General features: G+C 42.4%; 8 protein-coding genes and 1 long non-coding RNA gene across 20 annotated transcripts; 4 read left to right on the top strand and 5 right to left on the bottom strand.

Moving 5' to 3' along the window:
* The first annotated feature begins 4,347 nt into the window (after nucleotides 1-4,347).
* Nucleotides 4,348-8,774, top strand: LOC146962472 (cystine/glutamate transporter). The gene is made up of 12 exons (XM_085768651.1): nucleotides 4,348-4,650; nucleotides 5,327-5,453; nucleotides 5,534-5,649; nucleotides 5,760-5,885; nucleotides 5,991-6,090; nucleotides 6,778-6,822; nucleotides 6,930-7,053; nucleotides 7,146-7,249; nucleotides 7,345-7,441; nucleotides 7,865-8,014; nucleotides 8,114-8,291; nucleotides 8,584-8,774. The coding sequence occupies exons 1-12, from the start codon at nucleotides 4,422-4,424 to the stop codon at nucleotides 8,646-8,648; spliced, it is 1,461 nt and encodes a 486-aa protein (XP_085624777.1). The 5' UTR covers nucleotides 4,348-4,421; the 3' UTR covers nucleotides 8,649-8,774.
* Nucleotides 8,775-8,987: 213 nt separating this feature from the next.
* foxm1 (forkhead box M1) lies at nucleotides 8,988-15,980 on the bottom strand. Of its 3 annotated transcripts, none has more exons than XM_085768649.1 (9): nucleotides 15,785-15,980; nucleotides 14,181-14,716; nucleotides 13,935-14,080; nucleotides 13,316-13,507; nucleotides 13,089-13,217; nucleotides 12,902-12,961; nucleotides 12,468-12,516; nucleotides 12,179-12,351; nucleotides 8,988-11,380 (listed from the first exon to the last, which is right to left on the bottom strand). In XM_085768649.1, the coding sequence occupies exons 2-9, from the start codon at nucleotides 14,713-14,715 to the stop codon at nucleotides 10,553-10,555; spliced, it is 2,112 nt and encodes a 703-aa protein (XP_085624775.1). In that variant the 5' UTR covers nucleotide 14,716; nucleotides 15,785-15,980; the 3' UTR covers nucleotides 8,988-10,552. The 3 variants fall into 3 exon arrangements, with proteins under 3 accessions (XP_085624775.1, XP_085624773.1, XP_085624776.1); XM_085768647.1 differs by lacking the exon at nucleotides 15,785-15,980 and adding an exon at nucleotides 14,868-15,006; XM_085768650.1 differs by lacking the exons at nucleotides 12,902-12,961; nucleotides 15,785-15,980 and adding an exon at nucleotides 14,868-15,006 and having other exon boundaries at nucleotides 10,525-11,380.
* Nucleotides 15,981-16,083: 103 nt separating this feature from the next.
* On the top strand, nucleotides 16,084-18,015 carry rhno1 (RAD9-HUS1-RAD1 interacting nuclear orphan 1). Its single transcript, XM_085768652.1, has 3 exons — nucleotides 16,084-16,220; nucleotides 16,379-16,566; nucleotides 17,163-18,015. The coding sequence occupies exons 2-3, from the start codon at nucleotides 16,402-16,404 to the stop codon at nucleotides 17,892-17,894; spliced, it is 897 nt and encodes a 298-aa protein (XP_085624778.1). The 5' UTR covers nucleotides 16,084-16,220; nucleotides 16,379-16,401; the 3' UTR covers nucleotides 17,895-18,015.
* A 746-nt stretch (nucleotides 18,016-18,761) lies between these two features.
* On the top strand, nucleotides 18,762-41,641 carry tulp3 (TUB like protein 3). 6 transcript variants are annotated; one of them, XM_085768642.1, is made up of 13 exons: nucleotides 18,861-18,902; nucleotides 22,789-22,883; nucleotides 26,730-26,771; nucleotides 29,703-29,754; nucleotides 33,624-33,786; nucleotides 34,143-34,379; nucleotides 37,106-37,236; nucleotides 37,350-37,541; nucleotides 37,630-37,742; nucleotides 38,414-38,531; nucleotides 38,627-38,725; nucleotides 38,819-38,990; nucleotides 39,661-41,641. In XM_085768642.1, the coding sequence occupies exons 2-13, from the start codon at nucleotides 22,828-22,830 to the stop codon at nucleotides 39,792-39,794; spliced, it is 1,509 nt and encodes a 502-aa protein (XP_085624768.1). In that variant the 5' UTR covers nucleotides 18,861-18,902; nucleotides 22,789-22,827; the 3' UTR covers nucleotides 39,795-41,641. The 6 variants fall into 6 exon arrangements, with proteins under 6 accessions (XP_085624770.1, XP_085624768.1, XP_085624767.1 ...); XM_085768643.1 differs by lacking the exon at nucleotides 18,861-18,902 and having other exon boundaries at nucleotides 22,667-22,883; nucleotides 34,143-34,238; nucleotides 34,269-34,379; XM_085768644.1 differs by lacking the exon at nucleotides 22,789-22,883 and having other exon boundaries at nucleotides 18,762-18,902.
* LOC146962468 (protein mono-ADP-ribosyltransferase TIPARP-like) lies at nucleotides 41,422-44,347 on the bottom strand. Its single transcript, XM_085768640.1, has 5 exons — nucleotides 43,469-44,347; nucleotides 43,169-43,337; nucleotides 42,871-43,058; nucleotides 42,477-42,746; nucleotides 41,422-42,358 (listed from the first exon to the last, which is right to left on the bottom strand). Exons 1-5 carry the CDS (start codon nucleotides 44,341-44,343, stop codon nucleotides 41,914-41,916), a joined length of 1,947 nt encoding a protein of 648 aa, XP_085624766.1. The 5' UTR covers nucleotides 44,344-44,347; the 3' UTR covers nucleotides 41,422-41,913.
* Nucleotides 44,348-45,572: 1,225 nt separating this feature from the next.
* trim35-14 (tripartite motif containing 35-14) lies at nucleotides 45,573-48,614 on the bottom strand. Its single transcript, XM_085769341.1, has 7 exons — nucleotides 48,525-48,614; nucleotides 47,846-48,321; nucleotides 47,599-47,694; nucleotides 47,276-47,506; nucleotides 47,159-47,181; nucleotides 46,948-47,066; nucleotides 45,573-46,275 (listed from the first exon to the last, which is right to left on the bottom strand). Exons 2-7 carry the CDS (start codon nucleotides 48,290-48,292, stop codon nucleotides 45,734-45,736), a joined length of 1,458 nt encoding a protein of 485 aa, XP_085625467.1. The 5' UTR covers nucleotides 48,293-48,321; nucleotides 48,525-48,614; the 3' UTR covers nucleotides 45,573-45,733.
* A 21,515-nt stretch (nucleotides 48,615-70,129) lies between these two features.
* On the top strand, nucleotides 70,130-112,422 carry ptn (pleiotrophin). The gene is made up of 5 exons (XM_085769827.1): nucleotides 70,130-70,392; nucleotides 98,654-98,748; nucleotides 100,358-100,531; nucleotides 103,574-103,735; nucleotides 111,899-112,422. The coding sequence occupies exons 2-5, from the start codon at nucleotides 98,655-98,657 to the stop codon at nucleotides 111,952-111,954; spliced, it is 486 nt and encodes a 161-aa protein (XP_085625953.1). The 5' UTR covers nucleotides 70,130-70,392; nucleotide 98,654; the 3' UTR covers nucleotides 111,955-112,422.
* Nucleotides 112,423-112,832: 410 nt separating this feature from the next.
* Nucleotides 112,833-189,150, bottom strand: chrm2a (cholinergic receptor, muscarinic 2a). 5 transcript variants are annotated; one of them, XR_015035140.1, is made up of 5 exons: nucleotides 189,085-189,150; nucleotides 161,065-161,217; nucleotides 130,109-130,276; nucleotides 114,384-121,611; nucleotides 112,833-114,353 (listed from the first exon to the last, which is right to left on the bottom strand). XR_015035140.1 is itself a non-coding variant. In XM_085769826.1 (3 exons), the coding sequence occupies exon 3, from the start codon at nucleotides 121,568-121,570 to the stop codon at nucleotides 120,059-120,061; it is 1,512 nt and encodes a 503-aa protein (XP_085625952.1). In that variant the 5' UTR covers nucleotides 121,571-121,611; nucleotides 161,065-161,217; nucleotides 189,085-189,150; the 3' UTR covers nucleotides 112,833-120,058. The 5 variants fall into 5 exon arrangements, 1 of the variants encoding a protein (XP_085625952.1); XR_015035137.1 differs by lacking the exon at nucleotides 130,109-130,276; XR_015035138.1 differs by lacking the exons at nucleotides 130,109-130,276; nucleotides 189,085-189,150 and adding an exon at nucleotides 188,443-188,525.
* A 17,375-nt stretch (nucleotides 189,151-206,525) lies between these two features.
* LOC146962464 (uncharacterized) lies at nucleotides 206,526-213,759 on the bottom strand. Its single transcript, XR_015035144.1, has 3 exons — nucleotides 213,600-213,759; nucleotides 207,353-207,436; nucleotides 206,526-206,702 (listed from the first exon to the last, which is right to left on the bottom strand). It is a non-coding gene; the product is annotated as an uncharacterized LOC146962464 (long non-coding RNA).
* Nucleotides 213,760-243,793: the final 30,034 nt, after the last annotated feature.

Raw genomic sequence — 243,793 nt, 5'->3', positions numbered from 1 at the left:
ACAGTGGAGTGCACGTCTGTGTGTGAGGGTTAATTAACTCCCAGGACAGGGGCACACACACACACACACATACACACACGCATTATATGTGATGATAGGCTTTGCATTTGGGGGATTCAGGACACCAGGACTTGCTCTGTGCATGCAAAGGCCTGGTTGCCAGGGGCGATGAGCGGTGCGTGAAGGATGACTTTTCTCTCCTTGTTTACCTTGAGAGGGATCATCCACAAGGAGAGACGACTATGTGTGTGTGTGTGTGTGTGTGTGTGTGTGTGTGTGTGTGTGTGTGCATGCATTCTCTTATATTATAGATTAACATCAAAGGCTGAAAAATGTTTTAATGTCACATCACATTTACATCCCCGAAGATCCAATTTTAATCAGAAGCCATATGTTAAGATTTATGCTGCTGTTAACATTTAATTGTACGTGTAGCATAGCGTGGTGAGAATAAATCCTGTAATTAACATGGTCATTCTCTAACTGGGATATGTACTGAGGGAAATCACATTCAATTACAATAAAACCTCATTTTGTTACAAAGGCCTCATTGTAATTGAACATATGTGATATCAGTCTGTGTCCACATGTCTACACCTATGTAACACGTTTAGGTCAGAAACACCTGAACTGACTTACTTCGTATCTTAAAGGGATAGTTCAACATTTTTATAGTTCAAATGTGCCTCTAAAACAACTCTGTCTTGTAACGTTTCGTTATTATCTCATAGCGTGGTGAATGTGCTGGTCACAACTTGTCCACCAGAGCGTTTTGGAGTTGTTGGATTGTGTATTTGATGAGTTTGATGAAGGAAACCAAGAAATACCATTAGCCTCCGTAGCGTAGCTCTGAGCAGCTCACGGCTCTGCTCCGTCGTTCTAAAAATAGCTTGCACCAACAATTAAAAGAAGCGAACCTACTCCTAAAACTATAGGGATTATGGCAATGGGCCAATTTGCCAAAATATTGAACTATCCCTTTAAGATGTGAATATTCTTATGCATTGATTCTGCTGTATTGAGGCGTCTCCTATAGTGGTGATCCATCACTGACATGCTCATTCTCATCTGCCAGATAGAGAGATATGCTTTATTTAGCCCCCTGGTTCACTGCTACTGCTATTTCTGCCACAACTACTAATATTTATAATAGTAAATAATCAACAATTTAAAAAAAAAAAGGGTGTATGCTTGTCACAAAATCAGATTTAGTTGAGTTTGTGCTGCAATAAAGAAAATATTTTTAAAAATTCCACCACTATATTATTTAACAGGCCGGCCTACACACTGAGAAGCGTAATGGGAGTGTGCATGTATAACCACGTCTCTGACCCTTATCGTCCTCAAACTTTAACAGCTGATTTACACATTGGAGGAAGCCTCCTGTGAGAGAGGCTCATGGGAAATGTCAAGGCATATTCCCTTTGTGTTCTACTGTGTGTGATGAGCCAGTTGGGGGGCGAGCGTCTGAGGCCGACTGGCCGGGTCCGACTCCACTTGACTGGGCAGAGGGATCCTGGGAGGTCGGGTGGAAAACAGCGGGGGAGCTGGGCTCACATCTCCTGGGGCATATGTGTGAGTGTGCATGTGTGTGTGTGTGTGTGGTAGAGAGGGAGCTCATGGGCAGGCTACCCGCTGAGGGAGTGGGGGCTAAATTCAGGGTTGTACTGGGAATTCACACTGTGTGATGCTCAAGATTTCCCATGATGCTCTCAGAGTTACAGCATCTACCTTTAACCACAAGAGTCAGAACCCAGGGACCGGTGATGGAGTGTGTGACTGACAAGCTCAGGATGTGTTATTATAGATGTGTCTAATATGAGAGGATGGCGCCATCTTCTGGAAGGAAGACAAAGTGCAGCCACCTTGTAGGAAAACATTTAGGCAGTGATAGAGCGCCATCTGCTGCACAAAGGAGGAGCAACATCATCATCATCTAAACTGCTTTCACTGTGTTGTCTCAGTTAGGGGTTTGGGTTTTGTCTGCTCACAACACAACCACAGAGTAGGCTATAGCTAAAATGTAATGTTTTATTCCTCGTTATATGTGTCATATTATGTAGGCTATATCCACACTTTATGTTAACGGCCACTCGCAACTTCTGACCCGTACACTCGTACCAGATCGAACTGGTACGACTTCACAGGTCAGAAAAACACGAGTTACAGGACCATAACAGTCCTCGTCCCTACGTCACCACATTCAGGCGCATCCCTTGGCTTATTTTTTAATAAGACTTAAACACAAAAATATCGCTTACTTCTGCTTTAATTTCCTTATCTTTTCAACCCAATTCTGTATTCAAAAAGCCAAACCTACAATAAGTTTGCTTTTTGGCAAAAAGAAGAGGGCCGGGGTCTGCAGCTCCCCGAGGCAGCTAGGCTGCCTCCCACCCGGGCAGGTAGCATAGGTCCCCATGAAGGGGCCCCGATACCTGCCTCCCTCAGCAGCTATGTTCTGCTCGGTGCTGGGGAGCGCCGAGCAGAACATAGCTGCCTACCGAGCTGCAGCAGCGGCTTGGAGGGGACCAAGCTGCTGCCTCCCGAGGACCAGGTCCCCGGGGGAGGGATCACGATCCACGGAGGGATCGTGAATGAACATGTATTAAGATTGGGTCCTATTTACAACCTCGGTTCGGGAGAAGTTGTGACGACACGAATGACGTCAAAATACCACTGTGCCAGTGAATGTGGCTTTGATGTGTGGATAATGTGACTGCGATATGTGGAGGGATACCACTATACCACGTCATTAGTGGCATAACTTCTCATTAATGACGTCATATAGTGCTAGCACTCCACACATCAAAGTCACATAGGCTACCACTGGCACATTGTTTTGCGTCAGAATAGCCTATAGCCTACTGTCATAAAATCTAGTGCTTCAATCCCCCCTTATGGTGGACTGGTGAAGTCTGACCACAAGTCATTTATTCTGTGCATTATACTGTGTATTACTCATAATAAGTAACCTTGGTGAATATGAGCATGTTCTCTCTTTCACAGCCAAAGTTACAGGGGAAAACATATTGTTTCAGACTGTCTTTTCCACCTGCCATGAAACTTATCCTCCCCTGTGGTGGACTGGTGAAGTCTGACCACCAAGTCATTTATTCATTGATGTTGTTGGTCCCCCTAAATATGTGTAGCTACTGCCCAGTTAGATTATAGCTACTAAAATCAAATAGCTATATTCAGGTCTAAAATAATAATAATATATTGTCTACTGTTTTGATAGAAACAAACACAGGAGTATGGCATTTGATTGATTTACTTATCAACTACATAGCTTACTTCTCCCATTTTCTCCATGTCTGGCGTCCATCATTTATCCATCTACTGATGTGTCCATAGGCAACATTTTTCTCATTCCAAAACGAGCCCTTTAAACTTGCTTAATGTTTGTTTATTTGTTTTAATGGCAGGAATTCCTTGTGAACATCCCCCTCAGTTCTGCATTTCCCAACTGAACAAAGACATCATGTGATCCTGATATGCTCAACTCAGGACACATGAATGCCATTACACACCAGCAATATAATTCACAATCTTCCATTGTCATCATCCGAATATCTGCTTTTAGCTTCTGATGTCTCCTGACATCCCAATCTGAGAGGAGCCCTGAGGGCAGATGCAGCCGCTCACACACAACACAGATCTTGGTATTTACAGTGTGTGGAGGAATTTTAACAAGCAAAACCGTCGCTGATGAAGTGAAACTGACATCAATACAGTGGTCAGTCGAGTGAAAATGAGGGAAAACAAGCTAATAGAGTGGCCTGTGTCAGTTCTTTTTTCTTGTTTTCTGTTGCCTGCTGTTCTGATTCCTGTTTGATCTTGGCAGAGGTATCGCAGTATTTTTAGCTCCAGCTCAAGCCAGGAGTGTGTGAAAGCGGAGAGAAAGAGCAGCTGAAATAAATGAACCACTTTCACATTGTTTTAGAGGGGACAAGATTGAAATGCCTGTTGCAGCTGAAAGCGCAGCCCCCCTGCAGTCTGTGCAGCTGCCTCTACACTACCCTGATCTTCTCTCCTGGCCTCCCCCCCTAACTAACCCCCCTGGACTCAAAAGGCCTCAGTCAAGCTGCACAGGAACTGAAGAGCACATGCACACATGCAAACAGTACAATGTGAAAACACGTCAAGGCTTTAAACTGCCCATGATTGCTTGCTGAAGCCTGGAAGAGTACTGGCTTTGTTCCCTGCTCAGGCTCAGGCTGGGGCGGGCGGAGTTGGGACCAATGAGCGGAGAAAAAACATGCAGCAGAGGGTCAGGAGAGGAGGGGAGGAGGGGGTCGTGTTGTGGCCAGCAGAGTCGTCTCCTCCACAGGGAGAAACGCTGCTGAACTGTTGCTGCTGCGCTGCTGGGCAACAAGTGGGCAACAAGTTTCTCTGGAGCAGAGAGTTTTGCAGATGCACACATGGACGGGACGCAGGTGAAGAAAGAGGAGGATGACAAGAAGGGGAAGACGGAGGACGAGGTGGTGCACCTCCGCAGGGAGATAGGCCTGCTGCCGGCGGTGTCCTTCATCATGGGGACGGTGGTGGGCAGCGGCATCTTCATCGCACCAAAGGGAGTCCTGATGAACAGTGGGAGCGTGGGGCTCTCTCTGCTGGTGTGGGCGCTGTGTGGGGTCCTCTCATTGTTCGGTAAGAGACCAATCTATGGTAAAAACATGGAACTGTGATTTATATGAGGGATTTATGGAGCTGAGATATGATGACAAACAGTATTTTCATATAAATAAATGACTAATCATCACATTTAGTGATCATATTATAACACTTTTAAAAGCAATAATCAGTCAAGTTGATAGCTCCTTTCAGGACAGGGACTCAGAGTGAGTCAGTGAGGAACATTAATGAGTGCCTGCTGGGTAAATACACATCACAATGTGTGTGTATGTGTGCGTGTGTGGTCAGAGCAAGTCTGCATGGACCACACTCAGACAACCCCCAGAAAAAGACACACATGTCTCTATACGAAAGGTTAATTATGCAATATACACCATATACAAGAGATTATATAACAGTATTATGACATATTTGTCCCGTGGAGATATAAAGAGTGTGTAACATGCATGAAATACTCTGTAAAATATGTGTATTAAACATATCAACTTTATATGTTATGTTATGTTGCAACCACGTATTGCATCCCATCCTGCAAAAGTGATCCCAGACTTTTTTGAAATTTCCCAATTAGTCATAGTTTCTGTCAGATATAATTCTTACATGTGTGTTTTTGTATTATATGTACATATATATAGTTTGAGACGACAGACAGAGCTTGAATAGTTTGTTTTTCTTCTGCCTCTCCCATCAGGGGCTCTGTGTTATGCTGAACTGGGCACAAGTTTCACAAAATCCGGTGGCCACTACACGTATCTCCTGGAGACACTGGGGCCGCTACCGGCCTTCTTGCGACTCTGGGTGGAGTTCATATTCATCAGGTTAGTTCTGTTTTGATGATTGCCCTAAAAATGAAGATAGATTTCATTGTCCAACCTTCGTTTCCTCCTCTTCCTCTCAGACCGGCTGTGGCTTCATACGTGTCCCTGGCTTTCGGCCGTTATGTGGTGGAGCCCTTCTTTGCGCCTTGTGTTGCCCCCATGGTGCTGATCAAACTCGTCAGTATCCTTGGAGTGAGTGAGTGGCTTTTATCCCTCCCTCTCTCTACCCACGACACCTTTCCATCACTCTCCATGTGTCCATAAGGAGCCCTTTCTTTCACTGAATATGTCTTTGTGTGTCTGCAGCGTTTGTTGTGGCTGTCAACTGCTGGAGCGTGACCCTGGCCTCTCGCACTCAGGTCACCTTGACTTTCATCAAGATCTTCGCTCTGGTGCTCATCATCATCCCTGGCGTCATCGCTCTGGCCAAAGGTGAGCGGATATAATCGTTACCTGTGAGGGTCCAGGATGCTGTCACGTGGTCTGGCCTCTGGCGATAACGACCAGTTTCTCTGTCTGTGTCTCCTCCTTTTCCAGGAAAGACAGAAAATTTCCAGAACGGTTTTGAGGTGGACTCGTTAACACTGGATAAGCTGCCACTGGCCTTCTATAATGGTCTATATGCCTATGGTGGATGGTAAACAACAATTCAGATGGCATTTCCCATGTGTTGCTACTGTGCTTTGGAAGAGACTGTGGGTGGCTGTAACATTTATGTCTGTATCCTAGAGCTCTTTTCAGCCAGTAGGCTCAAAATGTAGGAGAATATAGTTACACATGCCTGCTATTAGTAGGTGTTACAGAAACAGAAAATACAAGGAATTGGTCCTGGTTGTAATGTAGCATCCAGGAGTGAAATGGAATATTAGAACAGCAGAATTAAGGTAAAATGAGAGAAGATATGATAAAGTGTTTTATTTAACCCTTAAATGTGCTGCTATGCACTTTTTTTTCAGCTAATGTTATGCTCTCATTTCTTTTACATGCTAACCAGCTAGCCCCATCCTCTCCCATCCCCTGTCTTATAAACACAAGCTGCTGTTATCACCACTAACAAGTTGTGAAAGATATCTACATAGATGGACAATGCTTTTAAATGATTTTTATCTTCTAAATTTAGCTTTGTCTGCAACTGGGCACTACTTCCTTATATGTGGAATAAGGACTAAATTTAGCATAGAAAGAATCAGATGATTCAAAACAAAAAATGTATTAGTGTCACATTGGCCTGCCTCGCAACCATCTATCTGTTCTTTTCTAATATAGATAACTAACAATTTCTAATCTAATATTCATATTTATATTATTCTCCCTTTCTCTTCAGGTTTTATCTGAACTTTGTCACAGAGGAGGTCATCAACCCTAATAGGTATTTCTCATTTGACATCAGCTCTTCTGTCAATCCTCTTTTTAAAAAGGGGCCGTGTTGCCTTGGATGTGCTATTATGTCTCTCTGTGTGCGTCCTGTCCTGTCAGAAACATCCCGCTGGCAATAATCTGCTCCATGGTGGCAGTGACATTCCTCTATGTGCTCGTTAACGTGGCCTACTACACCATGATGACCCCCGCTGAGCTGCTGCTTTCTGACGCCGTGGCTGTGGTCGGTAGTATCCTGGCATCACAAGGCAGAGTCGGAGGAAGTTAGAGCAGAAGCCTCATCCTCGGTTTCTGTGTGTGTGTGTTTCTCTGCAGACGTTTGCTAACCGTGCTCTCCAGGGATTAGCCTCTGTGATTCCCATCCTCGTGGCTCTGTCCTGCCTCGGAGCTCTCAACGGCGGCTTCTTTGGGTCGCCTAGGTAATCAGGGTGCAGAAAAACTATTATTATTATTGTCCCAGTGAGGCCTTAACAGCCTGGTTTGTAAAATCTTCATCGCTCATTGTTTTTTGCAGGATGCTGTTTGTGGGAGCCAGAGAGGGCCACTGGCCACACATCTTCTCCATGATTCACATTCGCAGACACACACCTTTACCTGCTGTGCTGTTTCTGGTGAAAACACTTGCTACACAGCATGATACAGGAAGATACTAGTTTCTAATTTACAATTTCAAAGTCAAAACAATGCATTGATAAAATCTTAACTTCCAATTTACCATGCTGTGAATATAATGAGATTGAGGAGACTCATATAATTTATAATTTCCCAGATGATCTTCAATCAGCTGGAAACTGAAACTAAATTCTGGGAAGAGTTTTATATTTGCAATTTTCTTAGATTCTTAGAAGATTAGATGTATTGACAGATCGAAAAGATATTGAAATTATATTATATATAGAAATCCAAATCTAGAGATGATTTCCATTGATAATTTATAAGATATAATGATTCAAATTTACATCTTCAGCCAAACTATGACAGAAATTAAAAAGGATATATGGATAGGTTGATATAGCGGTGCTGTCTGTCTGCAGTACCCCTTGGTGGTGCTGATGTTAATCAATGGAGAGATCTACCAGCTCATCAACTTTGCCTCCTTCGCTCGCTGGTTCTTCATCGCCTTGGCAACCCTGGGGATGCTCATCCATCGTTACCGCTTCCCTCTCCACCCACGGCCTTTCAAGGTGAGTGTCTGACCGTCGCCGCTGCACTGGACTGTAAAATAAATACCTCTACGTCCCCACCAAACACCGTTGTCATCATCTTATCCACCGTGTCGACAGGTGCCGCTGGTCATCGCAGTCACCTTCACAGTGGTCTGCTTCTTCATCGTGGGTCTGTCTCTGTACTCGGACCCCTGGAACACGGGGAGGAGCTGCGCCCTCACGCTGACCGGGGTCCCCGTTTACTACGTCACCGTCCACCGCTTTCGTCTGCCCCACAGATGGAGACGAGTCTTCAGTAAGTCCCAACAGGATCTGATCTGCCAACTTGTCATTGCTGAATCGATGTACAGGAAAATGAACTGCGTGAAGACAAAACATCAGCTGCAATGTGGATGAAAAGGAAAGATTAGAGCTGTGCAAGATTTACATTTCCAGATAAAGACAGAGGACAAAGAGAAAAAGCAGTAAATAACAGGCTATTGCGTTAACTCTCTCATTCATTTTTGGGGCCAGGGGTGAGAAAGCCAAGAATGAAAACTAAACCCTCTGAGCTCTTGCATAATCCTGACTCTCCTCTACATTTCCAGATTACTGCAGCAAGCAGCTGCAGATCCTCCTGGAGGTGGCCAAGCAGGAGGTGCAGACGTACTGAAGATGTGCTGTACAAGTCCTAGAACTCGGTGTTGTTTACAAGTGTAGTATGCTGGTACCAGGTATCCAAGTATCTGGCTTCTTTTGCAGATTATTTTTTACACAGATGGCTTTTTGACTAAAATAGACAAAAGGTAAATCTGCTTATGCTGGAGAAACATTTCCTAATCATTATTCTTCATTAGCCGACAATGGTCTTTTCTATTTTTTAAGTTTTTCATTGCATTGTAGCTCGTGGATGTTGTTAAAATTGAACTTTGTCTGTTTACATTGATTAAAAATGTGCTGATCGAAGCGTCCGACTCCTCACTGTGGCTGAATGAACGCTCTTCACGCTGTATGAGGCACCAACACCAACAGTTTTATTGTACAGTCATAGAAACACCAACAAGGCACATGCTGCGAGAGCCGGCAGCCAGAAACCACAACACTCCTCCTCTACATGCTCCATCAGCTCCATTTGTAAACATATCAGGTTACTGCAATGTTAAAACCCTACTTACATACGTATATACACTCTTGTGCTAACATAGCTGAAGCCTTACATTATTTTATCTTTTTAAGAAATGGGAGCATATCCCATTTTATCCTCCAAAGGTGGTGCTGCTGAAAACTGTTTTCCCCCATTCTCCTGTTTATGCTTCATTACAGAAAAGGCAGTATGCATTCTGATTGGAAACAAATACAATCTGTAATCAATAGATGCTAAATATTGCGCATTTTGTTCCCAAAGTTGATGTAAAACAGAGACATGCAAACTGTCCCTGCCCTGAAGCTGATACTGGCATCACTGTAGAGCAAATACTGTGAAGACTTGTGATAATGAGTTTGATAACAAACAAATCCTATTGCTGTTAGTGCTACTTATATTACATTGCCATTTTTTTTTATTGCTAACAATCCTGCATCACAATCTAAAAAACAATCTAAACATCAATTCCTGGAAGATGAACTGAACACATTCGGCGCAGAAGCATCTCACTGGCTGATCGGGCAAAATATATTGTCTTACCATTTACATATGTAAAAGCTAAATTATATATTAAAGATGTGCAAATCAACATACATATACACATACACTCATACATACAGTATTTCTCTTCTCTAGCGATTCCTTCAAAGGGACAGAAATTTAAAAAAAGCGACACAGAGGAAGATATAAGTGATAATGAGAAGACATGAGAGCCGCCAGAGGTGGAGAGAAACATCCAATCACATTTGAGCAGCTTGCTAATTTTGACCTGGTAATTAAAATTAAAGTGTCATCCCTGTCGTCCTTTAACAAAAAGAAAATGGATTTGATTTCCCAACGGCAGCCAGAAATGTCTGAACGGAGCAAAGCAGATGCAAAGGGAAGCAAAGGGTCTTTAAATGAAGGAAGCTCAACGACCACAGTGAACTGTTAGATCATGGCCTTCATACTGAAGTTGCAACTCGTCGCTTTGGTGTTTTCATGCAGTGAAAATAATCAATGGAACAAATTCAATAAACTGTGAGGAGTGCATTTTTTTGTGCTCTGGATACAACAATGTACTAAACTATAAAACTACCAAACATTATGAATTCCAACTTTAATCAAAATACGCTTAAATTAATCTAATATCCATCCACCACCTGGGTAATTCCAAAATTTCTAATTGGCAAAAGCAAATTACTAATTACGCTTCATGTTCTTGATGATTCACCTTATTATGTTGCCTGCATGTATTGATGTCTTTGGTGTTAATTCACTTGTTACGTAACACTTGTAATAGTCTCCAAATCTGAAATCCAAATTTCCACAGTTATTAATTTCTCCTACATTTGCACCTGCTTTTCCGTCTCAGTGTGGGGCCGTCCTGCCTGTAGTGTTTTGGAGAACATACGACACTGCCATGTGAATTATAAGAAAATGTCTCTTCCGGGCTACTTAAACTGTGGGATGAACTCAGACCAGCTGATGTTGGCCATACCTAGGTCGTCGTCATCCAGACCAGAGAAGCTAATGTCCACTAGTATCTTGCTCAGACTGTCGTTCATGGTGTCCAGGACCAGGCCCTCCGTGATGGAGCGGTTGGCCGGCGTGGCGCCCCCCCCGGCCTGCAGCAGCTCTCTGGAGCAGCTGCTTCGGAGCGGCTCCATGGGAGAGTCTGTCGGTCCGGTGGCTCTCGGGGGGGCGGAGGTGAGCAGCTCTCTGGGGGAGTTGAAGAGAGGCCAGTCTTTGAAGGGAGTGCTGTTGAAGCTGAAGGTGGTGTAGTCGTGCCGCGGGGTGACGGCCGGACCGCCCGGCGTGCGGATGGGGCTGAAGTCCAGAACGCTCTGGCTCCCTTTCCCCACGGGGGTCACCTTCCAGGGCTCCGGTAAGACGTTAGAGGGGGGCTTGCTGGGGGTGGAGGAGGCCAGGTGGCTGCTGCTTTTTATGGGGGTCTTGAAGGAGAACTCCCGGTCGGGGCTGTGCAGCTCGTGCCGCTGCTCGTCCAGCTCGCTGTCGGCCATGTCGTGGAAAGTGGAGGCGTCCGAGGCGACGCCGGAGTCAAAGAAAGTGTTTTCGGGGCAGAGGAGGACGGGCTCCTCGTGCACCGAGTGAACCAGCCGCTGTTTACGCCTGGAGCTGCTGGCCTGTCTCCTCGGAGGAGCTTTGGGGGTGTCGCACTTGATGGGATGACAGACTGGCTCCTCCTTCATCTCCACCTTCATCTGCTCACTGGTCTTCTGAGGATACACCACCACAGCTGGGGCTTCGCTTTGTGTCACCTGTCAGACACACAAACACAAATTTTAAAGGGGAACTACCGTATGCGAGTCTGGCCGCTTTTTCGCTGTTTTGCCAACCCTCCTCCTGGCCATGTGCATTTGTTTACAATGAAGCCGGCAAAAAAAGCATCAATAGAGCGGTGGATAACGTTATATATCACATACAATGTTACAACGTGTATATTTGTGTGGTCTTATCTGTCATAAACAAGAGATTACGGGTTACAGGGCGTTTGTGTCACGCTATGCAGAGACGAGAGCTAGCACAATGGGTCGGCGGCGCTGATCTTGCAAAGTTGTATTTCAGTCAAAAGCATTACTCCAAAGCTGTTTAATAAAGGTTCAAATGTAGCATAGTTAAGCTAAAAATCCTGCATAGTTCCTCTTTAAAATCCAGAATGGCCTCTAACATCTTCAGATGCACACACAAGATGTTTGAGGCCCTTCTGAACAACTCAGATCATTCACTTCATAACATCTTAAAGGAACAAAAACACAGCAGTGATGGACAACTCCTCTCTTTGCTGCAAGACAAAGATAGAGAAGATCCTTCATACTTACAGCCATCAGGCTTTTTAATTCTTCTGCAAATGGTAGATGAGCTGACAGACAAATGAATTTCCCTTTGGGGATTAATAAAGTCATTCTTATCTTCTTATCTTATCTTACATAAATATGAAATCTACCCACCCCTACAAAAGCTAAAATATCTCAGATGTATTCATGAAACGTAATAATTCAAGAGTGTACAGTAGGTTTGGCTGTAATTTCAAAGTGTATGACAGAGTGAGTGTTCACCTTAGGAGCTATGCGAACTCTCTTGGTTCCCCGTGAAATGCTTCTCTTCTGCTGCTGGCAAGAGGAGGGAAATGAGGCCGATGAGGAGGACAGGTAGACGGAGGAGGTGACGGGGAGCTGGATGGGGACCAGGTAGGAATCGGTCCGAGGGAGGAGAGGCTTCATCCTTCTCTCTGGACACAGAGCAGACAGTGGTTAAATAATAAGAGGAGTGCATCTTAATGACCATTTGCCAGATTCAAGCTGCTTTTCCCAATTTAACTGAGTGCTTTCATCTCTGTTAACTCACCAGAGCCGCCCGGTGCCTTTCTTGCATCAGGAAGCATCCTCTTTTGTTGCTGCGAAAAATAAAATATATTGCTTTAGTGCTCATCCTGTGCTCTCTCATCCCTGACTACACTTGTTTACGTCCCGCTGCCTTGTTTTAAGCTATAATAAGGAGGAAAGTCAACATTAGAACTCTGCTCCTACTTTACAGAGCAGGCCTAATGGTGGTTACATTATAAATATACACATGGTGGACCAGCAGTATCATCTGTATCCTCTCTGCTGCTCATGCCTTCTCGCCCTGCAACAAAAAAACATTTCCCTAGTCCTCAGATCAGCAGCTGCAGCCGTCTGCTGCCAAACAGGCTGAATTTTTAATCCTGTGACTTTTCTGTCCCTCCTCTGCTTTCTGCTCTCTGACTGAAGAGGAGTGAGAGAAAGGTGGATCAGTCTTACTTGGTTGGACAATAAGAGCATTGGCATCGGGGCAGGAGAAGTCATTGGGTCGCAATCGGGCTGTGGAGAGGGATGTGGAGTGAGAGGGTGGAAACACTAGAAAAAGTCAGTCCAACGTTGCACAGAGTTTACCCTGTAACACAATAACGACCGCTGTACTTTCATGAGGAGACAAAGGTTTGCTCACCTTGTAGACCTGATCGAGAGTGAGGCATCGATTTGCCTCGGGCCTGATGGTCCAGAAAGAAACTTTACCATCCGGTGACGTCTCTCGAATGAACATGTCGTGCAGGGAGAGGTTATGGCGGATTGAATTCTGTAATAACAAATGAACAATAAACGACCGTTAAAGCATGTTTCAGTATGATATACTCAGAGGTTTCTCAACCCGTCCGCTGAGAGAGACTAAAGCACCTTCCATCCTGGTTTGGCCACCTCTCTGAAGTAGGGAAAGTGGTCCTCGATCCACGTGTAAATCTCTTTCAGTGTCATCCTCCTGTTCTTCCGACTGTTGATGGCGAACTGGATCATGGCCATGTAGGAGTACGGAGGCCTCTCTGACAGGGGATGTTGAGCAGCGTCAGCATCCATTTGTGTGGCATGTGTCTGCAATAAAAAAACAAACATGGAGCAAAACATTTCAGATTGGCTTTATCACTAACACTGATCGCCATAAATGTAAGAAACATGCAGGTTTGCAATAACCAACATCTGACTTTATGATCCTCTGGTGCAAATTGGTCCATTTCCATAATACCTATAGTTTTAGGGAGCCGCGAGCTGCTCAGAACTACGCTATGGAGGCTCATGGGATTTCTTGGTTTCCATAGCGTAGCTCTGAGCAGCTCGCGGCTCTGCTCCGCCCTTCTAGAAATAGCTTGCACCGACAATTAAAGGTAAAAAACCTACTGCTATGACTATAGGGATTATGGCAATGGACCAATTTGCCAAAAATGTTGAACTATCCCTTTAATTTCAGAAATAGCAGCATCACTCTCAGTATACTGTAAGTCACAGTGAAGGAGAAGCTGACCTGAAAAGTCTGTGGGAGTGGGGTTTGGTTCTCCTTGTTGAGCTGCTTGGTTGGATCCGAGTCCAAGGCACATGTGCTCATTCTGCCGAGCCACTGGATATTGGTGAGACTGTCATCTAAAGGGCCACACTCCAGGTCCTTATTCACTGATAAGAGAGGCAAAAAAACAATAACAATTGCTTAAACAAACATTAATAACCCTGTCAGCGCTATAACAGAAGTGCAAAAATAAACTTATTTCCATACGTGGTTTAATTGCAGTGTGAGGTTTAGCATCCGGATCCAGGGAGCTGTGACTGGTTTCTGCTTTCACTGGTTGTCCATCTGCGCTCTGTGTTGAGACCTCACCCCCCTCAGCAGCGGTCTGACAAAGGGATCCATTGTTGCCGCCAGCACCAGCACCACCATTACCATTCTCACTCAGGAGGATGAACTTGTTGGGCCCCTGGACACCACACTCTTTGCCTTTGGCGGTGAGGGCCCCGATGACACTTTGGAGGTCTGCTGTTTTGGGAATGACGACCACCTGAGTGTCAGACATGGAGGGGTGGTTCATAATGCGGATCCCATCAGGGAAGGACTGACTGGTGGTGGCGGTCGTTGGATTTGGATTTGGCTCTGGCTCCTGGGGGCCAGACGGACTAGACTGGCTTTGCGTTTCAGCTGCTGGGGGGTCATTTTGCTGAAAGGGCAACTTCCTTCTTTTGAGGATCAGAGGTCTCCTTGGGCTCCGTCTCATTGTGAACAGATCATCAAAAAGCACCTGAGTCTTTACTGGCATTCTGTGCAAAAACAACACAAAACAAAACAAAACAAAAACACAAAAAGTAGACTTTTAAAAAACACATTTCGTGCCCATAGATATTTATCTTTGACCATTGCTACCATACCAACAAACTGCTAACTGTAAATTACCGGTAGATTAACGTTTACCTGGCAGCAGGCGAGAAGTCGATGCTCAAAAATAGTTAATTTCGGCTGGATTCACCGCTCCTTTTCAAACGATAATCGATTTATATCAACACGAAGAGATGAATTCATATCAGGACATCCTGCACACTTGACTTTTTCAACTCCAAATTATCCGTGTTTCTGGTTGTTGTTTTTTGTGTTTTTGTTTAAGCTCTGCAGTTGCTAAGAGCCCGTGTTCAGAAATCGGTTGGTGACTTCGCCTTCTAGAACAACAGTCGTTAATGCGTCTCCGGCGGCTTGATAACGTGCATTGTGTGTGTGACGTTTACCGCTAACTTCCTGGCACACATCCAAAACATGTAACATAAAACATATTTATGTGCGAGTTATTCAAATATAGTAAAATATAATTTGCCTAAACGGGAAGCTTTGACTCGCTTAATTCACTCGACAGGCTCCTGTATGAAACAAACGTTTCTAAAACTGTAACGTTACAGCTGATAGACGCCCTTGCACCAGAATGGAGGATAATGGAGCGGCGAACTCTATTAGAACAAATGTACTGTTTATGTGAGGTATGCCGAATTAAAGAGCTGGGTGTAAATGTTCATAAAACATTAAATTGCTTTCACTTCCGTGGTTGGATTAGGTATAAAGTAGCGAAAACATTACAATACCACAAAGTCTAAATTGAGCTCCGTGTGACATTCCCGTTGACACACAAGAATAACACGACAAAATGGTTTAACGTTATAATTATAGGAGGAGGATGAACACTGTGTTGCTTTTTAACTGTTGCCGAAATTCAGCGTAAATTCACTCATATTACAACCTTCTCTCTCTCTGCTAACTGACGTTGGAAGCTAAGCTAGGTTAGCTATGTGGCTAGTCCTCAATGCTATTATTGTGGCAAACAGCAAATGGAGATAAAGCCAAACCTTCACATCACTGCGATGATTCAGGCGGTTCCACTGGCAGGTCTGCTACTGGTCGTGGGGACGACGGTCTATTCATAATCGGCGTTGGTTAATTGAATACATGATAACTGTAACATTTATATATACAAACTTTCGTTTAGTGTTATATTTACATGCCGTCGGTCGACTCAGTAACGTTTTTGAATTTTGGCGCTGCGGGAACTGCCCCCGTCTTTTCTGATCACGTGGTATGAACTCTCACCAATTGGAGCAGAGTATACGATAGAGCCAATCAGAGACGAGAATGCTGAAAACCGGGAAATAAACCGGAAAACAGAAATTTCATAATACATCCATGGTAGAAAGCGACGATGGAATAACAATATAACTCACTCACATGTATAAATATTAATTGCATGTAATCATGGCTGTGTCTTACTCAGAGAACAACACCGGGGTAAGTGTTAACACCGGGCTTTTTGCTACGTAATATCATATTCAAAGATCAACAGCTGGTTGTCGACGTAAGAAGAACTGTGGCTAAAAATTTGGTAGAAGATGTCACAGTGAATGATGTATTTTTTACAGGTTTAATTTGTTTTTATTCACCCCTAGGTATTCGTTTGTGATTTATATTAATGCCACGTAAAGCCAGGAAGACAGACAGATCCTCCCTGCTATTTGTGGAGCGGCCTTTGTGTGGAGCCAGACTCCAAAATGCTCCTGAAGTCCGAGCAGCACTCAACCCTAAGGAATTTTTCACAGAGACACAAGCACACAACAACTCAGCACTCAGCTCTTGGGTAAGTTTTCCAATCATGTCCAACCATGAGCAAGTTCAAACAGCAAAACAAACACATGGTATTCACGAGGTACAGGGAAGAAGAGGGGTGTGACCAACACTAGGGTTCTCACGTTTTGTTTATACTTGTTATTTGTTTTTTGTTTTTAATTTATTTTGTATTGTTGACACAAGCAACTATGTTTGTTATGTATGTTTGTGTTGGGTGTATGTAATTTACAAAAAGAAACAGGACACACAGGAAGTAGGCTATTCAAGTACTAAAGTACTAAGTGGAGAAGCTAATGCTGTAGGAAGTTCCTACTCCTTTTCAAACATGCAATGTGTTATACAACATTACTCACATGTTCAGAATAGCCTTCATTCATTCATTCATTCATTCATTCATTCAAGTTTTTTTTCATTCATTTTGCAGATGAGTCATGGTTCTGGGGTTAAAACATTGGGATTAACTGCTATAATGTCACTGAAATGAATCTGTTCTAGCTCATTGTCTGCTAATAAAACCAAATTTACATTATTATTCATACTATTTATTGTAAGACTCAATGCTCTTTCTAGCTGTTTATTTGCTGTGTTTTTTATTTTATTTTACAGGTAAGCCCACAATTTGACGTTTCAGTTGCAGCTGCACCTCCGGTGAGACGAGGGAGGAGACAATGCCAGTCTGCCACAAGCATCCTCGACGGTTGCAGTCAGCTGTCCAGGAAAAACAGTGTGTGCAAATTCCCCTCATTAGCTTTTCAGACAAGGTCAAAAGACCAGTCTCGTCCTCCAAAGCGCACAAAGAAAGTTGCAGAGCCTACTGTTGTGTCAAATGCAGGGAATCAACCACAAGGATCATGCCAAAACAAAAAGACAGTTTCAAGTGCACAACATGTAGACACACCAAAAAGACAGTTGGCCCCAGTCAGAAAAAGGAATGATGGAAGATTTTCTGATGGTGCTGCATCCTCCAGCAGATGTTTGGATCAACCTGAAACTCACTCTCTTCAAGGGAAGAGATACAAACCAGCAGCAGATCGTGCTTCAACACCTGCCTTCAGTAAGACGAGCACCACTGAGTTCAGCGACGTCAGTCCAGCACCTGATGTGGACACTCCAAAAGTTATGCAAGAAGGGAGTAGTTGTCCACCCTCCCCCGCTGTGCACCTGCTGCTGGCTGAGTTATGTACACCACCATGTAATCAGCCACCTGACATTTTAGCGGTGGACACACCAGAGAGGGATTATGGTTTGAAGGTGACATGGAGGAGGAGAAGGGGTCTGATGTTGCTGTTAAAAGACAGAGGCCATCTCTCTGATTCAGATGCACTGATTAAAAGCTGATGATGTTTGGTAAGAAGAGGATTAGGCCAACAGAGGATCCCCTTTTTATTCATTGTACCATTTCCGTAATCAAAATACTTTCGATGAATTATTTCTTTACAGAACCGTGTGGATTGATTTTTTTTAAATAAAATTCCAGCTCAGTAACAGTTTACTATGGTGGTTTTGATTGTAGGATGACATCAAATACTTAATAAATCTAAATTGCAGTTGAAATGCAGCAATGTCTAAGTAGCAAGCAAAAGACTACCTATAGACACTAAATGATATAACATGTCCAAGATCAATATTTGAACTGTATAGGATTTATCTCCAACATAAAATCTTATTTCTTTAGTTTAATAAAAACCAAGAGCGCTGCAGAGGGATATTTTGAGCACTATTTTGGTGGTTGTAAGCAATGCTGTGTTTTTCAACTATGTTGCAAAAGAGATGTGGAATAAAACATGTAAATATGAAGAGAAAACTGCAATTTTTTTCTGAGTGTGAAAAAACTAAATGCAAAAAACAATGCACTGATTAGTAATATGTTCTGGTAAATTATTTTGATTGATTCTTTGAAAAATTAATTATTTTGTTCCTTTTACAAGAGAAAGGACAAACAAGCTACTGTACAAGATACAGACCTTACAATGTCTTGATGGGTTTCTCGGGTCTGTTAAAAATCTGTTGCCATGGTTTCTATCAATTTAGCCAACTAAACCCTCTTATGTATAGTAATATACATTTTTATTCATATCTCCTGTGATAAATTTGTGATTTTCAGGCTTTTTTGAGGTAAAAGGAAAACATCAAGAGCGCTGCGAAGTACACTCTCCACCCCCTTACTGTGGAATATCATCCAATCAACGCCCACCTAAATAAACGGCGAACCAATAGCAGCGCCGCTTCTTGGTGCGTTCGGTAACTAAGGACCGAGTAACAGTTCTCCTCAACCGCGTCCACAAAAAGTGTGCCGCTGGATCTTCCTTAGCAACGGTGGACAAACATGAGTTACTACAGCATAAGGTAAAAAATACAATACACTTTTACGCTTTGTTCGTATTTGTTCTATTGAACTAGTTCTACGCTGTGGAGCTAACCGACGTGCTTACCGTTTTCTTTTACGCCGAGAAACTTAAAACTGTCGCCCACAACTTTTTTTATAAAGGCACCATTACACACACAGGGGAGGCTGTGCTGAAGCAGCTAACGTTAGCATGTAACGGTAATACGCTGGCTATTACATAAAAAACAAATGCATGTAACCGTGTCTGTTTTCTCCTCTTGACCACCAGTGTTATTCCCTGAACGCCAAGCACAGCCGAGCGAGCGAGCGAGCCGTCGTGACATTACAGCGAAAAAAGACAAAAACGCTTCGGAAATTACTGAACGTGGTAGCCAGCCGCACAATAGAAAAGAAAAAACATTCCTCTTAAAAACCACAAGCGACTTACGTTATCTAATCAGTCAAATCCTGTATTATGAGAGTGGAGCACTGATGTGAAAACGAACTTCAAAACCACGCATCCATGTGTAAAACGATGCTCGAGTTGCATTTCGACAAAGCCAGTCAGTCATTTTTTATTTATATAATCTCGAGAGAGTCTTCTTCTTTTTTTTTTGTTACAAATGAATACATAACATCTGGGCTGCTGTGGGTATGATTTAGGTACAACAGCAACAACAGCATGTAACCCACCGTCCCTACATATGTAGAATCTAAACGTCGGATTGTTTATTATGAGGGCCACAAATCCAGCAGGCTCTGTTTAATAACAATGTGTCAAATACTCGGCAGTGAGGCACTCAGCCTCTTCAAAGCTCTGACAAGGCTTGGCTTTGAAATCAGTGAGTGAGAAGCGTGAGAGAGAGACGACACAAAACACAGAAATGCTTGCATGTCATGTTTGAGCATGCCTTTCTCCATCTTCTCGTCCTGTGTCAAAGCATTCCTGTAACCCAGAGTTCGTCCTCACCACACAGATGAGCAATAAAGCTGTAAACCCAAAGAATTAACGATCAGTAGGTAAATAATCAGTCAGTTAGAAAATGGAAAACATGTAGACCATGTCATCTGAAAATAACAGGGAGGGCCAGCCACACTTTATACACAGAATTTGCTTTAGTATTACACCACAGTCCCCCCCACATCCGCTCTGCTGGTCATGCAAACAGGTGTGTGCATGTATATATGTGTGTAGTGGCAGCACTGATGCCGGAGCAGAGGCTTTCATTTTGCAGTGAGATTAAAATCAAAGTAGCCCCCACCCTTCCTGTGACAGTTACAATCTGTTTGTTTGATTTGATCCGTTCTTACAACACACACACACCCATAATGCTAGATAATGTTCATTACAGTGACAGTGTCTGTGATCATTCCACTGCAATTATGTTGTTTGCTTTATGCAGGGATGTACTTGTTAAAACGCCTTTGTAGGACATATACATCCATAATATGTGAGGTGCCTGACTGTGTGTCCATGGGATAGAAAACGACCTGGCCTCGCTAGCTTCCACCCTGTTTATGTTATCTCCAGATGTCAAGCGCTGCGATTTTTACACAGGGAAAACTCTTGGCCTTGTAACTGTGTCAGTTTAGTAACACGAGATGCACCAATGGGCTCATTTCTGATCAGCTCACCAGCTGTGATGCACACGGTTTGTGTTTAAGTTCACCAAAGTCTGACTCAGCACTTGTGACAGTCGGCCTCGAAAGACAGCAGAATAAGAGGCTCTTATCCACTTTTAATCCCATTTTATTCATCTCTCATAAATGTAATCATGACTGTTACTATTGTTCTTATTATTTCTTGTTGCATTGTGTTTCTGCAGAGGGTTTTTTTTTTTTGATCACTCTGCAGAGTAAATCTGTCGCAAATTTCAGTTTGAGAGATGACACATGTGAGGAGTGACAGCTTTCGTGACAGAATCACAAGTGTGATGTTGCAAAAACCACTGTGTTGTGTGTGTGTGTGCGGTGTTCAAAGTGGGAGGCTGATGTGATTTTCTTTTTTTCCCCCACTTGGTTTCATTATGCATACATTCTCAGGTTTATTGTGTTGACGGACAACATGAGAAATAGGACATCTATGGTAAAGAACTCCTGTGACAGCGTGGGGCTTGTGTAGTGATAACTAATGAGTTGTGTAGGTCAACATTGCTGATTATTGAAGAAAAACACAGTATAGGATCACCCTTGCATTACAATTACAAAAACATCCATTATTGTTGTTCACAGTATCCTTTAGAGTCGACAGTCTTTGCGGAGTACATTATTGAACAAGGTCAGAAAGGTCACTAATGAGCTTCCACATCGCCAACAGAACCTCAGCTGCTTTAGCTGAATATTTATCAGTGGGTTTGTGAGTGCACGAGGGTTTGGCCGAACCTGCAAAATGTACTATGTGTCTCTCCACCCCAAAAAGGAATGAGTTTGATACTGAAATCAGCATCTTATCTGAACAGTGTGACACTATCATTATGAATTGATCGATTGCAAAGAAATTCTCCACAACGGTAGTGGTTGACCTCTGCAGCGACAAGCATGGCCTGTGGTTGTGTGGTGATTTACTGTGGTTGTCCAGCCGACTCCAAACACATGGCCCAGCCAATCAGGGTAATGCACTAGTTCCCATGGGCTAAGACACTGAAAAACCATTTCTAATGTTTGCAATAGACTCACTGTCCTTGTTTTAAATGGCACAGCAGCATGATGTTTCCTTTTAGACTTGGTTACGGCAGAGTATGTGACTCCAACTGCCAAACATTTAATGGACAGTAGCTCACATTCATTTGAAAGCTGTCTAAACAACATGAAGCATCATAGTCGTAGAGTCATGAGTGAGTGTTTCCCTTGGATCCCTCAAGGGAAATAGTATTATTATCAACTCCTGTAGCTTATTTCCATCATTTGTTTTGAGCTCAATAATTACTCCCTCTGGTGAATGATTCCCCTGCTTATCATCCATTGACTTATATGCCATTTTCACCGCCCTCTCTCAGGGCAAACACACACAAACAAACCCGTCATTTTCTCTGTGCTTTGGTTCTGTTGCTCTTGCAAATAGGCACAGAAAAAAAGAAGAAAAAAAAAACGATTGGGAGCCTCTGGTCTCCTAGCAACTAGATGAAGTTCTTCACAGCGTGTCTGTTTTTAGACAGGGTGATCTATACGTTTTATTGAATTAGTTTTATGATGATGGACAGACACAGACTGGTCTATCTTGGTCATATGCTGACATTTGAACACAGTCGATCTTTTAAGGGAGATTCAGGCTATTTTAAGTAAAACAAATTCCCACTATTGCATACACAAGTCAGATGCCAGACAGATTGTGCATCTGTGGTTTGATATATGTCGTGTCCGGCTTGTGAGTCAGAGGAAATGAGCGCTGCGTGTCTCCGAAAGTTACTGGAAAGTAGTTGGTCAGTAAAAAAAGAGGAACTTAGTAGGTGATAGCTAAGTGATATTCTTAGAAATATTTCCGCAGCATGCTTACCTCTTTGTCCAGGGGGTGTCCAGTCGAGGCCTGTTCTAGGTAGAGGAACTTCGCCAAACTTCACGGAGCATTCGGACCTGGCTTTGTGAAGGTTAATAATGTGAAGTAGCAGCGTTTCGGCCTGTCACTATCCCCAACCATCCCTGGCTGAATCCCTGAGTGCTGCCTGAAGTGTGAAGTCATGGTAACAGCTCCAAGCCTCCCCGACCTCAGCCTTGCCTCAGCAGTGGTGGATGTCACTCCCCATGGGTGGGACGGAGCTACTCTGTCTCGGTGACATAATAGCAGAGACCTTGGAGTCTGCAGGGCTTGTTGCTGCTGCTGCTGCTGCTGCTGCTGTTGTTGTTGTTAGGACTGAGCACAGAAACTCTGAGCCCCGGTGTAAATGAATATTTTTGTGATACTGTAGATAGGAGAAGCCCTGGACTACTAGCATTCCTGCAGCCGCATCCATGGACACTGTAAAGAACGGTGGAGCTCAGCCTGTCTACAGCCGCTGGTCATACAGGTAGCTGCACACTTATCTGCATTATCCTCTTTGAACTAGAAGTTGGGAACAGCTGTTTTGTCGTCATGTCCTTCAAAACTTGTACTTTGTGTCGAGCAGGCTAACAGACCACATCGTTGACACAGAAAGAGACACTTTGGCTTCAGTTGTGCGTGCTGTATTGGGTTTTCAGGGCTGAGGATTGCAGAGCAGCCTGTGCCAGGGTAGAGGTTAGCACTACTATAATGTTTCTTCCAGTCGCTGCTCCATCCCTGCGGCCGGCTGAGTGGCTGACCTGCAGTCAAAGATGTGCCTCTTGCTCATGTTTCTGCCACCATGCCTTTACTTATTCAGGGCATCAGGCTGTGACTGTGTGCGCTGTAACCAGAGTTGGTGATTTCTGTGCGTGTCTGTACGACTCTTTTTTATTTTTTATTTTTATATGCTGCTGGCTGCTTGATTGGAACATTCATAGCACTCGACACACATGTAACTACGTGCTTAGAGTATCCATCCCACTGATCGCTAAACCAGCTGATGTTACTTTCACTGTTTAAATGTGTCGTATCGTTTCCTCGGCCGAGGCTCGGTGATGTCTAAGATTCTGTTCTGATGACAGTATCGCGTACGTGCTATTCTTAGCCTCTTGCCTTTATCACTGATCCACTTTAGGAAAAGTACACTGCATCTGGAAAGACTTAGGGCAACCACTTCAAGCTTTTCTCTCCTTATAAACTTATAGTATCCAGTAAACTGCCTTTGGAAAAGTCTTTGAGGGTGACAAAGTGATGTTAAGAAGTGAACACAGTGGAAGCCAGAAGTGTTAAAGGAAAAGGTGGTGACGTTGCATTTATTTATTTTCCTTCCGTGAGTGAGATAAAACATCAACATCAATATATAGCTGCTAATACGCTGTGTATATTTTTTGAAATGCTAATTTATTAATTGTTTGATAATCTGTTTTGCATGACTGTTACCTGTGAGTTAAATTCAGATGTTGTTATGGAAGTATAAAGACTGGAAGCAGGGGATAAATGTAGTTTAGTCTAGTAGGTAGCTAATAGAGCTGGGTATCGCTACTGATTTACTGAATTGGTTTGATTCTGATTCGATTCGACATTCATTTAGAAATATTTCAGTTTTAATACCAATTTGCTTGGTTATGAAAGTGATTTTCACAAAACTAATGTTGCAAATTGTACAAAGATGGAACTCTCTAATCTGGTGTATTTTTTTGTTTTTTTTTAAATATTCAGGTCTACAACATTAAATTGACCGAAAAGCATAGACTGTAAAAAGAATGGACGTAGCGTCCGTGACGTCACCCATTGGTTTGGGGGAGTCTGTTTTGTGCCGCTACTACGGGGATTTGAGCCGCGCCATGTTGGATTCTACTTGCCATATTTGGAGCGGTGCGGCCGTTGGCCGGCCGAGAGCCCGCCCACTGGCCTCGTAGCAGCGGTCGCCGGACCTGTCACTCAACGGTTCTGCGCCCTAATTGGCCAGAACTTTAAACCTAATAATAGTAAAACGGTAGAGTTTAAAAAAAATTCACCCCCCTCAGAGTGTGTGCGGGGGTAGAAACTATCGATTGAGACCAAAAAAATAAAATGTACCAGGCTGTAAATATGTTTTTTTAAGCTGTAAAATCGGCTATTTTAACATGGGGCTCAATTGGAGTTGCTCCCTTCTGGAGCCAGCCCCCAGCGACAGCTTAGGGGATTGCAGGTTTTTGAATGCGGAAGTGAGCTTCACTTCTCAGACCGACAACTGCCCCCTTGCCGAAAAGCAGTTACTTTTATGGACATTTATTTAACATGACCCACTCCAGAAGTAAACAGTGCAACAGTGCAATGGCATACATTAAAAGACCGATCTAAGGATTTTATCAGTTGATATCGGATCTTTCAAATGAAGATCGATATGAATCGGGAAATCGATTTTTTAAACCCAGCCCTATTTACTAATGAAATAATTTAGTATGAAATGTAAAAAATGACAACTGGTAGTTGGTGGTTACAGCTGAGGCTTGACTTCGACTTCTGCCTTTACACAGTCTTGTTGTTACAGTGAAGTTGCCAGGTTTGATTCCTTAGAGCCAGTAGAAACACAACCTCTGCTCCCTGACTGTAACTGTTCACCTAAAGCTACAGATGCTGGGGATTTTCTCTGTTTCTGCACAAGTGAACTCTTTAGTTGAAAACTAAACTAAATCCCACCAGAGACTGCTTGGCCTCAGTGGCAGATACCGTGCCTGACCCTTTTTTCATGTATTTTAGTATAATTTCTCTCTCTTACTGTGCGAACCTTGCTCTGAGCCACGGGGGAATTAAGCATTTAATCTTATCAGCCCTCATTTTCCTCCGTATCCTCTTTAAGTTGGAACTGCCTGTGGCAGAAAATAAGTTACGCTCATTCAACTTTCAGATTTCTTTTTGAAGTGGGAAAGTGGAAGAATTTTTAATTATAATGAACAACAGACCAAATGGACTCTCATACAATAATAAGGTCCCACTGGTCAGTGCCATTCAGTTTTTATACTGTCATGATCAAAGCTATTTAAAAAGTCACTGGTCAAATTTTCTTTTACAGCCTTTGTGGCAGGGTTGTCAGTTATTACCATTTCATCATTCACAGCATTTATAGCATTAAAATCAAATTAGGTCTTAATAAATATTCAGTTTGGACGTGCAGCTCAGAGACAATTACACGCCTCGGTTGAACCCTCCCTGTGTTTCGTGGTAAATCTTTACATGGCGGTGCTAAGGCGTCCAATTACAGTGAAGCTGGCTGCAGGTTTTTTAATCAATGCTGGTGGAAGTGCGCCGTCGACGGAGACGAAGATCTCCATGGTTACCTCGGTCTGACACACAACGGGAGGGGACAACAGTGGCGTGTCCTTCTCTCTCTCTTGTCACCCAAGCTGTGACAGACTGATGAAACATTGATCACTCACTCACAACTGTGATGAAGCAGGTTGTGTGTGTGGTTGTGTGGGTTCCTGTGTGATGTGTTGTGTTTTTTTTTACTATGCATGAAAGGACTGACAGCTTTGACTAACAGGCCAGACGCCGGGCTCCACAAGTTTTTAAAAGTGTCAAGAGCTGGTTTTAGGGTTTGGATTAGAATTAAGTTTAGTGTTAAACACTCAGAGATGATGGTTGGTTAGATTAAAGTGCTATGGACCCCATAGAGACAAAGATGTGAGTGTCATCCCTTGAGTTGTGATCATACCCTTTTGGATCTCGTCTTTTATTTTACATAGCGCCGGCTTTACAGATTTGACTTTCAATGATGATGACCACTAAAGTAAAACTGTTGTGAGCAGACGTACAGCAATAGCAACAACTAATCAGGAAGTCCTTAAAGGGATAGTTCAACATTTTGGCAAATTGACCCATTGCCATAATCCCTATAGTTTTAACAGTAGGTTTGTTACCTTTAATTGTCGGTGCAAGCTATTTTTAGAACAGCGTAGCAGAGCCGTGAGCTGCTCAGAGCTACGCTACGGAGGCTAATGGGATTTCTTGTTTTCCCTCATCAAACTCGTCAAATACACAATCCAACAACTCCAAAACGCTCTTGTGGACAAGTTGTGACCTGCACATTCACCACGCTATGAGATACGGAGTTGTTTTCGAGGTAAATTCATGCAAAACCACTGATACGCGTTCCTGTCGGGGGCAGTTTTTCGGCAAGCAGTCTCTGCATTTGCCTCGAAAAAACACCACCAAAATGTTAAACTATCCCTTTAAGGTTTTTTTTAATCCAAATCCCACAGACTTTGATCTTGTTGTTAATGTGTCTCACTCTCTCATTTTCAACATGTCCTGTGCTCCTGGTTCTGATCTGGTGCCACTATTGAAGACCCTCCAGCTCTGCCAGCTTCTCCTCTAACTCAACAGCCAGGTAACAAGCAGGAATACATACAAACTCTCTCTCCAACACACACACGCACACACACACACACACACACACACACACACACACACACACACACACACACACACACACACACACACACACACACACACACACACACACACACACACACACACACACACACACACACACACACACACACACACACACACACACACACACACACACACACACACCTCTTTCACATCTGCTGGTTGAATTACCTGAAGGTCATGGATAGACAGGAGGGTGGCTTGAAGCCCCCGCTGTTTTAATTAAAGATCAACATGAATTTATAGAATGATGAGCAGCTTTGGTGTGTGTGTGTGTGTGTGTGTGTGGTTTGGCTGTGTATAGATTAGGCGCCACAAGTAACCATTAATTTCCTTATCGATTTAATATACAGATAATTTTCTCAGTTAATTACGTTCTATAACATTTCAGAAAAGGGTGAAATTGCCTGATTTCAAAGGTAACATCTTTAAACGTCTTGTTCTGTACATAGGTCAAAAGATATTCAATTGATAATGATGGAAAATAGAGAAAAGCAGCAAATCCTCACATTACACACACTGGGAACAGAAGATATAGCTTAAAAAACCAAACAAATGAAATTCATCTCTAGTCTGCTACCACGACACTAACCCTAAATGCCTCAGTGTGACCATGGTATGCTGGGTATTTTGAGGTTCAGTCAAACCACTTCCGATTATGATATCCTAATGATTGCGGATTGTTGGAATAAGTCGACTTGCTGTAAAATATGTGAAGGACTTTCATTTTAATTTCATCTTCTGTAATTGTTTTTTTTTTTTTTTTACTATTCACATTTTTGAGCACGTTGCCGTCCAGTGTTTTCCCGCTGAGCCTCTTTCATCTGTTGCGATTGCTCTCTAGGCTACAAACAGACTTAATGTTCTTCTTCTTCTTCATCATCATCTGCTGCTACCGAGTGGCGCGTCTTTATCTGGGAAAACATTCTCTGTGTCGAAGTTGCCATAAAATATTCAGACGAGGATCACCTCGGGGATGTGCCGCGGCAGCAGCACAACACAGAGATTGTGTTGGAGGCGGAAAACATCAGGGAAAATCTCATTTTGTATCGTGATGTAGAGGGTGCGTCTCCGCTCATTAATCAGACCGCGCTTTGTACCATGGAAACAGCAATATTAACGGCAACAGCCCAGTGGGAAATCTCAGTAAACATTTTAATCAGAGTTATTCATGCCTTGGTCTGATTGTTGGATAATCACATTAGTTTGAGACAAACAGTTTGTAAATCTTTCCGGGGCCTTCGATAAAAATCTCTCTGGAAGAAGTTCAGCTGGCTTTAAAGTCTCACTCTTCTCTCTCCTCACCGATCCTCGTATCTGATGTCTGATTAAAACTACTATCATCATCTTCCCCCCTCTCCGACTCTTCTCCCTGTCACCAGCACCTGCTCTCCGGTGCCATCCCGGCCTCCCATGGCACCCATCTGTTTGCCATTATCACTGCGGGACCCTGGGAGAACGATTTACTTTTATTTATTTATTTATTTTTTAATTATTAGGTGCTAAATTTTACAGGACAAGTGGGAAACAAACACAAGCAGAGAAGAACATACAAAAAGCAACTTATTACAAAGTTTGACAAGACAAATTAGACAAATGAATGAAGACAAGAATATGGTGCATGTGTGTGTTTGTTTGAATGAAGCATGAAAAAGAAATGAGAGTGAAAGCAAGAATAAACAATGAAAGAGAAAAATAAATAAATACAAGAGGAGAAGGATTTACAAGTCATGATGACATGAGAAGCTGGTGCGAGATGACTAAATCTAACACAGGGATGACAGATCATGACTAGAGCCTCATACAGGCTGCAGATGATGACGATGATGTAAATTGTCAGTCTGTGGGCTTGAGATGAGTGGAACAGGCTCATTAGGACACTTGTGTGTTTCTTGAGTTTCCAGCTTATGTCACCTTTTGCCACCATCACGCACGAGGACCTCAAGCAGCATGTGTCATCAACTACACACTAGAAGCTGTGTGTGTTTGTGTGTGTGGGGAGGGGGAGTCACTGAGGGAGATGGAAACAGGGAGCGAGTCAGATATCTGATGAGAAGATGGGGAGCGTGAGTCGAAGACTTCTCATCCTATACCCTTTATCCTATAAAAAAAACTAATCTCAGCCCAGCCGAACATGTAATATTTAAAGATTTACTCGACAGGGAAAAGATTAAAGACGTGAGGAATGGAGTCGGTGACCTGCACTGTAAGTCAGCCCATGTGACTGACTTGTGTATGTGTGTGTGTGTGTGTGAGGTAACTGTAGGTCTCTGACTCACACACCGACAGACAGTACCGACTCCTGCTGCTGTTGCCCTTCTCTTTCCTCACTGTAGCTAAGCAACACAGGCCCAGTCCCTTCAGATAGGTGTCCGGGGTGAATGCCCAGAGGACCCAGAGTCCGAGGCGTTTTCTCAGCTGGAGCTTTCTCCTTCTTTTTCCCTCCACTCTTTCACGCACAAATATGTTTTTTCTTTCTTTCTTTCTTTCTTTCTTTCTTTCTTTCTTTCTTTCTTTCTTTCTTTCTTTCTTTCTTTCTTTCTTTCTTTCTTTCTTTCTCACCAGTGACTCAACTCACTGTTCACCTTCAGTCTCAGAAGATCACTGACCTCTAGTCTATACACTCAGTCTAGACTTTTGATTACATTTTATGGTAGATATTTCTGATTCTTTTTTATTTTTTTTATTACTCCCTTGCTCTCATTACTGTGACTTAAACATTTGAACATCCTTAAAAGTTTAAAGGAGCCTTGTGTTAATCCAACGGCAGTGGTGCCCTCTACTGGTCCGAGCGGGAAAAACAAACTCGGTGAAGATGCTGCCACAGATGAAGCTCTCATTATAATGTTCTCCACTTTCTCTGCAGTGGTATCGAAGATGACAGCGCCAGTCTAATGCAACAGAAGCTGGAAAAACAGGTAACTTCAAACAACTCGCTTTACATTCACTCTGTTGTTGTGTTTTGTTGTCATGAAAGCCGTCTAACTCATGCATAGATGATGCTTCAGTTTGAAGGCCTGGCCTCTGTTACACCTGCATAAGACTAGTAGATGAAAGGACTCAGATGGCCTGGTGTTCTGCTGTTTTCACCACAAGGTGCCTGCATTTGGCAGAGAGCAGCTCCAGCATCGTGTGTGCAATTCAGCGATTAATGCAGCGGCTCTGGAAATCTCCTGTTTTTCACCTGCCCAGTCACTTGGAATTTAAACGCTTCCTCGCTCACTAAAGCCGAATTGTTTCCTCTTGTTGCCGATTACCTGACACAGCCCCTTCCTCTGTTCCACATTTGTACTCTTTTCATCCCTCCCCTCTCAGGGGGGTCGGGGGGGGGGGCGCCCAGTGAGGCGGCGCTTTATCCCCAACCTTGCTGTAGAGTCGCGGCGTAGAGGCTTTGATTTTAAGCTGGAAGCCTTGCTCCACTATCTCACACATTAGGCAGGAAAGAAACATGAGCGCCAGATTGGTGAGTTCAAAGAGAGGGAAAGGATTTAGTGCGGGGCGCCTGGCTTTGTGTGTGTGTGTGTGTGTGTGTGTCCTGTGGTCCCACTGTGGTTCAGTTGTGCTGCACACTTTGTGTAGAGTCCAGACAGCCTCACTTGTGTTCTTACATAAGTCATGAGGACAAACACACAATGCACTTAATCCCAGATCGGGATCGGACGCAGGTTATGGAAAATATGAGAAAGTGTTTAACAGGAAAAAAAAAAAACTTCCTCTTTGTCTGTTTTTTTTTTTTTTTTTTAATTCAGTGTTTTCCCCATTTCAAACAGTCAAATCAAAACCACTCAGAGACTCATTCCAGGAGCGTATCTCACATGGGGCGCACCTCACAGACTCTCTCTCTCTCTCCCTCCCTCTCTCTCTCTCTCTCCTGCTGGAGTGCTAATGACTACTGATTCAGTTAGCAACGGTGACTGCGCGCACACACACACTCACACACACTCTGGTGCTCAGTGTTTGGATGGAGAGGCAGACTCTTTCCTGCAGTGGACCCAGAGAGCAGAGGAGGCTGTTGGTTTATTGATCCTCACGTTCAGCTGCAGAGGAGGAAGAGGAGGAGGAGGAGGAGGAGGAATGAGGGACAGGGGGACAGAGTTGTACCCAGCAGGATCAATGCTGTTCGAGGGAGAACAGAGCTTCGTCTGACCTCACCACAAATGGGACATGTAACATTTTCCCGGTAGTGAAAGTTGTTAACTTTGGCCAACTCTTGTTCAGGATGTCAATGGAACGGGTTTGTAACTTTTAATATTTCTTTAACAGATATGATTTATTTTTTTCCATCTTGACTCATGATAACAATTTAATCGAGATAAATATCTGTGGCTGCTTTTTAAATGTTTTCAGACTCAGAGCAAACTTTAACTTCAGCTTCTCTGTGTTTATAATTGTCTGTATAATCAGTATCAGACTGTTAGGGACACACTTGATTATACAGTGTAATTAAGTTTCCTCTGCTTCCAGTGTTTTGCCAGACAAAGGAAGGACTGTAAAAGCCTGAATTAAGTCACATCCTGGTCTGAAAATGTCAAACACCGAGTCTTTACAAAAGGAGGGAATGTTACAATAGATTGGCTTAAAATAGCAGCAAGAGGAAGGAAAACACACCCGTCAAAGTTTGATTAAATGAGGAATTAGTCCAGTGTGGAGACATACGGTGCAGGACGTTTCATTCAACAAACTTGGTAAAAAGTGGAATTTTAATTTTAAAAATGTATTTGATTTAAAAAAATAACACAATATAAATTTGGCAGGGAAGTATGTAAGCCCCAAGAAAAACCATTTCCCTTTTCCCTCAACTTTATCATCATCAGGATTGTGTCATTTTTTTCCCATCACCATTGATGTGCTTTCTGATATTTGGCGGTACTTCCATATCCATTTATTCCACCAACAGTAGTGATGATGATTATGATAATCCCGCTTGATGTTTTATTCATTTGTCGCCTTTTATTTATAGCCATAAAGCGAGTATGCTAATCCTGGGCAGGGTCTTTTGAAATGATAACACACCCATGTCTGGTTCATAAACGCTCCCAGGACTCAAAATCATTTTGAAACAATTAACATGATGTTTTTTTTCTTACATAACATATTTACTCTTTTACCTTTCTTTGTTTTTATTTTATATCACACAAATACAGTTTTTTCACATGGAAATCAGCCACAGCAACATCTGCTCTCGCTGTTGTGATTTACGAGTGACACATGTCAAAGCTCTGTTGAGTTATGAAAGTGTTTTTTTTTTAGTCAGACAAATATGAGACGAGGCCTCCCGGTATCTTCCGGCTCAGTAGGCAGCATCGCTAAACAGGACTTGTTGTTGTGCATTTGACGCGCTAATTAATGCGCTTGCGTAATCCGTCGGTCAACCACGACCACAGAGGCTGGAGCTCGGGGGGGGTGGGAGCTGATACAACATGACCAGGGTGAATTAAGGATGTCACAGTACCTATAAAAGCACTTCTTAGATCCTGTGTAGGGTTAGGGTTAGGGTCATCAGGGACAAACGCTAGTGAAGTTATCACATTTTGAAGAGCCTGAGAGACCAAATGATGAGGCAGGAACTATGTGCACCAATAACACCAGTGAGACCCTTGGAGCACCCATTACTTTGCCTCTTCACTGAACTCATTCAGTGCACTCGGAGGTATTCCAGCCTTGGCATGACTGTGTTTTATTTTATTTTATTATGGCCACATTTTGCCTCCCGCTCACTCCGCTTCCTCTTTTTGTCACACTCTTGAGGTTATTAATTCGGTTGAACTGCATGAGTCATTGAGTATTCACAAAATATCAGTGGTACTGTACGACTTCATTGTTAATGGAGTGTTGATCACTGTATTCACATTTTGAATAATGATTTACAGTTTCTGGCCCTAAAAGGCTTTTACAAGGTTGTCTTTTCTATTTATGTGAGATATTCAGATGTAAAAGATCAGATGTGACTCATTCCATCATATAGCCATAGAAGACTTATCTGTGCAGGTCTAGACAGGATGTCATTTTCTTTCTTCCTGCTATAATGTGTGTGATTACCGGTAAATGGGCTTCTGACTCCCCTCCCCCACAATATCTTTATTTGAGTTTTAAGCAGCAAAAAGAAGTACAGTCTTGGACATCCTTGCAACATGTCATACATCGACATATGTTAGCTGCCTTATTATGATGAAAATACAACATAAAACAAAAAAAATCACATAGAAAACACATAACATGCTTCTCTTGTTATTTAAACAGATGATATACACCACTTAATGGAGTCCTACCGAATGATACAATGAAAAACTATGGGTATCTGAAAGAAAAAAAGACAAGTAAAAACTCCAAAGTAAAAATCACAAAAAGAACTGGACTGGACTGGATGCATTGTACAGACATTCATGGTCCCCGGAGGATAAAATGTTCAAGTATCTGATTAAATTAAATTCTATGGCACAATATCTCTAATCAAATTCCCATGAGCCTCAGCTCTCCTCTGAGGATAATACTCACTGTGCAGTGCAGCTGTGACCTGTGTCTTTTATCTTTAATGTTATGCTCCTGGCCGTTTGCAACACGGGCTGACACACACAGGTTGTAGCTTACCATGCATGCTAATGTAATTACACTCAGCTCGCAGAGTCGATGTTCTCCAAAGCCTCGGCTAAGTGCTCTTAACCTATCTTTATATATAATAGAAGACTGTTATATACATATGTATAGAGTGATGTTTTTCCAGTCACATGGCCGTAGAATGTAGAATTAAACTTTGCACATCATTTCTGTTTCCCTGTTCGACCCACAGAGGGCGCTGCTGGAGCAGAAGCAGCGGAGGAAGCGTCAAGAACCTCTGATGGTGCAGCCCAACACGGAGGCCTGGCCCCGGCGCTCCAGGACGCGGCGAGGCGAGGAGCAGGCCCCGCTGGTGGAGTCTCACCTCAGTATCGTCAACGATGTCATCATGGATGGTGAGGGAAAACATCTCACGTCAATGTCACAATCAGATGACCACAAAACCATTACACTGGCTATAAACATTTAGATAAATTCAAGACAGAAACATGACAGGGTTTCTTCATTTTTGCTGCAGGGAGTATTTACATAAACAGGACTGCATGTGGCACTGTTTAGAAATATGTGACACCAATTATATGTTAGGTACCTCCTCAGCACCTCAGGCAAGTCTTAAGCTAATTAAAGTAGTGTAGCTTTTCAGTGACTGTGATGACTCACGTACAGCAATCTGTGTAATCAGCACAACATGAGAACTCCAGCAACTAAGATTACGTCTCACTGACTTGGAGCTGTTTTTCCCGTACTGTAGGTATCGACGGCCCAGCTGCCTTCTTGGGCTCAGAGGCCCCTGACCAGGGAATGAAAATCCAAATCCTCTCAGTGAGCCAGTCCCAGTCCCAGTCCCTGTCCCAGTCCCAATCCCAGTCTCAGTTCCAGCTTCAGTCCCAGCCCCAGTCCCCTGCCGCCGAGGAGCCCGAGAGAGACGGAGACACAGAGACGTTGCTAGAGCCCAAGACAGACATCCATGAATTACTGCAGAAACAAGGTGAGTACTTTCTCCTGCTCTTATACTGAAGGAGTCACTTAAAGTTAGTTAAACTGTTCATTTTTACAGTATATTACAGACATGACCTGCAGTCAGTGTGATTTTCTGGAGTTGGATCCCTCCACTTTCTGCAGCTTAATGATTTTTATGGTTTTAAACGGCATGATGGAGGTATAATCGAGGTATATCCAGGTCACTCGCTCCCGCTGAACACTGTGCCGAAGTTTCCATCGAAGCAGCAGGAGATGAGATTGCTGTGCACCTCGTGAAATGTTACAGGTTTCCCAAAAGTGATAATGGCAGCTAGACAATTATTTCCATGGAAACAGCTGAATTTTACCACCTGTTTCATTGCTGTTAATTAATTGCATGTATGTAACACAAAGACAATCAGATCAGGATGACAGCCGTTCACATAAACTGTCATCATGATGAGTGCATTTGATATTAATCTGCTCTTTTGTTCATGTCATCACCGTTCTTCAAACCGCTCCAAATTGGTAGTTACTGTTAAACAAACTCAGACTTTTTGACATCCTTTAAACTTTTGAAGCGCTCTCCTGCTGCAGTAATGGAAGCTGGAGGCAGACGGCGAGATGATTGATGGCGACGCAGTGAGAAATGGGTCACTTAATAATAGGCCGGAGCATTGTTCACACTGCAGTGCTCATCTATGGCATCATTATAGCTACTGCCACCCACACTCAGCAGCAGCCAGCTGGCAGGGATTTATAAAGTTTATGGAAGGTGTACTCAAAATCTAGCTCAGAGTGGGTCGTGTACTTTTTTTTTTTCAATCCTTGTCCCACTGATGAGCAAAAAACCCCAAATTTCTCAATCCTAAAAAAACCCAAAACACGTTAACTAACCATTACAAAGTTTCAGGCTGCTTTCCTGCTGTTATGTAATTTTGGCGATGTGGAACCACTTTGCCTTTTTGGAGGTGTATCCAAAGGCTGAGGATGTGAAATTTGTAGGCTGTTAGGTATTGGAGTCCAAAATTGAATCAAAGCTGCTCCAGTTATCATATCTTTCTCTGGGCTTTAGTGGGATGCGATGCAGCGGCAGGAAATGTCACCGTCCCTCTCAATAATGCAGAGCCTCATTGTTAATGTCAGCCCAGTTTAGCAGAGGGACATGTCCTCAGGAGCTCCAGCAGGTATTTTTGGCTCCCTCGTCCTCGCATATCACCCCGACCCCCTCAGGAAATGGAAGAAATAGAAATTTTCAGCTACATTCATTTTTGATCAGCTCCTTCAGTGAAAATCTGGATTTTGGGCCGTAAGGTTTAGTGTAGTAATTATCATGTGGATGTGATTCATTTTTCTTTTTTTTTTGGTTTTATGTACTAGGTTGTTGGTTAGCCCCTTGTGTGTCCTCTCTGACATTTCCAGATGGTTGATTTCATCAGCCACTGGCTCATACAACTTTGTTTGGTGTTTTAATTGGAGCCCTGGAGTCAGTGTTAGAGCGAAGCTAACATTTACAATCTGTATTTAATGATGACTCGTGCTTTCTCTCAGGGACAGCTGCATATCCAGGGTTCATCTCTCACAGATACCCCCAGTGTAAATATTGTGTTTGGCTGTGATGTCTGTTGAATTCACTTTGTTCAATAAGGAGGAGAAGGCCAGTTCTTTAACTCCTCTACTTCCTCCTCATGTGATTAGTCCAGGTGATGGAGAAGTGTGTGTGAACACTGGGTTACAGTAATGATGAGACAGACTTCAGCACCATGCTCTCTAGCTTTTTATCACCTACATTATCATCATCAATGTCACTTCTGGTCAAGCAAGTTGCATTTTAATCACAGTCAAAAAGTTCTGACAGTTAAAATTATAACATTTCTTAAAACACCGGATGACACAGCCCCCCCCCCCCCACTCACTGAGATGTTTCCATGCCAGTGGGCGGTTGTCATCTTCCGACAGCACATTGAGATGGACCGGAGCTGCAGCCAAGAGTTGCATCTTGGCTGAAAAATCCAATTATCAGCGAAGAGACAGATGTCTCGAGCGGTCTTCACTGGCTGCATCAGCTCGGCCCGTTTTACATCTGCACGACTGGTGTGACTGCACGGAGCTACGTGACGACATGTATATGCATGGCATGCTGGGACGTCGGCCCCCGTCTCCTGACACTAATCTCACCCCTCACAGAGACCGATGCCCTGGCTGTGATGGGTTAGGGCTTCGGTGGAGGCCACTAGCTCAGAGTGACCTTTGGAGAGTGTGAGCCGAGCAAAGTCAGACTTAATAGAAATCACTGAGGAGTGGATTCGCACGTCTTTATTCTTCCACTTTCCTTCGCTGCTGAAGTGCGGGAATCAGTCTCCCCTGTGTAAAAGAAAAACCCCCTTTGAATATTTTAGAGAAGTATAAAAGAGAGGGACTGTAGCTTTGTGTTTCACTGGCTATTGCTGAAGTATTGCATCAGTTTTTCCAAAATTTGTCCTTTACATATCAAAGACCACAGATGAACCGAAAAGCTTAAAAAAAAGAAAAAAAAAGAAAAGCACCTCAGGGATAATTTTTGTAGCGAAGCTATTGAAACCTCTGGGAAGAAATAAAATGAAGTCTTAGAAATTCTTTTGTAGTTGGGGAAACACACAGAGCCTCTGGGACTCATTTTTCTCCTCTGTCTCGCGTGAATGAGTTCCCCAGCAGGAAAAAAGCTAACAACGTTTCATGTATCATTAAAACTTTTGCCCCCCTCTCCTCCGTCAGGTCTGTCTGGCAGCATGAACTTCGACGAATCCAGCGAACATGAGGACGACGTGGAGGAAGAGGGGACACGTTCCCTGTCTCCTCACACGGACACCAGGCCTGCGTCTGCTGCCAGCGGCAAGGATGTCTCAGTGAGTAAATTAAAGATTCACAGAGCCACCGACACAGACTACACAATCCAAACCGCACTGAAATGAAGCCGTTATCTTCACAAACGCATGCCGTGTATCCTCTCGACCCACAGGAGGCTGTAACTCCAGGATCACCCACAGCAGAGAGCTCGCTAATCGACGTGGCCAACCTAGAGGACTTCGTGCTGCGTCCAGCTCCACGCGGCGTCACCGTTAAATGTCGAATCAGCCGGGACAAGAAGGGCATGGACCGCGGCCTCTACCCCACCTACTTCATGCACATGGAGAGGGAGGATGGCAAGAGGGTAAGGGTGTTTTTGAGACAGTGTTTAGATTTTAAACATATAGTATTCGTTTCAAATTTAAAGCAACATCCTTCTCTCTCTTTTCCAGGTGTTTCTGCTGGCAGGGAGGAAGAGGAAGAAGAGCAAGACGTCTAACTACCTTATTTCAGTGGATGCCACTGATCTGTCACGAGAGGGCGAGAGCTTCATCGGAAAATTGAGGTAAGATCACACTTTCCTCTTAGATTCACCAAGTGTAGTGACATTTGTTGATAGCAAACCTAAATTTAAAGGGATAGTTCAACATTTTGGCAAATTGGCCCATTGCCATAATCCCTATACTCTTAGGAGTAGGTTTAATTGTCGGTGCAAGCTATTTTTAGAACAGCAGAGCAGAGCCGTGAGCTGCTCAGAGCTACGCAACGGAGGCTAATTTCTTGGTTTCCCTCATCAAACTCATCAAATACACAATCCAAGAAATGCATGCTGAAAAACTGCTCCCAACGGGAACGCGCATCAGCGGTTTTGCATGAACAACTCCGCAGCGTAGCCAATTTGCCAAAATGTTGTACTATCCCTTTAACAAGGTCTAAAAGTCATGCTGGAGTTTGCCCAGTATTTCAGAGATTTTTTTTTACAAAGAGATTGTATGAAATTACACGACCCATGTCTGTGACAAACAGCTGCATTAGCCACTTTGAGCAAATTGTGCTCAACTGCAGACACTTTGCAGTGACTCATGCTGATTGCTGTGATTGCTTTCAACTGGGTACAAAGTATTAAAATTCACCTTTTTTATCAGTTATATTTGGTTGCTTTTGAGAAAAGCCACGCACAGAAACACTTTGAAGATCTCATTACCAATCTGGGTGTGTTTGTATGTGTCATTTCAGGTCTAACCTCATGGGCACCAAATTCACCGTGTACGACAACGGCACCAATCCCTGCAAAAACCCCGGGGCTCTGCTGGAAGAGAGCAACACCCGACAGGAACTGGCTGCCATCTGCTATGTGAGCAAATGACAAAGACAAGCACCATGCTTAGTGTGCCCCCGTTCATTCATTACGTTAAGTGAAATTGTCACACTCTCTGTATCATTTGGCAGGAAACCAATGTGCTGGGATTCAAAGGACCACGAAAAATGACAGTAATCATCCCGGGCATGAACATGAACTTTGAGAGAGTCCCTGTCAGACCTCAAAATGTGAGTCAGACGTCCTTACTAGGCTGATATTGTACGGAAATGTATTTTCAACCTGACAAAAAACATTGCCTGTGGCGTGTGCTTGTGTGACAGGAGCAGGAGAGCCTCCTCAGCAGGTGGCAGAATCACTCGCTGGACAACCTGATAGAGCTGCACAACAAGGCCCCCGTGTGGAACGACGACACCCAGTCCTACGTTCTCAACTTCCACGGCCGCGTCACTCAAGCTTCGGTCAAAAACTTTCAAATAGTTCACGACAACGACCGTAAGTTGAGGGCGGGGTGTGCAATACTACACCTTTAAAATAATTAAGAAAAAAAATGACCAGGACACTTAATTAACAGGCACACAAATCAGAATATAACCCCACAAACCAGCCAGGCTGAGCAGCAGCGAACACAGCAGCCCCCGTGTTAAAAGCTTCTGACTGCTGGCACCAAAGCTTTTATCCCCTCTCCTCAGACCAGGTGGAGCTCATTGGGTAATCAGGGCCTGGAGCCACAGGGGAAACAGGAGGGAAAGGAATATGACAGAAAAGGACTAATGCCACTCTTTTACAGTAGTTTGCATTTGATTTACAGATCTTTGCTGCTCTCGATTTGTACCTCAGGGGCCCGTAGAAACTTGGATGTTAGGATTTTTTCTTGTAATTGTTCAGCCATGGTATAGGTTAGTTTGAGTACTTGAGAAACAAGCAGAATACATAAAGAAACATCTGCCAGTATGTTTAAGAGACCACTTCAAAATGATCAGTTTCTCTGGTTTTACTATTTATAGGTATGTGTTTGAGTAAAATGAACACCGTTTATACTGTTTTATATAAACTACTGACAACATTTCTCCCAAATTCGATATAAAAATATTGTCATGTAGAGCATTTATTTGTAGAAAATGACAACCGACTGACTCTCATTGTTTCCTCTCCATCACCCCAGCTGACTACATCGTCATGCAGTTCGGCCGAGTGGCTGAGGACTTCTTCACGCTGGACTACAACTATCCCATGTGCGCTCTTCAAGCCTTTGCCATTGGCCTTTCGAGCTTTGACAGCAAGTTGGCCTGTGAATGAGCCTCAGGTTTTTACTCCCACGACCACACACTTTCCTGTCCATCCTAAGATCCGCTCGACGGCGACACAGAATCAGGAATCAGTCCACACAGACAAGACGAAACAAACGTGAGACTGATGTTAAGGACGTCTGTCAGAGGTTTCTCTCTCGATTCCTGTATTTTAAAAAAAGAAAATGCCATTTCATATCAGTTTATCCATCATGTGCAGTATGTGTGTATGTACACATGTACACACACTAAAAGGGAAAAAGCAAAACATGGCTCTCATCTGTGCTGGAGACAGGTGCTTTTTTTGATCACCTAGTGCAAAAAGACCTGATTTTAGATTTAAGGCTCTGATTGAAGATATGTGATCGATGTATTAATTGTGTATTTCCTGTCACTTCTGTTGCCTTTAAATTTCTTTTCAGTCAGTGTTTCTGGCCACTCTAGCCGCAAATTGCTGAGAGTGTTCACTCCACACAGCCGTAAACCATTTTGAGACACAGAACAGGATCTCTCCTCTGCTGCCACCTACTGGCTGAGTTTGAGTTATCCAGGATTTAGTAAGGGACTGTTTTTCATCCATCCTACACTTTCCTCTCTGCTGTGTAATGGACCTTACAGTCTTGCTGCTAGTGTGGCCACAGAATTTTAATCTTGTTTACATCTTCAAATGTGACTGCATGATTTAATCTGCCATTTACTTCTCACTAATGTTGACATTATTCTTTATTATCGTATTGTCATCGCTCTTTTTTTTTTTATTATTGTGTGGAAGGTGCATTATTCAGAGCAGACCTGTCTTACGGTTTTATGTGTTTTTTTGTGATTAAGTGAAATTTTTATCTTGTGACTGTGATTTTTCTTTGTCTTAAAGTAAGTTGGGTAACCTTAAAAAAAAAAAGAAAAACAAATGCAGAATTGCACATTTTAAGAGATGATATACATACTGTATATAAAAGACAAGTTAAAGCCTTCTTATATTATTTACTATTGCAGTTTTTAAACAAAAAATCACTAAATCTCATTCCCTGGTCGGGAATTTCAAAATTATGGAAGTTTATGATTGCCTCATTTGACAGAGAGGTCTAGACAAACACAGATTTAACAAAGGAAACTACAAGAACTCTGCTGTATTTACTTTGAGTGTACAGGATTTAAGTGACATTTTACTGAGTTGAGATAAGGTTGGAGTGTAATTCTTCATCTCCTCCCTCGTTAGACTTAAGGGACAATTAAGGGAAACCAGTAAGGGATTAAACAGTTTACAAGGCTTTATGTCATCATTAAATGTCTCTTATTAGTTTGTCCATTCACTGTACTGTATGTTTGTAAAGGGCAAGTGAAAACATCTGTATAGTACATTATGTAAGGTCATGTTACAGAGCCAACAGTAAATAATTCAAAGTCACAGTTACATCTGGATGTTTTTAAGACAAAAACATCTGACGATGCCTTTCTCATGTGACTGCTATTTCATCACTCAATTTACAAATTCAAATATCTGGTTTTAAGGCAAAGTGCAGTTAACTGTGCCAGCAGTTTATGGAAATCCTTATTTGTGATTTTAGTGAAGATATTCTGAAAGTGTGCAATGGAGTTTTGCAGAGCGAGAAAGAGAGAAAAAAGAGATTTATAGAAGATATTTTGAAATATACGCTTTTACTACAAGAGACTTTGTTAAAACACATTCCAGTCTGTTATTTTAATAAACACACAATCTGATATTTCAACAGGTGAAAACATAACAATGGATGATCAAACTTGTTTATCATGCGAATACAATGAGAAATGAATGTATTCAGTGAACAGTTTATTTTCATAAACATGACAAAAGTCAATTTGATTCTGAACAACTTAAAGTGCTTATTTCCATCAGTGTAAAATGTTTAAATAACCAAAATAAAGAGATTTTGAAAAATAAAGTGCTTATCATGGTTTGGAATACATGTTAACATTGTAGCTGATGTGTCGGTTGCTTTCAAGTAGAACTGCATCGCACATAATCTCTGCATTGTAAACTTAATGTTGGCAAACTGAACGTTTGTGCAACTGTTCAGGTCGTCTTACAACTGGACACCTTCTAAGGCTTCATGGTTGAACAGCTAACACATCACCTAACACACCCGCTATCATTACATATCAATCACTTTGGGGACGTCTTTGAACTTGATCAGGTAGTATGGGTAGCACTGACAGCTATCAAAGACTACAAACATGGTGGGTTTGGCTAAGCTGTCCACACAGGAGTCATAGAGACGGTGCTGGTTTGTCTTGGAGGCCAGTGCAGGAGGTCGGCGGTACACGCTCCTCCCGGTGATCACCTTACCCACCAGGACTTTGGCCAGGAACATGTGGCCAAGCTGCTCTGGACCCCCCTTGGGTGAGAAGCTGTTGGACAAGGAGGCAGTGGTGGAGAAGTAGGTGCCATGACCGTAGGATGCTCCGTTGATGCCCGCCAAACGGGGGTCAAAGTTGTTGCGGCAGATGTCTTCTGAGGCATCTATGGTCGTCCCGTGGAAGAGATGTCTCTCCAAGGGCTCCTTGGACTTGTGCAACTTCTGCATGTGCATCTTGTGCCTGCAAAGACAACACAGAAGAACACATTGATAGACAGCTTGTGTACATTGTCCATGTACAGCACAATACTTGTCAATTTCAAGACAGGAAAAGAGGCAGCAACAAACAGCAGCTGGACCTTTGGTACTTGTCCCAGTGGAAGATGTTCTGAACCTGCTGGATGCTGACGATGTCCACTTTGGTCTCAGGGAGGCTCTCGAAGAACAAGCTCTGGACCTTCCTGTAGGCCTGTGTCCCGGCTGGAACATCTACTAAGCTGTACTCCTCCTTGGAGACGGGGCACCACACCGGAGGGTACCAGCTCGTGAACTCCTCCAGAGGGCTCACGCTGAAGTTTGCCCCTACAGGATCACTCGCAGGCTTAGTGGGGTCAGTCTGGATTACTGTCCTGGGTGTGGAGAGAGGAGGAAAGATATAGGGAGCATACAACAAACAAATAACTTTCTTTTAATTTTCATCTGACTACGAGCCGTTAAAACAAGAGACTGTAAAAAGATCCACAGGACACCAACTTCAGGTAAGGTTGCATGGAATCAGGGGAGCGGAAGACCGGTCTGCAGCGGACGTCTCTCTGGAAGCCGGTGGTGACGTTGGTCTGGGTCATGGCGGTGAAATCCAGCTTGTACTCCTGTGAGCTGATGAAGAAGGAGCACTCAGGCTCCTTTTCACTCATCTTTTTCAGCAGCAAGGTGGAAATGTCCTATGAAGAGATAAACCAGAAAGTGAACAAAGAGTTTCTTGGTACAACACGACAATGACAGTTGTTTTAGGGGAAGTCTTTGTTTTAGCTCAGGGAAATGAAAAACCGACCTTGTCGTACTCTTGCCAGGAAAAGTTGTTCCACCAGTAGATTTTAAATTGGCTGGGAAAGTGAGGGTTCCTGGTTGGACTGTCAGAGTTGGTCAATCTTCTGACTCCGTCATACTCCAATGGGTCGTCCAACTCCATTGAGTCAAAGTCCAGTCGGCACTGCATGCTTCTACATGGTTCATAGCACAAAAAAGGAGAATGCAATTAGAACCCACTCACTTTTGTTTCGATTCAGGATCATATACTGTCATAATGGTCACATGCAACAAAAACTAACTTCAGGTTTTCCCTCTTACTCACCCATCTTTGATGCAAGCCGCGTCTTGGTCGACATCACAGTAGGATCTTTCTAGTAGGACCTGAGACTGCGGTTTGATGTCGATCCACTGATGGGTGTTCACACACCACAGCTGCCAGTGGAAGGGGTAGAGCGTGTGGTGCATTTTACACCTTTTCCCTGAAGGACACATGTTTAAGAGGAAGCTGTCGCAGATCTGGATGTCAGGGGAGCTCCTCGTGTGGAAATGTAAGGGGACAGCTGCTTTGGTTGGGGGTTGTGGTTTGGTGGGCGTGGCCGTTGGGGTCTGGATGGCGGGTAGGATGGCGGGTAGGATGGGCTTTAACGTAGTGACACCAGGCTGACTGGCAGGCGGAAGTTGGTTTATGATGAGAGGCAGGGGGAGGATAAGTGTGGTGGACGCCGGGTTTGTTTGATTTGGAGGTTTTTTCTGGTGCTGACTTCGAGTACATGGCAACAATTGGGAGCCATTTGGGGAGAAGGTGAGCATGACCTTCGGTGAGGTGCCATCCTGCTGACTGATGGACTGGATGATCATCTGAGGCGACTGGATGTTGGCGAAAAGCATCGCGGTCTTTGACACATTGGACTTATCCTCAGTGTTGCTGGAAGTCGACGTACCCTGCCCTTGGTTGGAGGTCACGGGGGTTAACTGAACGCTGACGCTGTAGGGGTTGACAGTCCATGTGACGCTGACCTGTTGGGATTTCATGGCCTCCCACACTGGGAGACCGGTGTTGGCGTGAGCAGGGATTTCCAGAAGGAGGATGGACGGGCTCAGGAGGGTGACTTTGGAGGATTTGGGTGGCGGTGGTGCTGCTAAGTTGCCAGCTGCCACCTTTCTCTTGACACCTTTACAGTATGAAACATCAGCCATCTTGAACCTGAAACATTTTGAACAATTCAGTTTTTAGAAATTATCCAGAAGATAATATACATATATATCTTCTTTTTACAGTCTATATATATATATATACTGTATTATATAATAATAATGTGGTTTCAGTTCAGGCTTAAGTTAACCTCAACCATTTTTTATCAGCATCATTTGAAATTCCAACTCTTTTCACCAGTAAAGAAAGCAAAATCATGCCATGTTGAGGTTAAAATATTTAGCCTATTCAGTACATAAATATTAATCTACTCGACTGGAGCTCATGATTCATGTAGGCCTAAAAAAAAGCCTATTGTAAAGATTTTTTCAAGCTCAAGCTAACCCCAAATGTTACTTGTACATTTGTAACACATTATCAGCTCATAGCCGCAGAGACTATTAGCAATGCAGCTAATTAAAACAGGACAACACTGGGAAACTCATCAACGAGCCGGTAAGTGGATAAAGTTACCTGTTCTTGGTCGGTGAGTCAGATCAACGGCACTACGACGATTAAATAAAGTAGGCTAACTTGTGGAGAAAAAAAGCCTAGGCCTAATACATCGATAAAGGAAAGAAAGGACCATGAGGAGCCTGCGAGGTTCAGTGGGAGTGGTGAAGTAAAGTTAGGTCATTACAACGTTGTGGACCAATTAGCCTACTGCAAAAAATACGAAAATAAATAAATAAATGGATATATAAATAAATAATAGAGAAAATAGTAGAATCACAGAAAATAATCATAGGGCAGTTTCATAGTTATTATGATAAAATTGCAATAGATTTTACACTTTGGAGCCTGTGTATGAGTTGAAATTACTGATATTGCCTGTTGAACTTTTTTTTTTTTTGAGGAGTCATACTAAAAACAGTCATTGTTTTAGTTTAATAGGTCACCACAAGGGGGAGTTGCATAAAATCAAGATAAGTCATGATATTTGTAAATTTATTTATTTAGTAACTTCATTTAACTGTGTATTCACATAAAGCTATAGCTAGTGCACCACAAATCAGTTGTTAGAAAAAAAGGCATTCAGACTTTGACATGCAAAGGTAAGTACCGTTACACAAAGGTCGATGCTTGAAAATCTAATTTTTCAAAAATAAAAACTGTTTTTTTTCTCCAAAGTTACACTGCACCCAAAAAAGAAAAAGAAATCTCCATAATTCTGCCGCTTCATGATAACAGTTGAAACTATATTTCCCCAAAATAATACTCCAAAGTCATGTGGTTCAAAGTTCAAGTAAGAAATCACTTCATTTTAAGATAAGGCATTCATTGTATTGTACACTGAGAGAGACTGGACATACTGTATTGAACCAGGAAAGAAGTAAAGGATATGACACCATTTGATTTGACTTTGCCATCAAGAGATGTGAAGCTGAAATGTTCTCAGTAAGAGTCAAACTTCAGTGACACCTGCGCTGGTTCGACTGTCAGAGGGCACTGCTGACAGCCCACCCAGAAGTAGGGGAAGACCTTCTCAGTGATGCCGTGCTTGAAGGTGTAGATGTGCGTGTTGTCCTCTGGGTTGTAGAAACCCACTCTGCCCTTGTCACAGTCCAGCTGCACTCTGATCCTCCGCGGGTTCTTCTTCAGGTTGAGCCGTGTCAGCGGAGAGGTGCCGGCGAAGTACATTTTGTGGTAGAAGTACACACACAGGTAACCGTTCCCCAGCACTGAAGACACTTTCTCTTTCTTCTTGACAGATTCCTTGGCCACGCCGACCACCCACGCCGTGTTTTCTCCCACGTTCACGTCCCAGAAGTACTTTCCCGAGGTGAAGCCCTCGTGGCCCAGCACGCTGGTGTCGGGGTCGAACCTCTCCGGGTTGTCGGGCAGCTTCCGCTTCTCATCACTGTCACTGACGCTGCTGAGGTCGTCTGACAGGACGAGCCACGGGGCGGCCGAGTTCGGGTCCAGAGTCACCGGGGCTGAAGGAAACATGGCAGATTGTCGGCTGTTACACACTTTCACTGCATCTCATTCAAAATCACAACCTTTTCCACCTCCTCTGCGATCCCTGAAGCGAAACTGCAGCTAAAACTTTAAAGAATACAGGGTTTATACAGGAATCTTGAAGTTAATTTTAAAACCTTTTTAAGACTTTTTCAAGACCTTCTCAATATTTTTCAACACCTCACCGCCACTTCAAGCTGTAACCATTTACACTAGTGACACTTTTAACTGAACAGTTTTAGTTTGTGATAAAGACTATATAGACCTCTATGATACAACATAATTCAAAATAGGCTGCGATAATAAATCAAAGGCAAAGTTTATCAAAAAACAAAACAAAAAAACATTGCTTCACTCAAAAAACAAAAACAACAATCTTCTTTTCTATTTTATGTACCGGTTCATCTTTGGTTTTTAATAAAATGAATAAATTCACACACTTTCACAAACTCTTGGACAGCTAATTCAGAAAAAATACCTTCAATATCTAAGACTTTATAAAGTCCTGAAAAGACTTTTTAATACTTTTTAAGGGTCTTAATTTTCTCAAAATTGATTTATCACCTTTTAATACTTTTTAAGACCCCGCGGATACCCTGGAATAAAACATCATCCTGGCGTGAGAAGAATCTACAGTATGTGCTCACTGTATTTGATGATTGCAAGCATCTTCTCCCACACATCAAACGCCACGGAGCCCACATATTTGGCCACGTCTATGAGCGCCCCTGGAGCCATCACTGGATCTTCGATTGGACAGTTGGCTCTGCAGAAAACACAGTAAAATTCAGTTCATATCTCACGCCATGAAAGAAAAGTAAAACAAAAGTTTAAAATATAAAAAAAACCTCTTCCTACCTTGCAAGTGTCTTCTTGCATTTCTACAAAAAAAAAGAGGCAAATCCACTATTTCAGAAACTTTTTTTCTGCGAGTATCAAAGCTCATGTTCATATATAAAACATGTACAAACTCACATGAAGCACAGAGATGCCCTCTAAAGCGATCTCCTCCTCCAAGTCTCTGATGGACGCAGACACGGATGTTATTTTTCTCTCCATCTCCTCAATCTTTTGCTTCATCTGCTCACTTTTCCACTCTTCCTCCCTCCTCAGCGCCTCCATCCTGGCCTCCTCCTCCGCCTGAAGGAAGCTGCGAAGTTTGTCAAACTCGTCACGGGTTCGTCTTTCCACGAATCGAGCCTGGACCTGAAACACAAAAAAAACCCGGTATGAGCACAGCACAGCACGACTCGACTCGGCTTGTCAATGTTGGAAAAGTTTGTAAAAAAAAGTATCACCTGAATGTGCTCCACAGTGTCTTCATAGTTTTTCTTCATTTTGTCAAAAGCATCCCTCTTCTCCTGCAGCGAGCTGAGGGCTGACTTCATTTTCTCCTGAGTGGATAATTAAGAGAAAGTTAATTTGAAAACCTGTTGACTCGAAGCAGATTAACTTAACCTGAGGCTCATGACAGCTTTGGGAGGGAGTTCATAATGAAGTTTATCATTATTCAGGCTTTTTTTGTTTTTATCTTGAAGGATTCACCTTCACGTCCACTACAGCCTCGCTGACGGGGCAACAGTCGTGCTGTTTGTGCCTCCTGGACGTGTGACACACCACACAGATGGGCTCCTTGTCCGGCAGACAGAAGAGCTTCAGCTTCTCCCCGTGGAGGGGGCACAACTCCCCCGGCTCACAGTACAGCTCCCCCGCCCCCGCCCCCGCCTGGTCCTGCCCCAGCTCCTCGCTCTCCATGCTGACGTAGGACTCGCACAGGTTCTTCAGGGTGAGACTGGGCACGGGGTCGTCCACGCAGTTGGTCCTGCACAGGGGGCAGTCGCGGTCGCGGCTCCGGTCCCGGCCCCTCCAGTACTCCTGCAGACAGGCTGCACAGAAGCTGTGGCTGCATTTGAGCACCACGGGGTCCCTGAAGATGTCACAGCATATGGGACAGGAGAGGTCGACCTCCGGGAGCGAGAGCCTGCCTGCCATCCTGACGCTGTTTACAAATCTGGGATTTACTGTGAACTGTGAAACGAAAGTAAGGCAAAGGTGATCAGAGGCAGGCAGAGTCCCCCACCCCCCACACACACACACATACACTCACACTCACTCACTTTGCAGACTATTTACTGCAGCATCTGAACTCACAGCTGTGTGTAAAGGCTTCAACTGAGAAACAGACAAGTTCATATAAGGTCAGATAAGATAGAGCTGGACATACCTGTCAGTCAGTCACAGTCCTGTAACAGAAATGCGTATCTAACTGGGAGCACTTCCTAGTTCCTGTTGTGCTGAGTCACCCGAAGGAGGCGGAGTCACAGAGGCAGAGCAAGCAATATTAACCCTTAACTTACTCCTTGTCATTCCCCAGTAAAGAAGAAACATATGAAGGGTTGCCAAAGACTAAAGGAACAACAAATACAAGTACAAATACGGGGGTCAACACAAAATTAAGCTAATTTTCCTCCTGTTTTTGTCTAATTATGGCTTTCCCTCCCCTAAAATACAGCATACACCAATGTTCAGGGCTTGAAAAATGAAAGTGAAACAGGTTGAGGAAAAATTTCATGAGTCACATTTTGCCACATTTGAATTTCCCTCCTAGTATTCTCTATTCTATTCTATTCTATTCTATTCTATTTAAATTCTGCTTCAGTTTTCAAGACTCACAAGCCTGAGAGGTTGGAAATAACTGGTCCAAGTATCAGCTCACATAAGATCCCCCCCAAAATCTGACATTATGTAATATATTTCACAAAAACATATAAGATACACTCATTATATTTATGAGTAATTATGTAGTACTTTAGTCTAAATCTGCATCCAGTTCTCTTTTGCCTCTAATGTGATGTGTTTCTGGGCTCACAACACGTGATGCCATCTAGTGGTAAAGTGCAGCTATGGTTTTCAAACATTTTCTTATGTATTTCTGACCTTGCACATTCAGCTTTTGTACAATCAGGGACCAACACATTCATTTGGTATTTTCAATAGAGCAGCTGCACTACACACTATGAATTTGATTAAATGCCAAGAAGAAAACTTTTCTATAACCGTATCATTTAGTATAGCCTATCTGCTGTTCTCTCTCGGGACTTTTATCACACAGTTTGGCGACATGACTTTTCCTCCTTGTATTTGATCCCTGTTTTTATTCCCCAGACTCCAAGGAACAACATCTAATAGACAGAGAAAAATGGAGTCTGTTCGCCGGGGTTCTTTCTCTTTGATAAATGTGTTGCACAACTTCAGAGCATCAGTGTGCACAGTCTATTTATCTTTATTTTTCATTCTGTCCACTTTGCAGTCGAGTTGTGACAAACCACGCGGCCTCTGTGATTGCGACTTCATTAACCAAAAGCTGGAGGAAGCTCCTCATCAGCAGAAGCCTGATAAGACGTCGTGTTCGGCCCTATAGTGTCCCTCTGAGGCCCTGGACTGCTCCTCCGGTCAATAATCACTTCAGTTATAGTGAGTTATAGTATAAGTCACCACATCCATCCTCTTCCAGCTGAATGCAGGGCATCGACTGCAGAAAACAAACAGTATAACATTTTCCAGAGGACAATTAATTCATTTTACTTCTATAATTAAAGCTATAATTAATTAAACAACAGGCTTTAGCATTTTAGCCAAACACTGGGTAGCTTTATATTCAGCATTATCCTATAACTGTCATCTTGTTTTAATGATATACTTTCTCAGTTTCCCCTGCTTTTGATTACACTGCATTAATTAGTGTAATATTTATGCATAATTTAATGAGTGTGTTATTGTAGTGTGCGATAATCTGATACTTTTATTTACTCAATAGCTGCAGCAGCTGTGGAAAAGCAGAAAAATAAAAGTCAGATGCACAATTAAACGCAGAGCAGCAGAGGGAGGTTTTACTGACTGTCATGACAACCTGCAGTCTTCACCCTGACTGACTTGTCCCGTCCCGTCACCTTCAAGAGGAACTTGAGCATAAAGTGAAGTTTTTTTCCCCCAAAAGTTACTTTTAATTGAGCCTTCTCCTCTTCTCCTAGTGTCCTCTATGCTTTCTTTCTTGACATGAGACTGGAATCACAGATGGTCCGTTTGTCATCCATAAAGGAGGATTTGAGTTTCCAGCAGATGCTCTCGTTGTTAATTTCTCCACTTCCCTCCTGGAATGACTCAGAGTTTTTAAAGGCATGCTGAGCCCCGCTTCATTTGGGCGATAAAGCATTTTACTTTTCCTATTTAGAAGAGCAAACCATAAATTATATGTAATGTCTTTACAAGCTCATTTAAAACATTATCTCACACATTATAATTATCGTCAAGTTTCAGCGCTTTGTGGAATCTGTGACAATATGGAACAGTATGAGTAATATATTAATTATAGCTCTGTATATTGAGAGATATATTTATAGAAGAGGATATGTCACATTAGTTGTCATTGTTTCAGAGAGACACAATATATGGAGGGTATAAAATACTTTTCCACCTTTGAATGAAACCAGTGCATGTTTCCCTGTTGTTGTAATTATTTTCCACCACTAGGTGTCAGTATTTACCCACTTATGGACCAGGCAACTAAAGCGCTAAAAGATGCTGAACTTCTCGCTGCAGCATTCTTTCAGAATTGTCACTGTTTTGCATCAAAATGACTCGAGGTGAAGAGACAAATATCAGGAGATAAGATATAATCTGTCTTATCTGGGCATCACAGAGGCTTTGAAACGTACCTGTTACCTCAGGGTAGAGCAGCTAAACGCTCACATTTACCTGAATGTCACTGTCTGCAGCCTCTCTTCGCCCGTAAATTGGTTGTCAGACATTGTGACCAAGGCTAATAGTGATTCATTATTGCTCACGCCCAGCAAGTGTTCACAGGGCTTCATCTGGGCTGAAGGGGAAAGGGGAAAGGAAAGGGAAAGGGAGGGTGGAGGGGTTGGTGGTGGTGGTGGTGGTGGTGTGTCAGTCTCTCAGCATCTAATGAGGACAGGCAGGCTAACACACAGCAGAGACAGCCCCAGTCAGACCTATCTCAGCGCCTGATACTTTACTTTACAGGGAGCATCAGGGCCTGTCTGACACCACTTTGACGGAAGCTGAGGTGCAAATGCCATCTCCACCCGGAGCTGCATGCTTCTTCTTTCTGGAGGAGGAACGTATAGATGACTGCGGCTGAGAAGGTGCATTAAAAACATTATCAGTGGACCATAACAGTTTCATATTTATTTCACCCTTGTACAAGCCTATACTTGCAAATATATGACAAAAAGTCAATAGTCTATTACTCTGCTGTGCTATACGGTTAAGCCGGACAATAAAAAGTGAACTAAAGCCGGTGATTTACGACGGGCCGTAAGTGGAAGAAATGAAAGGAGGAATGAAAGAGAGAGAGATTTTATTTTATGGATTGATGGAGTTAAGTATAGTTGCCCCCAGGGACCCCTCCACTCCATGAGCGGCTATATGCTGCCATACCTGCTTAGCTTCATGTTGTAAAAGTGGTGAAGGATAACCTGTTATTAAAGGTACCACCCCCACATCATGCAACTTTAAAACGAAGTTTATTAACTGTAACTAGTGATGTTTTTAATGGTTAATGAATTAAGTTAAGATATAATTAGCTAAAGGTGCATTAAACATACTTTGTGATCATTGGAGCACAATGGAAACAAGTTAAACACTATCATCCACCTATTTGCAACTTACTGTTACAATATTCAGTATATAGAAACCATTTTCTGTCCACCAAAAAAGTCATTATTAAAGGCATTAATCTTATTTTAGTTATTTTTCTCACTTTCTTGCTGGAAATGTCTTGTTGCAATGTTCCCTTAACTAGTTACTACTAGTGTGTAGGTTGTGTACAGTCTATTGGAGGTTTTTCCAGTGAAAGCACTTCCTTGGTGACTCAATGGCAGTGGTGAGTTTGAGGAAAAATGCATAAATTTGCACCAAAGCCATGAGCTAAATGGAACCACACAGCAAACAAAAGAACTGATAATTATTAGTTGGTTCATTGCTACATGTGGTCCATTTATCATTTGACACAATTGAATCCATTGTAGTTATATAAATGTTGAAAACGGCAGCTTTCAAGTTATGCTAATTGTAGTTGTTGAGCAAGAGCAATAGCTTTTGGCATAACACTCCAAATTTCCATTCACGTTGAACATCAGATCAGTTTTCATTCCTTTTCACTCTCAGGAATCTGTTTGTTTGCATGTTTACTTCACACCGTTTACCACCTGCAGAGGTGTTAGCTGAAGCTAGCTGCTAGCAATGAACCCACTGAACCTGCTGTGACTGTGTTAGGTTTGCGTGACAGCTTAGTTCCTGAATCATGTCAACTTATCAGGAGTTTAAGTTCTTTCAGTTCCTCTTCTCGTCCCGTCTCTAACCTGACGCACCAGATGGTTTGTTACACAGAACCATCTGGGAAGGCTTCGTTGGAAAGAGCTTGGGAATGAGCAGGAGTTTTTCAAAACAACAACAACAAATAAAATACTTGGCACGTGATTGGATCTGTCAGCGTCTATCATGGGGATTAGGCTACTTCAACCAATCAGATTCTGTGTCCTCACTTCCTGCGGACTGAGTAAATGTGGGTAAAACAAACTCTTAGTATTTCTTAATTTCTCTGCTCATCTTTCAAAGATAATTTGCTCAGACACTTTTCATCAATACACTATGATACAACAACTTTCTCTTCTGATTCGCTGACGAGTGTTAGTGTAAATAAAATGCACTAGATTTCAGGTAGTAGATGCTCACAGAAACAATGGGGCCAGGTGGTAATTGCTTTGTTGTGACATCACAAAGGTGCAGAAGTCACAACAGCTTGTTTTAAGGTTCCGTTTCTGGATACAGGCTAAAACTGAGTACTTTAACATTATAACTGTATTAATATCAAACAGATCTAAATATATGTAAAATTCACTTTATTTAATAGGCTATGGGTCCTTTAATATTGAGTTCTACCACATGTCCACGTTTGCAGTATCACAAGTTTCACTTTTGCGTTTAGCTGCACTGTGCGTAAGTGTATCCAATTTTGAAAGATTGTAATCTGAGACACAAGTGTCCTACTTTGCTTTTTTGACTTCAACCACACTTTTAACATTCCTCTGGATATTGAAATTCCTGCAGTTAAAAAAAAAGATTACAGATGGCAGCAGGCTGAGTCAGTGGTGTAGTGTGGAGAGAGAGGACATTATAAGATGAATCTCTGAGTTTAGTCATAATTGTAATTGCTATCAGAGAGACAAGAGGAAGATCGAGGGGACAAGGGCAACAGAACTGAGTCATGTACTTTCTGCCGTATCAATATTTGATCTTTACAGATTAAAACACTTGTGACGCACTGGCAAAATCATTTTCATGCAATCCACATTGTGACTCGTGAGCATCGAGCTGCGCCGTCGTCGTCAAAGAGGAAATACTGCACATCCATTTCATCAGAGGATGCTTTCATTTCGTCTCTCCTTTCACACATGAATTGAGTGCTCCATATAAATTGGATTCAATGCACAATTTGACTATGGCTTGTGAGGCACTCTCACCAAAGACCAGGAACCCTTTTTTTCCAGGTCACATATTGATTTTCTCTTTGGTAATAGCTGAGACACCTTTGGCAACAATTTAACATATTGCAAAGCGTGTGTGCGATGCCGTTTAGGTCTTTTCCTCTGACAGTGTATTTGGAGATGTGTGTGTGAAAGGGGATGCCTGCAAAAACACACTTGTGCATGAATGTGCACATCACGCACTTAAACACCCACCAATTCATTTGTGTCCCGGACTGGAGGTTCACTCGATCTTGTTGGAGAAGCTCCTTGAGTCTCTGGAAGGTCGCCAGGCCCTCCAGATTCACAGGAAACCCACTGTTATCAGTGTTTCCCTCCCTGTCTCCTTCCCTCACACACACACACAAACACACACACACACCTGCACACCGCGACCCATCCCACTGGAGTTTAAAGGAGTGACATCAATTCAATAAGCCCGGTCTGACAGGGACAGCGCAATACACCACAACACAGCTGCTCTCTCCATCTCCTCCTCGCTAACCCATTTCGCCTCCTGGCTTCCTCCCTTCCCTTTAAACTCTAGCTCAGCAAAGCAGAGTGATGACAATTTTGTTTTAGCCGGATGAATCTGCTGTCTGTGATGACCCAAATCTTTATTAGCCCCCAACCCCCCACCCCCCCTCCCCAACTACACACTCTGCTATCAGAAACGCTATAGAGAGAGTTGGGAAATGATGCCCGTGTCAGGGAATTGCCTGCAATCATTTTCTGCTGGAATTGAGTTACGTCTTACTTCATCTTCTCACCATTTCATGTCATCCTGAATGGGGGACATGGGATATTAATGGAATTGCTGTAGTTCCTTCAGGATTCATTAAAAAAAAAGAAAAAGGAAGAAAAAAAAAAACTCAATCAGATCAAACAGATGAAATTGTGGTCTCGTAAGCTGGTTCTCTTGGTGAGGCCAGGAGGACCATGCTCTGACCATCTCTATGTGGGTCATTTGGCAAAGCTGAAGCCAACAGTCGCCCGTCACCAGCGATGTGTCAAATCAGCTGTGGCACGGCATGATGGGCTGCAGGGGGCTGGGGACACAGGGATCTCTGAGCAGCATCACGGTCAAGCATGAAGTCTACCAGACGTTGGGGCTTCAGCTATAATCACCACCTGCATCATGGCAGGGACTTCACAATCTGGTTTTAATGAGTGGAGCCAAAAATAAAATAAAAAAAAGCATGTATGTGGATTTTGTTCTCCAGGAACGAGGGACAAGCCCCCGGGCTTCCCTCCATTTCATCCACTGAAGGGAGGCCGGGGTCTCTTTAGGGCTGAGATGGATGAGCTTGTCCTGCCAACATGGCACCCAAAGGGCCTCCATCACGTGACGGCGCACATTAAAAGCTGATCTGGGAGACGGATACCCCGCCCTTGATGGCTCTATGTGGGGGCAAATATAAGATATGGATTGCTGCCGGATGGAGGCTGCAGAATCCCCCATTGACCCCCACAAGTCCTCTATGTGTGTGTACATGTGTGTGTTTGTCAGTTTGTGGTCCAACAAGGGGTGATAAAAGCACAGGACAACACATCTAAGAGTGTGATGCACATAATTCGCTTGATAAACGACCTGATAGCCATGACCTGGACAAGAGGGTACGGCAGAATACAGATGCCACTTTAGAGATACATGGACGCTTTTCTTTTTTTCTTCCTCTCCGACCGTGTGTGTCTTGGTAGATAAATCAAACACATCTCAGATGGTTCAAATATTTACCCTGCTTCTCCTGATAGGACTTTCTGTGACCCGAGCGTTAATTAACATTCCTGGGGCTGCGCACATCAGAGTGATTTCAGCCAGTGACAATTCTGTGAGATTAGATTAATATTTTTTTTTATCTTAGCCACAGGGAGGATTTGAATGATACAAATCCCCGTCGCCAGAAACAGGATCGGAGCTTTCGTCTGAATTAAAGGTGTCGAACAGTCCGTGACAGCAGTAATCCTGTAATCTGGGCAGTCAGCAGCACTGCAAAAGGTCCCTCAGTGAGGTTACTACAACTCACACAGACTGATGCAGAAACACTGCACTGCCACTGAGGCCACCACCAACAACCATCCACACATTGTCAGTCATTATACCCCACCTTACTTACTGTAGCTCCATTGTATCCCTTTATCTTTATAGATGAACGCTCAATAGCAAAATGATGAATTAATCTATGGAAGAAGTCCTGTAATGTTTCTCTTTTCTTGAGATGTGAAACAACGAGATTCATTTCAGCTCTAGTGTGTATTCGATTTAAAATTTCATTACACATCTGCAACGAAAAGTACCTGCTGTAGGATTTCTGACCAGATTACAGCAGGGATTTAATGAAAAATCTGAAACATGTTCACAGATGTTGAACATTGCTCCTAAAGCACCTTTTATTGGAGCTTCCTACTGGAGATTCTTATCATAGACTGTTGATGAAGATGGAAAAAAAACCTTTATGGTGTCACCTTAAGGTTTCTGAGGAGCAGAGTGGCTGTTCTGCCATCACCATCTTGGCAGCACCTGATTCTGCTCCAAGCTCTAATCCTTAAAAATATCAGCTTTAAGCCTTAATAGATCTAAAAAAGGTGAGTTAAAACAAAAATGCCCCACTGCATGGTTATCATGAAGAGGAAATTAGCTGCAAAACAGTTTCTGTAAACATGTTAGTTTATGCTGCAACGTTGATTGGTATTGACTCACTGTCGGCCCCAAGTGGCCATTCAAGGAACTGCAGTTCATAGCACTTGTGTTAGCCTATTTTTTCAGCCCCAGATGTTGCTGCTTGGCACTAATATGGGTATGCACATGCATAAATAAAGATATATTTATACGGTTCAATAACGATTTAAGTGTGGACATATGGTGTGTACACGCAACACAGTAAATTTTCTTCCACTCTTGCAGTAAATTGCTATATTCGACAAAAAGTCCTTAAGTGTGATGAATGAGCACACAGCTAAGCAATCACCATTCACTGATGAAAACCATGTGATATGGTTGAAAGGATCGTAAAAGGACCTTGACCTGAAATTGTTTTGACAGACTTTAATACAGACTGGGTTCCTAGGAGACTATATTTACCCTTTTGGCTAAATGTGATAAAAATGTGATTTTGTATTGGTTTATTGTCTGTGTTTTCTACTGTTAAATACAGCAGCATTTTTAGCAGAGATGTTCTTCCCCTCCTGGCAATTAAGAAAAATATCCTCAGACCTTGGCTGCACCAGTGTTGACATTGCTGTTGTGAATGTCAGAGGAGATACACTGACATATTCTCAGGTCAAATGACTGAGTCATCTCAATGAGCTCCTCTCCCTTCAGCATCATAAATGAACAGACATTCCTCCTGGTGACCAGCCTGTCCCTCCTCCTCACTCCCTTATGTTTAGGTTAGCAGGGAAGATTTAGAGGCTTGGATAGAGAGAGATGCAAACATGTTGCTGGGATACCAGAGGGCTGAATAAATTGATTGCATCTTTCGCTTAAAGATGTACAAGGAATCGGATTACGGTGGCTGTTTGTACCTTATTAGTCTGACATTTTCTACAGGAGGACGACGGTGTCCCCAGATGACTCAGAGAATTGGCTGCCTTTAAATGTCAGACTACAAGGGCTAATGACTTTTATGTCTTGACATGTTTTAATGTGCTTATGAAAAGTGGGAGAATAAAAAAAGAAAGAGAGGAGGAGAGAAAAAGAAATTTGCAGATTGTGAAATGAGCGGAGAAACTGATAAGAGACCTTCTTTTTTATCGCCGCGGCTCCTTTCAAGAAGAGGAGACACAGCAAACTCTTCAAGTGAAGCCCCGACTGAGTGCATTTGATGATAGCGGTTGCATAATGAGACTATCCTGAAGCCTGGCTGAGTTCTCAACTCGAAAATCACAGGTTTTAGCGTGGGCGAGACGGAACAATGCCTTGTTTGAAGTCTTTGTTGTGGTCCGTCTTTTTTTTTCTTTTCAAATATTAATAAGTTTTTTCTGATGGCTTAAATCTGATGAATGTCACATCCATTTGAAGGGGGAGGAGGAGGGGGAGAGGGGCTCCTCTGCTTCCCTCCAAAAATATCAGCACCTGGCAACAGGAACTCATCTTTTTAATATGAACGAGAGACAATAACTCAGACTTAAAGCCTGCGCTGTATTAATATGATGGCTATTATGTGGCAACCATCTGTATTGACTCATGCTGCAGGACTGCACTTGGCTTGCGATGAGAGATGCTTAAACCACAGCAGGGGCTGTAATCAGCCATCGATCCACGGACGGAGGAGTCCGCGGTCGCTGTATTCAGTCAGGCCTTTTCGATTTTGATAAAACAATGATGTATGGTGGGGCGAGCGATGGGGGAAACGAGCTGAGATAATTGTTTTGTTGGTGTTCCCTTGACCATGCCGTGCCCTCTGTGAAGGTCATGCCTTATTGAGTGTTTTGCGCTTGTGACCATAACCATGTGGTTATGTGGGGGCTGCGCTGCCGTATCGATCAGAGCTTGTTTGCGGCTTCTGGATACTGTATTTCACAACATTCATAAATGGGCCATAAACATGTAGAGAGAATCTTTTATGAGGCTTGTAAAGTGTCATTGCCATGATGCTCGGAGGCAGATGGAGTGGAGATTTAATAACATGTAGGTGGTAAATGTGTGAGAAAGAAAGACACTTAAAGCTGCATAGGGAGCGTTACATTTAGACATACAGTAGATAGATAACTACTTTGAGCCAGACTGGTGTAATTTTAAAGCTGCAATGAAATGGTTGAAAAAGGAAATTTTAAGTTTATTAGAAATAAAATAAACCTTTGCACAGTCTGGTACATGCAATGGTTTTGACGCTATATCCGCAGGAGGCCATAGTGGCTAATGCTAATGTTAGCTAACTTTTTCCTGCAAAACTGACAAAGCTGCAAGTTTATTGTTTTCATGACTCTTCTCCGTCCCTGTTTGTGTTTGTGCCATCAAACTTACACTTGAGACCAAAGGTACAGTGGCCCAGAAAGGTCAAGTCTGTAGGTTAAAGTAGCTACAAGTGAGAAACGAGACATAGCTAGGTGGAGCAATCAGACATGAGGTAGGCTAATCACAGGAAGACAAGACACAGCCAGGCAATTTCAAAATAAAACAGAAAATAAACTGGAAACATAAAAACCACGACAAATACAATGCAGAAGGCACAACACAAATAGAAATTGTTGTAGTAATAATATGGATTGGACTGACACTCACTTCCACTGTGGCGGCTTTATTTGCATTCATGTTGTGGCCTTTGCACTGTGTTGACCTGTCTGGGCCACCGTATGAATCTACATCAGTCATTTAAACTTCAATATCTTTTGAGTCAAGCATAAAAAATGACAAATATTGCACTACATGTAGTGTAATATCCTTTTCCTTATTAAATATATGTCAAAGATTCTTATTCCAATATATTCTGTAAGTGATTTGATTGATGTCGACAGATAAATAGCTGATAGATTAGAATACATTAACTGGGGATTGATTTCCCTCAGATATCCTCTCGCCGTGATGACAGACTGAAGCCCTACTCCACTGTGAGTGATATGCACAATCTGGCCACTGCTTGGGCTCACTTGTTTGCAATCTGTCAGGCTCCTGTGACTGATGGTTATGGGATGTTAAAGGTCAACAGTCTGGCCTTACCTGCTCAGTCTGGAGCTATTCTCACCTCATTAAGTGGAAATCACAGCGCTCCTCTCTGGCCAGACGCGTTCTTTTATGTATGACAGGAGACACTAATACAGACATCAGTTTGCTCAGCACTCGGCTGTGTCTGTCTGCTCGGCTTGAATCAGATCAGCCCAAATAGAGCACAATGGAAGCTCACACCACTGCAGCTGCTTTTGGATGTCTGATTTCCCACATGGTGCCGGTCATAAAATGAAATTTATGAATGCAAATAACTAAAAGAAATGGTTCATTTTTAATGTAGTGATCAATATTCATATGCCTGATGCAAGCTCTTATTAAGTTGAGGCTTATCTTTAAAAAAATACTGTGAGTAAAAGATGTTTCTTTGTAGTTAAACCTACAAACTGACTCATGCTATTACAATAATGGAGACCATTTGGGAGGCTGCATTGTAATGCACAATCATTTAATGCCTGGTAATGAGAACACAGCTTTGGTATACCTTGTTGATAGATAAAAACTCCTCAGCAGGCATTAAGCAGGCGACACTGCAATGCAGTGGATAATCCTCACGCTTTATCTCTTGCAAGAATGTCCATTTCCATCCATGACAAATTGTTCACTGCTGAAGCACATTCCCACCGAGGCTGTGGCGGCGGCTGCTGCTGCTGCTGCTGTTTCATTAAAAATGGATGTTAATCAAATTGAGCTGAGAGTATTGTGATCAAAGTTAAAGTCGCTGTTTAAACAGACTTTACTTTGTCTTTGTCTGTAATTTGAGCTGCTGGACGTTCCCGCTCAACGCAGCGTCGTCTCCCTTCTCGCAAATCTCATAAATTGATGAATGTGCTTCTCATTTACAAACAAGCCAGTCACATTTAATCAGGATTGATTACATGTTCTCCACCGAAAGGGAATAAAAATCGACTTTTTGTGAACGCCTCAAATCAAACAACGCAGGTAGACTGGAGCAAATCCTCAAGTTTAATTAAAAGTCTGATAAGTTGCTCCAAATCCCTGCTGCTGCTTTCAATAATGCATGTGATGAGTACGAGGCGCTGCGGTGTGGTGTGGTGTGGTGTGCGTGCGACCGAGGCCGGACGTAAACCCCGCGGTCTGCGGAGCGCTGGTTGCAGATGGTCCGAGCTGTGTTGTCAGATGGACTTGTATTTACTTTACCACCTCCTGGATTGACAGTGAGCACCTGCAAAGGGCAGGACCACAGCACCGCTAAGCTGATGTGTGTTTACACGCTCGGCTGACTCGGAGAGAAGCCCACAACTGGAGAAATGAGGCCGAGGGGCCCGGTGCCAATCACAGGCACTTTTTTTTTTTTTTTTTTTAGCCGTGTTGCTAAATCCCTTGAAGACGAGAGAGTTCCAAAAAAAAAAAAAGAAAGAAAAAAAGACAAATCCATCGTTTTTGCATATGGTCCCTATCACCCAGATGCTGTCTCATTACTGAGTACTTTTAAGTCTATTTTTTTGAGGGGGGGAAAGGAAGAGGAGTGTGGTTGAATTGCAGCTGTGGCTCATCCTCTCTGCTACAACCCCTCTGGCGAGATTTCCAGCGGTAATTTATTTTCTCATCGATTTGGACTGCAGGCCCTTCCAAACACTGACAACTGGTGATCAGCTGGAGTGAGACAGAGGTGTTTTATTATGAGGATATTGACTTCTATCTAAATTCACTTAAGCACCACAGGTAGGTCGTCTTCCGCGAGGCTTGTTCGGAGGGCCCAGATCTGTGCAAGAGAGAGAGCAACTCTATACCCGTCAAAGTCACACGGGAGAATCAGGTACGAGGCGACACGACCGGATGTCCTCGGGTCAACGCTGCCTCAGAGGAGGAAGAGGAGGAGGAGGAGGGGGGGGAAGGTTCAGCGTATGGTCACAGAGCTATTTCCCTTCCTTGTGTCTCTCAATCGGCAGATAAAAGGGCTGCGCGATGCCAAGCAAACAGCCCTCAGCCCACTGGCTACGGACTAGATGACAGAACAAATCAAACAGAAAGACGAGTGCTCCCTCGGGGGCTCAGGGTCCATCAGTGATAGCACTGATCCCAGGCAGTTTTTATCCTCCCTTCCCCGTTTTCTTTTTTTCTTTTTTCTCTCTCTCGCTCTATACGCAGCTTGGCACTAATCCTATTGTTAAAGGTGACTGTTGGGAACACTGAGACGCTGCAAGCTCAAGTACACATGGTTTGGTTTTTTTTTTGGATGATGGCACAAAGTTAGTTTTTTCACAGCCGGGCTGATCATGTGTCATTTGAGTTTGTTTTTTCTTCTTCTTCACTTCCTCTCTTCCTCCGGCCTTCTGCAGTATTTTCACAGCTACTCGCTCACTAATTGGCCTCGGAGCTATTGTGTACCAAGCGTGAGAGATGCATTCAAGTGCAAACATTCTTTCTTTCTTTTTCTTTTTTAATTTAATTTTTTCTATTAGGGTTTTTTTTTTTTTTGACAACTCAGAGTTCGTATTGTTGACTCTTCTTTCGAGACCCCAGAAGAATGTATTTTCTGCTCGGTGGAAGGAACGAGGACAGAGAGGAATAAAACATGGGAAGTCTGGGTTTGTTTCTCCACAGAGTAATTCCCCAAAGGCAGCGAGAGAATCCACAACCCGACAACAGTTAAGAACAAAATAGCAGAACGACGTGTGTTGAGATTCTCCGCATGCTGACCCAGCAAATATAAAACCTCACTCAGCTCAGATACCAGAAGAGTTTGTTTAGATATTTTCATTATTCTACTGACAGCCGGGCCAAGTGCTGCAGAGGAGAATCCCTTTTGCCCTCTATCAACTTCCCCTGGCCCTGTCTTTCAGTGTCTTTCACAACTTCTTAATTTTTGTTTGAACTATGACTCGCTTGAAGATTTTATGCAATTTTCATTTTCTGTCATCATCATCATCCCTCCTACCAGATCTCATACTCGATTATCTGCAGCACCCGACATCAAATAACCACCAGAGGGATCACGTACCCTTTCTGTTTTCAATCGCCGACTCGTTTTCATTTTTTGAAAAGAAACAGACGTTTCTATAATCTCGCCGCCGCCGCTCCATAGCATAAGATTGAAAAGTCATTAATGAGAACATACGCAGGCCATACCGGGAACACAGAATTAAGCCATTAGAGATTAATGAGTTTTTTGGGGGAGAGGGCGCGGAAGCGTATGCAGATAAACGGCGGTTTGCTGGGAGAGGAATCTGGGGGGCGAGGGGCTGTTTTCGCCAAACGCCGTCACGCTCGGCTGGCCACGCTGGAGTGTTTTGGCTCCCTCAGATTAATTGTCAGTCATAAATTAAGTTCTGCAGTGTTGCAGCCAGGACGGCCACTGACACGGTTATACAGTACACGGGTGTTGGAGAGGACGTGTTTGATTTATCTGCTCGGAGTCGCATTAAAATTCAGCCGGGGAGGAAAAGAAAAAAAACTTCTGAGGCATTGTACACAGCAAAATGAACCCTGTACTGTATCAGATTTCCATTTGTTTGACTGGTAGCAGCTTCCGCAGCCTGACAACCGAAGAGTAACTCAAAAGTCGACACGTTCCCAAGGATCCCAAGGATTCGCCGCCTCGCTGAGGGAGCCACATTATCATACAAAAGCATCACGCTAATAAATCAGCATTCATCCATTCTCAGTCTGATTATCTTGCTAATCAATAGGTTTTCACCATTGCACTGCTGATGCTAAAAGTGTATGATGACTAATTAGCATCAAATGGATTTTAAATGGAGATTAAATACTGCATTAAGCCCTGAATAACAAATGCAGCTGCAGTCTTGGAAGCATTAGCGGTGAAACCACTTACGTCACTTTACCCACGATGGAAATGTGCAAAATAAAAGAGGAGGGAGAGAAAAGTCTCTCCTGAAGTTGCTAACAACAACAACAACAGAGGGAGAAAACATGCCGACCGGTAATCCACAGGGAATCCCGAGGACGGTCTTTGGAAAGTAAAAATCTCTTTACTTTTATTAGCGGGGGCACAGGCATATAAATATTAATATTCAACCGAGAGCTTATGCTTTATTAATGAAACTGAGCTTCTTGTGAAATGAAATGGACATAATGGGATACTGTTCATTATCTCATGCTCAATAGATGAGAGCCATAAACTTCATCAGGAGATAAAGGTTTTTGCTTTCACAAGGATTGGATTGTGATGGGAATCGACTTCAGCGAGGTGTTTGTGCTGCGCCTCTGTCTAGTTAAAGTAAGTTATATAAGAGCGTGTCTGTGCATATTTGTGTGTGTGTGTGTGTGTGTGTGTGTGTGTGTGTGTGTGTGCGTGTGCGTGTGTGTGCTGTTGTTTGTCTGATCAGCTCCAATGAAAAACGGCCAGGATCCAAGGAGACGTTTAAAATCCTAAAGCTGCTACGCCCAGTGTTTTCTTGCAACAATAGATCAGATGATGGTGTGTTCGTGGCTCACTGGGAAATTTAACGCACGACTCTGCAGCTCCCTCCAGGTTTTAGCTTCTTTTTGTTATTTTCCATTTTTCCTGTCTGTACAGTGCATCAAACCTGCTTCTGATTCAGCTCATTTTGATGCTAATGATGCTACTTTCTTGGCAACAAATGGCAACATTAGCGATGCAGCTAAAGAGCTACATGCTTCTCTATAGGTAGAGGGTGGAGACCAAAAATAGAGCTAAAAGAGCCGCTATGATTGGACTTTCACTCTTCAGGTGGCACGAATGCATGAAAATGAAATGAAAATATTTACAACATCAACTTTATAATTATGAACTGACCTTGATAACATGTCAGTGTTGTATTTGCACCGTCCATATTCACAGAAATACCTCAAAAGAGTTGATCCCATGACAACAACTGACATTTTTTGTCCATACTGTGTCCAAACTCTTACACTGCACTTGAAACTATAATTTAAAAAAAGTACATAACGAAAACTTTGTATTTCTTATCCTCTAATCCTCAGTGGTGTATTGTCATTCTCCTCCTCGCTGTGTAACTTTTACAATACTGTTTTTTCTGTACATCACTTTCTTGCCTCGCCACTTTCTAGGTATTAGTTCTGAGCTATACACTTCTCTTTCTCCACACTGTTATTTCTATCTATTCATTACTCACAGCTCCCATATTGCAAAAGTCTGTCTGTCCTGGAGGAGAGATCCCTCCTCTGTTACCACTTCTCTCTGTTTCTCCACTTTCCTCCACTTCTCTAAAGCTTTTATTAGTGCTGTATTCGCTTATCTGTGCCCAAGGTCTGAGGAGAGCAGAGACAAAGTTGTGATTAAGGTCAATGTGAATAAACTTCGCCTGACTTGTTTCATCAGGTGAGCTACAGACAGCTGGATACTGTATTTAGCTAAATGCAGATTTAAATGGCAGCCATGGCCCCACAGATGTTCACTCTCTCTGTGCGTGTGTGTGTGTGTGTGTGTGTGTGTGTGTGTGTGTGTTTTCTGTCCTGTGTCTGGTATGACTTAGCAGCCTAGCAGGGTACATCCTGTGAATCACACTGTCAAGACATTTTGTTCCTGTGTTTTGTCCTCACGCAGCTTCTCCATATGATGCATGAAGTGTGTTCACGTCTGTACATATACATATCTGCACTGGGGACTCTAGGACATGTTCTTATATAGTATGTGTGTGTGTGTGTGTGTGTGTGTGTGATTATCTTATATCCAAACAGTTTGTGAGTGATTTGAGGTAGGATATTCTGAGACACAGCAATTCTGCTGTCCTTTTTTTTTTTAAGTAATAAATTCAATCTCCATTTCCTTCCCGACATGTTGCTCAAATTGAATAGTTGCTTTGAAAAAAGAAAAAAGAAAAACATGTGGAAAAATGACTTTTCTGCCATTTCCTGTCGCACTCATCTGCGAGGATACTTTGTGGTGTTTGTGTAAGAGAACGACGGGATGAAGGAGCAGAGCCATCGGAGCCTTGGTTACACTCACGCACACACACACACAGACACAGACACACACACACACACACACACACACACACACACACACACACACACACACACACACACACACACACACACACACACACACACACACACACACACACACACAGACAGACAGAAAAGCTGTGGCTGACTTCAACAGACTGATTTCATTCGGTTTCATCAGACTCAGACAGGCCCAGTCGCCGCCGTCTTCTCATTGGGCTGCTGCTGCTGGACTTATACCCAACCAACAGGGTTAGTGGGGCTTAACAGCAGCGGCTCCATCCCGGGCCCCTGTGAAGCCTCATAATGACAGCGGCCGGGGTGAGCCGAGTAAAAAGAATAACAAGGGAGCTGTTGGATTTGATATAAAGATCAAATTTCACTCAAACTCCTTCATATATCTGAGCAAACTGCTTTTGCAGCTCCCTTTGTGCTTTCGCCACAACAGAAGATCTTTTATATATATATATATATATTTATTTATTTTTTTTTCTCCCCTGGACTGTTCTGTCTCATCTCGTTTTAATCAAATGAGGGGAATGATATCATTGGAGGAGCTCTTTGCGGATGGCGCTAAAGCATATCTCACACTTAGGGGAGGGCTGAGGAGGGAGGGGAGTGGGGCTGCAAATGGATAAAATGTATTATTAATGAGTTGAATATGAGACGACAGCAGTGGAATGGTATATCGTTATCAGCAGGGGGGGTTGAGTATGAGTCATACTAATTACCGGCCATCACGGAGGCTGATGCTGAAATCCCCAACAGTGCAACATGATGCTGAACATGTGGAGCGCTGCAGTGATAGTGAAGCTCCTCTGCAATATTTCAAGGGGCTTTTGGCAGCAGGAGTGAACAATGGGGGATGAAGAGAAAGGGTGATAATTAAAAAAGAAAAGAAAAGCACAACAAAATGTGGTGTTTAGAGTAAAAAACGACCTTCGGGAGTTCTCAAAATTTATATATCTATGCAGCTCGTTTGTCCACTGAACTGGTCTTTAACATCTCTCAACTTTGTTCATTGGCTTGATCGGATCCAAAAAAACAAAAATCGATGCCTTTATTTTTAGTTTCTGCTTTAATTTAGACTTTAGATGAGGACATATCTTCCAGGGGCAGATGCACCAAACAGCCCCAAGCCTCCTCACTAACTAATCAATTTCGACATTTTCTTTACTTACTTTTTTTTTTCTTGGCGCCTCTCCGATGACTTTCTAAACAAACTTTAAGTTGGGGAGGCCGGCAGGTGTTGAAAGCGCACGATTCATCCTCCTTTAAGAACTGCACTTGAACGCCTCTCACCTCTTCACCCCTTCAGCCCCCCCCCCCCCTCTTTAATATCACATGAAAGTAGATGCGGCTTATTTTTTTCTTTTGATCTGAGACGTGGACGGGAGTCGGACTTGCATCAGAAACATTAGACAGTGATAACTTTTAATCTAACCTTTGCAAAACAGGTTCAAACACATTCCAGTGTCATCACTCAGACTTCAAACACCTACAATTTGCTTACAAACGCTTTAATGGACTTTTCCAGTTCAGTGGAAGCACCACATTCACACACCAGTGACACATTGGGGGCAATTTGGACTTCAGTGTTTTGCTCATGGACGGATATCCAACCACCGACTCTCCAATTAGTGGACGACCCATTGACTGAAGTCCAGACAAAGGGAATTTACTGGGTTTATTTCAGATACATTCGGACAAAGCCGTGGATATACTCAAATACCTTTTATTGTGATTTGACAGATCAGAGAAAAAGCTTTTGCTATGCACATTTGGTGACGTCCTTAACATAATCCTTTCGCAGATATTAAAACACACTTAATATTTACACTTAGATTTGCACTGACTGAAACTTCCTGATGAGATCTGATCCCGTTCATCCCCCTTTTTCAAGAAATCCACAAACCCGTCCTCAGGAAGACGCTGCAGAGCCGCAGCAGAAACCAAGAAAGTTTCTTTATACCAAATGCAATAACTTTGTTGAACTCATAAACATCTTCCAAACTGAAATCATATCTTGTTGTTTGATCAGTGCATGTGGTGCTAGTTTTGTTGCGCTTATTGTTTCTGAGACACAATGAAGTGTTTTTTTTTAACCAACTTGTGAAGCCAAAATCAAATTTTCACACTTGTGGACAATGAAGGTTATTATAATGATTATCACATTTTCATAAAAGCGTCTGCCAAATGAAAAATGTGATATCTGCACAAAAAGAAGAACAAAATAAATGCACACCACTATTTCAACCACCGACAAGTGGAGTCTCGTGATTGATACTGAAAGGTCTCATCAGCATATTGTACAATACTAAAGTTGGCCGGCCTAGTTACCATTATAATTATAATCAGTAGAAGTAGAAGACATTTTTTTAAGCTACATGCACCCATCAAAGCATCTGATTTAGACTTTTAACTTAACTCAGTTGTGAAATACTTTGGAGTCGACTTGAACAAAGTTTTGCATCGATAACTAACTGAACCGATGTTGTTGAGCCTCCATCACAGTGCTCTCTGTGTAAATAACCATTAATGTACCAACATGCTGCATCACAATGACACTGTGATTGAGTCTGAATAGCCGCTTAACAGCAGACCCTGGCACTGAAATGGGTTATCTAATAATTATGGGCTGTGAGGTTTTTTTTTCCCTGTCTCTCTCTGGTACAGAATGAATCCATGCCAGACACTCAATCAATAACACCGAGCCTGGAACGACAGCCTCATAACGTGAAATATGAGGCCATTTCTCTGTGTGTGGACTGTGGAGAGTTTACAGAGGCGGTCTGACATCAGTATCGTGCGCGGGCTTTGTGGACAGAGCTAATGGTACACTTTATTGATTGTGTGTGCTGTAATCTGTCAATCCAGGTTCGTCCAGCTGCGGCAGAGCGCCAGCACCGCCGCCGCCGCTGCTCTTATACTGTCGGGTCATCTCCAGCCATCTGCTGCTGCTGCTGTGAAAACACCCAGAGAATATCCACATCCTGTTACCTCACACCCACCCCCTCTGAAAGGAGACCAGGCCACGACGAGCGAGACCATAAAACACGTCCAGACAGAAACACGAGAGGACAAAAACACAACCTGGTGTGAAACAAAACGTCTTTTTCAATAATAATCATCCATACACCCCTGGTTTCACTATTGAACGCAGCCTTTTGTTTTTAATTGTGGAAGTTTGTAAAATCATGCAGCTTTGTTGACTTGTTTTCTGGTGATGAATGAGCCACGACTCAGACTTTTTAATCAAGCAGGACTGTGGTGTTTTGTTTAGGCCTGAAATAATTAGCCAATTAATCCATTAGTCCAACAGAAAATCAGTACTGGGCAAGTTATTTGAAAAAAGGAATCAATAACTAATTACATGCTGAAAAAAAAAAACATGCCTCCACAACTTTACTAATAACACATAACACATTGGCAAAAGTATTTATAGTCACATTACTATACACATAGTTAGATCATGACCTTTGCATTTTTGTTCAGAATATTTTTCATTATGAGGCATGAACATGGAGATTACTACATTTACTTATTCAGAGCTTCAGACAATAACCGGTAGAGAGAAAAAAGAAAAAAAAAAATCAAATTAGACACGGATTAATTTAACCAACAGGATAAAGAGAAGATTAAGAAAAGTTACATAAACCACTGAGGTAATTAAAGGTGCAATAGCCTAAATGAACAAAAGTGCATAAGAGTTTAGTTTATTGTCAAGAAGAATAGATAAAAATATGGCGATGTAAGTATGCAACATAAAAAATATTAAAACTATAAAACTTGTTAAAGGTCATAACTCAAATAAACCCTCCTCACTCTCACAGCTCCCATCCAGGACTGCGCTATACAAACAAGTTCTGATGTGGTGCTTTTTTTAACATGTGTGAAAAGAAAACAGTCTATTATGGTCTGGAAAAACAGCTTCTTTAAAGTGACTCACTTTAAAACATGATCAAATTTGTTCGATTTGTTGAGATCAAGCTCTTATTAGAAAAAGAGAGACTCCACAGCAGCCAGAAGCAGCATGAAAAAGGCCCACGACGCATAAAAAGTTCGATGACGTATAGAAAGTAGGAGAAAACAACATCATCACATGATCAGATATCGTTCACATTACACCGTAAATGTGTTTTTCTTTTTTTTTTATTATAGTTGTTGTAGCTCTCCTCTGCACAAAAGCTGAAAAAAACAAATGGCGAGCCCAGCTGGTGTTTGTCAATATTCTATTGATCGCTGTGGTCGGACTCTCTTTTCCATGGATCAACATGATATTTTTATATAACTAACTCTGTGTGCTCTGACTGCCGCTGCTGTTTCCCAGCTTGTTCTCGCTCTGTTGGCTCATCCACGGCTCAAACAGTCGGGATTTTGTTGCCGTGTTTGCTCGCTTCTCCTGAATATATCCGCCTCTCTGTTGGCATTTGGATCAGTTCCCCTCACTGTCTCACTCCCCTCTCTCTCTGTTCTTCTCAGTAACTTCCTCCCTCCGTCCCCACGGATCTCTCTGCCACTTTAGCTCTTTAACCGCTCTCTCCCTTTTCTTTTTTTCCCCTCTCACACTCCTCCACCCACCCATCTACCCATCCATCCATCCTCCATCTCACATCTTCTCTCTGGTGTCTCGGTGAGTACCAGGCAGGGGCGTCCCTGGAGTGACCTTGGGGGTAATGAGCTCCTGATCACGAGTCAGGAAACCCGGCATTCAACACCCCACCCCACCCCAACACACCACACCACACCACCCTCCCCTCACCCCATGCAACACACACACACACACACACACACAAAAAGAAAAAAGAGAAGAAAAAAAAGACTACACAGCTATCGTATGCTCAGCCCACAAAGAGAAATAGTATTGGAGAGGCAGGGCAGCGGGGCAGAGGTGCAGATGAAAAGAGCCTAGAGAAACCACTTCTTCAAGCTCTGATTTACAACTACCAGACCTCCAAAATAAAGTAAGTGATTTTTTTTTTTTTTTTTTTTTTGGTGGGTGCACACACTTACTGATGCATAGCTTTGGTGGAGCCGGTGTGATGTGATTATGAGGTGGTTACACGAGCAGCCGGGCGAGCAGAGAAGTTTCTGGATCTGAACTGTACTCAGTGGAATGGATGGTCGGAGCATGAAGGCCACCTTTGGTAGATGTGTGTGTGTGTTTGGTGGTGTGTATATTGAACCCCTGTTGTTTTCACAATGCTTTTAAAAACAAAATTATAAGAGGAGAACTTTGGGTAAAGTTGCAAAAAGAAAAAAGGACAAAGTTTTTCTGGTGATCAATGCAATACTTGTGCATTTATGCAACTGTTTTGCCTTTTGGTGACAAACGAAGGAGTAAAAAAAAAAGTAGAAACGCCTGTGTAGACATGGTCCTAATCGCTTCTTTGTTACTCTTCCCATTTTAAGCAGATTTCTCCCCGGGGCTGTTGATAGGAGATAATAAACACATGAAAAACACAAAATAAACTATTAAGCTTGAAATGCTGAGAATTATAACCGCAGATGGAGAAGTGGCTTGTAGACATATTGGGTAAACAATTGGAAAGCCCCAATAATCCAGCAGCCATGGGCTATGGACTGTGATGTTAAATCATGAACAGAGATGTGTGGGGGGGGGGCTTTCTCCTCAGTGATTAGACTTCAAACATCCATATGTTTTGTTTATTATCGCTATCAGCCAAATATATGCGAGTCCAATTAAGTATGTCTGTGCATGTGTGCCGGGTGAAGTGGGCCACTTTTTCCCAGGATGTCGTAATTTGGGTCAGGCCTGACTGGAATGACAAACCCCGAGCAGCTCGGTATTGTATCGGCGCTATGTGGTCCAGCAAGACCTTCTGCTTTCCGTTGCCATGGCTTTCTCCAGCCCTGGTATAGCAACTCCGAGTCAGACCAAACACTGTTCCTCTCTGTCTTATGGGCATTCCTGCCGTGGACAAAAGCCTCCCCCTCCCACCACCACCACCACCCCCGGCTCATTCTTGCCCGAAAATGAGGTGTCCGCTTCATTTCTTTAGAATCAACACATGGTGTGGTCCTAATGAAAGAGCAGGGGGGAGATTAAACATGAGGTGGAGATGAGCTTGAGAAACCAGCTCCGGGTGCCGTAGGAAGTCAGAACACAATGTGGATTAAGCTGGATGATGGCCAGCGGGGCCAAACTCATAACACTGCTTCATTTCTAAATAGGTCCTGGCATTTTCCTCTCCCCAAGATGGCCACTTGGAGGCCTTTAAGAGAAACATTTTACACATTCTGCCCTTTTCCCTTGTTAAACGCTTGCCCCGCAGACTTCCCCACGTGATCTCGCCTATATGTCAAGACTGAGCACAAAGCCAGTTCATTTCCCGTCTGTGTCCTCACAAACGCTTTGACGAGACTGTTCTTCCATGGAGGAGCCGGAGCAATAAGGCATAGAAATGCGCTGTTAGGACCCTGAGAAGTCCGCTCCAGGGGGGAGGGAAGCGCCGTGAATGGAGCCAATTCTCATCTATAGGGCACAAGTAAAGTGAGTGAGAGAGACGGAGAGAAAGAGAGAAAAAGGGTAGGGGGATGAGGACATACACAAAGATCCTCACATTGAGTGGCTGGTTTATTCTTGTGGGGTACGCACTGACCCCTCACATGTGGGATGAACAGAATGAGCCTTGATGGGGTCCGGAGGGCCTCCACAAAAAAAGGGAGGACAGGATAAAAGAGAGGAATAGAAGAAAAGAGGTAGGGGAGGAGGAGGATGCCAGGAGAGAGGCCTGTCAAGGCAACATCCTTCATTACATCCAGCTCCAAACATCATTCCTAGTTAAACGTGGCACCCTGGAAAAACCTGGAGAAAATCAACATATTGCAGAGTGTATCTTATTTCTACAACTGTGAGCCAATGTTCCTGTTGGTGGTGAGTTCACTGACAGGATGATGGACGGGCTGAAAGAAGTCAGACACAGGCAGTTACACAATCATTCAGGCTGGAAGGCAGCACTCTGGAGATGAGTGTCGCTCCTAAAGTGGCTCAAGATCCTACACGTCCCAGAATGCAACTTACTAGTTTCTTTTATTAAATCCTCCCTTATTTACTTATTTCCTCCAGGACTAAAGAAGACACATTTTAACTCACTGGTTCAATATTGATCTGTCTGACTTGCTGTAGCTGGTTTATGTAATTCCTATGGATCAAAACAGTCCAGGCACATGCACAGTAGCTCGATCGGAAAGTGTGAGTGTGAATGTGAGTGTGTGTAAGGTTGTTTGCCTCTACATGCCAACCACGTGATAGACTATTGACCTGCCCAGGTTGTATCCCACTCTTGCCCCATGTCAGACGGGATTATCTGCACGGATAAGCCATATATCCAAGCCCTGATCATGTGTTGTGACAATAATGGTCAAATCTAGTTTCGATAAAGTGGAATTATCCTCCTGGACATGCAGACGTGCTCACAATCACGAGTTTGCACCTGAATTTTAAACCCTTTTTAAAAAAAATATATATAATTCATCTACAGCAATAAGCCAGTGAGTGCAGCTCCCGAGGCTGCTGCAGGGTCAATAGTCATGTGTGGAAATGCACACGTTTCTCATGGAGACGTCAAGCAAGCAAGCTATCTCATTACGGGCATGGGCGAGACAATCAAAGCTGTCTGCAGAACCTCTAAGCTGCTGATGAGAGAATGTTCCTCTTGTGTGGCGTTGGTCCCCATTGTGTGACGAAGCCCCATTGACGGGGGCCACTAATGCCTTTTGTGCGAGGATCCAAATAACACGAGTCAGGGTTCGTGTGTTGCAAATCCTTCCGTCGGTTTTTTTGATCACCATCTTCGCACCATAAATAAAAAAATTCTTTCCTTCCTTCAATTCTACTTTTTCCGGTCGGGAAAAACTAATATCTAATCGTGGCGTCGTCTCTCTCTCTCTCTCTCTCTGCTCTGCTGTTGACTTGATCTGATTTTTGATCCTGGGAGAGCTAATGATAACCTGAGGCTTTCCGCTATAATCATTGGGCTCATTAGTGTCCTACTCAGTCACACGGCCGCCCACACACTCGCACAAGAACACACACAAACTGTCCCCAGGCTGTCGACAGGTGACTGAAAAAGGAGAGGGCAAAAGTCAGAGGGCTGGAGTGTAGGTAAAGGAAGTAAACAAACTAATCCACCAGACTAAAATAAATTGGATGTGTGATTGTTTTTCAGTGTCAGGTTAGAAAACAGGTCTGCTAGAACAAAAGGAAACTTGGATACCATATTAAAGGTCCCACTTTTTGGGTATTTTATTTTGAAATTTCATTATAAGGAGATACGTTTGTGGTTTTAATAACCAAAAATCATCTCAGTGTAGCTTTACATCTTCTCTCTGGAGTTGTAGTGACAACAGGTGGGTGGTGCCAATCAGAGGAGAGGAAGCTCTGAGGCTCTCCTCTGATTGGATGACACTTTTCTGAATGATTAAATAAAAAGATATATCAGATTTCAGGTGAAAAACAAACCCTATGAGGTTTGGATGGTGGGTTAGCTTGGTGACTGCTTTGTTGTGACATCACAAAGTTACAGGAAGCTGACGACTTGTTTCCAGGCTGAGATTCTGAATACAGATTGTGTTGCATTTGTCTTTGTACTGAGGCTTTGAAACTTTTACAGTATTAATGTTGAACCTAGAGCTTCTTTATAATGAAAAAGGCATGGTAAATATACCTTATGAGACATTTAATATATCATATGGAAATATGTTGTTTATAGCCTACTGTTTCTTGCATCCATTGTGAGATTTGAAATCCTTATGGTGCCATTTTGAAACTTGTAGTTCAATCCATCTCAGTAAACATTAATTGTTTTTGCCAAACTTTAATTGCTGTTGTTGTTGTACAACCTTTAAAATGCACCTGTGCTTAATCTCCGTTAATGGGAATGACAATGCAGCACTCACTCTGCCTGCTGATCTTACGCAACGGCACAAAGAAAAGTAAATGAATATATATGAGCCTCTGTCTGGAAGAGTTTGGAGAAGAAAAAGAAGCAGACAACTTTAATGCACCAAAATGGTCAGCAAAGATTTTACATCTAATTGATTTCTGCCTATGTGGGTCACAACAAGCTTTAAACACAGCACTGACATTATCCCCTCTTAAAATTAATATGGTGAACTTGTTAGCCAAGGAGCAACAGTCCAGTATTCACTCTTCTTCAGCTCCTGGGGGAAATACACTCGCAGCTCTTGCACAGCTAAATGCTGTATAACTTTGTCTTTGTCTGCTGTTTGGTGCTGGGCAGGTCGAGTACAATGGAGGTTTTTAAGAGATTCTTCTTTTGTCTGTAGCTTCTGAAAATGAGGTTGATGAAACAATGAGCTTGAAGAGACTTAAAAAGCTCAGAGGAGCCGGGGTGGAACAGCAGAGTTGGGTGATAAATCCCTGTGGGTTTGTCACGACAAGCAAAGCCCCCCTTTCTAACATTGCACATCCATCTGACCCATTTGTACTGCAGAAAAATATCAATTTAAACAGCTTTTAGTTTGCATAATATCTAATTAAGCAGCTAAAACTTGCAGTTTTGCATGTTTGGCTATCGCACAGGCACATTACACAGCTCCTGCAGAGTGCAAGATAGAAGCTTTGGACAAAGCAGTTGTGTATCTTTAGCAAATGTCATACGGGGAATTTGGGTCCTCAGGGTGTTCCCCCTACCCCTAATTTGTGTGTGTCCAGGCTTTAGAGTGTGAAGCACAGGGGAATGGGTAGTGTTTGTATTCCTCTAATGAACTGAGGGATGATTTTGTCTCTGTCACGCACCGCAGAAAAAGTCAGAAACTCAGACAAAGAGGACAGAGGCAGAGAGGTCTGGATATCAGCATCAGCACGTCCGTCCGTTTGTCTGTGAATCTCCCTCCTGTTGATAACAGGTGCAACGGAAATAAAAACCAACGCCACGTTATCGACCAAAAAGCTTTCTCCACACTCCCTCCCAGTGCAGAACCTTTCTAAATGGCTCATAGGTAAACCCTGGGGGGGCTATTAAATAACATACAGCCAATACATTGCAGAAGCCCCACCTAAATGCTGTAATCCATTGGCTCAATCAATGCAACCTCATTTTATTTAGGGCCACTCCGCGGCTGCTTCGTCGACAGAGTTATTAGCAACATTATAATTGTCTCTTCTACACAAAGTATGTGAATCTTGTTTGGCGTAGTTATCAAAAGGGAAATAATAAAGAGCATTCGGAGACGCGTGGCAGCCGGTGTCTCACGTTGCAGGGGTGCAGGGTTTTGTTGTGATGTGGCCACTGATGTTGAATCGAAGGTTAAATTGATCGTGGAAGAAGCCGCCTGCCACTTAGTGTCTCTATTCCATTCCCACCGCTAATTGGATTGCTAATGGTAATGTTGCACTGAGGCGACAAACTTCTCTGATTAGAAAGGTTTTGTAGAGTTTATTGCCAATTTCAGATCGCATGAAGAGGAGATCTCATTTCTTTGCATTCCTCTCTTTTACTGATTCCCTCTTGCAGCTCTTCTCCTTCTTTATTTTTAGGCCAAGCAGTGGTTACCAGGCTGCTTAAAGCACCCAATCTCCAGCACTTAATTTGAGAATTATTTCAAACACTTTATACAGCCTCCTTATGCCAAAGGGGGGTGTCTAATCCTTGGTTAAATATCAGCAGGTTTTAATCTGGTCCAGTAGAGAGAGCTTCTTCCTGTTCCTCCCTCGAGGCGCTGCATTCTGCAGAAAGTATGATCTGGAAAGTTAAACACCTATGATGGATGGGGAGAGGATTAGATAGGCCCACTTCTATGGTTGCAAAACACACCATGGATGGGGTTTTTTATGTCCACCCACCAATAAGTGATTAGAAGCCCGGATCAGTGAAGGGACGGTGGGAGTGAACGCTCAGCGCTCAGCCCCCGAGGAGGAGAGCGCACTTGTTACTCGGCCTAAATACTCTGAAATGTGTGTGCATGTCGCAGCTATCCCTTCAGTCGTGAATGAATTATGCATCCTGGATCCCTGACTTGATGGTGGAAAGTTTCATCAGCATGGAGGCAAAAAAAAAGGGGGGAGACGGAGGAGTGTGAGGAGAGAGAGAAAGAGAGAGTCGAGTGGGAAGGAATTGGGAGAAAGAGAGGGAGAATCATTAGTCATATCCATTAGTATTCCGTCCACAGCTTGTGATGCGAGACAGCCGGTCTGTCCAAATAAACAACCAGCAGAGGGTGGATGCCTCATTATAACTTCCACCCTTTTTTCTCACCCGGAGTTCACATTCCTTCTGACCATAAACACCAGGCCAGGGCCGCGGCCTTGCCCTCTGTCTCCGCTGGAGTTTAGAGTTGTTAGCGCGGCTGGTAGAGCAACATTTCACATGCTGTTCCGTACACGGACAAAGACAAGTACTGTACAGAACAAGGCGACGTCCCGGGAAATGGACCAAAAAAACAACAACAACAAAAAAAACCAAAAACACAATGTGAATTCAAATTGTTTCGTCCTCTGAGCGATTTTTTGGATTCGTGCCCTCACGCATCGCCCCGGTTAAAAAGCCTCGCTGCCCTTGAGACATCTTGTCTCTGTACAACACCAGAAAGATCCCAGTGCTCCCAGAAGGAGGCACGGCACTCGTACTCAAGCTGGCACTGAAATATTAAACATAAAGAGGCTTTGACACAACCTTTGCCAGGCTTCTATTAACATGTTGCCCAAGGTTTAAACAAATATCTTTCAAGGCGAGTGAGACTATAAATCAGTGCATCAAATGCCTTTATGTGAAAACAGCCATGAGGACATGACAGGCTTATGTAATTAATAGAGGATGAGTAACTCTGATATATTAAGACACATCACTGCTGCTTCCCACATAAGATGACATTCGGGATTTTTAATGAAGTAATATGTTTTTCTGATCCACTCGCAGTCTCTGGTGTTTTATAACTGTGACACAAAAGCAGGTGCAAAGCAACAAGAGGCCTCTCCTCTTTTTTTGTTGTTTTTTTAGGCATGCATTACATGAAGCAGGGGCAGGTGTTATGTAAAATATCAGATTCGATTTATTGCATTTTCTCTCCTTCATTTTTCTTCTTGCAAAACTTTATCCATCTCCACTGAAGCTATGCATAAAGTAAAGGATGTGTATAAAAGCAAGTAGATGGAAATGCATGGGTGTAATGTAAGAGATGCCCTTGGACGTCGTCTACCACCTTTAAGATCTCAGAAAAAAGAAAAAAAAGGGAAGAACTGTTCAAAAGCCTGTTCCCTGAGGGGCAGTACCCTAACAAGTACCCACTCTTTCTCTATCTCTCTCTCACTGAACCGCCACTGTTTGTAGCTGCATGGGAAAAGTTCAATTATGTACCCGAGTGACCTTTAAATATTATCACCGGGCTAGATGGAGAAAACCAGAGTGCTGCCTTAATTTGAACTCCTCTCTCCTCTGTCTCCTCCTCTGCTCTTGGCACAGTGGAGGCTGCTGGCAGAGCAGCCAGAGGAGCGAGTTAGTGTTGTGACTAGGACATGATCCCTCACCAGCTTTCCATCCACCAGCGCTGCCAATTGGGATGAAGCTAACAGCTGGACACTGAACCCTCTTTGCAGCGGTGGAGAAGTGGCTTTTTTTTCTTCTTCTTCCCTGCACCAGCCGGGTTCTTTAATCTGAAAACTGCTTCCACAGACCTTAAAAACATGACAGCTAATAACGCATTTAGCTGAACCTGAGGGTGAGCTGGAACAAATTTCTACTCTCAAGTATCAGAAACTGTTTTATATTTGATCAAAAGGTTCATTAATTCTAAATGTAGAGCAATTTCCCGCTGACTGCCGCCGTATGATACCAAAGGATCACAATGGAGTTAAAGGTCCCATATTTTATAAAGTGAGATTTCCATTTTTTACTCTGATTGTAAATCAGGGAGTTTTATATTAATACTGGAAATGTAGCTCCTTCATAGAAATGCACACAGTCTGTGTCCAGAAATTGAGATTTAAAAAGAACCTCTGCAACTTTGTGATGTCATCACGTTACAAGCCCCGCCCACCTTGACCCAACATCCAACCTTGCAGGATCTGTTTTTTTCAATCTTAAAAACCACAAATTTGAATTCTTATGCATCTAAACTCAAATAATAAGACATTTGACCTTTAAGTTGACATGAGATGTGTGTCTTTAATCCGTAAACGGTGTCTGTGAAACGTTATTTCCCCCAAATCACTGCCTGTATCGTTACATTTCTACTTTCTAGACGATTGTACCTCTCTGTTTCACTGCTGGCTGTGTTCGCCCTGCAGAGACAACCAGCTCCGCGCTGGAGTTATCGAATTAACTGTATGTCAGTTTCGGGCACTTGCATGCTCTTCTCAGCCGGGAGGGGAAACTACCTTGACTGCAGTGGCTGGTCTGACACACATTAAAGTAAAACAGGGTGTCAGCGCAGGCAGCAGCCCCCGCCACACTCTGCGGCGTTCGTACACGAGGACTCGACGTTTCCTACTGACTGTTCTAATGCTCAGTGGCAAGTTGAAAGGTCATGTTTAAAGCCCTGGGCTGTGACTGAGGGCAGGAGCCACCTCCACCCACCCCCCTCACTGCATCAACCCCCTCCCTCTCTCTCCATCCATCCACTCCCTCTCTTTAACCCTACATCCACCCTACAGCTGAGCACAGCCAGAGTCATGTAAAGGCTACTGGCACCCGTGCACCAGCAGTCGTTGCTCTCTCTGAGTTGTGTTCTCATTTTGACTGGATCTGTCCACGCAGCAAAACCAGCAGCTCTGCTTATTTATTTGTAAATTGTGTCACATATAGCGTCGCACACACACAGTTATGGTTTGGTAAATAAAGCCGGAGCAAATAGTGTTTTGTGCAGATGAATGTAGACAATGACAGCAAGCATGCAGGCGCACAGGAAATGTGGTGGGTTGCGTTCCTGATGGATGGAAATAGCTTATTGCAGAGGCAGAGGAGATGGTGAATAGGACAGATCTGTGAGATGGACTTTGGCTAACACTGCACCGTGTGTGTGTGTGAAACTAGACTAAATTAATATGGTTGGAAAGGAGGTAAAATCAGGAATATTGTCTAAACCCTTTACAGGGGATACAGATGCCTCGACATCAACATCATCGCCCACTAACTCCACTGCTGGAGGAGAAACCTCTTTACCTGAGGAATCTGCCACCGAACCTCTGTGACGTTTATCATCGACCAAAGGTGCTGCAGCAGATTTTTATTTTATTTTATTTTATTTTTTCTCATTGTGGAATAAATTAGATGACGGTGTGTATTGAATTCCCATCAGCCACCCGGGCTGACGTCAGAGGGCCTCAGGCGGTGGATCTCTGCGGTGCTGCGTGTGACCTCCTCGGTGGCTGCTCTCCACTTAAAACTCCAAACCCCCACTCAAAACACACTCGCCCCATGAGAGTAGCATGCCAATTATATGCCAATTATTATCCTTTATTTATTTTCATCTTTTCAAGTCCGGGGTGTCACATATACAAAGTTATTTACATGTTTATTAAGTTTGGTGTAAGGTGTTTGGTGTTCCGAGGACTCTTTGGGAAAACAGGTGTTCAATTAACTCTCCGCCACCTGCTGTCAGAGATGGTTTAAAGCTGACTGCTTCCTTTTTTTTTTTCCTTAAGTGACTGACATCCAGACAATGCATCATCTAATACCGGCTCCTCTAATGATTATTAGTCACGGATCAGCGGTTTGCTCCGAGCAGCAAGGGCCGGACTCAATGAAGAAGTGTTTGAGTGTCTCCAGGCTCCACAGGTTATAGATTGGACTTTATCTCTCTCCAGGAAACTTAGCAGCGGGAGACAGTGCTAGATGAAAGCAATGCGCCAATGTTGGCCCATCTCCTCGTTGCCAAATGGCCCCAAAGACAATGCAATAAAAGTGAAGGATTTCCTTCGAGCAGAAGTCATGTCCTTGACAGATCAGGGATGTCCAATCTTCTTCTGTCCACCACTCTCAGTAAATAACTTTTCCCCTCTTGCCTCCTCGATGGCTGGAAATAAGACTGTCACCGGGTCCTGGAATATAGTGCGTCGCCAGCTATGTTTGATTCATTGTAGGGTCGGGAGCAGCCAGGCGGTGTAGGAACTGAACTGAGTGACACTATCATTGGAAAACTGGAGTAAACAAGTTAAAAATAGCCGTCGTCCTCTGTCGTCGAAGAGTTTCTACGCTGTTATCTTCACTGTTTGCATAGAGACACGAGATAAACAAGATATTACAGTCAAACCACCAAACACTAACAACACCAAGTGTAGAAGATGTCACGACCCTGTCATGATAATTAGTTGTTGCCCATTTTGTTTTAATTATGTTGTCTGTAACGCCTCTATGAAATAAAATAAAAGAGCATGACTTTTACCCAAATAATTACTTCTATATCAAATAATAGAATCCCTGACATTTACGATTAATTCATGCTTTTAAAGAAATTATAGGAAAGATTAAAAAGAAGACGATAAAACAAAAAGTCAGACAGAGAGTGAACACCTCCAGACTTCAAATTTATAGTAAATGATCTGGATCCGATTCAGAAATGAATGGCTTCCTCCCTGGCCCACGTCCCATTCCTACAGTGTGGTGCAATTTGATTCAGTGTTTTAGAGTATTCCTGCCAAAAATCAATCAAACAAATAAAGCATATTGAGTTGTTTAATTCTACTCATTGGTCTGTTTTGCTCTTTACCAACTTCTTGGCTGTGTAGCTCCAGGATACAAGTGCTCTAGCCAGTTGCTTACTTTGCATTTTGCACAATATGGCAACCCTCTGTTGGCCTTGAGATCTGACAAAAATCCTGTCTGGTGTTGTCATGATAAATAATCCCATTGATCTTGCATGTAGCTGTTTGGGCTAGCCTCTCCTTGTGCCTGCACCTCTCAGTTTGAACCCAAACTCTGTCCTTTACCCTAAACTGTAGGATGATTCAGTCAAAAGCAACTTTGTGAGAACTGGAGATCCTGCAAAACAATTTGTTTCCTCTCATGCCAACAAAAATGCACCAAATAAATAGTGCAATAATCAAATATTTGTGCAGCGTTCATTGATAAAAGCTTGACTCACAGACACTGCATTCATTCAGGCTGACGAAGGTAAAGGGCAAGTGAAGCAAAGGCTTCATGTCTCATATTTCAGCATCTCCCCCGTCTTGACACATTTTCTGAGAGACGTGTTTGAGAGGTTCTCGCACTCCGCCGGTACTTCATGCCTGTTTGACTGAATGAATTTTGATGGGCTGCTCGGGTCCAGGCGTCTTTAGCAGTCCCGACAAGCCTTTGTTCTTTGCCTGTTTTTGTGTCTGATCCCCAACAGCCCACAGGGGGGAAACTCTGCCGGCCTGCGCTTGCTCTCTCTCTCTCTTTCTCTCTCCGAAAGCCTTTCTGTTTGATCAACTTCTAACATATTTGAACAATTTAGGCAGGGACGAGTGCAGGTAATTCAAAGCCTTCCAAAAAAAGTGTGTTTTTGGGGTGAGATGAGAAGACTCACAGGTTCACAAGGAGAAGCAGCAGAAACTGTTGTTATTTCATTTCTGTGCTGCTGCAGAATCTAAAACTACCCATCAACAAGAATGATATTTAACGAATCCCTAATGTAGCTGACACCTTCCACCAACAATGAGGGGGGAGGAGAAAAAAAACATCTGAAATGATCCCATCTCCCCCCAAAACCATCTCTATACCCTCTTTCTCTGCTTCCTTTTCCTCAGGCAATAACTTATTTCCCCCAGCAGAGGCCAGTGTGTAGTTGATGAGGTCATTCACTCAATATGACAGCCACACTGCAAAAAGCAAAAAAAAAAAAACAGGGCTTTTGAACACCTTCGCATGGATGGAGGTCACAGTGAAGAGAGGAGGAGGGGTGCGGGGAGCCGTGGATATCATTTAACTCAGTCTAAGCGGTAGAATCACAAGGAAATCAATGGGACATCGAGCAGCAGGAAAACAAAGACACACACACACACACACACACACACACAAACACATTCACACTGTGTTTGATCGGGAGGTGAGGAACACGTTAAGGCAATCTCGTTCTTTGAGGAGAGCCGAGAGGTGGAGGGAGAGAAAAGCCCTGTTCAATATTGCCATGAAAGGACGTTGATGGTGGTGGGGTGCCATTAAATACAGCTGCTGCAACAGAATGCAGATGAGAGGTCAGGGCTATTACGGATAGATCATGAGAGCCCTCTGCTGACAGTTAAATCAAAAGAAACCAATATCAGCATCAACACAAAAACTCTCCTGTTTCCAATTGCTGCCTCACATTAAGAAGAAAAATAGACTTTACTGAATGAGTATGATTATTTCCTGCGGTAGGGTCGTGAGAAATTAGCTCCTTTTTTCTCCCCCCTCATGCCTCTTGACTTCCCCCTTTGTGGTGAGAATTGAAGTAAGACTGGGAATCTCTAATCATCATTTCGCACCACTACCATGTTATTTTAGACGCCCACTTACTGCTGTAAAAGAAATGAAGTAACGATTTAGAGATCCAAAGGGAGGTGTGGAGGAGATAAAAGGTAACAGTGGGAATATGCTGGAGCTGTTATAGCGGCCTTTAGGAGTGGCCAGTGGTTTGGTTCAGATGATGGTCTTTACTCTGAGAGTGACTCAGTCTCTCACACACGACAATAAGAATAGTTTGCTGCTTCAGTTTCTATAACCTGAAACAAGACAGTGAAGATATTAAGTAAACAAATTAAAGGTCTCATATTGTATAAAGGTAGATGCCCATGTGTATTTTGTGATCACGAAGCAGCTCCAGGTTTTATAATAATACTGTGAAAGTGTCAAAGCCTCAGTCCACAAAGAAATGCACACAGCCTGTATTCAGAAACTGTGAACTAAAACAAGACGTTAGGACTTCCTGTAACTTTGTGATGTCACAACAGAGCAGCCACCAAGCCCCGCCTATCTGGACCCACCATCCAACCTTACAAAATTTGGTTTCTCTCAGTGTTTTTACTAAAATGTGCTGTATTTTTTTAACTTGATCACTAAAAAGACAGCCAATCAGAAGAGAGCTTCCAAGCTCCTCTCTTCTGATTGGCTGACAACGACCAAGCTCCAAAGAGAAGCTGAGAGAGGAAACCAAACAAAGATGGTTTGTGGTTCAAAGATATCTAATAACAACACAAAAATGTGTAACTTTAAATCAAGTGAACTCTTCTCACCAAAATTGGTTAAATGTGTTTTTTTATTTTAATTATTTGAGGGAAAAATTAAACCGGGACATTAACATTTTCAAAATTCTTATTCATTCGTTTCTTTTTTCAGCACAGCAACATATTCTTTTTAAAAGAAGCAACAGAGCTCCTCCTGAGGACTTAACAATCCCACTGACACGTTTCGTATTCAGCCGTGGATTTTACGAATAACTTTCAAAGGGACGAAAACAACAATTTCCCTCCGTACTTCAAGTTCACCTCAACTCTGTTGGACTATATCTTTCACTTTCAGACCGTCTGTCAGGGGTATTTGAGGAGAGAGAGGGGGGGGGGGACTGCAGAGAAGGAACAAATCCCCCGAACCAAAGCAGCACAGAGAACACTGTTATTGAACGCCACACCTCCAGCTCCCGTCTCTCTGCGGGTCGTCCAACTGGGAGCAAGAGCGTGAGTGAATATTAATCAGTCGAATGTTTTCAAAGCGGAGATGGGAATCAAACGGAGGGCTTCGGGATCGAGAGCGCACTAATTAACAGTGAATCCGCACCTGCCTCCAGCGGGGATGGGCGAACGTCATGAGGTGCAAATTGAAGGGTCACTCTCTGGTGTCCTTTGGGAGAAAATAGTTGAAAATGACCACTGATGAGTGGCTCGTACTGAATCGCACAGGTTAGTGATTAAAACGGCTGAAAGTCGTTTGGGTTGCACTCATCCCTGAAATTGGACGGATATCAAGGTAATGCCGAGACTCACAGGGCTGTAGAGTCCGACTATTATTGTTATTTTAAAATCAATAGGCTGTCTTTTAGGTGTCGCTCTTGGGTGTTGGTGTGTGTCTGTGTGTGTGTGTGTGACTTGTGTCTCATAGATGCTGAACTGTAACTATTCCTCTGCCGCTGCCGTGTGATCTGAGGTGAGCTTCAGCCTGAAGGGGAATTTACTGGTGTTTGCCTTTGTGAGGCTTTCGTAATGTAGAGTCAGGCTTTGTTCGACTGCCACACAGGCAACAACAGGAACCAACAGGACTGTGGTGCTTCAGCAAAACAAAGAACCCATCCTCTACCTTTGTTCTTCAGCACAAGACACCTCATAGACCTGCACCTTTAATGCCTATTTCAAGAAAACACACATAAAAGCACCACTGATTCACAGCATGTGGGCTCAGGAGAGCAAATGGTAAATATATATAGCATAAATACACTGTATGTAATGTATTCCTCAGTATCTGTGGCTGCAATGTGACACTAATACTGTAAACACAACATTACATCTGAACACGGTGGGAAGAGCTGTCAGAGCTGTCCACCACAATTTGTTTTGCTAAAGTGAATAAACAGGATCCGCCTACACTTTTGCAGTTATTGTCTTGCCTTTTCCCGTGTCACAACAGTCAGAACCTCTCATCTCACGCACATCTCAGTGACAGCACAGTTTAGCATGCCGCTCGAGCAGCAGCAGCGTCGTCGCCGCCACCACTGTCACCGCGGCTTCCCCTCAAAGAGACGCGACGGGGAAGAAGAGAGATGAGAATCCGCAGGCATGAAGAGCGGGAGAGGAGAGGAGGCAGAGGAACATTAATGAATCCTCTGACGGCTTCACTCACATCTTCTATACCTGCAGCCCTTGTGCGGCGTTGTGCTAAGAGAAATCCCAGATGGTGGCAAACATATAAAAGCAAATTATTCCATCTTTGACATTACCACAAACAACATTCACCTCCATTTCCTGCAAACCTGATGCATGAACCTTTTTCTTTAGAATAGATCCGTCTGGCAGGTTCAAGCAGGTGCTGTGTTGTAATGTGTTCAAAAAATACCCAAGAAATTACAAAAGGTCATGTTTTGTGTTGACTGCAGGGTGCAGCACGTATCCTGCATCACATCAGCACTTGCAAATTTCCAGCCACTGACCTTAAAGCTCGATTGTGGTCTATTAAGTGGAGAGTGGTGGCTGGCTTTAATTGACATGGGTCCTCTGAGCCAGTGGGCTTCTCACTGCAGAGCTTCCATTTCCATTGCTTACAGACAGCACACTCAGTGAACTGAAAATATTGAATTAAAAAGAAAGTACATGTGAAATCCAGTATTTCACATGTTTTCTAGGTCTTTTTTTATTATTATAAAGCAGAACTAGGTGATATATTAATACTGTGAAAGTGTTAAAGAGCTTACTTCCAGAAAATGCACACAGCTTGTATTCAAAAACTGAGCCTTAAAACGGACCGCCAGGACTTCCTGTGACTTTGTGATGTCACAACAAAGCAGTCACCAAGCTCCGTCCACCTGGATCCATCCAAACTAACAGGATTTGGTTTCTCTGAGGGTTTTATAGAGCAGAGCCTCCTCTTTTCTGATTTGCTGACTGACCTGTTGTAACTATAGCTCCAGAAAGAAGCCTTTGAGAGATGTAAATCTACATTGAGACATTTTTTGGTTCTTTTAACCACAAATAAATCTAATTCTTGAAACTTAAAATAAAACACAAGAAAACAGTAGATGGGACCATTAATACTGAGCTTTCAACGCTTGCTACCAAGTGTGAATATGTATATTTGTACCCTGATGTAAGTTTCAGAAACTGAGCAGGTGAAATAATTAAAACTCCTTGTACTGTGTATGTGTGAACAAAATAATAATAATCTATGACATTTTCATATTAAATTTTGATTTTCCCTTCATCCCATAAGTAGCTCATGAAACAGATGTGAAACTCCCAACAGCAGATGATCTGAGCCGCCCCACAGGAGCTCAAACTTCAGCACTGAATATTAAAAACAAAAAAGTGCAGAAATACCAAGTAAAACTTGTCGGTCTTTGTGTGTGTGGCTCCTAAAGTGCATTATTCTCAGTCTGGTGTTGTACCCGGTCCTATTCTGTGCACTCAAAACACATCGCTGTGTCCATGATGCTGTGTGTAAGAAGCTGGTGTGGGATTACAGGTAACTGCAGGCGTTATCTCTCCACCGGCAGCTGTAGTCGTGCTCCCTCTCAGCCTCGCAGTGTGATGCCTGTTTTAGGGGAAAGTGGGTGGGAAACCTCTGTGGGGAAATGTTGGCGTGTGTGTAGGTGGTATAAGATGTAGGTTATCTGAGAGTGGAATCATGGTTAAATCCAGAGGATGAGCAATGTCTCCTCTCGCTCATGTGTGGTATACTACGATGTGCAGTGGTGAATGTGAGGTCCTACTGTGCAGTATGTAGTGGTGCAACAAACTGCCTGCTGCTATTATTATTTAAATTACCAGCATAGAGCCAAATACAGCACAACAGAGAGACGTCACGTCTTCAGCTCAGCCACCAGGGGGCGCCTGGATCAGATCATTCCTCCGCTCAATCAACTGAATAATTGAAGTATTTTTGAGAATTTTGAGATTGCAACAACAACAACTTTTTGGGCAACATGAAACTTGGGACATGGATTTTAGGTTTTTGGACTCAACACATCAAGAAATTTATTTCACAGTAATAAAAATGATTTACATAAACGTGTCTTGACTAAAATAGTTAGTGCCATTACAAAACTTTGGGAGTGTGATTTTGAAATTGAGGATTGAAATGCTGAAGTTGAGCTAATTAGCCTACTACACACAATTTTGGGAAAAATAACAACTATTGCAATCATGATAAATTCAACACAAAATGTTATTAAAAAATATTTTTTACTTTTATAAAAATGATTATAATTAAAATAATTTACAAAGTTTAATATTTAGGACAACCAAAAATGTTGGTGTTGTTCGAAATTGAGATTTTTCGACCTCTTGCAGCAACAACATATTTTGCTACTTCAGGGCACTATGAATATGAATTTTTCATTATAACAAAAAGCCTTAGAAATAAATTTAAACTTTGCACTATGCAAATATTCCACAAACAAATTTTATATTTTCTATTCCCACGAGAAGAATATTTTTCTGACTATAAACACTCAAATATGATCATCACGCCGGTTCAGGTCAGGGCTGTAGACGAATGTTCAGACTTTAAAGGAGCAGATGGACTCTCAACGTCTGACTCCTCCAGTACGACGTACACTGGTAGTTAAAATTTGATCTGGTGCAGGTCCTTTAACTTCTGTTCTCTGTCCTGCTCTTGAGTTACGTATGTCACAGAAAAGTTTTCTCTCTTAACTTTTTATTGAGCTATGAACATTTTACCTCTCTTGAAGTTTACCTCAACACTTGTTGCTTGGTAACTAATCATTTCATATTAGTATATTAGGCCTTGTTTTATTCTGAAGAGTTCGAACAGTCCATATTGAACTTTGAAACTTCTTTATCGAACTGAAGTCAGAAAAGTGATTTTCCTGCTTCTGTGAAAAACAAACTGCTGCAAATATTTTAGTTGGACTGTCACATTAACATGTAGAGAGTAATCAATTAATGCAAATAATCCATGTCTGTCTAAGTGACTCTGCTTAATTATGTATGTTTTGGACTCATTGACTGGCACTAATGTCCATCATGTCTGATACTGCAGAGACACTGCATGAACCCAGTTGAAATAAAACATCAAACAAAAACCTGTAGATGATGTTGAACTTAGAAAAATCAAGATGTTCTTCATATATAGCATTCTCTAGTGTATTATTTATGGGTGAGTCATGATCGGCGGTCGTATCCGCTACAGCGTTTTTTTTTATCGTAATCCGAGGCACATTAAAGGAAGAAGACGACTTGTGATTTCTGGGCTCTTTAATAAGCTGTCACTTGCCTTTCCACTCAGAGTCTGAAACTCCCACAGCCTGTTTACAAGCAAAATTAAATACACACAGATACACAGAGAGACACTGCAATTGCTCAAGTGGACAGAAATACAAATTCTTTGTATCTCTGAATTGAATAAGAAGTGGAGAAAGGAACAGATAAAGAGAGAGAGAGAGAGGTAGACAGAGTGGAGGAGTGAAAAGGAGGGAGGACGGCTTAATCAAAAGGTGCGGGGAAAAAAAAACACTGCCCACGCTGTCAGCAAAGGCTTCTCATCCAGCAGACTTTAATGAACAAGTGGCTCAAGGTGCTTTCACTGACACACATGCACACACACATTCATATAGTTGCCTATTCAATTAGACAGACACCTCTAAATTGGCGCCTTTGGTAGAGTGGGCAGGGGAGAGACAGAGAGAGAGAGGGAGAGAGTGGCGAGACGGAGGCGGCGAGTGCTGATGTTAACAGTGCAGGGGCTTGAGGGACGGAGCTCAGTTTCTGGGCTGTCAGCAGCTGCCGGGGGGGGGATCAGGTCTACACAGGTCCACTAGACAGACAGCCAGGATCTAAAAAGGAAACAAGCCAGGCTATTTCTAGCAATCAAAAGGCACCTGAACAGAGACAGAGAGAGAAGGCACAGGGGAGGGTGGGGTGAGGGGGATTGGTGATAAGACGTCCCCCTGTGAGCCAGGCCTCTGTAGTACACAGGTGATTCAGCATTGAGCTTTCTTCACTGAGAGGAATTCAGATTAATGGGCAGGAGAAGGAGGAAAACAGGTGACGGAGAGGATACAGCCCCATGGCCGCATCAGCATGATCGAAAAAATGATCCAGATCTGCTGAGTCAAAAATCTTCACACGGTGGTGCTCCGCGCGGCTCTTTTTCAACATATTCCTGAAGTCTGTCATTGTTTAGCCTATGTGATCCTGCAGAAAACCACATCCTGCACTTTAGACTGCTGGCTGCTGCATTCATGTCATCAGTCTGTTTGGGCAAAAGACAAGAGGAGTTTTGGAAAAGCTGCTTTAAATTCAGTCACTAAAATGACCATGTTTTGCTCTCGCTGCATATTCAACGTTAGCATTGAAAGATAATAACTTGTCATTCTTGCCAAGACCTTCAGTCGTTGCTGCATTTACAATACTAATATGCTTTAATACTTATTCAGGGACTGGACAGAGCTAGTTGGTTAGCGTGCTAACATCAGTAGAAGAAAGGAGGTGATAGAAATAGATGCTCTGCTAAACCTGCAACCTTTCTTCTGATCTGTTTGCTGTTAATTCTAACACTGTGTAGATACACTATGTAGATAGCTATCTTGCCAGTCTCCAAATGGTTAAAAAGCAGCATGCATGTATTATAAAGAGCAGTGGGTTACAAGGTTCCCAACAAGGGGAATGATTGATTTTTACTAGTACTTTCATAAATAACGGTGACAGAATGAATGAGTAGTTTGGTCCTGGGTTTCATCCAAATAACTTTCATTTTACTGTGAACAAACTTTTTTTTTTTTTTAATTCAACCGTGCCAATTGTTGTCACTTCTGTGCGATCATCTGCTGCATCCTTAATTTGCACACTTCTTTAACATTTGTTTGAAATGTTTACCCCTTAAGCCAGTGCTAAAAACAGGTTTTTTTTCCCCCTCTCTCTCTCTCTTTTACCAACCTGTCTCCACTGAAGAGAGGCCGTTGTTGAAAGTTTAATCCACTTGCATGCCCCCCCTGGCTCTCAGAGAACAGGCCTTTTTTCTCAACGTGAAAACATGGCTAAAATATTACAAAGCTGAATAGAGTCCGAGATAAAAAAATAAAAAAAAAGAAAATGATGAGAGGAAGGAGGGAGGGCTGCATTTGCAAAGAGAGCTCCACTCAGCCTTCATTTGTTGTATTGCAGTTTTATAATCCTAAGAAAAGGAGCGTAATTGATAACCACTGGGGTTCATTGTAGCAGTGACAGTATGGGGCCCATAATATCCTCACAAGAGTGCTAATAATAAAGAAAAAAAAGGGGGCACTGAGAGATGAGGGGGAGGATAAACTACTGAGTGGGTGTAGAGATATAATGTGATCAGTGTAATGGAGGCATTCATGCATAAATTGAAGTCTTCAATTTCAGGAGGTTCAGCTCGGATGCTCTCACAGAGCTATTGTTTGTCATCATTATTATTGTGTTTTTATCATTAAACAAGCCCGTCATCCTGCACCGCTGTTCAAACCAAGCTCTGTTTCCAAGACTTGGCCTCAAACACACACATAGAAAGGACACACACATTCTCACACACACTCTGAGTACCACACATGCTGTTTTTGTTCTGGAGCGTGGCTCCCTGGGGGCTCCTCCAGGGCTGTTCTGAGAGATAGCAGGGACCCTCTCCACTCACTCTCTCCCCCACTGTCTGACCTTTACAAAACACAAGTCAGAAAATGTGTGGCATTTTCCTCTAATCATCTGCACCTAAACACATGAGAAATGGTGCCGTGCCTCAATTAAGGCAACCCGCCGCCCCATGAGAAATGATTCACTTTTCTTCAATGGCAGTCGTTATCTAACCCGGAGGTGTTGTTGGTCTCAGCTGCACTTTCTTACTGTAGCTTTCTCTCTCGTTGTGTGATTCACCATATAGTTATCATCTACAGGGTATTCCTGCTGTAATCCACTGTTTACTTGGTGCTTGCATTCTGCTGCAGTTATTTACCTGACTTTTTTACATGCTGGTCTCTTTCAAAGAAGGCCTTCCTGTGTCCTCTAGTCAATACACTCCTCATTTCGTCTGTGCTGGAATCTCAAAAGCTGCAGCTCAAGGAACACACAGAGCGAGAAACTCCTAAATAAATCCTTTCAATATGCCCTGTGTCTAGGTGAGGTATTCGCGCCTCTTTCTGAATCACAACTACCGAGATGGGAAAGCCACTCAGAAGTGGATTTTTTCATGCCCGACTTTTCCCAAGGACACAGTGCTGCATTCTCTCTCTTTCTCCGTCTGTGTAATACAAAGATAAACAGTGAACTGAACAAAGGAATCTCGCAATAAAATGGCTTTTTCTTTTGTTTCTGTTTTTCTGAATATCAGAGAAGAGTGAGATGCTGTTTTATTTAATATTCATTCGACTTTATTTACCAAGTAAGGTCATTAAATTTGCAAGAAGGAGAACAGACATTGATCCAACAGAGATTTCTTTTTTCCAAGAAAGCAGTAACTCAATCACTGTCCAAACCAAAAAACTGTAAAATACTACAAGAGAAGAAGGAAAATCAAAAAATTCAAGATCACGATTTAATATCAATACAGTGAAAGTATCAAAGCCTCAGTTCACAGAGAAATGCACAGTCTGTATTCAGAAACTGACCCTTAAAATGAACCCTCAGGACTTCCTGTGACTTTGCATGTTGGGTCGATGTGGGTGGGGCTTGGTGCGTGCTTCGTTGTGACATCACAAACAAGCAAGATTTTTTTTCTCACAGTGTTTTCTCACTGTTCTAATGAAACATTATAGCATTATAGCTGACCTGCTCCAGAGAGAAGCCAAGAGGAGATGTAAAACTACACAGAGGTGTTTTTTGGTTCTTAAAACCACAAATTTATCTTCTTATCAACACTTAAAGTGGGTAAAACAGTGGAGAAACAATAAACATGGACCTTTAAGTTTAAGAACATGAAATTCTATGGTTACTTGAACAAACAAGATGTTAGCAAAGAGCAACGTTAGCATTTCCCTTGGTTTTCAATTAACCAGAGTGAAAAATATTAGGCTGTTTAGCACCACAATGTTCACTTGCGAATCTGAGAGTTTATTGTCGTTCTGCAGTGTGTTGGTGGGCAGGTCGTGCTGCTGGACACATCCGTCTGCAGCTGCTGTAAACAAGGCTCACGAGAGCGGTAAAAGTGTAAAAAGTGAAACCCGCAGTGAGGAGTGTTGTTGGCCGTAAAAACAAAACGAGAAGCTGCAGCCTGATGATAATTCCCTGCACGTTCATCACCACGAGTGACCCCCTTCACATTGCACTTAGTCATTTGATCCATTGTTGATATAAAAATATTGATTAGAGCAGCTTTAAAGCTTTAAAGGTTGTTATCTGGCTCACACAGTATATAGGCACTTTTCCAAAACTTTGTTCTGCAGATCGCAAAGATTTGAAACTTTTATCTCCAGAAAGGGAATAAAAGCTGAATCCATGCATATTGAACCTACAGGTAGATACAAACAGCAGCTTCTCTCTTCTTTTATTAATACAATTGTTTGGTTCACACCTTATCGTGCAGAGAGAAACCTATCCCCTGTTAGACTGATGACTTTCTGTAGTTCTTTCTTCTCCATCCCTGCTCTTAAAACAAAGCTCTGAATGACCTGAGTTACTTTTTTTCCACAGGAGACCGGTGTTGTTGATCACTTGGAAGTTTCCCCTTTTCCTTCCGATTTGTACTAAACGTGGCTCCAAAACTGAAAGTGGCTGTGAAAAGACGGAAAAGCTAGAGGGTGAACTTGGGAGGAAAAAGCTTATGGTACAGGATAAAACATGCTTATCGCAGCATGTTTCCCCACAGCCTCTCTAACCCTCTGCACAAAGTACAGGAGGAGTTATGTTGGAGTTCTGGCTGGCCTGTTGTTCGGTGTCGTATACAGTCAATCAGCCTTACGTCATGGAACATGTTTGGCTGTCATCCCTCTTCTTACTTAGCAGATGAGATAGGTGGAGCGTGTTGGCTTGTTCCCGTCTGACCTGCTGTCAGACTTTGTCCCCTCTTTACGGGCTGTGTGAATCTGAACGGTGCTTAGGTATTGTGGGTCTGGCTCAGCGCCCTGAAACCCGTAACAGCTTTACCTGCCATTTCACTAATCACTGAAGCCGTAACAAATGAATAGGCTCTTTATGATTCGGTGAGCATGAATATACGCTCAAATGATGACACTTGAAGATGAGTGGCTGAGCCTACAGAGCTCCTTGAGAGGACCTCTAAACATGTTGAGCTCTCGAGTATTTCATGCTGAGCGCCTTCAAGTGCAGGCCTCGCAAACACCAGGGAGGGAAAGTAAAACAATATACGTCAAAATACATAATGCCCATAAAGTTGGAATAAAGTATATATATATATATATATTACCTCTTCTCTTGAAATAATTGTGATAATGTGATTTATTCTTGATAGATAAAGTTTATTATCTTCTCAAAACTGGTAGAATGTAATCATTGCACACAGTCAAAAGTGATTACTGATGTTTATAAAAAGAGGAATGGGTCTGAAAACAAAATTATTCCAACTTTATGGGCAACAGTGTCTCAATTTGCAACCAACATAAAACTGATCAATTATGTGAGTTCCAGAAGTAATGAATAACCTGGAGATGATATAAATGTATTTAAATCAAAATATGAAACAATTATTAACACAAACAGGCACTAAACATTAGGAAATATAGCCACAGGCGAACAAGCTCCAAGTCGGAGGAGTGTTAAGAGACGGTTCTGGTATCAGAGTCTAGTCTATGGATGGAGTCATGGATGTATTAATAGAGTTGGATAAGACACCAGCATTCAGCCCCGATCCCAGTTTGTCCTCTAGTAGTGGTCACTCAGCGTGAAAGAATTTGAATATGGTCTATTAATTGTTCATGTTGTGTTTTTGTGAGCGTAGATTGAGCCTCTCGTATCTACACAGGCAGCAGTTGCTTCTTCCACCACGTTTCTACAGGAGCCCAGAAAGGACAAACCAATGACTGATCCTAGAGAGGACTGTTTTTTTAATGTGTATTATTATGTTACCCAAAGTTGTTTTTTATTCTGCTTTTAAGTTGACTCGAGTCAAACGCCCATTTGAACCAAAATAAATCTTCATATGTAAAACAAATTTTAAAAAATGTTTTCTCTTTTTGAAGAAAGGATTATGCTACACCACCCATTGGCACAACTTTAAATATTGCATGATGCATGTGAAAGCCTCGCCTCTGGAAACGCCGTTCTTTGATTTGTTTCCCTCCGGGGGCTGAGAGTTATTAAAAAACATGTTTAATTCATATGCAGTTAAGTGGTATTGAAAGCATACATGTGTCTTATAATAATAATATCATTTAATTATTGAGAATATGTGTTCATCATTAACAGGCCACAGGGGGGCTGTTGCCTTCATGTTCCTCACGTGTATTTAAAAGTTCTTCTGATTAAGAACTGGATTTTAAAAGGCTAATAGTTGAACTCAAACTGTGCTTGAAATCTTCTTCTTTTTTTCTCTCTGCTCAGTGCAGACAGCTAATAACCAGAGCAATCCCCCACTTCTTGGATCTTACAATTGATTAATTAAACTGGTCTCTCCTCTCTACCTGCACCGTCGCCCCCATCGCCTCCTGTCTTTGTATTTCAGACGCAAGCAAGAGGATCTGATAGTATAAATAGATTCTCCTTTATGTACTCGGCAGGGATAACGTCAGTCCTAATGAGACTGAGATGAGAGACGGAGAGTGGTTTGCATCTGGTGTTTGTCTGTGGTGGAGTGTCTTGTGCGTGTGTGTGTGTGTGTTGAAGCACAGAAGGAGTCACAGAAGGTCCATCGATCTGTGGCCGGTATCGGCTTTTCTCCTCCGCTCCCCTCAGCAGGAACCCACAGCTGTGTCTGGATCAATGAGGCAAATGGAGGGTTTGATAGGACTAATTCTCACCGGCTCATGAGCCGCACTGACCACTGGATGCTTCTGAAGTTCAAGTCACCCCCTCCTCATGCTGGGAGGTTTGCACACATTCACTTTCTTCTGTTGCCATCTTAGCTGCTTGATCATAAGCAGCAGCTGAATGTGGTCATATGGAGCCTGGCGCATTAAAGAGACACTTCGTTTTTGATACGGGGTTATGTGAGGTCGTCATGTAGACACACTTGAGCGATCCAATATCAGTTTTCATGTTTGTGTTCAGCTCTTTATCTTCCTATGGAAACAGCACTTTCCTTTGGCATCACATTTTCCTTGTGTATTCTTATGTAACTGCATGTGCATTGTATCACGCTGCAGGTCAGCTTAATGGATCAGAAAGTGGCGTAGTGTCTGTGCACACATTTTAGATAAAGCTCATACTTTTCATACAGACAGTTAAATGTGCCCAAAATGATTTGCCTGTGAAATTATAGATCAATCTATATATAACGTGTATGTCACACATACAAATCTCCATTGGATTAGATGCAGTCAGACCAATAAGGCTGCTGCTGGTCGGTTTAAAAGGAATTTGTGTTAAGGTGTTACTGTATTTTTTAGATGAATAGAAGACATGGACAACACTCTGGCTTGTTTTGAACTCTGACTGTTTTATAGAAAAGTGTTGTAGGCTCAGAAAGTTTTCTCGTTATTTTACACCTGATGTGTCGTCCAGGAGTTTGTTATTATGTCCCCGGCTAACACTTGACCTGCAATTTTCTGCAGTGGTCACCCACAGCCCTCAGCTCTTCTCTGCTGAACTTTGTGAAAAATTCACAAACTTATAATCTTACACTCCAACTTCCCGGGCATTAAATGACTTTCTCTTTTATTTGAAGAGCTTCACTTTCAGGTACGGCAATATCCTGGCGCCAAATATCTCCACTTAGAATCTGGGGGCATGTTGAGCGGTGATTGATGACTCTTTTTCCCCACCTGCGCCCGGCTACCTGAGCATCAGCGTTAGCAGAACATTGAAATACGTCTGAACATTTTACAAAATGCATCAGTATCTCTTGTTTGAAAAAAAAAACACATCTGCAGGAGACAGCAGCACCTCTGGATGATAAAGGATTGTACTGAAAACGTTTTTCCTTCAGTCAAATGAAAGGAGATTGTGAGTCATGATGGTAACAGGCTGATCCGTGGTCAGGTTGCCAGGGGCTGAGTCTTGTAGGTCTGTCTGTGCATATTAAAGAAAGAGACGGAGACCATTTATAAAAAAAAAAAGCACAAATGGACGGCCTTTAGGTGAGAAATCCCCATGCACCTCTTATCAAAGCGTTACACCGGCAGCAGCGTGTGGTACTCTAATGCTCCGATCCACTCAGTCATCCGTTATAGGTGCCGTCATGCTCCGGAAATAGCAGCTACATGGGCTTCCATTTAATTTATCGACCTCTGGGAGGAGGAGAAACCTGTCGTCTGGAGGAAATGGTTAATTTAGTTTAACTCCTGTCTTATTTCTTTCTTTGGCCTATACTGTATGGAGTGCTCATTCAAAGTCGTCAGCCCCCTCCCGTCTCCTTTGATGGCCGCTCTGCACCGAGAGTCCATCACTCTGGAAAAGACTTTCTTATCTTTAGAAAGGCCACAATGCCTTTTCCTTGGAAAATGATCCTTATCGTGACGCTTTCATTGGGTCTTCTCTCTGAAACTCTTAGAACTCATTGTACGCACTTCTTACAGTTGGGATTCAATGACGTTTTTTCTTTTTACCTCCTTTCTCGGGTTATAGAAATGAATAGTTTGGAATCTCTTAAAAAGAGTCAACAGAAAAATTGGGAGATGGAGCGTGAAGTATTTAATCAAAACAGGGTTTGTCTGCACTGCCAGAGTCAGGAAAATAAAAGAAATCCATCATGTAAAGGATTCAAATGACTTTTTCCTGGCAGATAAAGTACAGGTGCTCATTATGGGTTTCAGAAGACATTAAATCCTGGATGAAACGTACTTCTATAATGTCCAACAATTAAAGCTAAAGGTGTGAATACCTGATTTGACTCTCAGAGGCTTTTACTGTCCTCCACATAGCCAGGTTTAACTTATACAAGGTCTTTAATGGGTGAAATATAAAGTTGTGGGACATAAGTTCATCACACAATGGGATGGGGAGCTCAGAGCCAGCTTATGATTAATTAAAAACGACAAACGGATATTATTTCCCTTCCTGGCTCAACCCTTTTTACAAGCACTGAAACACAGAGGAGCGTTTTTCTGGCGTCAAACACTCGGTAATTGTCTCTCCTCTCTCTCATAGCGTTGTCTGCCGGAGGATTTCTCACTAAGAAATCTGTCACAGAGGAGTCAGGATAACCAAAGGGGGAGTGGGTTTTTTCTGCCATAATTTCATCCCGGCGCTTTCGACAGGGTTGTGCGGTGACAGTAACAGCTTTCTGCTGATCCAGAACCAGCTGGAGGATCAAATAATGACGGGAATACTGGTGCTCAATATGGGAGAAATGATTTTGATTTGTAAAAACCTTATTTGGTGCCTGAAAAGTGAGGCGGTCTGTGCAAATACAAAGAGAGAGAGAGAGAAAAAAACCTGGCACATTGATATACCTGTACAGTGGGAGTATAATAATAATAACAATAGAGATAATAATAGAGTCAACCCCAGCCGGCTTATTCTTCTCTTCCTTTGGTGCAGCAATTCTCTCTTTACTATCGGTCCCTGTACTTCTTATTCCCTACATCTTGTTACTAAATTAGTGATGCACAGGTCCAACTTTATCTCCCATTTGTTCAGCACCAATGAGATCCCTGTGTTTCTTCATAGTCTAAACTCAGCATTGGTTTGCCATCTGTCTCCTGCTCTTCCTTATCCTGACCACAACTCATTTAAATTAATCATTTTAATTCAGTTTTTGCAGTGGACCAGATCTTTCACTGTGACGAAGACAGAAGACAGTTGTATGATGTAGTTCCGTGGCAAAGTGGTCCAAGTAGGACCAACATAATTTTTTTTTTTTAAATCAATAATTGGCTTATCACTGAGTCCATTTGCAGTACCTTTGCAGACCACTAGTGGGCTCCAGCTAACATGTTCAGAACCACACATACTGATCTAAACGTAAATGAAATCACACAATTGTGCTGCATTGTTTGACTAAGTGACATCTATACAGGCAATGAAGCTCCCTTTTGTTGTGTAAGAGAAGAATTAAAATCCCAAACTCACCTTTCTTACCACACCACAGGAAGTGGACAAGACTTCAGACAAATCAAATCAAGCTCGTATACGGCCACAGTATCTACCCATAACAAGATCTCTCAGAGATTGACAGCGAATACGCCCGTGACTGACTCTGTAGTGTCAGTGCAGACAATCAAAATGTTGATATTGGAATCCAGCGCAGTGGAAATGACAAAAAGACGAGACATGGAAATGTCCCCAGGCTATTTTTCTTGGTCTCATGAGACTTGGAGGCGACTATTGCTTTTCCTCTCCTCCTTCCCGTTCCATCAAACAGCCGAATGTGTCAAATTCTGCTTCTACTATTTTGGTATTTTCATGGAGCTCTCAAAAGTTATGAGTTCTCAAAGTAGAGACTTCTGAAATGTAAGAAGTCATTAATTGACAGAGGGGTGGACAAGTTAGGCTGAGGGACACTTCACACACCGATAGAGACAGTAGTCTTCTCCTAACAGCTGCCTCGTCTCTTTCAGAATGAATGGACAGAAGCAGTGGACGAGGGTGGCCGTGATGGCGCTCCTGGTGCTAACGGTGATGGCGGCTGAAGGAGGCAAAGCAGAGAAACAAGGTGAGTGTTGCAGAGCAGCGATGTATTTGTTTGATGGAGGAAAAACACTTTGTCATTTTACCTCTTTATTAACCTACATTTAATAGAAGACTTCACAGTGTTATCTCTCCCTACAGGCTGCACTGTTGACAGGGTGTCTCCTAACAACTTACTTAACCAGACACAACTTTTAAAAATATATGAATAGAAATAAAGTAAAAATGCCTGTGGGCTTAAAGTAATTTTTGTCCTTTGAGACTTTACCAGAAACAAATAGCAATATCTTGCAAAAAAGGGGAAAATAAGTCAGATAAATCCCTCTTGGGGAAAGAAAACAACATTTAGCCTAATTTATATTCAAGGAAAAATTTCATTTGCATTGGAAATTAGTGCAAGCACCTAAGCCCATTACAACTGCATTGAAATAATATGAAACAAGTTCAAAGTTAGTACTTTTATAGAAATTGTTGCACTTTTCCTGTTAAGTTTAAATGAAAACTAAAACACCACTTTATTTTTATAGGAGAGTTTATTGTGCAGCAGGTTATTAAAGGGATAGTTCACCCTAGAATGATATTTCGCTCATTATCTACTCACCCTCATGTTGACTAAGGGCTGGAAGAAGTTTCAGAGTCCACCGTCCCTTCTCTGAGTTACAGGGGGTCTCGGCGTAGCAGTGCATGTCCATATAACGGTTGTAAAGGGACACCGGAGCTCTTCGTAAAAAAACACACACAAAAAAACATCCAAATACCTCCATGATGCTCGTATGTAATGTCCGTCTTGTGCTGAAGCCCCAAATTGCGTAATTGTCCCGAAAAAAATTAAATAAGTCTATATTTTAAGCTTGTTTGTAGCGGAAGCTTCTCGAAGCTCCTCTTCCTGGTCCGTCCAAATCTCGCGTGATTCGCAGTAACCGCACTGACGCCGGCGCAAATCACGCGAGATTTGGACGGACCAGGAAGAGGAGCTTCGAGAAGCTTCCGCTACAAACAAGCTTAAAATATAGACTTATTTAATTTTTTTCGGGACAATTACGCAATTTGGGGCTTCAGCACAAGACGGACATTACATACGAGCATCATGGAGGTATTTGGATGTTTTTTTGTGTGTGTTTTTTTACGAAGAGCTCCGGTGTCCCTTTGCAACCGTTATATGGACATGCACTGCTATGCCGAGACCCCCTGTAACTCAGAGAAGCCACGGAGGACTCTGAAACTTCTTCCAGCCCTTAGTCAACATGAGGGTGAGTAGATAATGAGCGAAATATCATTCTAGGGTGAACTATCCCTTTAACTACGACCTAGTACATTTTGTTGCCAGGCGACACCTAGTGGCCACAGTAGTAATGACAGCGACAAAGAGAAAACTGTGGTAGGAGATATTATTGTCCCACTATTTTAACCATTTTGGCATTATTGTAACCATGACAACAACATATCCACAACTGATTTTAGAGTAACCTTGCTGATGAAGGTAGGTACACCTTCTGACATAGACTTGCTTTTTTCAGGACACCCCTTTGAGTCCAGAGGCTTGGACAATGGCCTGTATGGTTGAAGGGTTTGTCATGAACCATAACTCCCTAGACCTCTATTTCAGGGGTTAAAGAGTGTGTTTGGTTGTACAGGAAAGAAGGAGCGTAAGTCGGACTGCGGGGAGTGGCAGTGGAGCGTATGTGTAGCCAACGAAGGCGACTGCGGACTCGGCACCAGGGAGGGAACACGCACCGGCACCGACTGCAAGCAGACCATCAAGACCCAGCGCTGCAAGATCCCCTGCAACTGGAAGAAGAAGTTTGGAGGTGAGGGAGAGATGTGTCGAATAGTAAGGCTGTTAAATACCACATACTTCCTGATGCATAGCCAGTGTAAAAGGTCTACTCTACTTTTAACTGTATCCACCTACATCCACAGAAAGACCCAGAGAAATTGCCCCGCTCTGTACGACTGCATGACTCCTTTCCATTTCACCACACACCTCCACATGATGTATGGCCGCCTGTCATTCACGCAAACAATGCCCCCATTTTCACAATAGGAATGAGAAAGCTTGCTAATTAGAGGTACAACAGAAATGTCCGACATTGTCATTGAGAACACAGGAATAATGCTGTGCCATTAGCTTTTTTGGGGGGGAGGTGACTTGAGTGTGTGCAGTCTTGCATTGACATGCCTGAGGGACTTTTGTTCCCCCCAGTAAGGCCTGTCAGGCATCGAGCCTGCTGCTCTGCAATGAGCCTGTCACGAGTGATGAACTCACTGCAGGAAATAATGGTCCTGCTAACTGGCTCTATGGATTACAGCAGCAAAAGTTTGGGAGAAGAGGAAATAAGTTTCATTCCTGTGGTCTTTAAATTGTGGAAAGTTGCTCAAGGAAAGAAAAGGACATTGAAAAAGACAAAGATCATTGCAAACAGAGCCAGTGTCTCTTGTTTTGGAAATCTTAGATTAATGAATACTATAACCAAGAGTGTTGGTTTGCATTTAGGTGGTGCAGCTTGAATTGTTTACTCCTGGTTTGTGTATAGTTTCATTTAGATGTAAATACAGAGCATATATCTTACATCGGCAGCATTAAAAAGTCAGGAAGGCAGGATTATCTTGTCCCTACCGATGCTGAGACCAACCTACGTCCTTGACTGCAACATTTGGTTTCTCACACATTTGTATTGGTGTAAAAAAAGAAAGAAAGAAAAAGAAATGTAACCCTGACATCCTGAATCTGTATCCAGATATGATGCTACTCAGTAAAAACTTCTATCACTGAGTAGATTTGAAGGCCAAGTTTCAGCAGGTAACATACTGCATGAAGAAACATCATGTAGCTTAAGGTGCTACTGCGAGAACCGCGACAAGGTGTAAACTTGGAATATACTTGGCTTTTCTCTGAGCGCTGTTCTGAGATCTGCAGCCAGAAGGATTTGCCATCCGATTTGGCAAAACTGCAAAATCAAACCGCCAAAAGATACTGACAAACAAAAACAAGTGAAAACTAGGTTAACAGTGGTTTAAGTTTGCAGCAAATTGTTTTGCTGTTTGCAACTTGCTAAAGTGCAGCCAAACATCAGCAAAGGTGATATAGTGTAGTGATGTAGAGTCAGGGTCTGCAGCACAGCAGCATGAACCAGAAAAGAGGACAACAGTGTAGGTGAGGTGGTTAAGAAACATTGCACACCACACTGCAGATGTGTTTATATAAAATAAACTATACAAAAAATCCATTGTGCTACATCGGGTGAAAAAAATCTGTTTGATAAAACCAGCAGCTACTCACAGCAGACTTCAAGAATGATGATGTGTGATGCATAAAAAAGTGATAGGATACATGTCAGGGTACATGTAACACGTCCACCATCCATTTATTTAACAGCTGTTTATTTACCGGTGTTGTCAGGAGCTTCAGACATGGTTATATTTATGACACAAGAGGTTATTTTACATCCTCTGTGCAGCATTACTTCTTCAGGACGGACTAGATTCTGCTGTGACTCGGTATCGGAAAATGTTTAGCTGGTGCTAGCTGATTAGCATGATAAACTCAGTAACCCTTGTTAAGTAAAACCATTTATTCTATGCTAACATTAGCTATAGCAATAGCTGAAGTGGAGCTAAAACTTTTGGAGGGTAGTGCAAGGACCTTGAGATTGATCAAATGTTTTTCCAAACTGCAAGAAGTCTTATCAAGATGTATAGGGGACTCTGCTCGGATGTAGGGTCACTGCTGAGTGAGTGGGTGTGCTCACACTTGTACAACCACTGTTCAAGTTTTTTTTTTACCTGCATGTATGTGACACCTTAAAGAGAACATGGGCTGCCTGCCAAATCCCCAGGAGTCAGCCAGGAAGCTCTTTCTCAGAGACAAATTACAGGAATGGAGGCGAGGGGGGGTTTGAAAGTTGGATGCTCAGGAAGTCCCAGTGGGATTCTTGCAACAATGACCCTGTCACTCCCTCTCATCGCTCTCCATCCCTCCTCTCCTCACCCCTTTCTCCCACCTCTCCTCTCCTCTGATGAGCACCCTGGGATCTCGGAGGCAGTGACAAGGGGTCCGACGCTTTTCATGTGAAGGAAGCTGACGAATGAGTGTCACAGCCTCCGAGGAGTGCGGCTGGAGTGGCAACAAAATAATGGAGGGAGATATGAGAGACGAAGACATGCAGCACACAAGCACACACACACACACAGATGCACACGGTTCTTCAAAACACATTTCTATAACATACCATACATCAGCCCAGTGTTGCTATTTTCCAGCGTAATCTTGCATCCTCAGGGGTTGAGTTTAAGGTGAATTTAATATCAAATGAAAGCACATGTGAAATTTATTTGAGTTGCTGCTGAAAGTGCTTTCACGACTCTGCTCCTTGAGATTGTATCTGTCCGTTATTTTCCAGCCGGGGCAGAAGCAGCAGCAGCTCGGCTGTTTTTGATTACTAACATCTGTTAGAGGGTTTCATCATATAGGAAATATAAGATCAAAACAATGAGGCGCCATATGTTCCCATTGGCGTGAAGCTATAAAGCTCATGACGAGGCTTCAGCAGAACTCACTCACTGTTCATCCCGGACACTTTCTATTGGCACAAGGGAGATAATAGCCAAGGAAATTATAACTCCTCATCAAACAGCCATTCAAAGTGTATGACTCACAACTCCTCAGGCTCAAGGGGCTTGTTCCATTGACTGCTTTCTTAAGAAAACAAATACGTGTGTCATTTTAGCAGGTGTTCTGCTTGATCACCCCCTTTTCTTTTCTTTTTTTTTTTTACCATGTGTCATTCATACCTACTTCACCAAACAAAAGCAACTAATGAAGTATCTGATTCCTATTTGTGTGCCGCCAGGGGAGTGCAAGTACGACTTCCAGGCCTGGGGGGAGTGCGATCTGGCGACGGGCAAGAAGAACAGGACGGGCGTGCTGAAGCGAGCGCTCATGGATGCGACCTGTGCCGCCACCGTCACAGCCACCAAGCCCTGTGGGAAAATCCCCAAGACCAAGCTTCAAGGTAAGCTGAGCGGAGCCGATCATCACCAGATAAAGTGCAACTCTCGCCGGATGTGTTGGTACACTGGCAGCCCTATTGATGAATCACCGTATCGTTCAACGTGAGGGAGGAGGTTCTCTCTCTGACTCAAAGAGAGGATATTTTAAACATTTCAAACAGAAACTGGCACAGTTTTCTTCAGACCGCTAAACACCACTGGCCATGTTACTTAAATTAACCCGCTAAATATACATTTCTCCATTGAAAAAGTAATTACATAAAATCCACGCCCACACGTTGCATATTCTGTATTTAACACATATGGAAATGGAAATGAGACACAGGGTTTAACGAGCAGCCTATGTTTTCTACCATCAAGGCTCTGAATCAATAGAACAACAAAAGTTTGGTCAAAGGATCATTCTGATGAGCTTCAGTTGTTCAGGAGGTTTTATACCATAGATGGCTTCTCCTCTTCAAGTGTTATGTTAAATATCACTTAACACAATAAATAAGTGTTTCTCTGACGCTGTTTGATGGACGTAAGACGTATAGTAAAACCTGGGAGTTCAGTTGACATAAACAATTTCTTGCTGCGTTGCTGAGTTTTGATCGCACCAAGTAGTTGTTGTAGTGTTTAAATGCCGATGACAAGGACACAAGGTCTGCGTGATGATAGAAAGACAAAACCCCGCCTATCTTGCAGCCCTTACGTATCAGATTTCTGGGAGACGTTCCCCAACATCATGCAAAATATAGATTTTTTGAAAAGTACACAACTCGAACAGGATATGTAGCATAGATAGAATAAGTCATTTTTAATCATTGTAATACAGGAAAGTTAGATTTTATACCTTTAAAACAAACCTACTTGTCTATATATTAGCCAGCCAGCTACAAAGGCACAACTTCAGTGGAGGTAATCGGATCACAGTCTCTCCTCTGTGCTGCAGACGCCGCTATGGAGGGAAAAAGCAGATCCCTAAACTGTCAGAGCAACAGAGTAAAACCAATGTGAATAATTTAATCATTGGATTTCAAAGTGTAATCTCTTATATACTCTATTGTGACGGGAAAAGAGTAATAAAGTAATTAGTGTAATGTGTTTCTCACTTTGTACTCAGTGCATTTGGAGAACTGTCTTGTTTCCTTTGTGTGGCCTGAGGGAGAGGCCTTTCTTTGCCAAACAACATTGGCACAATAAAATGTATTAAAGGAATCAAGCACACCATCCTGAACTGTTGTTGTTGTTGTTGTTGTGGTGAACGCTCAATAAAACTTTAATGAAATCAAATTCACCCAAGAGACGCTAGCTTTTTATTTTATTTCATTTTTTTTTTACACAATCCAAAGTTAAAATACGATCCAACAGAAAAAAAGAAAAAAAAAAGAAGTTAAAGAGTTGTGCATGGACTCGATAATGGAAGCTGCACAGATTCTGGACACGTTTGGAGGCTGGAATTGGTTTATATTTACACTCACATGACACTACACTAGATTAGTTTGGATCAAAAACAGAAACAAAGCAACGATACACAGGAGGAATTTTTCCAGCTCAAATTATTCCAAACAGTTCCCTGGAAAGTCGGATTAGTTGATTTGTTTAATGAATTCTAGCTTGAAGGGGTGTTTACCGACTGGGTGTCTGTGTTTCTCAGACTGAACTGCTGATCTTCCCGCCGACAAGCTTGTATATCTTATGTCATTTTGTTTGTTTCTTTGATTCAAACACGGATAAAAAAAGAACCACAAGTCGCATATTCTGTTTTTTTGATTAGAATTAATCTCCATGTGTGTACACGTATCAAGATGCACAGCGGAGTCCAAAAGTCGGAGCCCGCGTTTGTGTACGAGAGTGAACTTCTTGTATCTTCTTTGTGATAATTGCTGTGTAAGTTCACCAGATATTTATCTGCGTCTCAAACTGATTGCATCTTCGCTTAAATTCAACAAACCCTCGCAAATGATTTAATCTCAGGCGGTGCCGGCTGCGACTCACATTCATATTCAACCCACCATCAGCGGGATGGAAATCCACCTACTTAAGTGCCAAGCTGAAGTGGCGAGTGACAGTGTTAAAGCAGGGGTGAATAGGTTAACTCACTATTCAGCTGTAATTACATGCTTTTACCTCTCCTCAGTCATGTCGAAGTCACTGAAGTCAGGGAGCGTTTTTCTTTTTTGCTTTCTTCTTCTTTTTTTATGCTCCTTCCTTCCACATTCCAGTGGAAATGGGCAGTCATCAGAAAACTGGGGTTGACACAAGATTTGAACTAATGGAGGAATATTAAATAACCGTGTGGACGCTTGGGGAATTTATATCAGCATCTGCTCGGACAGAATGACTGGTGTAGAATCTGCCGAAGGAGAAAAAACACTCCATTCACTGCGACTGAGTCAATGCCCTTTGTTAATTTTGCAAACAAGGATGTAATAGACCCACTGTGAATGTCCCACTGTCCAAACAGGATTATAATGAGTGCAGAAATGCTGCCAATGGTCATAAACTGAGCCCTTATCACGCCCGGCAGATGACATGTGTGCACACATGGAGTTTGCTTAACCTTACTGTCTGCTCTCCAAACAGCCGCAGTCAGACGAGTCTCCAAATTATACAGATAAGACGGTGTAAACACCTCTGAGACAGGATGTCTGCAGCTGCAGCGTTGCCAGCTGTGACATGTCTGTCTGCTCCATTGTTTGTTTTAAGATTTTTTATTTTTAAAGAGGAGAGAATCTGTAAAAAGTTTACAGTAGCACGTCTTTTAATGTATCGCGGCAGGAAGTGCGTTGAGGAGCTCTAACTGCGTTTGCCATCTGTGCCATCTTCTCCTGAGCTTTTCAGCAAATGTACACATACAGGATGTCAGTATGCATTTACAGTTGAAAAGGTTTATAGAGGTCACTGAGTGTCACAGCCTCTATGATGACAAACTGTATATTCACAGGGACACAAATGTTATATTTCCCTAGATTGAGTATAGGCACATAGAGTTTAAATGCATAAAATGCATAAAATAAAAAAAATAAAAAACTTGTGCATAACATGTCTCGTCCATACAAACATGCATATTGTATTGGCAATATGAAGAAATTAAGAAGAAACAGTTGGACTTTAAAAAAGAAAGATAAGGATTAAATATTATTGACATTTTGCTCACAACATTTTTAACCAAACGCATATTAATAATAGATGAGTTGAAATGTATGTACATAAACACATTTTAATATGTTTTTATATGTAATAAACCTTTATTTGACTATAATATATCTTCTTGGTCATGCATTACTCTTGATATGGGCACATATGTCATATGTTACATTTAACTGAAGGACAATTTCAAATTGCTGTTAGAGTTAGACTTGTGTAATATCTGCTCATTTCCTACATTGATTTATGCTGTCAAAAGGTTGCAGGGGGTGGAGTCTAACCCATAATGCAATGGGTGAGAAGCGTAGACAGACAGGTTTCCAATCGATTGCACTCACATTGACTCCTACAGCGAACAGACAAGAATGTTTTGCCTGTGCTTTTCCTAGATTCATGCATTTTAAATGTTTTATCGTGAATATAAAGACTTTGATCTCAAATTGATTTATTTAAGCACCAGATAGAGAGTTATGAAATAGGAATTCAGGAATACCTCAAAGGAGAGTCATGAGTCAAGGAGAGCAACACGTTATTCTGCTTTTCTTATTCATATTTCATTATACAGGTGCCTGTGCACAGAAATGGATGTAGATCATGAAGATTTCATGTTAAAAATATGTGTAAAAATTTGAGCATACAGCGTACGAGTGAGAGTGTGTGCAGCTCCACGGCGTGTGTGCAGTCCCGCGTACCTGCGCGCATCAATCCTAATGAAGGCCCGGCGCTGGGATGCAGAGTGACAGGCTAAGAGGTGTGAGAGCTGAGGGCGAGAGAGAAGCAAAGCGAGGATGACAGTGGCTGAGATGAAGGGAGGCATTTGGGAAGAGAGACCCGCTATCTGAGCGAGGTGTGATTTCCCATGTCTGCCGGTCGGAAGATAAGCCCCGGGAAGCAGAGGGGGTTACTGGTAAAGAAAGACGGGGTGCTGTGCACAATGAGGTGTGTACAGGGAGTGGGGGAATTGTGTCCGCTTTTCTGTGTGTTTCAGGGGGGATGGCAGAGATACAGTCCACAGCAGCGGGATCAGAGGGCTTATAGGAGGGGGGAAAAAAACTGAAATGTTTGGCTTCAGAGTGACTGAGACGGAGAGAGAGAAGAAGAGGCTATCTAACCCCGGGCTGGGAGCAGAGATCTGCCCGGTTAAATCTGCAATTCTGAACAGCAGCCACCTTGGGTTTGGGAGATAGGTTTCCCCTGACTGCAGCAGGTTCCTGTGATGGAGGTAGCATCTGTCATTTGCAGATTCTGGAGGAAGACAATGCTGAGAGGCACCTTGGGAGCGACGCGAGATGCAGAGTTGCGTGTCTTTGCCTGTCTAGCACAGGTGAAACACAGACCCTGTGGAGCGAAGGAGAGAACAAAGAGTGACAGATATGAAACATTATGAATGCCTGTAGAAACCTCAAGGTCCCCGCCTCTTCTTTTCAGGAGAACAGGGGCGAGCCGTGCACAAGGGAGCGTTTGGATGCCAGAGTTGATTTTCAGGGCTAAACAAAAAGGCTTTGGCCGCGCGGAGCTGGCATCTTAGAAAATTTTGGAGCCAGTTTGTTGTTGTCTTTTCCTCCTGGACTGACAGGTGGTCTTATGATTTATAAATCAAACACATGCCTTCACATTCTCCTTGTTACGCTTGATATTTGTACCCAAAAAGAGTCAGAGCCACATGAGTGCATATAAAGTGAAATTAATGTTTCTTAAAAGATTAATCAGTGATGACAACCTCCTTGAGATTGTAGATTGCAAGATTTAAAGCGTCTCCCTGTGATGAAGCTTAGTGATGGAGACCATCATCCTCAGGGCAACAACATCATCTGAACTGTAAAACCTGTTGATACAAATGTGACACAGTGGTGCAGTGGCCTGGTGTCTCACAGCAAGAAGGTTCAGGGTTTGATCCTCCAGACCAGATGGGACATTTACAAACATGAGGAACTTCATTTTTCACCCTTGATCCTGTGTTGGATTCCTGCCGCTACTCTGACCTCCTGCAGGTTTAGATTAACTGGCTAATCTTAACCACCTGTAGATGTGAACATGATCATGAATGAACTGGCCTGTCCAGGGTGCACTGTGTCCCTATGACCCTTAAATATTAAGCCGTATGAATATAAAGTGGTGCAAAGCCATAAATTACACAACTCCAAAGTCTACTCATTTTCATATTTTAATATTTAATCATATATGATGCTATTTGTGGGGCATTAATGTCTTAATTAGAGATGGTGATTGAGAGCTAACAGGAACTGCTAAATCAGGATGTTGCAGTTAATGGTCAGTAGTTTGAAAATGTCACCTTGAAGATGAACACGACACATTTCTATGACACATTATTGAACTGCTCTGTAGTTATGTAAAAGTATGTAATCAAACTGTACTTCAAGTGTCTGAAGTCAAACTGATCATTATACAGATTTTAATCAATAGTAGTGCACTGTTTTTATTATGTGATTTAATATGTTGAATGTAAAAATCTCAATCTGCAAAGTACCGTCATAAATTCAGTGGATGTAAGTCAATGATTTAATTCTGAAGAGCTGAGGCTGAGTGTCAGCCTTGAAGTGGAATACAAAGTATACATGAAATGAATATTATACTTAAAACACTTGGGTAAATTAACTGGGTTAAACCGCAGCACTGATTACCAAATGTCAGAGTCAGATTCGGCTGTTAACTCCATTTTGAGAAAATATGTGATTCGGCTCGGGGCAGATCGGAGCAGCCTGATCCTGAGAGTGTGAGCGTCAGAGTGAGCGGTGTCATGTAATGTGCAAATGCAGCAGAAAGCAGCACTCCAGGCTGGTTCGAGAGTCCCCATCTCACATGTGAAGCAGATACAACACAGAGTGAGAGTGAATCCTCTCTTTTCCCCCTCCATCTTCTCTCCTCAGGGAGCTGAATATGCTGACAAAAAAAATAAATAAAAAAAATGACAGGGCGAGAAAGAAAAAAGCGGGAGAAAACATTAAAACAAATGAAAACAAGCAAACAAATGGGATGGAAGAGCAATTTCCATATTTGCATGGGTGAGAGCGCTTTGCATGTCAAAATCTTAATGCCTTGCGGAAAGTTTGTGAACGAGGTGACAGGAACAGATTTCTAAGATTTCCTCGTGGCGGCACAGTCAGAATGTTAAAAGGTTGAAACTCAATTGAAATCTCATTGACTAAGCACACCTTGTCGCGCCTCTGAACCGCTCGCTGGCATGTCATTAGAGGATTTGTGAGTTGTAGAGGTGTCCTTTTCAAAAAATAAGCCATTCATATGAGAATTAATTCTGGATTTAAGCACTGACACTTGTATTATGAAACTTTATCTCTTTAAAAATACACCAAAGTGCTGTTTTCCATATATTACTGTCTTTTTATTGGATTTCTTTTTAGATGTCTTAGATCAAATCTTGATGGCCACTCCCTGACTGACCTATGAAAACACCAGCAGTATGGTTTTTAAATGTGAAGCTAAACAAGAGTGATGTGGGAGGATCTAAATTTAGTATTAAGTGCAGCAGCAACTTGCTTTTAGATCATGTACATGGTCTAAATAAAAAGAGAAGGGTGTGGATTAGCCAGGCTGACGTCTGTGTTCAGCATGGCATAAGCTGAAAAGCTTGCAAGAGAACAGCACTTACAGTCATGGATTAGTAGCATCTAAGAAACACAAATAAACATATTTTGTATAATTCACTGAGTAGTGTGGAAAATAGGAGCATCTTTGTGCTCACTAGCACAGGAGCTGATTTAAAAAAAAATAGGAATATGTGACAAATTACTGGAAATACCCAACATAAAATGTCTTTGTAGTAGATCCTGGTGGAAATATTACTCCAAAAAACATAATATATTTTTTTGAAAATTGAATTTGTACACTGAGGGATTCAGGCAGAGGATAGAAACTTCATGTTTTTTCATGCATTTTCGGGATTAGCCTCTTGCAAGAGAAATAAAGAACAAAGTGGCAACTTTACTGGAGTGATGCTCCAGGTAAACAAATCAATATCTTTATAAAGGCTTTAAAGCAAGAAACTGATCTTAAGGCAAACCAACCAATCAAAACAAAACAAAGACAAAATCTTTGAGAAGAGAAACTTAATGCTGACTTTCCGAGTCAAAAAAAAACAACCCTGTTCTGTTTGGTTCTGTTAAGATTTGTTCATCTAAAACAGCTTCATTTCTCCCTTGTCATGGATCCTACCAGATTCTAGTTGAAGGGGTGAAACCATTCACCCAAAACATTTTCCCTTATGTGGTGCTGTGAGGACTTAAGTGAAGGAAGCTGTTTAAGACTTTGGTGCCAAAAAATCTCCCCAGGTGCTGAGTTGAGTAAAGGTCATGTTGAAGCACTGAGTCAACTGTGTTTAAAGTATTTACTTGGGTCAATTACATCAGCACAAAAAAAGCTGTAAAACTTCACCGTGACTATTTCAAATCAAGATGGAGACAACAACAAAGACCAGGAGGTATTAACGCCAAAGCTACGGTGTCATGCTTGAGTTAGCGTGCGGTCGCTAGGTCGGACCGTGCTCTTTTAATCAGCATTTTCCTTTTTAATTAATCACCCATCTGTCAGTGTGTGTTCAGAGAATGAAAAGAAATGACACACATACACAGACACACACACACAAGCAGATTGACAGGCAAGCAAACAGCTAGCCAGAAGCTAGCGCTAGCCAAACGCTGCAGGTCGCGCTCCGTGTCTGTTCACCAGAGCAGAGAGGCTGTGGACTGTGGCTTCTTGTCATGGCTGCCAGGTACCAATGCACTGTTGCGAGAAGTTGATAAAGCATTTTTTTCCGTGCGACACACACAAATGCGCACACACACACACACACACACACACAAACACCAGGCCACCCGATCAATCCCCAGGAGAGAGCGTGACGGCTGCTTTCGGAGTCATGGCACTAAAATAACTAATTAAAACCCAAACAGCTGATTATTACGGCCTGAAGCGGAGCATGGGAGCTCTTCACAGGAATCATTTGTTTACTCTGCTTTGTAACTCCTTTGTTTCCTTCTCTGTTTTGCTTTTTGCAGATGCAAAGAAGCAAAAGAAGGAGAGCAAGAAGCGAGAGCGCGCCCAAATGGACTGATGAGGCGGTTTGAGGCGGGCGAGGAAGGAAGAAGAGGGTGGAGAAAACAAACGTCCACTGCCCTATTTCAACATGGTTCCTCTTTATATGTCCTGTAGGTTGACAGTAGGAGCCAATAGAGCTTTGACAAAAACAAAAAACAAAAAAAAGGAGAAAAAAAGGTGGAAACTCGACTTTTAGTGACGACATGTTTTACTTTTTCTTCTTTATAGCACGATATGAACTTGTACGTTGCAATATATAGGAGATGTAGGGACAAATAATGAATATGGAGACTTGTTTACTAGTGTTCTCACCTAATGATGTTGTGTCTAGGATTATTTTCTGAAGAACAAATTGGGTAGGATTTGTCTTGCAGTCGCATAGCTTAACTCTAATTTGGAAAACCCTTTGGACTTAATGAAGCAGTTTGCTAAAAGTGGAGCTCTGAACATCTTCACTTCATTAATTTGAGCAAGAAAAAAGAAAGTTGTTCCAAGTGGCTCAAGTTAATTATAACCCTTTCTCTCCTGAAACTCTGTGGTGTGATATTTTTCTTTTATTTCAACTAAGAGCAAACAAAACATGAGCTAGTTCTGTCTGGAATAGAAGCTCTTATGTGAAAACTGTTTCTGTTCTTAGTTTGTTTGTTTTTTTCCCTCCTGCTGCTCTGTTGTACCTCAGTTTATATACTCACTGATTTTTTTTTTTTTTTTGCCTTCCACCTCCTGGCTGTAAAAAATTAAAGTCCTCACCATTGTAGTCCTCAGCTGCCTTGGACTTAACATTTCCTGTTACATTTCCAAAAATAAATGAATAAAAATGTCCAAAAAATATACATAAAATAATTTAAAAAAACTGATTCCTGTCAAAAAAAGAAGAACAAAAATATCACTAAACACATTTCATATATTTTTATTTTAATTTCATTCTGAGAGAATATGGCACAATGTAACCACGTACTGCAGTTTCATCTTTACAGCGTCATAGGTGGCCGGTGATATTAACACTCAGATTCATTGTCCAGAACAAATAATCAATCAAGAATGCATTAAAAAGAGGGGGAGAAAAAATAATCAATACCATTGTTTTACTGTACAGGAAGTATAATAGTGGGGGGAGGGAGGTGGGAGAGAGAGGGGGAGGGGAGGGAGAATAAATTGGGGATTTCTTGAGGGGAGGGAAACATTCAGATAGTATCTATTGAACACATGTATGTACATTTCAAATGTACCGCATCCGAATTACATATAATGTATTATCATATTAGGTATATACAATGCAAACAATAGACTTTTTTTTTCCTATTGCAAGAGAAGCCACAAGCCACAGTGAGTGAATACACAATGAACATCTACATATAGAGGCAAATGAGAAATGAACACTTGTATGTACATTTAACACTTGCAGCAGGCTACTTTAGTCTTTTTTTATGTTTTTTTTTTCATATTTTTTTACTTTGTTTGCTGATTTTGTTCAACGTGACCCTTTAAAGTTCAGATCAGGTCAAAATAATTCAACCCCCCACCCCTGCGACACACTGGTTGCTCCACAGGAAAAAGGGAAAAAAAAAGAAAAAGAAAAAGTCTTTTCACCCCAGGTTGTTAAAATTGCAAAAGTTATAAAGTGTGTCCGGTGAGATAGCAGCAGGCGACCAGCTTCTTCCCAAGGTGAGTGTGAAGTCTTAGAAATTTACAGGTGGAATCAAAATGAAGCCCTTTGCCTCTGGGCTTCTGGCTCACACTGAAACTAGTTTTTAGCTTTTGTCCTCCTCCTCCCTCCTCCTCCTCCTCCTGCTGCTGCTGGGGTTTTATTTTTCACTCTCTCTCTCTGGCTGCAAAAGTCACTCTTGAAATCGCTTCTCCAAAGTTGAAAAGTTTGGATCCAGTCGCTCATTTTTATTTTGTTATTTTAGTTTTTACAGGGCAAGAATCCATTTCTGAGCAACAACATGCCTCCAGAAATCCACACATATTTATACCCACTACTCTTGCTTTTATATCCCATAATATTTATATCTTTATAGATTTTACAGAACATTTTTAAAATTGAAAAAAGAAAAAAAAAAAGAAAAGAAGAAAAACTCTCTGGCTGTACATTGATCATAGTCTAATTTGTAATACTACATTTGTACTTTGTACAATGATAAACAGATTTATAAAATGTGATAGAAAATGTACAATATAATGTTTATTTATATGTTATTCCAGTACAACGCAAAGCTGTGTCCTATAGTGAGTCTTTGGAAGCCTGTTGCTATTGAAAGCCACGTTTAAAAGAGGAAGGAGTGATGGTGGAGAAATCGGATCGGCGTTCACGCTGTGCACATCTTTCCCTGATGTGTGCCATGATATTTTGTCCAATCTGAGGTCTTCATGCTGAGGATGCCAATTGGAGAAAATAAAACACCACACAGCGAGCTGCATACACACACACACACACACACACACGCACACACACACACACACACACAAATGACAGCACTGATCTCGACATAATGACACATGGGGTTTGCACAGGGAAGAATTTCTCATATGACAAATGTGCACACACACACACACACACACAACTTACAACACACACATATGCACACACACGCACACATTTGATGGAGAAATCAACCAAAACAGCCGTCTGTGCCTCCAGGAGAGTATTGAAATATGTCGCAGCTGTGGCTGTGAATGTACACTGCTTGTATTTTAAATTATTCTAAAAAAAAGAAGAGAAAGAAAAGAAAAAGTAAAGGAAAAGGCATCGAGATGATGATTTCAAATTGTTCAGTCTGAACTGTGATTGGCTCTGCGATCAGACAGTTGGCTGTTAAAAGATGGAAATTACAGTGATGGGAGCTCAGAGCTGCAGACGCACAACATCTTTAACAAAAAAACACCGTTTTGTGAGGCTGAACAAACATCGACAACCTCCAGCACAGTCACACTTCAGATACAAGACGGGATTTTTTATTTTTTTCGTAGGATAGAAGAGCAATTTGTTTATGTCACTCTGGGTAAGGCACTGCAAATTGCTCTGTACAATCTGGCGATATATATCTCTCTCTATATATATATTCATGTGTATAGTATATGCATATACACACACACACATATATATACACTTTCTGTCTCTGACAGCGCGTTACAAGCTGCTGCGTTTTCACTCGTGCAGAGAGAGAAACCTTCAGTCTGAAGCCACCTCTGATAAAACGTTATACATGTCGTATGTGCTCCGTAAAAGGAGCGCAGCCCTTTGACATAAGCCGTATGAAGAGGAGCCCAGCTAGCTCTGACGGCACATTATGATCTCTTGATTACAACATTTACTATGAACACATGGAACAAATGAATATGTCATGCCATGTCATGTCATGCATGGGTCGGGATCGATTGGTAGATGATGGTTTTACAAAAAAAACACACAAAAAAGGAGATAAACGGTTTGAGCGTGAGATGCAGTTGAAGTGCAGCAGGGCTGGTAAACAGCACCGTATCATGCTGTGTTTACACCAGGCGGCAGGTTTTGTCTGGGACGCTCAAATTCCTGCGGCAGAACCCTTGGCTGACCTGCGCTGAACAGCTGTGGTTTCTCCAAACATGGTCCACATGCAGCGTGATCCTCTGAGCTTTGGATTTTGTCACTGACAGACACCCCACAACCCCCTCCTCCCTCCTCCTCCTCCTCTCAACCCCTGCAGTAACCATGACTACAAAAGGCAAACTTATCCCTTTCGTATGTATTTCACATGAGGGGTTTATCTGGCTCCCCTCCCCTCTCCTCTCCTCTCCTCTTCACTGTCAGCGAACGACGCCGCTCTCCTCGTGTCGTATCAACGCACCTCCCTTGTTTCCAACACAAAAGGAAAACACCTGATACACCGACGCCGTTGTGTCCTCGTCTGTTCAACAACTTGGCAACGAGAGGAAAACGCTTTAAGGGAACTTCGCGGCGTGGAGATACATGCGTCTCCCCCCCACCCCCTTCTCGTTCCAGAAGGTGATAAACTGCCATCACCTCCCATCAAACACCCACGCAGCTCCTCCTCCAAGCCCCCCCGGACCTCCTGGACCACCGCTGGAGCTGCGAGCCACTTACTCTCCCCCGGCCGGCATCACTCAAATGACAGCTTAGCAAAAGATTAATCAAATATTCTGGAAGGCTCTTTACCCACTGCTGCGATGTGTGACAGATGTCAGACAGACATGGCTCCAGTTATCGCCGTGACGGATGGTTGGATGCTGCTTGGACTTGGATTGATGCCTGAGTTCCTGCTGGAACGGCTCGCACAGATAAACACAGACCGACCGCGTATCCAGTCCACAAAGCACTGTACTTGAATAGAATAAGTGCTATGTGCTTCCACTTTAGATGTTACAACTTGAAGCCACTTTATAGTTTCTACTGAACTGTCTATGGAAAGACTGACTGAATCTGTGAAGAAGGTCCAACTTATCTTCACATCGTGAACCAAACCATCCAAAACCCAAGAGATAAAGTTTACAATACACTAACTGGGGTAAAGACACAAATATATCTCCTCTAGAGCTTTTCAACTACATGTTTTTACATTGTGATATTCCAACTTAGGTTTGTGTATCGCTTCACTGGCGCCGTGATGGTGGGGAAATTACACTGATCTTTCCACAGGTTCCTCTTCAGAAACCTTGTTGATAGTCAAGTTTACGTCTTCCCCCTCTGATGTGCAGGTACATGAGAGCTTCTCTAAGTGTTTTTCCATTACTATCACCCATCTCAACTTGACTCTACCTGCTACTTCTTTTTCCACTGCCCCTGTATGCCGCGTCATTTACTGTAGTGATGACGCACAAGACTACAGCGGAGGATATTGAAAGGATACCAAGCAGAGAGGCGTCTGCACAGGGCTGCACAGTATTGCGATTGTCTCTGCAGGTATTGCAATGGCGACACGAGTCATTGGAAGTTTAAAAAAAAAAAAGTGATTTCTCTGCAGTTAAACGAGTTGGGATATTGCACTTGGTCGTATTGCAGTTTCGTCATGAAATGCGCAGCCTGTTTTCTGCACCACAAAATGACCATGAGTGGGTTGTTGTTCGTGTCACGCAAAGACGAAACGCTTGGAGCCCTGGCAGCGGTGAAAATGTACAGTACCAAGCACCAGGTCTGATATCTACAACTTTAGATGGATATAAAACCCATGAAAAGGTGGGTGGAGTTGAGTCGGTACCGTACACTGGAAAAGAGCTAATAAAGATGCATCTGGACGTCTGGTATTTTAACTTAGCATTTACGTTTTTTGCTGCAGGTTAAAGCAGAGAAATGTAAATGTCAACCAGGAAACTTAAAGGATGTTCTCCTCTGCGTATACAGGAGCTGCTCTGTGTATAATACGGCAGGAAGGAAGAGAAAGGGAATTAATTATAGAAGGAGTTAATGAATGTACATGTGATATTTACATTTCATGACCTCATATATATTTATACATATGGAGGTAGCGATTGAGTGCAGTGCTAAGTGGGGCATGGACACATACAGTACTGTAGCACGCACATACACACACAGACGTGCGGAACGAGTAATGGACGATCTTTAATCTGGAATGTAGGTGTTTCCACGTCGTCCCAGTAATCTGATCAACCTCATGGTGAGTTTTCATTATAGGAGCTGTCCCAGATCTCTCTTTAAAAAGGAGACAGCCTTGAAGAGCTGCTCAGTGCAGACGTAATTTCTTCGCAAAGCCCCCCTACCAGCCACTGCGGCAACCTCCTGATGGCAAAACTGCTCCTGCATATTCATCGCTGCGACTGGTGAGAGAACATTAATGTAACCGAGGACTCTAACAGTGTGAAATGATGGATGACGTGCATGAATACACACAACATGTATGAACAGTAAGTTGAAATTCTTTTTTTTTGTTTTTTTTTCCTCTATTGAAATAAGCACGACTATTTATTACCTTTAATGTAAGACGATGATTTTCACAGAATTAAATAACTCAGGTGCTCATTTCCAAATTAAAAGTAATGGTTTACCAACACATGTAAAGACGCATAAGTATAGCCCTTATTTAAATCACGAGGTAGTAAGTAACCTGTGATCAGAAGTAAACTCCACTCTTGGAGCGCACAAACACACACATGCCACGCACACACTCTTCACAGTCATCATCATTGGTACAGTACACGCTGTGACCACAAATTCACTAATCAGCCACATCAAATGACAAATGTCTCCCACTCATCCACACATACATAAACTCAAAAAGAAAACAGCAGCAGCAGCAGCCACACATCACATCTCCTTCCAAAAAGACAGTAACAAGCCACAGCTCTGAGCTCCAACCACCTGTTTCCAGATCTGAGTAGGAGAGGGATCCCCGCGGTGGTGAACATCTCGACAGCAAACATAAATATCTTAATAGCCACCATGAAATAAACATCAGACATCAGACGTCCCGTCAGCGGTCGGAGGAGCTGAAGTGATGTGCAACAACCGTGGGGGCGAATCAAAGAGCGTCGCTGAACAATCTCACGCCACCGTTGTTTGTTTTTTATTTATTTTAGCCGTGTTGTTGTCGCCGTTATCTGTTGTTCTTACCAGTTTTGGGTTATTCTCTGCTGTGACGGTGCATGACAGGTTGTATTCGCTGAGATTTTCTCTCTCTCTTTTTTTTTTTATAAAAGTTTAATCCGTGCAAACCTCCCCCTCGAAAAATGTACAAACAACTTGAGGGTTTTATGAAGGCTGCGATTATATTTCTTGCCTGGGTACAGTGAGTTTTCATGGTGACAAGGCTTCAGCCCCCAAAAAACAAACAAAAACGGTGGTTGCTTTAACGTTTGAGTTTTGTACAGATTGAAATGTGAGATTTAAAGCCAGTTGAGCAGTTTCTAACTAACTAAACCCTGGCACCACTTTAATATGTTGTCCCCCGATTATCTGCAATCATCACCTCCCCAACCTTCTCAAATGAAAGTTAATCTGATGATATCTGCAGTGTCTCCACCCTATGGATAAATAATTTAATATTTTATGTCACAAAATAGATCAATGTCTTATGTTAAATTTATATTTATGTTCACATATGGCCAAAGAACGAAAAGAGAAGAAAACTCTGTTCCACTGCCAGCTGTACAAAAATACTTTCTCTTCATTTTCAAGCTGCTGGTGATTTTCTACAAGTCATTTTTCAATGCTAGGAGATTAAATAAAATTGCATTCAGATGAGATTTGGAGACATACTATTTCAAAACCTGGCAACCTAACCATGTGCATGGTCAAACACCAGCAGCAGGAGTAAGTGAGAAAATGTTTTCATTTTTTTTTTTTTTTTTTACGTTTGAAATTATTTCTGGCTTCCTCTTGGTCCCACCAGTGTGCAAAGTTGACAAGTGCTGCTTTAATATATTTATACATCCATTACGTATTGATGGCAGCTCATTCCCACGGGGGCTCGTCGGAGGATGGGACGGCTTCCAGCCCTGATGTGACCATGTCAAAAGCAATCTGCACAAGCTGCCCCACTTTATTCTACATGTTGCTGGTTGGAAGTGTCATGATGATGATCATACACACACAAACACACACTCAGATGCACACACAAATGGAGATATACACTGATATGTACAGTTATCTACATGTATCTTCACTGAACTTCAAACTTGTGAGGTTTGTAGATTCAGTCAGCCCTATTTTCCCATGTTGAAGTTTTCTTGTTTTTGTACAGCGTAGATCTTCCTCCGCTGTTTATTGTTTTTTTCTTTTCTTTTCTAAATCAGCTCAGTGTCACCTCCAAATGCTCTCTGCTTTACACCCTCCTCCTTTTTTTTTTTAGCATTAAAAACTTTGAATAACGCTGGATTTTTCACAGCCATCCTTATCTACGCTGCTTCTGCTTCCTCAACGCAACTGGCATCAGTTGAATTCGTGTAGAGTGCTACAACTGGTTATTGAGAGAGAGAAATTGGAAAAGTAATGAGAAAATGATGGACAGTAATATACACTCTTGCGGTCTTCATGCTCACAAACCTCTTTCTCAGACAAACACATATACATGGATGGTGTTCACACGCACACACAAATACACACACACACACACACACACACACACACACACACACACTCTCTGGCAACTCGTACTTCAGCTCCATCTTTATCTGGCCGACCTAATATTCTTATATTGGCAGAGGAGAAGATGCTTGAATGTCTTTTTAAATGTGACATTGCACAGAGCGTAGCAGGCCGGGTTGATGGTGCTGTTGATGTAGCACAGCCAGTAGCCGATAGTCCACACTGTGTTGGGGATGCAGCTGGAGCAGAAGGTGTTAATAAGCACCATCACATTATAAGGAGTCCAGGTGGCTACAAAGGCCACCAGGATGGCCATGATGGTGCGCGTCACTTTCTTCTCCCGCGACGGCGGCCCCTTCTTCTTCTTGTTGGGGGGCTGCTTCGTCATCTTCACGATCTTCCGCGCCACGTGATTCTGCCGCTCCGTGGCCGGGACGATCTCGACGGTGGCGTTGGACGGCGTGTAGCAGTCGCCCTTGGGTGACTTGGTCTTGATCTTGATGCAGGTCAGCTTGGAGCCCCCCGCCTTGGCTCGCTGGCGCGGGGGCGGCTGACTGGCCTCGACGCTGGAGTTGGCGGTGGACGGCACCGCCTCCTCGTCCTTCTGGTTGGCCACGCTGCCGGACGTGGAGTCGTTGGAGCTCTCCTTCTCTTCTCCTTCTACGGTGGTGCAGTTCTCCCTCGCTCCGTCTTCGCCTTCGGTTTCCCCCTCGGCGGTGTTCGAGGAGGGTGCTTTCCCGTTTTGCAGCTTCCCATCGTGCTGGTTGGCCCCGTCGTCGGCGTTCTGATTCTGGGAACCTCCTGCATCTTCCCCTGGGACGTTGTTGTTGTTGGGTTTTGGTGTGTTGTTCCTCCTCTGGCCGGGTGACACGGGCTCCGGGTTGGCGGCCGATGGCTTGCGGGTGTCCTTCTTCACACGGCTCTTGCTCGCTCTGGAGATCTGCCAGTAGAGCTGAATCATAATGATGACGGGCAGGTAAAAGGCGGCGATGGCTGTGCCGAAAGTGACAGCGGCGTTGGAGAAGAACTGGATGTAGCACTCCTTCTCAGGCACCGTCCGCCCACCAACAATGAACTGCCAGAAGAGAATGGCAGGCGCCCAGAGGATAAAAGACAGGACCCAGGCTGCAGCGATCATCATCCCTGCCATCTTGGTGGTTCTTTTGACAGGGTAGCTGAGGGGCTTGGTGACACAGAAATATCTGTCAAAGCTGATGATGAGTAGATTCATGACAGATGCATTGCTGACAACATAGTCCAAGGCTAACCACAGATCGCACACCACCGGCCCCAAGGGCCAGTAGCCCATTACTATGTAGACTGTGTACAAGTTCATAGAGCACAGTCCAATAATCAGGTCAGCACATGCAAGGCTGAATAAAAAATAGTTGTTGACAGTCTGTAAGTTCCTGTTAACCTTGATGGAAAGCATGACCAGGATGTTTCCGATGACTGTAACCAAACTGAGCGAACCGGCCACCAACACGATGAACACCACCTCCACCGTCTTGTAGGGGCTTTCATTCTCTACCCCCCCCACTTCAGTGCTGTTGCCATCAGAGGCGTTCCAGTAGGTGAAGTTGAATACATCCATGGCATTTGGTCTTTTGTTGCCACCTCCTACTCAGAAGGAACCTGCAAGAGAGAGAGAACAGAAGACAAGAAGGTCTTTAATGAGGTGGATCAGCACCAAGACTTTTAAACAGCATATAAATGACAGAGTTGAGTTAAACTCGTTCTGAGATACAACTCGGAAGGAACTGAACTCTTAACCATGATATTTCAGAGTTTTTGTGAGATTCAAAAGGATAATAAACCACTAAACACTGGCCTTCCATGAAATGCCTTTTCAAGTGAGTTCATGAGCGTTTTGCTAGATTTGTGGTGTGTTGATCATTTGTGTAAAAGTGGGAAGCAGCCGTACAGAGGGGGCCACACAGACAGCTGAGTGAAGTCATTACATTTGTTATCAAAAGGAGATCATGGACATTAGCTGAAATGTGTCTGATTTGATTAAAGAGCAGTTAAGAGATACAATAGCTTTGGGGAATTTGACGATTTTCGTCATTTTGCTGGAGTCTGAAACTAATTAAACCGGAGGACAGGCATTTTTTCAAGTAATTGGTTCAGTCTCTGTCAAATAGCAGTCTTAGGACAGGTTGGTTAAATGTTGTTTGTTTTATTCAAATCCTGGATGCCATTGGGATTGTGATTGTTATTTCACCCGAAACAGGAATTATACAACAAAAGTAGTAGTTTATTGGATGTGAGAGAGTGTCAGACTTAAGTCTCAAAAAAGGTGCCAGACTTAAGTCTTTCAAAATCCTTTCAAAGTCCTCTTGTGTGAGGAAGGTATAATGTGGTTATATTCAAAATTCAACAAAAATTCAGTGCCATCTTTGATGTGCGATGGTGTGAGGCGAGATCACTGATGCATACGGCATCTAAAAACATCAGTATGTGCGGAGCAACCCTTTCTGCATCACGTCAGCTTTTAGTCCGTCTAAAAGCAACTCAAATAACTGACAATTTTTGTCCATGTAGCAATTAGATTGGTAATTAGAAGGACAGATATCTGGCACAGATATTCGCTACCCCCCCATAATCGGTGCTTAGATAACATCTCCCCATGAGACACCTGCTTCATTACAAAAAATCTAAGTGCACATAAAAAGCCTGATGAAAATGAGATCATAAAATAACCTCAGCATGGTGGCACAAAGTTGAACATTAAGCTCAGTTAATTTCAAAGTAATCAGTGGAAGAAAGTTATTTTGTTTAACAAAAGTGTCTAAAATTGCTGAGTTTGAGCCAAGTTAAATCTGTTACACCAGTCCCACAAGGATGATGTAATAATATAAACAGGCACAGGCGGTGAATTCCTCAAGGTACAAATCCATGTGATGTTAAAAAAAAAAAAAACCTTTGCTGTCATTTCAAAGCATGAGCATCTCCTCTGTTATCAACGTGCCGCTTATTTTCCCATGCAGAGCGCTCTAAGCTGTGCATTTTTCAAGGCTTTTGTCTGCCTATCCTTTTTGACGGATAAATTTCTGACCATATAAATGCCTTAAGACTCTCCTGTGGCTCATTTTCCCGTCTTTTCAGCTCGTCTTCTATTTTTTTTTTTGTGCGTGTGTGTGTGTGTGTTTTTCTAACCACCACCAACCTCCCCTCCGATATATTTGCAGTTGATGGGCATTTCAAAATCAGTCTTCCCTCCACCACCCAGCCCATATCACCACAAGTTCAATAAAAAACTTTAAAAGGAATTATTGACAAAATTGGACCTGACATTTTATCTTCAAAGGTCCATTTCCAACTTGCACTTAAAAATTCGCCTCGCATGGCACTATAAAATCCTTTTGATCCCCAAGTGACCTACTAGTTCTCGCTTTTAACCTTAAACACTCGTCTTGTGTTGTAGACCTTGCTTTGATTTATACACTGCTCACTTCTGCAGCTTCATAGGCCTTTGATATTGGGAGTAATGTGGTTTGTCTGCTCTGCGTCTTCACCCCAGCCACAACTCTGGACTTCAGCTTTTATGGTGCACTTGTTGAGTTTATCATTCCTCGAGTTTGACATAAATATCATCGGGCTGCAGCTCAGGTTCAGCTTTTCCCTCATGCCCCCTCTCTTTTTTGTACAAGAACAAGTCAAACTTTTTCCAACCCCTTAATCAAAAGCTTTTTATTTTGAAAGGATCATTCTGATTCTGACTTGTTACTATAAAGGCTGTATATTTTCTAAAGTGGGACTTTATTATAAAACAAGTCCAGGTTCTATATTAATGCTATAAAAAGTATCAAAGCACTCAGTCCAGAGAGAAATGCACACAGACTGAATTCAGAAACTCAGCCTTGAAACAAACCATCGGCCACTGTTCTCAGCCATTCACACAGATCTAATATGCAGCCACGCTGGATTTGGTTTGTCTCTCCTTTACCTGACATCTGCCATATTTTTATCTGACTCAGTAACAGGTAGCCAATCACAGCTGAGGCTCAAAGCGACTTGCTCTCTTCTGATCACCAGCTTGACATTTCAGGAGCTCCAGAGAGAAGCCTAAGATGAGCTGTAAAACATTCATGTGGTTTTTGGTTCTTACAACCACAGATATTATCTTCTTATAACATATAGTTGGGTAGATATACACTTTATTGATCTACTAGGGGAAATTCAGGTGTCCAGCAACTCAACAGTCATAACAATAATAGTTTAATACTCATGAGCCTTTGGTTCAGGTGCTGTACAGTGTGATGGCAGTGGGAACAAAGCCTCTCCTGAACCGCTCTGTCCTGCAGTGCAGTGAGATGAGACTTTGGCTGCTGCCGTTCTCTGACCTGCCAGGATGTTGTGGAGAGGTTGGCTGGTGTTGTCCAAGATGGCTGCATCTTACACTACACGTGTCTCTCCTTTAACAACAGTCCTCAGCGAGCCAAGACTCCTGCCAAGCGTATAGACCCAGCTTTTTTCTTTTTTTTTTTTTTTTTAACGACTGGCTTATCCAGTCTCCTCTCCTTGTGTTCATGCCTGACATGCTGCTGCCCCAGCAGACAGCAGCATAAAAGAGGACACTGGTCACTGCTGACTGACTGAACATGTGCTGCAGTATGGATATCCACATTTCAGAATAAAACAATGGAAAGGTGTAAAATATGGGACTCGTGTCTGGCTAAAAAACAAACCACACATATATATCATTGTTCAGGCAACATCTGGAGTTTAATCATGCATGATGTGTAGACTGAACCACTATGAAGATATTCTCTTTCATGGTGAGGTAATAAACCAACAGTATCCTATGCTTTATCACATCTCATAACTTTATACCTACCTTCCATCTTCCTCATCATAACCTGAGTATGCCATTCCCATTAACCTAATGGTGACCAATAAGAAACTTATTTATCACGAAGGGGCCAAAGTCAGTTTATAGTGTCATGGGTGATGCACTCTACTGCAGCTGGAGAACCGGCTTGTCCAAGACTTTGCCATTTCAGCTTAAGGTCTTAAACAGTTGAGCACAGTTGCTGAGTAACTAGTGAACATTCACTTATCTGCTGTGCCAGAAATCCCTAATCATTGCATTAGGCATGGAGCTAAGCTGGCCTAATCCCCATAAAATGTTTAAGACCACCATTTCATATTCAAAAACACCAATAATACCAATGGGACACACTTGTGGCTCGTATGAGACAAGTGGATTAGGGAAAGTAAAGTGGATCAGTATAGATGGTCATAGCGCTGTGGAGGCGGTTAACTCCCCTCGCTGCTCTGTGTCCACCTCCAGCGGCCATAAGCCTCGTCCCTCACCTGCAGCGTCTGCCATTACACAGCGAAAAGCCGTGGCCCGGCTAGAGTCCACTAAGGATGCGCAAATCCTCCTCTGCACAATGTGGACAAGCCTGGTTTTCAAAGAAGGTCTGAGAGGAGCTTAGACTTGGTCTTAAAGCCTCCATCCACACACTGGGAGTCGTGTTATTATGAAGCCACAGGAGAGAAGACTTCGGCTAAAGGAGAGCGGATGATGTTTCAATCAACTGTCGGGATTCCTGCTTGAAATATCTCTATCTCATCTCCCTAAGACAAAGCATGCAGCAGTGAGGAAGTTGTACCGAACAGGAAAAAGACAAGTTCAACAACTTCTGCGCTTCTGGTTTTTGTAGAAATCCTGGCACTCCAGCCCGCTGAGCATGAGTGCAGCTGCCATCGCCTGGGGAGAGCAGCGGTGGCACTCCTTAGCATAGCTATCAATCACACAGCTTACCTGTGAGTCTCAGTACGACTGCAGTCAGTTGCCAGTGCATCTGAAAGAGCCCCATAGTCTCGGCGCAAACGACACCTCCATCATTATCCCCAGAGAGGTGAATATTCAGATTCTTCCCTCACATCTCATTTCCTAAAGGATTAACATGCTCACTTTACTTGAAATAAATGATAAGATAAGACCTCTGCGCTGTGGTTTCAAACTTTTTTTTGCTGCTACTCAGTCGCTGCAATCCTGAATTTGCCCTTTTTGTTTGGTGTATTGGGGTGAAAAAAAGTGAGACAAGTCAGTTGCTGCCATGGGAGGATGTGAATAAATGAGCTTGAGTATTGTTCTGTGTTCAGACTTAGGAATTCCTGGAGTTGGCTCACTAGAGCTGAAAATTGCTTGTGCCCTCTGGGAGGCCTTGAGGGCCAACCCTCACACCCTTTCTCCACAACTTCTGTCCTACACTTTGTCTTTTTTTTGTTGACTCCCGGCTGGTCAGACATCCACCGGGCAAAACCAAATAACCGGACACGAAAAAGTAGGAAATGGTCTTTGGTGGTTTTGCTTAAACAGCAATAACAACTTTGACTTTCATTTAAAGCTAAATAACCTCCAACATGGGTCAGCGGTTGTGTCATGGACGGCCCAACAGGTGTTCGTTTTCTATTGTTGTAGCTCCAACCTCCTAATATAAGACGCATTGTTAGCAAAAGTGGCAGCTGTGTTGTTGTCGCGTCCCTTGTGTCCCGATTCCCATTCCCTCCACTGATCCAAGGTAAAGCCGAGGGCACTTGCCCCCTGCTTTTGATGATTACATACATTTTCATTGCTGGCCCTCTCCATGGGAGTGTGCAGGGTTAGGCGTCCGTTTACTTGCCGTTTGTATAGAAAGCATGACCGGAATGCAAAACCTGCAATCATTGCTGCAGTGCACCTGGTCCGCAGGGGGCTGCAGGTCCATTCAGCCTCCTCTCAGTGGTGTTACAGTTCATGGATATGAGCAAGTTTTAGAAGAGAAATAAGAATCACTTCCACAGCCTGAGCTAACCTCAAACCTCTCCTCCCTTTGCTCCCGATGAGAAGAAAAAAAAACACTGATGTCAGTTCTCTGGCAAATGTGAAAGGAGGTGGTGTAAATACAACACTTCCAATGTAATGTGATAATGTGACAACATCAGTGACGGCTGATGGTAAACAAAGCGGATGCCTTTTCCCTGACCAAGACAATCTCCTACATCTTCTGGACTCCCATGGAGGTTAACTTCTTGCTTAGGTAAATATTGGCTCATTTTATCCCAAGTGTGTGCAAACTACTTTCCAGCAGGGGCTATCACTCAGATGGGCTGACAAAGCAGTGAGGCACACACACAGAAAAAAAAAAAGAAATGTACACAAATATTTGAAGAAATGTTTGGCAGGAAATGAAAAGGTTCTGATACCCATCAAACAAACACAGCATCTCAGCGTGCTGATGAAACACGGCCTCCGAAAAAAAATGATCAACGAATCTGGAGCCGGTGTATAATTACAAATTTGCATTCACTTCCTCAAGCTCTTCCCACTGTCTCGGGGGAATCAGACTGTGAGGGATGGGTCTTGACAGTTGCCTGTAGAGGTACAGCATAAATATTTATACAGGGAATGATCAAAGCCATTTATCCACCCATTTTCAGCCACTTATTTGGGCACTGGATCATGATGGCAGTGGGTTAAACAAAATAGGCCAAACATCTTCTTCTCCTCCCAGACGACCGACCTACAGATCCACCTGGGTAAATCTGAGGTGTTCCCCGCTCAGATATGATACGTAAGCCCTCCAGCGAATCTTGTTTAAAGCATGCTCCTCTCATCTCAACCCAAGAGGGGACCCCAGGGGGATTCCTCCATAGGGAACACCCCCTGAGGAGTCATCCAGTTCAGAACAACTGGCTCCTTTTTTTTTCTTTTTCTTCTTTTTTAAACTTGAAAGAGCAGCGGTGGTTCTGCTTAAGGTTTATTCTGGATGTGTGAGCTTCTCCATCTCCCTGTGGGACCCCACCGTTGAGGAGGCTGGACAACCCCTGGAGGGAGTCAGTTTTGCTGCTTCTCTGTCCTAAATTTCATATTTTCAGCCACAACTCAGTATCACAACCAAGTAACATTTACTCTGATGATGCCATGTTTATGATTTGAGTGATAAACTGATCTAGAACAATCAGGGCCGTTGCTAGGAATTCTGGGCCCCCTGAAAAAATACTAAAGTGGGCCCCTGCCTCCTGACTTGCCGACTTTTTTTCTAGACTATGTATGTATTATCATTTTTACACGGAATAATTCAGTCATACAAAGATTAGACTACTGGGGTTTTTTGTGGGCCTACTGGGCGTTGGGCCCCTAGAATTATCATCACCTTTCTCCCCTATACAACAGCCCTGAGAACAATCACAAACTCTTGAAAAAGGAGAGCGACACTATGTAGTAGGGGTGTACAGCCAATGCACTATTTGTATTCAAGTTCGGATTCGACTTTAACAAAAACTTTGGATTCATATTCGTATTTGGGAAGAAACCGGAAGTGGGCGCAGTAGAGACTTCCGCCAAGCTAGCCGGTTAACTTCTGCTTTAGACTTTCCAAATGTAATTGGACTGAATGGATCAAATTCTGGTAGTGAAACAAGTCGTTTCGCGGGGTTGTAACACTCAAAAAAATGTATCCACTGTTTTATAGCTGCTTCTTTTCCCGTTAAGGTGCATTACCGCCACCTACTGTGTTGGAGTGTGAACCAGAGTCACCTGTTGCTGCTCTGCGATAACGTAAGGGACTGAGCCTGAGGGCTCTCTTCACCAAAACCAAACTGGCAGTGTCTTGTGATGTGATTGGCTCAAAACATGCACCAACATGTTTTTTTGTTCCGTTTTGTTTTAATCTCTTGTAGTTGGCTCAAAATCATGCTCAAAACACACATCCAAACGTTTCTTTTTCTTTAGAAAAAAGCTCCCAAATAATGAGCAGAAACTTTTCTGGATCGGGTTCGGGTACACTAAAATCCAAAAAAGTATCTCCGTTCCCAGATACACTGCAGCTGTGTGCTACTGGCAACCCAAGCATATCCATCCACTCAGAGTTGAATAAACTTAAGTCTAGCCTTAAACCACACTCCAGCTTTCCTTCTGTTGGGTGTCAATAGAAGCGATACATATTCATAGAGTACAAATGTAATGTGACCTTGCCTTGAGGCTCAAGATAAGCACACAACTTCCTTTTTTAACTGTTATAAACAGTCCGGTGTAATGTTTGCATCACCTGCTAATCCCATCAACCTCTACCACGCGACTGAAGGTGGCACAGCGCACTCTGTATTCTTTCCAGAGCTTGTGCTGTGCATGATCATGAGCTCAGCTACAGTAAAACCCTTCCTGGTATCCCCCCCCCCCTCAGACTCCCATGCTAGTTCCCCGCCCAGTGCTGCCTCCATTAGAGGATTCCCCATTCACTGTGAGGTCACTCCCTCATTAAAATCTTGGACTCACTCCTAATCTTGCGTCTCACAGAGGACCAATTTGTCTTGGGAGACCCTACCAGGAGTTACTGCCCCCAGATAACACAGCTCTAAAGGGTTATAGGAGCACGCACAAGATTATGATTCATGGATGGATTGTCAAACCCTCGTGGAATAACATTGATAATAGCTTCTCATTAAAAGTTAGACAATAGCATTCTGCATGAAAGGGTGCAATTACAGCGAGACCTCTCCTTTTGCAGGTGTGACAAAGCCTCTCAAACCTCAGACCTCTCTGGCAGCGCTTGTGTTAAGTGGACATGAAGCGAGCGATGTTAATGAGGAGTTAACGAGCAGGAAATGGCATTCAAGCGGGTGGAAAAACAAGCTGTGATAATCTGCAAACAGTCAACTACCCCGAGATTCCCCAGAGAACCTGTAGGTGGCCATGTGTCACTGTGTGCGCCGACTGAAGGGAAAGAGCTCAGAATGTACACAGGAGGATATGCATGTCTGTGTGTCTCTCTCCGTGTGTGTGCGCGCATATTTTTGATTAAGAACACAGCAAGGTGGGGGTGTATGTAACGCCCGGTCTCGCCCAGACTGTACTCCACCATCTCCCATTTCGGATCCTAATCAAAATGAAAAGCAAGTGACTCGCTCTGCTCCCTCTTTATTTCTCTGGATGAATTGTCACGAGCCTTGACAGCAAGAGGGCCCCACAATTCTCTCACCGTGACCTTTAGACGCCACTTCACAGAAATTATATTCGCACTGATTTACCGCAAATTATCTTCAACACTGCAGGAATGTCATTTTAAGGTGCCCTCTATCCAGATACACCCACCGCCACCACCACCACTCCTCATCTTCCTCCTCCTCCTCTCCTCACCTCTTCAGAGGATGCTCAGAGATCAGCCCTAGTGATATTACCGCTACTTTGCTATGGCAGCCTCCACACCATCTGTGAAAAATGACAGTGTCACATACGACCTCTGCTGTTCTGCCAGGCAGCTCCGGCCCAGCGGCTCTTGATTCACTGTAAGCCGCCACATTCAACCTAAAAAAAAAAGGCGGGTTTTAGCTTCTGCAGAGCATAGATTAAAGAAGACGCCTGTGAGAGCCAAGTCAACTTATTTCGAACAGGTGCAGGTCAATGGAAAAGACCCAAACCCCACAGCTGACAGTTCACCTGCCTCCTCAGATGCTAAAAGAGACACTCAAGCTCGGGCTTTTAATCCTTTAAGCGATCTGAGGAGGTAAAGAAGATGAGTCAATCCTCTCCCGTCGTACACGGAGAACCTGCTGCAGCTACAACTTGACAAGCAACGTCACGCCTCCCACTCCCACTTCACACTAAATACTTTATTTCACACAAATAATTTTCACCTAAGACTGAAAGAAAAAAAACCTGCAGCATGTATTCTCTCTTTGATTTGCCTTTAATTAGCAGATTTACATATTTCATATCATAATTACTTCTCACGAGTAGAAGCAGCAGTACGAGCGGCCAACCTCACCTAGCACACATTTCATTTGTCTGAATCGCAGTGGACAGTTTGAATGTCTTATTATAGTGTGTAGCAGGATGTGCCACCAATATCAGTACAAATATCTGCCATTATCAGCAAATTCAATCTAAAAATAACATCAACATCATTATTATAATTATCTGCCTGGAACCTCATGTACAATAAGCCGAATCCCAGCTTGTAAGACATCTCGCTTTTTCTCCTCCATGCATGGAAATCGTCCCAGGTGTCAGTGGATGCATGACAAGCGCTTTCTCTTCCCTGGGTACCAAGGACGTTTTAGCGGCAGCAGCAGCAGCAGCAGCAGCAGCAGCAGCAGCTCTGGAACAAGCTATAATCAACAGGCAGACATATTAAGCCAGCATCTGGCAGGCCGGTCGTCTCTCCGGTGAAAGTGCTGCCGGACGCTGCCAGCTCGCAAAAACAGACAAGGCTGCGTCGCGTTATCTGTGTCGAGGCTCATGCCACGGAAATTAATAATGTAAATGTGTGTAGTGATCTCACAGCGTGCCGGGAGAAATCCTTTAAGCTTGAATAAGTGTATTGACATTTCCATATTTTTTTCACCCCCCCTCTCCATAAGAAAATATGCTGCACTTTTTGATTATCTAATCTGTGTCTCATGCGGGCAAAAATAGAACATCGATGATTGTTCCCGCATGATACAGAGCGCAAAGCTTTCTCCACGGCTGCTGCGTTTAAGGCTCTGATTCAGATAACTCTGAGGAAAAAGAGAGGAAGATGCTGCTAAAGCTTCACTTGGTCAGGAATGGCATCGTGTACCACGTTATATGGCAATACGGCGCCTTACCACATTGTTGCTATCAGCTAAGAGCATCTCGCAAGCAATGTACCCCCCATGAGAATGACAATATAGCCTGTTTCCTTTTCTATATTGCCTCTGGGACTCCCCTGCTGTCCCTGCTTCTTCGTACCATGCATGGCAATGAGCTGGCCCGCTAGCCTCGGTTTGCTGGCTCATTACTGATTTCACATAGAGCATGGACATGGATGCACTCTCTCCCAGCCTCTGCATTCATGTGGCGGCTCAGTAATCGCCTCACGCAGGTGTAGCGGAGCCCTGCCGGTGCTGCTCTGGGGCTCCCTCTCACAGGCTTTGTTCAATTAAACCCTGCTCTTAGCCGCCACCACTGAACAAGTGTATACTGTCACATTACCCAGTATGGAAATTTAAAGGAAAAGGAATGGAGAGCGAGGCGCCGCAGAGATGGACGTGCTTCCGCTTTGATCTGCTGAAGAGAGACAGCACCACGAAGAGGAGTAAAAATAAAATGTGAGGCAGCAGTCTGCTGCAAACAAATGGAAAGGTCACCTTCTATTAATGTGGTGCAACGTTGCCTCTGAATAATGAGGCTGCGTTATGCAACCGAGCTCTCAGACTCTCGGTACAGTGAGTGGTTGCGATCGTGCCACCGGCTCTCTGTGCACATCGACTTTATGACCAGACATTTTAACTCAGGCCGATGAGCAATTAGAAGTGAACCTTTTGACTAGAGTGTGTTTAGCGGGGAGAACATAAGCCTGTTAATGTCACTCTGTGAATGTGACACTCTCGAAAAAAGGTTTAACTGCCTCTGAAAAAGGTGTCGAGCACTTAGTTTGCATTCAGTAGTTGAAGGCCACTCAAGAAAAAGTCATGTGATATCACACACACACACACACTCACTCACACCCTGTTCGTGTCTCATTATAGTTAAGTCCTGTCTCAAGCACTTTTAAGAATTATCCACTTTACAGTTTCCTGCAAACTATCAAACAAGTTTTATTGACGAGTGTCAGTTATTTTAATTACTCATAATTTCAAAGTTTTATTTTTCAAACTAAACTGATGTTGCAGCCCGTTCATCTCACTCTCTTTGGGATGGATTTGCAGCATTGCAGCATCTCCCTCAACACCACCAGAGGTCAAAATAGAAAACTCTGCATGTTGCACCTTTCAGTTTTAATGCACAGCTTGCAGGCAGACCATAATCTTCCTAATCATTGTTTATGCATCTTAAAAGCAATTGGATTTCCTTTGCTTTGTTTCCGCTTTAACCTCCCCCCCTTCATCTTGATCTCAACTCAAAGTCATCCACCAAAAACAACACATTCAACAGGTTGAAGTCGTCCTAATATTTCCATCTTTACAGCGTGGGTGACTCTGCCTTATACCCCCTCCCACCACCCCCCAAGCATGATTGTGCTCTTTTGCTCACCCTCCCGTGAATCAGCATGCCTGTCTAAGCACTCTTAAATTGCTCTGCCAAGCATCACTGTCACACTGCTACTGTCCTGTCCTCGTCCGTCCCCCCCTTCCCCCTCCCCCCCCGTATGTGTCCTGCCTGTGATGTATCACGCTGGCACCATCCTTCGATAGAGAGCTGTGGTGCTCATTAAGATAGAGAAAGATAGCAAAAATGGAAAAAAGGCAGGGAAGGCGAAGGGAACGAGATAAAGCGTGTGTCTGTTGGATTTGTTCCACTTCATTGTTTCTGTATTTCGTCCCACCGCCCTCCCCCCCAACTCCCTACTCCCCCCCACCCCCCATACTCTTTCTCCTGTGATTCAGAGTTTAGTGATAAAAAGCAGAGCTATGTTGCCCTTGGACAGGTTGTTCTATTTACAGTACCTGTCCCAGTTTTGTCATGTTACAGTAGGAAAAGCGATGATTAACACTAAAGCACAGAGCTAGAGCAACGTTCAATGAGGGTAATGTTCGACTTTGACGCTATGCAGACGATACACAACTATACCAAATTCATCCAGATGACCTTACTGCCTTGTTAGCTTGTCTCTTGATATATCCACATGGATGAAGACATCCCATATCCACGTCAATCCAGCCAATCATTGATACATCATATCAAAAATCGGCTCACCCCAACCCAAGCTGCAAAGTAACTGGTTGTCTTGTTTGATAACCAACCATCACCCAACTCTTCATACTGCTGGTTCTGTCTCACCTCCACTACTGTAATCCCCTCCATGCACATTGAAATACAGATGCAGTGGCACGCCTGGTCTTCGATCTCCCCGAAAGGGTAAATCAGTCCACGGCTCAGTGACCTCCACTGGCGACCCACAGCTTACCCCCAGAGTGACCTCCTGCTCTGTATCCATCTGCTTGAACTCATAGAGGCTTATGTTTCTTCTCAGCCGTTTAGTTGCTCTTAGGAATCCCGTCTGGCATTTCCATCGCTAGACTTAAGGCGATCTCAGTCCAGACTGCTAATGTCTGTGGTGGAACCAGGTAGAAAATACCATCAGAGCAGGGATATCCCTCTCTCCATCCTCAAGAGTCTCCAGAAGTCTTTGATGAATGCTTCCTCTCCAAGGCTTAACTTGTATTTGGTAATGCACATCTTTATCTGATCTTTTTGCACTTTGTCTTATTGAATATATTATTACTTACTTCAAGGTCTCCTACTGTACTGAAGCTTCAGTGTGATATCTCTCTTTTAAGCTGCTTTGCATTGAATCATCTGCCAATGTTTAGAACTGTTCCTCATATTCAAACTCCAAATAAAATGTAACATCTGAATCAAAACCACCACCAGGAAACTTTTACAAACAGACAAACAAATTGTCTATTCCAGTGGAGCGTTATGGGACTTGTGGTCCAAGAACCAGTGATGTATGAAGACTCTGTGGTTGTTCACTTGCAGAGGGATCTGTCTCACACTTGTAAAAGAAAAAAAAAAAAAAAGAGGCAACTTCAGCCATGTCAGATAAGACGGGAACGCTGAGTGCCGCAGAAAGTCACAAGTGGCCATCAGTGTCTCTGGCAGTAAGCTTGAAGCCTTGTGGTGTCGCTGGAAATAAAGCTGACAGATGCTAATCCATGAGAGTCAAACCTCGATAACCAGATAACAGATGCGCCATGACCAAAACTCAAAGCATTCAAACCTGACAGCCTGTCAAGCCATGTGTGTCTCAGTGACAGGCAATTTCGACAGGACCCACTTATGTGGCTTTCCCGATTCGATTACCTTGTCAGTGCCTTTCATTTATCTGTGGATGAATAGAGATTAATAGCGGAGTAATGCAATACCTGACTGCCGATTTGTCATCTTTTATATTTCACCTCAATGACCTCCATAAAAAGAGGATCTACGGTGTTTTCAAATAACTTCTAATACTGTTAGTTTAAGGCTGAAATTTATGTAAAATCCTAAAAGAAACATTGTTGGAGGCCAGTATTCAGCTTCTTTCAAGAGTAAAATTATAATAAGCTTCCACCCTCTGAATCTCCACTATATTTCACAGCCTCTGTCATCAATTATACATGTTGTATATTAAATACTCCCGCTTCACTATCTGCCCTCCTCTTATTTGCATTGCCTCGAGAGGCTGTCCCGCCTGGAATAACCATCCATAATGGCGACTGCTTAGTTAAACGATGTTTGTGAAGTTTAAAAAAGATAAATAATGATCAGGGTTTAATTTTCTGGAGAAAAAAACAAAAAAAACAAAACACACAGGACCACACAGGAAGGGAGCCGCTGGCGTGCTGTGAGAGGCATTTTGATACCGCTGCTGCTACTGCTGGGGAATGCAGGGCGCATTCTGAAAGACAAGAGGCATGCTCCTGCATCATATTTGATTTATTTAAGCCATCTGTCTTTCTCATAAGGTCTCGGCAAGAAAAGGATTGATAGCACTGACAAGCTCTGTTCTCAGTACTGCAGGCGGCAGTAACCCAAGATGGCCAACCTTGTGTTTTTGTGCACATTATTTCTGACCGTGTAATGAAAGCGCTGTCCTTAAAATGACGGACAAAAAGCACACGTGATGCGCAGCCAAACAAAGCCGGTGTTGTGAAATCACCATGGGAAAGAGCGGAGAGAGAAAAAAAAAACGCAGTTTGAAAGGATGTGTGAAGGTAAAAGATGTCAACTATGTAATTAGCCCTTCTTAGCCTGTCCTCCCTTTGCTTTCAATATCTCGTTCCCTTGTTGCTCTGACTGACAGCTTTATATTTCAGCAGAAACGTGCCACTGGACGTTTCGCGCTAAGAAGAAAATCACACTCTGCGCCATTAAAAACACGGCTAATTGGTGTTTCACATTTGCTGCGGCAACAACAGTCCACCTAAGCCAACATCTCATCACAACATTGTGCCTGGAGCCAATCAAATCCTTCCTACTAAACATTCATTAGTCGACCTGGCAGTGATGATGATGGCTGTTTTGTTGACATTAAAAGCGCAAAAGGAAGCAGCCCGAGGCGCCTCGCTGTCAATTCTGATTCTGTTAATTGGTCATTTTTGATGTTGCGTCGCCTGTAGCCACAGTCCTTTGAAAAGGCCAGTCGTTGACCCAGTTTTATGTTATAGTACATATATATGTGTGGATGTAAGTGGGAGCACCGACGCTGCTACAACAGTTGGTCCTTTAAAGCCTTTTCTCTCTGTGTATTCAGTTTTTTTTTCCCATTTCCAAGTGTTCTGCCTTCATTTCCATTTTGCCTTAAGGCATCGTTCCTCGTGCGTCTACATCAGTGTGATGATTAACTGTTGTTTTTGTGCCTGGTCAATTCCCACTGGGAATTTCACGACACCACTGTGGTTCCAGTTTCCCCCCGCCAAACAGCTGGCTGCTCTTCGATCAAACCTATTGTAAACATTGCCTCTGATCAAACGTGATGCTAATTCGTCCTGAGTTCTGTGGTTTAACATGAACAGGATTCAACAGGCACAGCGCTGGTGTAAATGACTGGCAGCTGGCTTAATGAAACTGACAGCCGGATGAAAGCAGGAGTTGTGTAATGGATTTTAATTGAACTAAAATACAGCAGTTTGCAAAAGTCCACATCTTAATCCATTTGATGAGAACCCTTTTTGTTCAGATTTGATTAAAACCCCTGAATAACTGCTGCACGAACCCCGTTATGAGGATCCAAATGAACCAACTAAAGACATGGATGTTAACACAGTGGTGGCACACGCACACACACAGTGGTGCTACTGTAGTAATTTAGAGAATTATGCCCATATTCACCCAAATTATGTTAATAGGCCAAGTTAATGTGTCAGTCACTGAGTGTTTCAGAGCCTTTCAGCTCCCATTGAATTAATTATTTTGGCAGCTCCGCTCCAAATAAGATTATACCACATTACAAGGCATGATATACTAATACACACCGGCAACCTTACAACTTGCAGCACACGTAGCTGCAACAGGACTCCTGGATTCTCCTCACATTCCTGTTTGGTGACCGAGTTTTAAAAATGCAAAGTGGTTGTGACATTTGAACTTCAGAGTGTGACTTTAAAACGGGCTGTTTAGCCTCGGTCAGGTTCGTGCCTGGGCAACTTGTCCCTCTCTCCCTCTCCCAGATGACGCAGTGTTCGCATGTTACTCAGGCTGTAGCTCATGTGAAGTCATCCACACCTCAGGCAGAGAAACAACACGAGACACAGAGAATCCAACCAGTCTCTGCTGCCAGATTCAGCTGCTAAATTTCAGCCATCGCTTTTATAGCCACGTCCATTTAACACAGTCAACAGCTGGCATAGATCCCTCTGTGTTTTTTTTTTCATGCAAATTGGAGAATTTAGGCTTTTCCCCAGTCTGACAGATTGATAATTAACACTAAAATTCTGCTTTATTTTTCATGAAGCAAAATTTGTTGAGATGGAGTTTTCACTGATGGCAAAGCTGCCCATGGTCATGAAAATTAAATTGGTATGTGATACGTTTACACAGTGATATAACCAAACGGTAAGAACGTGGGCTTTGTTTGCAATGCTCGTATGTTTGTTTGTAATGTTTTGTTCCCTCAGCGTAATTCCCCCCTCCCTTATCTTGATGATTGGGAATGTGCAAGTTAATGAAGCTGCTGAGGATGTATTGGAGGGGACCTGTTTGCAGACAAACAGTGAATAAACACAGCTATAATCAGCCAACAGGTAAGAGCCAGTAAGTAGTGCAGACCCAATAAACAGACAAAGACAGTAAATGACACTATGCAGTAAACCAGCATGTGGATAGTGACCAGCAGCTGATCCATGACAAACAATAATGACCATTTAATCTAATTTAGATTAGATTTTAATGATCATTTTGCACTTGATGCCAAATATGAGGACTTATTTAAAGCCCTCAAATTATATAAAGTGAGATTTCAATGTGTTATGTTGATTGCAAAGCTGTTTTAGGTGTTAAATTAATAATGATAATCATTTCTTTTGATTGGCTCATTGACCTGTTGTCACTAGAGCTCCAACAGGAACTCAGAGAGGGAATATTGTTGATGGTTTTTGGTGCTTAAAGCCAAAACTATATCTTTTTATGGAGCCACACATCAAAATAAAACGCAGTTAAAGTGTAAAACCTTTAAAAGATAGGTCTGACTGTACTAGCAAATATTTCTGGGTATAACTGGAAAAAGATTGTGAAGCATTGTGGTAAAGACCTCTGGAATAGGTTCTTTTTACAAACAGGATAAAGCTTTTACTGTTACCCGCCTAATGGCGTAAATCTGGCCTCAAAAATCCAAACAGGAGCTTCTTCAAACTTCGCCTCTAACAGAGACTGAGGCCAGCTTCTGGGCGTTTAAGTGCCTACGCAAGTGTGACAGCGATGATGAAAAATTCAGATTAATTCCAATGGATTCATCCCACACGTCTGCTCAAACTTTGTCATGGTCTATAATTTACAGGAAGAAAAAAAAGAGAGAAAAAAAGAGGCAGATTTTGATCCCCTTTTGTTGTAATTTGATTCAGATGACTGCTAGTTCCACAAAAAAGATAATTGACCGGAGTGAAAGGGTGAGAACATCCTTGTCTCTGGTGAATAGATTCAAATCTGTCTCAGCTTATCATTATGCGGCAATCATGGTGCCAGTCAGCTCAAGGAAGGTGAAGGAGCAGAAGTAGAAGAAGCCACAGTTCATTATATAAAATAAAAAAAAAGGGAAAGGAAGAAAATATGCAATGCTGTGTGCAGCTACACTGAGAAATCCTGTTTCCTGCACTTGTTTACATGGCTGCAGCATTTCCTCCACGCCGATCACAATGGAAACATCATCCGCTTCTCCAGCGTGACTCTCTTTTAATCTCGTTTCATTTTCATTTACTGCATACGCTCTGTCAATAAATTGCATAATCTGCATATAGACTCCCAGGAAGGAACAAGAGAGCGGGGGATTCAGACTGCGCTGCGCTGTAATGTAAACTGTGTCAGTGTTGCAGGCCGTTTCATTCAAAAGACTACCAGCAATCATTTTCTTTGTTTGCTCTAAGTTGTTTGTGGCAAAAGAAATAATAAAATTCTTGGAAACAATATTTGGCCTCGTTACAGCTTTCACATGACAGATTTTAATTATTGGTGTTTTTCTTTTAGCCTTGCTTTTGCACAGAGTCCTTTCATCATTATCAAAACTGAATGTGCAATGAAACCCGTCACATAAATTAAGCTTTCTTCACTGACTGCTTAGTTCAGGTCACGTCGACCGGCAACAGACAAGTACGTTTGCTTATGTAGTAAATATTGATTGCACAATATAATATAATGGTATTTAGACAGTGTCTCCTTTAAGCCGACAAGGACATGAGTCTGGATGGTGCTTTTGTTTTCCTTGGTGGTCATCATGTAGCTTTCATCATGCAGCTGATATCTTCTTTGTGTTATTCACCTTCCACGCAGCTTTAGAATAACATTCGTAATTCAGCTTGTTGATTCAATGATCTACATTACATCTCCTCTCCACACTCTACCTTCCAGAAGCATTGAGGGCTTTTCCTGCCTATTTTTATCCTGTAACCTTCAGTTTCTATAGCGCCCCTTTTTCTAGCCATTGAAACTGAAATGTCAACCTGGAATATTGTACTTTGGACTCAAAGAGATTTCCGATTGAGCCTCACGATGCACAGAGCCGGGGTCAATCTAAGCTACAAGTTTCATAAGGGACTGAGGTATGGGGGATGTGATTTTCTATAGCAAGGCAATATAGAGGAATAACAGGATTTAAGGGAATAGCAAGCTCCTAAAAAACACCTTGTGTCAGGTATAGTCTCAGCTGAGGGCATCTAAACCAGCTGTCACAAAAAGGCAGAGGAGCTAAGCCCACAATCCCACGTAGTTCTGACACTGTGGTGTGGAGAGGCCGAATGGAGGCACAATATATCAACTCTGACCACACCCACCATCTCTCAGCTGAATGCACTCACTCATTAGGAAACACAGAGATTAAAAACACACCTAATTTAGAGTGTTAAACAATGTCCCAATATACATTAATTGTATGGTATATTGTATTGTATTGTATATATTGATTTAAAGATTGGAAAAGGTACAAAAGATACAAAACAACATTTAAGGGTTACCATCCAACACAACTGATAAACTATTTACCTGTCACAGTGATGAAAGCGTCCGACAGCTCAGTTACATTTGCAATAATTTATAGCTGGATGTTATTGCGGAAGGGCTCATTTATGCACCTGAATAAGGTCAGATTTAATGGCGGAAACAACTTTTACTTGGGGATAATCATAGTGAAAAGAAAAAGTTGGCTAAATTATTCTGTGACCTTTTCACAAAAGTAACCAAACGTCGCAGTCCATTAGTCAAACTAGTGCTAACCCATCATCAGATGACACTCTGAAATTTGGCTTCTCAATATTTTTGCCTCAGGAAAAATAAAAGGCTGGTTGCCTGATTTGAACTGGCATCAGACTTAGGAATTATGATCTTAAAAGCCTGATGTAGACTGTGTGCAGCTTGTGACACTGAATAACTGAATAAGTGCTTGCAAACAATGCAATTTTAAATCATGCATAACTTTCTCAACAGAAAATCAATTACTAGTTAATCCCTCCTGGACATTTTACAAACATAAATACGGCAGTGGAGATGTGAAAATTGCCTGTGGCGCATTGTTGATATAAACAAGATAATTATTCAGACATAAACAAAACTGATTTAGAGGACATAGTCTGACAACTTTAGGAAATATAGATTCAATTTATTTGCTGAGAAGTGGATGAGAGGGTTTGATACCGCTGTCATGGCTGTCTAGTCTCAAAATACATTAAGCTAACAGTTGATTAGCCACGCATTGTTCAGATAGGAGCTGCTGCCGAGCAACCAACAGAAACTCCAAAGAAATAATGACATGTTGCGCAACAAAATGTAATATTTACAACAATCACAGACAATGTACTTATTCTTTATCCACCACTCTTTACTGTACTTTAAGCTAACATAAGTGGTTGCTGGCTGCAGTTGGAGTAGGTTAAATCTTGTCATCAAATCCTCTACAACAAAATGTCTATTTGTTTATTTGAAAGGGACAGTGCATATTCATAAACTTCAATATAAATACCTACTTTGTAAATATGCTGGAGTAACCATGACTGATAATTTGCATCCGTTTTCCCTTCAGTTCAATGTTCAACTTTAGTTTACTATAGCCTAACTTTGTCTTTCTTTTAACTTTTTTAACCTGGTTAGCACAGGAAACCCCAATCTGATGTCAACAGCAATAGCCTACAGTATAGCTACAACTTGAACTTGAGTTTTTTGTTTTTTTCTTTTTTTTTTCTCTATATACTGTACATAATATATGTTGGCTTATGCATCATCTGTGTTACGTAACTTGCTGCCAATGTGTAACTTTTCTAAGCCCCAGTTCCTGAATGAAGTTTACTGCTGGTAGATCCACTGCTGGATTTTGCTGCTCCTCTCTCTGAGCTCTGTAGGTAGCTTGTACCATCTAATTGGATCATCAAACGACTTGAGTGCCTGCAGCTGGTATGACGGTGGGTGTGGTCGTACAAATTTAGACCGCAGGAGTTTAGATACAGTATGAGATCGCTGCACGCTGCCACACTGGGTTTGTATTTGCAGACTGAAGAAGAATCAAAGTGGAAACATTTGTGCTCTTTACACAACCCTCTGCCAATGAAAATGTCAAGCACATTTGGGGAGTAAATATGGAAGAACTTATATTTTGGAGGAATAGCAACACATTTTCTCTGTCTCTTCCTCTTAAGCGTTTATATTCTTTTCTTGTACTCTCTGTCTTCTTTTTTTTTCTTGCTTATAACGGTATGTTTAATGTTTACAATTTTTACTATTCCGGGGTATTTTCATTTTTAAAAATTGTGTGTTTTTCCGTTTCTAGTTCTTACTGTTGAATGTTTTGTCTCTATGTAAAGCACATTGAGTTGCCCCTTGGTATGAAATGTGCCATATAAATAAAGATGCCTTACCTTGCCTTGCCCTACTACAAAAATGAGAGGATATTGTGATGAGATAAACTGAGATTAGGTTCAATATCCAGTTCATCTGGTTTTAAGCCACAGTTGTTGGCAGCCAGCTTGTTTATTCTCCACTGAAACCTGTGCTTACCTTGTTCATACCCCTCCATAGAGTGAACGTCTACCAAAAAAAGACCATTAATTTGAGGTGGATAATGGGGGGGCTTAAAATGGGGTGGAAAAAAAAACCTTACTATGTTGTGTTTGCTTGGTTTAATGCTTTTGATTTGTTTGTTTATTCTCTCTCTGTGTCTCTGTGTGATTTCCCTGGGCTCCCCTGTGGAGCAGTGCTAAATGAAGTGTAGTCTACACACACACATACATACACACCCAAAGTGGCACTCTTGTCTCGCAGCAGGCCGGGGGGTGGTATCCATCACTGTGCGTTTCATCCCAGAGGACATGATTGATTTTAGGTTAGGCCAGGATCACATGATGAATTTCACAGCTGAGTCGAGTTATTTTGTCTTTTTCTTAAAAGAGTCCAGAAGATGAAAATGTGGAGCAGCCCATAATTGAAACAAAAATGTGTTGCTCTGGAAGCTGGGCAACAATTCCTTCAAATATTTTCCTTTTTCTCATCTCAGCTGAATTTATAGCTCAACAGACCCAGTTGTGTGCTGTTGCTTGATTTAGTGTTTAAATGGCTAAACATAGAATCTGACTGGTCAGCAAATGGGCCGATGTGGACCAATAACATCGCAGCTAACCTGTTCGCTAATTAATCTGAGGAGATGCACAAGGAAAGACAAAAATAAAACTGTACAGTTATTTTTTTTATTGGTTTAGTTTCCCACTCTACATTCATGAAGTAGCCTATTTCTTGTTGTTTAATGTTGCATCCTACTGTATACCATGGTACCATGATGGTACCTTTTTTTTTTAGACTCACTACATTGCAAATCCTAAACCCTTAGTTTGTACTATGATTGTCCTGTTAAACTTAAGTCAAGTTAAGACTTCTGGGGGATTTTTTTTTTGGCCTTTTATTTTGAAAGATGAATGAGAGACAGGAAATCAAAGTGCCAACGGTCTGACTCCATGAACCCTGGCTGCTGCATTCAGGAGCCACTGGGACATCCTAACTTCCAATAAGTGTTTTTATGTGCAAGATAGGCAAAGTTCATACAGTATAATTAAAGGTACTATGTGGATTTTTTTAAGGCAATTTCACAAGTGAATCCCTTTGTACTGTGAAAGTACAGGTGACATGGTTGGTTCGTTCTTCTATTAAGCAACAATTAATGAGTAAAGAACCATCACAAGGCCTAAATAAAGGCCGGGAAGAAGAAGCTGCAGATGATACAGCAGATGAAATCAATACACTATTCAAGTTATGTAGTATTAAGAGGAACAAAATACACTGCGCTCAAGGATACAGACTGTGTTTTCAATGTAAAAACACTTGATTATTTAGTCCACGAGGCATCTTTAAAATCAGAGCTAACATGGATGTAAAAAAGCTTTTTAGACTACAGTACATCAACACACGCAAATTGCCAGTTCTTTGCTATTGAGCCTTTTTCTTTCTTTCTTTCTTTTTAGATTCATGACCAATTAAAAAGCTAATTTCTCCTAGAGTCTGTTCCCTCCTGCTCTCTACTCTGTCCCTCTCCTGCTCAGCTGTGTCCATCTCTTTAATCAGATTAGGGCATTATATTTCAGGTAGTTGGCATTAATCAGGGTAATAAAGGGTCTCTGAGAGCATCTTTGCCCATTAGCGTCATTAGGCCACAGCTGAAAGGACGGCTTTGGAGAATCGGCTTGATCACTGCTGCTGGGGGGGGGGAGGTGAGCATTCATCTCTCAGGTGAGTCTATTGATCTGTTTACTCCCATATGAGCCTGCAGGACTCGTAGGAGTTAGCTGCCACACAGGAGCTAAAAGGGTTGTGCTGTGCCGCGTTGCATAACAACTTCATTTCTGCTGCTTCTTCCTAGTTTACAAAAGTAACGCTGTGCTGCTGCTGGGTGAACGCCATGTTTGATAATGTTCCGCTGGTGCGTTTTTATGTATGCATAGGATTGTCTGCTTTCGTGTGTCTCAAGTGGATGAGTTTGTTGAATTAGGGAGGACAAGATCAAACAGCTGGGACATCCTCCGCAAATTTGGATGAGCGGTCACTGTCTGAGAAGTGAATATTATTTTGGGGGTTTTTAATATCTTTTCTCCAGCAGAGGCAAAAAAAAAAAACCGAGAAGAATAGAAATGATAATTCCATCTGGCAGTGACCCGCAGCTATGACTTTTTGTCAAGTCTATTGAGGGTGTTGTGTGTTTTTTCTTCTCGCAGTGACGGAGCGCCGAGTGGTTTTAATCTGCCGGCCTCACGCTGGTACGCTTCCATGGTGCTCCGGGTTTGATAAACCACTGCTAAGCACCCGTGTGCCGGCGAATGACAGGAAGCGAGGAGAAGCACTGCCAGGCATCAGTCCAGCTGGACGGCCGGAGCTAGACTCCAGGGGCTGGCATCAGTATGCTACACTCAACGACGCCGCCTTTTATATGGCAAGGGGAGGGGGGGGGGCATGAGGGAGGGAGTGGCTTTGCCAATTTGATTTATAGCCCCAGATTAGCAGCTGCATCAGAGGCTGGAGGTTGTCATCCTCTTGTGCATATGGAGAGATGCTCTTAGGGAATGAGGAAGGTCTTGAGCAGGAACTTGCATGTTGAATTTCAACGAGGAGCCGGAGCGTTTGTGCAGAACCTCTATTATGCACAATCCCTCCTGTGTGTGTCAATATGTGTATGGAAATGAAAAAAAAAAAAAACCACACACACACGGTCCACAGGCACCGGGAGGCTCTGTGCTCTTGGAAACAGTCATGAAAGGACCATTATCAATGACCCCTGCAGTAATAAAAAGCAGTGGCTTTATGCGTGAGAGAGTTGGGAGGCAGCAGCGAGCAGCCGCAGAGGCCAAACTTCAGTAATGGGTCAGTGCACGCTCTTAGCAAAGAGCGAAGAGCTCCTCCAAGTCTTTTCCTCTGCCAGCTTCCGTCATCCGAGGACGGTTTTCCTCACTCCACACTTCACCGACGTAACTGCCAGAAGTTCGGTTTCCTATGGTTTGAGGCAAATCGGTACAGTAGTGCAGTGTTTGATGATTCTCCTGATGATGATTTGAAATGAAATGAAACTCTTGAAACTGTTAAAATTATTGGAGACGGTAATAAAATGTTAGACTTTCCTTTTTTAAAAAAAAGAGATGATTAGATAATTAAAGAGCTGGGAATTACATAAAGAGTAACGATAATGAAATTCAGAGCAGTGTGGGCTGCTCTGCTGAGTATTTACCTCCAACCTCCAAACCTGCATCGTAGCTATTTACTCTACACTTGTACATTCAGCCTCCTTGCTTGTGCTTCAAAGCCATAACACTGTGCATGTACAGTAGGTAGAGAAATATTGACTCTTAAATCTTCCACTTTTAACACCGATTGCAACAGATCAGTGATAATGTTTAATTAACTTCTGTTACTTTACTGTTCTACACAATCGAATTAAAACATGTCAGCATTATGTTTCCTACAGGGAATCTTCCATCTCGACTCCTGCGTCAAAATCCCCCCCCTAAAAAATAAAAAATATATACAGTACAGTGTGTGTATATATGGTTTTTAAAAACGATTTAAAAAACGATTATTACTTCTAATAATACTTTACTCCCTTTGGCACCGTTTTTTGTCGCAGACAGAAGGCAATTTTACAGTCCCATTCAGGACTATAATTTGTAATTATGCGGCAGTTATGATATGATTCTGTCTGTGGCCTCCGATTCTCATTTGACAGCCAAAGAATGATTAAAGTCACCCATCAGCCCGTCATCTGAATTATTCAGCACGCACACGGGCTACATTTGGCAAAAAAAAATGGGAGAAGGCGCTTTTTTTTTAGTTTTGCCTCCATATTCAAACACCCCAGCAGCTTGACAATGAAATATAAAGTGTCTGAACTAGTGGTGACACAGACGGATGAGAAATACGCCGTACTCCTGCCCTGTCATCAACGGCATAAAACCAGTCTATTAGCTGATATTTATGGCCGGTGTCATAAACTTGGCCGAAGTGACGGATTGAGAATAAATGATGTGAACATGCAACACGTTGCGGCTCATATCTGAGTATCACTTTCAAACATAAATATCCTGATTTGTTTAATGACTAAATACTCAAACAATTAATTCAGAAGCAAACAATAATTGCTATTGATATAGTGCTGATTGGATGTGATTTCAAAAGGGACTGACACAGAATCATGCAGGAGAAAATGAATGTGTCTGAACTGTGTTTGTACTTTATGTGCTCCTCTGGAATATTGATTACGCTGGAAACCCCCCCCCCCCTGTTCAGCTGCCTCCGATTGGCTGAGATTAATGGGACGGTGGGTTAATGGCTGTTTGAAATGGGAGTGATTTTTCGATTATGCCAGAGTCGAAGAGAAGGAAGGAAGGAAGGAAAGAAGGGAGGAGGAGGAGGAAGAAGAGGAGGACTGCATCTGAGAAATGACCAAAGTGGACAATGTTGATCATGTGTAATTAACTTAAAACCCCTCTGCTCCCAGACGAGCCAAAATGACTTTTCTGAGCAAATAAAGAAAGATAGTTCCTGCTCATCATCCTGGTTATTATGCTGTGTCTTATCTCAAGTATAATGTGAAGGAAATATGGTGGTAAGAAATGTTCCAATCAACCCCCTGTTTGATTTTCTGTAATTCCCCTGAATGGTTTAAAAAGAAAAAGTGAACATGGAGAGTGAATAAATGAAAGCAGTAGTTTGACATTTTGGGGGAAATGCTCTACTTAGCTTTATTGCTATAGGAGTGAAATGAGAGGATCGATGCCGGTCTCATATATGGGGCTCTCAGTTGAATAATGCCACTTATCTTAGCATAACTAGGGTGAAATGAAAACCGCCGTGGGCCGATCCTGCCTTCTGACCTGCTGGTGCAGATCCTCCACCTTCCTTATCGCAGCCACCATCTTCATATTTCAGGAAATTTGACTGGAATTCATTTTCTACCTCCTCCAACATCAAGAGTCCTGGGGGATCCCGTTCCATCTCCAGTCTTCATGGGTCTCACTCTCAATATTTTTACAGCTGATCTCTCAATATTAAAGTGTAATACAAAATAAAATGACTCCTCTTTTCTTCAATATCAACACCATGGCAACTCCACTGGAAATTGTATCCATAAAAAAAGAAACGGCTCCGTAAACATCAAGAGCATTAGGTTTTTAAGGGTGGAAAAAATGTGAATATCATATATTTTTTTTTTTTTAGTACGTATTTTGTCCTTTTTTCTTCTTTTTACTGGCTTGTGTTCTGCTCATAAAACACCAACCAATTGTGACAGCGGCTGACAACACCCTCAGACCAGACCAAGGTGAACTGACATTCAGTAGCAAGGGAGAAAATTAGTGCGGTGGAATAGAGCCGTGTCTGGCGCGGCGCCAGCCTAAGCATCTTACAAAAAGTTCTTGAACAATGTCCTGTTGCTACAATTCAGTAGCGGGATTACTTAATACGATTACCAGCGCCGCCAAATCAACCGTGGTGAATGTGGCCCGTAATTACAGCAAGAAGATGAGGAAGGTGTATGACAGAGATTAGAAAAAGGTGAACTCCAGTGAGCCATAGACAATATGCCCCCCCCCCCCCCCCCCCCCCCCTCCCCTCAACCCCTCCTTCTCCCCCATCCTCCCTCCTGCCCAGCTCAAAACACACTCGCTGGGTTTACAAGTAGGGTGTTGCGTAATTTGACTCGTGTCCTCACAATGGAAAGTTGAAACCACGACTCAGGCTTCTTAAAGCTCCCACTCCGCCCCCCCACCCGCCCCCCGCCAGTGAAAATTAAGCAGGGCAAAATAAACCAGAAGCCCTGCTGGTGTCATTCCATTCTGATTCGTCTTCTAGCCATCAGTTTTGGTAATGGGCTCCCCATTTGGGGCTCAGGCATGTGGTTGAGTCCCAGATGTTTCATGCTCCAACAATCCTGATGCTATTTTCTCTCTTCACCTGTCCACCAAATGTTTTCCTCTTTGCATGTGGGAAACCAACCTTAATACTCTTGTTTTTTCCTTTTTTGGGGTTCTTCCACCGCCTGATGTAGACAGCTAGCCTTAGAAGGCAAGGCAAGGCAATTGTATTTGTATAGCCCGTTTTTACAAACAGTTTGTCTCAAAGGGCTTCACATAGCATCATAACAACATCCTCTGCCCTTAGACCCTCACATCGACTGAGGAAAAACTCCATGGAAAACCCTTTTAACAGGGACAAATTGGAGAAACCTCAGGGTGAGCAACAGAGGAGGGATCCCTCACCCAGGACGGGCAGACGCGCAAACACAAATTACACACTATAAATATAAATAAAATACCTGACATGTCTCGTCCTCAACACATTATTTAAAGTTCAAACATGAGGTTCAAGCATCCAGCCTAAAGACTGATCCAGATTTCTCAAAGAAAAATTAAGAGTAGTTGAGCTTCCTGACCCAGTTTTCCATTTTTTCCCCAATTTGTATATAGGGAAACCATACACTTAATAATAATAATCAAAAAAACCTCAACGACTCATTTTTTGCTCTAATTTGGGTTCCTCCACCTAATGAGGGCAACAGTTGGCTGTGCACAAGAAAAACACACTACAAATATATAAATAAAACACCTCCACTTCTGTCAATACATCAACCCTAATGGTACACAAACAGCAAACTGTGTGGTAAAGTACAGAGTCACGATTCCACTTTAATCAGCCCTGAATCATCAAACATGACAGCCAACTACATCGCACTCTCACCTCCTCTTTTTGCCGTCTCTTTCTCCCGCGCGGGACGCCATTAATATTCATCATGTGTCACATAGATGTTGACATTTCATTTACTCAAATCCACAGAGAATCAACTCAAATCAATTGCAGCCACCTGGAAGATATGGTAAATCTTCCTAACAGGCATGCCCTTCGGGGTAAACGAAAGTGAATGTCGGAGCCTCTTGAGATAAATTTTTCTGCAGACTGTAATATGTAGAACGGGCACACGGAAACGAGACCCAGAAGACGTTTTGTTTATCTTATTGGTGGGAACTGAATTCTCTTAATGAAACTTGGAAATTTCTCCCAGCTGCTGTGCGATTGGAAAAGCCGGTGGATTAGGATGTGAGAAGTAATTTGGGACATCTGTTTTCCTTTTTTTTTTTGTTGCTCCCAGTACGATTTAAATGTTTGAACCCAATGCACATGTAATTGATCACCAGTTCATTGGTTCAGGCTGTCGTAATCATCATCCATCTAAATTATTGATCAGGTTGTATAGATACAATCGACAGCTGTGATTTAGGTGACATGTATGTCTAAGCTGTCAGCATTGAGGTTGAGGTTCTTCAGAGTAAGCACAAAAACTGGTACAATACATATTTTATAGTTGCAGTGCTTTGATTTCTATGAAATTTTCATTCTCCACGTCTCTGTGCGCTTCTCTGTGCTCATATATAAACCATAGGCGAACCTAAAGACATGCATTCCTGAGGGGAAAATTAATCCTGACACCTAAATGTTAAAGGAACCAGTGTTTCATGTGGCACAAACAAACTAATGAATCATTAATGGGCCCATGTGGCACCTTTGAGGCCTCGCTGCACACCGGGTTGCCACTTAAATGAGCTATCACACAAGTTTCACCGGCGACCTGACATCCTATCAGTTTGCGAGAAATGCAATCTGCGTCTGCAGAGCGGCGCCCGTCCATCCCTCCGCCACAGTGTCCGAGCCATTCCATGAGAGAGTGCACAAAAGTCAAGGCCGTCTTCGTTGCGGTTGGACCAACTGCGACAAGATGGTAATAAGATCCCCAGTGTGATACACACAAGGTCTTTAATGTCAAAATAGAAATCTCTAGTTTCTGTATTGTCTGTATTCCAAGGAGAGAGATTGGCCTTATCTCGGAGGAAGGTGGCCATCCATCAGCAGTTTCTCTCAGTTTATCAGCCTGCCCAAGTCGAAACACACAATGATGTCAGGCATTAATCAAATGCTGACACCTCACATTCAGGACTGAGACGTGTACCCTTTTCTCCCTGCCCAAATCTGCTCATTGTCCTGCTGAGACTCTCTGTGGCTGCAGATTTAACACCCCCCCACCCCCACCCCCCGACCCTCTTTCTGGGCACCATGTGCCAATATCAAACATCTGGAGGATTGCACCAGAGCCGCGTTGAAAGAACATGAGGAAAGGCCAGAGAACAGGCTCTGAAAATCCAAAAAGCACCGTGTTAAAAACTCTTGTATCTCGGCCCCTTCATTACACTTTTATTCCCATGAATGTGTTGCAGAAGTGCTCTCAGAGGCTGCTGCCCCCCCCCCCTCCCCATCCCTCCCCCACCCCCACACCTCCTCCATCAGCACAGCAGAGCGGCAAAGACAGAGCCCGTTACATTTTATCGTGTGTCCCCGTGCCGGGAATAATCCTGTCACCGAAAATGCAGCAGAACAAGGAGAAAGAGCTCCTTGTGGCAGAGTTTGTAGTCTCTTCTTCTAGACTCCCCACTGACTACTCATTCATTCTGTTTAGAAATTACTGAGAGCTATTGATGTACCCAATCGAAAGCCTCGCGGGGGCCGAGGGTTGTCATAAATTGAACATCTTGGACACTGTGTGGCTGTCTGAAACTCTCTATGGGGCTATATTCGTGTCAAAACATTGATCTAACGCGAGAACCCAAAGGTTCGTCTATGTAGAGCGAGACTGTGAGAAAGGACTGTGACTGATGCAAAGTGTTTGATTCAGCCTCGGAGAGGGAGAGAATTAACTCCTGTGGTTGATCGCAAAACCCTTTGGAGGACATGAATTATTCAGATGGATGAATATCTGGATGCAAAATAACGGAGCCAGATGTGACCCTGGAACACATCCCGTCTTTTCCCTGTGTTATGTCACAGGGCATGAGGGGATGTTTTGGGAACAATATCGGTTGAACCAGGAGGAGTCATTGCAGGACATGTTCAAAACTGGCACGACCTCTGAAATATTTTTCATAATGAGCATTAAAAAGTTTCCCAGATGGCCCATGAAACTCTCCAGAGAACAAAGCTTCGAAGAATGGTGGTCACAGTGGGACCAAAACAAAACTGAGTTCAGACCCAACATAGACAGTTGTACCTTGTGACATGTGGAGTCATCTATGGTCAAGACTTCCACATCTGGGCAGATTATCCTCCTGCATTGACTGACATTGAGAAGGCTTTCTGTATGGTCCAGATGTGGAAGTACCATGTGATTATCATGAGTATAGGAAAGATGGAGTATACTGTATGTTTTTTGCCCAAGAATGGGCCAGAATTAACTTGAAGCAGAGAATACAACTGGACCAAACTAACTAAAGTCCTTGCTGCCTCCATGTAGTTGTGTATCTCTGTAGCTGAACTCTGTTTCCACAACAGCTAGATGATTAAACTCCAAATCTACCCTCGATCTTTCATGCACAACTGAAAGAACAACACATGCATACTGACACTCTTTCTACTAAGCACTGATTAAAGAGCTGCTAAATACTTTTCACATCCCTCAAATCCTCTTACTGACCATTGGATATCATGATGCCAAACAACCCCAAATCACCAGACAGGACCGCATAAGGCAACCAAGGTCAGAGAAAGATTGTGGTTATAGATAAAGTATAAATGTTATTATCAGAACTGACATCCACACCCATTTACGTACCAGCATAACCTCAACACCCCAACTTATACACGTCACATATAACTGTTACTACTACAATACTGAAAACCAGAATTTGTGGAATAGTTCAAAATACAACACAATTTCACTTTGGGCTGTGTCACTTCATGGGCAGCCAACAGTCTGCGGCAAATCACTGGGATTATTGTGTTTTTATGAACATTTCGATATCATTCTGCCAAGGTCTCCAGTTATCTTTATTCTCTCCTGAAGCTGCCACTTTTTGGACGCCACTTCTCCAACCGTCCTCCTCCTCCTCCCCCCGGGCTATTAGCCACAACAGACACAAAATCTTTATGGAGCTCTATTTCTTCTTTTCTTACTCAAATTAGACACTTTTCAATGGCAAACTTTTGCACCGGCAGTCAGAACCATAAGAAATGACAGTGACAGAGCAATTACAGGTGGAATGCACACTGTCACACACACAGCTGCCAACTTGAGGAGTGGGAAGCCACCCAGAAAATTGCCTTTTTTTTTCATGTTACCCACACACACTGACTGGCTTTAACACGTATGCAAATTCTGGCATCTTGAGAATCTTTTTTTCCCGTCTCTTTTCCGCCTTGAATGTGATGCAAAACAAACTGGAATGCAAAAACGTCTCGTAATGGAAGATTATGTCGATTTTCATATGTGTGTGTGCACTGGATAGCAATGGCTTCCTTTTGTATGGGGGTATCTATTCCAATGATTACGGCAGTGATGAATGGTAATGATCTGAGGAAGCAGCCTTATCGTGTTCGCGCTGCTAATGCTCAGATGACCAGCCACCGTTTACAATGGCCCTTAACCCCCCACCCCCTCCCGCTGCAGAGAAACCATGTATACAGATAATTCAATACCTTTTTTGTCACTGCAGTATGACAAGAGTGTTGTTCAGATTGACACACTGCTAATGTCTTTCCCCTGTGGCTTTAACACACTGTAAACCCACCCCAACCCCCCAGAGAATGTAGCATTCTCCTCAAAGACGAAGCCAAGTCAAACTATGCAATATTGTTACCTTAACTATGCTACAATTTTACCTTAATTAAACAACTTCAAAGTAATAGTGATGGTTAAATAAATGACTTGTAACTTGTTACGGGGAGAATGGAGGCTCACTTCCTTCCACCTAGCGTCTCTTTGCCAAAAAACCATCCTTGCAAGATCAGCACCTCCGACCCGGTGTCCCAGATCTCGTCTCAGTGGCACTGCAAACACAAACGCACCCCTTAACCCGTAATCTTTGGTTTCTGACAGATAAGATGACACACACACGTTGTAACAACGTATATGGCAAATAATGGTATCCACCACTCCGTGGATTGCTTTCTCATCGCTTTGTTGAAAACAAATGCACATGGCCGGGAGGAGGGTTAGCAAAACAGTGGAAAAGCGACCGGACCTGCATAGTTCCCCTTTAAAGTCAGGAAACCTCCCACAGACTAACACTGACTGTTGAAAGGAAGCGGGATGCTACATTATTTCACCCAACGATCTGCCCAACTCTCAAACACAAGTAGTGAAACGATCCAAATGCAGAGTCAATGAAAAGAACTAAGGACACAAACAAACATGAGGTGAAGCAGCTGCAGTTTGTGCAACTTAACTCAATTTCATTAAAAAAACAAAAAAAACATTTGCTGCTGTAAAAGGAACCAGGCAGAGATCTGATGGGAAACCATTGCATGAAGTGAATGTATACATGAGTGCACTCCATTCATGTACAAAGTAAGTACGTATATCGCTAAGACGCTAAAGCTAACCTCCACTTGATAGAGTTTTTGTTGCACTGAACCTTCAAGTTACTTCCACCTGTTACAGAGGACAGCCGTGTCCTTACACACTGAACGCTTTTACATTTAAAACAACACAACACCTTTCTAAATTGTTGACTTGTGGTGTTAACTCTCTGTGGCTCATCTCATGCTCCGAGGATTGTGTCTCAGATTGAAATCATTTCTATTTTCTCAAGTCTGCGCTGATCCCCTTTCTAATGCAGTGGCAGCTTGCATGGTCATGTAACCCCCCACCCTCATTTATTCACGTGGAGGGCAAAATCTATATGACATACATAATTCACAAGGCCACAACAGATGCTATGAATAGCTTAATCATCACACGCTAAATAATAAGCGCTGAAATGTGAACATATGTTTTTGCATCATCAATTTCTATGTCTGAATACAACTGGATGCGGCAACGTGTGTGCGTGTGTGTGTGGTTTATGGGAGTGTGAATAATACCTGATGCAAATTCAGGAAGATAAATGGTCTTGATTGGGAGCCGTAAGGTCACATGCAGCGATCAAGTAGATATTTGGAGATGTTCTCGTGCTCAGAAACCCCCACAGGACCAGTCAGAGACAGAACTGTAATCAATGACCTGGTTCTAGTAATTACTGTTTACTTTAGCTCATTATTCTCACGGCTTTGATTAAGCAATAGCCCTCGTGTGAAGGGATATTTGGCCTTAATTGGTGGTTGCCAGGACGCGCATCTGCCGCCTTCTGTTTGTGATGCACGTTGGGAGGAATGGCGCTCGGGAAGTGAGTCGCCCCGGGCGGCTATTCTTGGATCTCGCCTTTTGGGTCATTCACATTCTCTTAATTGTCCGATGAGTCAACGGCACGACAAAAGACGAACAGCAGTCCCTGGTCTGGTTGAGGGCGAGGAGAGTTCATACTGTATGTTGACATTTACAAACTAATTCAACAAAACACCACGCGGGGTCAGATGCTCATTACGCTTACACAAAACACACACACACACACAGTGCACACAGGTCTCCGTGCACTTGCACAGCTAGGCGACACAATCCCACACACCATTTAGCTGCTCTGCACACATTCATCTGAGCATTTCTAATCCCAACCGCCCTGCTAGAAAACCTGGCCATTTGAATCGCTGAAATCCTTCAGATGATTAAAATATATCACCGTGTCAAGAGAAATTCATACTCATAATATTAAAGATGCATATATGCACATAAATTCACCGGTGGCTCCTGCGTTTTGATTAGGAGCCCAGAGGAAAATGTAGGTAACAAATAAAAATGTATCAAAGGTGGAATTTTAAACGGAACAAAGTTGTTATTAGAATATATTTGCACATCATTTCGCATGTACGCGCCGAGCTACCCAAGGCTGGAGCGGAGTCGGCTGTCGCATCGGACTTATCAAGCAGGAACATGCCTCTCAGCCACTTGTTTCACTCTCGCTGGAAAACAGTGGACATAAGCCGCGCTCCGGTCTTCAGGGCGATGAACTTTTTTTTTTTTTGCATGAGACGCAGCAAAAAAAAGAAACTCCAATTTGACTCCAATCCACGATTATAATAATTCCTAAACTTTTTGAAATGATTGCAATTTACCGAGCGCAGAGAGTTTTAGGGCCATGTAATCAGTGCAAACGATTGCTTTCAATAATTGAGAGTCTCGCGCAGAGGCAGCATATTCCTCCTTCTGCTCTGACAGCCAGTCCCGCTGCATTCCCCAAGCTCCATTCATTAAAACGTCCTTTGAGTCCTTCCCTGCGAAGAACAATACCATCTAGACCTCACAATTCAGTTAACCCCCCCTACCACACTCCCTTCCTCTGCCTCCTTCACCTCAGCCACATGCGCAAACACTTGCTGCGATGATATGCCACGCTGTGCAGAGCCTCCTGTTATGACACTCGCTGTGTCGGAGAGAGGAGGAGAAAAAACATCCCAGTTTATTCCCTCAATAATATACTATAAGGTGAAGCAAAAATATATGATTTTTTTTTATTAAATGCCCTAATCCAAAAAGAATAAAGCACTTAATATATTAAGTATTGAAGAAAATTATTCATAATGTATTGAGCAACATTTGTCGCCTCATGTGCATCGACATCTCTGCCTTTTGTGCGACCGTGTTTAATCACTTGCAACTGGCTCTCCCCTCTCTTATTTTCATGGGTAATTGGCTATGCAGCACATGGAACCAGAGACCTGCAGGCAACACACAGGAAAGGGAACACTGGGATGGAGGAGAGTGAGATCACTGAGGCATGCCAAACATTTCTCTCCTCCTCATCCTCCCCCCTCTCTATTCTAGCCTCCATTCAATTACTGTATCTTGTTGTTTACTTATTAATTTTTGTGCTTTCCCTTTTTCCCTCAGACCACACTCTGCCCACTTGTCTCCATATGTGTGTTGTGTATGTCTATATTTATCTTGGGCTGTGCAGGTCTTTGCTCCATCTGCGTTGCCTTCTCCTTAATTTTCCTCCTCACTCTCACTCCTCCTCAGACCGTGAGTGCACCCAGATCTCGATTAGACCTCTGCGAAGGCCTGTGCAATTTCCTGGAAGATTATTCTGATGGATTTACGCAATATCAATCAGGGCGAATGTGGGTCTTGGAAAAAAAAAAAAGCGCGTTTCATTTTTGGCCGTGGTCAAGGAGCCCCTCCAAGAAAACAGAGGTGATGTAAATGTTTTCAATCACACTCCCTCTCCCACGAGCCACAGTTGTGTCTTTTATTGTGAAGGGAAACAAAAAGTGGCTTTAATTATGGCGGGAGTGAAACAGGAAGTCAGATGACATGGTTATGAGGGGGCACAGCCAAGTCTGTGTCCGTATCCCCTTTTTTTTTTTCTTTGCTATTATCACTGTAACCATGACAATGACAGTCTATTAACTGTTACCTCCAGGAAATACTCGTTCTAATCCAAACCACAATCTTTTTTCTTCAACCTGACCAAGTAAGTTGTTGTTGTTGCCTAAATCTATTACAGTTACCATGACGACGGAGGTGCATAAGCCTGCCACCGGCAACAATCGGTATCCAAGAGGAGGGGGTGGTGGAGGGGGCAAGTGACAAGTTGGAGGACTGGTTGTTTTTTTAAAGCCAGTTCATTTCTCCTCATGAGAACCTCATCACTGCAAAATTTACATGTTTTCAATTACATGCAACATGCAGCTGCGATTATTTATTATTTTTTAAAGAACAGACATGTGACAGATGTGGTGGTGGGTGAGGGGCCACCTGTCAGCAGCCTCCTCCAAGATGAAGATGAGCCGTTCCCCGGTGACTCTTCATCTGATGCGACAAGTATTTCACTTGCTCCCTTCACCAAAGCCGCCGTGAACGAGGTCACATTCCCCGTGACCTCGGGGCATTATTACCCTGTAATCATGTGTTGCTCTGCATGGCTACATTTGTTATTTCTCGCTGACAGGCTAATGTTAGAAAAAAGCAATTCTACCTGATGGATGATCATAAGAAGCGGAGAGGCTATATCAGCCTTCTTGCCTTTGCCAGTGAATTATGCACAGCAAAATCCCATAGATGCCCGAACCGGCTGCCCGCACTGCCTGCCGCCTTAAATATACTACCAGTCTACGTGCTTTACACGCTGGGTTATTATTGCCAGAGCTGTGAGGAGTCCTCAGCTTGTCAGAATGTGCATGGGGCCTATTCATTACTGCAGTATTTACTTGTCCTTTTAAATCAAATAGGCTGCCAGTCCTTACATTACCACAGTGCTATGAAAAATTGTTGACTTATTCTCGGGCGGCATATAGCTCGGGACGCCTGATTCATAGGCTTCAGGCCATTCATGATCACAAGAAATCAATCGGGGCTGCTCCTCTGGCCCGCACTTTGTCTGTTGGCGGCAATAGGGATAACGTGTCAAAGTGGGTCTCCTCAATCTTGTCACTTTAAGTGCAATCAATACTTCTCCCCCACCAACCCCAACGAACGCCTCTCTCTGAGTACCAGGCCCCGGCCGCTCTCCTCACACTAGGCTGAACATTTCAGTCAATATCTGACTGGAGGCTAAAAACATCTGCAGGAGCCACACACTTAAAAAAAAAAAAGAAAAACTCGGCAGAATTAAATGCTTTACAATATACCGAAGATGACACCACACTGTGCAGGAGCATCTCTGCAGGATCAGTAATGCAATTCTCTGTGACAGTAAAGTCTAAATATACAATGTATTAATGCTGTAAATGTTAAATGGTTCATGGTTTTCAGAAATGGGCTTCACTGTGTCTTATTATCTTCCTCATTGATCAGTAAAAGCCCCATTTGTTCCACTTTCCCTGTGTTTTATTTGAAGTGTTGATCCATATAAAGATATATTTCTGGCATTAAGTACGAAAAAATATCACATTATTGTTTTACATATCCTCTCCTAGGAGCTGTGGTAACAACAGGTCGGTGAGCCAATCAGAAAAGAGGAGGTTCTGAGCCTCTCTTCTGATTGGCTGACTGTTATTCAAGAGTGATTGAATGGAAACGTAGCAGATTTCAGGTAAAAACCAAATCCTTCAAGTTTGAATGACTGGTGATTGCTTTGTTGTGACATCACAAAGTTACAAAAATCCTGACGGCTTGTTTTAAGTCTCACTTTCTGAAATACAAATGGTGTTGTCTCTCTGTTTGACACTTAATATTGAACCTAGAGTTGCTTTTATGACCAAAAGAAAAGACATGACAATCTCACTTGCAAACAGTATGGGACCTTTAATCCTGAATTTTAACTTATAAATCAAACCCTGCATCACTGTTTGCATTAGCACCACCATACAATCAGGTGAAACAGGAAGCTTTGTATCTTTCAACACAGCCTCTCCAGCAGTGTTTCCCCTCAGCCCCATACATCACCCTAGACAATTCTCAATGCATGCCCGGCCGTCTGCTTCTGGACGGCTGCAATCCATAAAAGGAAGCCACCCTCTAGCCAACGTACCTGTAAATTAGTCCACCTAAAAAATTCAACAAGCCCACGGAGAGAGGTTTGATGTGTGCATCTAGGTGCTTGGCCCTGGAAACGATTGTATTAATTGCCTGGAGGATTATGAGACACAGACCTCCACTCCCTCATGCATATTTGACACTTGTAGCAGCGCGCTCAGGCCCCTGTTGCAGCTAATGGATGATGTTTGGCGCGCTGTTGCATATGTATTAGGTACCAAGTTATGAGTGGGTATGCAGAGAGTGCATCTCCGTGTGTGTGTGCCCTATCTGTCTGAGCGTGTCTGTGTGTGTGTGTTTGGACTCTGTTATCTCGAGCCAGCGAGGGTGAGTGTAGGGCTGGGTGGTCGGATTGCCGGTTTCTAATTGATGCGACTGCTCCCTCTGCTCTCGCCCTCAAAGGCTGGCGTTGCCCTCTCCTGTTAATCTGTGCCAGGGATTTAGCTGGCTTGACATGGGAGTGACCTGACCGTCCTTTGGGAGGGTGTTGATGTGAACAAACACACTCAGGAAATTAAAAAAAACAGCAGACGGATAAATAAACAGTCATTTAAACACAAAGAGACGTGAACTCGCATGCGAATGGGAGACACGGATACGCTGTGAGACAGAGAGACGCTCTCACACACACACATTTACACACAGTCTTAGTTCAAAGAGCCGAAACTCCATTTGAGATATGGTTCTGGACAGCATCGCTATGATGAAGAGGGAGAGCACTTGACAGTGTTGTTGGTGGAACAGCATCAAACAGGGGTGTGAGAAAATGTGTGTGTGTGTGTGTGTGTGTGTGTGTGTGTGCTGTTGCCATGTCTGCTGATAATGTTAGCTCCCAGAGTGAAAAGTGAGGCCGTTGATATCAAATGCTCGCACATTGCCTTACATGACGTCCTTTTTGTCTGCAGAGATCGCCCGGCGTGACGGAGTGACACCCGATCTGATGGCTTTTGAAATTTCTGAACAAGATCCGCAGCCGGAGACACGAACACTTGTCTGATCTAATATGCAAATATGTCGAACTGGAAAGCTAATGGGGGGGAGCGTTCGCCGCGGAGTCGCCCAGATTTCAAGCACAGTGCTCTCGCCGGGGCTCCTTCCTGTCTCCGATGACTGACAGCACCAGAGTCGGTGATAATGCCGCTGCCGATAGGTGGTCTATCGGGCTGCAGGATTTATACACCTAACAAAGCGGCACAAAAAGACTCAACTCAACGAAACACTGCTGCATGAGCCAATGCTATACTGATGCTTGGAAAAAAAGATGCTTGAATTGATTTCCGGGTGGTCCCAAAATGCAATATTGACATATATAACAACCTCTCAAGGTCATAAAAACAAAACAAACTGTTGCCTATTTGCACATCCAGGAAATGCTGAGCAACATTAGCATACGTTTGGCGCTCTGTTATTAGCTGCTGAACGCTCCACTGTGTTAACCAGCTGGTTGCTAAATTTGGTTGCTAAACAGAGGGAGTTTATCTGAGATGTTTTCTACAACAGCTGCTGCTGCCGGAGATGAAGCAGATGAGAGCCGTTGGGACTGAGTCAGACAAAATAAAGTTGCTTCCTAAAGGTTAAAACCGAAATAATGAACTTAAATACTCCATAGACTCAAAGAGAAACTGCGCATCTGGGTGGTAGTGTGGCACTGCAATCGATCCCTGCTATTTAACGCTTTGTTTATACACAAATATTGATTCGTATGGCATCAGGATGAAATACTAAGAAGGAATACTTGAACTAAACTGAATTAAATGATCCATATCATGAAGATAAGTTGTCATCCCCACTTTGAAAAAGGCAGAGCTATAAAGTTAAAATGTAAATGTATCTCATGTCTGTTTAATATGCAATACCATGAGTGACTACTTACCTGAGGTAATCTGACTTTTCCTTATGCAGCTACCCCCCACCCATGGTTCTCTACTCTCTCCTTATTCATGACACTGTCAGTGTTCAAGGTCTTTACTTCATGGCCAAGAGCTTGTTTGTATCAGGATGAGCTCTTGATACTTAACTGATCCTAATGATACACACACATGGTCCATGGATATGACCATTAGCCTTCTTTACAACTTCATTGCATTAGATTGTAGGTCAAAAAAAAGAAAAAATCCAGAATTTATGTGACTTTGTAGCACACATTCATCAAATTACCTGTATGCATAATGAGCAGATTATCTCACATGTATGATGAATACATTTAGAATAATTAATGTTGCCTGTCAGACCTGGTGAAGGGATTGAGCTTCACAGGAGCTGTGCGATATGTAAATATGTCATTTGTGTGTACATAAATTTGGATCTGCTGTGATTTTAGAGGCAAATTGAAATTCATTGGAAGCAATAACGCGCTACATGGAGGATAATATATCAAGTCAGACATAACTCTTTTCAAATAAAATTAAAGAAAATGTAAATGTGTTATCCATGTGTACAGAGTGGAGGTGCAATACTTCAGTATTTGCGGAGAGGGAGGCCACGATTTGGAAATGACTCACTCAGAAATTGAGTACGAGTTTTATCTCTATTTGGGTTTGACTTGCATCATGAATAAACACTCAAACGTTGGAAGTCAGAGAGCGTTGGTACTTACAGCAGGTGTTAAGCAGTCCGTTGGGCTTTCTCGCACTTGGATGGCATATTCAGAGAGTGTGTGTTCGATGTAGCACCAGAGAGGCTTTTTTGGACAGAAGGAGGAAGCGATGGACATGTTAGGCTCCAGCTTCATGGTTAATAGCCATGGCCACTGTGGAGGGAAGAAAGAAAAGAGCACTCAGAAAGAGCTATGCACATAGCTGGGTCAGTGTTGCATTGATTGGATATTGGCACCAGCATTTACAGGTTAGTTAAGAACCACACTACAGTCAGGAGTCAGTGGCTTAGCTTAGCATAAAGTCTGGGAACAGGAGAAGTCCAATAGCTCATTTTTAAAGCTACTCGTGTTTATCCAAGCAACTGTACATTCAGGAAGTGTTGGTTTTTGCAGGAGGTTTTGCAGCATCAGCAGGAAGCATAAAGCATAAAGCATAAAGCATAAAGCCAACCATCTCAGGGCTGTTACTTTATGCTTAATGCAAAGATATTAGAGTCTTGATCTGATTCAGCCTTTGGCAAGACAGTAAGTAAGTATATTCAGCCAAATGTCAAACATTTCCTTTTAATGTTTGGGAATGTGTTTGTTCAAGGTTAGCCAATTAAAATGCTCGGTAAATATTCAGAATGGACTGTGGTTAGGTTTAAAAAAACATGATATTTCAAGTAGGAATGTGAGGTGTCATGAAAATCCTGCATACATGTTATTTTAAAGACACTTAATTTCCTGCAGAGCTACTGAATATTGACATGAAATCAACCAGTACCACTGCATATCCTGATATTCTGATCAATGATACTGTTTCAAGGGCGGGAACGCATCAAGATGCCGACCCGGGATATAGGTTACAGTCCTGACTTTGTAAATTATACACTTCTCAGTCCCTGCAGGCCTGTTAACACCCAATATACATAATGTACACGTCCTCTACAGCAATCAGAGAAAATGATGGCGGCTCTGCCTCCAATGTAAATGAACGTGGCCTAAGTTCACCATACGTGCAGCACCCTGTATGGAAGCCACAGCCCTCTGAGACCATTATCCCTGAGTGCTGCGGCACTCTCACTCATATTTCCAGATGAGGCTCTAACAAGCACCCCTCATGTTTAAATGCAAATTTCCCGACGGAGCACCTTGCAGAAACCAAAGCAGTCGAGAACCGAGCTTCAACCGAGCCCTTGCACGCTTATTAGAAACAAATGTTAACGAGCTGCGGTTTATGTCCTTAGCATATGAAGAGAACAAAACAATGTCACACCTGCTTTTTGAACTGCAGGCAGAGAAATAACTTGACCTGGAGAAGTTGAGGGAAAAGGCGGGTGCGGCTGATAAAGGGATAAAACCCCCGCGGGCGCAATGTTTAGTACACTAAGCCAGTGTGTGCTGGTGGAGAGATGGAGTGTGATGATAACAACCCGTGTTTATGGCATGTTGCTGCGTGGACACATTAGCCGTTACCTTACAGCATGCCATTCAATGTTATGAGTAATCACAGAGCCTCAGACTGTGGAGAAATCACAGAGGCCCTCTACTGTTGCTGCCTCAAAGAAATGAAGGTCGTTTCGGCAGAATGCAAAAATTAGCATAGCTTTAGCGAGCGGAGAACTTGGAAAGAGCTGGAGGTTGACACATGTTGAGGATGTGCGACACACTGTTGTTGTTTCCATGCGGTTAGACAACACATTGTCCAAATGATTTCCCTTGTGGTGGAAATCTGCCTAATGATCTTTGTCTCTGGTGGTCTAATTCATTTATGATGCTAATAGAACGACCCGTAAAAACTGATCAGACATTGCATATGCATAAGTGTACTTCAATGTTCTCCAATCATGTTGGAAGACGGATTTGAAGGCTCCTAGCAATCCTGCCACATTATGAGATGATGAAAATTATTCATAAAAATTGTCATTTGATGATAAGGGTTTAAAATACCTAATAGGCAGCTGTGTGCAGGGATTGCAATCTCCCCCACCGACAGCCAGTTAATTCCCCCACGAGCAAATCTGAGCGATCTGAATGAATGTGCTTTAAGGCTTCACATACAGATGAGATATATACTGCACACTGGCTGGCTGCAGGGTGCTATGACCTGAGATAAGTTCCTCCTCCTCCTCCTCCGCTCCAAGCAGTGGACTTTACTTTATGAGTATGTGACAGTAAAAACTGTCCACCAAGGTTATAAGGAACAGCGTATGTTCTCCCTGGGCGCAGCTTGACCCAGGCGGCTGTCTTTATCCACACTCTATCACCTTAATCTCCAAAGAATTACCTCAGCCTCTGGGGAGGGGGGGGGGGGTGAGCTTTTATTAAATAAAGTGACTGACCTGTACAGAACACTGTCATCACTGAGGAGCTCTAAACGTTTGGGAGGGGGCATGCTCGCCGAACTGCTCGGATGCCACGTGGACCATAAAACCCTGAGACGCGTCTAAGCCCCGTAAAGACATATAGGGATGAGATTTGAAACTCGCCAGACTGTCAGGCGGTCTGAGCATCGGCGTTTACCTCAAGAGGCCTTAACTATTGTTTATGTGTTATTTTCACTTCACTCCTTAAACTGCAAAGATCACCGATTTAATATTTTGTGACTCCGATCACGAAACTGAACTTGCTTATCCCAAACATTAAGTAGACAATGAGATTTTGTGCTTTATCTCTTTATTTCTGCATCGGTAATCAGGTACATTCAAGATAGGCTACATATTATATTATATGCCTTGGTGCATGAAAAGCATGTACTGCAAACTAAATGATATTTACATCTTCTAAAACAATTTATTCTACGTGTCATGACACACTAGGGTGACCTGCCTAATCTTGAAACTTGTCTCCTTATCTCCGGATGTGCAGTGTACACCTAAAACACAAAACAATGACTCCCCTTTTGATGTTAGTTAAAGAGGCTATTTGTAAGTTTTCTCTGCTGCCTTGTGGGGATGATTAGTATTGTGAACACAACAATGGCTGAAGTTCCTCAAGCAACAGAGGTTATAAAATATGCCCTGGTTTTCAAGGCAGACTGGACACTGGAGTGAGTGAGTGGCTATCGAAAAGTGTCAAGGTGGGCCGGAGCTAGCTGGTTAGCATGCTAGCTTCGGGAGAAGAGTTAGTATTGGAGATGATGTCCTGAACAAGAGATGGCTATTTGCGAGTAAAGAAACAAAGTTCAGTCCTAAACTTATATTGTTTCTTCTAGACAGCTGTTGATGCTAATCTATGTAGCCATAGCAAGGCCTTAGCTTCTTTGATTTGTTTTAAGCTTCCCAGTAGAGCTGTGTAGATTTGCTTCTTTTCTTTATCCGATGTGATCGTAAACTAAATATCTTTGGTAAGCATTTGGGCTTATGGAGTGACTCATAAAACAATTCATTAAATAATTAATCTTGAACACAATCAATAATGGAAAATAACTATTCTTTGCAGTGCCAATACAAAAAGCACATTCGTTATGTCACAGGGCCTGGAGCAATAGCTGTACCTAATATACGGTACATTGAAAGTGGAGGTAGGTAGACTGAGATTTCAGCTATTTGAAGGCTCATCAAATGGTCTTGCTTTTTATTATGAATATGGTTCATTGCGGGTCACCTCTGCATAGCAGTATAATAAAATTCCATTAAGCAGAGGAGTGTAGACACAAGAAAGATGTGGCATCCAGGTTATGGAAAATGAGAAAAGGTACTCGCCAAGCAAGATTTGATATCCACAGAGATGAAGCCATTCATATCACATTTTCACTTATCACAACTTGACCTCAGAGTACCCCTCGGTGAGATTGCTGTTTTATGTCTGATGACTTCTGCATCTCCGCGAGATCCCCCTAAGAGTGCTGTTTTAACTGTCTTATAACAAAAACATGTTCACACTGCTATGAACTGTCGGAAGCACTTTGGAGAGACCTCGTCGAAAGCACAAGCAATAAAACAAGCCTTCCAGTGTTTCCATTTTTAAATACTCTGAGGGGAATGTCTGTAATGCAATTTCCTAGTACTTGGTGTCCCCTGACTGCAACTGCCGGGGCCCTCCTGCAAGTGTGGGCTGCTGCTTTATTGCAACATCAGCATTATAATTGGAAGGAAGGGCAGGAAGAGAGAGGGGGGGGGGTTTGCTTCTCCAAGTGTAAACCTGGTCATAGATCTCAGTGGACATCTACACTGGCTCTTCATTATCTGCTCTCAGCCAACATCCCAACAGGGGGGGGGGCATGTGTCTGGATAAAAAGACCTGATTGTGTAACAGACTGAAATGCTGGCTGTCAGCCTATGTACAGACCGACGCATCAATCTTCCTCTGACTCTGCATCTCTTTACAATATCTGGGCCCTATGCTTCCAGTATATGCATGATGGATCTATATGCACGGTCTAGTAAATGCTGTCTGTTCTGATTGATCAAGAAAAGTCTCTAAACACGCATGAACAAGTGCCAGGCATTTATTAGATGTGTATATGCACTCATCGGTCTTACTTTCAGTGGGTGGATGTTTCTGCAGTGGGGTATTCAGCCAAATGTTTCTGTTAGAGGAGCGAAGGCGCAGACGTCCATCGCTCTGGGTGCTGCCGAGATGAGCGCAAAGCCCAAACCAAACAAAGTGAGTGATTAGTGGGTCTGTTTAACCTCAGGACAGGAGGATCGCGTTATTAGACCAGGGAGTTTACTTAGATATTTGCACTGCCGTCTGCCTTCCCGCGGTCCTCTCCCACTGCAGCACACCGGCGACACAGTCCCACTGACAGCGCTAATTAGGGAGCGAGCAAGGTTATTTGGATAAAGTGCACAAGAGGGTTTTGTCTGTCGCTGCTGTTTTTGCTCAAAGTCACAAGTGTCCTGTTGATTCGGTAACAAATCATCTGTGCCAGTTACCCTGTTAGTCTTCTGTAGCTTTACTCAAATATTACATTTTTGTACTTTACAGATTATTTTTGCTGTTTTGTAGTTTCCAAGTCCTAGTTCTTGCTCATTTTTTTTGTTTACATCATTGCAAAATAGCACCATTAAAAGTATCCCCACTTAGCTGTTAGCGGTTTCTTTTGCAGTGTACCCATGGATGCACAACTAATATGACAGGGGTGGACTTTGATACTGAGGAAAAGTAAAATCAGCGGAAACAACTTTATGGGTTAGGGTTTGTTTGTGCAACTGACATTGGAGATAATGATGTTGTCTAATATTTGTCTTCCAGAAACATATTGTACATATTGAAATGAGGGATATGTAAGTAAACAAATACTAAATCTAACTGTAAATGGTGTGTTTATAGGCCAATAGATCATAACATGTCACTTCTGTTCATATGGTCATGGCTTCCAAACTTAGTGTCTTCATATCTTGTTTTACCATTATAGTTAGTAGGTACTTTGCCAAAAAGGATATTAAAACATAAATAATAATAGAGGGAGCTGGAGTCATGGTCAAGATGTTGGCCAGGGTCGGGATTAGTCAGTTTGAGGTCTTTCAGGCAGCGTGAGTCAGCAAATCTGTGTTTTCATTTGTTTACGGTATCCGTGGTTGACTTATTGGCCTTCTGTTTGCTTCTTTTCCATCATTGTCAGACTGATAATATCTCAAGTGATCAGTGTAGTCAGCTCATGTTTCGAAGTCTATTTGGTTTCTCTTCACACTTCAAAAAGCTTTTTGTGTGACCTGAGGTGAAGGACTAGGTATTAACCCTAACCCTATTATTTCCACATCCCACTTAAGTGCATAACAATCAAAAGTCAAGGTATTTCCAAGGTTTTTGCTTTCCTTTTCTTGGTCTGATTTATCTACATAGACTTGAACCTCTGAAGGTCATTTTTCCTGTCGGGGAATATATTTCTGTATTTAGTTTCTTGGGTCAGTGTGCCAAGTATAAATACAGATTTTTTTACTCTCCACTTCTGAAGTTGGCCAGGTTTTCACTATCGCTCTTCTGTTTGCTCCGACTTTCCTGGTTCTTGGGAGTTGAGATATATATATTTTCTCTGACATAAAATCTCTGCAGCTCTTGTTGACAGTATCTCTTTAGCCCTGTCTTCTGCTTGTTGTTGTTAAACCTCTTTAAATTCAGATCCTCTCTAAAGTCAGAGCCTCAATTTTATGGCTGTAGCTTGTGTCAACCCACGGCTCACCCATACGAACTGAATTGAGTGTTGAAAGGCTAATCTGTTGGTAGCATCACATCACAACACTGAACGGTACATCATTGGGCAGACTTGTCACTTCGGCTTCACTCTGAAACTCCATCGTGTTGTCATGGTGACTCAATGTGAAGACAGGAGGCAAACTGTGTCAGCACATCTACATATCGGTGTGTGTGTGTAGATATATATATATTTTTTTAATTTTTAATTTAACTAAAGGATGTAAACATGTCTTTCACTGCTGGTAATCACATTTCACATTTCCAAATGTGACTTATTATTATAACTTATGTAATTGCATTGGTTGTCACTTCCATGTTTATTAATTTTTTTTGGATAACGCAGCGTGGTCTCTGTGTAGATATCATCAGAATATAATGATATTGTAATGAGTTTAAGGCTTCATTGCACTTGAAGCATGCTGCTGTTTTTAAGCAAGCTGCAACCACAGAGAAAAGAAAAGTCTCTGATGTTGCCGCCAAAGACGCTTTGGCATTTTTTAAATTTTATTTTCCCAATTGTTGCACCTCCTTTTTTGAGTTGAACAACTGCATGTTCACTGTGACAGGCTGTCACTAAGTGAAAATGAAGAACAAATACACCAAATAGCATGATTTTATTTGTTTGTTATACCTCTAGGGCTAGGGAAATGAGATCAAAAACCTGGAGATGAGGGAAATATTTACTGGAGATTAAGGTTGTATGTGTGTGTTTGCACAGTGTTGGATAAATAAAAAGATGAAAACTAATGTGGAGTCGGAAATTTAAAATGCACCAGAAAATGTTCGAGCAGCAGACATGAATTTGTTATATAATTTCTTTCCCCCTTGTGCATAAATGATAAGCAGTCAAATTTAGTCATTGCCCCTTGACAAAAAGCACCACCTGCATATTTATATAAATGTATTCTATCAGTCGTTCAAATCCACGCTGTGCTATATTTTAGACAGGTCATCTTCCCTTCAGCGGAAATAACTTTTCTTGGCAGGGATTTAGAATTTCACGAGAAAAGGATGAAAAGGATTTGGGCTAAAAGTTCAGGGCGAGGATTCAGAGAGAACAGAGCAAAGGTTATCCGGCTACAAGGAGGTTAAGATTTGAATAAACACTCAGCAAGAATCACATAAAGGTTAACTTTACACATTACAGCCAATCAGAGGCTCCTAAGAAATGAAATCCCTTACCCAGGAGATTAGATGAAATTCGGCTATGCTTTGATTTAACACTAATCTTGATGCCAACTTGCTGGACCTTTCATAAAATGCCAATGGGTTTTTTTTAGTCATACATTTCTTGGTTTGAAATTCGAAAGCTTGTTAGCGGCTTTATTATAGACTTCACTGGTCTCTTTTCACTGCACAGTGACAGACGGAGGTAAAATCACATGATTTTCACATTTGGTGATCCACTGTGATTAGATTCACAATGGATAATTTTGCTTAAATCACAGATTTCTTTTACAAGAATCAGACAACAGGGGTTTGTCTACAGAGACAGGCACAGAAATACAGATTAAGCAAAGTAGTGGCAATTTTATGCTCTTTCTCAAAATGCTGTCAGTGGCTCACTTGCGGATTAAATTAGTCATTTCTCATGTAAATTCGTTGTCCATCTTACATGAATTTTGTTGGACATTCCTTCTGGGTTTAGGATGACTGAAAGGTACATTTCTACCGCTCCTGATCTCCATAATCCTATTGGAGGATTATGACCAATATTTTTTTTTTGAAGTAGTATGAACTTCAAGTGAAGCTGATAAATCCCTTCATCAAATGTTAGTTTTAGGGATTGCAGATACCTTTGCTCATATTTTCAAAGGAAATGTGCATGTAATGGCAGCCAGTATGGAATTCTAACATCCATGTTTGTGAGGGAAATGTGTGGTTGGAAGTGCATGAGCAATGAAGCACATGGGGGGACCACTTCAGACCCCATGCAATTGAGGTTGGTGTTTGTAATTTTACTGCTTTCTCCCATGGGGTAAAAGACAAGTATGGCGTTTACAAGTGTGCAGTTTTATGTTCAGATAGACAATACCACCTCCATGATGGAGTCAAGACTGAAAATAAGCAACAGGTTTGACAACACAACCCAAAAAAGTAAGAAGTAACACTGCCTTTTCTCACTGTATTGGCATTAAGTATAGAAAGGTAATGCAGTTGGGGCTAATCTAACCCTAAACCTTAATCCTTTTCTTAGCTTTATCTTTGCATAACCTTGGACCTAAAGTGATATCTACAATGTAATACATTTAGATATATGGTTAAAACCTCACCAAATCACACATATTATACTTGAGTGAGAAGACGGTTGATATAGTCTAAAAGCTCCTTAGCAATAACATGGGAGTTATCAGCTTTTATCTTGTTTTGATTTTTACTATCCTATACATTGTTAGCTAGCTAGCTAGTGAGCATAAATGTGTGAAATAAATTGAGTTACCAGGATGTAAAACTGGATTTAATCAATGCAAAGCCTAAACGTAGCTTTAGCCATAGGAATCACATTAGAGCCAAAAGATAAAAAGGTTATTTTAATTATTCTGCTAAGCTACTTACCGGTAGCTTTTGCACAAGTTTAGCTTTTGCTTTTTTTCATCTCCATCTTGAATTTGCTTAGTGCCTGATTTAGTTGTGTTAAATATAATTTGGATAATCAGATTGTGAAATAAGAAATAATATCCAATTATCAATAGCCTATGAAGCTTACATGTAAATGTTGTTCAAACTTCTCAAGCCAGCTTCACTTGATTTGGCGCTCTTGCTTTGGCTGAGTAGTTATCAGAGTGCTGTTTCTGGAGCCCATCAAAGCTTTTTAATATATAAACACAGCCCCAAGTTAGACTCCTCTCTTAACTCTGTTTTGGTATTGTGTCGTTTTTTTTATGGACAAAAATAGCTCATTTTATCCCACGCCATGTGGTGCGTGCGATAAAAGATGCAGCATTCGGGGCAGCTCATGACGTCCCGAGCAGAAGAGTATCGTGTCAGAAATGTTTTTGCCTTCTGTAACATAGTTTGACGACTTGCCAGTCACGTTTCATGATGTTAACCCACATAGGAGGAAGTTCTATGCTCAACTGTCAGAGAGAAATGAAAGAGTAAATGTTTTCATTTCATTTCAGGGAACTTGGAGCCATTTGACTATGACGGGTGAGGAGGCTCTGAATTAATTACACCTGTGGGTGCAAGATTAGCCCTTTCACACACACACACACAGTTATCTAGCTCACCTACACACACTCATCGTCTTTCTGCAGATTGCGGAGGAAGAAGACAGAGCTCCTTTTCCCCGCCAAGTGACGGTGACTGTTTCCAGGTTTTCTGAAAACCGTCCTTGGCATTCTGCCTTAAAAATGTGTGTCAAGAAAAGTTGGGAAAGATCACGTCTTAATGTTCCCGGATCGTGATGGCTCAGCACAACCATTGTGACTGAAATAGACGACAATAATTTCTCCCACTTGCAGACGGTTTTACCTTCATATTTAGGCTATGAACAAAGCCTGGAGACTGTAGAAATTCAACAATGAATTAACAATGCGATAAAATATTAGTATTTTATTTTTCACATACACACAGAATCAACTAAATCCCTCTGCAAATCATCTTGCAATCCTCTGGGAGGTACCGTCCCGCAGCCTTGCTCCAGATTAATACCCAGGCATTTCTTTGGAATTGATTATTTAACTTTTTTTTTTTTTTTTAGCATTATGTTTTATCTCAGCCCAGCAGAATGGCTGTGTGCTGTCATAGAGGGCTTTGCCAGTGAATTGAAATCGTTCAGTGCAGGTGTGGAAAGCAGAGTAGTGAAGAGGCTCCTTCACTTCTGCTCTCCACTGATAACTTTAACATTTGACCACGTATTGTGTTCCTGCAGCTGGTCTTATGAAAGCGTGCGCGATGCTTTTTCCCTCAAACAGATTCACATATTTGTTCCCGTGCGACTCTGAGAGTAAATTGTTGAAAATAAAATATACGGCACGCAGGTTTTTGTTGGTGCATCGACTTGATTAATGAGCGTTTCTTATCGCCGATCTGCTTATTTTTGTTATGCTAAGTCGTTCAAGATGGCAGGAGGCTTCAGACAAATTGAATCGCTCCAGCTAAGTTTGGCAGGGAGGGAAAGTCAAGTGAACTCCAAACAAGATGCATTTTTGCATTTCTCCGTCTGTCACAGTCGGGTCTGAAATTGTCGTTTCCAATAGTCAGCTGTTTCTCTTTCGCAGAATCAGGTTATAACAACGGAGAGTTCTGACACTCAAATGGCTTCATAATGAATTAGTCAAGCCGGGAAATGAAAACGTCCTCTGTCAGCTGGATGGCAGTCAAAAAAAGGAAAAAAAAAGTGAATGCATGCTGATTTTCTAACTAGGTTATTGGTCACTCGTTCCTTCACCCCTCCTCCTCCTCCCCCTCACTTCTTCCCATCATTCCTCTTCTTCTGTGCCATCCGTGTCAAGTTCATGAAGTGCTTTCTTATTTCTCACGCAAACTTTTGAAATGATAATGACAAACAGATTCTCTTCATGGGAACATGACATTTTCTCCATACTCTGACCTTGTTCGTGCTCATCTTGCTGGTTACATAGGCTACGCAACCAATGAACCATTCCCATGCACCCCTCCCTCCACCACCACCACCACCATCTCCACCCTCCGTCACCAATTCCTGTCTTCACACTGCAGCCATTTTCCGGAGCGATTTCAAGGGATAATAGCACTCACAAATCATCCGCTGGGCAGTGGAGCCCGTGAAATTGATGTGCCTTCATTTCAAAACAATGGAGGCGCCTTATGAGGGGGGCTCATGATGTCATAACTTTAGCGGGTGACAGGGCAGGCAGGTGTATTTTGGCCCCCAGGATGGGCAACGGGCCAATGAAAAGCCCCAGTAAGGACAACTTAATCATTCGCCGCATCGCCACAAGACTGTGATGTAAGCAGCCACCAGACATGCTCAATCACATTCCTCCGCACTGAGCAAACTGACAACCTTTACTTTGAAAACCAAAGCCTCCTTATCTCCCTAGAGTTGAGTAATGCTTCACTGTCACTCTGCAGCTATCTCTTCGCAACGGCCAAGTCCAAAATGAAAAAAAAAGCCAATAAAAAAGAGAAACAACTGAAGCAAAAGCTTAGATACAAGTTAAATATATGAACGCAGCATCTTGGTTTTACAACTCTACACAATGGAGTGTGATACCAGTAAGAGTTTCTTGGGTTTCACTGGAGAGATTGAGTAATAAATTATTCATGTGGCCGAGTAAAAGGACACTATAAATCTCTGGAGTCTCTGAACTGTAAATGAGTGGGTTGGGCGTAAAGGAAATGCCATCCTGATTTGAAAACATAGATTAAATTAAAATGAATGAACTATATTTTTCAAATGGGAATTTTTCTTTTCATTTTTTTTTTCCCCAACGCTATCCATCAGACACATTGCCTCTTTTAATTAATTCCCCCTGCACTCGTTGACATTTTTCACAGAGGGGTGCATAGGTTAAGCACACCTCCTGTATGAAAAGATTAAAAAGCCACTTACATGCTAAAAAGAATTATGGATGACTGAGGAGCGTGGCTTAATTGGAAATTGATTGACTTGGCCGCGTTACACCTGGTCTCATAACATTTCACATCCCTCACGCGTTGGGGAGTTTGATGCCTTTTTCAATAAGCGTCTTCACAGCAGCAGAACCTCCTCATTTTTTCCCCCCTTTGCCCCCATACTGGTGTCTCTTTCTGTGTGGATGGAAAACTGTGTGGATGAAGCCATGTTGCCTCACCAGATCCAAGCCATCACTTCAAAGAGGCAGGGTGGGGATGATCTTTGCATGACGGATGCAGCTTTCCTAGCTGTGAGTGCTGGGGAACGAGCGGCACCTCCATATCTTGAGTTTCATGCACCGCTGCCCTGCAACTGCTACAAACCAACCAAAGAAAAAGAAAGAAAAACCACACCACACACACTGGTGTCAAGAAAGCAAAAGCAAGATCAGCTCCTCCTCCTCCCAAGATGGACGCCTGGAGTCATTTTTCTGCAGGAACACCGAGCAGCCTCTGCTCAACGCCAGATTGGCGGCTTTCAAGATTTTTATTTCACATTTGATAGGTGAGAATTTGTTCATGCTGCCTCAGTGCGCCGCAAACACATCGCAATCCGAGCGTGTCATGGGCGCGCTCCACTTAAAAGCGTTCACTTTCGACTGCTTCACCTGTTTTGTATCACACGAGCCTCGATTGCAACATGAGATGATCTTCTCTCCTGTTCATTTCGACATGATTTCTCCAATCAAAACAATCACTACACACTTGTGACACGACACAAGCATGATGAGAGCGTGTGCGTTTATCTGCAATTTGTGAGTAACAATCATGTGTGAATGTGAGATCCCAGATGTTTCACCTAATTTCACCAGCTGCTTTGCAGTTTAACCACTGAATAAAAGATAGAGGGAATTACACATTTCTACATCAGATGTCTGAAGTGGGGTAATTACATAAAGCTGCAACAGGACGCTGCCGTATTTGCATGTTTTAGAAGTCTCATATTTTAAAGCTTTCCAGTGTTTTATTTTGAAGTTTCAATATATAAAGATAGAGTTGTGTTTTTTGTCATTTTTCTCCTCTCTCTGGCTTATTTACGGAGAACTGACCTGTTGTTTCTGGAATAACAGGTCAATAAGCCAATCAGATGAGAGGAGGATCTGAGTCCTCCAGCAACTTTGTTGTGACATCACAAACCTTCAGAAGTCCTGTCGACTCGTTTTAAGGCTCATTTTCTGACTACAGGCTGTGTGCATTTCTCTGTGGACTGAGCACTTTCATACTCTCACAGAAGACATGGAAATCTCACTTCATACAATATATAACTGAAATCGTACAGAGAAGTTTTGAAACTGCACACAGCACGCCTCCACTCTCACAAATATCAAAGGGTTGAAAGAGGTGAAAGCTGCAGGATGAAACCAAAACACACCAACTGTGTGACCAATTGGGGGGGAGAAAAAGCCAGAGATGATATCAACTAATTGCGGATGCATATCATTTAATTTGCAACATGCAAGCTTTGGTTTGCAACACGAGGTCACTGACCCCTCATTTTGACATTTTTTGCCTATTTTCACAGAGGGAAAACAAACAGCGAATTTGCATGAGCGTGCAGGGGCGCAGTGGGACTTACAAATGTGTCTGCAATTTGTGAGAATTCATCATTTCTGAAACAAGACATTAACACTATTTGCGTTAGCAAGCAGGGCTCGCAAATGGCTGTTATGAAAGAGCTCCTGGGTGGTGTTTTTGCCAAATTACAATTTGTTTTTCATCTAATACCGAGGTTCCAAAACACTCAACTGATACTGAGCTCTGGAGCATTCACTACTAGGCTGACATAAAACCATTTGATTCGGCAGAAAATTACTTTGTAAGATATTACATTAGTGGTAACTACCTTAAAGATTTAATCTACGGTTTCATTAAGAAAGTGAAACAGCTTGAAGATTTACATCCAGTGTCCACTTGGACACACGTAAAATCAAGCCAACTGTCTTACCTGGACTCCTTTTCTTTAGGCTCAGACCATTTTCAGTCCATTAGCCATATTCACAGCGCCGCCATCTTTACTTACGTCGTCACTCGGGGTGAGAATATTCAACACCGTCACATAACGTTAGCAGTTGCAGCTTAAGCCAGCTAACTTAATTCAAATCAGTTTAACCCAAATGTCGTTCTACTTTGAAATATAGCCCGATGTCCCTCTGGACGTTAACAACTCAGGCCTTCTTTAAATCTGTATCAACTGGGAAGCGATGAAAGGAAAGCAGTTTATCAGACTCCCGACGTTTGTACGGCTTGCAGCCAGGGACGCAGCGGTTTGTTTACCCACCCGGAGTGATGACGTAAGGAAAGATGGCCACGCTGTGAATATGGTCAATAAACAGCAAGTTAAAGAACCCTAGTGAATCCAGATTTCAATACTCCCGAATCATAAAGCTACAGAAACTGGACGTGCATATGTTTTGAGATGCTTGTGTAAATTGGATTTTTGTTGTTGTCGGTGGATCCGAGCAACAGCAGAGTCAGGTTTTGTTTTTACATCGAAGCTCCCCAGTGAGGCTTCACATCACGATTTGCTTTCGGAGAAACATTTCAAACAGACCTAATATAGTTTTCAGGTGCTTAAATGGATTACACATCACGCCACAGGAGCGTGAGTGGGCACGGCAGACAGAGACCATCTTCGTGATGGAGGGAAAGGCATGCATGGCTGCTCCACGGGCTCCAGGAAGACAAGGAGACTGACAGCAGAAACGTGGGGACTGCAGACCAGAGGAAACTCCGGTGTACGTCAGCCGGGGGTCACAGGCACGGGCGATCCTCTGATGTAAATGCAGCTAAGCACAGTGGCAGACAGACGGATGCGCACACCTCTCCGCGAATGGAGCACATCTCTGCCTGTCAGACTGAGACCGAGGAGGTTAAGGGAGGTCAGAGTGGTAGAGCAGGAGTAGGCAGACAGCTTGTCAATGTTGTTGACAACCAGATGGATGAGCCAATACTTTAGGGAACCACAGTTCTACTCTTGTTTATTAACGCATCGCACTCCCGCACCCGGACAACCGCCGTATTGCTTCTGCTGGTTAGTTCTTCTACGACGAGAACGTGAAAACAGCTCCCTGATGAGCCAATATGAATTTCTATCTTCTCATATCCATAATCTGTCTGGGAAGCATCTGGGCTCCCCGTCTCCGAGTCAAAGCCGTGAATCTATATGTGCTGTTTATTGAGCTCTGTTGGCTCAAACTTGGCACATTCATTTGTCATCGCTGTGTGTCTCGGAGCAGAATCTGATCCCAGAGTCAACATTAACATGGCTTTTCTAGGGTAGCAGCTTCATTACTGAGCCCCAGCAGGTTGAACCAGACCATTACTGCTCTGGAGAAGGAGTCCTAACACAAGAGAGGTGGTGGTGGTTTTGGAGGTGGGTGGAAAGATGAGAGGTGTGAGGATATAGGATAAGCAGAGTGATGAAGTGGGGGACAAAGAGAGAGAGAGCGAGGGAGAGATTGGAGAGTGTGAATGAGGGATGCTGGTATGAGGACGGAAGGAGAAAAGAAGTGACCAAATAAATCACCAGCCAACAGATAATTGGACGAGCTGCACTCGAGGGACGGTTGCAGCCCCATGAAAAGTGACACTGTGATTTGCAATTAACTCCAGGAGGAGGAATGGGGGATTTAGTTCCCTTTGGATTAATTCCAGGAATGTGATACCTGACAAGATGGTGGCCATAATGAATCTGTTGGGCTGTAGGAATCATTATCATCATTTAACTCGTATGATGGCGCCTACGTCGAGGGAGCAAGTGTCCCAATCTGTGAAGCAGAAAACATATCAAATTGGACCTGGAGGTCGACCCGGGTGCCTAATGACCCAGAGCAATTAACATGTACGAACCAAGACGGGGACGTACGCGCCGGGCTGAGCGCTTCTTATGTTTGTTCGGTGAGCACTTCATACAGTTTACAGCTCTCAAAGAGAAGTATTGTGCTATTGTGTTCGTGGAGTATCACGGAGAGAAGAAAAAAAAGTTAAGCCGCCTCAAGGACGAGGCGATTCAGCCGGGCTTTCAGCGTTCCGCGGTCGTGCTCAACTCCTGGCCACTTCTGAGCCAGAGGTTGTTCAACGAGGCCGTAATTACACTCCCTTGTTGCCCACGCACATAGAAGTGTAATTTAAAGATAGGATCACAACGATACAAGGTTTGTATTCCTCTATCTGCACAACTAAGTGTATTTCCTAATAAGAAGTTTGTCTGAGTGGCGTGAAACTAGCTTCACTCGGCCGAGACTAAAAACTAATGAGGGGCTTTACGTGTCGAAGTCCTGGAATGAAACATCAAGGTCACATCCCTTATCTATTGTATTAAAGTCACTTCTCCTTTTCTATTAGTTATTCCATTTTCAGCCTTTAATGGAAAACCTACACCGGGAAACAACATGATTACAGAGACAGAGATAAATATTTCCAGTGTTTTCTCTACAAATTATTTTTTTTTTCTTATTTGACCTTTATTTGTGTGTTATTGGGTATTAACTAATTTAAATTGAAAATGGACTAGCCCTTAATCAATGTGATTAGGCACCTGTAGAAACACACCATCTTATAATGAATGTTATTACTGTCTCTGCTTTTAGGAAAGTGTTTGACCTTTCCAGGTCACCTGCTTTTAATAAAGCACTAATTACTGTATGAGTCTCATTAGGATCTGAGAACTGGCCAATAAATAGGAGTCACAGTTTGAGGAGTAAGTCTGAAAAGTCAAAGACAATGCTAATAATACAGGAAGTAATCAGCCTCAGACACCAATTTAACGTGACCCAGGCTGTTTCCTTTTATATCATTATTGTGTCCAATCAAATCAAAACATTTCAAATTGTGTTGCTTCACTTGGAGCCATTTTCTTCCACTAACACTTCCTTAATTTATGTATCTTGGCAAAGTGTTTGACAATTGCGCCAACTCTAGAAACACTGAAGTCTTTAGTCTCTTCCTGTTTGACTTCCTGGCAATTTTTTAAACCCCCAACAGTGAAAATCTTAGGGCTTTTTTCAAAATTAGTGACTAACAAAAGTGGACAATGAGACACTCTTGAGTTTGAACTTTTAGCACAAAGCAAATCAACCCTGGGTCTCATTGCGACACAAAGCAATAAGCTGAGCCAATCGACACTCCTGTCCCGTCGTCCATGCTAACAGCTTCCAATTATCAGGCGACTGGGGAATGAGACCCCGCTGATTTAGTTGCCATGTTGGGCAGTATCGATTGGACTGGAAAACTGTGCAAAATTGCAGAGGAGTGGGATGACCTTGTCTCTTGTACTCCTCTCCTGACTGACAAACAAGATAAGAGGCAGCGGTGGAGACGCGGCCGCCCACATACTGTAGCAATGGCCGGCGTTTGAGCCTTTCACACTGTGTCGTTGAACAGCATGTTCTTAAAGACACATTAATCAAGGATTCATTTTTTAGAAAAAAGTGGGCGTGTCCTGTTGACCTTTGCCCTTTTTGCTATGATATCTCTCGGCTAACAATATCCTATTAGCCGTCAAAGCCATGTGGAGTTAGCTTGTCGTTTATTGGATACATGTCAACTGGACATGAGTTAAAACAGGTTCAACTTCTGCAGTGATGTAGAAGTGCGTATCATTGCACTATTAATATGACATGATACAATACGATACAATAGGAATGACTTTATAAATCCCTGAGGGGAAATTAATTTGTCTGGCAGCTCATCTACCATTTGCAGAAGAATTAAAAGCCTGATGGCTGTAGGCAGATCGAAGAGAGAGAAGCCTTCCATTGTTGCCATCAAGGTGTTTTGAAGTGGAAGATCTAAATTGTTAATGATGCGAGGTTAAATAAAGGTTAAGAGATGGGGTTAGGACTTGGTTTAGTGTGGTCAGAAACACACCTGTGGCTCCGCTCAGTCATGATCTCAAGCTCATGAGAACACACTGCAACCAAAACAAGATTTTTCAGTGCATGTTGTCTTAACAAGTAAAGAATAGAGAGAATATATACGCTTCACACAAAAATGCTATTTGACATTGTAAATGAGCAGAATGCAGCAAAAGAAAAAACAACTTATTCCACTGTGTCCGTGTTGTTTCATGTGGTCAGACGTGTCTCTGCTCTGCTCTGACTGCTTTGTTTGCGCGAGGGCTGTCAAAAAGGGCCATCAGAGAGTGTGAACACAGGGGCGGCGAGGGTGCCTCACACAGTGAATCTATCCCACAGTCTGTTTGTGCTCCACTGACACAGTGCAGTCTCTGGACTCTGTCGGCAGTCCTGTTCCTGTCAAGTCAAATAACAGCATTTCAAATGGGCTCCTCGCTCTGACACAGCCAGCCGGCTCAACGGGGAGGCCAGAGTGGTTCCAAAAAAAAAAAAAAGAAAAATCTGGTTGGGAGACTTTACAGAAGCAGAGTGTGTATACCTCCTGCTGAATGCGGACGACGCCTCCTTACACGTTCTCGCAACACGTATGCAACACTCTCAAGCTTGGATAACCTAAGAAGTGCCCAATTTCCCTCTTGCTGGCATTTCTTCCAAAATGTCAAATCATTCACCTGGAACGAGTTACACAGACCTTCAGGGATCTTCTTTTGAGAATGTCAAACCAAACCATGAGTCTGTACAAAGCTTTGGATAAAGTACAACGTACACTGGCTTCTCATAGTGAGGCCTGAGGGGAGGAGGGGGGAAGAAGAGAGAGACAGCCAGGTCTCAGACGACTCAGTCACGCTGCACTTATCAAGTGTACATGTAATCTCAGGCTATGTTTTGTCTCTTTAAATAACCCGGTCATGTTTATCCTGTGGAAGTATTTCATGACCCCGTTTCCTGTGCAACTTGGAATAATACTGTAAGTCTGTGTACTCCAGTGATTTCCTCCACCGGCCCCCAAGGCGCCGCAAGAAATGGGACAGTTGTCTTTTCCAAAGGGGGAAAGATTTTAAAAAAAAAAAAGAAAAAGAAAGACAGACATCAACCAAATGCCATCAAACGAGACAGTGGTATTTACAGCAGTTATCTGGCCTCTGTCTCACGTTTACTTTTAAAAAGACAGCGCAGACAGAGTCCATAAATCGGAGCGGGCTGACCACATAAAAGAAAACTACAGTTTACACGGCCTGGGGGCATTAAAAGAAACACAGGATGAACCCGATTACACCTGAGGCAATAAACAGGTCCTCACTCGCAGAAGCGTGGAAATAAACCCGAGAGCCGACACAGGATCCAATAACAATAACAGACAATGATTGTCACTGGGCCTAATAATATCGGCTCAGGATGGGATGCATAGCAGTCACCGCTCTCAGCCACTCGCTTTCCTCCGCTCGGTGCTTTAGTTGCTCTCCAGGCGTGCAGAGGAGAATCTGTAGCTTTTTTTTTTTTTTTTTTGATTTGATCCACAATATCCAGGGTCAGGACCAGTGTTTATCTGTTGAGTGTGTACACAGTATTGAGCTTCATGTCAAGCCATCTGTCTCAGAGGCAGCTCTAATTCAGCTTTGATACAACAGATTTTTTTCTTCCTCACCGAGAATGTGAAGAGAGAAGCTGTTTCATGCACAAGCCATTCACTACCTGGACATTTTTTTCTCTTTCCTGCTGAATAGAAGTCATTTCAAGTCATTTTCTGAACCTTGAAAAAAAAAAGCTTCTAAATATTTTCTTAAATGAGTGATTAAGACTTATTAAGAAGAGAGTTTTATTTAAAAGGTTTTCTTTTCATTGGAATAGAGAGACATTAACTACGTCGTCAATGCCTCATGGAGAGATATCTTTCATTGCGAGAGTAAACGGAGGGTGAATGTGCCATTTCCTTTTTTTACTGGCGACTGCAGGTTAATGAACTTGTGCTGGTCACAGGGGAGCGAATTTCTCAAATTCTGAGCAAAAATGTGTCCCTGGGCGTTCGCAGCACAGAATAATGATTAGGCTTGTAAATTTAGACCGAAAATTAAGCAAAGACATTACTCTCAGGTATCTGCTATAACCTGACGACGGGATGGGGTTTTAAAACGCATGCTTTTTAAGTTTATTCAGGGACATTAGCAAAGTGTGAGTCAGTGATAATCAAATGCAGCCCTGAAGCTGAGTCGGAACGTAAGCAGATCGTTTGTAAAAAAAAAAAAAGGATGTTACAAAGCATATTTTCTTCATAGCAACGGTTCTATCTCCAGGCTTTAGCAAATGTATGGCAGACCTTAAAGGCCCTCTCTGATGAGCATCAAGTTTTTTACCTTTTTAACATGTCAATATGATATTTTTTTGATACAAGATATATCACGAGTGAAATGCGCAGTAAACACCATGAATACACATTTCCACCTTGGAGCTGTAGTGAAACAATGATAAAAACAGATTCAGACCTCCAGGGATTCAAAAATTCGTCAACTTGTGTGAACATGGGGTGGGGCTAATGAAACTCTAAGCCTTGTGAAGAGTGAGATAGAGAGCGCTAACGTTAGCACAACCAAAAACCACAAACGCTCTGTCTGCCACTGCCAGCTGCAGCTAACAAACAGCATAAACAAATATAAGATGCTAACCTTGTTTCTTCTAACCTTTACCATTTTGGTCCACTCACAGGTTACTACAGACAACAGGAGTTTACGTTTACTCCACCACTAACACTGTGTCAGCCACTGCCACTTATAAGCTAAAGAACAAAACAAAAAAAAAGCAAACCATTTTGATAAGTTTTCAAGTTTTGGTTCCCAACAAAAAAGTCTGGTCTCCTCCAGCATCTGAGGGAAACAGGGCTCTGGCTGTTTACCTGACTTGAACACATAATGTGCTATGGATTTTTAAAAAATCCATTCACATCTGTAATCAATAAATCAAACCTAATGGTAATACTGAATAATGTGATCCACAATACTGGATAAGAATCCAATATGTGTTGAGCTACTTTAATCTGGACCTATATGTGGTGTGTGACCAACAGGGACTGTATCCAGGCAAAATAATGACAACAACATCAATGACAAGAGGGCAGTGATTCATTATTGGCATTAAGCACAAGGTGGCTCAATTTGGCCATCATTCCTGTTTATCAGCTTCAGGCAGGTCTGTAATTAGGACGGCAATACCTGCAGGAGTACAGTTAGACTTTTATTGCCCATTCACATAGAAGTCAGCCGCCAGCAGCTCATTGACTTGCACTTAAAAGTGGATGGATTGACGCTCGGCCACTTCTGATGCATCAGGCATACTGTGTGGTGTAATCTGTAGTAAATCAACAAAACTCAATGGGATGTTCAAGGTCTTGCCGTGTGGAGGTTTTGGTCATTATCCGTGCTTTGTGTTGTGCTCGGTCACATCTGCCTTCTTTATCTGTCTAAATGATTTTAAGCTACTTTAGTATCTACCGTGGCTTTTGTTTAATGGAACAAGCAAAAGCTCCTGTCAAAAACTTTATTAAAAAAACAAAAGAAAGAAAGAAAAAAAGAGAGAGAGAGAGAGAGAACAGCCTCAGACTATGTAAGCTTGGATTTCGTCCCCTGAAATACCAAGCGCTCTTCCTGTTGGCTAATTGCTTGTTAGTGCTCCTGGCCCACGAGAAGAAAAAAGTCACACAGGGCTACTTCAAAAACACCACACAAGCGGCATCTGCAGCGGCACAGCGAGGCTTTAAGGCGGCCTGTCATGTTGCCGCTGTTTACAACCAGCCTGAGCTAAAGTTGCTGCACAAAAATTTACAAAAGTAATCACCGTCTAAACTCATTCCTTTACTTCCTCTTCCAATTTAGCACTTTTCTCTATATGTGAATGCGTACGCTATAGGTAAGCGCCAGAGCTTGATTCTGCCTCATGTTTTACAATCTCTCATCATAGAGGAATTAGGCCTGCTGGCAATTATAGTAACCCCTCCCTGCCAAGGTCCGATGAGAGCAGACAGACACAATGAATGTTTTATGGAGCTGATGATAAAGGCAGAGCCAGAGTTTGAAGTAGCTGGCTGGAATTATCTGGTGCTGAGGCTTAGAGTAATTAAGAGCAGGGAATGGCTGCCCGACATTATTGCTGGATGAGCGGCAAGACTGAGGAACACCTGAGGCTTTTGGAGGCAGAGCACATTCACATGGATCTCTGGAGATTTTGGAGGGGTTGTACTACAACAACTGCTGCTGCTGTTGCTGCTGTTGTCACAACTCAACTGCTGTTCAGATTTTCCACAATGACTGATACTGTTCTATTATGTCGGGATAAAGTGAAGACAAACAACACTGTGTTGAAGGGACGATCTGATATTGTAAAGTCGCACTGCCAAGGACGACTTACAGCGAGTGTGACTGAAAAGAAAACATTGTTTTCTTATTTGAAGAAGGTCAAGACTTTCCACTGTGTTATGATGACCTGATGGAGAAGCCACTCTTCTTTGCTATTCACTAATATACAGGCAAAACCTTAATTTCCCTCCTCTGAATGAAATTCAGCATCACCATGGCGACCTGTTTTGATTAAAAGCAGGGGCACTTACCCCACCTGAAGAGTCATTTCCAGGTTTTAGTGAGATAATACGACTGTAAGCCATATTCAGGCTACACTGCAATTATGTGTAGGCTATACAGATATCTAATCTGCTGTTTCTGCTCCAATTGCTAATGCGCTCCTCTTGAAACGTGCTTGTATATAGACTTCCACAATAAACAAAAATGTATCACAGCACAAAATTGGGACGATGACACATCTTGGAGCTAAAACTGGAGTATATTATCAACTAAATCTGACCAGTTATATCTTCCAGTTAACACAGTCTGCTATTAATACCCCCAAAAACATCAGATGTTTCTGCCTGAAAATGCTGACAAGCTTTAAATATGTCCCACTCCAGAAATCTAAACATGTGTGAAGATGTTTAAACTGAGGCCACATGAGGTGTTTAGAGCCGTGCTGCACAAACTTTTTCACATCAAGGGCCAAAACTAAACAAGAGAAGATTTTTTGCCTTTTGATGTTCTATTACAGAGAGTGTTTGAAACCCAGGACCAAAATGATCATACATACTGTCATTTGTGTTATTTATGCATTAAATTACAGTGAAAATAAACTACTAATCGCTGGGGACCCCCCACATTGAGTTACTTTCATCCTTCAGTTTATTTGTATATTGAAATCTATAGCATCATCTGTTCGGCTTAGTAGGTTTGTGTGGTCCCAGCTCAGCACTTAGCTGTAAACAGACACAGCTAGCTAGCAAACACGCTGGAGCATTTTGCTGCTAAATAATCAGATGTGAAGTTTATGAAGACAAAAAGTAAGCGTATAAAATAATGAATATTGTTTTTGAATTCTTCAGGTGGCCAATCACAGCTGAGTGGATGCTAATTTTGCTCCAGCTAGATTAGCGACTGTTTGCTAAGAATGGGTCAACATTGTGTTGAGCTTGTTTCTGCTGCCCTCAAGTGGCCAAAAAGTTGAAGAGTGTGAACCCCTTGTTTTGCTTATGGTGTCTCCCACTACTGCTTTTTACCAGGGCTGAAAATCATCTTTATTTACTTTAGTTTGTGACAGTAAATCGAAACGTGCCTCTTTCATGTTGTCTGCGTGTCAAATTCTCCAAACGTGTTGCTGCATGAATCATGATTCTCTCACTGAATCACAGGAAATGTGAGTCCACACAGACTTCATACTTCAGGGAGACGCTGGACTGATTTCATGGAGTAGATTTTTATGAGCAATTACAGGGTCACTGAATCCATTTGTATGTTGATGAAATCTGCTGACACAAAGCTGTAAGTAGCGTTTACTCCATTGATCCCGAGTCTTTTGTTATAAATGCAATTACACTGGTTTGTTTCGTCTAACTCTCTCTGTCTGCTAGATAATGACCTTAAGGAGGAATATCCCTCCTCCCCATCCTTTCCAATCAATGCCACTTCGTGCCGCGGCTTGGTGGCACTTCATATTGTAAAGCTGTGCAATCACTCAGCATCTGATAAGGGGCACGGCTGAAGTGAACACCACCAGCCATTTGGAGCTGAAGATTCAGTATCAGCGTGTGGAAATCTGTGCGGGAACACAGACGTTTTTAAGCTTATACAACCATATTTAGATAAATGCAATGAGTCAAGCAGCCTTCATCATTCATTGGCACAACCTTCATCCCCACATACACACACACACACACACACACACTCGTGCACGCCGTGTTCACTGTTATGTAAAAGCCCCTCCACACAATCCCTTTTCATCTCTTCCACCAAATTTCCACACATTAGCCAAAACCATTCTTCTGTCTCCGCTCAATTAGACCTTCACTTCAACGCCCAGCCGACGCTGCGTGGTCTTCCTGGCTCATCCACACCACACGCAGCAAAAAATAACATGTTAATTGCGAGCAACAGAACTGGAAAAAAAAAAATTAAAAAATAAGTAAGTGTGTAATGATAGGAAAAGAAAGCGATTAGAGCAGGAGCTCAGTGCAAATATAGGAGCCTACTGCGGTGGAAAGCGTGATAATTAGACATTCCTTTTTGTGTGTGCCAGCTACACAGATTCACTAATGTGCACTGTGCAGTCGCTCTACAACCGAGGAGCTTATGTCCATGGCATGAGGCATCCCACCGGCTAAATTTAACTTTTCTGTGTGTGTGTGTTTTGTTTTTTTCAAAAAACAACCTCACTGCTAACACAGTTCCCACTTCTGCCAAAAACACAGCTTTAGCGAGTAGGTAGAAGCACTGGCATCTGTCTCCTCCCCTCTCTGTCCTCCATGTGAGTGTGACAAGGGAAGAGTCATTCATTTTGTTTTGTGAGCATGCATCATGTGTACAGTAGCCTACTGCATATGCATATACGTCCTCATTAAGAAAACAGCAAGTGAGGATAACACCTGTGCATGTCGTGTTTCCACCACAGGGGGCAACAAGCGTCGCTTTTAGCTGCTCCATCCGCAAGAAAAAGTGCAAATTCTCCCCTCGCTCATCACTCACAGACACTCCATGAATCACATCCCTCACCTCACATGCCACTTTACTCCCATCTGCATTAACCAACATGCCAATAGGCAATATTCCTGCATAATCGCCGGCCACACAGAACATACAAATCAATGAACACGCTGATGGGCTATCACACTCGAGCACATTGACACCCCCCCTCCGGTGAACATTATGCACACTGAATAATATCTGCATCTCTAATGTAATATCAATAGTTAGGGAAGGATGTGTAAAAAAGGAAACAAAGCCCCATGTTTGTGACCTTGGTGAACCCACCCCCCCACACCACAACCACCAGCACCACTGTCACTCCACTGTTCAGTCACGGTGCATCCAAACCTCATCCATCAACATCAGGCTGTCAAACAGGACGACGAGAGGGGAAATGAGCAGCAACTAGTCTGTCTGATGAAACTTCTGGAAACTTGCACCCCAAAAAAGAAAAGCAGTGAAGGGACAAGTGGAAGCACATTAAGGTAAAAACAAAAACAAAAATACTCAGTTTCATGTAGAGCTGCTTAAAAACTGGTTTTCTGTAGCTCTAAAAAAGTCATTGAAGTGCATGCAATGCAAAGTAAATTAAAGATATGTATCAAAACACTGAGAGGTACAATGTTTAAGTTGTTATAGCACTGCCATATTATAAAGAAGACTTAACTGTGCCCCAGGCTGTGCAATAAAACATGATGATTCAATACAAATATGACTTCAGAGCTTCTTTTGCTCTCTAAATGGAGCTATAAACGGATAGTCTGGAGTGGTTCTTCATCTCTGGCTGTGGTTTAAAAGGTTGGGTTGATTGTGTGGAGTGATTTATGAATCCTGAAGGTTTTTTTTTTTTGTCTCCCGCCGTGCAAATTGTGTTTTCTATGGGAACATAATAGGTTGTCAAAAATCTTTATCTACAGGCAAACAAATGTCTTTTGTGTAACGCCTTTGGTTCAAGTGTTGGAGCAGGTGTGCAGCAGCCAGTCATGATGAAGTACCCACCTTTAAAAAAAAAAAAAAAAGGTGCATTTCCAGGAAAAAGGACAAAAAGTGGAAATAATTTGTGACACCTGCAGAGCTACTTCAATAAACAGTGCCAGTCTAAAACTTTCTTCTGCTTTCCATCCAGCAAAATGCAACCCCCCCAAACACCTTCTTCTTCTTCCTCTCCCTCCTCCTCCTCTTTTTGGCAACACACCAGATCAAAATGTGCAGGAACAAAAACCAGCATCGACCTGAGTCTCACCTGTGGGAATAGTGCACAACAACAGCCTGTAAAGGCGACACCAGTTCCTTTTTTGTTGAGCTGCCATCTCGTCAAACAAAACCAATTACTGCCAGCGACTTAATCAAGGTCGAGCCTCGGCTCTCATTCACACACTGGCACAACAACAAATGCCAAATGACGACAGGTCTCTGCGCAGATGTTGGTGTCACAGGTGAAGAACCTATTCTCAGCATTAATACAGGACCGCAGCAGCTTATAAACACAACCTAAATACACAGTTTGAATCCACTTTTCTTCATTTCCAATTTTAAAAAACAAGAACAGAATCACTGCTTTTTCCACATTTCTCAGATTTCCATTTTTAGTTTCACCGACAAACCATTAAAATGATCCAAAACCAAAACCTGAATCCAGCTTTCACGAGCAGACCCGTCGTCCCACTGCACTGATAAGTGATAGGAGGAGCAGACATCTGCGCCTCTTTGACTCCCGTTTCCATCCACACAGACGCTGAACTAACACAAGTAGAACAACCAACCTGACTCTGAGGGGGAAAACAAGAGAGAGATCGCCTCTAATTGTGTTATAAGCTCGAGAAATAAACGGCTTTACCTCTGGATGTGGAGTCCTCCAGCGGGTCTGTGCGCAACTAAATCACCGCACGTCATCCAAAAACAGCGTGATTTAGAGAAAAGAGAGAGAGTAAGAGAGAAAGAAAGAAAGAAAGAGAAAGGGGGAGGGAGAGAGAGAGAGATCCAATCTGTGCGTAAAACAGCTCAGCTGTAACAGCCACACCAGTCCGACTCAAACCTGTCGTCTCGAGTCTGATCCGCTTCTTGCGTTGCGCTTTTACGCGCGTTCACACAGGCTGCATCTGCCCAGCGACACCATCACCTCTGCTTCTTAAAGATCTCTTATATGATCACATCGCTTTGTTTCGTTGACATAAACACACAGGGAATCACACTACAGCATTAAACGTGGAAAATTCTCTCCCTCGCTCTTGCTCGCTCTCTTTGTGCTGAAACCAAGAGGTTGATCTAATCGAGGAGACAGGAGAGGAAACTGCCTCTGGGCAAATATATACTCACACAGATCTGCGCTCTGCCGCCAAAAAATGCACCATTAGACACGAGTGGTTTCGGTGCAGATCAGGACATTTGACTCTGCAGTGGTTCGCTTTACGATGTCAGACACTGGGAAACTGAGCCAGCTGTTGGATACGAAGGCAGAGCGATAAAGAGGAGGAAGAGGAGAAAGAGGACGCGTTTATCCAAAGCGCGCGAGTGCTGACCAATAAATACTTTGGGCGTTTATTTCCACAATAAATAATATAAGAAAAACATGTTTGAACAGACGCTTACGGATCCAGAAGGCTGAGTAAACAAGAGCTTATTTCATTGAGACGACGCGCAGCCTCCTGGATGAATGGATGAACTCACTCAGCTGAAAAATGAAAACTGGTGTTGGCATCAAACGATACTATCTCACAGTGAGAGAAAAGCAGCAGCTGAGGATGAACTACAAGAAATAAAGTTCTGTCTCCTTCCTCCTTCCTCTCGCTCTCTCTCTCTCTCTGCGCCTGCGATGCGCCATATGGCACGAGCTGCTGTGGATCAAGCGTAAAACATTTCGTCCTTGTCCTCGTCGCGTGCAAAGCTTCTGTCAGGCCCGTTTCCTACAGTACCCTCAAACACCAGGTGGGTTATTTGACCGCAGTCACACAGAAATGAATAGTATTCTGTGTCAAAAGAATAAAGTTTAAAGACTTTTTTTTAATATAATTTTGGAGAAAAAAAATAGTTCGGCTTTTTACGCACTGGAGGAGAATAACAGGTGTAGACTTAACGGTGTGAGCAACAGTTATAGACAGAGTCCCGTATCTGAGGGATCTCAGGTTCGAGTCCTTTCAGCAACCAACACCGAGCAAGACATCTGAATGAAGCAGCAGCTGAAGGGGCGCTCACCAGCTCACCAGCTCCAGCTCCAGCTCAGAGAGCTCCAGGGACAAAACAAGAACCTGCTGCAGGAATGTCGACTCTGGTTTCTCTTTATTTAGTTGATCAGAGGAAACATTTCAGCCACACAGTTGATATGATGGTGTTATTCATGTGTGTGTGTGTATGTATGTGTGTGTGTGTAGGTGTGTGTGCGTGTGCGCGCTTACCTGCTTTCACGCTGTCATGCTGGTGGCGTCTTTTGGTCCGCTTCATCGCACCGTGGCTGCATGTCTGAGGACATGCTTCTGGAGACAGGCTGTGGAGAGACGGAGAGCTGAGCGAGGGAAAGTGGAGGGAGGTAGTGAGAGGGTGTGTGATGTGTGTGTGTGTGTGTGTGTGTGTGTAAGAGAGAGAGTGTGTGTGTTAGAGAGAGAGAGAGAGAGAGAGAGAGAGAGAGAGCAGTAAGAAGTAGGCTGGCACTTCTTTCTTTGTCGATAATGACAGTCGTTATTTGCCTTTTAGATTCGGAGGGGGAAACCGAGCGCGAGCGTTTTCCACCAGCACGAGAGCAGCAACACGTGATTTTAAAATCAAATATGAAATAAAATATAATAAAAAAAATCCGTCAATACAACAATTAAACCTCAATCCAACAGGACCAGACATCCACCGGCAGCGGTTCATTTAGCCAGTTAGGATGACGTGGTTAAGGCACGGGCGCACTTTTTCCCCCACATGTATTTCCTTTTTGGGATATAACTTGGATTTCATTCGTTTCCGTTCAACTTCTTCATATAAAAACTGCTTTAAAAATATTATTCTACCCGCGTGAATGGTGTATTTAGAGAGGGGGGAGCGCCAGGAACTGGCGCAGCTTTTACGCAGACTTTTCCGGTTTCAGCACCAAGGAGAGCGCCAATCTGAAGAAGAGGGAGGGGTGATGGTGGTGTGTGTGTGTAACAGTGTGTGTAACAGTGTGTGTAGAGGGGGAGGGGGGTGTTTGCAGAAGTGAGAAGAATCGGATTTTTATTTGGGAAAGCCAAACATTTTCACAAAGTGTGGAGAGGAGTGTAACGCCACAGCTCATCCTCCTCCCTCCCCCTTCTCCTCCTCCTCCTCCTCCTCCTCTTTTTCCTCCTCCTCCCCCGTCACCCACACAGCTCAGTGCAAACACGGCAAAGCAAAAGTCTGCAAATTTAATATTCATTCTTCATAATCCTATTTCCAGTCAAACAGAGAGAGAGGGGGAGAGAAGGAGGGAGGGGGTGTTGTGGGTGGAGGAGGGGTAGGGATGGGGGGATGTGGGGTCCATTCAGCAGTAGGAGGGAAGACAAATCAGTGTCTGAATATTTTGAAGCAAGACAGAATAAATCACCCAACAGTTCCACTCAGTTTCCTGCGTCCCTCGTCGTCTCGGAGCCTAAACGGGAAACAGACAATAGAAGAATGTGAATTTTCATGTGTCACAGCGTCGTCGTCGTCACATTTAGCTCCTTTTTACATGAACTCTGTTCTCCTGCCAGCAGCCGCCTGTTGACTCTGTGAACACGCTGCCAACAAGACCTGCTCTCTGTCACACTGTGTATACACTGCATTGTATGGCCTGAGCTGCCCCCCTCCCCTCCCCTCCCCTCCCCCTGCCTCTGTGACTCCCCCCTTTATCATGACTGACTCACACTTATTGAGATCTTCCCGCTCCGATCTTGTTTGAAAGGTTAGGATTCCTGTCTGATTTATTACAACGCTGCGTTTTGGAGAATTGGACGGTTGGTATTAAAGGCTTAGTGTGATTTGACATTATTTGGTATTTATTATTATTTCTTAAAGCTGCTACAGAGTGAAAAAATAAAGATTGTTGAAGAGGGGGAAATAAACAAGAGGATGGGGATGTTTTACTGACATCTACTGGGGAAGTTAATCTCAGAAGACCTGCTCGCTCTCTTTCTCCCTCCCTTTGTAGGTGTGTGTGTGTGTGAGTGTGTTTGTGTGTTTTCACGGGTCATCAACAAACAGGAAGTAGCCAGTTTTATATCTCTAAAACCAATCAGCCCTCTTCCTCCAGGTCAGCTCACAGCCTTGATGGACAGCTAACAACAACTTTATTTTAATGAATATACCCCATAATAAAATAAAAAAAACATTATTTATGCCTCCTCCTCCTCTAGCTCTCCTCCCTCCTCTGCTTCACCATGCTGTCACTCCAGATTTCATCCCATCACCGTTGAGACTTTTATGTGTTTTCAGTTTTGGAGAAGAGAAACCATTAGGCACAGTGTGAACGGTGCCATCCTGAACCTAAACTGTCAATTAAAATGTATCAAGTACCACACACACACACACAGATATAAATACATACTATAATAAAAATATACTATATACTGTACTTGAATTATTTAACAATGTGGCTCGTGTAGCGACTGAGGAGCATAAATTGGTGTGCTGGAACGTGGAGAGGTTGCATATAAAGCAGCGAGGCTCCGTGAAGAGGAAAAAAAAAATAAATAAAAAAGCAAAAAATACAAAATAAGACACAGAGAGAAGCTGTTCTCACGCGCTGACAGACGCCAGACAGTTGAACATGTTTTAACTTTGAGAGAATAATGTATTAATGGCTGGTGTCAACGCTCCAGATAGCATGATATGTTATTAGCAGCACAATAAACACTTGTCTGTTCTCATTACTAAATCCCATCTGATGGCCGGAGCCTGAGAAACACGCTGGGTGACAGTCAAAACACCCACCGCATGCTATAGTTATTCCTGTTTATAATGCATCTGAAAACCCATGACTCACCGTGTACATGCACACATGCTGCTCCTTGCTCATATGATTGTGTGTGTGTGTGTGTTTGTGTGTCAGTGTTAAATGGCCGGGGCGGACCGTGTGTTGCATATGCACCTGTGTCATGCTGATGAACGGAGGAAGCCTCAAAGGCCGGCTTGAGTGCTCCGCAATTAGCTGTTAAAATCACAGTTTTTAATGGATTCACTGTTGGCGAAGTCTGAGCGAGGCACAGGGCACCGTCCTGTTAATGGCAGATACATCAAAGTGCATATGTGAAATTGAGTGTTAATGTATTTGTCTTCCCTGGCAGCAGCAGCACAGAGCGGTGGAGGTTGTGGTGTGCTTCCCCCTCCCGTGTGTCACCTGTTGCAGCTGAAGTGCATTTAATTCCTCATCTCTCAGAGGAAAAGACAAATCTGCTCTCACCTGTTGCTGCGTATGCAACACGTTCTCACTCCCAGTGCGTCAACCCCCTGACGAACGGTCACTGTCCCTCCTCGTCACATGCCTGACTCATTAGGTACCCGTTTTTCGTCATGAGGTGACGAGCGGGGATTTCAATTCATTCCAATGCAACCCCCTTCGCGGCGATATGTGACGCTCAGAGTAAAGTGATCCAGCCGACCGGACGCGGCGCTGAACGACGCACTGAGCTGGAAAACTTTTTTTCCCCTTTGAAGCTTTATTGAACCTGGTGTGTCTGACATAGCTTTCATCCAAGCCGTCATTTTGGTTATTATTTATTTACTGATCTTGGCGTTTGTGCAGAATAATAAATAAACAAACAAACAAACAAATAAATAAATTACATCCTTGTCGGAAGACCAGACGGGGTGGGGGTGTGTAATAAATAAATAAACAAATAAATATTTTTGTCCCGTGCGTAATTGTCAAGATCCGCATTTCGATTAAACTCGCCTTTCTTCTTTTGTACGAGTTGTTGGACGACTGCATTTTCATTTTATTTACTTATTTCCCTGTCCTAAGTCATGTTTATGGAGACACAGTTGAACATATTGTCATTTTACCCTCGGCATTTTCCCCTCACTTTGCTGAATATCTGTTGATTCATGTCATAAACACGTTTTGTTCATTAAAAATATGTGGTGTTTATTAAAAATATGTTGTTCATTCAAATCGGTTGTTGTTCATTGCAGAACAATAGAATATTAATACGGTGATTTATATACAGATATTGATCGCGCAGTGTGACCACAATCACTACGCACGGAGGCGTGAGGGACAGTTGAAACAGCTGTATCAATCGTCCCTGCAGCGACTACTGACACTTCAACCTGTTTTGGCTCTAAACTTCAAAACTATGACATTTCATAGTTTAGGACCTGTTTATGTACGAATTCATCTGTTGTTAGGTCATATTATTATTGCATGAAACACACAATACAACTTTTGATCACAAAAAAACTACCGCACGTAACATTTTACTTTCCGTAGTAAAAAAAACAGGTTCGCGCTAATAACTTTTGAATGGCGTGACGTAATTTCACAAGCTTTCCCAGGATTGGTCGGTGTTGAGTGCTGAACTAGAGGATGTGACGTCATTGCAACGGCGCCACCGGTCGCGACCATAGACTGCGACACTGCCATCTACGGCGTCTGGACGGAACTACAACACCTTAACAGTGTGTTTGTGATCATGAGGAGTGGAAATTAAGCCATGTTGATTTAATTCAACAGCATGTGAATAAACAGTGAGGAATCAGAACAGTTAGACAGCTCTTTTTCAACAAAGTCCAAATAATTCAAGTAACTCAAGTCATATAGGCCTTTTTTTTTTTTTATTGCAGAAAACAACATTTCTCCCCCCTTCTCCCTCCTCCCGCCCAGGAACCTTAGTTTATAATATAGTGTAGAATGAACCCGTCCACTGTAGTAATGTTAATGCACAACTGCACCACTTTAGCCAGCTCCTTTATTTCTGGTTTTACATTGGACAAACTGATTAAGGCTCCATTTTCAGGAGACACAGCTATTCTTTAATAACTTCCACATTCGTTGGGTTACGTTCAGAGGTTTATCAGGGCAGGGCCTAGGGTCATCCAGTGTTAGCAATTACAGACCCATCTGACCTTCACAGGGGTCACAGGTCAACTTTTCATGTGAAATTTGACGATTTTTGCTATCAATTCAGGCATAAAACACCAATACTTGGAGCTGGGAAGCTGAAATCTTTAGATTCTAGTCCAGACCTTGGAGCAGATTGACGGTGCCAAATATCAGAGCTCTGCTCCACTCGGAAGTGTCCAAAATGGCCAAAAAGCAGTGTTCATTTCTAATCCCCCATTGTGTACAAGACTAAATTCAACAGATAGTCTTTAATAACTTCCACATGCTTTGAGCTGGAAGTCTGAAAGTTTCAGGGTTTTGTCAGGGGCCTAGGGCCACCCATTATCTGCAATTTCAGACCAATCCCACATTCAGAAGGGGTCAAAGGTCAAGGTTTAGTGTGAAATTTGACGATTTTTGCTATCAATTCAGGCATAAAACACCAATACTTTGAGCTGGGAAGCTGAAATCTTTAGATTCTAGTCCAGACCTTGGAGCAGATTGAAGATCAGAGCTGTGCTCCACTCAGAAGTGTCCAAAATGGCCATGGTAAGTGTCAAAGGTCACAGGGGTCAAACATCAAAGTTAATCCTAACAAAACACACACGCTTTAAGTAATCATCATGAAATTTAGATGAGTTGTATATCAGAGAGTCCTCTATCATTATATTGTATTCCCATTGCTCTGGGGGCCACGGGGGGCCCCTGGGGGCCACTTCGCTTTCCCATGCTCTCACAGATTTGGGTGTCGGGTCAGTGGATAAGGGCCTCACAATGAGTCCACAGGCCAAGTTTCAAGTGATTCGGTTGGTTTCTATGGAAACAGCGGCCTCCTGGAGACAGAGGAATGCGGCTGTTTGAAGCCCCGCCTCTCGAAAAGTAATGGCTCAATCAGGACCGAACGCACATCAACGCGTTCGTCTTGGGCCCCCGGAACCACTGATATCAAATTCAGAACTGTACGAATTTTAGAAATATATTTCATCCATTTCAGCTTTTCAGATTCAGAGCCTCTCAGACTTAATGCCTGAGAGACCTTCTGAGTCAGAAAAGCTGAAATGGATGAAATATATTTCTAAAAGTCGTACAGTTCTGAATTTGATATCAGTGGTTCCGGGGGCCCAAGACGAACGCGTTGATGTGCGTTCGGTCCTGATTGAGCCATTACTTTTCGAGAGGCGGGGCTTCAAACAGCCGCATTCCTCTGTCTCCAGGAGGCCGCTGTTTCCATAGAAACCAACCGAATCACTTGAAACTTGGCCTGTGGACTCATTGTGAGGCCCTTATCCACTGACCCGACACCCAAATCTGTGAGAGCATGGGAAAGCGAAGTGGCCCCCAGGGGCCCCCCGTGGCCCCCAGAGCAATGGGAATACAATATAATGATAGAGGACTCTCTGATATACAACTCATCTAAATTTCATGATGATTACTTAAAGCGTGTGTGTTTTGTTAGGATTAACTTTGATGTTTGACCCCTGTGACCTTTGACACTTACCATGGCCATTTTGGACACTTCTGAGTGGAGCACAGCTCTGATCTTCAATCTGCTCCAAGGTCTGGACTAGAATCTAAAGATTTCAGCTTCCCAGCTCAAAGTATTGGTGTTTTATGCCTGAATTGATAGCAAAAATCGTCAAATTTCACACTAAACCTTGACCTTTGACCCCTTCTGAATGTGGGATTGGTCTGAAATTGCAGATAATGGGTGGCCCTAGGCCCCTGACAAAACCCTGAAACTTTCAGACTTCCAGCTCAAAGCATGTGGAAGTTATTAAAGACTATCTGTTGAATTTAGTCTTGTACACAATGGGGGATTAGAAATGAACACTGCTTTTTGGCCATTTTGGACACTTCCGAGTGGAGCAGAGCTCTGATATTTGGCACCGTCAATCTGCTCCAAGGTCTGGACTAGAATCTAAAGATTTCAGCTTCCCAGCTCCAAGTATTGGTGTTTTATGCCTGAATTGATAGCAAAAATCGTCAAATTTCACATGAAAAGTTGACCTGTGACCCCTGTGAAGGTCAGATGGGTCTGTAATTGCTAACACTGGATGACCCTAGGCCCTGCCCTGATAAACCTCTGAACGTAACCCAACGAATGTGGAAGTTATTAAAGAATAGCTGTGTCTCCTGAAAATGGAGCCTTAATCAGTTTGTCCAATGTAAAACCAGAAATAAAGGAGCTGGCTAAAGTGGTGCAGTTGTGCATAAACATTACTACAGTGGACGGGTTCATTCTACACTATATTATAAACTAAGGTTCCTGGGCGGGAGGAGGGAGAAGGGGGGAGAAATGTTGTTTTCTGCAATTAAAAAAAAAAAGGCCTATATGACTTGAGTTACTTGAATTATTTGGACTTTGTTGAAAAAGAGCTGTCTAACTGTTCTGATTCCTCACTGTTTATTCACATGCTGTTGAATTAAATCAACATGGCTTAATTTCCACTCCTCATGATCACAAACACACTGTTAAGGTGTTGTAGTTCCGTCCAGACGCCGTAGATGGCAGTGTCGCAGTCTATGGTCGCGACCGGTGGCGCCGTTGCAATGACGTCACATCCTCTAGTTCAGCACTCAACACCGACCAATCCTGGGAAAGCTTGTGAAATTACGTCACGCCATTCAAAAGTTATTAGCGCGAACCTGTTTTTTTTACTACGGAAAGTAAAATGTTACGTGCGGTAGTTTTTTTGTGATCAAAAGTTGTATTGTGTGTTTCATGCAATAATAATATGACCTAACAACAGATGAATTCGTACATAAACAGGTCCTAAACTATGCAATGTCATAGTTTTGAAGTTTAGAGCCAAAACAGGTTGAAGTGTCAGTAGTCGCTGCAGGGACGATTGATACAGCTGTTTCAAATGTCCCTCACGCCTCCGTGCGTAGTGATTGTGGTCACACTGCGCGATCAATATCTGTATATAAATCACCGTATTAATATTCTATTGTTCTGCAATGAACAACAACCGATTTGAATGAACAACATATTTTTAATAAACACCACATATTTTTAATGAACAAAACGTGTTTATGACATGAATCAACAGATATTCAGCAAAGTGAGGGGAAAATGCCGAGGGTAAAATGACAATATGTTCAACTGTGTCTCCATAAACATGACTTAGGACAGGGAAATAAGTAAATAAAATGAAAATGCAGTCGTCCAACAACTCGTACAAAAGAAGAAAGGCGAGTTTAATCGAAATGCGGATCTTGACAATTACGCACGGGACAAATATTTATTTATTTATTTATTTATTACACACCCCCACCCCGTCTGGTCTTCCGACAAGGATGTAATTTATTTATTTGTTTGTTTGTTTGTTTATTTATTATTCTGCACCAACGCCAAGATCAGTAAATAAATAATAACCAAAATGACGGCTTGGATGAAAGCTATGTCAGACACACCAGGTTCAATAAAGCTTCAAAGGGGAAAAAAAGTTTTCCAGCTCAGTGCGTCGTTCAGCGCCGCGTCCGGTCGGCTGGATCACTTTACTCTGAGCGTCACATATCGCCGCGAAGGGGGTTGCATTGGAATGAATTGAAATCCCCGCTCGTCACCTCATGACGAAAAACGGGTACCTAATGAGTCAGGCATGTGACGAGGAGGGACAGTGACCGTTCGTCAGGGGGTTGACGCACTGGGAGTGAGAACGTGTTGGCGTATGAGGTCGTCTCTGAGTCAGATGTGAACCGGCTCCTGTCAGACATCTGGTGCGGTCCTGTCTGTCACACAACCACGACAATGAAATACAAGACACTGTGTTAAAATCCTAAATATAACAACAATTTAAATTGAATAAAACGTTTAAAAAATACAATTTAGCTTCAATGTTAACACCTTTTTTTCTTGAAAGATTATTATTTATTTAAAATGTATCAAAATTTCCAACTGTATTGAGAAAAAATATGTGATGTGCTATTTTGTGAATGTGAATGAACTACTTCATGGTTAATATATAATGATTGTCGATACAGAATATATTTTATCTAACAATCTCATATAAGATATTACCAAGGACAAAAAGGCTTTCCTGTCTAGAAAAAGATCATAAAATCACATTTTAACAGACTGTGAATAAAATGCATTTATTTAGGTTAATGTGTTGTTAATGTTTTTAATTATTATAGGACATCAAGGGACTTTCATGTACTGTATATACATGAAAAATTATATAAACAAGGTCCTTCGCTCATGTTTTCTTCCTCCTGACTCTATGTGCCACTAAAATCCTCCCCCAATATCCCAAAATAATATACAATAATAGCATGGTAAAACTGGTTAAGGAGGATTGGGAAAAAAGCCTTACAATTAATATTTGGGAAAAGGAAATAATGAATTGTCAAAAAACAACAAAACCGGACTTAAAAAGTGACTTCCTGTTTTATATTAGGGTTACGGACAGTTTATGTTATGTTATTGGCAAATAGATAGATATAGAAATAGATACTCTGACGAAGACCATTACGGTCAAAACATTTGTTATGTTTATTTGATTCTATAAAACATCTAAGGCTACGAGTGTGCGACATCACTTCTCCTCTGTCATGTTATTGGCAAATAACAATTATTGTTTGTTTTCCCAATGTTGCTTTATTTGAGATGGCATGTTCAATTCATGCATTTTTATCTTATTTATCTGGAAAATGCCCTTTCTCCTTTCTAATATGTTTAAAATGGTTTCCATGCATGCATGTTATACTGTATGTGTCGGCTCTGTGACTAATACATGTTGTATGTTGTATCTACAGTATAATGGTATTAGTCATAAAAGTCATACTAAAGTTTCAATTAAATTAAACCATAGAGAACAGATTGAGAATATGGTCCATTATGTATACAATCAGTGCAGTTATAGTGCAGCAATAAATGGCCCAGTTTAATTAGGGGAATAAAAGTGCAGCAGGCCTTAAGTACATTCATTGATTCAGCTCATGTTCGTGGCCGAGTGGTGTTTTTCTTTCAGCTTGTGGACAGTTAATGTGATTCCCCACTAAGTTGTTACAGTTAAAACCCTGATTAACATCCATTTATCACCATTCTCTCTCCTTTATTCTTTTTAAATACTACTTGAGCGGCTCTCCACAGTCAGGTGGACCGGCTGGGACTTTACAGTGCCTATTGATCAGCGGCCTGTCAATCAGGGGTAAACAGCCGTCGAGAGACTTCAACTTGCTTTTGAAAAATCCAGAAGTGGCACTTTATTAAACAGAAGGATGAAATAATCCTCCCTGGTGTTTTCTGAGCAGCTCTCTACCGCCGCGTCCTTTGTAACGTCTCAGAGGACCCCCAAGCCGGAGAGGAGCAGATGTAGGAGGGTTGATCCTTTGATCGCTTGGTAAAAATAAAACAGAAACTCAGAAGGCTCCTAGAAAATTTGAAAAAAGTTGAATTTGTGTTTGAAAATTGAATTTCAAAAAGGGACAAATTTGAAAAAGTAGTGTATAACTTTTTAAAATTGTATTCAAATTTGAATCTCATATCCTTAGGTTTAAATGGTTAATAATCTCTTAATTTAAACCTCAAACGTGGATGTTAATCTTTCTTTCAATGTGGAAAAATGTATCACAATATTCTGCCTTGGCTTTGGCATTTTGACATTTGACCTCGGAGAACAATCTGACATTTAAACGGGCTGTGTAACATCTAACCCTGAGCCTCTCTCTCTTGTGAAGAGACAGATATGTTGCAGCGCTATCAGGTGAATGAGCTGGAGCAGAACCATTTTGTCTTAATCAGGTTTGGCAAGTCACTGAAAAGCTGGTTCCACAATCCTCTCAGGACCCGGAGGAACAAAAGGCAGAAGCACAGGAGAAAGGACGGCAGCAGAAGAAATACAATATGCACAAATCAATATAGAGAGAGAGAGATTGGGGAAGGCAATTCACCTCAAATCCAGAGAACAGGCCAAAAGACTGTCACAATAATTTGATGCACAGGCTAATTAATTGCTCTCACAAATCAGCACAGGAAGATAATGTCTTCATTTTTCTGTTTTGTGAAGTGTTTTGTTCGCTCAAACCCTCCGATGCTGTTGCTCAGGCTTGGTCTTTTCACCCTCCCTTTCCTGCCTCTGTATGGTAATTTTCGCTTGTACTCCCTGTTTACAGTTTGGCACAATAACAAGTGAAGGGACCGTTGTGTGTGCATCAGCGTTTTGAAGTATGTTTCACAAGAAAAGTCTGGTGACCCTGCCTGCATATGTTTCTGCTGAGCTATTAGTCTTTGTATTTGGCAGCGCCATTAGCATCGGCAAATCCACCACCTCAGCATTATCCTCCCCGCTGATGGACACGCCCTGGACAGGAACCCTGAGATGTTTGCTGCTGCTTTCATCAGTCTTGCATGATTTCCTGTTGTTTTGGTGTCACTTTAACACTTACTAAACTCATTTTTCCCTCCAAAACACATTCTTTGACAACGTTAAACACCACTGATCAGCATGTAGAGTTCCACTCACGCTAACAAACCCAAAAAAGAGTTAGCAGTTCTACTCCCAGACACGGATGATGGCTTTTTCTGCTAAAATGTTAAGATATACACCACCTGCTATTATACCAAATGACACAACAAGCACCTAGCATGTGAAAACAAGCTAGGTTATTGTCTCCAGGAGTTGGCTGCGATAAAACGAAGTTGAAAATACGGTATCACTTACATTTATCAAGGGGACAAAATCCAAGCTGCAAACAAATGTTAACTCTAATCACTGCAGTGCCTCCTGGATATGCAAAGTGGCAGCTGTTTGCTAATAAAACAAGCTAACTCATCACTTTGTTTTGCAGATTGAAAAACTAAACACTTTCCCCAACAACTGGTGGAGATGAAATGAGATGGACATTTTGCTTACATTCATCAGGTGGACAAAAGCGGGACTGTAAATGAACACACTTCAAGTGCTGCTGGATGTGTCGAAGGGCAGTTGTTTGCCAAAGAACAAGCCAAATATTTTCCCCAGGAGTTGTTGGAGATTAAAAACCAACCTATAAGGAGATTTTACTCTCATTTATCAGGTGGACAAAAGCAGGAATGCAACATCCCCCTTTGTCTGCTGGATCTGTAATTGCAGTTGTTTGCTAAAGAACAAGCTACAGTAGCATTTTGCTTTTTTAGCCAAATTATATGTTAGCCTGTGTGCTTTTTAGGCTGTTCTTTCAGTTTTTCTGCCTCCAAGTGCTCCAAAAAATCTATTAATGCACCTTTAATCACTCCATCTCCACCTCTCCTGGTGTGTTCAGGTCACATTGTGTTTGATATTGAACAGTTTAGGTTCGACTTTTGGGCAGGCACACGTCTTTTCTCTTTCAAGACCATGCAGGGTGAATCGAACTGGGCCATGTCACTTGTACCTAATAGGAGGTGAAAAATCTGTGATTGCACGTTTTATTTGTAAATGGACATTTTCCAGTTGACATCTCTCGACGTCAATGCGATGTAGCAACACTCGAAAGAATAAGCATTCTGAATCTGCAAGGTCGTGCACCTAATCACGGTCGATGGAGTGGATATTAATCTGTGAATATTGATTGAGTTGCCTTGTATTTTAGGGTGGATTTTCACTTTAAACTCACAGTTTCTCTCTGTAATAACGAGGGGCTGAGGGGGGGTGAGTTGAGTGGCTTATCTATCATGCCTGGGGTTAATTGCCCTCAATCCAGGATCTCCTTTTGAATGTTTCCACGTCTCCAAATTAGTTCATTAGCAATTCTTTGCAATTCTTTTATAGTGTCTTAATTGAGGGTAATTAAGTGAAGTGATGGCATTAGTGGATTGGTGGACAAAGCATCAAAACCTCTGCTAGGGGTGTAGCATACATGAATATTGTCATTAATGGTGACACTCAAGAATAAACCCCACAACCTCTTATTGTGCTACAGCTTCAGATGAACAGTGCGTTCATTTGCCTGAAACGTTTTTTTGTTATTTAGATAAGTGGGATAATTGGGATCGAGATGAATGCTGGAGCAGAGTGCAGATGTGCAGCAGAGCTTTGTCGAAATGGTGCAGACCAGCAGGATTTGCCCCTTGGTGTCACGCCTCATGGGCCAAGCGCTCTCCTTCGTGAATCCACTTAAAACCCAGAGGTACCAAAACTAAACTTCCAAAACTGAGAGGATGACTTAAAACTGGCATGTTCGTATTTTGGTGTTAATGGTGAAAGGGTCGGTTCATCAGTCAAATGTTGACTTCACCTCTAGGGTATCACAGGGGAGGGAAAGGTTGTGGAAATCCTTGAGTGTCCCACCAATCAGAAGTAAGAAGCAATAAAAAAAAAAGAGAACGGTAGAGCCCAAGATGTCTGTGTGTGAACTGAACTGTTGCTAATGAGGTAATAAAAAATAAAAAGGAAGAATTAATTTGAGAGTGCCTGCCCTTTTCAGTAGGCGGTCTTTGGTTTTAAGATATCCATCTCTGAGATTTCCTCGGGTGGAGCCTTTTTCCTTTTTTCTATTTTCCTTCAATAGAAAGTGTTTGCATTTTGGGAGAAATCTGAGAAGAAGGTGCCTGGACATGTCCAGTTGTATCCACCAGGGTTGAACGATGAAGACAAATTAGCAGTTCCTTAAGTGGGAACTTAAGGTTGACTCTGAAAGTGAGTCAATGTTTACAGCCTGGTACAAAAAAATGTTTACTGTCTCTATGGCTAATTTCATCCTTTATAGTTAACTGTGCGTTATACATTTTATACCTCAGCTGTTTAAATTTTATCAAGGCTCAAAGCTCTGCTCTAATTACTTAGCACCAACCAGTTGGCGTTGAAGCCTCGGCTTCACAAGGCACTCCACCTTCTCATATTTTACCTAGAGCTTGTCCAACCCTCACATCACTATTACAATAAAATAAACACTACCTCTCTTGGCTTCACAGGCGGCCGTTTGGCTTTAACTCCAGGTCTGTTTTGGTGAAGATACTCAATTCCTTCTTAAGTGGTGCTTCCACCTGTGACTGCAGAGGAGGGGATATAACAGGACACTGCTTTTGTGTTTGTACTCAGGTTATTGAAGCCTCTAAATATCTCACCTCGAGCGAAAACTCTGCGCCGCACCGACTCATGAGACATTTGTTTTGATACAAAAATGTGCCGTAAGAGGCAATTTGGCCTTTTGCTACTCGGAGCTGAGAGGAAAATACTCAGATTACATGTTTTTAAATCTCTGTCTCTGGCATGTATTGTGTCTAAATGAAACGCAGCCTTTGCAAGCAGACAGGGGATATTTAAAAGTTAAATCTTCTGTGTGTTTCTTCTCAGAGTTTTGTTCTTCCCCTATCCTCCTCTGTCTTTTAACTTTTAAATTGTCTCCTGCTTAGATAAGGCTGTGCTATTTCAAACGGAGACAAACTGAAAATTGCGAAGTGTAATTCGCATGAAAAAGCCAGTGATGGCAACAAGGACATTATCTAATTATCAGTTAGAAATGATTAGAGCGAAGGCAAATGCTCAGTGACAATCCTGCAAAGCTTTCAGAACAGAAAAAATGCCCCAAAAACTTCATGAGCAAGGTTTGTGTGCAAGCATCAGCTGCTGGAGCTGGAGCTGTTTCTGAAAAGTTTGTCACTGAATTATTAACTGAACAAAGATCTTGGGAGCTTTTGTTTATGTTGAGCATAAACACTTGTATCTACTCTTGATGTGTCATTAAGCTACAAAACTAGATCCAAAGCGATTTCACAGGAAACAACAGACAAGCAGAGTGAGTCATAAAACTGCTAATGTTTTTTTTTTCCTATGGGACTTTTGCACCCATCCACTTCAGCCTTATACTGTGTGAACAACAACAAGCCGTGTGTGCTGTCAAATGGCTGTGTTTGCAAAAACAAGATTTGCCTTGGCTCAAGTCTTCTCACTCTTGTAATCAAATCTGAACCCTCGCGGTGAAGCTCAGTCAGCTGAGGTAAGCTCGCAGAATGAAGTGGAGGGTGAGGATGAGGGACTTGGTCTGCAAAATTATGAAGAGACGTGGAGTAAACTTGTGTGCCAGATCAAAGATTCTCAGCCAAGTGCGTCTCCTTTTGTCTCTAAATAATATGAAATTGAAATTGATTATGCCAAGTGGAGCAAGGCAGTAGAAGAAGAAATTGGATATTATTGCTGGAGACTGTAGGAGAAGCTTCGTAGATAGAGGAGGGATGCACTTAGCTGATTTCAGACGCTGAGGATGAACCCTGCGGTGATGGTGGATCCACGATGATCCATCTCTGCCTTTGTTTAACAGAAGCATCCAAGAGCAGGTTATGGCCTCATAACCCCTTGTCTCTTAGAAATTACATTTATGTACTATATAATGTGTTTTTCCAATTAGATATTGCCAGAGAAATGATTGTGGCCAGGACACATTTTTCTTTGTGTCGTGCGGGAAGCACATAAGAGTCATTGGGTGGTAGGTTCCAGTTAGAGGTTAAACTGAACTCATCCTTCAAGTCAGTTTTTCGGTATTTATATGACTCACAATCTTTCCCATAATCTTCACCAACTGCGTAAGTTCTTAAGCATAACCATAAAGTACATGAATCACATCCCACTGTATTTGCTCTGAGCAGATATTGTGTCACAATAGAGGAAATTGTCGAAGACAAATGACACCCGGAGGAAGTGTTGATTAACAATGGTTCCTCTTCATCTTAATGCCTAGTGGATTATGTTCTCTATTATGTGCTGAGAGTGGTTCAGTCAAAATCGGTTTCATTTCAGTAAAGAGGTGAATATTTATGATTTCACAAAGGAAAATAAAAGGGAGGTTGAAGAAAAGTCAAGAATAAACATAATTATCTCTGGCAATTTTCTTTTCTTTCTTTGTTTCTCATCTGTCATACTCGGAAATGCTGGATATGTTGACAGCAAATTAATTTTTCATTAAATATTTGATAGCAGATTACTCAGTTGTTTATCAAGCAAAACTGCCAAAAGATCAAACAAAAATCAGCCGATATTCTCTTTACTTTACATTTACAATTTTCATTTATAGAGCAACACCTTAAATATATGATATATGATATGATCGGCTGCAGCATTGCTCTTAAAGACATACAATGAAAGGTATCTGTGGTTATTTTTAGTTATTTATAAAGCAAATCTCCCCCCTCCTGCCCAGAGGACAGTGCACAGTGTTGACACCTCTACACAGAACAACACATCACCTCTGCACATTTAGCTCAGGGGAAAGTCATGAGCATTTCTTTAAAAGACTAAATAATTACAAAAATGGATTAAAACTCCAGGGAAATCGATACTAGACATATCTGACCATTGAACTGATATAACCTCCGTATCACTCTGGTAATTGTTGCAGAGGCTGTAACCTTTTCAGGTGCTGCTCAACCAAACAACATTACTACATTGCATTCATCCGTGCAAAAAAAAAAAAAAAAAGAAGAAGATCCTGTCCTCATTAGGTGTTTTATAGCCACAGTGAATTTCAGCAATATGGACAGTGGCAGAGTAATTGAAGAGTGGCCACTGAGAAGTGCTGCTGCCCGGCATTGGGTTTAAATCACTTACTGTGATGAGGGTAATAAGAAACCGCCAAAGGAAGAACGGGATATCGGGAGTGGCTTTTATTTTACACTAATTAGAATGTAAATGTCAGTGGTAACATTAAGTGTCGTCCACCAACTCGAAAAGGATAGGTAGAACATTTCCTGGCATGGAGTGGTCTCTGTCAACATGGGAATCAAACCCATGACCTTAATATAAGGAGTCACACATTGCTACAGTACAGACGCATGATAATCTCCCTCTGAACACTGACAAGAAGGAGCTGTTAACCTGTGTGTGTGTGTGTGTGTGCATTTGTGTGTGTTGGTCTTTGGCAGTAAAGTAGGTGATAAACGCCACAAACATCCTAGATGCTACTAATTATCTCATTTAAAACACCTGGGTGTCAGCCTGCCCTCAGAGGTTGCTATGGTGATTCTATCTGCTTTAGCTTTTACTGAGTGAGATTCAGTTGAAATGTGCCTCTGAAACTCAGGCTTGTTGTAACTTAAAGGAATAGTTCGCCAAAAAATGAAATTCAGTCATTTTTGACTCACCCTCATGCTGATGAATACTCCGTTGTAGTCCAACGAATAACGCCTGACGCAAAAAGTCCATAAAACTACACAAAAACCTTGTAATCTTCCTCCATACTGCTCGTCCGCTGCAATCCAAGTGTCCTGAAGGGATATAGTCCAGAGTTTACTCTAAACAATGTCATTTAGAACATTTTACAGCCTAAAAAACTACCCAGGTGTATTCATCAGCATGAGGGTGAGTCAATAATGACTGAATTTCATTTTTTGGTTAACTATTTCTTTATATATCCTAAATGTTACGTTACATTTTGTCTACATTTGGTGCCTTTAGGTGAAAGTATGCTGAAGCAGTAGACCTCACGGCAGTTCTAGTGTGAAAAAGTCCACTAATTTCTCTGTTTCTTGACCTCCTCTCATTCATTTTCTATGGGATCTCATAGCTACAGTGCTGAGTGCCTCGGAGCAGGGGCCCTGTGGCACTAATTACGCAACACAATTAACTGGAAACCTAAGAGATGGTCAAGCCTTGTATCTTTATATTTATGGATAGATTAAAATTCTATTGGATTTGGTTATTACTCATAGCAGGATCAGCAGTTCTGTCACTAACTGGGTTTAGGGCACAGTGCTGGTAATGAGGAGCCCAAAAAAGCTCAGGTAGCCAGGACAGGTAGATACAGTATGTACTCCACTGAACAGTGGGTACTAATCTCATGTGTTTTTTTTTTCTTTTTCTTCTTCTAAAAGTGACAGGTGCAGGAGAGTTTGCTGTAAAGAGCTTTACTCACATGTACGACTTCTGATTCCTCATTAGTCAAGCAGACAGTGGATCCTATTTGTTGCGTCTGTGAATAAGTGTGCCCTCCGATGTGAGGAAACAATAGCGGGGCCCGTGATTACAGCCTCCCCGAGCCGAGAAAAGGTGCCCTGCAGGAGTCCACCGGTGCTCTTTCACAGCTCATCACAAGTCTCTGTGAAAGGGAGAGGGGAGAGGAGAGCTTACTGGCAAACAGCCAAAACACTGACTGTAGCTTAGAGCTAAAAAAAAAAAATCAACTTGTATTTTTGGCAGACAGGAGGGATGTAGCAGTTGGATGACAGTGGCAATGACTGGAAGCTGGAAAAGAGTGCTGTAGCTGTGATGTGAATATGTTAATTTATATGTGAATGTGCTTCTCCACAAGGAATCAGACACTTAGGAGTTTGACTTTATTTTATAGAGTTTCTGTAAGATTTAAAAAATGATTTCCAGGAACTTATCTGAATATGAATCAGCTGGACTAAACCCGTCTTTAATAACAAACCGCTAGTGCAATTTAAAATGTGATGTATGAAGAGATTGGTGAGAGAGCAGCAGCGTGATATAAAGAGGAAAGAAGTTTTTATAGTGGGTGTACTGTTATGGGAAAACTGTGTGTGTGTCCCCACATGTCCTCTCGTGACTCTGTTTAGGGACACAGACACAAGATATGACAACATCGGTGCGGTGAAGATTGTGTGCAACAGCCCAGTGCTGGCTGCTGAGACCTATAATCAAGAATCCACAGTGGATCTGATGTGAGTAATCACACTTCGACAATGACCGTCACTGAAATTAGACACTGCAGATGGAAAAGCATACCTGCCGCCTTCGCACAGCTCCACAAGGGAGTTTATCGGCTAAAAGAGAGGCGTCATACTGGCAAGCTGTTGTGGATGAGAGATGCTGGAAAGAAAAAAAAAAGTAATTAATTTTACACCTCTTTGTCTTAACTAATGAAAAACCTTCCTCTCTCTAAAGAATCATAATATATCTGTGAGTTAAAAAGAAACTTACTTGTGCATGAGAGCTGCTTTAGCTTCTCGGGGATGAACTGAGGAGACCTTTTGGATGCAACACATCTTCAATAATCTAAAGCAAGTCCATATTGGCTTTTAACTTTGGATTTCTAGAAAGTAAAACTTTATTTTTGTGAGGAGTCTCCTGGTCCTGGGAAATTTGTACTTGCAGTTACACGGCTGAGCGGAGGCAAGAGTCAAAGGTGTATGTGGGTCTGCTTCCACAAATTAGAGGTTAGAGTGAAAGTTGTCGAAATACAGAACATGTTGTAGTAGCTCTGTCTGAGGCTGACACGCTCATAGGAAAACTGTCAGATGAACCAAAGTGGTAGAGAAAATGTATACTTTGAGCTCTCGCCGGTGCTAAATGAAAAGTCAGGGGGTCAGCGGAGTTCACATCTCTGTGACAGATTTAACAGTTATTGAGAGATTTAACCATAAATGTCAAACCTGCTGCTGGTGCTGAAAGGGGGGGAAAAAGGCAACTTTACTCAGCCTGTAATCCTCATTAAGTTGTCAAGGTGGTCGTATTTAGCACAAAAAATGTGTCTGGAAAATACTGAGCGTGCAAATGGACGGGGACGTACTGCAGCAGTTGGGAAAGTCTCAATTTTCATTTATTCATTGGCTGACAGAAACTCACTATGACCATGTTTTACCAAAGGAAACTTGGACAAGAGGTGCTGGGGATCAAACCACCAACTAACCACTGTGATCAGTAGACAACTTGCTCTAATTCATTCACTTGTAGCACATTCAAAAGAGCTATATAAAAAAGACTTATGATTATTAATAGTCCACTTTTTCCTATGTAAAATGATGTTACTATTGGCCTGGTTCACATCAGACATCACATCATCAGACATATCTTTAACGATGAATAGGCTCCAGTCAAGTGCATCAGTAAGCCATGACCGTGCGGCCGTGAGCCTGCATGTAGAAAACCACGACCCTGAAACTGAAGCTGAATTCAGCGCCTGTGCATAAAAGGCCTGTTGAAGTGCTCTGACAGACAACAATGAAGCACTTGAACACCCCCCTATCAAAGCCCACAGTGGCAAAACATGTGAGAGGATTATGGCTTTAAGATCGTTATTGACTACTTCCTGGTCCTGGAGTCGCGCCAGGTGTTGACAGTTTGTTTGTCTAAGTCGGTAGATAGTTGAAAGACAGAAAAACAGCTTTTCTTTTTTGTTTAAGAAAGCGACTGTTTGATTGTAAAGGAGGTCATGAATATTTAAAGCAATTATAATGAGAGGCTTACTTTAGCGAGGCACTTAATGGTCTCTAAGTTATAGATGAGCGGTCAAAAGGTTGAAGCCAATGTTATAGCTGGAGAGGAAGTCATAACTCTTGCACGTTAATTGGTAGCGCCGATTGTCTCTTGGTACGTCTCCACACTTCATCTCTGCTTCCCATCATGTCTTGCTTTTTCCTTGTTGTAGTTGTTCCTTCCCTTCTCCACATCTCCCGCTTTCATCTCTCTACTTCTTTTACATCATGCTCGACTATAATCAAGGCTCTTTATATTGAACTGCATGTACGGTGCAGTGCAGGCTGGGAAACCCTGAGAACTTGGGCTGTCATAAAAAACAAGAACATCGGCTCTTAATGAGCTTGTGTAGTGACTCTTAAAGTGGGAAAGTGGAGGCCTCCCCATACATCAATGTTTAAGATGGCTGTAAACTTATACAAGAGTTTTGTTTGCTCTGGGACCAGTGAGGGAAGATAACAAGATGTGCCGACTTTGTGCTGACTCAGCAAAATGCTCACAGGGATGAAAAAAAGAAGAAGAAAAAAAGAAAAAGCCAAAACAGTCAATACTTGAGACACTTGGAAGAGCTAACGCGGATCGATCGAGTTCACACTTTCGTTGGCACCACAAAGAGTGGACATCTCTGAGAGCATGCCGGGCCAACAGGTCGATACCAACACCTTCAATACATGTTTTCTGCCATGTTGGTTCTTCATACATCATCCATTATTCATTCAAACAAGCTTTTACTCTGAAGTAGTCCCATTTTATGGTTCGTTTTCTTCTTTATTTGTCTCAGAGTCAGAAAATAGAAAGAGTAAATCCTTGTAAATTAGCTTTTTTAATTATACATTGTATGTTTACAGCTTTGTTTGCTCAAGGAGGACATGCTTTAAGTCCTATTAGTCTATAAGTCATGTTTGTGGCCACCCAATGACTGATGTATATATGCAAAGTCCAATATTCAGTCTCCATTTATCTCCGACCTCCAACAACTCCTCGGGGAAATATCTAGCGCTTTAGTTATTGCACCTCTGATTGATCATGAGGTGATTATCCGTCTGATCTCAATTTAGACTGGCTTACCTTGGCATCTAATAATCTTCAAGAACTTTTTCATAATCTTAATTTTACACATCACGGCCCCAACTTGACTCCTCTATATCAGGCATGATTGATTTTATATATATACCAGAGGTGAGAAATATCATATCCGCTTTGTTTTTTTAACTTGACTGCCCAGTTGTTTGAGTTCAAACCCTTAACGTCAGCAAAAATAACTCGTATACAGTGATGAGAATACAATACTATTTTAGCTGATACTCTCAAAATCCCTGACCCTGAAGTAGCTTTAAGTTATTTCACATAAGTGTCAGAAAACCATGCAGCTTTTTTTTTTTAAAAAAAGAGATGTAGCTCTGATCCCTGGGTCTTTGCTGAGATTTCTAACTTGTTTCACTCCAGAGGGAGGGAAAGCTCCGACTGTGGCCTGGTTCACCAAAGACCCTTGTTACTGCCTGACATCCTTTAGACAGGTGAAGAATATATGCACTGAGTGACAGCTGGGTGAGAACAGTCTCTGGTTCACACTGACTCACAGTCGCTGGCAGCTCCGTCTTCCTACATAGAACTTTCCTTGGAGACCAGCTGTTAGCAGGCTCCTCACATTATGGACTTATTTTCTGTATGAATACAAATTTTGACTTGACACAGTGATGCATTGGTTGGCACTGTCACCTCATAGCAACAAAGTTCTGGGTTCAGTTCCTGGGCTTGTGTGTTTGCATGTTGTTCAGCTCCTGCTGGCTTCTCCTGCAGTCCAAAGACGTGCACACGTTTTTGATTGACAGCTCTAAAATTGCCCGTAGGTGTGAATATGAGTGTGCAAAGGTGTTTTTTTTTTCTCTATGTGATGGTCCTGCGATGACTGGAGAGCGCCTTGGTGATTGACTGGCGACCTGTCCACGGTGTGCCTCACCACAGGGAGGCCATGTAGCCGATGACCGGACGTCTGTGATGTAATCACCTTCAGCCTTGACATTACAGTGAAAGGTGTCGGTTTTGGATAATCTTGCTGTTATGATGTCACTATGACATCAGCTGGTCTTTTTTCTTCTGTTTGTTTTTGTTTTGAAACATGTACGCCATGACAAATCTTTCCAGATGACCCATTACCACAGGTGTGGAAATGGACAGGTGTGTCCCCGGCTCTAACATTGGTCTGGATATTGAATATCAGCTCATTCACATTAAACAATTACATCTAAATTTATATTTAATGTTTCAAACCTCAAATGAGCAAGCAATACAATCCATCCCTTTTTAATGCTGCTTTTCCTGAAGAATGAGCTCGCCTGAAATTTTGGTGCAGTGAATGCAGCACGTCTCTTACAGTTACAAGAACAAATCCTATCATCAGATTTCATTCAAGTTTTAGGAAGATTCCTGCAGGTTCCCCATCAGGCTGACGCTTAATCATTTTTTCAGCTCTGTAAAGCTTCAGTAAAGTGAAGTAAGTACCCTTAAGCAGTTTGATTTGCTTTCAGGATGGTAAAACTAGGAGAAGAAGTACCAGGATTAATTACTAAGTGAATTATTAATATCAGTTTGAGCCTTGTCGTCCATGGCTTTGTTTGCTCCCCAGTGCCGTGAAACAGTTTTCAACCAACTTATTGTTTGTATTTGTAACTTTCTGTCCGATCGGTCGCCAGAGCATCTTTGTAACCGTGTCAAAAAAGGGTAACGGGGGTGATTGTTGTGTCTGTTTGCATGCTGGGTCTGTTTGCATGCTGTGTCACTCTTTCTTTCTCACTATGTGTATATATGTGTGTGTGTGTGTGTGTGTGTGTGTCCATGTCTTTTTTTTTTTTCTATTGTAGTTCATCCAATTTTAAATGAGCCACTCAGCCTCTCAACACTTGATCGAATGCCAACTTCACTTGCATATCTGGTAAACAGCTTCTCTTTGTGAGAGGAAATTAGATTTTTAAAGCGAAATATGCAACAACTCCGCGCTCTGTTTTAAACAATTTCTACAGCGTTTATGTTTATTTGGTTCATGTGCACTATGAAGCAGCATGCGACCGATGCAGAGATCGTCCGGGTGACTCATTGAGCAGCGTGTTATTTCCCCGCAATGTGCTAAATTACACTGCCTTTCATTTCAATACAATCCAGGGAGCCTGTTAAATAACTTCACTTCACTCACCCTGCAGTGTTTCCACCTGAGTGCTATTAACATGTCCTTTGCATGCTGCGTGAGTCAATCGGCTTAAAGAGGGAAACCCTATTTAATGTGCCTGATGCTTGTTTTTTTTGGCAAACACACAAAGGTTTACTGTTTATCCCTGAGCATATTTTGACTCATGTTATTTCTAAGTCCTGAAAAAGACATGCATTATCATTAATATCACTATTTTTGTGAAGAGAAACACATTTTCTTGTGTTTCTATGCCTCTGTGTGAGATAAAGTGCTAAGGCGAGAAAACTCATCTGGCTCCTTATTCCTTCAATAAATACCCAGTAGCACATTTCCACGTTTCCAAATAGCATTCCTCTACTTTTCACACCTTCCTTCTTTGGTGTTTTTCATTTAGTTATATTTTTTCTGCCAAGCCATGAAAACCAAGGAGAAACAATCACTTTGTGGCATTAATGCCACATCTTACTCTACAAAAGGAGTCAACTGTGAGTCTTATCTAATTTCAACGTGTGGAATTCTCACTTTCTCCCACACGCCCACTCGTCGTACCTTTCAGGTCTCATTTAACAAGTTAGAAAGGAAAATTGTAGCTATCCACAGAGAGTATTAGCTTCTCCGTGGAGCATCTTTTTTTTTGGTAGTGCTGTGGTCCCTGTGTCTCGCTTTCCAGAGCAAAATCCTACACAGTGATTAAAATGTACTGTTAGTCTCTTAAATATACCCATAAGAGAAGCAGTTCCTGGAACAGTGTACCTAAACTTGAAACAGCAAGACACTTTTGGGGGCTTTCACGCCAAATCCAGGTAGCTACACTACACTTTGTGTCAAAACGTCCTAAACCAAAACCTCTTAAATCCATGTTGCACACAAAGGGACCTGCACAGACATCCAGTCCACTTCAACTGTAGCTGAAACATCCACAGAGCATACATGTGCACACTCAAGCGCTAAAAGCAAGTGATTGTGTTTGGATGGTGACAGGATGAAACCTCTTCTTGACAGACCAAAATAGAGTGTTTTACCTTGGTGGCAGCTGGTGTGACAGAGGGAAACGTTCAAGCTCGACAAACAGACTTTATCTGTTCCAGCTCCAGGACTACCTCTTTCGCTAGCTTCCAAAAACATGCAACAAAGATGAAGCGCTACACAAAAAATAATTAAGTAGTTTGCTACAACGTTGGCTGACTAGCAAGTGTAACCAACTAGTGATTGTAGTTCTCAGTTGCATGTCTAGATTTGTAGGGGGAATTGGATGTAGATTATTATAGACACAACAAGCAACTGGAGCCGCGCTGGGTGTTTGACTCAAATCATATATTTAAATATTAACGATAAACAAAAATCAAACATTTTCTCGTTTAGCTGGCACTCAGATATCAATTATTCACATATAATTATCCCAATACCTCACAGGTAATAGAAACAACATGTGGGGGAAAAATAGTGTCGCTGACATAAAAAAAAAACTATGTTTCTCTGGTTTTCTTATTCAAGTTCAGTTTTTTCAGTCAAATATAGTCATCCAAGTCAGTTTCAGTTCAAAGTGCACTTCTTAAAAAAGTCAAATGGAAAAGGTGGTTGTGATTCACCTACCACACTTGAGTACTCAGGGATGGAGATGGAAGAATGGATGGGCTCCTCCGGATAAAAGACGATCCAGCTCCTTGGGTCAAGGCAGCGATCAGGTTCCTGGGTGGCCCGCCATCTCCCTCGTCCCTCGAATCCTGAATCCATATCTCTTTACCAAGGGATCTCAAACACCAAAACTGTGCAGAAACGGGGCTATTACTATCTTGCATCATCAACTTTAGTCACTGTCACATCAATGCATCACTAGAACACAAAATGAGGAGAGTTTTTCTCTGCTTGGAGTAGTAGAATATAGCTTCTTAAACCATAACTTGTGAATTTTAACCATATTGATCAATTGCAAATATGTATTTCCTTTTTAACGGCAAAGTAAATGTCTTTAACCACTTTCTAACATGTTTCAATTAATTTAAGAACAACAAAATCATGTATGCTTTTGAGCATTTTAGCTCAATAGCTTCCAGTTTGGGATCATGTTACTCCACTGTATAACATCAAACTTAAAACTAACTTCACTGCAGTTGTCTCACACAGCACCTGTAGCAATATGGTCCTCCTGCACTGATTTACTATTATCATTACATTTTTTTATACATTTCATAATGTATCGGTAAATATGAACATTTTAGCTTGGTGTAGGATGGGAGGTGATGTGACCTATTGGCTCAAAATGAGTGCAGGACCCTAGTACTTGTTTTAAGAGACACACCTACACTGCCAGACACAGGTGGAAGTGGTTTAGGTGCACAGTAAGTAACGTTACAGTACTAAATAAATACAAAAATACCCAGCTGCAGCCTAAACGCGAAAGAACTGCTACACTTTACAATTCATATTAGCTCATGAACAGTAGTTGTAATGTCAAGTTAGCGTGGTATCGAGGAAAACACACAATTAACCACAGCTAAAAGTCTGCAACACAAGCTAACACCGCTAGCTGCGTTAGCATAACCATGGTAACTCACCAAGATTTTGATATGTGCGATAAAACTCCTGTCGGACGGGCAGATCTTCGGTTCTTCTCTCACATCTCCTGCGAGTGTGTGTTTGCATCAGAATTTCTCACTGTAACTTGTTTCTTCACTTTATCAACTTCTCATGCTTGTGTTGTTGTGTTGTTTCTGCCGCTGTGTTTACAAGCTTCTCGCTGGAGGGGCGGGACTTGTTACCTCCAACCAATGGGAAGTCTGCACCTCCCGGTCTGACCAATGACAGCTTGAAATGTGATTGACACATTTTTTGGCCAATGAGACTGTGTCAAAGCAACAACACAAACTTCAAGCATGATGGATGACAGGGGAATAATAATATTGGAAATAAATTAATAGGCCCACTTATTGACCTAATTCTCCACCTGTGTGCATTTATGATAGTGTTTAATTCCCCCCCCCCCCAGTCAGTCTGAATATATAGCCTACTTTGGTTTATATAATGCATGTATTTCTGTGTTGAACTCATTTCATTGTGGTGTCACATGTGACTGTAAACATTTTTAGAATAACATAAAATAGTAAATCAGCTTTTGTGTTGGATGGTGCAGCTGCTGACAGAATGACCTTGATTTTTTTTAAAGCATATTTAAGAATTCAGTCGTGAAATAATGACATCCACATGAATCTATAGTCTGTATAATTATTTGCCATCATTTTGTTATTCTTGATTGAAAAAAATCTTTTTACCTCATGCTTAGTTTTAGTTTAACCACTGGCCTGGGACCATCCCATTTCTTGAAAACCTCACCTCCTCCTACAAAAGCATCCTGTGGGTCACCAGCCTTCTCGTACGCAATCCTCTAAACGCATTAACATTGTTCCAAACCATTAAACGAATTTTCACACAGCACAGGACAAAGGCAGAGTACACAATGTAAGACATGATTCGATTACCTGGAGACATTACGCGCTGGGCAATATTTTCATATGAGGCCGGGGTTTCCCTGCGGGTCATCGTCTGTCATAAGGTGGATAATATCACATTAATGCACTTCAACATTTGCCATGATGGCCTCATTGTGTTGCAGCTGCTCAGCGTGAAGGACGGGGGAGAAAAAAAAAGAAATTGAAGTGAACACATATGTGCATATCAAACAGCTTTGATTGAATCCCCAACAACTGAACCGTACCGGCTTCTGTGGCAAGGAATAAAAAGAGTAGCGACGTCTGTTTAAATGCTTTAACTCACATTTATTCTCACAGCGCTCAGGGAAAAAATGGATCCCAGTCAATGTTTATAATTTATACTTCCACCTACCAGCTTTTCTCCGAGGCCTTACAGTGGTTCAGCGCCTCAGCACATCTGAATGAATTCTCATAAAAGACTAAATGAGTATCTGTTATGAAATTAAATGCTATCAGCGTTGTTCTGCCTCATGTTTGACACTACAGTTTACATCGCTGCATTTTAGCAGCTTTAGCACTACAAATGTCACTATGCGTAGTTTTGGTGTGTGTGTGTGTGTGTGTGTGTGTGTGTGCAGCTCAGAGGGTAATTACAAGTTTAACTTTTTTTTTGTCTGTGTTTTCCTAAAATGAAGACAGGGAAGAGGATTGTCGTTCCTTTCCAACAGCGTGTGCACAGAGGGCTGATGGGAATTCACTCATGCATGTTGTCCCGTCGCGACAGCTGCTATCACTGGCGCCGGCAAAAACAGCAGAAGCAGCGATTAAGGCCCAAGGTTTGAGTTGATGATTAATGGTGTGTGCATTTTGTTCAGTGCATGAAAGTATATTTTTTTCTATTATTCAAAAGAAATAATGAAAACAAAAGAGCAAGAGACACTGTAAAATTATAGATTTTTCTGTGGCTAGCGAGAGGAGATACATGAAACCCATTTGTTGTTCTGTGTGAACAACATGTTTTATTGATTGCACTTGACTGGCTGCTTCTTTAAGCAGAAAAGATGCACATATACATGTTATTAATCAAATTTCAATCTTTTACAATGGGGAGCTCAGGTATATCAGAGCATTAAAGCACAAACTCATTCAGGTGTTTTTGACACATTGCAAATTTATATGTAATCCATCATAGTCATTTAAAATCGCAACTAGGCTGAACATTGTTAACGCGTGCTGACTTCATGAATAGATTATAATGTGTTTTCATGTGAAGGAAAAATGCAGGAGAAGATAGGAATATATACTTGTCTGCTTAGCAAAATGTCCACAGAGGTGTTATTATTGCTCATAGTCATGGCTGAATGATTGAGCGGGCCTACCAGGTACAGGCCCCGTAGGACGCAAAACAACCTCAAAGAAACGCTATATGACTGCAAAGATATATTAAATGTCTATAAAGAGACAAAAAAATAAGTGCAAAATGATTTAAACCCACCACAAAATGAACATAAAGAGGCACAAAACGGCCACAGCACAGTCATGATGAGACGCATAATGGTGCAAAATGATGGGAGCGATGCAGCGGGACCACAAAAGAGACACAAATGTCCATTAAGAAACACAAAATGGCTACAGAGAGTTTCAAAATCACCACAAAAGACATGCAAAATTACCACAAAGTGAGGCAAAATGATCACAAAGAGACACGAAACGATGTGGGTGGTGTGTGCTTTTTATTGAGTGTAGGAGTGGTGGGGGCCTTTTTTGCGTGTCTGCTCTCAGGGGGGCATTGTCTCATTATCTGTCCCTACCCATACAATTTGATTTCATAGCTTTTTGCTTTCTTAGTTTTCAAATTGCACAATTTCAGATTCAGGTTTCCGTGGCTTTTTGCGTGTGTTTAAACGTAACTTTTACCATTTTTCGTCTTTAGCCGCGGCATCGAGATTTAAAGCCTCTCACTTACCTGATATTTACAAGACTGCTGTCTGAAGGGCTGGACAGCAAAGAACGAACTAGCTTTTATTGATTAGAGCGTTAAATCTCTTGACAAGCATCGGTTCTGGTTTTCTCTAATGTGGCGGTAATGTGTTGCAATACACTCCTGGCAGCTGTGAACACATGTATATGAGTGAAAGTGCAGTAATATATCTATTGTTTTATAAACTGAACTAAAGGGGTGATCTATAAGGCTATAGTTGTTCCTTTTTATATTTTTTGCACATCAATACAAAATCAGCAGAATCCTCTAGTGCTCCATTATAAAGACTGTTACTGTGAATGGTACATGTGGGGAATGTAAGGACCCTCATGTACACATGTTCATACCATACTGGCCTTTGCAGAGAATCGATATTGAATTTCACTTGGCCAGATGTAAAGGGAAAAAAATGTGATAATGTTTTGGATCACTTCTCTTGATCACTTGCTTGGCAAATTATGAGGCCACAAGAATCGGAAGCAGCTTACATTGATCTGTGAAGTCAGGCCCCGGGGTTACTTGTAATCTCTCCACCAGGAGCACCTAGGTTCACTCAATAGGGCGTGCAGCCTGAGCAATCAAATTATAGAGCCTGCACAGTAGCTACACAGTGCAAATGTGCGCTGCATGGAGTAGGTTGCAGCGTTGTGGCCACAAGGAGCCAATCCCCACCTAAAAGGGGACGTCAATGATATTTCTAACACAAATTAATCAGTACTTACAAAAGCAAATAGCATCTATCGTCGCCGAGGGACGAAGTGAGTAGCTCTTCCATTGGGAATGAACTGACCTTGTGCACTAATAAAATGTTTGTGTGGGCTTTTAAATCAAAATAACCTTCATTTTATTATACTGTCAACAGTTATGAACCATAAAATGTGACCATATCCAATAAAATCCCCACTAGAGGCAGCATGTCCGCAGCCCGTGTCCTTTGCGTTGTAAATGTTAAAAGCATTTGTAACATTATCAGGAAGCTCTCAGCTTTGAAGTATGGAAAGATTAAGAAAAAAACTGTCTTTGTTTGTGGATATAATAGTCTTCACATTTGTGTGTTAAAGCTGAACTTGAGTGTCCTTGTTGGTTTTTCCAAAGCGCTGAGTTTAATGTAAGCAAAGAATGAGCCGTAATGAAGCAAGCATAGGGAACAGTGACATTTCAAACTGTGCTTTTGAGTTAAATTTAGAAATGTATTAATTCTGACACCAATCTCAGAACCCATCAGCTAATCATGCATGATTAGTCTCTGGGGGAAATGGGCAATGCAATGGAACGGCAGAGCAATGATTAAGAGTAATCACTTTTCACACCCACACATAAAATAAGTAAAAAAATATATATATATATATAGAAGAAAAAAAGGGGGAAAGCCAGAATCACATATAGATGTAAATATGCGGTATATCTATGCATATATTCCTGTGGGCTTGTTTACCGGAGAATAAAAAATATCAGATTTTTTGAACATAAAAGGAGCATTGTGAGATGAGAAGTCTCCCATACTGTAACCAGATATTCTAATGTCACAGGCCATGAAGTCCGTACGCTGTGTTTTATTGTTATTGAGGTAGTTATTGAGGAAGGGAGGGGACAGAGATAAAAAGCTTATTGGATATAACATATAAAAACTCAATACCCTAAGGGTTTGAATGAGGGGTGAGCGTCATCTTGCTTAATTGGTAATATGTTTGTGCAGACAGTATTGGTGTAATTGAACCTGACTGACTGAAAACATCAGTCAGAGAAGAATGCATAAGTTTGCATAATTGTATAGAATATAACAGCTGAATATCAGCATCAGACTCCAAGGTGAATGCAAAGGTGATTTTTAAGAAGGTGTATAAAGTTTCACATTGATGCTGATGCCCACAGATATAGACTGAGACCAACTACTGGGCCAAGGGCGATGTAATCTCCTATCTTGGCACCATATAAAACTCTGGTGGACACTTTTTTTTTTTTTAACTGAGTCCTGGAGAGCACTTGAGAGCAAAACACGAATATGGTTGAACTTGAAATGTTATAGTTCTAGTTTTGTTCCTGAGACATTAGATCACTATCAAGAACAACACCTCAATTTTTGCCTGCTTAGACAATAATATTGCAGTGCCGTTTCTGTTGATGCCCTCTAGAATGAATGACCCCCATGAAAGAGACTGTGCTAACACGGGGTGATGGGCTGAGAGTATCAGGAGAAGCAGCTTTATAAAGCTGTGTCAGTTGCAGAGAAATGAAAATGCATGTTGTGCTTCATGGAAACATACGTATAACAACTGAAAAGTAGTGGCCCCAGAACTGAGCCTTGAGGTACCCCCTTTCCTTGAGGAAAAACGCTATGATACAATAAGTTTACCAAATCATGTTAGAGTTTGTACATGAGCTTCCTTAAACTTTAAGATTACACTTTACACTTTACACTTGCTATATAGCCAAAGTTACTGTATATTGGCAGCTGTTTACTTACCAGTCTATAAGATGCAATGGAGGGTTAGTATCAAACATCATTCCTTTAATAAAGAGCTGTCTTCTTTGGTGGAAAGGAACCATTTATTTTTGCTTTTCTTTTATCAAATTCAGCATTCTAAGCCACTAGCTGTGGCCTAGTTGGCCCATCTCCTTACTTAACAATAACGAGTCACTGTAGCGCCCAGAAGTAGCACGACTTTGAGGGCGTATTGTTGTCTTGTAAATGCAACAATAACTCAAGCTTGCTCAAAGAATAAAAAAGAATACAGCCATTAAAACTATCATGATTTATTTAAGTATCAAAACTTATAAACAAAGCTCCTATTAACTAATGGATATCGGTTCATCTGAATAATCCTCTCTTTGACATCATCAAAGAAGAGGCCTACTTCACAAAAAAGTCTCTGGTTCTGTTGTCACGTCTGTGCTACTTCATGAGAAACACGTAAGATACGTCTATGTTTCAGCTGTCAGCCACCAGCCTCACTCCACGTTAATTTAATTGATTTATTACAGCAGACACAGTCACGCAGGATGCCAGGGACCCTCACGAGTGTTAAACACCGTCGCTTTTCTCTCAACCAGCTGTTTCAAATTACTTGGATCTCTCTGGTGTTTGTTAATGGAAGATGCTGATTAAATATTCATGAAACTTAATAAAGCTAGTTCTTAATAAGGTATAATTAAATTCACCGGATTGTTTGTGTAATCCCGAGCAACTGAAAACATAAATTGTGCATTCATGACTCACAATTGTTGACAGTTGTAAGACACTCATGTGTTGACACTCAAATATATTAAGCAAGCATCATTGGGAAATCAGTGACAAAGGTTTTCTCAAGGTAGTGTGGTGATTGGGTCCAGGGTTATGTTTGGTTTCAGGGATAAGGAAGTTTCATTTGTCCAGGATGTTACCACACTGTTGGAAAATCATTGCTGTAAACAGGATGATTTGTTTGCGCACCACAAATATATGACAATGGATTTATTAAGGAATCTGTCTGGAGCTGATAAAGATGACAAATAATATAATCTAAAGTGACAAAAACAATGGAAGTGAAGCGAAGCTCTGAAAGATGTTACCACTTTCATTTGACAAATGAATGCGATGCCAGAGAAATGTCAGAAATGATGACAAACAGAGCACAAGGCGCACCAAGGCGCTTAGGGAAATTATGGCGGTGGCTAAGAAAAGGGAAAACAGTTCTGGTGTAATGGAATTGTCAGGGGCTCACATCATTGATTTAGAGCGTGCACTTTCATTCGTCTCATTCAAAAGGTGATAGGTAATGAATAAAAAGGTTCAGCCAGGACTTAAATATCGAGAGGGCGGCGAGGTGACTGCAGCGATGAAGTGCCGGCCCAGTGGAGAGAGGTCAAAGGGCACCGTCCATGTCTAAACCAATCCAATCAACTCTCTTCCTGTATCAGAGTACATTTTAAAAGGATGCAAACACATTTGGCGATAGGCTGGTTTCAGTTTATTATGTGGCCCATCTGTTCCTCCTTTGAATTAGAATATTTTTTTGGTCTTTGATTGAATATGCTGTTTTATCTGCGGTCTCTTACATTTTAATTATCCCCACCCTCTACTATTTCCAAGGCAGTATCCTGTAAAGCTGCACTCACTCAGCTTTAAATGTTTTTTAATACTGTATGGGCTGTTAAAACAACAGCAGCTCAGGAAGAGCTGGCGCTGAGAGCCATACATTAGGTGCACCGGCTGTGAAACAGATTTTCACACATTAACTTTTGGAGTTAACTCTTGATTTCTTCTTTGCTATTCCATGTTGTGTTGAGAATAAAGCACAATGGCTGCATCCACATTTCTTCTTTGTGTCCTCGATGAATAAAATTCCTGCTGTACTGCATGTGCCTGGGATCAATGGCTTCAGAGTGGGACAGTTAGGAGAAATGACAAACTGAATAGCTTTTTCTCCTGCATGCCAATCTCGCCTCCACGTCCTCACCAATACAGCATATTTCTCTGCAATGCCCAGGGCTCTTTTTTTTTTATATTATTATTATTTCTTCAATATTTTTTGTGTATATATGTGCAAGCGGAGAGGTTCAAAGGATTTTTTAGGATGCAATCCAATTCTCTAAGCTTACAACCACAATTCTCTATGTGAGTCTCTATTGTGCAAAAAAAAAAAAAAAACATTGGGAGGTTTTAGCCTGAAAGCATGGTCGTTTTCTTGTTTTTGTGTTATTACAGGACACAAGGTTAGGTCACCTTCTCGCACTGTGTTTTCAGCTGCTGACATGCCATTATATTCGTGGAGGCCTGTTTTGGCGTTTCAGGCACTAAAATACTGTTACTGATAGGATCTCTTCCTCTTTTTATGTCCTGAGAAAGGGGCTTTTTCTTCATATTGAAATGTTTTATCAGTCAGTCCTGTGGCTATTTGGGGAAAACAGATTTATATCAAACTGGCAACCGTGCATTGATCCCTGGACCTCTGGTGTACTAACTGCGTTTGATATTCAGTGTAAAGTATGTGGGATCTAATTCTCACAGTGTTGATGCAGTGCTGCGGGTTAATGGCTAAGACACAGTGTCCACAGTGTTGGAATCTGATCAGAGGCCTCAGTTGTCCATCTCGCTGTCTCATTTCCTGTTAGATGTCTCTGCTCTTTGTATCTAATAATATGACATACTGTACAGTGGCCTGAGAGTTCAAACCAGTCCAACCTCAGAAAACACTTGCAAACACACTGTTGTTCAGAGCTTTATGACTTTTGAAATTTAAAGTATTTAACAAAAAGTTAACAATACTTACGACACAATAGAATATATCCATCTCTTTTTGTGTCCTCTGAAAACACTTTGCATTGAGCTCTGTGGGCCACCGTACATGAATATAGTGTCTTTTAAAAAGCCTCAGTGCCCACTCTCCGATGCTTGCATAGATCTAACAGACAGGAGGGACTTCATTATGTATGGGTTTGTCTTTCCTGAAACACTATTAGTCACTCACCACATGATTAAATAAGAAAAGGGGGGTTGAAGGTGTGGGGGGCAGATTATTCAATTTAGGTTGTTTAAACCTGAAGTCGACTCCTCCTGCCTCCTGCTCCTTCCTTTCTGCCACTGATTTGTTGCATCATCCATTCCTTTTCTAACAGGATCTTGTTGTAAAACTAAACTACCTAACATCTGAAATAATTTATCATGATGCACTTATATAATATGTGGTGTAGACTTTTTAACTTGAAGGGAATCAAGGCAGTACACCTCTGCTTCTGCATCTGCTAGTTTGAGAAATGACTGATTGGACTGATTGAGATGCTAATTTTGATTTTAAAGGCCCCAAGCTGCTGCACGACGCTCTGGTTTTGACGTACTGTGGAGGGATGATGCATCTAGTTTATGATACATCAAATTAGATATTATTTGCAGAGTGACACAGTTCCTTGTTGACTTGCGCTTGTTTTTGTTATTGCTGATGTATTAGCCTTTGTAATAATCTCTCTTCCTACCTGTCCCACTTGTCTTTTCCTTAGTCACGAATTCCATCCAAATATGAGCGTTATAAAAGTTGCTAATCAGTCAGAGTCAGTTGATGCTTCTACACTCCTGAAGCCAAAGCAGTGCTCTCAGTTTGGTTATTTCTCACTGTTAAATGTGTTTCCACTGATATGCATCCATTGCCTTATCTTGGTTTCTCACCCAAAACAGCATCTATCATTGCTTTCCCTCCCCTGACTCTCCAGCTCTCTTTCTCACCTACATCTTTTTGTGTGCTTTTTTTTATCTTCACTGCCAGCCTCGGTATCCATCATTCCAGTGTTACCACTGCTGAACAGCTCCCCACTACACGCAGACACCCCTGGTGTCTTCAGCGGACCAATTAGAAATGCATCTATATGTACATCTCCAAACACGGTATGTACTTCCCTTTTGTAAATACTGATAAAGTGTCTCCCGTCTTGCCTCTTATCGCTCGCTGTACTGTAGCTTCAACAACCGCCCTTCAAATGTAAGGAACGAGAAAGCTCCTTCGCTTTACCTAAATCCCCAAGTGCTGTTTATCTGAAGGGGGAAGTTATATAAGTAGATTTATGATCCACTGGAGTGTCTCGTAAGGTTTGAAAAATGCCAGATCCTCTATCTGCAATGAGAAAATCAGCTTTGTTAAATATCTCACAGGCAATTACATCAGTAGAGAGAAAGAGGAGGAGAGGAGGGGGCTCTCATTTACCAGTCTCATACCTGTTCTTTCAGGAGATCTCACCATCTTCTCAAAAACTGTCAAAATAAGATACTAAATAATGGATAAGATGTCAGAAGCGACACAGAATGGAAATTACAAGATTATTCTCAAAAAAAGTACCTGTGATCAAAATGAAAAATTAAAACTCCCCTGGACAGGATATTAATAGATAACTTTCTTTTTTTGTGTGTGTGTGTCCAACATTCCCTCAGTTGTTCTGGTCTTTATAAACTACTTTGGTGAAACTATCATGATTTTCTATCTATTTTTCATCTAACTTCATTTGACACCAATAAGATAAGAGATCCCAACAGAAATTAATAAGACAGAGCTTTGATGTTGAGAGGGGAAAAAGGTTTAGGATTTCGTCGGACAACAGTATCTGAGTCATAAATCAGCCGGGTCCCCGTCTTTAAAGACACATCACAGAGGCAGGTGGTGTGGTGTTCAGCTTGCAGCTATGTTAATTAAATGCTAAATAAAGCCACACTGTGATATTAAATTACGTTTCATTCTACATGAGCAATTACTGGTTAATCAAACACGTTATTTGGTGGGATACCTGATTGACTGGCTGATGAAGCTTGTTATTATAAAGCAAGGACAGCGGGTTACAGACGGCCCCTCAGGGTCTGGTTGTGTGTGGTTGCGTCACTCCAGTTTTGCCTTTAGGGGTTGTAGCGTTGTGACGCAATGCCGATGTGGAAAGTGAGATCATTTTCAGTCTGAAGACATTGGGCCCTAGTTTGCTGGCGCAGCGCAGGTGGCGCAAGGTAGCGCAGCCGGTCTAATGCAAGTTTCGACCAGCGCAGCCTAGCGCAAAGTCAGATTGGAAGATTGGCAGATCGCGCTGCGCTGAGATAGGCGTGGCCGCGCAGCAGGGGGAGGCGTCACAGATTCAGCTTGGTGCAGTGGAAGTTTTGTCCGAAAATGTCCCGCCGAGGTTGCGCTGAAAGCTCGCCACCTCCAACCAGGTCTAGTCTCAGCGCAGCGCGGAGCGCAGCAGGTGCAGTGGAAGTTTGGCTGACTGACCTGCAGTGCACACACGTCACCAAGACCTCACAGGCAGATCTCCACAGTTCCAGACACATTTCAATGCAATAAATATCCACAATAACCACTATTTAATGCAACTAACGGAATCAACACGTGAATTTATATCTATATAGATTGTCCCGTCACATCTGACGTCAGATCAAAGCAGAGATCAAAGGCTGTCGGCACGCGCAATGGAAACTCCACCTGAATTAACACAGCAGGGACGAACTGGCACTGAAAAGCAGCTGTGGATGTCCCAAAAGCAGGACTGAGGGTGGATGACTGCATGTCGCTGCCGTGTTGAGATACCACTCTGCCCTTGTGATGATCGCTGTATTTATTTATTTATTTATTTACTTATTAATTCATTAGCGGAGAGCGACCGCATCACGCAGCCGTAATGAAAAACAAAACACAAATCATCATCTCTCTTAGTCCACCACAACAGCCTCGGTATCAGATAGTCAGTATATAGCCTACTACAGTATAGCATCTCATCACAGAAAAAAAAGAGAAAAAAAGAGACGGACAGAGAGAGAGAGAGAGAGAGAGAGAGAGAGAGAGAGAGAGAGAGGGAGGGAGAGAGAGCGCGAGTCCTTTACGCTGATTTAATCCACATGGTCTGTGTTTATGTTGTGATTAGTGTACACCTGTCATCTTGCTTACATAGGGTTTGAATAAATGTGAGTTTCTTTATTAGTGTATTAGTTGTTTCTTAGATTGGGCAGCCGTTCTCAGTATATCAGATCAAACCTGGTTAAGTATATTAGTAAACTCATTATTGGTCACTCTGAGCTCGGACCTCCGGACCAAAACAGCTGTTTCCTCCTGGGAGAGGTTCGGCCTCTGGTGTCGCTGTTTCCTCCGTCCATGTCCAAGTATAAAATGACAAACTTGCAGCGCGCATTGCCCGCCGCGCAGTTAAAGGTGAGGAGAGGAGCTCCTTTGATTGGTGAAGATCTGACTCGGCTGTGTCAAACCCACTCCACGCCTTTCTCTCCTCCTCCTGTCTCCCTCCCGCCCCCTCTCCTCCCTCTTCACCGTTTGCGCCGGTGGGAGGGACGAGGGGAGGGGTTGCGCTAGTCTAAGTCTGACTGCGCGGCCCAGCAAACTTGCGAAATGGACCTGGGCCCCACCCCGTTGGCGTGGCGAAGCTGCGCTGATGCTAGACTTCACCTGGTCGACGAAACTAGGGCCCCTCTTCTCCTCTTGCTCATGAGGGTTGATTCCTTTTTTAATATTTGTTGTTGCTGCTGTTGTTGTTGTTTTCTTGCCCAAGGATGATGAGTCAGCTGGTTGCTGTGTTTATCTTAAAGGAGAATTCCGGTCATTTTCAAAGTAACGCTCTACAGCTCTACGTCCCCGAGTGCGACCATAGGAAAAAATCTGAGAAAAATATGTGCAGACCGGACCACGTAGCTCTCCTCCTGCTAGCTGCGCTACACTGCAGTTAAACAGCAAAGTAATGGGGGCAGTTCTTCTAACAGCGACTTTGGCCTCTATATAATACTCAGAATATTACTACACATGCTTTGCAACATGGGGAGGGGGGAGCATCAATATGAATATAACTGCTTTTTTCCCCATCCAAAATAATTTTTTCCGACCTAAATACATGTTTTCCTTGCATTTTTCGTCTTTGTTGATATGGAAACAGTCCCGAGCTCGACAGTCGACTAGTAATGTCTACCCGGCAGGAAGCTAGAGTAAACAGAGCTACATGATAAAACACACGTTAACACTGCTCTCTCATATTAATGGAGTTATGCACTCTCAGTGTTGTGTGGTAAGGAACTGGTGGATGTTGCATTTTGTAGTGATATTTTGAGCATTAAAGCGCTCTAAAGCGCTGGATCAGTCCCTTCACATCATAAGACCATTCCTTCCCTTATTCCCCATGCATCAACTGGACTCTTTTGTTTTGCTGCATAATTAACATTCAACACATTGGGATGAGTTTTAATCTATAAATCCTAACAATAACAATATCTTTGTCCAAAAGCAAACTCAAAAAAACTGACTGAGACACGAAATTTAAAACCATTGACTGAATCACATCCCTGTTCCTCAAAGGACACGCATCTTGGACACTGCAATCACAGGCTGCAGTATTAAACTTCTGCACATTCATGTTGCCAGGGGAACCTGTGTGAGTGCTGTGAAGTCATTCAAATACCTTGACTCCACTACCAGCACCCACAGGTGGAGGAGGAATATATTATGTCCCATCAGGATGACACAACCTACTTTAAGTTGCATATGCATCTCAGGAGGTAGAGTAATATCCAAGAGAGATTTCAATTAGGTTAAATATACATAATTGATAAAGTGAAGAAATCACTTTAGTGGCCTAAGAATTTCATCATCAGTAACGACAAACATCCACAGTGTCATCTCCTTTCTGCAGTCTATACGTTTTTATTCATTATGCAACGCTATCTGCACTTGTAATACTTTCACTTAAGTGCAATTTAATGACCTTGACTATACTGTTAATTACGACAGTATGCCGCTTTCTCTGGTTATCATATTCGGTTATTAATAAATAATGATGTTTATCCTCCATAAGCTCCGTCTGTTGTCTGCAGTGCCAAAGCTCGCTGCCTCCCCATGTGTACCCGCTCCATCACACTCATCCTCCCCCCACCATCCACATCAGCCTCCATAATGTCCCACTGTGTTTTTCAGCACTGATGAGCGCCGCACCGATGCTTCTCACAGTTGCATGCATACTCAAATGTCCACATTAAAATAAAAAAAAATAGATTCAAGTGTCTATGGTGTATACAAGATGTACAGTTCAGATCATTTTAATTAAATATATCCCAGTGTATAATATCTAATAGATCTTAAGAGCTACTGTGGGGGGGAAAAAACAGAATAAAACTGATAGATTTCAAGGCTTGAGGGGAAAAGTTTTCAAACAAGTTTTCAACGTTTGAAGAAATAAAATGAAAGATAAAAAGACATTAAAGGTTTGCTCTTAGCTGGTCGACAAAATTTCATTCTTGGAAAGTTTTAGGCTGCATTCAGAGCATTTCTCAGCACTGAATCAGTTCTTCTGCTGGCGTGGATTTTGATACAGGTAAATATGTTATTCAAGGTATGTAACACAGCTTTTAGTTGTTTTACAACAAACTTTTTGATGGTCATATAACTTAACTCCAAGGACATCAGAAAAAGCAAGTCAAACTTAAAGCATTATTGGGACAGAGAAGTTACTGACATAGCCTGAAGAAACCTTCCTTTGAATATATTTTCATGAAGTTATTATCTGTAAACAATCAAGCCAATGATACAACATTATAATGCTAGTTAGCTCATAGAGCTTTTGTTACCTCTTCAGTGAAACTCTTTCCTGAATGATGACGAGAATAAAATTAATGCACAGTGCAGTGGAAATAAAAAATAAGTTTGCAGAGCTATTAGTCACAATAGCTCCTTACAGACAGCATAACTTTGACTAAGTATCCCGATGCTAAATCATCCAAGGGGGTTGGGGTTGCATAATGGCCTAATTAGGCTATCCAAATGTGTTTATGGATAAAAGTCTGTTTGTTTGTTTCTATGTGTAAAACCTTTTGGAACAACTCTGCACAGTACTTTGATCCAGGAAATTTCATTTTAAATGCGCTTTATAGGCTATTAAAGACAAATCAGTGCTGTTTCTTTTTTGGGGATGTGCTGTATGGTTACATTATTGTAGCCTACTGTCGTACTGTATCTAGTCTATGATAAAGTCCAATGTAATCCACCTGTTGTTATTAATATTTAATTGTGCATTCATTATATGGGTTCCTACTTCATAGTTTTCCCATGCCATGGATAATAACACCTCAGACAAGTCAGACACATTGTTTTTTCTATTAATCTCCTGTTTAAATCACGTTCACTCATACTGATATCAAACCAGATGTGTTAAGAAAAAGAAGTTGCACAACATGCTGCTCCTCACACCTGCTCTCAAGTGTGTCTCAGGGTTGTTGTGTCACGTTTCTCCAGGTGGAGGACAGGAAAGCTGTGAGACGGAGCAGTGTTTGGCAGTTTTTAGCCGAGAGAGAAGGAACAGTGGCATCCCTGACACCTCCACTTAATTAGCAGCTTTATTCTCCAGCTGCCAAGATACCTGCTGCTGTTGTCAAAACTTTTTTTTTGCTGGTTTTTACTGCTAATTCAAAAATGCTCATGTAATGTTAGAGTTGCTGCACTCTTTTCACTGCATGACTGTTCATTTTCTTGTTGCTTTGATTTTGAGTTGGTGGAGTTGAAGGGGTTCTCTGCAGCATCTGAGACAAACAGGTAGAGCTGCTCTCTACGCTGTGTCTGGTCCTTACTGTGACACATAGCTTACTGGATTACTATAGTATCTTTTTATAGGATTTTATCAGATGAATGAAATTAATTAACCAACATGGCTGCCATGTGATTGACCCATATTCATACTAAAGCCACTAATCAGACCTAATTTCTTCTCTTATAGGTTTTAAGGCCTAGAACACATCCATCCACCTTTTCAATAGGAGGCTGTGTGAAAGGACATTATAACAGAGAGAGTCATTGACTCTGGAGAGACCAATTGCATGTGATGAGTTTTTCTGTGAAACCAATCAATGCCACTTGACTCTGTTCTGTTTTATGACAGTCTGTACACCTGATCCTCTGCATAGGCGATATCTGTCTCCACTGTCTCATTATCACCTACTGATCAGTGAGCTGTCTAATATATACAGGTCTTGACACTATTTCCCAGAGACCTATTGCATGTGGACTTGTCAGGTCACAAGCTGGCTCCCAATTTAGGGGCCACATCCATTTGGAGGACCATCTTTGTCCATCATAGACCCAGAAGACCAAACTGGAATTGGCCCTATTGTACTGTTAGCTGTAAAAAATGACCTGAACTGACTATACCTGCATTTAAAAGTGTAATCCTCTGGCTCTCTGTCATTGTTGTTGGCTTTTATTAATAGTGCACCATGAACCACGAAGGATCATGTACTAGGTATCAAAAATACATCTTTGTTTATAAGTAGTATTTTAATTATGGGCTGAGTGCATTTCTCATCTATCAAATAAAATGTAAATGAAGGCGGCTAATCTTGGTCTGTTGTCCCTCAAAGACACTAAAGGGAACCCAGGCAGTAGAATAATATGCATCATAATCCAAGAATTCATTCATAAAAATAAAAAAAAAATCACATACACAACATAATGCAATATGATGAAAACAGACAAAAATAGCGCAGTACATAGCCATTGATAAATAAATGTACTGCATAATACATGGTGGTTTATAGCTACAAGCCCTGCTAAATACAGCAAGTTACTAAAAAAAGAAAAAGAAATCCATGCAAACACAGAAACAGCAACAACATATTGAAACAAGATGTTCTCATTAATGTGTTTAGTCTCGTGTTGTATAAAGAGGTGAAGAGTTCATATACGTCCAGTTTTTTATTCACACTATCCAGCAGCCAGGCCCGATTCACATGGAAAAGTTTCAACAACAACAACAAAAAACACATTAACTGCTAAATGTAGGAGGTCTTCAAGCTGAATAATGAACTATTAGATAATCACATTGTTATTTCATTGATAAAGCCGGTTTTCAACTATTTAATCATCTGTTGTGTCCCTATGTGCAGAACAAACACTGGGAGGAGAGCAACTTCAAACCATAACAGTCAACAGAGAAATCGTCCCTCTGAACTTTATTAGATTTATTATGTGTATTATATTTTTATGCCAGTGTCGTCGCTGGCATTATCCAGCTGGAACCTGCTCTGAATCTCTTTTTATGAATCCAATTAATTCATGTAACAGGAGGATATTTACTGAAACCAGCAAGTTTCTCATGGTCTCGACTCATCTTTGTTTAATTTTTCCTTTTTTTCTTTGTGTTAGACCAACAGCTACATCAGTCCTGAAGAAAATCTTGTCATGTTTTTGTTTGGTTATGATATATAGACCACCACAGATAAGTGTGTTTCTTTTTTGTTTTTCTCCCACAATCTGCACCAGTCAACAGTGTGACAAATGAGACGAGGCTGCGGTGAAGAAAAATCCCACACTCAGCTGGTCGGCCGATGTTTAGACAGACGCCGCTGCTGCTTTTTAACAAACTAATTGCGTTGAATGTTTACACTTTAGAGATCCGCCTAATCTCATAATTCCATTAATCTGTTTTTATTTAAATAATAATAACAATTTTTTAAAAGAAAAACTACATCATGGCAACAAATGCACAATCAAGTCGTCCCCTCTCTGATAAGTGATGCATGTTCAAAGACAAACTGGCCACCTTCTCTCATATACAGGAAGTTATCTTCATCCAAGTATATTGGAGCAAAAAGATAGGGGAGAAACTCATTAAATGATTATGTGTGACTTGTTTGGCAACACTGAATAATTCATGCTTGTTTGATTGCCAGATGTGAAGGATTTATTGGGAGTTGGTGCATCAAGGGAGGAGATGCTTGTCTGGGTTGCTGAAGTTCAAATTCCAAAGGTAGAGCACTATTTATGTGAAGCACAAAGCCACATTAAACAGCCGCCGAGGAATTTGAATCTGCTTATTCTCCTCATTAGGGCAACATAGGGCTCCAAACTCCAAGGCGCTATTGTTATCCTGTCTGTTTCCTCTTCTTCATCTTCTGAGAGGACCATCTTTTTGAGAAGACCAGGCAAGATATGGGTCAAAATGGGTGGTTCGATTGGGATCAAGGCCAAGTGCATGGCCGAGCCCAAGGCCGAGCCCAAGGCCACACTGTCTCCAGCTTTCTCAGGAAGACTGGGGCCACAACAATTACAATTTCTTGTTTTTGTTCTTCTTGCTCTTGCAATATCCTGAGTGGGATTTGAACCCCCAGCCTCCCAATCTAAGTGCCATTTCCCAGTGACGATCCAGCTCAAAGAGTTTTGTCCTCAGCTCAACCATGTGATTATCTTACTGTACATTACACATGCCATAAACTTGAGATACAGACCAAGGTCAGTAATATAAGAGAAATGTTCTGCTAATGATTACAGCAAATAATATTTCACATCTATTATAACAAAGCAAACTCTCCTTCTGCAGATCTTGTTTACCCATGCACAGAACTAGTCATGACTATGACTTGAACTTCCAACCTCCCAGTCCAAAGTCAAACACATTACCCACTGACCCATCCAGCCACTTTATTTTATTTATTGAAAGGTTTAATCAGGGACAATGCACATTAATAAAACATTTTAACAAATGTACACATGCCAGAATTAGCCAAAAGGCTATTTTACATCTGCTGTCCCTGGACTGATGTTAAGTAGTCACCCTAAAAGAGAATAAAATGATTTTGTTATAGACATACAAATAATACATTAAAGGATTAGAAGGCTAAATCTGAATAAGGATTAAAAGGCAGAAAATATATGCAAAAGTCCATACATATGTAACGTTCCGCGGGTATAGCCACAGTCACAAGCTACCAGTGAGGAGAAGTGATGATGTGTGGCGGTTAGCAGTACTGAAGTTAAACTCACTCACCCATAAAAGACATGCAAACCCATTTGCCAAGTGGTCATTGACCTCTTGGCGAAATGGTTTGCACCGCTCCACCATCCTGTTATCTTATTACATGTGTTACTTGTCTTACATCAAACTTGTGATACAGAACCACATCAAAATACTATCCATGGGTGGGATTCAAGCCTGAGCCTTATTTCACTATTTTGCGTCTTTGCATATTTTCTGTCGCCTTGTTCCACATATACTTTCTCTCCATCCATCATCAAAGGTTTCTGTTTCTGTTGCCTCTCCACACAGTGCTGGTGATACTGGTCTGAAGTCGGTGCCAGCACTTCATCACTTACTTTCGCCTGCTGCCTATCTGTGGACCACGACTGGTGTCTCCTAGCAACTGCAATTGATACTGTTTCAGTTGCATCCCTCTAAAGAACAAAAGGAGAATTAGCTTTGAAACACTTAAATTAAACTCCTCCTATTTGAGTGATTCATTTTCCGTTATGAGAAGCACACACACACACTTTTATTTCTCACAGCAGGGTGATGGGATTCTCCGTACTGTTTCTCACTACAGTGTGGCATCAAAAACAGCTCACAGTCTGCATATGAATAAAACTTTGAACTCCAGAAGAGTCGATTTCAAATTATCTTTTGCAGAAAATGAAACGAACACAACGAGCCGCTGATTGATGCCACTCGCTGATGCAACAATCCACAAGCACATGCTCATCTCATCCTCCTCTCCTCAGCCAGGAGCAGCAGGGGAGGGGAAGCCGAGTACACCTGTTGGGAGGGGTCATCAGACATCTGGCAATTACAGGCAAGTAGTGAGGAGATAATGGCCATTATCTTTATTTCACCAACCTGCTGGTTTAGCCGACCACACATCCCATCAGCTTGGACAGAAAGAGACAATGTCTCATCCATTAGACTGTCAGCAGGGGGGTCGCAAACATAAGGCTGACGTCAAATGTGGAAGTCAGACACTAGCTCAGTACAAAGATAAAGAGTAGGGAGGCCATTAGACAAGAGGCTTTTCTATTCAAGTTAAGTGTCTGCAGGAAATAAGTAAAATTAACTCCACTGGAGAAGGGACAAATTCAGGCTGTAATAACTCTAGCCCTAAAAATTTGTTTCAATATTTGTACAGAGAAAATTAAAGGTCCAGTGTGTAAAATGGGGGTAAAACTGTGATATCCAGTATTCAGATTCTAGTTTGTAGTGCTCACTCGCTTGTTCGCACTCACTCCTCTTGTCGGCAAAGTGACAGTGGCCTCTGTGGACAAAAAACTTGTTTACCACGACTGGGACGACTGGGAGTATTTCAGTAGCATAGTCAGATTTTGCCAATAAACCTTGCCAATTATTACACAGTGAACCTTTAATGTAAAAATCTAAGTATTTTTAGGGCCTGCTTATTCTATTTGGATCAGAGTTACAGGGTTAGGTTAAAGTCTAACCCTCAGAATGAAACCTTGCGTTTCTAAATCCAACACAGAAACTGGAAGATGCTCAAAACGCACTGTTAACCAGCGTTCAAATAAAGCTGGGGGTGTTGGTCTGTATTAAAATCGTCTGGCAGGTGTGTTAGGCATCTTCCCATTTCCCACAAGTTACACCTGCCTGCTGTTCAACAAAAGACACGTCAGAAAGCAGCTGCACTCGCTGTATCCCAGTCAGCTGTGAACAATTTCAAAATAAGGCTGTGCCACAAGAAAAGGAAATACGGTCGTTTTCATCTTCCTGAGGCTTCTGCTCTTCATTTTTTTGTAAGGTGCACATGGCAAAAGGCGAAGTGCAGTGACAGCTAAATCTAGAGTCTGTGCCCCTGAAAGATCTCCAAGTTTATATTAAGGAAATAAGTTACAGAGAAGCTTGCTCCCCCTTTTTAAAAGACAGCGCTCTTTCACACATAAATACCTGGAAAATAAAGCTCCTCTAAACCTTTAAATGCTTCTCTTTTTTTCCTGCTTATCTGCAAAGGCTTCTGCTGCTTATCTTTTTATCCAGCCTTAAACTCTCTGATCTTTGATGCAAGCTGAGGTTCACCTTTCTGAGGGCGCCTCGCATGCCGCTGCTGTTTCAGCTGCGTCAGCAAGTGTCACCTAAACTAGGAATAATACAAGTCCAGTGCAGCAGGAGCGCACTCTTACCACATAAAAAAAGAAAACTGCACCGGAGAGGGAGACGGAGGATCAGTATAAACACAACCCAGGGGTAGAAGCTATAATATCGCTATTGGTCCTTGGAAATTTCTCCCTGCATCCTGTAAAAAGAATAATAGTGTTTCCATGGACATCAGCCCCAGTGGCCATTTAGGGATAGACCTTAAATACCATCTGCTACTGGGAAACAGGAAAAAGTTAAAGGGACTACGAGGAGTTTCGGAAAGCAAAGTGTTTTCACACTACATTTCCCATGAGCCTCCGCACACACAATGAAATTCTTGGACCGGTGCAAGACGGACGAAAGCGAAAACATTTGCCAAGAAAGTTTTCATTAATCAAGAGTTAAAGTCGGAGGTTCGAATACGATCAGATACCGTCGTAGTTCCGACCATAAATGATGACAACTAGCGATCTGGCGGCGATCTGGCAGCGATCTGGCGTCCAGGAAACCGAAACTAGGAAATGCTGGGCAAGTCGACCACTAAATAATAATATCAAAATAACTATAAAGACAAAACGATATATTTATCGAAAATGGACCCATTAACAAGTGTGGGTAATGTAGATTCATCCACATTAATATGAGACTCTTTTATAACCAAAAGCAAACTTCTTGGGGTCTCTTTAAGTTTAATCAGGTAAAAGAGAAGTATAAAAAATCCTAACATGTTGATAAATTAAGCATAAAACTTCAGCATTAATGTTTCCACTGCACAATATATGTCACTAATAGTGTAAGGGATTACTATTTGAAGTTTAGAAATTGCATTACACTTAATAATCTTAGCAATACTCCATTACTTTGACATTTCAGGGGCCAGTTTGTTTACTGTAGAACCACTTTCATATCTGTGTGTCCAGTGGACATAGACCACATGCTGGCTTCGTGCAGGAACTTTTGAAAAAAAGTGGGTGAATGCTTGTTTGTGTTTCTCAGCAGGATTAGATAAAATGTGGTGGAGCGATGGACCAGTGAAGAACATACTGAAACATTCACGATCATTTCACTACTTTTCCAGGAGGTCTGGTATATGCTGTTCGACACTGGCCTTGGTGAATGTGTGTACACTCTCTGAGTTTGTTCTTCTCGTGTTATGTTTTTGAAAGTTACTCATGAAATTCAGAAGAACAATCACCTAAAGTGACCGACGAGAGAACAGAAAACACTCAGACTCTGCTTCCTGATGTCTAATTATCCGTAATGATGTGATGTTTGAAGAGAATGATTATGGAGCTGAAGTCTGAGAGTCGTCATGTCAACACATAAATGAGCCAATGTTCCAGATCCCCTGTCTGAAAAGGACTTTCAGGAGCTTGTAAAAAAAAGGACTCTTGTAGTGTTTGTGGCAGTGCGATAACACTTGTCCACCCATGTCTCAAGTGTCTGTCTGGTGTCCAGCAGGGACACCGAACGCTCTCCATCAGTCTCTGCTAACGGCAGAAACAGCAGCATCCATACTGAAAAGCACTCACAGCCTAAAGGCTCAAAGAGGAGAGGAGGAGGCCGAGCGGTCCGGGAGCTTCCATGCAGCGACGCAGCTAGGGAAGCTCTACCCAGAAGTCTCTGCAGCTCCTCGCTCAGGCCTCCGTTTATACCCTCTCTTTGCACATTGGGGCGCAGGTTAATATAGTGAGAATTGACAGATTAATCTCCATGCCCGGGTGCTGCAGGGTATTACATTATGTGGAAGAAGCAAGGGATTTCTCATAACTCAGAGCTGCATATACAAGCTGCGCAGAGCCCGGTGATGGAGGAGGAACACTGCAAATGAGTCAAGGGTGTATTCTCACACGGTAATGAGTGAGGTATTTCAAACATTTTGTCTAAAAGACTCATCAAAATGAGGTAAATAGCAAGCCCCAAGGTTTTTACAAACATTGTAATGGCAGAAAGACTCCTCACTTCTTCTTCTTGGTCATTTACGGGAACTGCACACTCAGAAATCCAAGTCAGTGTGAGCTCCTGAATCATTCATAGCTGAGGGCGATCACATAGTTGTCTCCTTTACCCCAGGGTTCAGGGACAAAGCGGGGGGTGGGGGAGGGGGGGGGGTTGTAAGTGAGACAGACCCTGATTCCATCCTTGCTGGGAAGCTTGAAACTGCTGTCCTTTTAGCTGGCAGCCAACAGTTCCTCAGAGCTTTATATAGCTCAAAATAAAGCTGGTATACATTGCCGGGCGTCCTTGATGTGGCTGTGACAAGTGCCGTTGTCATGGAGATGGATACTTTAAAAGATGCGTTTTGAAAATTGAGCGATGGTTTCATGGCTTTTGGACATGGAGAAGAAGTGCATATGGAAAGCTTTGGTATTAAAGTCGTTTCAGTGCACACTTGAGGTGAACCAAGTGCACATTCTAGTAACAGTTCTTGAAAACCACAATCTAAAGACTATATTATTATTATAGATTATATTCACACCAAGGTGGATAAATCTGAAGATGTTTGCATCCATGTTAGTAGAAGAAGGTCATTTTCTGAAGGCCTTACAATACAGTGCGGTTGGAAATAACCTGGTGGAGGTAATAGGTCCTTCCTTACTGGACCATTTCACATGTATTGATTCAAACCAACACAGAACTTTTGTAGAAAGCAATAACTTCAAATATTCAGGTCATCAGAAATCACTCGTGACCTGGTTTGGAAAACAGAAATAATTCAATTATGACATTAGTTGAACACCTTCCACTGAATCACCCAAACCAATAACAAGGAAAAGTGCAATAACAAGGATATAATCCCTCACTAGCTTCCCAGCAGGAACACTAAGGGCTCAATTTTAACAATCAAAAGAACATGGCCTGATGTGTGTGCTCATGTGTTTTTTAGCCAAAAAAAAAAAAAAGTTGTTTCTGTGCCAGCTGCACACACAAAGGGTTGTACCTAATCCCTTAATTATCCCTTGGAGTATTTTGGACATAACATCCAATAAACCAATCAGAGCACCATCTCCCACTGCCTTTAATGGCCAGGTACAATTGCACCTTGGTGTATTGTTGTAACGGCAGAACAGGAGACATTCATGACACATCATAATAACATTATACAACACGCAACATATCACAAAGATGGTCTGACCTTCTGACCCTCAGTGTATGTGCTCCGTGCAGCCTCATGTGTTGATGCACATTTGATTCTCTGGGGGGAAAAAAAGCTCCTTCACATAATATTAAGTCAGTGACGCAGATTTTCATTAAGACCAGGTTTTTGTTGATCAGTTGTCTTTCTGCTTCCTTATCATAGAAATGAACCAACAATGCACCTGACGTCACCTCATTTAACAACCAAGACACCTATTGGTCCACAGAAGTGTTTTTGGCACTGGATGGGAACATGCGTCAGAAGCTACCAAAGCCTGTTGTGTTGTTCTTTGTGTCAGAAACTAGGTCCTAATTATCTTAAATGGAGCATAAAAAGGGACTGAGGGACTGAACCTTGCCTCTGTGCCAGGTGTGTGCCCCTCCATAATAAAGGACTGTGTTTAATGGCTCTCAGTGACATATATCTCAGTGTCTTTTTTCAGATGACTCTATGAGTAAAAGACATTGATTTGATTACCACTCATAAAATCCACTTGTTTACCAAGGGGAAACAGTAACACATGGCTGCTGCACTGCTCACAAAACCACCACACAGGATAATAACAACTATATTGTGTATAGCTCAGTTATATTGGCATTCAAAATGAGTGATCGCCCAAAGTATTAAAGGTGACGGGACTCTGCTTCGTCACGGTTCTGCTGCGCAGTATATTCGTACATCTATCTGTGGCATAAAGTTTGTTCTAGGGCGACTGTGTGTATGGGAAATAGTAGTGATAAAAACATGCAGCATTAAACAGCAAATATCTGCTGACGGTGAAGCGTATTTTAAACTTTTTGATGTTTTGTTTGAGTCTTGAATGGAACAAAAGTTCAGATAATAACAATTTTAATGGCCAAAGTTCCTGATTGGAGAAAGTTTAGATTTAAGATTTTGACCAAACTGACACCATTAATAGGTCTCAGCAGGGCCCGGCCACTTTATTCCTCTGAAAAACAAAACAGCTCTCGCATTGGATGATTGGTCATTTGTAGGTTTTTCAATGCTTTACTCATTAATTTGTGCCCTGTAAGACAAGAAATGACCGACCCACCCACCACATGCATTGTTTAGAGGAGCCCTTTGTCAGCTATTGGGGATATGAGTGAGCCCACAGGGATCCATTAACAGTGACATTACAGAAAAGGCTGCATACCGCAAGATCTCAAAACTTCACTTTGGGTTGTAGAAGAAAAAAAAAAGTGTGTGTGTGTGTGTGTGTTTGCTGAGCAGAAATGAAAAATGGATCCACACAGAGTCACAGTCTGATGTCAGAAAATGTAAATGCCATGACACGCTTGGCTTATTAGTACATGGTATCAGATGATTGGTCCGGGTTGCTTGTGTCTGCTCCCAGCCAGAAGAAATTAATGAACGGTTGAAGTCTGAAATCTGAAACACAGCGGCAGCGTTCTTGTTCTGACAGATATTAACTTGAATATCCTGGAAAAAAAAAGAAAAAGAAAAAAAAAACACACATCCACTGTGTCTCTTGAGCAGTTTGAAGTTAATAAATCCGAGAGTTGGTAATAAAGCCGATACAGTGACAACAAAAAAGCTACTACCACCGACCCACTGTACACAATTTATCCACCCACAAGCTGCCAACACAATGGCAAGTGTGAGTCCAGTCCTGTGCTCTTTTTAATTACTGTGTCATCATGACTTCTGAGCGAGTTTGTTAGTTGAGTTAGTAGAGTTTTTTTTTTTTATGTGTAAGTTTCTCAATTTTGAAACTTCCTCACTGTGACAGGTTCACTGTGTTCCAGTGTCGGTGCCAAACCCAAAATAGTCGCCAATGTCCTTTCAAGTGAAGCGTCAGAGGTGAGCTTAAATTGGCATAACAAGAAATGGAAACAAGGGACGTGTAATTATTTCTCTCAGGAGTCAACTTTTATTCTCTTCTTGTTATTTCGTCCCAGTTTGCATTTCCTCACTCACACTGTGTGCTGTAATAAACCTGTGATTTTCTGTCCTTTTTCACAGACATTTCTGTCTTCTTCTTTTTTTTTACCCTTTTCAGAATCATTTTGGCACAGTGTTATCTTCAAATAAAGAAGAGAGGCCGCTACTTTGACTTTTATTAGAGCTAACATTTATCTCATTTGGTGACTGTTATATTTCTCCATAGGGACAAGTCTCATAAAATCTTCGTCCAGCGCAGCCGGCGCGGAACGTCGTGTCTATTAAATCAAAGTTGGTAGGAACATTTCCCAGATTCTGTGTAAAATCATTCTCATGCTGAACCATATGGTGCTTTGAGTAGGGCAGGAGATGGCCTGGCTCGATGGATGGCACCAACAGATGTTGGCTTTATGACAGTTAGAGAGAGGGCGTGACAAATCTACAGCGGGGGTTCGCTGGCAAAATTAAGAAAGATAAAAAGCTGATTTAGATGAATGGCTACAATATGTCTTCACTACAGAAAAGAAATGAGCTGTTGTTGTGCTCATCAGTGCCCAACCCCTGTGGTCCAGACTGGAGAATTTCAAATGGTCTGATCCTAGCTGTTCATCATAGTTTTAAGGAGTCACAATAGCATTCAAAAAAAGGTCCTTAACATCAAATGCAAAGTGTGTGCCAATGTGCAATTTACTCTGAACACTTCTGGATCTGTGTTGACCTAAACAGAGGAAATAACATCAATCTGAATTACAATTTAGAGATAGAGTTCTCTCAGGTCTCCACTTTCCTCCCGCACGTTGGCCCTGTGATAGACTTGTGATCTGTTCACAATGTAGGCTACCTCTCGCCCACATCATATTGACTCATTCATGTTTTCTGCCAAAAATGCACATGAATCTACCATTTACATGTATATTTCTACATTAGGCCTATGCTAGAAGCTGACACATACGAACCAATCGTAGCAGCAGTACCATCAGACAGTGTTGAGTTAATTTAGCTCACAGTTCAAACCAGACCAGGAAAACATGACAGGTAATAAACTTTGGAAAATGGACGAACTTTAGATAAAGAAAGATTGTACCAGTTGGTGGGAAATTATGTAAGAGGTGGACTGAACAGGAACTGGATGTGAATTGGATGACAGTAAAGGTGAAGTTGAAGTGTTGGTCCATTTGTGTTCTTTAACTTCCCAATATTTAAAACATATGCATTTATTTTCACATTTAAAGGAAACATAAGCCCCAATGTCAGCCCCACACTACAATCACCACTCTGTATTCGTTGTTCATTGTTAATCAGCACAAGTTAGCAGGCTAACAGGCTAACATGGTAAACGCAATACCAGAATGTCAGCGTTGTCACCACTAGCTTGCAGTCAGCTCGCTGTATGCTCAGTCTTAAAGAGCTGCTGGTCTATGGACTGAACTGTGTAAACCTCTGAGTTTAATCAAATATCCTATGAACGCCTTAATAGGCAACTTTGGAAGATGCAGAGCACCAATTAGAGCGGCGTCAGCGTCGCAGCCTATCTGTCAGACAAACCGCACACAGACAAACTCCAGCTGCTGAATCTGGAGTGGAGAGACTCACACTCAGCCTGCTGGCAGCGGCCATGTATAATAGATTAAGACGTTTTACAGGGCCGGGCTAAATCTGTGACAGATATGCTTTATCAAATGAGCATTACACACACTATTTGTATTTTTTTTTATTCCGAAAGTTGGACATTCCCAAGGCGGCCTGCTGAGAGAAGTATCTCCGAAATGGACAGAATTTGATTAAGCACAGAAAAGCAGATGAAGTCAAATGAGGGAGAAGTGCTGGGTCGTGATTATATAACACCAATAATATCACAAAACGCAAACATATATCCAAGAAGCCAACGTACAACACATCATTTCAATCAGTGTGTTTCTTCTCAGAAAGAGCAGCCTCTCTCCCTCTCTCTAGCTGGAGCCATTCGACAGGTGTTACCGCCACAAGTTTTTAATAATGCATCCAGAGATCAGGTGACCCTCTGCAGGATTTTTTTTGTATCACACACACACACAAGATAGTCCTTTATGCAAAAACACCATCTGCTCCTCCTGTGCCACCACCTCCTCTCTTTCTTCTTCTCCGTCTTCTTCTTATCCCCTCTCTGAGCTGTTTGGTTGAAGAGCACATTAAAGTGTAATCAGTCAGAGCGCGGCCTGGCGGTGTGATTACTTTGTGTGGTGGAGCTGCAGTCATGTGAGGGAGTTGGTATGAGCCGCAAAACAGGATGCACTAGAGCTGCCTCTCTCTCTCGGTCTGTGCTGATCCGTCTCCAGCAAGCCGTCTGACTCCCGGTCTAACTGTTCTCAGCGGGTACAGCCTCAGGCTCTGCTGACTCACACAACACACGCTCACACACACATACACACACACACAGACATATAAACATACAGTCTATCTGAGTTAAAGAGCATCCTGGCTCCTGTTTGGTAGATTCTGGCCGTATCTCCACCATATTTATGCAGTTTTAGCCTCCTGTGTTTCTGGCCTCGCTCTTCTCCCTCTTCAACAATCCTTCCCTCATCCTCACTGTCAGCATTTCTTCTTTTCATACAGCCCTCCTCCTCCTCCTCTTCGTCCTCTTGTCCAAGCTTTTCCCTCCTCCCCTCTCCCCATTTCTGTCTCTTTGCAATATCCAGATTCACAGCGAAGCCGCACCGCCTCGCCTCCAGCCCTCCAGCCCAGTCTCTGCTTCACAGAATCAGATACTTGCCTCAAATCTCATTCTGCAACTCCTCCATCCCCACCACCCCTCTTTTATGCGCCACATAAACCGGAGATTTATACCTGAATTACGCTGCTGGTGGAGTGTTCATCCAATGTTCACACACACCGCTTTTCTATCCATTATTGCTCACACACCAGTCACGGCTGAACCTCCAGTTTTTGGGCCAGAGGCCAAGATGTTCACAGACATTTCTTGATTGTTCTTTTTTTTTTTCTTGGATTTATCTCGGGGCTTTTACTGCACAAGTCAAGAGCGCAGGACTTAAGACATCTTACTTCAGTAATATGCAGATATGAGCTTCTCTTTCCTCTCAGCATGTATTTTTATCAGTTTACATGTGATAGAAGACTTCATTTTGCAGGGAAATGTACTGCAGAACTTCCTGTCCTGCCTCTTACAGTACATATTACATTTATATGCAGATAATTTGCACTGTTTTTAAATGATGATGTGTTGAAATGCCACAGTTACTACAATCACCACCTCATGGTTGTCTGCCTTCACCAATTAGACTAGTTTCAAGTCGTATCCAGAGGCATTTCGTTGACTTTTTCCACCACAATTTGAAAAATGCTGCCAAAGTGAAAGATATTTAATTCCCAAAGCCAAAACTGATTTGTGAAATCACTGTGACCTTGACCTTGGACCTTCAGCCACCGAAGTCGAGCCAGTTCATTCGTTATCGTTCAAATAAATGTTTGTGCCCAGTTCATGAATATTTCTCAGAGGCATTACTGAGATATAACATTCAGGAGAGCGGCGCAGACAGACGGACGTGAAAACATTATTATGCCTCCAGCTCCGAGTGTCGCCGGCGCTGAGCCATAATAAGTTGCATCACATTTAATGTAAATAAATGTGCATATATGGATGTAATTTGTCAGAGACACAGTCGTCTCTCAGCTCCGCACATTTATTCTCCTCCTGTCAGGGTCATGTACGACAACAAGGGAGCTGCTGTGTTTTTTTTCAGCCCATGAACACAGATACCAGGCAGCACATGCACAGCCGTCAACATCCTGGGTCTGCAGGGCACGCCACGGGCCCAACAGACCCCCGACTCGCCTCCTGGCCAACCAGATGCTGCTCTGAGAGTTTTTCTACATGTGTGTTTGCATGTCTGAACACAAATGTGACTGTGTGTGTGTATGTGTGTGACCTGTGACCCTGCTGGCTCTCTGAAGTCCAGTGGTGTTGCACAGGAGGGCTGCAGGATTAATGACGACGGTGAGA

Source organism: Trachurus japonicus, chromosome 23 (genome assembly GCF_045865225.1).
Source record: "Trachurus japonicus isolate A0001 chromosome 23, Traja_1.0".
In the NCBI taxonomy this organism is placed as follows: Eukaryota; Metazoa; Chordata; class Actinopteri; order Carangiformes; family Carangidae; genus Trachurus; species Trachurus japonicus.
This window is presented reverse-complemented; position numbering and strand designations above follow the sequence as displayed.

Bases quoted from the DNA above. Each gene is read 5' to 3' on its own strand.
- tulp3 (XM_085768642.1), top strand. From the start codon at position 22,828: ATGGACACTGTAAAGAACGGTGGAGCTCAGCCTGTCTACAGCCGCTGG. The intron at 34,380-37,105 runs GTGAGTACTTTC...CTCCTCCGTCAG, and splicing joins TGAATTACTGCAGAAACAAG to GTCTGTCTGGCAGCATGAAC. The intron at 38,991-39,660 runs GTAAGTTGAGGG...CCATCACCCCAG, and splicing joins AATAGTTCACGACAACGACC to CTGACTACATCGTCATGCAG.
- ptn (XM_085769827.1), top strand. From the start codon at position 98,655: ATGAATGGACAGAAGCAGTGGACGAGGGTGGCCGTGATGGCGCTCCTG. The intron at 100,532-103,573 runs GTGAGGGAGAGA...GTGTGCCGCCAG, and splicing joins CTGGAAGAAGAAGTTTGGAG to GGGAGTGCAAGTACGACTTC. The intron at 103,736-111,898 runs GTAAGCTGAGCG...TGCTTTTTGCAG, and splicing joins CCCCAAGACCAAGCTTCAAG to ATGCAAAGAAGCAAAAGAAG.
- chrm2a (XM_085769826.1), bottom strand. From the start codon at position 121,570: ATGGATGTATTCAACTTCACCTACTGGAACGCCTCTGATGGCAACAGC.
- rhno1 (XM_085768652.1), top strand. From the start codon at position 16,402: ATGCCACGTAAAGCCAGGAAGACAGACAGATCCTCCCTGCTATTTGTG. The intron at 16,567-17,162 runs GTAAGTTTTCCA...TTTATTTTACAG, and splicing joins ACTCAGCACTCAGCTCTTGG to GTAAGCCCACAATTTGACGT.
- LOC146962468 (XM_085768640.1), bottom strand. From the start codon at position 44,343: ATGGCTGATGTTTCATACTGTAAAGGTGTCAAGAGAAAGGTGGCAGCT. The intron at 43,338-43,468 runs GTGAGTAAGAGG...TGAACCATGTAG, and splicing joins GCGGCTTGCATCAAAGATGG to AAGCATGCAGTGCCGACTGG. The intron at 43,059-43,168 runs GTCGGTTTTTCA...ATCTCTTCATAG, and splicing joins CCTGGCAAGAGTACGACAAG to GACATTTCCACCTTGCTGCT.
- trim35-14 (XM_085769341.1), bottom strand. From the start codon at position 48,292: ATGGCAGGCAGGCTCTCGCTCCCGGAGGTCGACCTCTCCTGTCCCATA. The intron at 47,182-47,275 runs GTGAGTTTGTAC...TTTTTTTTGTAG, and splicing joins AGGGCATCTCTGTGCTTCAT to AAATGCAAGAAGACACTTGC. The intron at 46,276-46,947 runs GTGAGCACATAC...TGTTTCCTTCAG, and splicing joins GCTTGCAATCATCAAATACA to CCCCGGTGACTCTGGACCCG.
- foxm1 (XM_085768649.1), bottom strand. From the start codon at position 14,715: ATGCCAGTAAAGACTCAGGTGCTTTTTGATGATCTGTTCACAATGAGA. The intron at 12,962-13,088 runs GTGAGCAAACCT...CCCTCTCCACAG, and splicing joins CTCTCGATCAGGTCTACAAG to CCCGATTGCGACCCAATGAC. The intron at 11,381-12,178 runs GTGAACACTCAC...TGTGTCTGACAG, and splicing joins GAGTTCGCATAGCTCCTAAG to GTGACACAAAGCGAAGCCCC.
- LOC146962472 (XM_085768651.1), top strand. From the start codon at position 4,422: ATGGACGGGACGCAGGTGAAGAAAGAGGAGGATGACAAGAAGGGGAAG. The intron at 7,442-7,864 runs GTGAAAACACTT...GTCTGTCTGCAG, and splicing joins TACCTGCTGTGCTGTTTCTG to TACCCCTTGGTGGTGCTGAT. The intron at 8,015-8,113 runs GTGAGTGTCTGA...CCGTGTCGACAG, and splicing joins TCCACCCACGGCCTTTCAAG to GTGCCGCTGGTCATCGCAGT.